The sequence below is a fragment of the Pocillopora damicornis genome, chromosome 4 (assembly GCF_964200805.1).
Source record: "Pocillopora damicornis chromosome 4, jaPocDami1.2, whole genome shotgun sequence".
In the NCBI taxonomy this organism is placed as follows: Eukaryota; Metazoa; Cnidaria; class Anthozoa; order Scleractinia; family Pocilloporidae; genus Pocillopora; species Pocillopora damicornis.
Window position 1 is genome coordinate 26713613 of NC_142673.1, and position 245000 is coordinate 26958612.

The following is a 245000-nucleotide window of genomic DNA, read 5'->3' on the forward strand; positions in this document are numbered from 1 at the left end:
CTTTATGGACGTAATGTACCAGAGCTACGTCAAGTTACATTGAGTCATTTTTTATTATGTAGAGAAGTAAACTTTCAATTATAAAGACTGTTCAAAATCATGTTTGATGAGATAGAAAAAAAGACAAATGAGTCAGTCAATTACAAATCAAGAAAGAGCAAGGATAGAGAAGGGCGAAGTGGACTGTAAATACCAGCTTCAAGAATTTAGATAACCCATGGTCTAATGAGCTCCTTCGAAGGAATGAATTTCCACATTATTTCCTCTTTCTTCAGAATGTCCTCGTCTTCCACCATTCATACCAAATGGATTCGTTGGTGGGAGTGAGTCGGTGGAGGGATCTCAGAACAGGTTCAGTTGTAAGGAAGGATACTCTCTCGTGGGGGCAAACACCCTTTAATGTACCAATCAGGGAAACTAGAGTGTCTCCGTTCCCACGTGTCTCAAAGGTACGGACGCATGAGAGTTCGATTATTATAAACTGCGCCTATGTAGCACGTTCTGTTAGCTGAGTGCCAAGTGGAGACCTGCTAGAGTTTGTGTCTACAAAAATTCTTTGAGATATTCAGCATAACAAAAACTTTAAATATCGGTTAACAGTTAATAGCGTCCCTTTTTCCTGACCCTAGTTAAAATATTGTAAACCAATATGCCTGACCAAGAATTATTGTGACTGTATCTGATTCTATTTTCAAATCAAAGCAAGTTCGAATATGGGAGGAGGGGGTGGATAAATGACTTGTTGCAGTATATGAATAAATAAGTGCTCACGTAACGAAAAAGTCAAGGTCAGGAATTTCCAGGAATACTATCGATAAGTCATTGTGTATGGAACTAGGTTTAGTTTTGGTGATACTGTTTGCTGGAACGGATGAGTCACCGAGTGATTCTTCTCTAAGTTTATCTAGAAGCGTCAAATGCTGCTGCAGATTTAATTCAATTATTGTTGCTTTAATCGTCACAGATTGTTCCAACCTTCCGTCGTCCATACCAAATGGAAAAAGAAACGGAACTGGTTCCGTAGAGGGCTCCAAGCATCACTTGCGATGATGGATGTTCACTGATTTGACAGTATGCTCTAAATTGCAATAACGCAGGTACCTGGAATAACTCTGGGCCAGGGTGTCTTATATGTAGAGTATCTTTTAATGTTTACCTTTGAAGTAACGTAAAATTACCTTTGCTAAACAACAGTTCTGACATAGTGAATATTGAGGTTTACTATTTATAATTATCACCACCCTAATTTTTCATAACATAGAGACTCTATTTTGTATTAGATTGTCATTGCTGTAGGTAAGCAACACGAGCTTATAATTAGCAGCAAAAAAAATATACAGTTTTAAAATTTACTCATAAAACTTATCGAATACATCTTTGAAAATCTTCACACAGATTGTCCTAGGCTGCCATCTGAAATAAAAAGCGGCAAAAAGAATGGGACGGGTTTTGTGGAGGGACCATAGTACAAATTTAACTGCAACGATGGTTACTCTATCGTGGGTCAAGGTCTTTTGTATTGCACTCAAATGGGAAGATGGAACGCAGGTGTCCCCGTTTGTCTCGGAGGTAAGTGCCTTTTGATTTGTTTATATGATGTTGTATGCAAAGGAAAAGCATGCACTCGAGCTAAGTTTCACATTGAGCTTAAACTTATCCCGTTTTCTGTAAAATGAAGCGACGAGGAATATTGCTACTCTTATCCTGGAAGGTTTGAGTTTTCTTGAAGGTTTTCCGGTGCCGATTTTTATTTCTGGGTGAGAGAGGCACTACAATGAGAGCAAAGTGTATCGCTTAAAAGGATATGGTTCAATGGCTCGCCCACATCTCGAGCCCAGACCTCTCGATCCGGACTCCAGCGCGCCAAACGTTAGGGCACCAGATCTCTCAAAATTTTTTGATTTCTTAATATGAATCATATATGTGATTTAAAGCTATGATGAAAGGGCTTTTTAATGTCATTACATGTGTCTTTCAGAATGTCCTATCCTACCGTCATCTATACCGCATGGTTTCATCCAGAACAGAGACCTCCACAAGAGTCTTGGTTTCTTCCGGGGTAAAGGCCATTTAGGGGGATCCCAGTATCAGTTTAGCTGTGAAAGAGCGTACTCACTTGTTGGTACAGAAACTTTAGTTTGCAAGGATGCTGGGATATGAAATGACTCGCTTCTCTCCTGTCTTAGAGGTACGTGCATATTCATAGTCAACCGAAATTGATTTGATTTGAGAGCGCTCACCTTCTGTCAACTGAGGTCTGTCTTCCTCTTCTGGACCTGGCATCAAGTCTTGATTGTTATTGTCGAGAATTGTAAGGGAGTATTCTTTACGTAGGCAACCTTTTCTTGTTCATCCTCTCGAGTGCACAACGCTTCCTTCATTGTTGGCAAATGGCTTCATCCATGGGAGTGGCTCACTGGAAGGTGCTCACTACAACTTCAGTTGCAGGAAAGGGTATTCTCTAATTGGTGCGGACACAGTAGTTTACACGGATGCCGGGGTGTGGAATGGCTCACTCCCAACTTGTCCCATAGGTATATGAAAAATTGATGTTCAAGTACTAATCTTACTTCCCTAATATGGTATAATTACGTTATTAAATGTTGTCATTGTTTTCTTCTTTATCTAGAGTGCCCAAAGCTTTCTTCGAATCTTACACACGGAGCAGTTAATGGATAAGGTCACGTGGAAGGGTCTATCTTCAATTTCAGTTGCATGGATGGTTACTCTATTGTCAGACACGACACTGTATTTTGTACTAAAATGGGTGTATGGAACGCCGGTGTCCCTAACTGTTTCAGAGGTACAAACATAAATAACTTTACATAATAACAATATATGGCCTATTATTTGTTATGGATGTAAAAAGCAGTTTCTATAATATTAAGTATATATTTTCTATTCGAACTCTTGGTAATTTTGGCTTTTGTTGTATGAAATTGGATTTTTCCCCTTTGGATCATGGATCCAGATTGATCATAGTACGGTTGAGTGGCTTCACGTCTTAGCTGTAAGAGCATGGTAACAGTATCACAGTTTTCCTGTATTATTACCCCACTGAAACCTTTACTGTTGGTGGGTCTTTTTTCCTATTGCGTCAGTTGGGAATTTAAAGATCGAGGTTAATTTTTAACAAAGAACATATCTATATCTATTATCTAGAATGCCCAGTTCTACCCTCATCGATATCGCATGGTTTTGTTAACGGTAGTGGCTCATTGGAAGGTAACCAGTATAGGTTCAGTTGTCAGTAGGCCTAGGGCTACTCTCTTCTTGGTGCGGACATATTATTTTGCACGGATTGTGGTGTGTGGAATAGCTCGCTTCCAACCTCTCTCATAGGTATGTCAAGAGTGTATGATCAAAGGTCAATCTTTTCCCTTGATAAAGGGAAATTTCCAGATATTAACTACTCACATTGACTTTTCGGCTTCATGTACAGTTCCTACACGACTGATACGTGTAAAGTCATTCGCAGCTTGCCGGAAACGTATTTTATCACAAACTCGTTGCTTCTTTGTAACTTTGTAACTTTCTTGTCTTTTAACGAAATGCTTTGTTTCCTTACTGTTCAATCAAAGAATGGTTTGCTAACTTCGCAGTAATCCAGAAATGAAAAGTCTATTTTATCCTATTGTTTAATCATATTTTGATGTGTTTTCTCCCTGCATATTACCGTGAATATAATCTTCAATTATCTGTTCTCACAGAATGTCCAAAGCTTCCTCTTTCCATAGTACATGGGTACGTTAATGGTAAGGGCTCAGTAGAAGGATCCGAGTACAGTTTTAGCTGCAATCAAGGCTATTCACTATTTGGTGAACGGGGATTGAAATGTGCGGCAGAAGGAAAATGGAACGCCAGCCTTCCTAGTTGTCTTAAAGGTATATCTAGCCATTTTATCAGCACCAATTCTCTCCGTGTTGAATTATTTAAATCGTGTTTTTCTGTTCTTCACAACGGTTTCAAGACCACCAGACTTGGCATGAAATTAAATATAAGTTTTCTTTATCTTGCACTAGAGTTCTTGGCAGAGAAATAATATTTATTTTCAGATGTAGCCATCTATTGCCCGTTTTCCAATTCTTTTTTCTTTATGTGTTTTTCCCTCGATAGAATGCCCCTTCCTAGCTACTGGCATAGACAATGGTTATAAACATGGCCGTGGGTCGGTGGAAGGCTCCTCGGTCTGGTTCTCTTCTCTTGAAGGAAACAAATACCTCTATGGTGATGAAGATGGCCGATGGAATGGTACAATATGTTCTTGTCTGAAAAGGTAAATGAAATATGTTTTTTTCAATTTAAATTTGACGATAACATGCTCACAAGATAAACCATGACTATAAGAATAACTCTTAAAGCATCCCACATCACTGCTCTATTTCCGTTAAAATTACTTACCTACACGAGTTTATACGCTTACCGAAGAACAGCAATACGTCAGAAAGCTGTACGCTTACACAGTTTTATATTCTTTTCCAAAGATTGTTCTCAAATGAACCGCAGTCTAGAAAACGGGCACATTAATTAAATAGTAATGGATCCACATCAAGTGCAGTGTACAGCTTTCTTTGCGATGAAGGATACAGCATAGATGGAGAAACCTTGCTGCGCTGGGACAATGGAATGGTAGCATTCCTGTATGTTTAAAGGGTAGGCAAAACTCTCAGTTTACTGCTTTATTACCTTTTGCAACGGCTGACCTGGTATGCATTAATTCTTTGTTATAGTCGCTTCCTAATCGAGTTGTGTCTCACAAAAACTTAGCAATTAGTAGTAGCAGTAGTAGTAACAGAGGAAATAGTGGCATTAACAGCCAACTGTTCTATTGGTATCGGTATTGGTGGGTGTTTTGCCGGTTGCGAAAGCGGTGTTCCCATAATGCTCGTGATAGAAGGAGGGTAGGTAGCGATATTAACTTTCTCTGTGTTCGTGGCACAGGATGAAGGATGATAATTGCTTGACTGCTGTGGCAGCGGTGATATTAGCAACGATGGCGATGGTGTAGTTTTGATAGTTTTGATGCCAATTGAGATCATTTTAATGGGAGTTGTAGGGGTTGTGTCATCTTTTTGCGAGTGCGTAAACTAATAGCAGTGGTGGCAATGATTCAAGCGTAAATAAAAATACCTCTGAAAGTCTTTTATTTGTACTTCACCCTCATTGAACAACTTTCATTTCACCCCGGCTCGTACAGATATAGAGGAAAAGGATACAAACGGCTGGTACCTTTACGTCCTAACTGGTGCTGCAATCCTGATTCTGATAATCGCAATTGGCCTGTTAGTAATTTTTTGTCGACGGAGGTCAGGTCAAAAAGATACAGCAACCGCGAAGGGTGACGGGGAGGCAGAACTGGAAGTTGTGATGAAACCTAAAGTATCTGTGGATAGTAAAGAGTGTGGTGTTAATGAAAGATTTCCGTGGACCCTAGCTATGTTTTCTGGATTTCAGAGAGTGTCACGTCTGATATAATTGTTTTAGAGCCCTCTTTAAAAGCTTGAATATTCCCGCCGTAACTTAACGCGACATCAAGAGATCCTTCCATAGTACTGCATTCAATATTTGAAATGTCTGTTAAGTTAACTTTTTAAGTGGCGACCTTAACTTAAAGAGATATACTGATAAAAGTCCACGCAGAGCGATAAGTTTCCATCGACTTACCGTCTTGAAGTAATCCACTTTGAAAAGTGGATCTCCACACCCAGAAACGTTGACAGAGTGTAGAGCTTTATTTATAGTAAAAAATTGTACATTCTTGTTGTAATGTATAGAAATTCCCAAATTCATTGTATTCATTAAAATTTTCACCCCTGAACGACTAAAAAGTTCTGCAAACTTTTTTGAGTCACCGGAGCTTGTATCAGAATTATCGAGGGACTAGGCAAGATAAAGTATTTTAAAGGATATAATTGAGTGGGTCGGGGCATTCCAAATGGCCTGCAAGACAGGTTGGGGACCTGGGCTCATATCTATACCTGCGCGTGCGTTGGTAGACTATAATACATAGACTTAGCCGAGCTTAGAAGCGGAGCTCTTGTTACTTTATTTTCGAGCCCTTCATTATTCTGAATAAAAACTGAAATAAAACTCTTCAGCACTGGCTGTAGAAGAGTTTCTTCAAGGGGATTTAGAAACCAGTCCGGGGTAAGGAAACAATTGACGAGGTCTGGAGCCTGGGGACGATGTTCTCACAACTTGCAAGAAGATCAACACGCATGCTAGTCAGCGCTATTTTCAAACAGCCTAGGACCTCGTTGTTCCTGATGTTTTGAGCAAATTTTCGTAGAAAGGGTATGTTTTCTTCAGATGAAGTGTATGGTGCATAGGCTGTGCATACCAATCCCTACACATAATAAAATGTCAGAAGGATCAGAGGAAAAGATAATGTGCCATACATCTGTAAGAGTTCATGTAATTATTTTATTTTTAATTGTTTTAACCTTCAAACAACTGGGGCCATGTAAGTACTGATAAAAATGCACAAAAGAACTATCTGTGGTAAGAGGGCATGCTTTCCTTTCTTAATTTAAATAAATACTGAAGTTATCATCTTTCCACAAGCCCAGTGGCAAGTGAGAGTGATTGAGACTGATATTGACTATGTTATTTGAATAAATATCCAGAGGAAGCTAAAAAGAAAGATATGGTCTGCACAACTCTCTTATTTTTTATTTTTTAACCTGTAAAGCTAAGGCATTTATATTCTTGCTTAATGTGCATTATGTGGATGCCAATTAATTTAACTTTCATGAATTAAAATACAAACAATGTTTTCTTCGTCTACGTGCCCTACACATTACAGGGGAGGAGGCAGGTCAAAGTAAAAACATGAATTAAAAAGGGAGTGCCCCCATTAAATTCAGTCCTAATTATGGGGGATCCTTGCCTTTCCAGATTTCAACCCTTTAAAACTCGCATATCTTGTGACTAATTCCGTATATCAATGTTTAGTTTGGGTATGAGCACTGATTAGAAACACCATGCATTAATGGAAGCTTGAGAAAGAGTATTTAATGCAATCTAAATAATAACATCACACGTTACAATGTGGTAACCTACACAGCAAAATTATATAAGATTTTCACACAATTCCAAATAAAGGAAGTCAGGTTATTAATTCACCAGCTTCAACTTTAAGGGCTAAAGGTACAGAGAAATAGATATAGCAAACAGTTACAATTAATACAAAGTTAAAAGTTGAAAGCTAAAAGATATACATTACAGTCATCAGACCCTAGCTATGCATGCTAGCAAAGAAAGGGTCAGTTAACACCATAACTTCTCCCAAACATTCATGCTTACCAGAAATTATAAAGTTTTTGTCACTAGGTGGTACTGTACTTACAATAGTTCTACCAACACAAATACACTTTTCTAAAGTTATCTCACAGCATATGACTGAACACTGGTCATGTGGAAAGTTTCTGCTTGGGGACAACATTTCAATTACCTCAGCAAACTGTAATCAGAATTAAAAGCCAAGGTGTATTAACCAAGTGCTCAAGTTTCCATATTAGTCACTTAATTGTTACAGTGAAGTTCACTCCTTTTTGAGGCTATCTTCAGCTTGATCATCCTGTTACATGTGGAAATATCAAATGTTACTCACGTATTCAAATAATTAACTGCATCAAAATTTCTAACTTTTTGAATAACCTGCTTCCTTTAATTGTGCCCCAGAAATAGCAAATGGTATTGAAGAGAAAGGAAGAAAGTTCTTGAAACATTCCGTGTTAAATGAAACTTTCTCGTGAATCTTCATTGTGACGGCAACCAAAACGTCTGTGAAGCTATAACAACAATTACCTTTCCATTTAAACAAACTGTAGTGAAGCATGATATGAATTAATTTAATCTCACCCAGTTTTAATTTAGAATCCGAAATCTGATGAACTTACAGGTGAATAGGAAAAAAACTCAATGTGCTTTTACTGCTTCTGTCATTCTAAATATTACAAATCAATCACGCCACCACTTAACCCTTTAACCCCTAAGAGTGACTAGCATCTAATTTCTTCCAACAATATCACCTCTGAATCATACATTACAGTCATGAGAATAAAGGAAATGGTCACCAACTAAAGAAGCTCTGGATTGTTAAACAAATTCTCCTTGCTGACACCAGGAAATGTATGGAGGTTGCAGTATGGAGAATATGCATTATGATGTTAGGATGTAAAGGATTAAGTGTGATTTTTTTGATGATGTGTACACTTTCTTATGGACATCTAATTTTAGTATCTATCTTTTATTAGCTGATGTGTGAGAAGAATTAAGTCCGCACTGGTAATTTGACAGATCGCAGGCAAACCCTACAACTGATTAAATTTTATTTGATCAAAAACAATCAGGGCAATAGAGGAAATTAGCTGGCACAATTCAAGTTTCCCTTCTTAAGTATTCTGTGATGTTTTTTCTATCATATGGTAAAGTTTACAGTTTTAGGCTCATTCCACTGTCTTCTGTTCATTTGTTTGTTTGCTTACCTAACAATCTTAACTACACTGTATTGTTGCCAACAAATGCAAGGAGTGGCATATGAAATGTGTACAGTTGTTAACCTTTTAATCCCTGAGAGTGACCAGCATCTAATTTCTCCTTTCAATGTCATCACTGACTCAAACATTAAGTTGTGAGAAAATAAAGGAAATGTTAAACAACTGAAGAACTTCTTGATCATTAAACAAATTCTCCCTGCCAGCACATTAGGAATTGTACAGAGAACAGTATGGAGAATATGCGTACTGATGTTGGGGTGTAAGGGGAAATCATGCAATCAGTTTTATATATTTAGAGTTTTGCTTGAACATGTGATTGCAGTAAGTGCAAGTGCCTAATAAACCTAAATCTATGGTCTTCTACTCTTCCATCTTCGAGGGTGCCTTGGTACATAAAAATTGAAGTTCAGTGCCTTTAGTAGCTTTTTTGGATACAAAGATCAACAAAGAACAACAGCCACACCAAAAAGTCTTTTTAGAGACACCTCTACAATGGTAGGTTAACACATAATAACATGTATGAGTGAAGTATGTCAAGTATTAAAGTATGGTTGTCAATTTTCTTTTCATTACTTGCGAATAGCTTATTTCTATCATCTTCAAACCCCCTTCACTTTCAAAGAAAACCGTTTCCCATGAGAATTTAAACATTAAAGACATGAGCTACCAGCCACAGGTTTTCCCATTGTAAATGTTTCATAACATCACATTCTCATCACATTTGTTTGTTTCATTTAAAAGCATAAGAATATTTTAATCATTAAAATATAATGACATCCCCACTTTTAACCCTTAAAGTCCCACTAGAGACCAAGACAGAATTTCTCCTCACACTATCAATATGATATCAAGCAGAGAAGTAATGAGAATAAAGAAAATATAAATTAGGGGATTATTAGTTGATCCAATTCCAAATTCTCCAAACTAGCATTAGATAAATTGTAAGGCAGAAAATAAGGAGAATTTCTAATGAAATGTTGGGAGTTAGATGGAGGGTTAAGACACGTGGTAATCAGACATACCAGAAAGACAGTGAATAAATGTAACATCATACTCCAATAAAGTGTTCTTATGTAGAGTGAAGTTTCAAACTCATTGAAATTAAGTTGACTTCATGATTCAGATTTTGGTCAAAGAAATGTGTTATATCTCTTTACAAGGATGGAAAGGGAATGCCATTTATGAATTTTAAAATAATAAATGCCAAAAACTTAAAGATGGAATTTAAAGAAAAACTACTAAAATATGGTATATCTATTCACTGAGATTTTAATCATCAGCTGGCACACAGATATAAAAGAGGATTTGAGAAAAAACCCAGGGAAGTAAAATTTAAGATTTAGGAGAAGCAAATAACATTAATTAGTATACTGATGTTCTCACCTGAATTCAATCTGGAAAAAGAGCTCTTCAACACTTCTGTTTTATATTCTCACACTTCAATGAAAACAAAAAAATTAATTATTTGCAGGCAGGTTAAGCAGGAAATTAAAGGGATGGATATATGTTACATAAAGAGAAACTTCTAACAATAAAATAAACCAGAAGCATATTACTTAAATGTCTATGCTTCTGAATACAGCTATAATAGGTAAATTTAACAAGCTATCTGTGATATGTAAACCTGGTTCAATACATGGTTGTAAAAGCAATTTCATTCTAACCTTGCTCCTTAAGGGTGCCCTTATATCAAATATATCAAGTCCAGAGTCAAAAGCCAGACTTTTGGGGCTACACAATAATAAAATAGTCAATGAGTTATGCAAGGCCAAGTTATCAAGAGTCAATTAAGTATAGTTTCCTAAAATTGTATGGAAAGATTAAAATGTGCTTCACTTGTGCTACATATACGGATTTATCATTCTTAATTCCTGATGAAATTCCGAGAGTGAGACTAAATTAATTCACATGAAAATGTCCAAGCAAGTTACAGAAATGGTTCATGAATTGTAAACTAATGTATTAACAAAACTCCCCAAAATTATGGTGCCCATAATGGAATTTATCATTCATAATCACCAATGGACTCTCAAAAATTGCTCTCAAAATCCGAAAGTTATTTATTTATTTATTTATTTATTTATTACAATCTATGGTCAAAAAGGCCAAACGATAATCTATAAAGGAGTTTGGAACCCCATATAAGAACAGATCACCTATGAACTAATATAAATACACAAAAGATAATATATTCAAGAAATGCATTTATGATAAAGAAAAATACTTAAGAACCACTAATAAATTTCTTAACTCCAGACTTAATAATATTTACATTATCAGAATAACGAATATCGGGTAATTGATTCCCCATGTCAATTATTCGATGGAAAAAACAATACTTCAAGACATCATTCCTTTCATACTTCTTCTTTAAAGTTAAAATTTTAATTTAATTAGAAGTTTAATTTACGCTAACCAGGTGCTTACCAGCGTGCTTGTGAGCTCATATCGCCAGGAACCCGTTTAATTACACGATGACGGTTCGGACACTTCTTGCAAAATGCGATGACTATCAATTTCAGATATTAATTCTACAGTTTCCAGCATTGGGAAAAAATTATCGTATCGCAGGCATGTTCATCATAACTCGAGCAATAAGTACGCCTCGAGAGGTTGAGCTAGGAGGGGGAAAAGAGGGGGCATCTCGTCTGCGCATGCGCCTGTAAAATTTGTTTGGCGCGTTCGGCGTCGTTTTGAAATTTTTAGCGCCCTTCTGCGGGTTTTCAAATGGGCGATCGACACCTTTTTGTTACATTTTTTGGAGAGGGATGAAAGAGTATGACAAGTTTACCACCATTTCTAACTTTGTGGATACTCGTGGAGTTTGCTGGCTCTTCGGATGAGGATATTTTAATGATCAAAGTGTGAACAAAACGCGAAAAAAGGCCAAAAACTGGAAGTTTGAGATTCGATATACTAACGATCAAGATGTGCACACGAGGCAACAAACCTTGAAGGTTAGTCTTAAGATGTTGATGTCTTACTTCTGTGAATCACGAAGTTGTATGTGGAGACGACCGTTAGATATTCGTCACGACAATAGAAGGTAGTTTAGAATTTTAAAATTGCGTTAAGTTCGAGTTGGCTCCCAAGCTTCAAATCACTTCATATAACATCGTCTTTTCTTTCACTATATAGTCACATAGAACACAAGGCTTTAAAAAATGTTCCAGCTTCAGGATTGAGTCGCTCTTACTACAACCTTCGGCGAACTCGTTTTTGAGGGGTTGAGATGGATTTTCCAAGTCATGGCTCATAACTGTCTTTGGCCTTTTTGCATCGAAGTCTGTCGTACATGGTATGTAGGCATTTGTCTTAACAACGGTTATAGTCTTGCCTCAATCATCTCCGGTTTTATCTTATTTTGTTGCTCTCTTTTGGTGAGAATTTTACCAATTGCCTTTTTGAGCTTGAAGTGCTAACTTGAGGATAAACTTCGGTAGAAACTATTTATCACATGGCCACCAAATCCTTCACCATTGTCAGTACGTTGTTTATTTATTCAGCTTTCGGTCTAACCAGTTCATTTACCTCAAAAAATGCGTGGGCTTTGTCTCATGAGTTTAAACTGGTGCCGTTTTTGTCATGTTCATGTGTTATCCGAAACGAATGGCATCAGCTTCATTCTGTCTTGTTTATTTCAGTAGAATACGTCTGCCATAGGAAATGAATTTTGAGTCGAAGTGTACTATGAAACTCGCAGATTAAAATTATCAAAATTTCTCTGGTTCTTAAAATATGAGACAAGTGATACAACAAATGGATAATTACTCAAGGGGCTGGAACTCCTTGTTTCTTTAGAATGTTAACTACAGTATTTCTGTCGTATTTAAAAACGAATTTCACGCTCAAATGTCTTCAAATAATGTAATGACATACATTTCACTTTGCCAGAAATGTCGTGATACTTCAATATTTATTTCTTAGTTGAGACCGATGATAGGAATTAACTTTTATGTTATCTGCTGTTTAGGGAGATGTGACATGACCCCACCACATATATTGACATAATGGATAGGTGTGACATTCAATGTGCCTAGCTGGTATTCAAGAGAATGCAATTACCTATTACCAGAAGCTTAATACTGGTATAAGTGATCAATCTTTTGTTCTCTCCTTGCAACTTGCCTCCACTAGCTCATGCTATAAGCAACTTGTGTCTATACCTTATTCGCAATTGTAAAATTACCAATAAAGTTTTTGAAAGTTTTATCCAAATTTTATTGGAAAAAAATATAAGGAGTGATCAGGTGAAATATTTTCATGTTCCTTAAGAGTGCTGAGCTTCCAATAAGAGCTATAAAATTTCTAAGTGAATACAAGAGTTATTGTTTTACCAAAACGTGATTTGAATTACAAACTGAAGCTAGTATCAAACAAAGTTTGGGAAAAAAAGTTTTGAATTTTTCTTGGCCTTAGCGTAAGAGAAAACCCAGATAAGACACGACTTACCTCCTCTTCTTTCTCGGATCCTTTGTGGTTCGCTTCTCTTTGTTAATTTCCCCTTTTCAGTCTGTTTTCTTGAGCTCTTTGTATCTCCTTCTCACGTTGCTCTTCACTAGATATTCGCGATAATTTGGGATTTTGGTGAACACATGATGAACATTTTACTCCCAGAATCATAGAAAATTATCAGAATCAAAGTATAATTATCATTAATAGAAGTAGTATTATAAGTAGTAGTATCGGTTCTAAGTAGTGGAATTATTATCATCATTATTACTATATTTATAATCGCATTTTAAACCAAGGAACGATGTGTAACTCTCGTCGATATATCGAAACTTCCGGTTAAGAATTTAATGTTGTTTCAGATGTTAAAATTGGCGCAAAAAATTTTCTTCTGGGAAAAGAGGGATTGCTTTAAGTCTAAAGTTGATCTAATCTCTTCTTGTTCACGATATTATGTGAGGATTCTAAGATGTTTCTTTTGATATGTCGATACCCATCTATACTCGCGAATTGTGTGTAAACTTCACTCGTTCAGATCGATTTCCTGCTACAACAGCAATTTTTTGCTTCTGATTTATAAATCCGACTTTTTATTAATTCATTCTACTTCTTCGGTCGCGCATTAGCGGGTAAAATAACCAGGGTTTTGTTTGGCAATGGCCCTCTCGTAATATCCTTAAACGGTTTTAGGCACCTCCAGTCATCCTCAGAAGTTTTCGTTGCATACTTATTAATTTGTGGAAGTCGTTTGAACATCTTCCGTAGTTTGCAGTTGTTGCCTAATTATTTCTATAGTCCAGACAGGGTTAAGGGAAATCTCAGATCCATAAAAAATAAGCTGGCTGTTGTGAATATGTTGGAAGCTAGAAACTTGTGAAATGTGTTGGGAATGAACAGAATACTAGCTAAGTTTATATACTCCTGTACAAATGTATAAAAGAAGAGGGAAATATGGAGAAATCTGAAGCTCCAATCTTTTGAGGCACTAGACGACTTGTTTTGGTGTTTTAGCTTAACGTTGTATCATATTGCAAGGTCAACTTCCGCATTTTACTTCCTCCCAAATCCGACTATGTTGCCATTACGTCAAAGTTTTTGTTACGCCCCGACATTGCCGACAGTAATCTTGTTAGTTAATTTGCTAAGTATCCGTAAGCGCCCTTAAAAGTGCGCTGTTCAGAGCTTAATGTTCTTAACAAGGCCAGCCCTACTTCCTTCCTCGCCCCCCAAAAGAAGAACTTAATTGGGCTGAGTAGGATGTTGTACAAAATATACATTTCCCTATTTGCATAATTAAAATTACAATAAGTCATGCATTATTTATGAACAAGAAGAAGCAACAACAACAACCCACCCGTCCTTCAGTTAAGATGGCATAGAAACAACTGTTTTTGAAATGTCTGACTCCATTTGTCTTCACTTTATCTTTCTTTCAACAAAGCACTTACCAGTAGTTCCAATTTGTATCAGTTAACGTCCTATTGTGACCCATTTGTTTACTTATTTATTTATTTTAATTTTCTTGTCTTTTTCTTTGGTTACTTTTGAGTAATCTTACAGAGAGTAGTCTTCGTGTCTTTTGAAAACATGTCCTATGCACAAATATATAAAAAAGAGTGACTACCTTTAGCCAATTTAGGCGTATACACTGAACCTCCACTCCCCCAGCCCGCTAACAATGTTTGTAAAACTAGGTATTGATAAAGTTTACGAAGCGCATCAAATTCAACTTTATTTGAGGGAGAAATAATTCGATGATAGTAATATCGTGTAAATTTCCCAAGACTTACAAACTCCATTGTAGGTTATCTAAGTATGATTAAACACATATATTATAATATAAAATCATTTACCAGCGGAAGTTGTAAAGAATAATGTTTTATACGACCTAACTTCCTAGAAGATTATCGACTTCAGCATAATTTTCATTTCTGGTTTAACTTTAATTCTGTGTGTGTGTGATTTCAGATGAACACAAATGGAGTTATCTCATTTCTGGGTGCAGTGAGTCAACACACCCCAGCTCCATTCTCCCTAAGGGACAACCGACGTCTTATTTCGCCATTTTGGGGTGACATGGACACCCGAAATGGAGGAACTGCATTATACAGGGAGTCTATTGACCCTGTATTGCTGGGCCGAGCTACAAAGGATGTTCGACGAGGATTCATAGATCACAAGAAATTCTCAGCCTCGTGGATTTTCATGGCGACGTGGGATAGAGTCGTATTCTATGGAGCTAAAGGAGAATTTAAAAACAAGTTAGTGAGGAAAGATGAATTTTTCGCTTTGTCGCAGGCGAGGGACAAAAACGCTCTCCAAATTGCTGATCCTAGCAGTAAACAGGACGTGTGTCACATAAGAACCTTGTATCGGTATAGCTCCCCATAGAGTCTCTATGGCTCACTACATGGTAGAACATTAGAGTGCGGAATCCGAAGGTCTGAGACTCGATTCCTTCTGAGGACTTAGAATTTTTTCCTTTGCCTTACGCTCGTGAAAAGACGTATAACATCTTTCTTCACTTCAGTAATGAACGCAAAATTTACCGTCTTTCCTATTCTAACTTTACAAACATGGTAACATTAGTTAAAACCCAACAGGGCTGTAAAGACAAATAATCTTAATTCATAATGGTTCAAGCAGAGGATCTTGTGTAAAGGGGGAGGAATTTACGAAGGAATTGCAATTTTGCACTTAGCCAGGTCAACAATTTTCAAGCAGTGCTGGTTACAAATGGACGTCATTCATTTGCCGTATTCAATAACAATCAAATCGTGTGGACAATTGGTATGGACAGCGAAAGCGAAGGGACTGAGGAAGGATTGGGCGGTAACCCTGCTCAGGTGAGTGTCTGAATGCAAAGTAACAGACAGTGCATTGACAAGTAAAAACGGTGAGCCCAGTAGCTTCATTACTACTATCTATAAAATAAAAAAAATTTAATTATGAACTTTCAGGTTGCAATGAAACGCACATTCAAATAACCTATAGCCTTCCAATATTCTTTCTCCTGCCCTTCCCCTACAGTTGTGTAGCCTGCGAGAGCACAAGAGTGCTATTTCAGGAGCAGCGAAGCCTGCGGTTTCGTGCCCACACGTCAGGCGAGCGTGCAAGAGGTTTGCAAAGAATCTGCAAGGGTTCTGCTCCCAAAATGAGACCTCTCCTAGACCTCTTTCCCGCCCATTTTGCTCGCCAATTCGAATCTCAAGGGCCTCATACTCGTACCACGTCTTTAATGAGAGTCTGCACTTCTCAAAAAGTTTTAACTAAAGAACGTATGGATAATGGAATACTCAAATATCTTTGGAACTACTTAATTCAATGAACTATAACCATGACACATTCAGCGTTGTGACTCCAAGAAAGGTTAAAACGTCACCCCAGCTAGAGAAAGGTACCAATTCATGCGCTGGGCTCGCTTGGAGAAGATTACTCATAGATCCGCGGAGTTGAACCCTTTCCTCTATCTGCAGCTATAACCGAAATATTACACAATGATGAAGATCTTACCATAACTGTATAGATTTGACTCTGAATTGCAGGACGGGTTTAATGCTGAAAATGGGGTGAGGTCTTCATTATCCCTGGCTCCCGAACAAATAACATCCTTAATCTTCCTTGCACCTCAAACGTTGCTCCAGACGGTCAGATAATGCTCCGAACCGATGAAGTAAGTGTGGAAGCCGGAGGATGCAACGCAAAAGGTACAATTTGCAAACGCATGTATAGTTTAAAGAAACATTACGGAGTCAAAAGCATAGATCTGTAGATGTCGTCGGAGATATTTGAAAGGCAACATGCACCATTGGCTTTGTTCAAGTTTCTGGGTCGTTCAATTTCTTACTTTTCTAAAAGGAACATTAAAAAATACACTCCCAAGGTCCTGCGAGAGGATGGTGATACATGGCAGGTAGATTCCACAATGGACATTAGTTGGGATTCGGGAAGCATTGGAGGACTAGACGAGGAAGTGTCGATTGATTTGGCGCGCTATATCATGGGAGATAATGGTGTCTCCGTACTTGACAGCTTCCGCCAAGTAGTAGACAATCAACTTAATTCTGGACATAGCCGGTTTACGGCCACAAAAGGAGACGGAGACGGAGACGGAGACGGCTAAGGGTGATTCTTTAAGCAATAATGTGTGGGAAAGAAAAAAAAAAATGAAAAAGAGAAAACAGTTCCTAAATATCTTTCGGTGTTGTTTTGTTGAAAAATTCATTGTTAGGGAAAGGCTATTCGAATACAGCGCACGCTCTGTCACTTAAGAACAGAACACAATTCAGTTGTTACGTCAGTTGTAATTCACTGTTCGTTTTTGTCAGCGAGTTTTAAGCTGTGTATTTTGTGTCGCAAAAAAAAGTGTTCTGTTTCGGTAATCACAACGAAACTGACTGCAAAATGGAATCGAGTAAAGTGCCTGGTAATAAAGAAAGTGTTTATAATAAAGTTGTAAAAGAATTCCGCGAACTCGAGAAGAATGCTGACAAGTATTTTGACAACTTGGATGCTGTCGAAGAAATGTGTTACAAAGTCAAGAAAGACGCGCAAAGATTTCGGCTGAAAGCTGAGGCCGACAAAGAACTATTGAAGAGAGATGCTGTCGTGAGGGCCAAATTGTTTTCGTCGGTCCTGGCGATGAAACTTCGTCCTATCAAAGAAGAGCCGACATGCTCAAGTGAGGAAAAGATGCCTGAAGCAGCTGAGAATGCACAGCGGCTAACTTTCACTGGTCGAGTGTGTCGTTATGTCAAGATTGGATGTGCTTTGGTGTTTGACGCAGTAGCTGCCTATGGCGTCTTCAAACTTACTCAGCCATACTTCTTTTAAATCACTGCACCGGGCCCTTAAAAAAAGATGGGCCCATCACTCGGTGAGAGAACGAAAAGTCTCCCCCTATTTGCGAACTCCGTTGCGCGAGTAAAAAGAAAGGAGGAGGATCCATGTTTTTTACTCCTTATCAAAAATATTCAGGCCCTTGATGTCAAAAGATATTCAAGGCAATGATTGGTTTGGGTGTTTTTTCTCAGGGCTAATCCTCTCGTTTCACTATTATTTTCTAGGAACATTAATGATCGTTTTATCAATCTTTTTCGAGTGTCAAGAAAAAACAGCTACAGCAACGTATCTAAGTCTCAGTAAGTGTGGAGTGAAGTGTTTTATTGGAAGAATGCGCCGTGGGCAGGAAGGAGATGTAACAAATGGTATCAGAAGAAACCTAATCCAGACACATTCAGAGGTATTTATTAGAGACCTACATTCCATATGTCTTCAGGAAGAAACAGATTAACGTGTTGTTATTGGAAGACATGCTTTCCCATACAGTCGCGTTAAAGAGAATGAATTTTGCGTCTTAAAGTCCAGATTCAAACGGTAGAGCCCCACACGCGCATTCCCTTTCTTTGAGAAGAAGTAAGCCGTCAGGAGAACCTAAGAAGCCCCGCTGTACAACGGAAAAAAGGAACTGATAAACAGGAGAGAGAGGCTAATCAATGTAAAGTTGAAACACGAAAGATAACTTTGCCTCGATTTCATTCACTGGACCCAGTTTGTTTTGTTTTCGTTCAAATGCATATTGAGTGTGGAGCACTGATTTACTTTTTTCTTCCATAGTGCCACGGGCTCTGGTCAGCAGTGCTGCTTTAACAGGTTTGGCAACTTAATAGTGGGCCAACCAGATGCAGGGTCCCTTGACCGCGTTCATCCTAATGCTGGTCTCCCTGTGATATCCCATTTCTTTCATGATAAGGCGCTATGGGAAGACTGCTGCCGCAACTCTGGGAATTGTGGAAGTACTTTGAGGAGCGGCCTTCAGACGACGGCTCAAGATATCAAGCACCGAGACCCGGTAACTCTGAACCACTTAATAAGTGTTATGCGACATGTGGGTGACACGATAGCTCATGGCCATGGGTTGGAGTGGATAAAATGTGGTCGCTCAAATTCACAATCGAAACCGAAAAATGTACGAAAAGGCTGAACACGCGCTTAGAAAAGGCGCTGGCGGGTTACTCTCCTGTGTGACAATGCCACCTAGTTAAAATGTTACAGTATTTCCGAGTGAAGTCAAATTCACTCTATAAACATTTGGGTAAACGTAACGCGGTAGTGCGATCTGTTAATAGCGAGTCCGTTTGCAGACAGATCTTTACGACAAAAAAACCCTCTTACCTATCAAAAAAACTATGGAAAAAGTTGAAGAGACAAATACTTAAATGTTATTGAGTTATTCATAGTAGTTTGATCGATAGCAGACCGCAGAAATGACATGAGAGTGGCGAGTAAAAACTATCCTTTTACACCGTTCAGTTACTGTCCAATTACAAGCGCAGCTCAAAAGTTGACCTAACTAGACAAAGCGCGCTGCTAAATGCAAATCTACATAGGTCTAAGTATAGACATGATACTGTATTTTGTACTAAAATGGGTGTATGGAACGCCAGTATCCCTAACTGTCTTAGAGGTACAAATAATAATCGCTTTACATAATAATAATATATTGCCTATTAACTGTTGTAGAGGTAACAAGCAGTTATTTGATATTAAGTATATATTTTGCGCTCTTCGACCTCTCGGTAATTTTGGCTTTTGTCGCATGAAATTGCATATTCCCCCTTCTGGTCATGGACCCAGATTGATCTTAGTCCGATTTTGTGGCTTCATATCTCAGCTGGAAGAGCATGGTGACGGCATCGCAGTTTTCCTGTGTTATTACCCAAATGAAGCTTTTACAGTTTGCAGGTTTTTTGTCTTATTGCATCAGCTGGGATTTTCAAGATGGAGGTTAATTTTATCCAAATCTATATCTATTATCCAGAATACCCAGTTCTTGCCTCATCGATATCGCATGTTTTTTTTTAGTAGTAGCGGTTTTGTTAGCAATCTCATGATCTTTCTAACCTTGTTCTAAATGACCTAAGAGTTGCCTTAAACACTTGCAGAATGCCTAAGGCTCCCTTCTTCAATTTCAAACTGCGAAGTCGGTGGTTCGGGTCACTTGCATGGATCACACCACAGGTTTAGTTGTCGCCCTGGTTACTCTCTCGTAGGCCGAACCATTTTATACTGTACCAATGAGGGAAAGTGGAGTGCCAGTGTTCCCATATGTCTGAGAGGTATACATATCTATTACAAATTAAACTGGATAAATGGTGTGTGGTTACAACACCCATTGCAAGAATCGTTGACCAAGTTTTGTGATGCATTCTCCGAACCGCAAAACACGTGTTTTGTTGGGTTGAGTTCTGGTGTTATGACAACAGCTAACACTAACGCTATTTTCGGTTGTAGAGATGCAGGTTGAGATATTTTAAAAATTATCCCCTTAGTTAGGCTTGTGCTAAAATCCTTTATGGATGCAATTTACCAGAGCTACGTCAAGTTACATGGAGTCATCTTTTACGTAGAGAACTAAACCTTCAGCTATTAAGATGATTTAAAATCATGTTTCATAAGACAGAATAAACACAAACATCTCAATCACAAATCAAGAAGGAGCAAGGATAGAGCGGACTGCAAATATCAACTTCAAGAATTTAGATCACCATGGTCTAACGAGTTCCTTTGAAGGAATGACTTTCCACATTATTTTCTCTTTCTTCAGAATGTCCTCGTTTTCCATCATTCATACCAAATGGATTTGTTGGTGGGAGTGGGTCGGTGGAAGGATCTCAGTGCAGGTTCAGTTATAAGGAAGGGTACTCTCTTGTGGGGGCAAATACACTTCAAAATACTGATCAGGGAAACTGGAATGGCTCCGTTCCCACGTATCTCAAAGGTATGGACGCATGAGAGTTCGATTATTTTAAATTCCGCCTATGCAGCACTTTCTGTTAACTACATGGTAATCTAAGTGCCAAGTGGTGACCTGCTAGAGTTTTTGTATTACTTCATTTTCCCCCTTCTGGTCATGAACCCAGATTAATTATAGTCCGATTGTTTGGCTTCACATCTCAGCTGGAAGAGCGTGGTAACATTATCGCAGTTTTCATGTTCTATTACCCCACTGAAGCCTTTTTTGTTTGCAGGTTTTTGTCCTATTGCGTCAGTTAGTATTTTAAAGATCGAGGTTAATTTTAACAGAGAATATATCTATATCTATTTTTCAGAATGCCCAGTTCTACCCTCATCGATATCGCATTGTTTTGTTAACGGTAGTGGCTCATTGGAAGGTAACCAGTGAAAGTTCAGTTGTCAGGAGGGGTACTCTCTTATTGGTGCGTACATATTAGTTTGCACGGATTCTGGTGTAAAGAATAGCTCGCTTCCAACCTGTCTCATAGGTATGTCAAGAGTATATGACCAAAGGTGAATCCTTTCCCTTGATAGAGAGAGTTTGCTAGATGTTAACAACTGACATTGACTTTTCGACTCCATCAGGTACAGTTCCTACACAACTGATATGTGTAAAGTCATTTTGCAGCTTTCTGGAAACGTATTTTATCTTTAACTCTTTATTTTTTGTAACTTTATAATTTTCTAGTCTCTTAACGAAATACTTTACTGCTCCGGCACTTCGCAGTAATCCAGAAATGAAAAGTCAATTTCATTCTTTTTTTAATCATATTTTGATCTGTTTTGTTTTCTCCCTGCATATTACCGTGAATATAATCTTCATATATCTGTTCTCACAGAATGTCCAAAGCTTCCCCTTTCCATACTACATGGGTGCGTTAATGGTACGAGCTCAGTACAAGGATTCGAGTACAGTTTTAGCTGCAATCAAGAATATTCACTATTTGGTGAACGGAGATTAAAAAATTTACGGCAGAAGGAAAATGGAACGCCAGCCTTCCCAGTTATCTTAAAGGTATATCTAATTATCTAATTATCTAAAGCAGACGGTATCACTGCTCTATTACTGTTAAATTTACTTACCTACACATGAGTTTATACGCGTACCGAAGAACATCAATACATCAGAGAGCTGTACACTAACACAGCTATATATTCTTTTTTTAAGATTGTTCTCAAATGAACCGCACTCTGGAACACGGGCGCATTGATGGTGATGGATCCACATCAGGTGCAGTGTATAGCTTTCTATGCGATGAAGGATATATGCAGCATAGATGGAGAAACCTCGTTCTGCTAATGGAATGGCAGCATTCCTGTATGTTTAAAGGGTAGGTTAAACTCTCAGTTTACTGCTTGATTACCTTTTGCAACGGCCGATCTGTTATGCATCAATATTTTGTTATCATCCATCTAATCTCACCGTCTAATCTAGTTGTGTCGTACAAAAACTGAGCAATTCGTAGTAGCAGAAGTAGTAACGGAGGAAATAGTGGCATTAACAGTTAACAGTTCTTTTGGTATCGGTGGTGGTGGATGTTTTGCCGGTTGTGAAAGCGGTGTCCCCGTAATACTCTTGATAGTAGGAGGGTAGGTAGCGATATTAAAGTTCTCTGTGTTCGCGGCATTGGTGGTAGTGATGATTATTGATTGACTGCGGTGACAGTGGCGATATTGGCAACGATGCCGATGGTGTAGTGTTGATAGTTTTGATGCCAATTGAGATCATTTTAATGTGAGTGGATGGTAGGAGCTGCGTTATCTTCTTGCGAGTGCGTGAACTAATAGCAGTGGTGGCAATGGTTCAAACGTAAATAAAAATACCTCTGAAAGTCTCTCATATGTACTTGCCTCTCATTGAACAACTTTCAATTTACCCCAGCTCGTACAGATAACGAGGAAAAGGATCAGTACAAACGACTGGTACCTTTACGTCGTGATTGGTGCTGCAATCCTAATTTTGATAATCGCAATTGGCCTGTTGGTAATTTGTTGTCGACGGAGGTCAGGTCAAAATGTTACAGCAACCGCGAAGAGTGACGAAGAGGCAGAACCAGAAGTTGTGATGAGACCAAAAGTACCTGTGGATAGTAAAGACGAATGTACCCCTGCTCTACAAAACGATTTCTTTAAAGATCCTGTGGGTGTGATGTAAATGAAAGATCTCCGTGGACTGTAGCTATGTTTTCTGGATTTCAGAGTGTCACGTCTTTGATGCAACTGTTTTAGAGCCCTCTTTAAACGCTTGAATATTCCCGCCATAACCGAACGCTTTATCAAGAGATCCTTCCTTAGTACTTTACTCAATATTTGAAATGTCTGTTGAGTTAATTTTTGAAGTGGCGACCTCAACTTAAAGAGGAATATAAATGAAAATCCATGCATAGCGATAAGCTCCATTAACTTACCGTCTTGAAGCAATTCAATTTGAAAAGTAAATATCCACACCCGGAAACGTTGCTAACGACTTGAGGAAACATGTCCAGTAACTTAGCAAATCTGCCGGTTATCGAGTCGGTGTTTCCGAGATTAATTAACTAGAAGCTAAATGTTGTCAATATTTATTTCAAGGTGTAATTTATAATGTTTTCCAATTGGTGTATAGAGCTTCATTGTTCAAGAAAAAATTATAAGTGGTCTTCATTAAAATTTTCAGCCTTTAATCCAAATGACACTAAAGAAAGCTTTTGACCTCAGCATACATTTCTATACATTTCTCAGAAGTCTGAATGTCCAAATTTTAAGCAAACCCTGAAACTTCCCGTGACCTAAAAACTAAAATGCAACGATCCTTAAATGATTAGAAAAATTGTTTAATCTTTCAGTGAGAGATTTATTTGCTTAAAACAGGATTCTAATGTGATACGAATGAATCAGAGCAAAGTTTTCGGGAGAATTTGAGACCGTGCATTCATTTCACCTTTTTTTGAAGACACCGGGGGTATTATCAGTATCAATTTTTATTTTTGGCTTTAAAAGAATGTATGTATTAATTAAATTACCCGATAAACTGCTAAAGCAATCAAAGGGCATCTATCGCACATTCATATTTACTAAGGAAATTGGTTTTCCTTCATATGCCAACTCCCGCTCAGTGAAAATAGACATTTCCTATCAAGGCTCAGGCTTAAAACAAGTGAATTACTTACGTCATCTGATGAGTCTGACAATATTTTTAAAAAAATCAAGTAAGAGAAGAGACGAAACTTTCTTTTAATCTGTTTCGTAAATTTTGCATTTTCACAAACAGGTGTATTTCTTGGCGTGTGTTATCAGCCTTCTTGCATAAGACATACTAATAAAAATTCACTAGCTTTTCTGCTGTTGATTTGATGAAACAACTGGGTCGATTACTTGGCAGGCAAGACAGCTTATTATTTTTCCCATCCGAGCTGTAAAATAAAATTAGTTTCACCTTTGTTTATTATAGGCCCCCTACAAGCACGGACAATTTTGCTCTGTTTCGCATTTTTCCTATTTCTTCGAAATTTCTCCTCACAGAGCAAAATGTTGTTATCCTCTCTGTCACTGCGGGTCAACTCTCTAATTTCAACAACAAACTTTTCATTTCAGTTTTCCAGATTGCAAATGCGAATCAATTTAACTTAAGAGCTTTCCGGGGCATGAAGCCTTTCGGAAGAGACCGCAGTAAAATTAATTAGATACATTTCGCGTGTGGTTTGCCTTGTTTGTTGCTGTTCCCTTGATGTCGGCTGCTTTTGTTTTCGTTCATATAACGAAACGAATTGTTTTTTTGTCCGGGATATGTCTTTCCATTTTTTTTTGACAAATTAGTTAAATACTTCTGACTGTGTTCTTCATCTTGGTCACCCCCTCCTTTTCTCCAAGGTTTATGTGGTGATTTTATCAACATTTTTTCTAATCTCGCTCGCTAAATATAGATGTTTTTTAAATTTTGCATTTGTAATATATCGATCTAAACTAAAAAGTTGGAGATCCTCTACCAATCTTAATTGAATTTACTTTGCGATTGTTCTAAATTAGAGTAACATGAACATCCTGCTTTGAAGAATAGTAAGTAACAAACTGCGTGTAAGGTATGGTAGTGGAAAAGTAAGCGTGCTTGAAGAAGTTTGCAAAAGGCGACGGAACGATGCTGCTAAAACTGTCTCCCTTCATAATCAATTTATGCTGTCACTTTGAGCATTTTACCTCTCCTTGTTATTATTGCTAGAATGTCCTTACAATTAGAGCCATATTGTATTTCCCATCGATACCCGCGTCTTTTAATAAGTGTCTTCTGGGTCTTGCTGTCCCTGACCTCGCAGTGGGATTGTTTTTATAACTCAGGTCTGGCACAATGATTGCATTGGACTCGAGTAAGAGCAACAGTCAGTTCTTGCGTCCTTCTGTCCTGACAATTCAACTATTCGATGCGTTTTCGGTGGCAGGAGCATCTTTTAAGGCTATCGTCGCCACTGGACAGACCACTCGCTGTTTATCAACAACTGAGATCATCATGAAAAACCTCGGGGAGCCTCTGGAATAGGCAGAGGACCCAGACTCATTTATTTAGGCGCGTGCGTTGGTAAACTATACTTCTTATATCATGTTCTTTAAAATACATTCATAGTGAGATGGAATAAAAGTGGCTGTGAGACACTTGACTGAGAAATATAGTTTCCACCTTAAACTCGCGTATTATTATCTTAGGAACTGATTTTTACAGTTCATGCATAGTATCGTTGCTTTAATGCCACCTTTGGAGTGAACAGAAAAGATATCGAGATCATGCACTGACCCAACACAGTGAATCACTTCGATTGTTTACGATCTGATGTGGAAAAGAACGGGGGGAACAGGTTAAGTTTATTAGCTCATTGAGTTGTTTTATTATCTTATGTAGATGTTGGGGGCTAGATCGATCAGTAATACCTCTGCGGACGAAAATAATCCTGTGTTTTTCGGAGATAAAAGTAAACTTATTGAATTTACGGCGTAACACTTTTAATTTCTTTCGGTCAAAAACACAAAACATGAAATGCGTGCTGAATTTATTGCTCTAAGGCAGAAAAAAACTGATTGGGTTTTTTTGTTAGATTCAAGTAAACACATGATCATCGTGTCAAAACTGATGCAAATATTCTTGAGCGACTGTGAGGCGAAGCTTGACATATGAATAGAAAAGGAGATTTGGCTTGTGTAGACGAAGAAACTTTAACAAATAAATATGAAATCGATCTTCGAAAATATGGAAAACTACTTAAGCTATAATGAAAATAAGGCCTGGAAAAAAAATTCAGCCTCCTAAGGGATTTGAATCCATGCTGGTTCGAAATAAACTCGTGAAGTGGCGAACCCATAACGATAGCGAAACCGCAATGTTCGCAGACGATACCAAATTGTGCAAAGAAATTAGATCCAACGATGACGAACTTGCTCTACAGACGGACTTGAGTAATGTAGGATCTTGGTCCACTGAATTGGGCTTAGAATTCAATAAGACGAAAAGCCACCACCAGTCCATCACACGTAAAACCAAGACACTGAACACTGCTTACGATAAGATTGGAGCTAAAACAAGTCACGAACGTGATCTTGGCGTCTGGGTTTCCACTTTCACCCATATGATTTTTGTATATTCACAGTCATCGATTCATCACTTCACAGGTTTATTTCGGTGCAACCTAATGACCAGCTCCCCGTTGCCCTTAAAGCAATCTTGGAGAGCTTTTCCCCGCTTTCCAACTATGAGATGTTGATTTATCTCACCTCAGTGGTCATGTTCCTAAAAACTGCAAAACTGTTATTGCCATCTCACCACTACAAAAGCAAAAATTTGATTTGTTTACAGAAACTTTCGTCCCGTCAACAATCTTCCATTCATTTTCAAGGTAGTGGAAAAGGCAGCTCATAAAGAATTCGTCAATAACTGTAAAAAAATGCTCCTCACCCTAAATTCCAGTCCGGCTTTCGAAAGTATCACTCAACAGAAAATGTTCTCTTAAAGGTTCGAGACCTCAGCGCTGCTTTTAATACCATCGAACAATCTTTTCTTTCAAATACTTGGCAACAAGATTTTGGGGTCACCAGCGCTGCTCTGGAATGGTTTGACTCATTTTATCTGATCGTAAAGAGCAGTATCCATAGAGAAAGATTTTAAGAAATGAATTGGAAGATTTTAAGAAATTCTTTCTCTATTACTTAACCGAGCTTACCATCTTTCTTATTTTATTTACAGTGTATCCCTATTGGTGATAAAACCTTCGAAGACTATGCCATATTATTCAGTCTTAGAACCTTCCTTCCGTCTAAGGTTATGCTTTTGTATCCTTCATTACTGTAACATTTCTTTTTAAGTCTACCTAAACATCAATCGTTTACAGAAGGTTCAGAACGCCGCAGTTAGGGTGATTTTCCAGATTACGAAATGTGACCACATCTCACCGGCTCTCATCGACCTACATCAAAGATCTTTTTTCTCTTACACCTGCCTCTAACTATACTCTACGCTCGTCTACACAACCTATTCTTTTCGTTCCACGGGTCAATCGCTCCACACTTTTGGATCGCCCTTTTGCTCATGCTGCACCTGCCTTATGGAAGTCGTTTCCATTACTAATAAGATCTTGTAGCAGCTTAACTACCTTTGAGAAACAACTCGAAACACATCTTTTTTAGGAAAGCGTCCAGTATTAGATGTAATGAAATGTAAACCGCTATCGAATATGTACACAGTTTTCAGCGCTATATAAATGTTTTTATTATAATTAAGAAATGTACTCCCGACCTTCCTACGTGTGACTGATAAAAATCTATTTCTAAAAGCCTTCCTGTTATTTATTTGATGAATTGTTCGGTTGGATTTCTTGGCAGGCAACGCAGTTTATCATCTTGCCCATTGGAGTAGTGAAAAATAAATTGGTTTCCGCCGTTATGTATTATAAGCTCGCGATAATTCCGCTTTGTTTGACATTTCCGCTATTTCTCTCGAAAGTTCTACCTTAGAACAAAATGTTGAAGCCTCTCTGGCGCTAAATATCTCGATGACAGGTTGTTTCTTTTAGTTTATTAGGTTACTAGGTTGCTGGCGTAAATCAGTGGAGGTTAAGAGCTTTAACGTGCTTAAAGCCTTTCAGTAGAACATATAAGAGACTTTTGAAATATAAATTAAATTATTTCGCGTGTGGTTTTCCTTGTTTGTTGCTGTTCCCTTGAGGATGGTCGCTTTTGTTTTTATCCAAACAAACGAGTAATTGGTTTTTCTAGCTCAGTCGTACCATTTATCTTGAAAAATAAAATATTTTTAATAACCTTTGATCTTTCTGGTACGTTCCTTTTCTCCATGTCGGGAATATAAGGTAATTTATCAACCTTTTCCTCCAAATGTTTCATTTTTCTCATTTATCGGCGAAGGTTAATGTATATTTATTTTTAATTGTTCATTTGTCACTTAGAAACTTTTCTTCAAGGAAATGGCAAGTTTAATTTTATTTACATTGTACTAAACTGTAATATATCTACCTGAGCCAAACAGGTGGAGATTCTCAAACAACTAAACTCACTTTGCTTTGCGATTGGTTGCCGGCTAGCGTAGCATTTACTCAAGAAGATAATAACTCAGACATCCTGCATATCACCCTTGACGAGTAATGAATTAAAAAAAAACTACGTGTTGGGTGAGGAGATTGAAACATGAGCATGTTTGAAGAAGAATGCAAGAGGCGACTGAACGAAGTTGCCATCACTGTCGACCTTCATCATAAAGTTATGTTGTCTATTTGTGTATTTTACTTCGCCTTTTCACCGGTGGCGATTGTTGGAAATGTCCTTGTAATTCGAGCCATGCTGAAAGTCTCATCGCTACCCGCGTCTTTTAAAAGACTAATTCTGAGTCTTGCTGTCTCTGACCTTGCAGTAGGATTGTTTTTACAACCGATGTACGGCACAATTATTGCGTTGCAGTTGAGTGAGAGAAACAGTCAATTCTTGTGTCCTTCTCTCCTGACAATTCATCTATTTGTTACGTTTTTAGTGGCAGGAGCATCTTTCATGACCATCGCCGCCATTGCGCTGGACAGGCTTCTAGCTGTTTATTTACATTTGAGGTATCAAGAACTTGTAACGCCAAAGCGAATACAAATTCTTTTGCTTCTTCTCTGGCTAGGTGCAGCTTTTGGAGCATCAGTGTTTATTTCACTGTCCAAGCTTTCTGACTTGATCGCTGTTATAACTCAAATCATTGGATTTACTATCACAACCGTTGCATATTTTTATCTTTACAAAGCCGTTCGATATCATCAGAATCAAATTAAATCTCAGTGTCAGGTTCAAGACCAAAATGCTGTCCAAATATGCAGGGAGAAAAAATCAGCTCTAAATACCTTATACGTATACGTAGTTTTTATCGCCTGCTACTTTCCACTGCTATTTTCAAGTATTCTTTTGATGGTTGATCACCCAAGGACATCTTTTCAAGTGGCTTATAACATCTCTGGATTCATGGTTTTCCTCAATTCGTCTTTAAATCCATTCGTGTATTGTTGGAGATATCGCGAGATTCGACAATTTGTGAAAAACAGCTTTAAGGGAAACGTCGACTTACCGTAACTGATGACGAAAATTATAAGCGAACGGAGGAAATAAGAATCCAATATTTGGTTCAAAACATTGGAATATTCCATTCTTTTCTTTTCGCAAAGAGCGTAGGAAAAAAGGAAAAATGTACTTCCCCAGAAGGAATCGACCCACAGATCTTTGGAGTCCACGCGCCGATGCTCCGACACTGGGTTACTGAGAACTCTGTGTTGAATTTGGCCATAGCAATGTTCATGAATGACATGTCTCTTGCAAACTACTAAGATCAGCATTGTTACAAGATTTAATTGTCTCAAAATTTGAAACATCTCTAATTGTATCATAAGCTAAATTATAAAACGTAGTTGTGTGATTTGTAAATACTCATAGAGATAAATTTCGAGATTTCCTACCTCACATTTTTATTTGTCTTTTTGTTGCTTTTTTTATCTCAGCTACAACAGATCTGTTGTCAGACGTATTATTATCATTAGAGACTGTTAACTATCATGCTATTCATTTGCATACGTTCATTATTCAAACTTGTTTACAGTCCTTAGAAGTAACTTATTAAATTGAAGAGGAATTCATTTCGCTTCGTGCAAAAAGCCGTTTTCCGTAATTATTGAGAGTTTTGCAATATTTCGAGATTTTCCTCCAACCCCTTAAGGAAATTTGTTGGCTGTAGAAGATATGAAAGAGTGCAGCGGATATAAGGGTGATTTTTGTAGTAATCTTATCTGATGACAAATCATTTTCAAGCTGAAAATAATTAAATTTTTTTGCTTCTATACCATGACAAAAAGTAATAAAGTGATCGTTCCGGAAATAGTCTTTTAAATGTATTTCACTCAGCGTCTGTTGCCATCACGTTTTCAATAGAAAATAGTAGAGAATGATTCGCCCAACAAACTCGCAGGCAAATAATAATTTTGTTTCATGTGGTTTTTTTCCTATCAATTTTTACTGCGTTATGAAACCTGAACACTAGCGTGTAGGTGATTTCGGTATTGTTGAGTTTATTATAAGCTGTATCCGGCTTACATAATCCATTGGCTAACGACATGGTTTGTGTCATGCATACAAAGAAAGGCAATATCAAACAGGAAGCATGATTTGTTCTTCGCACAATAGTCCAATTTATTCCTAACTTCACTAGCAGGTGATTAGAACAATCGATGTTTATAAAGGAAATTTAAAAAATATAATTTATACGAATATAGCAACAAGAACAATACCAGTCATCGAGTAAATGCAGATCTGTCTTCATGTGGTGATAATTTTGAAAGAGGAAATTCGTTACAAGCGGCCATGTCATATCGTCAATGAAATTCATGGCTTTGTTTTCCTTATCGGGCCGGTTTGATTAAGTTTCCCCTAAGAAAAATCTCTAGCGATCAAATGCGTTATTATTGAGAGAAGTAAAATGTAATTTCGTTTCTGTGAGAATGTAAACACACTGTGGAGGCTGATTGGTTTCCGCACAGCCCCATCCAACATTTTGCATTTAGTTCTTGGATAGAGAACACAATGACAAAAACAATACATTGCCATTGGGAAAACAGATTTGTTTTACAACAGTATAGGGCTGTGCGGAAATTTTATCAGGCTGATTTTTTATTGTTATCCCAAGCCAAACCTGACCGATCCTTTAACAGTGTCTGTCATGCTTTTTGTTATAGAATATCAAACGTCTGTAAACATTGTTTTAGACTTCAAGATGATTTGACCACTTGCATTCTCATGTTAACAGTGATCAAAAAATAGCACTCTCGTCAATCGGGTCATGGTTGCAATGGAGCACATTGATCTGCACATAGAATAAAACAGTAGCACGAAAACTGACAGTTTTGTCCGATAGTTTATCTTTAATTTCCTTATATTCGGTTTGATTGCCAATTCAAAGGGGTGACAGCACATGATGTAATTCTGGACAAGTAGAGAAACTAGAAACCGTAAACTTTTTTCTCTAACTGTATGTTCTCTATTAATGATACAAAGGCGAAGAAAAAATAGGAATAAAGTTGATAAAAAAAAAAACATGAGAGCATTATGGCAGCTAAAGTTTTCGAAAAGATGCGAATGCGAAAAAAGAAGGGTATATTTGCATGTTTTGCTATTTCCGTCGTGAGGAAGACTATAGATTAGTTTTTGTAACAGGAGATATCGCATCAATAACTGATATTTCTTAGATTTTAGGAGTTATTATCCGATGTCAGTCCTTTTGTATGGTTGTTCATCTTCAGTGATCGATCAAAAAGGCACTGAGGCTTTCATGAATGCTTCACTGGATCCTTGGTCGGCTCAGTTCATGCACGATCATTCATGCAAAAAAAGTGTTTTACAGTAAGTTTCACAAGACTGCGAATTTCGCGATATCGCCAATTGCTGGTTTTCAGTGTCACGCCATTCAAAATAGATCAAAATAAAAAATAAAAACCGTTCAATCGATTTAGTCTAGAATCTGGAAATAGAAAGAAGCTAGATATGTAAAGACTCTCGCCAAGATTCAGGTCACAGCAATTTTACTTACGGAAGATATGAGGAGAAACGTTTTTCCCAAATTTATAGAGATTTGTATGGAGCCGCCATGCTGGTGCCCACCTAGATGGGCACCAACATGGCGGCCGGAAACCAGCAGAAACATCTGTCACTGAGTTTTGCTACAAAAGCGTGAATTTATCTCTCTAAGAACTCATAAACGTAACAATAATACTTTATTCTAATACAAGAACTGTTCAGATAGCTGAATTTCCCTAAATAAGTCACCTTTTAAACCAACATAACAGCTCTCTCGCTCGTCATGTAAAGGCCACGTCACGCAAAAGCCTAGAAATTCAAGAGTAGTCTATCACTAAACCAAGAACCCATTTGGAGTGAAAATTTGTCTGAATATTAGTTTTTAGCTGCTCTAATACATCATGAAAGTAAAATCTCAGGAGGATCAATAGTTCTGAAGTCTGAAATTTAGTGACGTCACGTGAAAACCAGCAATAGTAAATAACTGGATTCAAAGACGAATTAAAGATAACCAAAGTGCCTGTGGCGTAGTAGGCTGTTACTGTTGACGATTGTACCTTAAAAAATACCAGAATAACACGACTGATCAAATGCGGGAGATAGCATAAAAGAAATAACAAAAAGACATAAAAAGTATTTAAGGTGGACTTTTTCTCCCTTGCCGCATTTAGCGTTTCACAATTTCCAGCTTGCGTTTGACACCGTATCTGATTTTTATGATATTGAACGATTTTGAAGAGGTGGATGTACGCTATGGCCATCACAAAAATTCCTGTAGTTTGGCAGGCCACCGCCACAATCTCGTTATTTTTGGGAAGTATCATATATGCTAAAGTTGCAAGTCCACTCGTAAACCATATTAGTACCACGCCAACTCGTACGCGTTTCTCTGTGACGAGTTGGTTATATCTTAAATGCAAGAAAACGGAGAATAATCTGTCCAACGCGATGGCGGCAGTCGTGAAAAACGATGCCGCTACCAGGAAATATAAAGCGTACATCTTTGCAGTCAAAAGATGAGGACAGAAAATGTCCAAGTTATTGCTTTCATTTTTCACCTTGCTCAGCGCCGCAGTGATAATAACAGCAGAAGCTGGTTGAATAAGAACTCCCACGGCAAAATCGGATAAGGTAAGACTTAAAAACAATCTCTTCATATTATCAGGTATTGATGAGGTTTTCCATAACACGCATAGGATGAGAGCGTTTCCGAGTATTGTTAAAGGGGAGATGAGTAGGTCTAGTACAATCACACATAGGGAGAAGGCTGGTTGTGACTTGACGACTTCAGTCAGCTGCCCTAATTTCTCACTACAGAAAGTAGCGTCCATCTCGAGCTGCGAAGGGTCCCTGAACGCGACGATATTATAAAGCTAAAAGCTTAATTGTTACTTTTAATCTATTACTACTACACATTTTACGTCATTACAGTTTCTTTCCTTTGACTGAATAGAATGTGTTAATTATCTGTCACCACTCCTTATTTACCTAGTGTTTTTGACGCATTTAATAAAAAGGCCTTAACAAAATACTTTTTTTTCAGTTCTGGGTAAAAATTCGACTTGAATCATACCTCAAGGTTGCCAACTGAAAAAAGATTGTGCAAAAATTAATCAACACGTATGAGTCACGCGCATAGATCGATCAATACTAATTTTTTTACATCCGGGTAACTCTTCGCTTCTTGACTTGTTAAGAGAGATTAATTAAAGCCATCTCAATATGAGTAAATGTTTCGCCGAAAAATTTTCACTCCCCTTTGAAAATAGTTTCTGTCTATATTGTCTCTGTAATACTACTGGATGGCTGTAAAAAGACTGCCAAAAGTAGAAGGTCCGTATATTCCATACTTATTTTTTGGACTTCCTCTTTAGTTTTTGTGGGAGGAAGGTGTATGGAAATCACGCAGTTTAAGCCTTAGATATCACTTTTAATTTACAATTACCAAGCATTGTTACATTCACACTTGCAATCAAGGGTGTTTTTCTACCTGAAAGGACCATTTGATGATTGTCCGCGCATCATGAGTGGGAATCTAAAGAAATAAGTTAAGTTATAATTTTCATTATCAAATGAGCCTGTACGTAGTCGATTCTTTCCAAAGTGATGACTTCTGAAGAAAATTTTTGAAGAAATTTTGTTTCGAAGAGAAGAATTCTGAAACTTCATAGGAAATCGCGCGACATATGTTTTGCGGTCGGAAGCCATTTCGCCTCTACCAATTTAAGTTTGCACAATTTTAACGACATGTTGATGAAAAACACTTTTATTTTCGAATAAATTTTGAAATTTTAAAGGAAAACGTGGAAGTAATTCGCATAATTGGGACGATTTTCTGCCCAGAGTAACAGCGTAGTTATTGCTATTTACCTTGCTTTGGCTAGCTTGCACACATTAATTAGGATGAGTATACCATTGTAAGATTTCCTGCGAGGGGAAAGAGGCCAAAATAATAATCTTGTTTCGTTTCCAAAAGGGAATCTTTATGCGACGGCCATTCGCGTCAAATTATACAATCTTTATGACTTATCTTAAGTGCGTGCACAATTATAGTTTCTCCAAATGCAAAGTGGGTATCATGAAAAAGTAAATAAATCACCGGACTTAATTTCTCCAGCATCGAACATCATTCTTAGTAATAGAGTGAATTAAAAGCAATTACATATTATAGATGCTGAAATGCAATTCAGAAGGTGGTAAGTTCGACTCCTATCAGGGGCACTCAGAGTTTTTTTTCTCAGAGTATGCCAGTGTCAATCACTGCAAACACTATCTGTCAATGCTGATTTTCTTGTGGAGTAGATGAACATTCGATTTTTTTGATTTAATGAATAAATTTAAAAGTTTTCATTTTTCCTTAAAACAATTGTTTCTTGTGTCCTTGTGAATTTTAGTAAACCATGCTTATTAATGTTTTTTTTTCTTCTTTTTGAATAAGCTGAGTCACCTGCCTGGTTTTTATCCATATTTGTGGTTTTGTTTTGCTACGCACACATCTGTATGTTAAAATAAACGTTTTTGCAATTGTATAGGTTTACAGAGAAATGTCCTGTAAAATCCCCTGATTCAATATTGAACCAAGATCTAGCAATAATTCTTAGGCGATAGCTTTTCGTTTTTTAATTAAATGAACCGTTGTCGTTTATACAAGTTGTATACACAGACGAACTGTAATTTGTTCTTAACGATTTTTTTTTTTCTGCTTGAGGCGTCGGTGCTAAAAGAACGTTTGAGGCACAATTTTGAATACGAAGCTCCACGCTTGCGCAGTAGATGCGATGGAACAACAGATCACAAACTCAGAGCCGTCTTTGAATAGTCGTGTTTACTTCAATTATTCAGCATAAATATTTTTTGGATTACCTTCATCAGCTCGACAAACTGCCTCCACTGAAAAGGACACCGCATTCCTGTGAAAATTTGGCAAACCAAACAATATTAAAGTCGCCGAAGAGAGGTAAAATAATTCGCCATGAGGACACGATGCCAGCCTTTTTTCAACTACTTAAACATTTAATCCTCTTAAATAAACATAACTTTAAGTCCAATGAATAATTTATGTGGCGAATATGCGAACCGCGGAGAACAGCAAATAATCAAGTCTCCCTTGAACTGCGAGGATCACATTATTTCTGGATTTCTGCTTAGTCCCATACTTCACGAGAAATGTATATTAATATTTGTGTCACACGCCTTAAAGAACTTGTCCGATTGGCGGAACACCAAAATCACTTTTTATTGTCTCTCTGCGTGCTCAACTTTATATTTTGTATCGTTGCAATTCTTGGAAATCTCCTTGTTATACGTGCTTTATTGAAGGCGTCAATGCCAGCGACACTGAAGGCAATGTTTTTGAGCTTAGCTTTTTCTGATCTATCTGTTGGATTACTGGTGCAACCCATGCACGGAACTATTATCGCGGTTATATTATACAAAACATCAGAGCGAAATGACGACCTCGACTTTCTATGTCCCGTTTTCGTAACAGTGTACCTAATGGCAGCGTACTTCTTCGCAGTGGCATCTTTCTGCTCCATTGTCACCATTGCCGTTGACAGACTCCTCGCTGTTTCACTGCACCTCCGTTATCGTGAATTTGTGACAATGAAGCGTGTTCTCATCGTTTTGTTTATGCTATGGTCGACCAGCGGGTTAATGGCATTGGTTTACATCTTGCTACCAAACTACAATGACATCGTAGCTGTGGTACTGGAGGTTTTAGGGCTCCTTGTGACAAGTGTTGCCTACTTTCAGATCTTCAAAGTTGCCCGGTATCATCAAAATCAAATACAAGCACAATGTCAAATTACGACAGATCTCGAAAAAATGAGAGTAGGACGGGTTAAAAGGTCGGCGTATAATGCATTTTATGTTTATGCTGTTTTTGTCATATGTTATTTACCTAATATATTTTGCGGGATATTGTTAGTGACCTCCGAATTCAGTATGTCACTTATAACAGCTTTTTATGTCACAATTTTGCTGATTTATCTCAACTCTTCAGTGAATCTTGTGGTCTATTGCTGGCGATATCGCGAGATTCGGGAAACTGTGAAAAAGATTTTCACTAAGGCATGCAGAAGAAATAGAAATGGAACAATCGATTTGACGAACTTGACAATTCAAGAACCGAGAACAAGCTGGTTTCAAAGAAGTGAAGTGTAAATGAGAAGACATAATTTTTAAGGTCGGAAGGAGTAGCAATAAAATTATGAACTTGGATGGTTGTATGCATTTAGGAAAAAATACTGAAATAAACTGGAGTATTGTTATGGTGATACGAAAAGTAAAAATAACGAATGTATAATCAACATTTTTAAAGGATCAAAAAATGGCCTAGATTCGTCAACAAGATTCGAAAAGGTCAATATTTTCAATATCTGCTTCTTGTTATAAATAATAATTTGGCAAGGAAAATGATTAGTTAGTGATTATATTAGTTTTCTGAATAAGAGAGATTGAAGGAAAACATTTATCTCGAAACATCTCTCACCAAACAAAGAAAAAAGCTCAAATTACCACCTCTATCTTCTCATTCTTTTCTAACGAATTGGGAGCTGTATAATCAATGGCTCAGGTGAAAACATTATTAGGTACATCTCGTGCACCATTAAGATGATAATATAAGAAGTTAGCTACAGAATACCTGACAAATAATTATTGTTAGATGAAATAGCTGCAATGCTATGTGGAGTTTCAAGTTCCAGAAACAAGAACAATTCTCCGAACAAGTGCTTTGCTTTCATGATTAATTTGCTCGTTGGCATAAATGGCACAAATGTAAAATGGCACTGAGGATTAACCAATCGATAGAAAAGGTGAACAAAGCCACTGATTTAGTTTTGACAACTAAATTGTCTTTGTAATGAAAGGTTCCTAAATACAAGACGCAATACCAGACAAAAACATGCGGAATGAATCCTCACGTTTTACTGTTGCCATCACAGTTACAATTTGGTTTTAATGTGAGACTTTCGGCAGAACATATTTACTTGCGATTTAATTTAGTCTTAGAAATGACAGCGTAAAATGAAACTAGCGATTGGTATTGATGTCAAAAACGAATCCTTAGACGCGTTGAAAGTGAAAAGAGAAGTGAACACTAAAGGGTGCATTGTACCTTAATAAATCTGTATTCACAACAACGTGAAAACTGCAGCTGGGTCGTGGGAAAGTGGATTTGCATGCTAACCTTTTGACATTTTATTTTCTTTGCCATTTCATGACCAATCATGTTACGGTCAAAAACATAGATATCGTCGGCGGCAGTGTTTCTTCCGGCTGAAGAGAATTTGACTTAGACCATGAATTTTCATTAAATGAGCCTTTCAAAGTGAAATGAATGAACAACTCTTGACAAAGCCAGGTTTTCTGCCGAAGAGGTCTTTAAATATGTAAATAACTTCGCATAAACAGAGCACGTCTTCAATACCTTGAGACGGATTAATTGTGTAGAATCGACGCATATATTTATTGATTTATATAACTAGAAAATGGCGATTTTTTAAAGACAGCACTCCCAGTTAAACATGTGGCAGTTGTACAATGAACATTTTACAAAAAGACAGAAAATTGTACTTGAAAATTGGTGTACTAGAATAAAAGGGTCCTACTACAGAACCCTAATAAATGTTTAGATGCTTCATGGGGACGTGAGAGGGAGAAAGGAAAATATTAAATTGTAAACAAGACAGGAAAGACGTATATGAATTATTTCACAACGATAACTACGCACACTAGTGGCCGGAAGGACCAAATGCTACGTCTTGGCTTTTACGGTGCACTTTAATTCATTTGCATGCTATAATTCAATATCAACGCGAAAAATCTTTCCTTTTTCATCGTTAGTCATGCAATTGAAATGACGGTCCAAAAACAATAGTCTAAAAACTGCTTTATTTAAATAACAAATTCTAAATACAAAGGAAAAAAGCTTGAAGGAAAATTAGGTTTTAAAGGATACAGATCAATAGCGATAAACAGCTAAAGAGGGCCACAGTTCGTAACCGGGATCCTGCTGACATCAGACTGTCACAGTCTTATGGCCATGCTAAAATACTCTTTGTCACTGCTGAAGAAGAAAACCAGGATACCTTTAGGTCACAAAATTTTCGGAGGACTTAAAAACTCAACAGCTTTGATTTGGAATTGGGTCAAAATTCTTTGATCCTCGGGACAAATCGAGTTAAAATATGATTTATAGGTGGTTATAGATCACTAAAGGCAGATAGGTACTATAGCTCGTCTCCAACAGAAATCCAACATGACACTTGACAGATATGAGCCTTGTGTGAGAGGCAACTTCTCTGTTGCTCAATTGGTACCGAGAGCATCTATTTTTTTAATTCTTTATCTGATAGGTGGTCAAACTCTGAGGTCTGTAGGTTTTTCTGATATTGAAAGAAAATTGTGATATAAATATTGGCCTACTGGTGTCCTAACCTTTGGACTTTTTGTAGGGATTGGGAGTTAACCAGTGCAGTTGACCCCATTATGCATCAGACGTGGTTAATTTTCCGCAATACAAGTGTCTTTTAGATATAAGTTGCGATTATCCGGTGTGATGGTGCGCTGTTGAAGATGTATGTGCGGATAACTGCTTAATACGTGAGCTCGAGAAAAGATAACATGCTCAATAAAACCCCGCATAAGAATTCTCATTGCGTTTCAAACGCAAAAACTCCGGGAAACGGAAAATGCTCTCGTCATTTTTGCTAATGTCATAATTGTATTTACACACGGTTAGTGTGTTTATGTTGCTCACTCACGTTGCCGTTAAGGAGGGAATTCTTTCAATTGATCTGTGTTAATATTTTTCTGGTTTCATTACCTGCGAGAAAAGCTGTTTTAGGGATAAAAAATCAAAAAATAAGAGTGAAAATTAAGTGTATCACGACTTTTCCGTCTTTCGTGACATTTGCGCACTACGTGCCTTTTTCACATTATCGGACGCAGGTGCAAAAACACGACGTCGTATTTAAATGAAGTTTGCCCTTCGCATTAAAGAGCCCAGAATTATTAGGCAATTAAATCTCTTGCGAAGGAGAAAATTACTACGGTTATTTTTTTTTTTTTTTTAATGAAACTCCTCGTTATAGGTCCAAATTGAGAGACTATAAATACTTGGTAACTGATATTACGGTACCAGTGGCGTCAAATGGAATTTACAGACATGGTGGTTCAATTGTGTAATGAAAAACTGGAGGGTTACGTCAAAGTTCTTCATTTTGGTTGGCGTTTCGTGCTTGTGGTTTGTGTTTTAAACTTGTTATGGGCTGTGGTCGCAGTTCTGGGCAATGTCCTCGTCATACGGGCCCTGATGAAAGCAAAGACGATACCCGCTACTTTACGACCACTTTTCTTGAGCCTTGCTGTTTCTGATCTCACTGTTGGATTATTTGCTCAGCTAATGTTTGGTGTTGTTATGGCTTTCATGTTGAAAATGTCTGCTGATGGAAATTTCAACTTGGACTTATTTTGTCCCTCTATTGTGACGATATCTCAGCTCTCTTTGTATGGGTTGGTGACTGCATCTGTTCTATCGGTTGCTGCCATTGCAATCGACAGGCTTCTTGCGGTGTCACTTCATCTACGATACCGAGAACTAGTGACGCCAAGAAGAACTATCATTGTTGTGAAATTATCATGGATTGCCAGTGGGATTATTGCCGGCATTTACATGTTTCTTCCCAACTACAATGACATCGTGGGAGTGTTCATGGAAGTATCGGTGCTTCTTGTGACAGCCTTCGCTTATTGTCGGATCTACAAGGTTGTGCATTATCATCAAAATCAAATACAAAGTCAGATCTCACATCAAGAGGCAATCGAGTTTGCTCGAGAAAAACGATCAAGCCTCAATACCTTTTGTGTCTTTGTGGTTCTGTTAGCTTGTTATCTCCCAGACTTGTGTTGTGGTATCTTGATTTTAGCTGAAGAATCTCGAATGCAATTTTTGATTGCGTTCCACGCATCAGGCTTCTTAGTATTTCTCAATTCTTCTATTAATCCCTTGATCTATTATTGGCGATATCAAGAGATTCGTGGGATCATGAAAAACACTGTAAGATCGATATTATCCGTCAGAAATTCGTGACGAGGTGTAGTTTTACACTCCAGCTCCTAAATGTGATATAGAATACAAAAATTTTTCATGATTTTATACACCATTGAAAAGATCTAAAGTGCTCATAACACGAAATTTTTTTTTCTATTTCCTAGTTGATAGCCTATTTAAAATTAGAAATAATCGACCTTTGCGCCTAGCAAGTTCTTCTTGACCATTTTTTTGTGCATTGAAAGTACGATTTGGTGGCCAAAAAGTGTCCTTATCAAGCGCGCGGCCGAAACGATCATGTTACATGGCTGTGACGTAGAAAACTGTGAAGACACGTCGGCACTATGGTGGAGAAAGGAGAAATCTCGAAGAAAGGACGAACGTTTGCCTGACCGGAACGCCAAATGATGTTAGCTACAAGAATAATATACATAAACCGGGTATTTCTGTACCCTACGTTCCAAAGGATGTAATTGTACGGCGAAAATGGACACGTCTCGATCGTCGACATCGAGGAAACTTTTACTCTACAATGTCGACGAACACATACCAATGGTCAAATCAGGGGAAGATAACCAAAGAATCCAGCTAAAAAGAATGCTGACTATGGGGCCTGTTCCCACACCGTACACGATCGTTCAACATTCTTTTCAGCTGACATTTCGCGAGCGAAGAATGGAGAACTTCTTAATGCTGTTTATTTCACGCGCTTGAGTTGTACTTATACTCCTTGTCTTTTCACATTTGCACTTTTCTTATTGTATGAAAACCTACCAATTGTAGTTTCCATCATATTTTAATTACAGAAACACATCAATTTTAATAAATTTTCAGCCCTTTCTTGAGCTGAGCGATATCCTGTTACCTGAACAGTGCGAAATCTCTGGCGGATACTAGCATAAACACAAGGTCGAAGGGGCCGTGTATTCTCTAAACCTAGGTTTCCGAAAATCCACCCCACGAGCTAAAAGTAGCTACAGTAACAATTTCATTGTGATAACAGCACTGAAACACTGAATAGAGAAACAAATTTTACTGAATAAGATGGTAGCGAATCTAAGTGCCGTGTGAAAGTCGATGCATAGGAAATAATCATTTACAATACTAATGTCAATGGTTTCTTTCAAGCGGAATGGGTCTTATGGCAGTTGTGCACTCAAGCTAAAGAAGGTTTTCTCTATTAAAATCCCTATTTGAGATTAAATTAAGCCAGATGACTATAAATTCGCTCGTTTTCCGTTTAGTTTGGCCGGCTAGACGATCGCGACGATAGCCTCTGCCTTTGCAATCTCTAAGGGAAAGAGCAACTTACAGTGACACTGCCCGATTACTTCTCGGTGAAAAATCATCGTGCCTCGGGATACAGCTAATTCTTACGTCAAAGGTTAGCTCTTGGTTTGCTAAGGGAATTTCTTTACAGCAATGAAACTCTCGAGCACTCACCGAGGGGAACCTTCGCCGCACTTACTGTGAAGGAATAAATGTTATGACAACAGAAACGAACACAGCTACCCATTCTTAACACAGATTTCGCCATAGAAAACAAAACTCAAACGCAACAAAATAGATATTCAATAACGGGAATTTTTTGCTCTAATCTTGACCTGAACACCTCAGGCGAGAAACCGTCTTTGAAGTCTTCGTTTGATGCACGCGGTTCTCCTTCTCCTACTAGTTGAGTACGATGTATCATAACTCTCGGTAGAGCTTGCTGAAGGTAGGTATACATCGCTATCGGACATTGTTTCAAGAGCATTTCAACGCTGACTGATACAAAATTACCAGAGGTGTGAGAGTTTTCACAGTTTTCTACATCATCGCGCTAAATCGTTACCAGTCCACGGGATACATTTAAGACAAAATGACAGCACTTTAGGGCCCGAAAAAACCGAGTTTTAAGTTTTTTGAAATTTTTCTTCTATAGGAATTAGTATGTACATATGATAAGATAAATGTTTGCGTAAAAAGTATTTCGTGTCATCGGCACTTTTAAATGGAGAATGTTTTTAATTGTTGTACGATGATCGAGCAACCAAGGAAGATATGTAGGACTAGCGGTTGGGAAAATCAGCCTTTAAAAACTTGCTGTTAAAGGAGCCACTTCACTATCTGCACCGCTGGAGAGTTATCGTTTAACTTTAAGTGTTAGTTGAAGTCAAGTTCTTTTCGATTCCTTCAATTAAAATAGGTGTCAATGTTCCCTATATCTGTAGCGTAAAAAGTGCTAATGAGAACGTGCATGTGAAAAAGAGATTGCATGATGCATTGTTGCTAATGAGAACGTGTGGAAGTGAGAGAATAATGTTTTGTGCAACACGCAAGAAACATGTAATTTCTATGTATACAACTACATCGTGCGGTATGTTATTCGCAGCCAGTTCGCGTTGTTATTTTGAATTGTAATAAAGCTACTTTTAATCTACATAAGAGTACTTTACTTTCATCGGCCATGCTTGTCCCTGCTTTATTATAGCCTTGTTCCTTGTCAGTCTTCACCAAACGGAGCCATTTTTTTCTCCTTTGTTTAATCTTGTTTCCTTTGTTTCATAATATCTTACTAAACCAATATTTTGTAGTCATTTACAATCTATGTTAGTTTTGTCGTCCCCTAGCCATCTTTATTCCTTCTCGTTGCCTCTCTTGTATTATTTTCTCACTCAACTTATATTTTTTAGCCAGTTTTTTTGTTGTTTTATGTTTCCCTAATGATTTAGTAATGTTTCCTTTGTGTCATATATTTAGCTAACGAACTGATCTGATACTGATTTTGTAGTCATTACAAATTCGAGTCAATTTTTACCGCACATAGCCAAACTTCTCCCTGCCTGATTTAATACTGCCTCTCTTATGCTTCTCTATTGTGACAAACTAATATTTTGTAGCCATTTATAATTCGTGTCAATATTCTTCATCCCAGCCATCTTTGTTCCATTTTGATTATTTCTTCCACATAAAAACAATTATGATATGGCTGCAAAATATATTTACATCCTCTAAAAAATATAGAACAAATTCGTTAAACGAAATAACGTAGAGAGGATATGAAGAAGAAGCTCAAAACATATTGGTAAAGAGAACTTTTCAGATGGATCCGTTTCATTTGAGGCAACCTTCCGAACAGCAATATGATTTCTTCGATAAATTTCTATCGTATCAGGGTTGGTAAGTATTACCGTGGTTTTCCTCCGGTCCGTGTGGCACGCGAATTGGGTACAAATCATTTTTACGGATTTAAACAAATAAACATCCTCTCTCGAATTCTTAAAACGCCACGGACAACAAGATCCACTGCATGGCACTAGAAATTGTATGTATAAACTTGTGGTTCTTCCCCCATCTTTCCTCGTGTTGTTCTACTTTTCCTCCCTTTTTTCATTTAGCTTGGATCTGTCGTTGCTGTTTTCTTTTTTTTTTTTTTAAATTTGTGGAAAATACTCCTCGAATCATTTTGAAAGCTGCCTTTGAAAAAGTTCGCAAAAGCGAACTTTGGCAAAAAGAGGCGGAATAAAGAAATATGTAATCACTCGCCTTCCAATTAATTTTACCTTCTATTCATCTAAATCTTGTTAATTAGTTTCGCATTTAGACGCAAATATATAGCTGACGTCTTAGAAATTTGCGGATTTTAAGCCGTGTTAACTTAAGTAAGAGAAATGTTTAAAAAGATCTAGTTTCATCACAGTCAAAACACCAACGCTGCAGTCATATTTTTTCTTCGCACCATCGTCTACAAATCATTTAGAATATCTACAGCTACGCACTGAGAATGAGGTCTAAATAATTTTCTATTTCTCAAATTTCGACAAAGGTTCGTAGAAATTTCAAGACTCTTCTTACAGTGTAGAGGGTCTCAGTGAGGTTAATCGACAACCGTTAAATGACCAAAAAATTTAGCCGTTAGGCGTTAAAATTGACAAGTTCAGCCAATAGTCGTAAAAAAAGTTAACCATTAAAAATAACTTTGGTGACAAAAATAAAATGAAATCAATCGTTAGGAGTAAAATAGCCAAAATTTAACCGTTAGCCGTAAAAGCCATCACCCCACTGAGACCCTCAATCTGCAAGTTAAAGTTCAATAAATTGTTCGCGGTACCAATGTCGGAGAGTTCAAAGGCGAAATGTAATTACTTGTATGTGAAACATGCTTTCGGGGAATACTAAAATATCCTCAATCTCATCAAAATTTTAAAGTTAAAGAAAAGTATGATTAATAGTGAAACGTCTTTTTAACAACTCATTTTTCATCGTAGAGCTAAGAGGTGGAATTTTTAAAGTTTTGTTCCATGCTATTTTCCTATTATCGTAAAGCAGCACTAAACCCATGAAATATGGCGCGACAAATTCTTTATTATCACAATCATTGTACACTACTCAGCTGACTTGCGTTTTGAAAATATATTTTAATTACAGTCTTATTGCAATCCACTTTGTTAGAGGGCTGTTAAATTTTCCAGAGCGCTCAGTTGCCCATAGCCAAAGCTTCAATAACTTGATTGATAACCAAAGTTAGCTGCCTCCAAGTGTTTAGAATTTAAGACTGGAACACTCTCGAACTTCTTTTGCCTGTCACTAGCTGTCGCCAGCAATTAGAACATCTATCAGTTATGTGCTTGACTTGACAGCAATTATACGTTAATTTTCACCTGCTACGTGAAGATTCTTTTGGGCTTTTTGATTGGAAGCTTAAGAGTGATGATTCGACACACAAAGAATACTTGATGGGATATCCACAAAACTGATCAATATTCGTCTGACCATTCATTTTACTCTTTCACTGATACTGGAATGATCTTGGATCTATCATTCAGGTAAGGCCATTGAAAATCTATCGGCATGAAAATTTGGGATCTTTATTTAACTCTAACTAACTTTAGGCTTACTGTCAAAACGATGGTGTGACCACCCAGAGGAGTGTGTAAAAATTGTCATTCATTAATGTACCTTCAAGCTGGTTTTACGCGTTCTAATCTAAAGTTTTCTCTTGTGGCTGTCTATTATTTGTCGTCCTTACCCTTACTCTGCGATGTCAGCGACCGTAGAGAAGTTTAAGAGTCTTGCATTCTCTGATTTTGCAGCGTGTTGAGTTGCACGCACAGCCGATATGAGATGGGCCGATGAAGATTATCATCTAAATGTTATCTCCCTTCATTGTGACTTTATCTCAGGTCTCGTAACCACGCCTTGTTCAATGGCGGCAGTTGCGCTGTTTGTTTATCAAAATCTTCTGTACCAGGAGATTGTGACACCAGAACAAGCTTTTGTCGCTTTGCCGTTTGTATAGGTTCCTTAGTGGTCTTGCATCGACTTCTGTCGTGCTTCCGGTCTTAAGTGAAATTTTAAGTGTGTTAACTTGAGGTGATGTCGCTTTTTTGTATTATTATTACCACAGTTCTTCCACAATTTCTTTACTTGCACTGTTCTGATTAGTTTTTTGATTAAGTATGTTAATTTTAATCTCCATTTTGCATTTCTTTTTTCATGACTGTTTTTTGTAAACTTGATTTTTCAGAGTTTAGACACTATTTTCGGCAAATATCGAAGAACTGAGCAGATTAAAGGAAGTAGGCGCACCTAAGTGTAACGAATTTAATTTGAAACTCAAATACTACTGTCTGGGCTTGCTCTGAATAGCGTTTTGAATAAATATGTGTATCTTAATCTTATTGCTATCCACTTTGCTGGATGGTTGTTACATATTCCAGAGCGTTCAGTTTTCTATGGCCAAAGCTGGAATAACTGGGTTGATAACAAAAATTGGATGCCTCGAAATGTTCAGAATTTGAAACTGAAGTCCTCTCGAACTTCTTTTAGCTTCCACTAACTGTAAGCAGCAATGAAAACATTCATTCAGTCAAGTGCTTAACTTGACAGCAATTAAAGGCTTGTGGTCACCTGCAAGATTCCTTGGAGCTTTTTGATTGGTAGCTTAGGAGTGATGATTCGACACATAAAGAGTTGATGGAATATCCACAAAACTAATCAATATTCGTCTAACCATGCACATTACTCTTTCACTGATACTATAATAATCTTGGATCAATCATTAAGGTAGGACAATTGAAAATGATGAAAGGATGTCAGCCGTCCCAAAACGTTAAGACAGTTTGAAACCTAAATACTGAAATGTCCGCAAATTCTTTCCCCTGTCACTGCTGAGTCGTCACCAGCAATAGAAACATCTATTCAACCGGGTATTCAACTTGAAAGTAATTAAGGTCTACTCATGAATACACCTGTGAGATTCCCATGCGCCTTTTAATTGGAAGCGTAAAAATGATAAGTTGAGAGGCATTTGAAATTTGGATGATTATCCAATGAAACCGTCCAACTTTGTCCTAGCACGTGTTCCCCTCCCTCTCTCAATAGCTGAAACATAATTAAAGACTGATCGATTTTTAAGGCCCTGAAAATGTTACTTAGCAAGAAATTGTTGATCTTTGTAATTATAAATTAAAGGAGTATTCAAGACTTGGTAAGGAAATTTCAAAGTGGCTTCTTTGCATTTGAAACCAAACATTTTCTCCCGAGATCGTCTCTGGGAAAGTCTTCGTTATTCTTGCTTTTGGAAGGGAAATTTGATCCTAGCCCCTTAACGAAGAGGTTAAACAGTCTTGCATGCTCTTATTTTGCTGCGGGTTTTAGTTATCCAGCTGATGTGGAAGTTTTAATCATATATGGATACTGAATAAGGATGCCAAGAAAGCAATCACCCACTTGATACTCATGCACGCTGACTTTATTTTTTTGTTCAAACATATTTTTCATTGTTATTACCCAGTTTTCACTCAAAAAAACGAGTACTGTGATTGGTTGATTCTTGGTCACGTGCCCCTGATCATATTCGCGCGCCGTTTTTCCCATATGATTGTTTAAGGGGAAGTCTAAATAGATAACAAAGCACTAAATTTATGGTCCCTCGGGAAATTAGTTTGTTTTTTCTTCTCTCGAGTCTTGATCACCAGGACTCTCGGGAGAACAAAACTAACTGTTTCCCGCGGGACCATTCATTAAGTGTATATTGTTTTCCCCAAAAGCACCTAGGCTTAACAAGGAGGATAACAACATTACAAATTTTAATTCAATCTATTCAAGCTCACACCTTAATAGACACAAACAACACACACAAATTGTTACAGTAACGTGTTAAACTTACAAAGCAAGGAATATATCATCTAAACAATCAAACAAAGACCCCGGAAAGCGATTCGTACTAATTATCAAACTTTGTACTTCGCGAAAAAAAAGGACAGTTGACGTCGCAGACTCAACACCATGTAAATAATGTGATTTCCTTGAATTGCATCGCTTCTCGATGACCATGTCTCATCTAGAATATTAGCAGCAGAGGTATTTATTTCAGGTCTCGTTGTATTTCTCAGTAGCCACATCTTGATTTTCAATGGCGGCAATTGTATCGGATAGGCTTCTTGCAGCGCACTCACACCTTCAGCACCAGGAAATTGAGAAAAGACTTTGAACAAGTAGTTATCGCTCTGTCGTTTATTTGAGGTTGGCGTATTTATGACGGAGCTGTCGCTTTTTGTAGCAGGTGTTGCCTACTGTCGGATTTAAAATAGAGTTGTCAGAAGTAATAACATGGCGGCTTAGCCTTAAAGCAGAGTAATGAAGCACAGTTGCTGTACGCGCTTATACGCGTCTACCATTATCGTGGGGTTCGTGCGTGATATTAATCCTAATAGGCCAAAGGACATTTGAACTCAAAGGAAGTATATAAACTGATTTCAGGAGATAAACACGGAATATAATTTATTTGAGAAATTATTCGTAATGTCATATGAGTGCTTCCGCCAAAGTGACCGTTCAAAACCGGTGAAGATGATACAAACAGGCCATGTGGACTCAGTAAAGTCACATCGCAGTGGTGGTCAAAATGTCGTGGACTCACGAGGCACAACCTCGTGAGATGATAATTTTATGGAACCCTTTAAAAATATGTTTACTTTCTATTTCGTTTCAAATTGACAACAAAGAACTATTATTGAAATACACTCATCGTTAATAACATATGGACTGTCTCATACTTATGCTAATAAGATTGGTATTCGAAATAAGTGACAAGTTGGCGCCCAAAGAAGCAGGTGCATCAACAATTTCTTAGATATATGATATAAAAATAGGTCTTGAAATATCTCAGTATGATTCCTTAGATAACTACAGAAGTGACGAAGAGAGCGCTGTGATTGGTCGACGATTACGTCATGAATTGTTATGATCACCCTTCGTAAGGTGATTATCATAATGACACACTTTTAAACTTTCCGAATAGACAGTGAGCTATAAATGAAATGAGAGAAGATGAACTTTTCCTGGCTATCCCCTTCTTTGTATGATTTTGCTGTGACAAATTTCGATCTCGGCGAGTATTTTTGAATGATCCCATAGACATCGAATTTGTTATGGAGATTTCTGACAATGCTGATTACCACCTACGAATAATTAGTAAATATGATTTAACTATTTAATCTTTTTTAAAGCCATGGCCATGAACCGCTCAAGAACGTTTACATGCGTTAACAATGTTTGCCGCTTCAGTCACAGCTAAGCAGATAGGTCTGCGATCGCTGTTTGTTTAAATACAAATACGAGTGACTCTCACAGCGGTATCATATTTCCGCTTTGCATATCTTTCTTAAAATCGGCAAATTAAACTGTTCCTGTTTGTATTGATTCTCGCGGCGACTAATTTGAAGAGTAAGTTCGCAATGGGGTCCCTTTTCTGCGAACAGAGGTTGGAAGAAAATATGAAGCTCCTGATTCATCATTGGATTTTTATGATTACATTTTGCGTCCTGAACTTGATGTTTTCCGTTTTGACATGTCTTGCAAATCTCATCGTTATCAGCGCTCTGAGAAAGGCATCGTCAGTACCTTCGAATCTGAAGATATTGTTCCTGAGTCTTGCTGTGGCTGATTTCGCTGTTGGAATGTGCCCTCAGCTGATGTTTGGAGTTATTGTTGCAGTGATGTTGCACAAAAACGCAAATGGAGACCAGCCGTTTGACTTGTGTTCAACCAGCTTTATTTTGCTCTATTTCTTCTTATTTCTGTTGGCGTCCGCCTCGTTCTTGACCATTCTAGCCATCGCTGTGGATAGATATCTAGCAGTTTCTCTTCATCTCCGATATCAGGAACTCGTCACTACTAACCGAATTGTGTTAGCGTTGATATCTTTATGGGTAACAAGCGTTGTCACCGCTGCACTATTCGTGTCTCTTCCAAACAACAATCATTTGGTGGTTGTGATTGTCGAAGCCGTTGGATTTCCTGTGACAACCATAGCATACATCCGAATCTACATGGCCGTAAGATATCATCAGAAAAGAATAAATAGCCAAATGAGAGAGGGTGGTCATCGCTTGAAAGTATTTATCCGTGAGCAGAGGGCAGCTATCAATTCTTTGTTTTTCTATGTTATTTTCCTGGCTTGTTACACCCCACATTTATGCGGCACGATTTTGTTATTAACTGACAGTACTTCAATATCCTATTTAGTAGCTAATCATGCAACTTTGTTCTTGGTTATTCTAAATTCTGCGTTAAACCCGCTGGTTTACTGCTGGAGATATAGACAAATTCGCGTTTACGCGATAAACACGATAAGGAAACTCTTAATCTCGCGTGACTCTGAATAATTTCTATCCATGCAAGAATTGAAACGTATAGCATATTTTAATAATCACAAAGGAGGGTCAAAATTCCCTTTCGGTGCCCTCGGCTTGTTTTGTAAAATATCGTTTATTCAAGAAGTAGCACATTTGAAGAAAAGATTAAGCATTAGTATCGTTTAATTCTCCTTCACATATTTCGCACTAGGGAGTATATTAATAGTCAGTTTTGATTAGTGGACTAAACGACTCTTAAGAAAAATATTACAAATAAGTCCTTATGACGTTGAGCGTTACTATGGTGATATTGTATTTCCAGAGCAGCTGATATGAATCCTATGAGGACACAAAATCCATCATAAAATGTTGTTGAATTAGCTTTGTCAAGCACGTTTGTACCTTTTTTAAAACGATTCTATGTTTTATTCTTTTTATCGTTACTTCACAACTTTGGTATTACAAATACAACATACTCAGATATAAAGCTAATGTCGCACCACTTTTCATAATTTGTCTGTAAAAATACTGCGATAAAACAACATGTCATCAAAACATTAAATGATATATATATATATATATATATATATATATATATATATATATATATATATATAAAAGAAGAAGACGTTTTCGTAGATTAATTAGACTCCTATACAATGCAGGGCGTGAAATTGCGCCTAATACAGGCGCCAATGCGACTAAATTTTTCACTTTGGTGACCAAATCCTGAAAGTTAGTCGCCAAATTGGTGACTAGAACGTTTCATCATAACCTTACCAGGAGATATAGAGAATCAAAAAGATTTGCAAAGATAAATCCGCGGCAAACTTCCTCGTTAAGTTTGTTTTCAAAACGTAGCATATGCATCTCGATCGATAACTAGACGCCATCTTGGATTTAGATGAACCTGAACGTTGTATATCATCTATCCTGGTGTCCACTTTGCAGCACGTGAAAGATATTTTTCTTAACTTAATTTTGGAGCGGCTATCTAGAACGCTGACAGCGTAAAGAAAGATTTTGTTTGTCTTTGAAAATGGCGACCAACTTTTTTTGAATTGGCTACCACTTTGAAGAATTTAGGAGCCAAGTGGCTATCAGGAAAAAAAGTTAATTTCACGCCCTGTAATGTCAAACTAAACTTTTTTTTTTAAACAAATTTAAAGAGATTTATGTCCCCACTGCAACGTCCTAACGTGTTTGTCAGTCACCGAATTCTTTTTTCCGGGGTGAAGTTGTCGAGTCCCAATCACATGAAAATTAATGTATCGATGGTTTTTTTTATACAGCAGGAGCCACTTGATCTTCTTTAGATATAAACTTTTTCTGCTTTCTTGTTGAAGAAAAAAATTTCAAATGTTCAACAGTAGTAACAATAACTGATTGAAGTAATTAGTCCGCCGTCTGACAGTATTAGATAATGTTTGGCCTTGAGTAAGAGACGCTGCTGTCTTTCACTTGATGCTCGTCATGCTCTTCATCACCTTACATAATTTCGCGAACAAATTTATGATGGCACAAATCTCTTACAGCGACGAAATTTCCAAATTGCGAAACGAATTCCCCCTCCCCTACTCTACACAAGCACTCAGTTTTTGTATAGAACTAGAATTCGGCAACCACAAAACACCACATAGGCGTGCCTTCGAAAGTTCCTCGGGAAACGTCTTGTTTGCAAGACGCTCTTCATGAGAAATATTGTCCACGCTAGATAGTAAATATGGCTCCATACGCGCAAGACTTTTTTTGTCAAAAAGAATACACTAATATTGGTTCCTTTTCGACGTCGAAATGTCGTCGTTTTGGATCTTTCTAAAAGTGTTAGTCTTAACTTTTTGTAGCTGAAAATCGCCTCTTATCTATATAAAATTGTCAATTTTGACATTTTTCATTCATGACAGATGATATGCAGGAGTGATCTTACATGAATGTGCTTGGATGTGGTTTTTATCTTTGAGAGTAACGCTGTCTGAAATATTTCTCACTCGTATCCTGCGCCCACCCACGAGAGATGTTATATATCAAGATGAAAGTAGAAATTCGTATCCGTTAGCGTAATAGTAAAGCTTTGTTGGTGTCGTAAAACATTGACATCAAAAACAGTTTGAAAAGACCATACAAGAACGGTGAATGCAAAGCTTGAGAAAATACTTTTTCAGTTTCTAACTTGAAGGTAAAGTACGTTTTACCGATATCTACCTTTTCTCTGACATAAAATAATTGAACCCAGCGACAGTATCGTGGACAAAGCTAAGGACAAACGGTGGCATTTCAAAAATATTTACGTGATAAATGAACGTGTTTAACTTTTCACATTTATATCGATGGATTGAAATCATTTCCCGATTGTAATTCAGTAATGTCATACGTACAGGATACCACTTTGACTTCATTTATTATCTTGGAAAACGATGAAGACGGCTATCTTAAATAGGGCTCGTATAAGATTTTTTAGACCCCGTGATTTCCTAATGAGACACAATGCCTGTAACCGAGATCTTTCTTTCATTTACCTCCCATCCCATATTTGGAAGGCAGCGAGTGAAAACACACGGCCGCACAGGACTATTGAAAGCCAGAAAGTTTCCCTAATTTGTTCAACACTTGATACGTTCTCAATTGTTTACTGCCGGTGCATGATAGGATCCTATTTAAAAAAGTGATTAAAACCTACGCTTCATCTTCGACACGAGAAGCCAAATTTGAATTTTGTCTCTGAGAAGTCGCAATTCACAAGTTGAATAGAAACTTCGATAGACTATTAATCATAATGGTTGGGTTTTACATTCATCAGTTCAAAGGAATTTGCTCCCTCTTGATATAAATAGTGTTACGAGCTTTTGAAAAAGATAAATTGATTTACTTCTGCCTTAAATTTACTTCTAAATCCTTCACCGGTGTACATTTGCGAAATTCTCATCCGGATATCTCCTACCAGCTTGTCATTTACAGCTTTGCAGCAAAAGATTCGTATCCTAGCAACCATATTGAAATGTTGATATTTTGATCGGAACTTTTTGAAAGGAGATATCAGATTAAAATTTCTTAACGATGACAACTTCATCAAAAAAGCGTCACGCATAATTAAATTGAAATTTCCTTTCAATTACCGAAAATATAAAATAAAGCCCCCTAAAGCGATTGAAACAAAAGTGGGATTCCCCATAGGGTCCTCAATAGTGAATCATGCTGGGCCGTTCGAGTCCTACTAATCCATTAGATGTTTTTTGTTTTTTTTTTAAGTTTTAATATTTGGAGCATCGATTGCTTTCAATAGTTCATTTCTCCTGTATTTGTTTGAAGGAGAAACTCACTTGAACAGATACCTATTGGTTGAGAGTTAATTATTTGCTTCTGTTCGAGAGGAACTAATGATTTCATCGCCCTGACCCGCTATTGATCGATTATAAGACCTGGTAGAATGACTGTGTGATCGGTGCACAATTTCGCGTGAAATAAAAATCGACAAATGAAACGTGTTTAGCGTGTTTCAACGAAGTATCATGCGGCTTTTATTTCATAAAAAGTTGCAATATGGCAATATTTATTTTGCTATTTACTTTTGCCTTATGTAAAAATTCAAATTTGCATAGATGGCTTAAAAAAGTTTGCCTCGAGGTGTAATTCTGTTATCTCACCAAACGATTTCCATTTTAGTGATTGTACAAAAGAACGACATTTTCGCCTTTCTTTAGAGAGATATCGAGGAACCTTAATTTGACCATTCTATTTCCTCGCGGTTATCGTCCAAAAAATATATTTATGCAGTACTCGTGTGGTTAGGCAATTATTCAATGGGCACAGAACATTCATAGGCCGTGTTTAAAGCAGCATGAACTCTACCTATTTACAGAGCACAATAAATATTTAATCCCGCAAATATTAGAATTTGGAAGTACGTCTTAGGAGATCTGCTCAACACTCTCTGTTTATTATCCTGTAGGAGATACAGTTGGCCAAAGGACAGAGCAACCAAAACGATTATCTCATGGTCGAAAAGTTTTGCGATCTGCAGTTACAGGAGTTACACATAATGCTACATTCTAACAGGGGGTTTTTATTATTTCTCTTTATTTCAATTTTGTTTTCTTCTCTCGTGGCGACCATTGGAGGCTTTCTCGTCATTGGTGCCATGTGGAAAAGTTCGTCGATGTCGCCTGTAGTGAGGAAGATATTCATGAGTTTGTCTTTTTCGGATCTTGCCGTGGGAATATTCGCACAGCCCTTGTTCGGTGGCATCATAGCGGAGATGTTACGAATGGCAGCCAATGGAGAATATAACTTCTCCGTCTTCTGCCCAGTCACACTCACCATAAGTCATTTTTGTACCTTTTCACTGGCCTGCGCTTCGTTCTTGAACGTTACGGTAATTGCTATCGATCGACTCCTCGCAATTTATCTCCACCTTCGCTATCATGAACTTGTGACTTCCAAACGTCTCTCTCTGGCTTTGGTGTTTGTGTGGATAGCAAGTGGAATTGCTGCGGGTATTTACGTCTCTCTTCCAGCATACAGTGACATGGTAGCTAACGTACTTTTGATTCTTGGCCTCTTCCTTACATCTGTGGCTTATTTTAAAATCTATAAGGCTGTGATATATCATCGGAATCAAATACAAACTCAGTTACAGAGGCATGATGATCAAGAAATATCCAAAGCTCGAGAGAAAAAGTCTGCAATCAACGCACTCGTTGTTTATGTTGTTTTCCTGGGATGTTATCTGCCCTATTTATGCTGTACTTTGATATTAATAGCGGATAATTCTCGAGCGTCGTCTATAATAGCGTATTATGTCTCATTTATCTTAATTCTGTTGAATTCTTCTATAAATCCGATCATTTACTGCTGGCGAATTCGCGAAATTCGTCAAATTGTAAAGAGAATTGTGAAGAATTTATTATGTTAAAGCAATTGACTTTATTGGTATAGGCGTTGGAGTAAGATTTAATCTTTAATTTGCCTTGAAAGAAGGCGTTATACCCTTTTACTGTCTTTAAGTCTATTCTTTTATTTTTGAGGCAAAGTTTAGTTCAGATAATCTATATGCAAGGAATTGAAAATTGTACAGTAAAGACAACGAGTAACTTAAGTTTCTAGAAGTAAATGCATTTCTTGAATTCAAAGTCACATTCATGCTCACTGCTTCGTTGTTTTGATTCCTGCTGCGTATTTACAAGGTGCGTTTTTTTTTAAGTTTGCAATTTTAACTATTGATTCAATACCCGGCAATCTGAAGTTCAGCTCTCTTTTTTTCGGTAAAGCGGAAAGAAATAGGAAAAAAAACCGGATGGATAACGAATCCACGATATTTCTCTTGATATGTAAAAAAAAAAACAAACAAAGCTTTGCTGTCAAACAGAGAACAAATAACAGATGTCACATTGTAGGTGTCATTCGTGTGCCTATTGCGATGTCTAAACTTGACATGTTATTTTCCGTCAATAACCATTACAAGTGCTGATTAAATTTACATCTTATCAGAGTCTGAGGGGCAAACTCTTTTTCGACAATTCTTGATTGTCTCCGAGTTTTTCAATGTTAACGTAAATTGAATACAGTTCCATGCAATACCGTGTTTCTGCCTGATTAATTAAACCAATGATGTTGTGACGTTGATGGGCTTATCTGCTTGCAAACAGATCACGAGCAGAAAATTGACAATATGTTGGGATACCCGACCGTTACGTAACTAATTTAAGGCACGAAGAGGTAATTACTCGGTAGAGCAGGGGACTAAAATTGTCTTGAGCATAATTAACTTTTTTGGGAACCCGGAGAGCACTTGAAGAAATGACAGCTCAATGACAGCTCTACATTTTTTTTCCTTTCACAAGTGGGACATTCTCTTGCGAAAAAAGCTCGCCTTACCAAAGTTGCTCAAGAACGTTCCGGATGTCTATTTTAGCCTTCTGAAGATTCTTTGCACAAAGGATTTGTTTTTTTTTTTTATTTCATGGCAAAGGAGCCATGCTTTAATCATTGTGTTATAACATCAAAACGGGATTCCATATAGAGATCAAATCAATGATTACATGTGGCTCTTGTACTCTCCTCACAGCGAAAGTTATGCATTTCTTCTGGAAAAAATGATGATTCCTGTCGGTTTTTAAAATAGTGTCCATATGAAGGAAGCCAACGCTAAGTCAGTATTTCAAAACATCTGCAATGTGAGACCACGTTTCTTTTATTTTGCAAAACTAATGAAAACTACGCCCACCTGTCGTATCTGAGCGACAAAAGAAAAATTTTTGATCGCTTGGCTTCGCCTTTTCAAGTTGAAACTTTTTCTCACTTCCTTTCGACACGCTACTAGTAAAACGGTAGAGGTTTATGTCTATGAATGTCTGTTTAACATATTACGTAATGTGTGTTTCAATTTGTGTTAACAATGGGTGTCCATCAATATTAGTGAAAAATATTCTAAAACTGAAAAATAAGACTATCACTATGGCTCGAGCGAAGGCTTATACGCCAACACGAGAGGCCTATGTACCACGTAGACCTGTCAGCAGCCAGTTAAAGCCGCTCTCATGTACCCATCCCTCAATTTGTTCGTGGGTCGTCTTCGCTGAGTTTTCGCAAGTTAATTTATCTTATATCGCAGCGAAATTTCTGTGTCCGTTTGTCCGTTTCGAAAGCTGCAAATGAAATTACGGGAAAAAAAACAGATGATTCACGAGTGAAAGCCCTTGCATGCTAACCCATGCTCGATTCCCGATTCTAGCCTCCAATTTTCATCCCGTGCAGAAATCAGCTATACAAATTAGACAAGAACTTTGGACTGAAATGGGCTATCCGGGACATATCCTCGTTACATCAGACCAGGATATCTCTTTTTTTTTTTAATTTTTTATTTAGCTTCATGAATGAATGTTTTTTAGGCTCTCCTCAATTTCGAACCAAACGCCGAGTTGCAGATTTAGATAACTTGTCAACGCGTCAACGTTTGCTCGCTAGAAGCTGGCTGATTAGAATTTTATTTTCAGCTGTTTTGACGAAAAGCTATATTCTTCTAAAGAGGACTATTTGTTTTCACCTAAGAGGTCTTTTCCTGTCTCCCTTTGCTTATCACCCCCACTTTCAGGCAGTTGAACATTCAGAAAGCTATTCTTTAAGAGAGAATTTTTGAATGGCAAAAGAAACTTTGTAAAATTAATGATGAGGTAATCAATAATTACAAACACTCACGCTGGCACAGCATTTGTTGACACGCGAACGCGCGTTCGAATTAAGCACTTTAATGGAGAAAGTCGAAACTGACAGACGCCGGAACGCAACACCCCACAATGAATCGCTAAAATGCTGTAGAATATAGGTTCAGGGCCCAGTTGTATAAAGGATGGATAACGCTATCCAACGGATAAATCGCTATCCAGCGGATAAGTGATAGCAAAACGTGTAGCGTTATCCACCGGATAGAGATTTATCCACTGGATAGCGTTATCCGATCTTCGAACAACCGGGGCCAGATGGATAAACATAAAGAAATTGAAGTTTTCCGTGTCCTCACGTCTCGTTAGCCAAAATGACAATTGAAGACGACGTATGTTCAGTTAGCACGATTCGCCGTTGAAATCGTAATTGGAGTTTTATGATCATTGAGAGTTACGAGTCAATTGTTCTGTAGAACTTGCATGATGTGAAAGAGGTGTCTACATTGACATTATGAAAGGACCACAGTTTGACGCATGACTAATAAAACCCTGGCAAAGGCAAATACCGTCTCTAATAATTTCGAACGTGATATTTTGGTGTTAATAACATTCAGTTTTTTTTTTTCTGAACAATTTTCCGTTCCCAAATATTTAAAAATTAAATGTTAATTATTTTCTTAAATGGATACGTAACAAGATTTTACGAGGATCAGTCGACTTAATTATTTGCCTCGTTTCTTCCTCTTTATAATGTTCAAGAGATACTTTTTACCTTTTTTAATTTTCCTCAATGCATGAATGTCATTAAAAATAAACAAATTTATGGTAGAAATGACAAATAAGTAATAAAACTGACCCACTATTTTATGAGCTAGGACTTTAAGCTGCTCTTAAAATATTTCTCTTGTAAATTTCCTCAAAATACTTTACCATAGCAAATTTAGCGGATAAGGAAGAGTTTTGTGACAATATAGAATGAAATATGTAAAGCAACATCTGCAGAAGTCAATTCAATTTATCAGTCATTTTCTTTAAATAAATTCATATTTACATTAGGTATTTTCTCTTTAATATTTCATGATCATAAATTCATGTTAAGTTTACCTTGAGTTCAACATGGTTTCCCCCTTTTGTACTCAGACGCTTGAAGGAATCCAAGAACTTGTTCTTTTTCACGCCACGTTCGTGCTTAACTTTTCCATTTTAAATTTGACATTTTCGATCGTGGCACTCGTTGGAAATCTTCTAGTCATAAGTGCATTGTGGAAAGCCTCCTCGGTACCATCCACTTTAAGGAAGTTGTTTATCAATCTTGCTTTCTCCGATCTTGCCGTAGGGTTGATTCCACAGTTAACATTCGGTATTATCAACGCAACGATGCTTAAAATGGTGGCAAGTGAAAACCACAATTTCGATGTCTTTTGCCCCATTATTTTCACATTTTATCATTTCTCTGCGTTTCTGCTGGCTTCAGCCTCATTTTTTACCGTAACCACCATGGCTTTGGATCGATTTCTTGCTATTTACCTCCATTTGCGATATCATGAGCTGGTCACATCTAACCGCGTAACTGCAGTTTTGGCCGTGTTGTGGTTTACAAGTGGTATTTGCGCTACCGTTTTCATTGCAATTCTTGGCTATGCCTATGTGACTGTGGCTATTGAGGTGTTCGGACTGCTTGTCTCAACGGCTATTTTCATTTATCTTTCAAGAGTTGTAAAATATCATCAAAATATGATACCAAAGCAATGTGAGCTGGAAAAAGGCGGAGCAATGGAGAAGCTTCGAGAAAAGAAGTCGTTTGTTAATGCTTCAGTTGTTTATGTTGTTTTTCTTGTTTGCTACGTTCCAAACTTGTGTTGCACAATTGCGCTGTTGAACGATGAATTCCGTTTGTCCTACAGAGTAGCTCATCATGTCTCCGTATTCTTAGTTTTTCTTAATTCATCCCTTAATCCCTTAGTTTATTGCTGGCGATATAAAGAGATCCGCAAACATTTGAAAAGAACTCTGAAAAAGATTCTACGCATCAGTTCGACAATTTAGACTCAGCGGCAGAGGCAAAAAATAAACAAAGCACTTTCGTCTTTATTAGAAGACCACTGGGTTAGATACAAAGAGTTAATGACGTCCGAACATCAGAGAGTTATAATGACAATCAACCAAAACTAAAGGAGCAGCTGATCTAACTTGATTGTCACACAGTGCTGTCGGTTTTTTAAATTTAATTTAAGAGCTTCTTCAACACTGTTTCCGAATCCTTCGATTCTATGTCAATTTGGACTAATATATGGTTTATTTTGACATTTTTGTCACCTCAAGATCTCAAGATGGGTTTGACTTATAACACATCCGGTTAACAAATACAGTTTAGCCCCGGAAGCGGAACAGGATAAGACGTCAAATTGTCTGTCAAAATATCCGTTGATGTGACAAGTGGCGCCAAAAATATAGATTAAAAATAATTCAATGACGAGATCCTGTTTTAAAGTATAGAATTTGAACACAAAAATAGTTTAAGGGACTCCAACTTAAGTTCAACTCAGGTTAAATTTTTAGAGGTGGTAAGTTTCTAAAGAAACTGTGGTACTGCGTCGGTGGGAGAGTATAACGGGTAATTTAGGGCTAACAACTGAGTTGAAAACGGAAATTTACCACCGTAAAGAGCTTAAAGGCTTTAAAGACTTTAAAAGACTTTAAAAGACTTCAAAGCCTTTAAAAGGCTTTAAAAGACTTTAAAGTCTTTAAACTCTCTACAGTGGTAAATTTACGTTTTCAATTCAGTTGTTAACACTAAAATTACCTGTTAAATTTTTTAGCCCAAGTTAAAAATAACTAAAGTGAAATCAACATATCCTGGCCAACGCCCCGTTATCCCTCTCTGTCCTATTATGATCTGTTGATTATCATAAATATTTTTAAGCAAGCCTAAATAACTTTTAAAGAGACAAAAACACTCTCTCCTCAGGCTTCAAGAATACGCGCCCAAAATACATTTAATGTTGCCAGGGTATATATCAACAAGATAAGGGCATGAATATTTGTGTTTGTAACTGTGGTTTTTTTGTGAGGTATTGCATACCGACCGATGACAGTTCAGTACGAAGCACCATTATTTAGTCATTAACTCTGCCCGATCATGTGCTCTCTTTTCTTATTCTGGAATATCACTTTTAGATCGACTTCAACCTTAGTCATTTACAGGGGAAAATGCCCTCGATCTTACCTCCCCCTTGATGCGGCTTTGCTTGTTCCGGCAAGCAATTAGCAAAGATGATTTTGAACCAGCATGTATGATTGTCGTTTCTTAGTTACAGTTAGGATTACAAAGGGCCTATCCGCACTAACGACATAATTGTTTATTTAGACAAATTTTCTGTCATCACCAACACTTTAAAAGTGCGCATGGTTTGTCGCGACTTGACAGTTTTTTGTCGAAGCGGACAAATTTTCAAACGCACCGCCGACAAAATTTGACCCGGGTAAGAGCTAGCTAGGTTAGTGATAATACCCAAATAGTGACCGAATAGTGCGAATACTCGCGAATAGTGACAAATAGCGACGAATAGTGGCGAATAGCGATGAACAATGGCGAACAGTGACCGAATAGTGCGAATAGTCACGAATAGCGACGAATAGTGAAGAATAGCTATGAATAGTGGCTAATAGTGACCGAGTAGTGCGAATAGTGACGAATAGTGGCGAATAGTGATGAATAGTGGTGAATAAAGACCGAATAGTGCGAATAGTCGCGAATAGTGACGAATAGCGACGAATAGTGGCGAATAGTAGCGAATAGTCGCGAATAGTGACAAATAGTAAAAATAAATGAATTTATAACGAAATAAAAATATTTATTACCCTATTTCATCGAGTTATTGGATTCAAATTTATGTATATACAGATCATCTGACAAAAAAGGAATAGGAGAAGGTATGGACTGGACCATTAGACCCTTGGACTATTTTTTGGACCATTTTATTCATACTCGAAAATAAAATAGAGCAAATAAATAAAAGACGTATTTGCATCATGAAACAATTCATGAATGGTTCCTATGAAGACCAGGAAGTAAAACAATTTTCATTCAGCCGGGGCGACCTACAACAGTGGAGTAATTTTCCGGTCGCCGCTTCATCAGACTAACAATAAAGCAGTAGATGTGGCTGCACAAGATCCTCCACAACATCTCGTACTGCTTCTAGAACAGTCGATCTTCCAACATTGAAATTCAGCCCAATGCCCTCATAAGAGTTCCCGTGCGCCAGACGACACAAACCAAGTGCGAGTACTTTTTCTGGAGCAAAGCAGTCACGCAATTTGGTATTTTCGCGTATTACAGCGGGTTGCAAAACATTCAACAGAATATCGAAGGTACAACGATCCATTCGCAGTTACCTTCTGAAAAACTCCCCGAGAATCGTTCGGTCATTGTGGTGGATCTCGACCCAAGACCGGTTTGGTCTTTGAAGTTTCCAAAAGTAAGGGTTGTGTCGACGTGCCCGGCGTCTCCGTCTTCTACGGTGTTCAATCATTAAAAGAGTTGTTGGCGTCTAGGAAATTAATGCCTTAATACTATGCTCATCATAAGCATCATTTTGTCTGCCATTTGAGCGAAATACACGCCACTAGTTGAAGCATTTGAAAATGTTCTATTATCCCGCCAAAACGTGTGATGTTTTGGTGCGCACAGCTAAATTGAATAAATTAAAATAAAATATGATATCGATATTATTTTTGGTTGTTGACCGAATTTGACAGCTTATTGACAGCTTCGACATTTTTAGCGCGGATGCACAGGCAGCCCAAGCTCCAGCTGTGAGATGATCATCTTGCGCAACAAAAAGAAAAGCCCTTTTCTTATGTACGTAGAAAACCTCGAAATGGACAAATCGCTAAAATGGGTTCTTTTCATCAAAGTAAGCGGTCAAATAACAAGTGATACGCTGTGGAAGTAAGGTGAGGTATTTTTATTGAGAATTTGATGATTTTTTACTTTGTTAAAGCGGTCGTAAATATTCCCATACAAACTCTTATAATTCCGCCATGACTGTTATTGTGCAAGATGATCATCTCACAGCTGGAGCTTCGGTCGCCTTTGGCGGATGCAGCATAGGAGACAAAAATTATTGTCATGACAGAATTCGTCCTTTGATTTTGTCGGTACAATTCTAGTTTTGTCAGCTAGTGCAGATAGGCCCAAACTCACAAACTGTCGGAGAAATTGAAAAAGCGGCAACCTTTCCATCCCTAAAGTGGTAAATATTTCCCTTACACGTTTTTTTTACAGATACTAATCGCCCGCTTTATCTTTCATCGGAACAGGATCATGGCTCACATGGATCACGACGATTATTCCGTGAGAGAAGGGTGGCAAATCAAGAGTTACCTAAAAATAAAATTTCTGTTTTACAGCAGAAAACGATTAGTTACCTTATCCGCACGCAATTAAAACGTAAAGCAAGTTGAACGATATCACCTAACCGTCATTTAGTGCTGAGAGACACAGTTTCATAATTTAATGTGCCCATTCAAAGTGAATTTAAAGGCACGCAATTAAAACTTAAAGCAAGTTTTAAAATGTCTCCCGACCGTCATTTAAAGCTGAGAAGCACAGTTTCACGATTAAATGTGCCTTACAAAGTGAAATTAGAGGTATATGTTACTTGAAGTAAAATATTTTGAAATTGTAATTTGCTTGAACGTAAATAGTGTTCTTTTCATTTTTTATCAAGTGACCGTAAAAAAACCCGCAGAGCTTTTGACATGAAGGCTACCTACAGAAATGGACAGATAAATCATTTTTTTCAATTTGAATCACATAAATTTTCATCTTTACTATCGTTTACTAAACTATCGTTTCAACTTGAAATTCAATGTAACTTAGGACGTCTTTATTCCAAAGAACTATAAATTCAAGAGTAATTTAGCTTTGTATGTAGACAACAACTGATCGCGAACGGCACTTTTGATGATATTTCTGTCTGTCGCTAGTGCTTACCCACATTATTTGTATGCGACAATCAAATGAAACAAGCTGTTCCAAAAATTAGGTGATTGGTAAAGGCTGCATTTGAGAGGTTAGGCAGATTTTAGCCAAAATTTTTGTTGTAATTTAACATTTCCCCGTAAGCTTCTAAGTGAAAGATTTTGTTAGAATGCCCCCCAGGCATCTTTGATCAGTTGCACCATAGCGATATTTGAGTTGCACACGTTTGCAATGGTTTACAAGTTCTGTGCCCAGAAGTTGGTAGAATATGAAAAGCTTGTTCAAGTGCATGGAACTTTCATGGCACGGTTCTCTGTTATAAACTTAACTTTTTCAATCACCGCAGCTCTTGGAACAACTGTGGCATACATTCGCATTTACAAAGCCATTAGATATCATCAGAATCGGATACGTGTCCAACCTCAGGCGACCAATCAGATGCAAGCATACACAGCACACCAAGAAAAGATATCAGCCATAAGTGTCATGGCAGCCAATGGTGTCTTTGTTATTTGTTACTTCCCATATTGTGCTGCACTATTTCGTCAATGGTAGACGGCCTTCGAACATCATTTTTAGCGGCCTATCAAGTTTCTCTCTTCTTGGTTCTCTTAAATTCTTCATTAAACCCGGCCGTTATCTGCTACCGATTCGCAAAATCGTGAAAATAACTTTAAAAGAAATATTTCGTTTAAGCCATGCTCAGAGACCTTCATTTATGTACAACAGACATTTGAACATGAAAATATAATGTGCGCATCCCAATATTTCATGAAATGATTCGAATATTTGTTTGTTCAGTCTTTTGTGGAAACCCAAAGCTTTAATATCAGTGGTCACTCACAAACATGTAATAATTTTTTCTTAACTATGGTTACTGTCACGTCATTCATTTCAAGGAACTCAGCCATTAGCCAGCTATCGTAACCTCACGCTTGGTCAATTATGCATATTCACGGCACAAATTATTTAAACAGAACCAAACTTTACATTCAAAGATGGAAATAATTAATTTAACAAACTTAAATTTAAGGATACTAATGCAAGCTGTGTCGCTATTTTGTCCCAATTTTGCACCTACTTGGAAGGAAAAGTTGGACGATTGCGTGTTTTGAGTGCCTTTTGAGCAAACGGGATAATTTTCTATACCTGTCAAATGCATTTCCAATATCCACGAAAACGTCAACTTCGACCACAAAAAATGAGCACCTTTTTTTAAAGTCTTGCTTATTAAGATATTTCAAAAGACAGTGACAGTGTTGGTCCATTAAATTTTTGGTTGTTTCTCTCCCTTTCCTTTTTCCACTTATTAATAGTTTCATCTTGTTTGCTTAGTTATAACTGAAATGAAAGCAAGCCGGAATCAAACTTTAGATAACACAGTGTACCCTTCAAAAGCTAAGACAAATTTAATCCATCCTGCTTAGACATATCTTAGCCTGGACTTCCGTAGACTGTTGAAAAAAGGGGAAACACGTCTATACGGTCACATAGGCAGGGTCTCAGTCGTAAGTTCTTTGAAAACAATAAATTCCGGCGTGAGCAAAGTCAGAGTTCATTTAAATTGGATTAAGAGTGTATTCTGAAAAAAGGCTGAATATTCTCCCTGGCAGTTGCTACTGAATTTTGTTTATCATGGGGCGAAGGGCTATGTCGCTATCTCTCGTCTTTCAAATTACAATTGCTTTGCAGTTGATCAAAGGAGCTGCCTCTATGTTGGATTCACGTTCATCGTATTTTGCGATGCAAGAAAATGAGAAGCTGAAAGGTCATGTTCTCAAGCGGCTTATTTCTTCGAGTTTGTTATCTTGTGGCCACGAATGTATGAAAAATGCTCTTTGCTCTTCAGTAAATTTTAAGTCGTTGTCCACGATCGAAAAAGAAGGGACAGCAGGTGTCTGCGAACTTAATGGCAAGCATGGCGTCTTCACTAGAAACAAAGATCTCGACTTTGACGATCATAAAGGATTTACTTTCTCGATGTTGTTCAAGGTAAAATACGGAATTGATTTTTAAAATGAAAGAAGACTAGGTAAAACGAAAGTCATTTCTTCTTAGCAAGAAATTTTCATTTTGGAAAATATTCAGTTGATAGAAATAATGACAAACCTCTTTTCAAAGATTTTTTCGTGTACTCGTATAGTTTGCTTTAGTTTCAGAAGTTAGCGTACAACTAAGATTACTTTCTTAGTCCCTTTCAATTTAAGCGTTATTTATCACAATATTATTAATTCAGCTTGTGAGATCTGGTGTGTTTAAGGCTGACTGAACTGATAGTAACTAATGCTTGCTTTTCGTGAAAAGAGCACTTGACGTTCTGTGTTTGCAATTTCAAACTGCTTCCCCAGCTCCTGAAATAAAGTAAATAATTAAATTGCTTCTTTATAAAAGCTGAAGCTTCCATGATTTTATTAAAATGACAATGGACTACGTAACTCTGTTTACAATTTTGACATATGTGAACCTGCGCTTTCTTCACACGCGCCATGATTCTTTCCTGATGTGTATAGTTTGGTTTCCCTCGGATTAAATTGTTTTGCATTGTTTTCTCAGCTCTGGACTGATCAGGCGGCCGAATTTATCTACTCTGCTATGTATAACTCCATCGATCAAATACAAAAACAAACTCATAGACTTATTTTAATCATAATCACGTGATATTTGGGGTCCAATTTTACCATGCAGCTGTTTAAAAAAATCTAGTTCGTCAGGATGAAAAATTGAAAAAGTTAGTAATAGCCCATGAAGGAAAAATTTTGGCAACTGATGAAATAGATGAGATCGATTAAAAGATTTGAAAATTGAAGACAACTCTTGGCTTCCAAACTGCAATGTAACTCCTTTAGGACTGTTATCTTAATTGAAAAATAACTTTTACGTGGCCTTCATCTTTCATCGTTCTTCTCTTCGCTTTGATCATTTTCTTCTTTGGTTTTAAGCAGGAATGCCCAGACGACCAACAAGACTGGGTGAAACATAGACACTCATGTTACCTTCTTCTCGAAATTTCATTCTCGAACTGGAGCGATGCTCGCATAAGCTGTCAAACTCACGCAGCTGACCTTCCAGTTGTGCGGTCAGCCGAAGAGAACACGTTCATACTTGATATGATCTTGAATAAGCCCAACGTGTCAAAGGCGGGTGTTTGGCTTGGACTTTACAGAGAAGATGATGATTTCCACTGGGTTGATGGTGCTCCACTGGCTGGTCAATACTCCGCATGGGCAAAAGGAGAACCAAACAATTCCAGGAATAAGGAGAAATGCGTTCACATGTTTAAAAATAAGAACGGAACAAGAGGAAAATGGAATGATCGAATGTGCCAAGGTGAACGCAATTGGAAGCTTGCAGTTCTTTGCCAAAAATATCTCTTGTGATTGTTCATATTGGTAAATACTTCTGTAGCACTAATTAATAACTAGATTATGAGTTTCGGCCGTTTCTATTCCTTGGTAGTTGTTGATAGGGGGCTGCACTTAGTGCGACACTTTTTTATTCTTACATCATTTTGACGTTATCTGTTATCGTTCAGACGTACGAGAACACAGAAGCTATTTGCTAATTAGAAAGCGAAAATCTCAGCCAATCAAATTGCAGCATTTGAGATAGAACGCTGGTAGACTTATTATCATATTTTTTGGTAGGAATGTCCGATAATGTGGGCGAGGAGAGCATGGGAAGAGGAGAGGGAGAATCCTGCAGCAGCATCCTTCTAAGAAATTGCCCAGTTACTCTTTAATGCTCAATTACAGCTTTGAACCAATACATGCAATGCAGGAATACAATGAGGAACGACCAAATAGCTTTATTACTTTATCACTACAAGAATACCTTTAGGAATTGTTTGTATATCTCACATATCTGCTTTTACGGGGCGTGTTTTCCTGTATTCCTAACTCACAAAGAGGGGTGAAATTTGCCTATGCGAAATAAAGTGTGTAACTATTGACGGAGGGAGGAGAAAAGGCAATCTAGTGAAAGCGATTCCCCAGAAAGATCAATCGGCCATTTCTTTTTATGAAGCACTCAAGAAAACAATATTTCTTGCATGAAAATGTTTTGTTTTCGAGTACACGCATTGGCAATAAAATCCGTTCTTAGAATTTCGTATCTTGCTGCTCTCAGTTCTGCGGTACTTTCTAGCGTGAATGGCTCGTGAGTCTCTTTTCTTTCATGGTAAACGTAATTAAATAAATTTTTATCCTGGTTGGTGTTCCCAAATGAAAAGCTAAGAATCCTCTTCTCTTTAGGGTGAAAGAAAATTCTGGAAATAAATTGTCGCTAGTCATTTTTCTCCATCAGTGACAGTTGGACAGCTGTGTACGTTCCCAAACTCAAGTTGCCTGTAGGTTTTGAGTGTCTTTGATTAAACAATACATCAGATCACCGGCTAAGAGCAAGCTTAAATTGAATGAGAGTCAAAAGTGAGTGAGATGTTTCAAAATCACATTGTTAGATAAAATTTATTGACTTCTGAGTTAGAAAAAATTTAATTTTTTTAGGTTTAATATAGTTGGGTGACTCGATCTTACAATAGAGGACAATTAAGAGCTAACTCCATTACACAGGAACTTCTCCTATATCCTTCATTTTTCTGTTGAAATCGCAATCAACCCCTGATCTTGCCGTGGGATTGGTTCCACAATCAACGAAAGGTGTTATCACTGCTGTCATGTCACCAGGTAGGTTACTCTGATTTTGAAATCTTCTGTCCGTCCATTTATACAATGTATCTTTTCAGCTTAGCTCTACCGGCTTCCGCATCATTTCTTACCACAACAGCTATTGCATAGGATAGATTTCTGGCCATTTACTTCCACTTCATATATCTCGAACTGGTCACTCCTCGCCGTGTTGCTGTAGTTTAGGCATCGTTATGGTTGACAAGTAGTGTTTCTGCTTTCATTTTCATTTTAGCGCCGCAACAAAATCCCGTCGTACTTGTTGCCATGGGGTTTTCTTGAACTGCTTGTAAACTCCATGGCATGCACTCACATTTTCAAGGTTACAAGAAATGATCAAAATCAGATACAAAGCCAACGTCAGTTGTATAGACAAAACACCACAAGATTTTTTCGAGAGAAAAAGTCATTTTTGATTGCTTTCCTCGTGTTTGCAGTTTTTGTTAATGTTTGTTATGTTCCAAGTATATTCACTGTAAAATTTCAAATTTTCGTTGTCCTTCAAAGTAGCTAATCGTTTCGCTGCATTCTTAGTTTTTCTCAACTCATCATTGAATCATTTGATTTATTGCTGGCGATGCAAAGAGATTCTCCAAAAAATTAAGAGAACATTGAAGAAGGCATTTCGAATTAAACTGCAACTAAAAATTAGATTCTTGGGGGTAAGGAGTTTTACGAATGGCAGAACATAGGGGGCATACTTCTTTGCAAACAAAGTGAGAGAGCAAGTCAACTGCAGCATCTAGTACAGAGATTAAGATTAAGACGGAACCCCCTCTATCTCACAACAACAGAGTAGTTTTAGGAATAATGAACAGCTGGCATCGCCTGATGTCTTCCTTTGATTGTTCTGGAGGTTTTGCTTTATCGTTCTCTCCAGAAATAACAATATTTTTCCAAATCCGCTCCCGTCGCTGATATCAAAATATGTGGAGAGTGTGATCTTTTTTTTCCTCAGAGGGCATACTAACGAATCCTGAAAACTGATTGGTTCTTTTCGCGGTCCGGATTTTCTTATCTCTTCCCACGGGCACGGTAACGCTTTCGTGAGTCGCCGAGTACATCCTTGGCTTCGTTGTCATTTTTCATAAATACATTTCGTTTTTCCGGCAGTACTTTCAAAACAAAGACATCAGTCACGACCTCGAGATCATAAATGTCTTATCAATCCTCCCTTTGTCTCGACTACAGAATACCCTGCCACTCATTTACATGTCATTGAGAAAGAATAACGTTTATTGTTTTATGCCTCGAACTTCAAAGCCTCCAGACACATGTAAATGAGGTGGACCAAAGTGGAAGTTAGAGTATTCTGCAGTTGCTCCCTCTCTTTTCTCTTTCTCGAATCACTTTGGTTGCAATAAAAAAAGTGGTTTCGAAATGAATTTGTGGTCGCAAAATGTCATTAAATAGGTTGAAAAGCCGCCTAAAAAACCATTCGTAATTAATTTTAATCCTTTACAAAGGGTAGCTCGGAAAGTTAAAGAGCGGTGTATTTGTTTGCAATTGGATTAATCAATGGAGTTTTCATTTATTTAAACTCTCCCAAACGGTTTGTTCGTTGTAAAGCGGTGAGCTAAGTTTTGAGTTCTACTATAATCACAATTTCGTTAAAACTCTTGGCAAGTCCGTTGAATTTGGACATTTGTATGGCAAATTGCGCAATAGAAACCGAAGGATTTCAATGATAAGAAGCTGCATTCAATCCCCCTGTGTCTAGTTGAAGAGATTCATTTGATTTAAGTTTTTTTGTGGAGGAAATACCAGATTTACACAAGCCATTTCAGCAAACAACTGGGCAAACCCTCATAACTTCAAATCATATGTTTTTATTTACAATTACTTTCCGTGACATTTTCTGACAGATCGGAGGAAAAAATTATCGCCACAGTCATTTACCTTGCCGTTGTTTGTTTTTCTTTTCTTTTTAAAAGTGTACACTCGTTTTCCTTTCTAACGTGCTCTCCTATTGCCAGATGTCAGGTCGTGACAAGTTACTTGTGAAATAAACGCTTCAAAGTTTGTTTGGAAGCCGTTTAAATCAACTTTATCATTTGACAAATAAAAGTATTTCGGTGAATCCTCTCTCTCTTTAATTTGCTTTACCTCTGTTTTCTGTACCATCTACCTGCTCAAAAATTGTTTTGGCCGTAATAACAGTCCCAAATCATTCGGGTTCCTTTGGGAAGCATTTTGCTAAGCTTTAGAAAAATGGTGGATGGATCCTTTCGGGCGAAGAGGTTTTCTTTAACCCTTCCATATGTATTTCAGAAATTTCAGATTATAACTGACTAAAGAAAGAAGTGGATCAAACCACAGAGACGCGTAATATTTGAAAACGAAGATGGCAGTGAGTTCATAAAATATTAGATGGCATGCAGGAGCTCATCGGATTCCAACTGGAAGTGATGGAGGGTTCTCTTCCTAGTCTGTAGTTACTCACTGCTCCAATGATTTTGTTATAAAGAATTTTTTTTTAAATCATCCCGGTAGTTTTCAGAGATCTAAAACGATCTATATTTGACAAATCAAGGGTCGAGATTTTTGCACTTGTGAACATCCCATGTGTGTCCAGTTCCTTTCATGTACCTTTAGCCTTAGAAGCAATCACCTCAATGTGACCCTCCTAACATTCTCTGGAGATCAGACAGCTTAAGAAAAAAAATGACATTAAACAAGGGTCTCGATGGGGCTTACGGTTAATTTTTTTCCCTTTCAATTAAAAGATAAATTTTGCGACTATTTATTTGCGACTAACAGGTAAAATTTCTCGATATTTACGCCAAACGGCTAAATGTTTTTGCCGTTTTTCTGCAAGCGGTTAACATACTGGGACCCTCTAACAAGAAATTACCTCTAAAGCAAAGCTGTATGGATAATTCAAAATCATTGTCTGTTTTAACAGTTGACGAATCATGGTGCATTTTCCAACCAAACGTTTTCTTCTCTTAGCAGGCACACCAGTCGTGTGATGTGTTCATGTTTTCATCCTTTTCTTTTAACGAGACTTTAAGTCAACTATTGTCGGTTTTCACGGTTACACCATCATCAAAACCATTCAACAAATTAAGTCAGAGGTAAGAGAAGATGAATATTCAAAACGTCTGGCAAAGATTCAGGTCAGTACGATATTTCATGCCGTAAGCTTTGTACGGAGACAACATCCCTGGAGGGGCACAAATGTGGCGGCTGGGAGCGTCATCGAGTTTTTCTTTAAACAGCCTGTGTTCGTCTTCTGAGGGCTCATGAACATCTATATGAGTGCTTATTCTCTTACAAGGACTATTCAGATTGGGAAGTCTCAGCGGATAAGTCACTTTTTTTAACTTACGTGAGAGCATTTTTGAGTTACTTAAAAAAAATTAAATAACACCTATGTTAGCGTACAGAGACCGGTATGTTGCTCGCACCAATCAGATCGCCACATAAGGGTATTTATTGTTTTTTTAGAGGGCACTGTAACGAATCTTGCAATCTGATTGGTTCTTTACCCGGTCAGTATTTTCCCATCTCTGCCCACGGGCCACGGTAACGCTTTCGTGAGTCGCCGAGTACATCCCAACTTTCGTTGTCATTTTCCATAAATATACCTCGTTTTCCGGCTAGGCAGTATTTTTAAGCAAACACGTCGGTCACTACCTCAAGCCGATAAATAACTTATGAATCCTCTCTTTTCTCTCTATCAAATCACTTTGGTTGACAGAAAAATATTGGTTTCAGAATGAATTTGTATAAACAATAGTGTCATTACGTTGGTTGACAAGCGGCCTAAAAACCTTCAGCAATTAATTTTAATCGTTCACAAAAAGTACCCAGAAAGTTGGAACGTGAGGTATTTGGTTACAGTTAAACTGAACGATGGAACTTTCATTCATTTAATATCTGAATTTTCTCGAGCAATTTGTTCATAGTGAAAGAGCGAGCGAAGTTTTAATTTAAGTTCTACAACAAATATACGCTCCTGGTGAGTCTTTCCAATTCCGTTCAATTTGGACATTTGTACCTTAAATTGCACAACAGAAATTGAAGGAATTTTTTGAGAACAGGCCGCATTACATTCCCTTGTGTCTCGTTGGAGTGTGCCGTTCGAATTTAGTTTTTGTGAAGGAAAGATCAGAGTTAAACACGCCATTACAGCAAACAAACGAGCAAACTCTCACAACTTCAAAAAAAAAAAGATTGAATTTACTCACAGTTAATTTCCTCGCCGTTTACTTAATGAACAGAGGTAAATCTTCGTACATGAATGAATCGTCGATGAGAGTGAATAATAGTTTCCGTTAGATCATTAACTGATTTTGAAGAAAACATTGTCGTGACAGTCCTTGCCAAACTAGTTCTGTTGGTTTTCAAATGTTCCTTCGCTTTTCTTTTTCTTGCGCGCTCTCTAATTGACAGGTGTCAGATTGTGACAGATACTTGTAAAAATAATGTTTCAAAGTTTGTTTGGAAGCCTTCTAAATCACCTTCATCGTTACGGAAATGAAAATGTTTCGCTGAGGCATCTCTCTTAAATTTGCATCACCTCTATTTAACTACCATTTACCCACTCAAAAATTTTGCAGTTTATGGAAGATCTTGCCGTATTTACGGCCATAAATCATTCGGGTTCTTTCGGAAAGAATTTCGTCAAGTTTAAAAACAATAAATATGTTATTTACCGGCTAAGGGTCGGTCCGTATGGTGAAAAACTGTGACCTCGGTCTTGAAAATGCTGCCCGAGGCCTACGGCCTCGGGCAGTATTTTCAAGACCTCGGTCACAGTTTTTCACCATACGGACCTCCCAGCCGGCAAATAACATATATGTATCTCGCACCAACAAGAGCGTCGTTTTTGTTCTTTGGTTTGAGAGGTGTTCAAATTTCAACGAAGTAATACGGGATTCGGAGAGAGCGGTTCGTAAAATGAAATTTTCTTTTAGAATGAGAAATGTTGGCTTTTCGGCCTTGTTTTAACGTGTATTTTACCGCGTTTCATGAGAAATGCGATACTACTGGACAGATGAAAGATATCAGATTATCGATAGTAAACGTGTTACTCTTGCTGTGAAAATAGTGGATAGTTGTTCGAGAGAAAATGGAGTTCTGTGTTCTGTAGCACGATCATGGTTATTATTCCTTCACGACGAGAGTGTGGAAAAATTTTGAATCAAATATTGTTTGAGGTGTTGATGAATTGCACCAAACATTTTGATTTGAGCAGTTCTTTAACGGCAAGCTGTGTTGCAAGATTCATGATTTGTTGAGTGTGCCGATTATGTTATTCTGGATTGGTTTGCTCGGTGCTATCTCTAGATGAATGTCTGATTAAATAAAACTATGGACGATTTTGTGTGGCTCCTAGGAAGCTTTGTCACCACGAGTGACATCGTGTTTGATTGATACGCAATGTTAAGAGGTGTTTTTATTAAATTCAACGATTTTCTACGAAAGATGGCTGAGTTTTCTCTTTGGTGGTTTGGTTGCCGTCCATTTTGTGGTAAACATCGTGGTGTGTTACTCTTGGATCGGGTCTTTCGATGTTAGAAGTTTGAATAGTTGCAAATGTGTTGCAAGGTGGATTTTGTGTCCTTGGCTGTTGAGGGAAATTGTTTGGCTGTTTCGAGCGTAATTTTGAGAACACTGGACGAATGAAAATGTTTTCGATGCCTGGAGAAAGTGATCTTGTGGAGTCGTCTATGTTTGGCCATGTTTATTTGATTCTGTTATCTGGAATGAATGATTTACGGCGGTGAATTAATATAATGTGATCTACTGAAGTTGAAAATATTTCAAGTCGAGGGAACAATTTTGGTCTCGGTGCGCATTTTTGTCAACAAAATAAACACATACTGCTTAAAAAGATGATAATACGGATCACGTGCAACGGTGTCAATTGTTTCTCGAATATTGCGCGTGTTAAATATTCAATAGTGACATCTCATTTACATCTACATCTACTTTCATTAAGTTGGTAAAATCTGTACAGACATCACACCAACCAACTCGCGCGAAAAGTGAGGAGACTATATGAAGGCTTGAAATTGTATTAAGAACGATTTTCATCAAGAAATGGGTCAGGAATATTCCACAATAGACCAAATCATCATGAAAGCTGATCGTGGAAAAGCGATTGCATGACGCTCACGCTTTTTCACTCACCAGACTTGAAAAATTCTCAGTCTGCACAGTTTATTTTTAGTTACAGTTATTTGCACAACACACACAATCGATCACAAAATACCTGTATGTGAGTTAATTCGACATTTTCGTTCTTTTCCGCGTTAATACCCTTTCCGTTCGTAAAAATGTAGACATCACTTACAATGTTTCAATTAATCCACCCACCCCCAAAAAATTGACTCTTGCATGCATAGCATGCCTATGTTTCAATAATGTATCATGCAAAAGCTTAGAAATTCAACCTTGCTTTATCACAAGAAGAAAAACCCTATCAAACTGAAAATAAGTAGAAAGATAAGTCTTTAGCTGTTGTAATAACTAACTAAACTCAAATCTCAAAAGGATTGATAATTCCTTATATTTATTTTGATAACGTCACGTGACAGCATTAAAATCAAACAAAAACTTTTGTTACACGACACTTTTGCATTTACTCTGTAACCTTAAAATCTTTCATCGTTGCATTTACAACGCACACAACGCAGTCTTATTTTTTGTGAAAGGGATATAGTGCCTCAGCTGTCTCTCTACCTAAATTTTATTTGCTTAAAGTTCCAAGGCTTAATAATGAAGCTCCTGGTAAACTGAGCTTAAATATTTAGAGAAAGCGTGTCTTCTGTTAAAAAATGGTATTAACAGCTGTACAAAATATATACACTCTTAGGACTGCAGCCAACAACTTGTGAACTTTTGCTTGGCGTATACGTGACCAATTAGTCTTTTGCTAGATTCAGTTGTGTCTTCGTTTGGATGTAAAACAACAAAAAAGTTTTTTTAAAGATTTTTCTAGTCTTGTTTTATCGCAAATATCCCAGATACCTCCTAAATTACTTACTAGAAAAACTAATGCGAGCAGACAATATTTAACAGTATATCACTCAGAGACAGTCAGCTGTATTAAGCACCAATATGAGTTGTCTCCAGGCGTTTTTCCTTTCATAAATAGTCGCCTTCCATCTTACAGCGGATTTAACCAAGCGATTCCCTTTTTCAGTGAAGATTTTACGATTTCACGAATCTCCCGATATCTCCAGCAATAAACCACAGGATTCAATGAAGAATTTAGAAGTACGAGAAATCCTGAGACATGATTGACGGCCAGAAACGATAAACGAAAACCACTAGCTCTCAGCAGAATTATACAACAAAGATTTGGAAAAAAACACATTAGAAAAAAGATGTGAACAAACATGGCGCTAATGGTCGACTTTCTTTGTCGAAGAACCAAGTTTTCTTGATTATTTTGCTGTTGCGCCAGCGTCTGGATTTGTATTTGATTCCTATGATATTTTACAACTTTATAAATACGGACATAGCCCGTGGTTGTGACGAGGAGTCCAATAAATTCAACGGTCACAACTACAATGTTATTTTGGTTAGGAAAATAAATGTATACAAAGGCCGCCAAAAAACTTGACATCCATAAAAGTACTAACAGAACAGCAATACACCTCGAAGTAACAAGTTCTTGATACCGAAGATGGAGAAAGATGGCTAAAACCCTGTCGACGGCAATGATGGTGACTGTGAGGAAGGATGCACAAGTCAGAAGGAAAATAAAGAAATAAGACACAGAGAAAATCGTTGGACATAAAAATTCAAAGCTGTTGCTCCCACTAGTTGACAGATCCAACATTATCGCCATGATAATTCCGAACATTAATTGCGCTATCAGCCCAACGGCAAGATCGGAGACCGCAAGATTAAGGAAGAGCTTCTTTACATTAACAGGTATCGTGGAAGCTTTCCACAGAGCGCGAATAACAAGTAGGTTTCCAATTGTTGCAATAATCGAAAACGTCAAGTTCAAAACACAGGCTATCAAAGTTAGATTCCCTTGAAACTGGACTAGGATTGCATTTTCCTTCAATTTCCGAAGACACAGCGTGGCCGCCATATCAGCTTACGGTTTTGTGTATTTGCGCGGTTTAGAGTCGTGGCCCAAATGACCGAAACTAAAAACATTAAATATGTATATTCATAGGTTGGATAACTTGTCAGGGAAGAAATTTCTCTTTCATGATTAAGTAATGAACTTGAAATTTCAAAGGCATAATTTGAACAAGTCACAATTGTACATTGGGCAGGGGAATAGGCTAAAAAAAAAATTTTAGAAATGGCACTCGCTATAATTGGCTATTAAAACTACAATTCTTTACAACCTTCCTATTGAAGCTTATTTCGATTGAGGAAAAATAAATACCTATGAAAACAGCGAGGTTTATAATCTTTTATTTTTAGTAGGCTTCCCTGGAAACCGAAGCAACGATAATAAAGGTAGTCTTACAAAGGAATTTACATTTTCATTAAAATCTCTTGTTTTCTAAAAAAGCAATAATAACAAAGTGATTACTCTGTCTTCTGTCCTAAAAATAACAAAGCAGCTAGTCAGTTAGCATAGAGCTAGTTAGCCTTTGGTCTAGACTGAATGGAGAATAAAACTGTCCTCAGCTACAGAAACAGTTGCTTTAGAGGAAGCCAATAAGTGGGAAAAGTACCTCAGGAAATTCTTAAGACGTTTATTCATAAATATATGCTCTCAGTTCTTTGCGTAAACATTAGCCCTCGCCATTAGAAAATAAAACTTTCTCCCGGGCAAACCACTTATTATTGCCTGAATCAAATATGATTAACGTGCAAGTTCTTTCACAACCAACCTTTTTAAGGTACCGCTTATTGTTCATCACCGTGTGGGGGCCAGGGGGATGGGGGTAGGGGAGGGGAAGTTTTTTAGTTGTGTTACGTAAAAATTTATCTGATCTCCCATAAGACTCTGTGATTCCACCTCATGGGTGGTCAATTTTCTACACGACTAATCCCCCCTCCGGTTCCCCCTTGAACACCATTTGACCTCCCTTAAATCCTCCAACGTCCCCTCCCCCTTCCTCGCCAAGTGAAAAATAATGACTGGTCGTTGAGTAAACCTTCATGAACTCAGATATAATAAAATTCTAACATGTAAAACTGTAACAATTCATAGAAAGAGGTATCTTTTCGTCTTGTCACGAGCGCAGGACAAAGAGAAATGTTCTAGGGAAACGAATCACAGACTTTCTGTAAGTCACACTCCGTAATAATCTTCGCACATTGAAATACCTGTCGTTCATTCTAATAAAATTGTCTCACTTTACAAAAAAATCTCGCACTTTGCGTTTGAAAAATTTCGTACTTTGCGATAAAATTGCCGCACTTTGTAATCATTGTTTATGAATGGAATGACAGCTATCATTGGGTTTGCTTGCCCTCCGCTCATCTGCTGTCGAAACTGTTTAAAGTGGGATGAGCACTTAATACAGGTTGACCGGCAAATGACTCGCGTGATTACGTTTTCCTCATAGTCTAAAGAAGAAAGATAATCTACAATGCGTTGACGACACTTGAACGGAAACTTGATTGCGGAAGATGAACATGGATTAAATTTGACTGGTGGGATTATTCTTAAGTTTGTTTGAGAAGTTCCGCTTCTACACGTGGGAGACGACAGAAACAGGCCGTTTGGACTCAAAAAGGGTGACCACGACTGCTTGATAGAGGTACCCGCATAACAGAGGTGGAAATTACAGGAAGAGGCGGAAAAAATTTCGGGACTTTGACCACCGACCGCATAATACACGGTGACCGCTTAATACGATATCCCAATGCGATAAGTGATGTTTGATGTGATTTTAGAGTGCGACAATTTATTTAATTGCTAAGTGCCAGCGATTGTCTGTTATTTTTGTGCGGCAGCTTTTATATTACAAAGTCCGACAGGTACAATATTACTATTTTTGTTAAAAGTAAAAAACTTATTTGCGATTATAGTCAAGAGGAAATAATAATTTTACTTTCTCTTTCTACAACGTGTTTGTATTTTCAATAACAAAACACTATCCAATTACGCGTCTTTCAGCAGGCCAGACACTCACAGCATCCCCACAGAAGTTGGATTTGAAGTTTTGGCTTATTTCGGGAGACCATTGACACCATTTTATTGTATCGAATCTTGAATGAGATATAATCTTGAATCGTGAAAAAACGAGTGAGAGATTTGAGGCCTATACGATTATCATGGCTGCTAAGTTCTGTTCGCAGAAGTTGGAAGAATATAAAAACCTTGTCGTTTATCATGGCGCATTCATGACAACAATTTGTATTTTAAATGTAACATTTTCCATTGTGACAGTTATCGCGAACATCTTTGTTATCCGTGCCTTGTGGAAAGCTTCGTCGATTCCTGGCAATTTAAGGAGATTATTCATGAGTCTCGCTGTCTCTGATTTCTGTGTTGCTTTGATTCCTCAACTCACATTTGGTATTGTCGTCGCAGTGATGTTAAAGAGGGCAGGAAGTGGAAACTACGACTTCGGCTTCTTCTGCCCGACAATTTTATCAATTCGACACTTCTTTATCGTTCTTCTCATTGCTGCATCTTTCTTCACCGTAACAGCCATTGCTACAGACAGACTTCTAGCCATTTGTCTCCATCTCCGATATCAAGAACTGGTCACGTCAACACGAGTTTCCATTGCCTTAATTTGCTTATGGTTTTCAAGTGGCATCGCTGCCTCTATATTTGTTGCATTTCCGGGAAAAGGAATCATCCTCATTGTGATTGCATTTGTTGGATTTACCATAACAACTATAGCTTACTGTCGTATTTACAAAGTTGTACGGTATCACCGTATCCAAATATATGCTTGCCAAAACAGATCAGCAGATGCCACTCGTGGTAGTCATGTTACAATGGTGACCTTTCTTCGAGAGGCAAAATCTGCCATTAATTCTTTCTTTGTTTATGTTATTTTCGTCGTGTGTTACGTTCCCTATTTATGCACTATATTTATGTTGATCACAGACAGATTTCGACTTTCGTTTTTAGTAGCCAATTATACATCCTTTTTCTTGATGCTTTTAAACTCTTTTTTAAACCCACTTGTTTATTGCTGGAGATATCGCGAAGTCCGTCAAATTGTAATAAGGATGGTAAAGAAGATGTTTTGCCGCTAACCAACATAGCACCAAGAAAAGTTATTATTCAAGTCACTTTTACAACATATGCAATATACTTCTCAAAATGGTTAATTGAAGTTTCTAATCGTTCGTGGTGATGAACAGCAAGCTGGTGATCCTGTTGCCCTCCAAAAATAACAAAAATATATGAAGGATACGCAAAGTTGAAAAGAATGGCAGTTATATGTTTTTTCTTTGTCACAATGAGTAATTAAATGCAAGAGGTTACAAACCACAGTTTATGATCACTTGGTAGAATATTTGTACATTCCCATTATCGTATGAAACCTCAGTATTATATAGAATTTAAAATTGGTGACGTGTTTTTAAATAAATAGGAAGTCTAATTGTAGTTTAATAATCTTGATCAAGGTAACGCGCTAAAACTCAGGGATTCTTTTAGTTTTTCCAGCTGACTATAAATCATTCTCTTTGAAAATCTTTATGTCTTGATTTCTTTAGCGTTGTTTCCAGGCTGTTCCAGTTTTTCATGAATCTGACTAGAAAAGTGTATCCCCTTTTGTCGAGTGTTGAAAGATAGCTAGGCAATAGGGACTTAGTTTACTGAAACATGTGATTCTAACGTGAACATCAAAGTCAAGTTGAAGTAAAGATTTCAGGTATCAGTAGCCTCTTAGATAAAGATCTTAAGCTTCTTGATGGTCTGCGATGTTACAACATTTCTGTTATGTAAAAAAAAAATGCGAATCCATATCAGGGTAATGAGTTCCAGCCAGAGAAAATAACGTTCTTTAATTTTCTCTTGGCTCCTTTCCATGTACCAGGGTCTCGATGGGGTGTTTGCATCGACGGCTTACGGTTGATATTTTGGCCGTTTTACCACTGAAAAAAATTCTACAGTTAATTTTTTTCCACTAACGGTAAAAATGTGCTAAATTTTACGGCTAATTTTTTTGCCGTTTTACAGCAACTGGCTAACCCCATCGAGACCCTCATCTTTAGAAAGGCTTTCAAGATAACCCAAAATGTTAGACTGATGGCTGCCAAGTTTTGTATATGCTAGTTATGTGCATTGCTTTTATCTACTTGTTTTTCTCTTCAACCACAAGGATGTTTCTACGGCCAAAATTTTGCGCTGCAAACGCTCAGCTGAAAGTGAAGAGAGACCAAAGAAAAACAAATAAATCTGAAATACCCCGTTTATCATAATTTTGAGGTTTTCTATGATTTAAAGTCGAAGGTGGAATGTTTCTTGCCCCGAACACCATGATTTGCAAAATATGCAAAGCTTAAGTAACCATCGATTGAATCAACCATTTGCGTCAAAGGCATTGATAATGAATTGACAGTACTTGATTAGATCCGAACACAAGCTGTGCGTTTGGCTATTATTTCAAAGTAAGTTGAAAGCTTTTTGCGGGTATCTAATTCTTTTGGGCTGCGAACAGAGTGCACTCATCCACGAGAACCATGGATTAATTAACGATGTGCACACTTACGATTATTTACCGGGTATTTTCAGATCAACTAAGATCAACTTCAACTTTGCCTCAAGCCTTGTTAAAACATTAATGAAAGGATTTCTGATCCGGAAAATGTGCCTTAACGACGTATAATTGTGGCCAGCGTCACATCGGCTATCGTGATAACAAACTTTGCATGATCGCTTCTGAAATGATAAAACTACTCCATCTTGTTCGAATTTGGCAGCTACTCGAAGCCAGTTATTTTCCATCCTTCTCCGCGGATTTCTGGAAGTGTGAAATACGAAAAGTCCCGGAGTTTTTTTCGCTGATGTTTTCTTTCTCGCGCGTCAGACTTTGCCAAAAAGGAAGGCTGTTCGTGATCTACATATTGAAGGGAAGTATAACTTTAATTGATACATGCGATATTTATGTCATCGCCAAAATTTGCATACTATGGCGTGTTAAAATTGCTGTATTAGGTAATGAATTCAGAACTGTTCAAGTTTTCAAGATAGCTTTGAGTTTTATTTACCAGTGTCCTTACAACACACTCACGACCATGAACCCAATGACAGTCAGAAATCATACATCTAGGACATTTGTTGAACTAAGATCTCCAGTGGCTTAAATTTGTTTGATTCTCTGCGAAACTAAAACATATAGTTTTGGATTTGATAACCTGCCAAGTTAGTAAAACGCTGGTTTGATGCAGTCGAAAGTGAAATTATCATAAAATAAAAATAGAGTTCAGGGCAAGAAAACGGTCATTGATGTCCCGATCCATATCTCAAATATTTGTGTTTTCCATGACCGATCATTTACAGTTGTGAACTTCCTCTAAGCATAACAGACGTTCTTCCTTCCACCTGCAAGCTGGACACATGTGTACGATTGTCATTGTCACCCAGTGGATGGAAACAAATACTGCATGATATTAAATTTTTTAATCACTTGCTGTAGGACAAGAGTAGCTTATGTACGGAGCCCAGAAGTATATATTAAATTTGTTTGTTTGTTTTCTTTTTACGAAATTTTCGTTTCGTATTCACTATCATCATGGCTGCCGAGTTCTGCATTCAGAAAGTGGAAGAATACAGAAAGCTCATTCGTCATAATGAGACATTCATGTTGGTTTTTTGTGTTTTAAACTTAATATTTCCACTTGTGGCAGTTCTTGGGAATCTCCTTGTTATCCGTGCCTTGTGGAAATCATCGTCGATTCCAGCCAATTTAAGAAAGTTATTCTTGAGTCTCGCTGTCTCTGATCTCGCTGTTGGTTTGCTGGCTCAATTAATGTTCGGTGTAATTAACGCAGTTATGTTAAAGATGGCGGAAGATGGAAATTATGACATCAGTTTCCTCTGTCCAACGATTTCAAACGCACGTTTTTTCTGGTTACTTTTCCTAACTTCTGCGTCGTTTTTGACAATATCCGGCATTGCAGTGGATAGACTTCTCGCCATTTCTCTCCATCTCCGATATCAGGAGCTAGTAACTTCAAGAAAGATTGTTTTGGCTTTGGCCGCGTCATGGTTGGCTAGTACTGTCACGGCTTCTATATTTGTCGTCCTTCCTGAAAAAAATACTCTTGTTGTCATCGTTGTAGGTTTTGTTGGATTTGTCGTAACAACAGCGGCGTACATACGCATTTATAAAGTTGTGAGGTATCATCGGGCTCAATTGCAGGCTCAGAGAGGAAGGTCAGAAGTTAATTCAATAGCCTTTCTCCGAGAAGGAAAGTCGGCCCTGAATACTTTATACGTCTATATAGTTTACTTCGTTTGTTATTTCCCCTATTTGTGTACTTTAGCCATTTTGACAACAGATAGTCTCAATATGTCATTTATACTCGCGAACCATGTTTCGTTTTTCTTGATTCTTCTGAACTCTTCATTAAACCCTTTGGTTTACTGCTGGCGATATCGGGAGATTCGGGAAAGTGTTATAAGAATGGTAAAGAAACTATTTTGCTTTCCAGCAACTGAACATTAAAGGATGGAATTGAAGAAGCTAACAGGATAAGACTTTCAGAGCGCCATATTTCCTCCATTCCCTCTCATCATCCTTTTATTAATATATTCTCTACTGATTGTCTTACTCATTTGGCAATTTATTTAACTTTACCAATATTTTGGTTCCAAATTTGTTAAAGAAGTCATATCTTGACTGCCACTTCCAACCGCATCTTTTTCATTTTGCGAATATTTGTGTCCTATTTAAACCTGAAATTATGTATTGTTAGTTATTCTGTATTAGTTGTAAAACTACTGAAATAAACGAGAATAGATTAGAATAATAATCGTTGTTTGGCAAAGTTTGTCGCGTTTAGTAGCTTCTGTGCGTTTGAAGACCATGTTCGGAAACTCACGAAAAATTCGCGACGATCATCTAATGGTAGAGAAGGAGGAGAGGGGGGGGGGGGGGGGTGTGGGTAGGTGACACCTTCAACAGTGCTAACCATTCTGGTTCAAATAATCTTTACTGTTTTCTTTTTTCAATGGTAAAAATGAAGTGTAGTTTATTGACAATTTATTGCAGCTTGAATTTTCTATCTACCCTTAAATTTTTTTCTTCTTTCGTTTCTTCTTCCCTTCTTTTCCTATCGGACTAGATTCAGCCCCAACACCGGTGGTTTTTGTTTCGTCTTTTATGTGCCCATTTGCTTCTCGTTTTCTTCTCGAGTTATTCATTTTTGTTTCTTTTTCAGAAGACGACCTGAAAGTCAACATAATTTAAATTTTCTAATTTTACCTCTCAATAAATAAAGCGATGATATGTTAAGAGAATCTATCGAGACTAAGTTTAATACTAGAAATTTTTTATCTGATAGCTATCTGTGTAACCTTTAATTATTGTCATCATTCATCATTCAAACATTACACCGGTAACTTACCGTGACAAGTTGGAGAGGATTGCGTTACAAACACCCTTAACGTCTGGGGACTTTTTAGCTAACGCACTCCCCTGGATTCGCGTCACTCCTTCCTTGAGCTGATCTATCCGTAATACTGCTGCAGCCTAAAAGAAACGAGATACAATTTACCTCTAATCACAATATGAGAACTACACAACGAGCTACATGTGAAAGTCAACCTTCTCCATCCCCCAAGCCATCTTTCTTCCATTTTGATTCTTTATTATCGTTTATCTAGTTTACTGAACGAATATTCTGTATTCTCCTTCAAGTTACAAAGAGTTTCGCATGACACGCAGTTGCTCAAAAAATCAAGATCCCCGATCCAGGTAAACAAAGAGGAAAGAGGAAACTATTTTCACAATCGCTTCACAAATCAAGAAAACTCCAACATTGAATTTATCCAGCTTTCACTTTGCCAAAACACCATGAACATCCTACCTCTTCCGTATTTTTTACTTCATTGATGAACTTTGTGGTGAGTTTAAGAATTTCTCGAAGATGTCTTATCTTCACATCTGAATCGGATTCAGCGACCTTGGTCATTACCTTGGAAAGAGAATAAAGTAGTTTTCGACAGTTGACATAAAATAACGCCAACTAATAGTGTTATGCATGCTGCCACCTCCACTATTAAATAAACTGCGCTTCTTCATACAATGTGACAATTCACTCTGAGTAAGATCACCGGCGATCAAACTTGGAACCACTCAGAGTTAATACTTTAAAACAGCACAAAAAGCAAAAAGTTTTCTTGGTAGTTTCTACCAGTAAATGGTTTGAACTGGGGAAAAACATGTGATTATGTAGTCTGATTGTCCGATTGATTATAGTCCTGAGCAGGATTGTTATCAGGTAGTAGTAACAAAAGTTTCGAAAGCAGTAAAGAAATTCATCATCAAATTCAAGCTACAATGAGTCCCTTGACTAAGATGATAACCTCCGCTCGGGTTGTCGAAAAGTCAGTCAAAGTTAACGACAACAGTTCTTCCCACAACAACTCTCCACTGGACGATCAGACAATACGATGCAAGTTTGTTTGAAATTTTGCTTTGGGAAAGTTGTTTTCCTTTTGAAATGTATACTATTCTTGTTTTTATCGTATTTGCTATTCCTTGAACTTTTTCCATATTCTTGTTAGCTTCACAGATGATGAAAAATGACAGGTACTTACTGAGTTCAAAGTCGTTTGTATAGAGGGAGCGATATTTCTTATAAGAGTGGAATGGTCTGGAGTCTAAAAAGGAAAAAATAAACGAAGAAAAATAAGGCAAGGAAAAGAAAAGTAGCAACAAACGGCAAATGAGTCAACAAATATCACCCGTGATTTTCTCTCTACTAACCTTTTGCGACATCAACTGTAAGAGCATCAAACATGCTTGACTCTGAAACGTAAAGCATTAAAAGGCAATATCGATAAAGCAAGCTCGTTCTGAGATAAATATTAGTTCAAATGAGGCATTTTACAAAACAAGTTATTTACCGCTTAGTTGTACGATCTGCATAATAAGCAACAAAGGCTAAACACGAGGAATACAACAGCTTATATTTGATATTATTAGGTATCTACCTTTCTGAAATTGTTAACTGCAGTTTCAAGGTACTCCACTAAATCTGCTGCTAAATTCCATCCAAGATGCTGAAATCGAGTAGGAAACAGAAGATTCTTAGTATTTCTGATGAAAGAGTTACAAAAAATAATAGTGCAAAATGCAGTATTCCAACCCATTCTACAACCATGGATAAAGTAAGGTCTGCATTTAGAGTGATTCAATCATTCAATAAAAACAGTACTAGTTAGCTACCAGTTAGTTCAATTCTTCAAACTTTGCTTTCCAGACATTACGGCACAGGTCATTTGGCGGCGTCAAGAAAAAAAGCAAAAAAGCAAAGAAAATCTTGGAGCGAAAGATGTCTGCCTTTTCTCAAGTTTTCTAGATTGGTGTCTGCCGTAAAGCATAGGAAGTTTATAAATCCTAGTTTTGAGGCTAATTCTTGCATCTCACCGGGAATCGCTTTATCAGTTCTGTGAACAGCACTGGATGAAGGTGTGTACTCCTACAGAATGAAAACGCAGAATGTAAATTGGAAACTATAGTTAAATAAGCTCAGAAGCAAATCTGACCCGTTTAGCGTCAAACATAAAGATTATCGTTGTTTTCGTAGTACAACTTAAGAGATCTAGACAAAAGAGTACTTAAAAATAAGAGTGAAACTTCACTGGCGAAGTTTGGAACTACATGCGCTGGAAAACAGAAGTTACCCCCTATGAGTCCTCGTTAACGAAGTCAGACCCCTAAAATTACCAATGCGTATACACTACGCACCTCTTTAACATGAAGTCTTCCAGAGCTTTCTTAAATGCCGCTGTCACCCTTTTAGTGTTCAACAAGCACAGCTGTAGGGAGGAAATGGTAAAGTGTACCTCAAAACAACACTTGCCCTACTCGACCACGATACAAACCCCTTGTTTAATTAAGAGCGCTTTCTGATTGGGTATCGGGGTAATCACTACGGCTGCTTAGAAGAAAGAAAAATATCCCTGAGAGCTAATGAAGAGCCAACTATCAAAAGCGCGCGAAAACGCCGGTGATCAAGTCGTGAATGGTTAAGTTTTGCATTTGATCGTTTGGGAGAGTGGCGCAAGTTGTTTTGGACCAATTATAAAACGAAGTAAAGCAAAACCAATGCAACCCTGGAGTTATTCGGAAACTATTGAAAACTTTTGTGTCACAGTATGGTAGGCTTTAAAATGATTATGGAAGGAAACGATTTTACGGTCTTCAAGACATACAAACATACGTTTTTAATCTTCAAGAAGCATAGGCTGAATGGAGCACTAAAACAACAACAGCAACACTACATGACTTCTCATTTCTTTTACTTACTTTCGCCGTTTCCTCGTGACAACTTTCCTCTTTTTTCTTCATTCCAACTGCGACAGACTGCTTCGTCTGCGAGCCTCTCAATACACGAACCTAAACAAAAACAATTGAACATAGGATCGTCAAAGGCAAGACTTTGAAATGTGTGCTTATGTCGTATATTGTTCTTTTAACTTTCAATTCATAAATAGATAAATAAAAGTTGTAAAAAACATCGATAGACACTTCTTACCAAATATAAACAACTACGCGTTATCAGTGAGACAATCGCCATCGAGGGAGCTATAAAGATAAAATCATTAAAATTTGCACAATAAGCTCATACAAGTCCCCATTTAGCTTAACTATTTCATTTTGGTTTCAATACATTCCCTTCTAGACAAGTGACGAGAATAGAAAACGTAACAACTTAGGGCTGTATTCTTGATAAAATGTCTGGAAAAAATGTCAGGAAGCACAAAAGCGGCAAAAATGTTAAATATAAATGGAGTAAATTGTAAATGCCTCACCCATCATTGCTTTCTGAATCAGATGTTCAAGCTTTTTGTGAACGTCTTTGGCGTTGATAGCCGAGATCGATGGAAGCTATAACACAAAAATGCATCAAATGATTTCGACATCTGCAGTGTTATATATGGGAAGTAGCTTTGAACTACAGAAAAATCAAGAGTACATTAGAAACCTGAAATGAACTACTGTGTCGTTCATGATTATTTATCTTATTCTTATATCAAACTAGTAACGCTACTTCGCAAAGATGACCCAGTGTAGTTTCAGGCAAACTGGAATTTCTTGTTTCTCTGATTTTTTTTTAATCTTCTTTCTTTTTTTCATCACTTCCTCTGATCGCATCTTTAGTCGACTGGCAAAATAACCCAATTCAAATAAAAAGAGCATACGTTTTCGAGAGCTTTTTTAATTTTCATAGCTATTCCGTAAGAATGTAGGAAAAAGTTTATTTATTAAATGGGTAAAAAAAAATTTTCCTTCTTTACAAACTTACAAACATGTTACATTAGGATCCTACATGTTTGAAAAATGTAACTGTAATGATTTTAACCTTCTGTGAGTTTCCGCTATCACCTAAATATTTACCTCTTTTGCGGTGCATAACTTGTTTTGAAAGATTGCTTGAGCCTTTTCGCCTAATGTATGGAAATCCTTAGAGTTCAGTGCAGACCAAGTCACATTCAACAGAGGAATAATCAATTCCTACAAGGAAATACATCGTAAAACATCAACGTGATTTCATGCGTTCCACACAGATAACTCAGTAAAACGTCCCGTCTCCGAAAGGAAGATTATGAGCTAAAATATCCTGAGAAAACCATCATGCACACGTTACAAGAATTAATCGTGAATTAAGTAGAAAAAGAGGGATGTGAATAGTTGATGAATTTTCCTGAATGTTTTGCCACAGAAAAATACACTCAAGAGATCTAGTGACAAAATCTGCGGAAATTGAGGCCACTCGCTTACTTCATATTATGGATGAGCACCACGATAGCTGTCCGTGCAATAAGGAAACCTTCAAGAACCTTCACGTTCAGTATTGCACAAAGAGCTTCAAATTGACAAGATGTTTGGGGTGTACGTAACACATAAGGAGTTCGGAATTTTTCCAAACTCTTAAAACTGCTTGAAAAATACTCGTAATGTCACTTTAAAATTTTCTTAATATAGTACACTTATTCGGGGAAAAAATAGCATTCCAGTAAAGGGAAAGTTTTAAGTTCTACTTACGAGTATCAGTGGATTGGAGGCTTGTTTCTTGATGAGTATCTCTATAATATCTAGCACCCTTGAAAAGAGTATAAAACGAAATAAACAAGTTTATCCAAACCTGATAAACCTAAAGAAAGATTAAGTAAAAGACCGAACTTTACCTCAGTTTAAAATGGAGAATGATCTTCCTGGCATCTGCTCAAAATCCAAAAATAAAAATAGAAGCGAGATTAGGTGCCAAATAACTATAAGAGAGGAGTAATGCCCCATTCACACCAAAGCTTAAACATGTTTAAAAGTTGTTTTGTTAAACACAGTTTAATTTTTTTTTCTTCATAGAAACTATTTAGCCGAATATTTTTGACTTGAATGTAGCACATTGGAAATGCAAGTTAGCAAGTACTTGAATCCAATGGAAAATCAAGTTTTTCAGTTCTCTGTTTATAATTTTCATTCAATGAAAACCAGTTTAACAAAACATGTTTTGCTGGTGTGAATGGGGTATAAGCCACGAAACTCACCTCTTCCACGCTAAAATATTTGGTGTAAATTAAGGGTTAACTTAATTTGTTCCTGTAACACTCTAAAGGAACAAAACTCTGAGCTTTCGACTCCGCTAGAATCTTGTTCTCCGCGAAATGATTAGTTCAATCGACAGAAGTGACTTAGTCTTGTGACCTGACCGGACTAATTCTTTCTCTCCCCCGTCTCTCATTAAGGCCGGTTAAGTATTAAGATGAGGAGGTAAGTGACCTATGTATGGCAAAAGCTAGTGGTATTTACTAAAATTAAAAAAGGTACGGCCCTTAAAAAGAATAGGCAACTTCTCATAATGATTCAATAGACATTAAGAAGACTCTTTCATCAAACAATGGGTTAAAGGATAAACGCGCGAGCAATTAAAACATTTTAAATGGCATGGCCCACCAAACAGTAAGCGACTTGGACACAAAACGTCACCTTTCTTTTTGCTTATGTCCCTTTTGGCCTGCAACTGAGATTTGAAAACAGCGGCGAGGGCGCCATCGAGTCTCATCATCGCTTCATCGTCTAAGTCTTCATCACTGCTACTTCCCTACAAAGAAAAATTACCATTTCCATCTTAGGCAACTACGTGCATACAGGGATACTCTCCGTGTGGATCACATCGGAAGTTTTCTTTAGGTCCCTTTTTATCACGGAGATATACATGCACGCCTGGGGTCGAAATACTGTAGATCTTGACCGAAATTTAGCTAAAACGAGGTCAGTAGATGAATATCCGCTAAATGCTTTCCATCTTTTCTTCCTTATGTAATCTTATCTTTTTTTGTTTTACTCCCATTACTGGATCATCTGTCGTCCGAACTTGCTCAATGATATAAAAACAAGGTTTTATTGTAATCTAATACTCGTTGGTAACTTTTTTTGGGAAATTTTTACCAGTTAGAGCCGATACATCAGCACTCCGATAAGATTGTGAAGCTACAGGGGAAAATTCTCTAAATTTTCTGCGGTACTGAAATACAGCGACAACATTCCGAAAATATCAGTTTGTATCAATAGTAACCTCGGAGTCAAAACCTCAGAATCCTGTTTCCAGCGAAACACTACTGCAGGGAAAACTATTGCACGTAATACAGTTAAAGGTGAAAAAGAATCTAATTTCTTTTACTCCTTCTCGCGATTAAATCCAAAGGATCTAAGTGTCGAAATTCAAGCCGCGAACTTCTGAGCTGGTGACTAAAGCACGAGTACACCCTATGCGAGTATTGGGAGCCAGTTGGCGAGAAAATGTTACATAAACAAGGACTGTTTATACACTATCAATACAGCATTCTTTCTCGCGATTCTGTCTTAACAAACCTCCTTATCCACGTCCACCATGGCTGGGCCGAGGGCAGCTTGTACCTCAGCTCTAAAAGCTTCGTCCACTGCACCAACATTTTCCTCTTCCTCATCTGAGCTGCTAACACCCTCGTCATCATCGTCATCGCCACTTTCACCTTTACCGTTTACGCCATTTGACTCTTCCTAAAACAGCGGAGTGAATTTCAACAAGATAAAACACCACGCTTTCTCGTCGTTCATGTTATCATCGTCGTATTTGCTTTTAAAGCAATTTTCAACTGAAAGTCGAAGTAATCTGAGGTTGCACTGGTTTTCCTTTACTTCGCTCTGTGATTGGTCCAGGAAACTCGCGCCACTTTCTCAACCAATTGAATGATAATTTAAAACCAATCACGACTTGGTCCCCCGCGTTTTCCCGCGCTTTAGGCAAATTGTTTGTTTTTACTTTGAGTTCTCATTGGCTCTTAAAGGTATTTTCGTTTCTTCTGATTGGCTGACGGGATTACCTTGGTGTTAGCTTTACGACACTAAATGGAAAAGTGCTTTATAATTGCCGTACTTTTTTCTTTTGCTTGAATATTGTCTTTCTTGATATATCTTCAAGCCGCCATCAAATTCTTATAAAGTGTGAAAATTAAGTAATTTCATATTTGGTCATGTCACCTTTCCTTTTTCTTCATCGTCCTCCATTTCTTCATCATCCTCTTCGATATCTGGAAAATAAAATACAAGTATATATAGTAGTTCTAAAATAAATAATTTACTACACTGACCAAAATTGAAACAGCTTCTGCTCGTTAGTTACTTTTGGAACTTTTGCCATACAGATAAATAATTAAGTTGGATCAGCACGCCAAAATTATTTCAGTTGTCAGCATTGCCACGCGTTTACCTTAAAGGAGAGGCCGAAAAGGGGAAGAAAGTACAACGCAAGAATAAAATTATGAAATAATAAGTTTCATAATTTAATATGTACTCACCTGATTCATCGACAATCTCTAAACTTTCACCATTAATTCCTTTTCTAGTATCCAGGCTCTAAAGCAACAACAGTAACAAAATAGTTACATTAGAGCAACGATCATATTGAGATCAGTTCAACGTTTCACGCTTGTGATACAAGGGGATTAATTTCATAAGGTCTCCTCAAGAAAAATAAATACTGAAACAACTAAAGATGTTTATCATCCTAACAAGAGCGTGAGACAAAGAAATATTCTGAGTCCTTCCCAGGAGAAATCGGAACCCAAACCTTCGGATTCCGCCCTCCGACGCTTTACCCCTGAGCTACAGAGAACTCCATGAGGAGCTAGGTCATAACTAGATTCATACGTGACACGTGTCACACGTGTCCTACGAACTGATCTAGAAAGATGGTAAATTTTGAGCTGGGCTATCAAACAAAGAGAGAGGTAATTCGCCTCACGATGAATCACGATAGATATATTGTTTTCTCCCGGAAGCCTAGTGGTTTCTTGAGGTCTCCTCGCCTTATCATTGTAATACTTTGATTTATTGTTTTTTTCTAGTTATTGTCAAAAGAGGCAAATAGATGATGATGATGACGAGGAATTCTCAATACGAAGTACTCAATGAAGACTTAGAAAGTCCTACTGTACCTCTAAAATCATGTTTAGAGCATTCTGAGTCAAATGGGGAGCAAGTAGGACAAAGACTTGATCAACAACATGGCGGAACAGACTTGAGGTTTTGGTCAACAGACTGAGTAACACTTCAGTCAGAACCTCTACCCAATGTGGCTCCTCTACAAAAACAAACATAAGGTCAGCAGAAATGTATACGTGGCATTGTGAGTACGGATGACATTTGTGAGAAATGGCAATTCTAGTTTTCTTTTCTCAACTTAATATAAAGTGAATAGCGAGATGTTTATTTCATGTGCTAACTATTATTTCATGCAAGTGGATTGTATCTTCATTTGCAGGGTGTATACTCAACTTTCTTCCAGCATCAAGCATTACCAAATGTCAAATCAAATATTTCTAAATCCAGTCGTAGACTATTGTTCAACATGATGTTTGTTCAGGTATATGTGAAGGGAAAACCCCTCTATGAATAACCACTAAAGAAAGTCTCTCTATTTTAACGCATACAGTAAGATCGTTGGGCTTTCATACAGTTGTTGAGTTAGCGAAGTTCAAAAGAAGTCAAAACTATTCTCGCCAAAACATCTATAAGGCTGGCACAGTCCACAAAGTATTTAACATGCAATAGCAGTCACAAAACAAACACAATATTCACCATCACTCTTCTCCTCGTGTTTGGTCTTCTGTCTTTCGTAGCAAGCTTTTAGCTCCTATAATAACACCAAAAAATCTGAGACATTTAACCTTCCCAAAAGTGTCCGGATACTGTAAGAAATATGTGAGTTTCAAAACCATAAAAAAAAAATACACAGTTATTATATTACTGCTACATGTATAAACAGAATTCCTTTAGATGCATGGGTGGTTTAGCGTAGATTCAGAAATGTACCTTTAAAATGTCCATGGCTTGTTCTGGTTCAGTAAATAAATTCAAAGCCATGTGCGTAAACAGCAGTTCAAAAACCTCATCCTCATGTCGGGACTCTCCACTTTTCCTTCTCTGCGCGAGACAACATAAAAACGTATCTATGTGTACTATGTCGTTCCTAATGGACGCCTTCTAACAAAACTAGAAAATCGAAACAAAGCAAAGCAAAACAAAATACTGAGTCAAAAAAGCAATTAGGTACCTTTTTGCGAATCTTTTCAATACTATGTACTGCTTTCTTGAAAGCTTTTTCTGCCTGTAAGAAAATTTAAAAAATTAGCTTTGAAAGAAAACCCTTAACAGTGGCCAATTATCGTCATCAACTCAGTTGATAATACCAGATTGTCTTGTTATACTTTCCCACCGACGTAGCCCCACAGTTTCCTTGAAAACTTAACCCCTTTATTCATTTGTAAGAAAAAATGAATTTAGCATCCTTCACAACTTGCTACAGAAATGGATTTGTCGAAAGAATGCGTTCATCGGAAAAAAGGCGACGCCATCGTAATTGGAGCATTAACTAAATATTGAAAACACAGAAGCTATTTCTTGCATGAATAAAGAGAAGATATTTTTGTTTAACCATAGTTTTGTGGAACCTTATCTAGAAAAACAGAGTCACCGCTATACCTACTTCACCCCGTTATCTAAAGCATAAACTGATCGAGAGTACTGTATGCCTAACTTGTATCAGGCGCTCTTTTTCTCAGGGGAGTGCCATCGTGTTGCAGCGCAACAGCCGGTGGGTGTGTTATCTCATGCATACAAACATAATAAATGATTTAGAGTAATACACTCGAGTACGAGGACAATTTAAACGCGAATTCATAAACCAGACGTATACCTCTTCCGTCCACAAATCAGAGGCCACTTTGTATTCACCGTGCTCCAATAGTTCCTGTCAGAAACAGATGCACAGAGAAGGTAAACAATTAGCCTAAATTGAATCTAATGTTTTGAGAAAGAAACGACCAAATGTGAGTTTTTCAACGGTATCTTAAAGACCAAAGAACAATTTACGGTCGAGAGATCAGTAGTAGATACAACAACCTCAAGAATTTAAATGCGATAAAAGGTTACCACCTGCTTTGGGGAGGTATTTTTAGTGAATGATGTCAGGAGAATTTAAAAGGGTTCATAAAATTGACAATAAATACATTGAATGATATGATAACGCCTGTCATGAGTGCTTTGGCAGTTACATTGATATCTATTAACTTTAACAAAAAAACTCACGCAAATGTACGACGCAGTTAACTGTAAGCCATGAGGAGTCTTAAAGGTATGACTAATCTGTACAGAATATTAGTCAGTACATGACTTTAATTATATGAAAATCATATGTGAGCTGCGGTTTAAGAAATGAATTTGAAAGCGATCTTGGCAGTAATGAACAATACTTAAGCTAAGTGATAACCGACATAATGACCAGCTCCCAGTTGGCTTTTTAGCTCAGTTGGTAGAGTGCTGCACCGGTATAGCAGAGGTCATGGGTTCAAACCCCATACAGGCCTGAATTTATTTTTTTCAGGCCTTAATTTTCACTACTGCTTGTGTGGTGTCATTACTGCAAAGAACACTTTCAAATTCAATAGTCAGTACCTTAGCATGTTGCACAATATCATGGAGCTCAAACGATTTCATCTCTCTGCTAGATGATAAGTCTTTTAGTGCACTAACAAATCTCTGTTCACAAATCTGCCTCACTGAAGCTGGCAAAGTTTCCTGTTATATGTAGTACAAAGACAAACATGCATGTAAGCAATTTAGCTGTTTTCAATTTCAGCATCTAAAAATATAACAGTACCTGACCAATAACTTCAAAGTTTACATGTAAATTAAAAAACAATGAAATTTACAAGGAGTTTTATCACATCAACAATCATTGATAGTCTCCTTGAGAGAAAAATGCATCATTCTTTTGCTGAAATGTGAGTTTCAAGCAAGTTTTACTTGTTTCAAAAAGCATTATGAGCATTTCTTAACGGATACAAATACTCTACATGAATAAGTTGTAATTCACTGTGAATATCAAAATAAATATACTAACTTTTTTGTTCTTTCCAACTGTTTGGAAATATGCATGCTTAAGGAAGAAGAAAAGCACATCTTGTAACCAGTTCCCCTCATGAGCACCTGACTTCTTCTTGACCAACTGATAAAGCTGATTACAGTACAAAAGTAAGACAAAAGAGAAGTTATGTTTTACACTTTTTTCTTCAACTAATTAAGTTAGACGTGATATAGGGCATTGTAGTCTCTTATGTCTAGTTAAAGTCTTGTATAGCAATGACAATAATAATGATTAGATAATAATAATAAAACATTATATTTTACACTTTAAATACATGGTGCAAACTTTAAATAACCAGATATAGAGACAGATCAAGAGGGGAATTATCGACAACACTAACTTGGTTTAAAACTGCAATCCTACTTGACTCTTCACTCTTTGTTAAGGACCTAGAAAGAAAACAAATGTTACATAGTGGCCAAATAATTTAGAACACAAAGATGATACAGAGTGAATGAAAACTTCACAGCTATACAAGCTAGGGATTTTACATTGATTATCCAAGATAGACAGGCACGCACAAAGATACAAGGAAAGTTTGACTGACAAACAGACACACTGACAGACAGCTGATGCTCACATACATGTATGCACAGACAAACAAAGAAACACTCACAGAGACAGGGAAACTTCTCCACAGTGGCCTCATTGAGGAAATAGGAAAATGGCCATTGTTGAGAGATGACTGTTATGGGAAGGTGTAAGTGCACATGTATGCATGAGCTCTGTTTTTTGGGAGGGGGCAAGAGGCTGTTGTGTAAAGGTGGCTGGTCAGTGTTCTGCAGCAACTCTGCTGGCCAGGATTTTCACTGGCTACTAACATGCTCATTACAGTATTATTGTACATAGTGTCAAGTATATATAAATTCATGAATAATTTTCACTGATCCTTACTCTGATTCTGTAGAATCTTCAAAATTTCCTTTCTCAAAAATATCAAGCAGCCATGCTACAAACATCTGTGGTCCTGATCCTTGAAGCTGTAAAAAAATTTAAAAAAAAAACTTAGCAGAGATGAACAACCAATACATCATGATCAACATTCAAAACTGATCCCCATGGCAACAGCCACTTCCATCTCAAGCTGAAAATTAAAGAAAAGCAAAACAATCTGCTTAGTATAGCAGAATATCCTATTAATAAAGTCTATTAAAGTTACAACTCACTGTTCCAAGTAAACTGTCCACAGTTCTTGTTTTAGTCAGCTTGTCAAAATGCATAATGCCATGTCTAAAAGAAAAACCCACACAATTTGGATTAGTAGTTAACTGAAGGGTTTCTGTAAACAGGTCTTACGAGCAGAGTGCCCCTTTATCGTCAGACTTAATCCCAGTTTCCATTCCTAAAAGTAACTTGGAGTATTGCATCTCCACATGAAGGGGGATGCTACTCTACATCAGATAGTGCCAGGTACCTATCCCAAGTTTTCCTCACTCTTCAACTTCTGGTATCCATTTTTTTTATAATCATGACATTTGGAGGCACAGTGTAAACATAATGTGAGGGTAAATCTTTTTGTCCAAGACACAGCTCAAGGTTTCTTTCAAGGCTAACTTCCCTATTTAATTATTTTACTTGCTAAAATTACAGCACTGTACCTTCCTAAAAGCTGTTTTAATACCACCACTGGAACTCCAGGATCTTTGCTTTGTTTCACTAAAGTAGGAAGACTTGAAGCCTACAGTAAGACAAACAGAATTCATAATTGTGCAGTGAGCTACAAGACAGTACGCAAAAAAGGTAACATCTCATCTCATTTTCCCCATTGTGAAATAATAAATAATATTTATAGGGGCAGGATTTGTACTCAAACAGTTCTGATTCACAATAAAATGCTCAGCCACCCTAAAAAAACCACAGATAAATAATTTACCTGTGGTTTTTTTAGGGTGGCTGAGGAGTAATTATTACTCCACAATATCATCCTGCAACTTTAGTTTAAAATCTGACCAAAGTCCAGCATATTTTGAGGATTATAAAATTTAATGCACATGTAATGTTAACTACATCTGTCCTCGAGATACACTGTAGAGTAATACAGACAACAGATGGGTGTCCTTTTCTGTCCCTCTCTTCCTTTACCTGTGAGGATGGGGTAGACTCAGGTCACCCACATTCATGAAATTGGATGTTATTGATAATTATTAAGACCTTAAAATAATCCTGAATGAATAACTCAAAAAGGCTTTCTTCAAAGGGGGGGGACTAATGTCACCCAAATAGACTTTTTTGCATTTATAATCTTGTACTTCAGATTTTTCTCATTGATGGGGGTCTAAAGTTGCCCAAGGAGCATTTGCTTACAAAATGAACAGCCTTCTTTTCATATTTATACTGTAACTTACAATGCCTGTACAATATACTGTAACTTACAATGCCTTCAGTAACTTTGTATCATAGCAAACAGATCTTGCAGATCATCCAACACTAACAACCTTTAAGTTTCTTAATTGTGTAGTACACTGTAGATTTTAAATGCAAGTTTTTTATTCACCAACTGTTTTGCTGCCTCATGGAGATAACTCTGTGATGATGACAGACTGTTTATAAAGCTCCTCATCATGTGAGCACCAAACACAACTGACACCTGAATAAAAGTTCACTCAGACAAGGTTTACAAAATTGCAAAGTTAGGAGATTCTTGAAAAGGGTTAAATTTTCAAGTTTCATTTGCATGGCTGAGAATTTATCCCAGCCGTGGAAGCACAGAGCAGGAAACATCATTCCCTTGACAAGATACCAGTCCAACTTTCCAATACTTTGTCAGCTTAGCTTCCTCAGACATTTTGCAGCCTAATTCCTATTACCCTCCCCATCAAAGAGCATTAGCAATATGAGATTACTGTGTAATCCCTGCAAGGAATCAAAACAAAACAATTGCTCTAGCCAGGTTTTAAAATAGACTCAACCCTGAATCCAACACATTCACCCCCAGTCTGCCTTCACATGTTATATAGAGTCAACTACACAGTGTTAAATATTACACATGAAACAACTGGTGTGGTTTTCAGTCTTGTGAGTTTCTTTTTCATCAGGAGTCAATAAATATGGTAACTTCTCACCTCCTTTTCACTGAGTTGAGGCAGTATTTTCTTGACTAGCTGAAAACCCAGAAACTTTCTATCATGTGTGGACTGAAACAAGCCATCTGTACAGAAACAGTGAAATCTTATGATTAAAAATGAACAGAAATGACTGTGAATAATACACATGTAACAAAAGAATTTGGCAACTCTGAATGACTTTGTTTGATCTTAAAATCATTTTCTTATACTAAATGTTTACTTAGCAATACACAGTGACTGTAAATGCTGTGGCTGAAAATCATCTCATATTAATTTCAAACAGATTATTGTAAAAATACAAGAAACAGTAACCTGAAATTCGTATTAACTATTGTATAAATGAATGTGGTGATAAATCATGTTCTACCTTCAACAACTGTATTCCAAAACATCTCAAAGTCACCAGGTGAATTCTTACATACTGCAAGGAAAATTTCATCCCAAACACAATGGACTCTTGGATGGGACGAGATGGAATCCTAAAACAAGTCATGGACAAAATGGCAAGCAACTGATTAATATAAATTAATTTAATATATGTACATGTATATGCATGTTACAATACTTATGAATATGTAACAATCATCTTTGCATGGTAATCATGAGTAGCAGCAAATTGTGTTATAAAATAAAAATTTGGATCCTAAAAGTCTGGAGTACCATAATGTTTTCCAGCCTCAACCCTCAATTCTCGATCTTTGATGGTTTTGTGGATTGAGGGTTGAGTTTTGACTTGACACCATCAATTTACTTTTGAGCAGTATTGTGTACATCATTTTTCTGAGAAAAGATATCTTTGATAATTGTAGTTGTTGTCAAATTCAATTAACTAAGAGGAGATTATTCTGACATAGAACTGGAATAGGTCATAACATGATGATTTTGACAAGAGCACGTACCTGTAAGACAGTGTACATCTGCTTGTAATTTTGTGTGTCAGCTATGAGTGGACTTTTCCATGCAACCTTTATCACTTTCTTATCTAAATGCTCCTGAGGCAAGGAAAGGATGTTAACAGTTAAACAAATAATTAAAACGATTCCCTGTTTTTTTGTTTCTTACATTCAGTTTTATCATTTATAATGTAACAATGCATTGACAAAATATTTGCACATGCAATTGACTCAAGGAACATACACAACATGACCGCTAGGAGATAATAAAAGTAAAATGTCTTCGGAATATTAACCCAAATAAAAACCAGCCTTGAGATTTTAAAAGTTGACAAGCGTTTGTCAACGATTAAGAGTCAGCTATATCATTTGCTATCAAATAAAGGTGCATTTTACAATTAATGCCAGCCAGCCTTGAGATTTTAAAAGTTGACAAGCGTTTGTCAACGATTAAGAGTCAGCTATATCGTTTGCTATCAAATAAAGGTGCATTTTACAATTAATGCCATTTCAATACATACCTCCCAGAATCTCTGAAGTGCTAGGGAAATAAGAAGTGTCTCAGGTGTAGCCTGTGTCCAGCCACTTTCAAAGATCTCCTTCACAGATGGATACACGCAATTTTTAAAAACATCCTCAGACACCTGGAACCAAATCATTAATTACTGTTTCATGTATGCAGAGTATGTCATGGTTCAGATTTTGTTTAGGTTTCATATTTTTATTCCCCTTTATCTTGAAATCATTGTTATACTCTCACACAGAAGAAAATGATTTCAAATTGAAAATTCTAATCCAAGAATCTTCCTTGAACCCCACTTCTTGACATATTTTGCAGTTGATCATAATTTCAAGTGAAATTGTTTCAAACTGGTTTTGATTTATTTTTTCTTTGCTTTACACCTATGATAATGTGCTTGGAAAAAAAGGAAAATACATTTCAAAATCATTTTAAATCAGATAGAGTCCCTTACACTCAGTTTCAACTAAAACATAAAATGTAATTACATGATCAAGTCTACCACATCTACACATAATGGACCACTCAAACATGTATGTAGTGTGATATTTACTGTGAGCAAATAATCATCAATCACATACACCTGTCGCTTAACATCAAATGATTTATTATATATACTGTATATAATACATATATAATAATATATGTACTGCAACTGATATTAATATGAACATGAAGTGACTGTAAAGTCTATCAATATTCTGGTTATATGGTCCCAAATAACAACACACATAAGTCAATATTCACCTCACCTAACAAAATTTTGCAACATTAATATTCATAATTAACATATAGTCATGCAATTGTGCCGTTCTATACGGAATTACTCACCAAAGGAAATATGTCTACAATGACCTTGGCACAGAGCTCCTGTAAATAACTCTTCTTTTTGCTTAGTTCAATAACTTTGGAAATGAGCGGGCTCAGCCAGTTTGAGTCAAGGGTCTAAAAGCAAAGAAAAATTGCAATCAAAACAATTCCTTTGGGTGACAATTCAAAGATTGCTGAGTTTGAAATTTCTCTCCCTCTTGTGAATGAAATCACCAGCATTTTAAACAACCATTAGTAAATTTAAAAAAGGCTAACTATTAGAACTAAAAACTATTCTGCTACAGATAACACTTACAGAGATTTTATCATGATCACATTGGGACCTCAACACAGACACCATGCCAAATAACTGCCCTATGTAACGATCTTTTTCTTCCTGAAGCGAAAAACAACAAGTTATGTAAATTTAACATACATGTAAATGGGAACAGCATCTTGATATGAAATGAAACACTTGGTAAAAAAGAAATATCGAGAAAATTAGTAAAAAGTATTAAAAAACCCATCTCAATCTCTTTAAATAATCTGTACCGTGGATATGGCGCTACCAGTGACCTCTAAATTTTCACCAATTAATTTGAGCACTCTTTCGGGAGACAGAGAAACAAACTTGGAGAGGACTTCTGTCAACACTGTTGCAAATCCTTGCCTAGCTCCCTTCCTCGAAGAAGCTAAACCTTTTACAAGCCGTTTTACACTGTATTCCAGCTCGTCACAACAAAAATTCTTATCATCGTCGTTGGCATTATCCTCCACCTAACATTGTAAACAAAGACAGTTCTCGTGAGTTACGTGCATAAAATACAACAGCTGGGTAGTGTAACTTAAGGTGGATTTTTAGACCTTCTTCCTTCTGGAAAATCCATATCTCCGACGCGAAATATTACGCAAGCGTGAGTTTTACATCTACCACGATAAAGTGTCCTCACAAGTGAGTACATACAGTTTTGTTACCTCAACTTTTTCTTCGTGGTGCATTTGAGCTTCGTGTAAAGAATCTAACAGCTGTGAAGCTGCTTTCAGACGGGTAGTTTCGTCATTTGACGCAAGTTCCCAGAAACGCGAAATAATATTTTCTGAAGGCATCTTTCGGATTCCCAGTTTTAAGCTTTAAAAAGAGAGTTTCGGCATCACTCACACACGTGCAAGAACCGCCATTTTGGATTTGACCGATAAGAAACTGGGAAAGAAGGATACATTTGAGCTGGTAGTTCTGTCAGCGGCCTGTATGCGTTACGCCTCTTCCGATGGAGAGCATTCTCTGACCCTACTGTAACACGTGCTCTTCACTCACCATTCTATTTCCGTACAATGAAATTTCTAGGAATTGTTGCAAATCCAGTAGCTGCTAAGAAGGAGGAAAAACTGCAATAATTTGTAACAGATTTAACCATGCTGTCTTCAAGGGTTCTACAGAGAATCACTGGTGCTTCCTCTCAGGTAAACGTTTCTCGCCCTATCAGCTTCTACCCCGTTCTCTTCCTCTCATGATCTGACCATTTGTTAATTTGTGTGACATAACAAAGTTTACATTTGAATTCAGTGCACTTTTTCACTCCTTCCCTTTCTTCTACTCTAGATTTCAAATTTTTGAAGTCCGTGGTCCCTTGATCTCGTTTAACAGATTTGTGATCGTTCTTAGTTGATCGGAGAATGATTAAAAATGCCATACATATATGTTATTTGCCGGCTGGGAGGTCCGTATGGTGAAAAACTGTGACCGAGGTCTTGAAAATACTGCCCGAGGCCGTAGGCCGAGGGCAGCATTTTCAAGACCGAGGTCACAGTTTTTCACCATACGGACCTACCTTTAGCCGGTAAATAACATATTTATTGTTTTTAAACTTGAAGAAATTCTTTCCGAAAGAACCCGAATGATTTATGGACGTAAATACGGCAAGATCTTCCATAAACTGAACAATTTTTGAGTGGGTAAATGTAGTTAAAATAGAGGTGATGCAAATTTAAGAGAGATACCTCAGCGAAACATTTTCATTTCCGTAACGATAAAGGTGATTTAAAAGGCTTCCAAACAAACTTTGAAACATTATTTTTACAAGTATCTGTCACAATCTGACACCTGTCAATTAGAGAGCGCGCAAGAAAAAAAAAGCGTAGGAACATTTGAAAACCAACAGAACTAGTTTGGCAAGGACTGTCACAACAATGTTTTCTTCAAAATCAGTTAATGATCTAACAGAAAGTATTATTCGCTCTCATCGACCATTCATTCATGTACGAAGATTTACCTCTGTTTATTAAGTAAACGGCGAGGAAAGTAATTGTGAGTAAATTCAATTTTTTTATTTTGAAGTTGTGAGAGTTTGCTCGTTTGTTTGCTGTAATGGCGTGTTTAACTCTGATCTTTCCTTCACAAAAACTAAATTCGAACGGCGCACTCCAACGAGACACAAGGGAATGTAATGCGGCCTTTTCTCAAAAAATTCCTTCAATTTCTGTTGTGCAATTTAAGGTACAAATGTCCAAATTGAACGGAATTGGAAAGACTCACCAGGAGCGTATATTTGTTGTAGAACTTAAATTAAAACTTCGCTCGCTCTTTCACTATGAACAAATTGCTTGAGAAAATTCAGATATTAAATGAATGAAAGTTCCATCGTTCAGTTTAACTGTAACCAAATACCTCACGTTTCAACTTTCTGGGTACTTTTTGTGAACGATTAAAATTAATTGCAGACGGTTTTTAGGCCGCTTGTCAACCAACGTAATGACACTATTGTTTATACAAATTCATTCTGAAACCAATATTTTTCTGTCAACCAAAGTGATTTGACAGAGAGAAAAGAGAGGATTCATAAGTTATTTATCGGCTTGAGGTAGTGACCGACATGTTTGCTTAAAAATACTGCCCAGCCGGAAAACGAGGTATATTTATGAAAAATGACAACGAAAGTTGGGATGTACTCGGCGACTCACGAAAGCGTTACCGCGGCCCGTGGGCAGAAATAGGAAAATACTGACCGGGTAAAGAACCAATCAGATTGCAAGATTCGTTACCGTGCCCTCTAAAAAAACAATAAATGTGTATATTGTAGTAACATATACCCATGTGCATGCAACTTCGAATTTATAAGTTGTGAAAATAAAGCTCATCTGCAGTCTAGGTCTCGTATGTTTGTATGTAGAATACTTCCATATAACTCCAATTTCAAACAAAGTTAAAAGAACAGGAAACAAAAATTAGAAAATAAACGCATCTAGCTGGTTTGAAGTTTTGAGATCATTTTATCCTCCACTCTTGCACACAAAATTTCTTGTAAAATTCTTCCCAGCCCTTCTAGAGAATGAAAATGTTCCATGTCCATTTGAATCTAATGCACAACACAATTTCCTCATTTGCATTTTATGCATTACTACTGTATAAAGATTTAATTATTTTATATCATGAGGGGGGATTTTCAGTATTGCAGTTTTGGCTATTTTTTTAGATCGTTTTTTCGGTTTTTGTGCCAAAAACTTTGGTTTTTCAGTTTTGGTGATCTTTGCAGTTTGTGGATTTACCTACGGCTACATGTAGGGTACAGCTAGGCACGGAACATTGCCAGAGTTTCTTTATCAACACCACCTCAAAATTGGTGACTAAGTTACAGGCCACACATAACTGATTGATTCAACATTCCAATAGAATCTCCAAACTTTCAGGTCTTAGTTTGCAAATGGAAATGTTAGATTAAGGATTTTTGATGAAACTTTCCAGAGCTAAAGCTTTTTGCGACTGCAAAATTTCAATCCTATTGAGGACTTTAGTGTGAATTTCCTTAATTTAGCTTGGCTCTATTACCAGCTGCTGAGTCCACAGAGACCACAGTCTAGGTCCTCAAGAGAGCAGCTGTTAATTTAAGCTGATACTAGAAGATACAAATGCCAAGTCCATGGTATTCATAAATCCTGTGATGAAATTAGTGTAGTTTACTTTGTATGCTCCACTTATCCCTATTGTATCAGATCGATCAGGGTTTTAATAACTGGGGTGTGAAAATGTATTGGTTTTGACAATTTTGCATGTGGTTTCCAGTTTTGATAAATTTTTTTCAGTTTTTTCATTTTGGATGATTTTTCTATGGTTTTGCAGTTTCTAATAGGCCCCAATGCCCTCCTCTATAATCTATTTTAAATTGCAGAATTTCCAGTCAAAGTTTGCCATCAGAACCATGGCATATGGCTACAGCAGGACAAAGAAAAAACTTCCTGTCAACACTGTAAGTGAAATTGCTACAACAGTTATTATTATGTTCTGCTGAATAAATGCATACAGTAGAGGAATATGCCTAAGACAGAGATCATGAACCACCAACAACCTCAATTGATTTTATAAAACAGATGTGGTCATCTAAGGCAGATGAACTGATAATAAAGAATAATTGATTGTCTCATGATGTAGTCACCCTCAATATGGACAACAAAATTTCCATTATTAACTGCCAGTCTTTTAGGCTATGAGCTCAACTGGATAAGCTAATCCAATCAGTGTCATAGCCTGGAAAAGACTTGCAGTGTGCTATTGAGATTTCACCACTTAGAACAAAAGAAAATGACTTCTTTGTCACATATGTGACTAAACTTTATTATAACCTCAATCTAATCTCACTCTCAAACCATCACAAGTTCTTGGGATGCATCATGCCACATTTTTCTCTTTTAATATCCCATCTGCAAGTTATTTCCCTAATTTTTGGCAAAATCTGGTTCACTCTGCCAACAAAATTGCTGCACCATGTTTGTTTATCAAAACAGGGTAATTTGTAACTCTGCACTGTAACTCTTTTAAAGAGAGAGATATCAAGGAGACGTTTTAACCAAAATATTTCAATCATCTTATTGATTGTGGCATTTTATGCATATGCCTTTGTTGAATGATGTTTCTTATTTTAGGTGGTTAAATTTGTTCCTCAGCAAGAGGCTTGGATAATTGAAAGATTTGGTAAATTTAACAGAATCTTGGAACCAGTAAGTACAAACTTATTATGCGAGAAAAAGGTATTGAGCTTTTAAGAAAAACTCCCCTTTTAATGCCATTCCCACAGAATTATAATACAATCTTGCATTGTCAACTAACTTTCTCTCCAGGGTCTTGCTATTCTCCTTCCAGTTATTGATGATATTAAATATGTGCAAAGCCTAAAGGAAATTGCCATTGAAATTCCTTCACAGTCTGCCATCACGCTTGGTAAGAACTTAAGTTGCTCTTAAGTATGTAGATGCACCTTAGGAAACAAGAACTAATTGTAATATTACAGTTGTAGTCCGGCGATAAAACTTTTTTTTAGATACTTTCTTCTTTGTTGTGTTTATTTGTTTGTATTTTGGAGTTAAATAGTTGTCTGATAACTAAATGTAATAGCATCTGATAACTTGATTGTATTGCAAGTGGGCCAAAATCTTACAGTTATTACAAGTTTAAATTGATTTGATTTAATTTTAGTGTTTTCCTTTCCTCATTCTATTTTAATTTTTGTGGGTACTTTCTTGTTAACTTCATAAATTACTAACTGAAGGTAACTCATCACTCTGAACATTGTGGTTGTTCATCATAGATAATGTCACTCTTCATCTTGATGGTGTGTTGTATCTGCGAGTGGTTGATCCATTCAAGGTTGGTTTTACATGATTTTTCTTCCAGACTGTGAACATTTCCTCTGTTTTTCCACAAAAACCATAAGATTGTACTGTCAGTTGGTATGACTGATCTGCCATTATTACTGACAAAACTACTTAATATGTAGAGAATAGAACACAAAAACTTTGCACCCAAAACTCTTTTAACATGTTAGAGTAGTTTTGTTGCTACAAACTTCCTCTTACTCAAAATTTAATGGAAGATGTTGGCTCAACTATGGAACATGATAGCTTGGAAATTTAGTCCAAGATAAAAACTGACCAGCTGTTAGCAGTTAGGTAATGTCCTCTGTATTTTGAGTATTAAAAAACAAATGTTGAGTTTTGCTAACTGGTAAGGAACTTTTCCAATGGAAAGTGAATGTAAGAGAATAAACAGAACTAGTATCCAGCAAATTAAATATATTTATTAAAAAGAAAAATTGGCTTTCTTGTTAATAACTTTCAATGCAGCTACTGCAGCAAACAGTTTAATTTTCTTGTACTGTTTGTGGATTATTTTGGCTGCAAAATTAAAAATTTTTGTCGCTATCTTGGTGCATTCTATAATAATACACTGAGACGAAGCAAACTGATATTTTTAGTACTCAAAACTGAGCTTTAAATCATTGATAATATTTTTTAGAACCTTATGATCTTGAGTTTTGTATTTTTTGTCAAATACTAGGCTTCATATGGAGTGGAAGACCCAGAGTATGCTGTAACGCAGTTGGCTCAGACGACCATGAGGTCTGAATTGGGTAAATATCATGTCACCTAAGTATTAAGCTAAGATTTGTACAGGTACATCGAGTCTGAAATTGACATCATGTCTGAAATTCTTTGAAATGTTCCTGAGTCTTGTTACTCTTACATTGCAGGTAAAATAAGTTTAGATCATGTGTTTCAAGAACGAGAAAGACTGAATCACAACATAGTAGGTGAGATCTAGTGTCTTCTTGGGTGATGCTGTAATCTTGAAAAGAGGAAGATTTGCTAAAAGAAAAACCGCAGTCAGCAATGTTAAAACGTTGATTCAGCTTTCCACTAAATAAGTTGCTGTACTGTGGCTCAGGTACCAGTATGTGATAATTGTTAGTCACTACAGTGTATGTACAAAGTCTATCTGGTAAAAATGAAGTACCTCTCCCCTCGGAAAATTTCTGACATTATTTATGAGTGTGAACTACCTCTTTTTTACCTACAATTGGCTAAAACTTTTGATAGCTGTTGGTGTAAAAATATCCTGTAATTGGTTATCTAGATTTAAAGGCTATGCCCGAACACATAACAAGAAAGAAACAGTGAAGAGACACTTACCTGTCTCTCATGAGTCTGTTAGTAAACAGTGAATTGAGTAAGCACATGGTGCATTTATTGCCAATTAATTGGACTGAAAGAAAGGGAAAAAATACTGTTTAACAATGATGATTACTTATATATTGTAAGGTGTGTGCACTTTGGTTTTTTCAAATTCTGAACTTGAATGGTATCTTTTTCCCTTTAGAGGCCATCAACCATGCTGCTGAAGTTTGGGGAATAAGATGCCTGAGATACGAAATCCGTAAGTGTAACAGTACTGTTTACTGTATATTGAAAAAAGGTTGGGGTATGGTTAGCTTGTTTCAGTGGCTGGATTTCTGGTCTCACGATCAAGATTGAGATCTGCATGATGTGCCCTTTGTGTTGTGCTCTCACATAAGGTTCTGAACTCCCACAGAACCTCCTTTGACTTAGGAATACAAATGGTTGCCAGTGTTCTGTCAGTTAAACCTGAAAAGTGCTGAATGGTCCTTGCAAAGGACCAACATTTTAGCGAGGTGGAGTAGACGTACTCCCATGTCATGAAGTGTTATCAGTTGTTTTGTTGGACTTAACCCTTAACACCCAGTAATCAATATTTAAGTTTTCCATACTCTTCTTAATACATTACCTTTGGTATTTATATGGAGAATTTTTCTAATAATCAAGGGCTTCTTGAGTTTGCCATCATTTCCTCTATTGTTACAACCTTATTGGGAGAAATTAGATGCTTATCGATTGAAGGGATAAAAAGGTTAATGTCAATGTTCAAAAAATATGATAGATGTGAGGCTTTTGAGGACATGCAATGATTTCTTTTTTTCAGGGGATATTCAGCTTCCAAACACAGTAGTTGAGGCTATGCAAATGCAGGTATGGCAAATTTCTTCAGTTGACACCAAGACTTAAATGGTACAAGTTGTGAAAATATTAGATAGTATAAGAAGCACTCAGATTACCCAAACCCTTAAGGTCAATCATTCCAATCTTCCTCCCCTTCCTCAAAAAGTGTAGCCAGTCAATGACTATGAAAAATATCAAAACACAATGGAAAACTGCAAGTATCAATCAATTTTGAATGCCACGCTTAGCCCAATGTAATAATATCTTGCTAAAACAGCAGCTACTGCAACAAACAGTTCACGTTGCTCTGTGCTGTTTGTGGATTACTTTGCTGCAAAAGTTAAAACAAAACGTTTGTCGCTATCTTGATGTTTTCTGCAATAATGCATTGAGACGAAGCAAACTGAAAGTACGCCAAATAAACAGCACACATGGACATAAAAAATCGTTTTTTGCGATGCTATTATAATGAACATTGCAGGTAGCCTTCGTTGGTTACATCACTCCTCCCCCCTGGTTGTTCGTTTGAATCAGAAGTCTTCCTTACTGTTAACAGTTTCCTTTTAGAACGCTTTTTGATTAAGTGTCGTGAAACCAAACCCAAAGAAATTAGAACAAAGGAAAATCACAAGGCGCCAATGCGGAAAGCAACTATTGCCTGATGCGCGGGAAAATTTAAGTGATTGGTTTCAGTTTCGCTTCGCGAAAATCTGAGAAAAATGGCCCCTTGCCACTCCTCTTTATATTTACCAGCGTTGTGTGTAAACGGTTGAACACTGTTGCTAGCTTATAAAGACATTTGAAGTAATTTCTGTATTCTATCGGCTCAGGTGGAAGCTGAGAGGATGAAACGTGCTGCAGTGTTGAAATCAGAAGGTAAGAAAAAAAAAGGTAACACGTATTTCTAACGCTTTCCCTCTTGCCTTTATTAGCAGCATAAAGTCCTTGATAATCATTAACTGTGTCAATTGCTTTTTCAGAATTTATTTGTACCGTTTTGTTGGCTTTAAGGTGAAAGAGAAGCCGCCATCAATGTCGCAGAAGGGAAAAAACAAAGTCAGATTTTAGCATCTGAAGCAAGGAAGATGGAACAGATAAACATTGCTACTGGTAACTTACTGCTTTCTACATTTCTCTGAATCACCAAAGGTGGCGCATGTTTAAATCAACATAGTAGCTTTGCGCGTAATGTGCAAACAGCTGCGCGCGCGTAGAAAATCTTTTAGCGAGAGTAGAAAACAGAGGCGGGTGTAAAGATGACGTTAGGGCGAGAATGGAAACCGTTCGCAATTGTTTACCCCCACGGAAAACGTGAGCGCGCTGTAATGAAACGATTGTGCTTGTACAGAAAACGTTGACACGAGAAAAGGAAAATAAGTTTAATTTGACCTATGTAACCTTTACCATACAGGTGAAGCGAATGCAATTGTTGCAAAGGCGACAGCTCGCGCGGAAGGAATTGAAAAAGTCTCTTTGGCCCTTCAACGGCAGGTGTGTTCGAGTGCGTTTGTTTAAACGAACCGTGTTTATTTTTTGTGATGAGGTATGATACTTCCAATAGGATGTATGTAAACAAGAAAACTACCGGGAAAACAAGGAATAAAATGCTTCTCCTCCTCCGAGGTTCAAAGGAGAGACCTCCATAATTGTCCACTCAATCCTTTTACCCCTAATAGTGACCAGCATCTAATTTCTTCTCACAATATCACCCCTGAAGCACACATTCAGGTCACGAGAATAAAGGAAATGATCACCTACTAAAGAAGTTGTGAATTATTAAACAAATTCTCCCTGTCAGCACCTTAGGAAATGTATAGAGAACAGTATGGAGAATATGCATACTGATGCTGGGATGTAAAGGGTAATATATTCGTAGACATAGCGTAATCTACTGATGGGTCATTTGTTTTTTACATCTAAGAACATGTACGTTTGCAGTTCTTGTGTTTTTTTCGGTAGTCTCTAGGCAGCATTACTTAGGAGTGAACGTTAGCAATGGAACCTTTTCCGCGTTATCTCGTCTATTAACAGATTGCAATGGGAAACATTTTTTAACCAATTCACTGATCTTATTCTAGTTAGGTGAGAGAGCAGCTACGCTCAATGTCGCTGAACAGTACGTAAACGCATTCTCTAATCTGGCTAAAACAAACAACACGGTGGTGTTACCAGCTAATGTGGGAGACGCGGGTTCAATGGTGGCACAGGTGAGAGCCATTTTACTAGTGTTGTTCATAGACAACTGTTACAAAGACAGCACATCTTTGGGTCAAAACTTATGGTTTTTTTGAGTAGCTTGCGAGCAGGTACCCATTGTAAGTGTCGCGTGGCGCGGGTTTTCCGTCCGCGGGGAGATTTGAAACGAAGAAACGCTCGAGCCTAGGCTCCAATGATAAAGGCCTATTTGCCCAAGTGACGTGTGCTCTCTGTGTAAATCTATTAGGATCCTTAACTGTCTGTTCAGTTTAAGCGTCTGTATAACTGTCTGTTTGTTTGTTCGTATGTTGATTATTTTTCTTTAACTTGTCTTACACAGCTTTATTAAGCTCCTTTACCTACGCAGCTCAAGAATCAAACAGTGCTCATTTAATACCATGTTTGAGTTCTGGCGGCTGTTAGAGAAACGTAGTGTCGCCATCTTCCTGTGTTTAGCCGTAGGGCATTGAGACGAAACACGCTTACTTCCGTCTATAAATTGTTGAATCATCGTCGTTACTGACTTAGAGACGTTACAATGTTGCCCTATCATGATAAAGGTTTTGTTAAAGAATGGATTGATTCCGGGCTCAGCATCCTGTTACTGGCAGTTGTCAATTTGTCAAAACGATTTCTGTTGGAAAGTGAAATTTGGGAAATGCTATTCTGGGAATGAATTAGAGCATTCGTCTGGGGGAAAAAAAGTAGTCGTTACATCTCATCTCTTCTGTTGCTTTACAGGCTTTGGCGGTTTATGGCCAGGTCACAGGGAAGCCTAAGAATGACCCCCCACCCCCTTCCGGTGGGTTAACCGATTCTTCAACAGATAGTGCGAGCGCAGGCGGCGACCAAACACAGAAGGGAGGTGACGGGGACACGCAAAAAGACAAATCGTCTGCTTCTGCTGCAAGAGATTTTCGGCAAGTCGAGGGTTCTCCAGCGGATTCACACATGAGATGGAACCCAGTCTCTTCAAGATCACATTTCACTGCGGCTTCTTCACCAACTCGCGCACGGGACTTTTCATGAATTAACAATTAGTCTATCCCGCGTTGTTCACGCAATTTCATCAAGAAATCGAGCATAAAGCAGAACTGCCATGAACCCGTTCACGCTGACTTTATGCGCTACATTTGAATCAAATTTTTCAGGCGCAAGCTAAATAAAGGTCATTATTGAAGGACGTTCATCAGAACTAAACAAAGAAGTAATCCGGGATAAAAGACACCTTTTGGCAAGAGTACTGAAATTTCCTATGATATTTTTAATTTTCATGATAGTTCGTACCAACTTTATTAACAAGATGAAATTAACAGGGGATTCTTTACTAATTTAACACTTGGTGCGACTAATTTGCGCGAATGGGTCGCTTGGCTACTGTTGCTCTTTGTGTTATCAGGGTAGAATCGCTGAAGAAATTTGCCTCATGAAACTCTTGATTAATGTGAAAAGATGGCGCGAACGTCGCTCTAAGGTGAAGGGAGTGCCTAAACCTTTGCGACATAATAAAAGCATGCCATTATGTTGAGGATTGAATTTCAAACAAAATCAGTTCACAAGGCTAAAGAGTTTCGTGATGAAGCGTGAGTGGTTTTTAACTGAGCTATTAGAGTAATCCGGGATTGTATAGGTAAAACCGATAAAACTTGGACGCTCGCGTTTTTACGCAACTCACATCGATTTCCTTCGTTTTATAAGCCTCTTTTGTTGTTTTCCTTGTCGTTTTGAACAGTTTCGAGTGCACGAACCCAAATTGAAATGGCCCAAGACCTACAAAGTACCCAATTCTTTCATTCTTGAAGGTCTCACTAGCAGTTGTTGTTTGGTTTTGGCACCCAGCGCGCTCCCTAAAGACGTATCAACGTGTTGCGACAGGTTGCCTTCATTACGTGACTGGATTAAACAGCATGACTAGTTAAAAAGGAAACAATGAGTTGGCCTGCTTTCTAACAATAATCTGCCCATCCCCAACAAGCTCTTTGCAGCTGGTGATCACATGACACTGTCAGTCAAAAAATTAATGAAAAGCTGGTCAAAAGTCTGTAGATTAAGTAAAAGGAAAGAAAAAGAAATAAGACTGCGAAAACCCATGATTACCTCATGATAGAAATGGAAGTAAAATTAATTCAGAGGAAATAAGTATGCATTGTCTTTTCTCGTTGACCAGAGTCTTCATCGACCAGTAAGAGTTGTCGATACGGATGATACGATTGACAATTTAAATTTCAGCCAGGGTCCAGTGGTACCGGTTGTCAGTTCAGAAGCTCAAAAAGGTATCTTTGTAATTCCGAGTTACTTATTGAAAGTTACCCTGAACAAGAAAGGCGAGTCCACAATTGGAAATACCGCAATGCCATGCGGTAAATTGCTTTCGATGACATCTCTCAAAAACCCCAAACCGGTTATCCAAACAATATTTTTGACAACGCAAAAAAAACCGAAATCTTAGTAATTTAAATTTCATTGAGTCAGCTGGTTTGTTTCACGATATTTGAGCGCTTTTGGGGCGGTTAAATTTAGGACTGATCAACTCTTGAGACTGCCGACAACCTAAAATAGTCAGTTCAACTTAACTTGTAAACAACACCAGGTAAATTATTTACGGCTATTATTAACTAATGGTCAGAGCTGTCTGAACCATACTTCAATCCTTTGTTCTCAGTACTTAATTGCCTTTCAAATGCAAACAAACGATCTGTAAACTCGTCGGCTAATATTTTGTGGTCACGGTTTATTGCGGTTAGAGGACTGCGAGACACTTCAGGCGCAATTCTGTAAATTTTGTACGAACCCTCGATCACGGAATAGTTTTTAGGGTGACAAAGATGTCTTGACCTTTTGCAGAATCGAAGAAAGAAAGGTGAGATCTCCAGATAGAATCGAGGACGACCCATGTTTGAGTTATTGTGTCAGTTAACACAAAATTAAACGCGGTTTTCCGTAGCAGAAGTTCCACCGCGCCGACAGTCAAGGCTGACACTCGAGAGGTAAGCAGAATAGTCAAATTCTCATAGTTTGAAGTTCCTTTAATCATTGCAATTTTTGCCGGAGATAGTTGGCGCTTGATAATTGTAGTTGCAATTGAGTTGAATATGAACTATGAATAGTTTACAAACTCTTAGGTTAGACAAGCTAATGTAAACACTAAGATCGGCCGACATTGCTGAAATCTCAAAGCCGCCAAAACTCATGTACATCGTTTAGTATTCGGAATTGCTCTTTAACGATGTTTGAAAAGAATTTTTGAGTTAATTTTTCTAAGAAATCGTCCTGTTGTATTTTAATTAATTCACAAACTGCCAAAAACTATTTGAAGCAATGAGTCAGCGTTTAATTAGGTAACTAAACTCAACAAAAATTCGACCAAGAACTCGGTCGATGTGTTTAAAATATTTGTAACATATTGCCTGGTTTTAATTTAATCGGCTTTAAAGAAAATCTCTTTCAAAGACTTTAATTTAGGGTAACGCAAGACTCATTCTTTTGTCTTCACTCGATCGACAAAGACAAATGAATAATTCATATCTGATGTCTTAAAATATAATATTTTTAATTACTCTTTCTAATTATTTTTTAACTTTGAGAGTGACACCATTAAAGAGCCGATAGCACAGCCACACAAGTTGCAGGGATGTTAACAACTCATGTAGTATATTGTTTGAGAAAATCGCTTCGCCTTGAACTCTTGGGAAACGAAAGCTGAGGTCGATCGGGAAGGAAAAAAATAACTAAAAAAAAAAACTTTCGGGACTGTGATAAATTAGGGACTGCCTGAGATTTTGATAGCAATGGAATTTTTTCATTAGCTCCATTTCATCTTAAGCCTTTTATCTTGAAAACGATAATATGCCAGCGCATTGTTTGCTCAGCACTTGAACTCTCAGGCTGGTTTTAAGAGCGAGCATAAATTATCCGCAGTGTTTAGTCAACTTCGTCCTTCGCGAGTTTGACTTGTTTACATTGGCTGAATTTACCGTCAAAAACAATTCAACTCCTGTAGTTTACATTCTATAAGCAGTAGCCTGTCTTTGGAGCTCCGCATTTGGCTAAGCTGTTTGTTTCTATGCAACTTAGCGATATTTTATTACATGTACTATTCACGACAAGCGTTAGCTCGCAATGAGCGCGTCTAGCCTTAGTTGAGTCGAAACGAAAAGTGAGTTGACAACGGCAAATCTGGTGGATAAACGGATAGATAAGTTGAGAATAATTGTATTTTATGATTATGAGAAAATCTTTGTCAAAAAGGAATTATATGAAAGGAATTCCACTCCTTCCTTTCCTTTCTTTTCGGTATTTCAATCCTTTTAGTCTAAAAGTAACATGTTTATAAAGCATCACGAAACTCGTCAAGAATGTGCGTAGCTAAAAATATGGGCGAATAAATTAATCAGAATGACACAAAACTCCGATGAAAAAGGAAAAATAGAAAAACGAAACATGCTCATCTACAGGGGTCAAGTTTCTAAAGAAAATGTGGTGCTGCGTTGGTGGTAGATATCACCTGAGTTGATACTGTAAATTGGCCACCGTTGGTTGGAGTTTCTCAAGCTGACTTTCGGAAGTTAGATCTTCGTCATTCGCTCTGACCGAAAAACTTTCGGACGTTAGCTTTAAAAACTCCTTACTTTGGCCAATTTACATTATCAGGCTCATCTAAAGGTTTTGTCTTTTTCAGCTTATGGATGAAAGTAGTTCGTCTGCAAACCCAGGGTTAAAAGAATGACTGGCCTTCTGGCTTCACCAACCAGCCGCTCCCAACCAGAGAAGGTCGCCGAGGTCTTCTTCCTTGGTATCTTGTTTGTGATCGCTTTGGTGGCAAACAGCACCATATGTTACGCCATGCTACAGCCCTACCGTTTAAAGACCTCTTCAAATCTGTTCCCTTTCTCGTTAGCAGTTGCCAACCTTAGTTTTGTCCTCCTGCACACTCCTTACACCATGGCATCGTTAATAGTGGATCATTGGCCATTCGATATCGCATGGTGTCAAATATCAGGCATGCTGATTAATCTGGTATCAATGGCGTCCAATTTTTCCATAGTACTTATTGCAATTCATCGTTATTATCTCATCGTCAAGCCTCTATCTGACACAATAAGTGTTCGTCGAGCAAAAACAATGGTAGCATTTGTGTGGTTCACGTCGTTAGTGACCGCCGTTCCACCCTTGTTTGGTTGGAATTCATACAGATATATTCCTGGCAAAGCATTTTGCTCAGTCGATTGGCAAGATGGCGGACCGGACCTGGTATATTCTGTATATCTCGTGGTGATTAGTTTTTTTGTGCCGCTCGGGATTCTTTTCTATATCTATCGTGCTATTTATTTGAAGACAAAACGTCAAAGAAAAAAGACGGACTACAATACACTTCGTGGACTGAGTGATCAGGGTAGTTTTACGTATCAACGTTCGCAAACTCTGTGTCAGAAACTGGCATGTTGCTTATCGAGGAACAATTCACAAGGTAGTAATTCCTCTCCTTCTACTTCGGAAAGAGGAAATGTCTCTTCACCGGCCACATCGAGGTCGTATTCCTTCGAGCTATCTCCCTCAAGGAGAGACAATGCCCTCCAAAGGGAAGAAATGAGAAGGCGAAGAGAAGTTATAACGCGAAGTCTAACGCGCCAGAGTTCCATCTATGAGCAGAAAACGGTGCAGAATGCTCTTGTTCTGCTTTTAACTTTTGTCATTAACTTGGCACCGTATTACATCGTCGGTATTTGGTCGGGTGCTTCTCAGAAGACCGCTTCCAACGGGTTAGATTTCTTTGTGACATTTTTGTTTGTTTGCATGACAGCTGTCAATCCTATGCTGTATGGGTTTTTTAATCGCCAAATAAGAAGAGTTGTTCTCAAGTCTACGATAGGCCAGTTCGCTTGTCAGCTATGTAAATGTTGCGATAGTGATTTAGACACCAGGCCTGACGCTGCAACAACTAGACGAGGAAGGAATACCCTGGGACCAGATTCCGAATGTTAATGGGGTTCAGGAACAGGAAAGTATTTATAATAGTAACTGAACTAAGTGCAGTACAATTTGGCCTGAAATCATATGCGTAATTTCAAAATCAAACGAGTGCGCAGCACAAGTTTGATGTTAAATTACTTGTATGATTTCAGAACAAAATTCCCCGACACAAAGTTCAATTACTACTTTATTACATCCATTTTGAAATCGCAAAATTCAGTTGGTCAGATATAGGATTTTAGTCCGTAAAAATATCGTACTGTTACAGTAGTGGGCTGGTTCGTAGAAAGTTGCAAATTAAGCTGTTTTTCATTTTGTTGCAATTTGTTTGGTTTCTTTGAACAAACCTCGAGATCTGATTAGTTGTTGTATCTTGGTAAAGCTTCCTCGTTCGCTGAGGGAAAGATGCGATTTAGAGCAAAACGTGGTGCGTGCGATTCGTGAATAAATCGCACCAATAAGAGCTTATCAGAATGCAAGGATCACCACATATATTAAAATGGATGTAATCTAAATCTTCTTGATTTAGCTCGGGTCTATAACAAGAAAGAAGAAGAATTTCGATAAAAGATCAAAAGTGCGATTGAAGAGACACACTAGAAGACATAGTTTACAAATCGTAAATACAAGTACAATAGATTTTAAATGCAATGGAAGGAGAATAGCTATAAAGTGGTTATTTATTTTCAAGCCTCTATTTATTAAAGAACGACGAAATATTTTGAAAACCTTGAGTTTCTTTCGGTAATGAGTATTTTCTTTTAAACTAAGTAAAATGTGGTTGAAATGTTTTTCTTGGCGTGGTGTAGATGGAAAACCAATATGAGTTTTTGTTCGACGAGCCTCCTTGTTGAAAAAAAACTGACATGTCCGTGTTGGACAAGGATGAACAATTTACACAGTTCTTTATACGATATCAGGACAGACCTTTCTGTGTGGAGTAAGGAGAAGTTTCGGCGAGAAAATTCTTGGAGCAATCCTGGCGAATATCTAGCAAAGGAAAGCTCTTTCTCCTCTTCCTATGGTAGGATGTGGAACCTTACTTTGTGCTCACACCATAATTATCTGCCGGAGTTAACGTTGAGACTCGACTATCACTCACAAACTAACATGGATCACTTTTATGCCAAAAAATACCTCTTTTTGTAATCCTTGCATCCAAAGAAAGCTATAATGATAAAAATACCATATATAGGTTACCGAGCACGTCTTGCTGAATTAAGCGAAGAACTTAATGGGGCTTGCGCTAGCTGTACACTTTGGCTCCTCATTCTGCTGCCTCTCCTTCCCGGGGAAAGGGCCCTTGAGGAGCTCACCGGAGGTGCCAGTTGGTTTTGTTTCGGCCTGGGTGCGAGTGACGCTCTCTTTCCACGTGCCCCTTCAACTTGAAGTCTGCTCGGGGAATCCCTTGCTGTTGAGCGGATTTTCTCTGGTTTTGGTGGTGGTGGATTAAGCCGCTCTAAAAAAAACATGGGGAACATTTGCAATCAAGTTGCAAATTGAAAACAAATGAAGGCAGAATTTTGCAATTTTATCAATATCTACGATAGCTGTAGGTTTCTTATAAACTCGATACAAACTCAAATCAAGTGCACCTCGGTCCGCACGTTTTCCGGCGTTTTCAATACAAGAGGACGTTTAATTTGCATGTATTCACTTTGTTCTGATTGGCTGTGTTGGCTTGTTTACTTTTGGTTTTGCGGTGATCAATTGAGAAGCCTGCTAACATCAGATTTTAAACCACTTACCGAGAAATGCCTTATTTGTCTCCATTCCTTCCAGTAACGGTACAAACGTCATATTTTCTCCGTCTGTTTCTATTGCAAAACAAGAAGAAATAATAATTAGGTTAGAAACTATGACTAGAGGCTAAGGGAAAGAATAAGCGAGGTTGTAAGGTAAAAAACACATAATTGCAAAACTTACTTTCCCCTTTTACAAGAATAAGAATCTCTCTTTCATTCAAGTATTTTGTCCCATAATCCATTGGGTGACTTTGAAGATTCTTTAGCGATCCACTTTCATCAGAGAGGTCGATAAAATCTGAAGGAAAATTTTGTCGTGCAGTCAAGTGGTAAGTTCTCCCGTACAATGTCTAATATAACCCTGGTATTAAATTAATCTTAAACTTACGAATGGACGAAGAACATACTTGAATAACTTTAAATAAATGAACTTTTCGAATGAGTGTCGTAAAACCCAAACCCAATTATAATTAAAAAAGCCAATCAGAAGAAAGGAAAATATCCTAAAGAGCCAATGAGGATTCAAAATAAAAACAAGCAAACCGCCTAAAGCGCGGGAAAACGCGGGCGACCAAGTTGTGATTGGGGATAGTTTTGCATGTAATTGGTTGAGAGAGTAGCGCGTGTTTTCTGGACCAATCACGGTAGAGCAAAACCCACTCAAGTTTTAAAGATTTATTGGTGGGTAAAGAATACCGGCAGGCAATATGGCGAACGATCGTGAAAGTAACAGGTAGCCAAGTGCCATATGCAAATTAACCTTTCTTCAAGAGTAACTCTGTAGGTGTTCGTCTTCTTTCTTTAGATTTTTTTCATTTCCTTTTCCAGTATCATATATCATCTTCGAACGTTTCATTCGAAAATTTTTTTAGAAATGTTTTAATTTTCAAGCGCGATCCTATTCTAGTATCGAAATCTTCCCTTGATCTAGCTCCTGTGATCCTCCCACGAATTGGATCATCGTTTAAATAAACAAAAACAATTGACGCCTTTTTATGAGTCAGTTTCCTTTTAGGTGTGTTCACCCACTCCTTCCTGAATGGATTCAGCGACGAAGAAACACAATTGTCATTAACGCACGCAAAAACCGCAGAAGCGGCAAACGGTGTTTTCCATTCAATATCATGTTGAGTGTTATCTTTTACAAGGAATCCCGCCGAAGGCACTATATCTAGGTTCCACGTATTTTGGCAATTTTCTGCCAATAATTCTTGTGAACTGCCGACGAAGTTGCTAAGTTCTGAATTTTATTATGTCTAAATATTGACATGAATTTCGGATGGGGTCAAAAAAAATTTCAAAGTTTTAATTCCATGCTAAAGTTTGAGAAAAAAAAAAAAACTCTCTTTTCACCGTCATCTTCACAGTCACATCTTTCTTTGATATTACTCAGCAGTAGGCAATTTCTGCAATTCGGGTTGAAAAGTTCGGTTTTGTCATCTGAAAAAAAATTGAATCAGTCAAACAATTTGAGAATAAATAGAATCTACATATGTATGGAATAAAACGTGGGAATTGACTTACTGATCTTCCAATAAGCCCTCGGATAATCAATAAATTTACTGGTGCGTGAACAAAGATTTTTAACATGAAATTGTGAACAGGAAATGATTTGTGTAATTTCGCTGACAATTTCAACACATTATGATTAAGCCGAAAGGTAAACACATCGGGCATCTTCCTAGTAAATAGAAAATCTATTTACGGTCGAGGAAATGACTTAATTTCCATATCGGACGGTTGTATTTCCAATATAATTTTATTCAGTCCTGATTAAAAAGACAGAGCTGGGAAACCTTTTGGTCACATTATAACGGTAAAGATTCCCCATAAAATCCTTGAAAAAAGTCCTTAAGTACTTCAAGAAAAAAAATTCATTGTTCAATTAAAGACCTTTAAGGTTATTCACCCGCCTGTGGAGCACAATAAAGCATTTTTCCTTTAGCCATTTTTGAAAAAATTCTCAATTGCGTCTAATGCATCACCTCGAAATGATGATCCCCTCGGTGCTCAAGAATTTTTCGTGTGGTTCTTTTCAGTAGCGCAATATGTTAACCGTATTTTCGCAAGCAAGTCGATATTTATTAGTCAATGTGCCTAAAAAATTCACCAAACCTGCAAATTTCACTGTTATGAACATGTTGTTGAGACTTTGGTTGAATCACTCTTTCGAAGGAACCGCTGCGAGTAGAAGGTCAGTTTGGGGAAATGACAGGCCCAAGCGAATCCTTGTTTCTTTTCTCTGAGGAATACTGCTAGAAAATAAAAGACGCCTCACCGCCAATGTTTGCCTTAGAAACGTGAATTATACCTAATAGTGTATTTCTGCACCTGCTATTTCAGCCTCGTTCTCAGCGCTTAAGCCTCGTTCTCAACCAACCGTCACTCTCAGAAGTCTGGCTCGAGATATCATTTTAAAATGGCCGCGATGGCCGCCGCGAGGTGTGTCATCAGCTGTAGATCCTGAAGCATTCTGCTGTTGGATATAGCATTGGTCTTTACTAGAGTAAAAGTTTCAAACGTTTACAACAGATTGAGAAATCTTTTAGCGCCAATAGTGGTTTTGCACGCAATGTGGCAAGATATAAACAGAGAATTCGAAGCTCTTTGTGGAGTTGGAGGAAAACACCAACATGTGTATTCTGTGTTCTTTGTAGATCTTGCGGCTCATGACGGCGAATGGAGGATGAGAACAGGAAATTGGAAGGTTCGGCTAAAGATCTTGACGCGGCATCTTTGAAAGATGATAAGATCGCCGAATTGAACGGTCAAATAACCGAGTTAAAACGCGAGCTAGAGGCAGCTAGTAAGAAACTTCGGAAGGCTGAATTTGAACGTGATAGCGCACAAAGGAGTGTGGAAAATCTCAAAACTGAAGCGAGAGATTTAGGAAAAAAGCTGCAAGAAGAGAGAAAGAAGACTTTAGAGGGAAGAAATAAAAGCAATGATCCTCTACAGGCTGAAAGCACGACACAAGGTTTTCTGCCACTTGTTTGCTTGTTTCTTAGTAATTGATATACATATCTGTGTGTACCTTTTCTTTGCAGATGAAGTTTCGGTTAGTCACTGTGGTGATACTCTGGCACTAAAGTACAGTTACTTTTCTAACAACGGAGTTACTCCCAATGTAGATTGCATTGTTTCAACTACATATTGCAAGTCTCCTTCAGCCAATAATAATACTGACAACTAGATTAACACGTCATCTATAGTCAAAATACTGCATTCCACATTGAAGTGTCAATAATGTGAGACACAAAAATGTTTCTTTTCTTGGTGATTAATGGGTGGAGATGTAAGTTAATGGTTTTCTGAGACAAAGTTAACCTCTCTGAGGTACATGTATAGGGCTGGAGTATACCATACTCTGAGGAATCAGAACTGTACCTCTTATTGCAACTTTTGAAATATTTTATATGTAGAGTCTTCAATTGGCAGTAACAAGAAGAAAAGCTGGCTATCAGGTGGTCATGGAAGCAAGGTAAAAAAATTGCTCTCAATTGGGCTTTTAATATTCAATGAAGAATTGCTGAAAAGTACAGCACTGCTGCTAACATGCATTTACACGTACCATCCGTATTTACCATTTACATGTACCACCCATATTTTTGTGGGAAAATGTGATGGGTACATTAAAGAGTGAATGAGGCTACAGTTACTATATGTGAAAGCAATGCTTCTTTTATTTATCCAGTTATGTTAAAATTTCTACAGGACCTCAAAGAGTCATTAGAACAAGCAGCTGCTGATGCCATGTCTCTTGGTGGATTTGTTTATGATGAAAGGACAGGATTATACTATGACTGGAACACAGGTTACTATTATGACCCAGTAAGTTTTGAAGCTTGTAATGTCTTGATTATCTAAAAGCAGACCTTATACTCAAATTTGATTGAAGGGAACTGCAAAGGCTGTCTATTGCATAGCTATAAGTTTTAACAGCAGACTCTCTATTAAAGATGATAGATGTGTCAATGAAATATTCACACAAAAGGCTTTTATTTATAGTGTAAGGTAGTGACAGCAAGCTGCAGTTCAATTTTTTGTATATGTACATTGTATAGGTATATTTTCTTACATAAATTTACAATATCATCATAAAAGGAAATAAAAATGAAGCAAGAAAATGTCACAGATCCATATTCTTAAGTTTTATAGATTTCAGTTTAACTACAGCTGTAATGTTGTACATCTTTGTTATCTTCCACTGATAGATCTTAACTAAATGTCCTGAATGTGTCATAATTCATTACATTTGTGACATCCATGAAACTGTTACTCTAAAATTAAAATGATGAGTTTCCTTTATTTGCTTTCAGAATAGCCGTTTATACTATGAAAACACTACAGGAACATACTACTATTATGATGAACAAAGTGCTACTTACAAGTTTCACTCCAAAGTTGATTTGTCCTGTAATCTTGAAGAAGCAGCATCAACAGAAATAAAAAATGACGAGGATGAAAGAGAGAGTGGCAAAGAAACCAGCGATGATGAGGAAAAAAATGACAAGGATTCAGAGAGTTAGTGGCTCTTTAATTATGAATTCTGTAGTATACATGAAATGCTGTTGTTAGGAAAGTTTCTATAAAGGTGCAATGATGTTTTATGGGAGGTGGTTGCATATAGGTTACATTCATCTGGGACTGGACAAATTTTCGTGGGTTAAAAAGTTTTGCCTGAAGTTTTGTTCTTATAGAACTACAAGTAGTAAACATCTCAACTTGGTTTGCTCATAACTGAGTGACCAGTTGAACCTGTTTAATGGGTTTATGACCCAACTGTGCATACAATGTTGCTTTCTGCATTCTAAAATATTGCGGGTTTTTATTGTGCACCCATATGTAAATGTAGCCATGCCCTTGCTATGCAAAAATTTTAAATGGTCATGATGTTCACACCATACAGTGTAATTTTGGAGACCATCTAGATAATATGTTAAAACTATCAAAAGTTATTTTTTATTTGTGTGTGCTGTGTTCATTTATTGTGAACTTGGTAAATTAATTGTTTAAGGGGTTTTTTTTTTTTGTTTTTTTGTTTTTGTTTTTTTTTTGCAGTTACAGAGGTGCAGTTTCCTTGCATCAGAGCCATTGTAATCAAGTCTTTGAAAATGAAAGTCGGAAGTCTCTTTATTGTAACTTGTACTGGAGGAACAATTGGCAGGTATGTGTCAATGACTATTAATGGGTGACCATAGTAATTAAAACAATTGTTTTGTTAAATACATAATAATATCTCCTAATTTTTTTTCCTTCTATTATGATATAGAACAAAAATAACCAACACCTAAGTGAATGCTGGACCACAATAAAAATTTCATACAACATTTGGATTTAGGAGGTTTATCATTAATTCTCTTTGCAGTATTAAAAAAAAACCTTTGCCTTCTTACTGAGTGTACTTTAAAAGAAATTTATTGCGGTTTTCTCTTGCAGAGAAAAAGATATGTCACATGTTATACGACTCCCTGATTTTGAAGTCAGTAAGGTATGCAGCACTCATTTGTGGTTAGTTCTAAGCAAACATCTAATTGCTGAGAGCATTATTGTTTTGTTGATGCATTCACGTTTTTCATGATTTGTTCAGCTGCAGTGTAACATTGAGTTTGACAAAGAAAGGAGACAGTACTTCATCTGTGATGTTGGAAGCAGAAATGGAACATTCCTTAATGGATCAAGACTTTCAGAGGTACACTGTAATCATCAAAATTATAAACACCAACCCACTCTGGTTCAAACTGATCATTGTGAATCAAACTCTTTACTGATTCTTGAAGACCTTAAATTGATAAACAGACAATAATGGCAGTGATTGATGTATAATGTGGACATTTTGTGATTTTATTATGAAATCATCAGAGCAAACAAAAGAGCCAGCTACAGGTCATTACTCACGGTGACGAGCTGACCCTGGGAACCACCACATTTCATTTGCATATCCACCCAGGAACACAAACATGTGACTCCTGTGAGCCTGGCCAGGTACAGGCCCTGGCACATCAAGGCACCTCAACTGCTGTGGATGACGATGGTACTGTTGTTGTTTGTTACTGTTTGTAGGTTTTGTGCAGCATATGAACCAAACGTAGACAGTTATGAAGTTTTTTGTTTTAATAATGTTGACAATTTTATTGTTTCTAAGGTTTTTGTGAAAATATGAGTTTTTCATGGATACTTACTGTACTTGTATGAAAAAGGTGAAACAGAATATTAGCAATTGGCATCTAGTTCAAACTGTTTCTTAGGTTATTACAGACTGAGTGCACATGATTGGTTGGGTATTGTAAGTTGATTATGTTGGATGATGCAAGTAGATTGGTTGGTTTATTCCCTGAGCCAGTCTGATGGAGCTTACAAAGCGTCCCTCTTCTTGTACATGTATGTGTGTTATATCATCAGTTTGCTCAACCAAGCAAGGAGAAACTGTGTGATAGAGTGCTACAACAACAACTTTATTTTTTTCACCCCAAAATATACAAGAAAGAAAAATTTATAATAATAGTACAGACAATGATAGGGACGCTGGCTGCCCGAAATAACCTAAGAGTTAAAAATGCCAGGCAGCCAGTGCTGGTGAAAAATTGAAAATTTGGTTACTCTGTACATTCCGTTGCCGTTTGAGAGTTGACTTTTAGCACCAGGTGTAGGTAGGTACGTACGTTTGCCAAGTAACTTTTCGAAATTGGGCAATTTTCAACTGAGTGTCGCAAGAAATCAGTGATTGCACTGGGTTTGCTTTACTTTGCTCTGTAATTGGTCCAGACATCTCGCCCCACCATCTCAACCAATCAGGCATAAAAGTTGCTGCTTTGTACTATAACAGCCTCCGTTTGTTTAGGGCTTCTTTAGTTGGGCGGCTTTAAAGGACTGTAATAGTGGATCGTCTTTCTTGTAAGTCTTCTTTTTGTGGTAGAAGTCAAACACTTCGTCCTTTTTGATGGCGATCATTTCTCCGTAGTCTATATTCCCATCATTGTCTGTATCTAGAATTCGAACGAGCTTCTTCAGCTGCTTTCTAGTCATTGGTATTCCAGCTTTCTTTACTCCGTTCATGAATTCTGCTCTCGAGATCTTTTTACTGTTGTCCTTGTCTAACTGGCGGAAAAAGTCTACCACCCGAAGACCTCTGAGCTCGATGTACTCCAAGAGCAAATTAAGAACGTCCTGCAAAAAGAGGAGAGAAATTTGATTACTATAATTTCTGGGAAAATTGTTCACCTATCTCAACTTGGATAGCAACTTAGTGGTAAACGGCATGTTTTTATTCTCAAACATTTTCCCGCCTTTCCGACTGTAATGTGAAAATTCCGCAACCAGCTTTTCCTTTTTTTCTGCTGTCAGTTGACAAAAAACCGCCGTCTTTAAATTAATTTTCCTCTTCCGTACCTATGAAAAATTTCTCGATTCATCTGCAATTTTAAGAATGAATAATTTGTTATCTTCGACTGCTCATCGTAAGTCAGAAGTAGCTATTTTTGCCGTATTGCCCGTAAATGATAGGGGTCAGTTGTGTGAACTGACAAAACTGGTTCTAGCCAAATTGAGTTCTCCCCTTCAAGTGAAATCAGTCTGATTATCCCAGCTCATTTCCTCTTCGCCTCGCAAAGCGCTTTTTGCTTACTCACCACTTTTTTCTTCATTCTCTTAACCCTGTCCTTCCCTTTCATGGCCGTTCCACACTGAACACTCAGATTCGGTCTCTCATCCAACACTTCCTCCAGTAAGTCCTCAAACTCGGCATTCACAGGAATGTCGTCGAAGTACAATTCTTCAATGGCGCTCTCTTTATTTTTCGCAACGGCGCTCAAGATCTCATAAGCACCCTCACTCTGGAACGGGTTTTGTCCGATGCGTAAGATCTGCAGGGTTGAATTTTTAGCCAGCCCGTTTGCCAGACTCTTTGCTCCAGCGACAGATATCCGGTTACTAGAAATATCAAGCTCAGTCAGAGTGTTGTTCTCGCTCAGTGCTTCGCCGATTGCTTTCGCGCCGTCGTCTGCGAAGCCATTCCATGACAAGTCCAGAAATTTTAAAGCGCAGTTGTTTCTCAATCCATAAGCAACGGCAATCGCTCCTTGCCTTCTGAAGTGATTCCAACTCAAATCGAGATACTCTAGACCAACATTGGCGTCAATTGCTGGGCCTAGCAGTCGTCCACCCATTTCACAGAAGCGATTATGACTCAGATTCAATGATTTCAGAGTGTAATTCTGCTTCATAGCTTCCACTATAGGTTCAGCGTCTTTTTCCTGGAAACCGTTATTCGAGAGGTTAAGCTCAAGGAGTTCGGAGTTCTCTCTTAGCATTTCTGACATAGCATACGCCCCTTGCGTGCGCAGATCATTCTGCGAGACGTCCAGTTCTGTAATATACGGGTTCTCGGTTAGCATCTTGGCCATGTAGATAGCCCCGTCTGCACCGATGCAATTATCAGCAATATTCACCGACAGCACTTTTGTATTTTGCATCAGCGCTACCGCCACTGCTTCGGCTCCAAGCGACCCAAGATTGTAATGCTTCAGATTCATCTCTGCCTTACCGATTTGCTTGAGAAACGGAGTGCAAGGGATCAGGCCAAGATTTTTACAGGCTGTCAGATAATTTTCCCTTCCTTGGTTATTTTCCTGAGGATCTTCCTCTATGAAATCGTTTTCTAAGTCTGTGTCGTATTCATCATCACTACTATCTGCTGTTTTTTCTGGATGTACAGGCTCAACCGCCGGGATTTCTTCTACCGTTTCGAGCGCCGTGGGTGGCACTTGTCTTATACAGTCTACCTGAACTGGATACTTTGTTGACATAGCTGCTGAGACTGCAGAGCAAACAAAAATAGTGAGATAAGAATCGAACCTACATATGGTTTGAAATGCCCTTTCTTCCGGCTTTAATACGTCGAAAGTTTGACAGGTCAAATTTTCAAGAATCCTGTCATATCAGAAATCTCGAGTTAAAATAAATCAAGTTAATATCGTTTTAAATCATTTCCCGTACATTTATTTAATAACAGCGCTTGATATTTTACTCAGAAGCTAAATAACTGTCAAATATGAAGGTAAAGTATTCTTTTAACCAAAATTGAAGCGAGATGTTATTATGGAGTACAATTTCACCTGAGTTGCCTTGTCCTTTGTTATTCTGTGTGCGTTCTTAATATAACTGATGCTTCATAGATCCTTGGTAAAGGCACCTTATATTGATAAGTTGTTAATGCTGTTACCCATTCTAAATAAGCTAGTCCTTATGCTAAGAATCATTCGGAAGAGAAATAAATTTTCGTTTCTCGAGTGACTCACCGCATGTGAAATCCTGAATCACTTATTCAAAACAGCTAGGGTATGCTAAATGACTGAGGCATTTAAACAATTTGTTGCTAAGGAAAACGAAAAGTTACTGCTGTGAAGACAAAACACAGGTTGAGCGTTGGAGAGATCTCGACCAATGATATTTTTCCCTGCAGCATAAGGCCTTTGTCTAGAAATGTGCAAATATGAATTATTCATTGCACACGTAAACACACGACAGGTGGAATATGTTATGTTTACTGTTAACATTTACATTTATCGGGTTTTAAGGAACTTTCAGTCCACGAGAAAGATTTGTTTTTGTTGAAAAGGCAGAGACAATGTAACTTTCCGATAATAAAAGACGATGTGTGGCCAACCGATTGACTCTGAAATTTTTTACTTTATTTTTTTTTTCTTTTTTAACATATGCAAAGAGTAGATAGGCTTAGCCAGGAATTAAAATAAGGTTTGCAGCTTGTAGTTTATGGACCCTTTTTAGTGATTAAGGGAACAGATTCGTCAATTTGAGTGGGGAAGACGGGAAGAATTAATATTAGACCATGAAATTGATTCAGGTGATGAACATTTGCGATAAAGTTCGCTTAGTACTTAAAATATTCGTTCTCTTATGTATTTATTTTCAATGCAGATGTATGCCGTGTAGAATTAATATAATTTATTCAAGTCAATATGAATATTTTGGGCAAAGAATTTTCTTGTCCTGGCTGGGCGTCTCATTAAAATTGATTAGCTTGGTCAATGACGCCGTTTTCATGTGGCAGTCATCTGAAATACAGCTGAAGCCTGATGGGCGATAAGGATTCACATCTTTAAGGTGTTATTTTTATCGTCCATTAGGATTTGCGTGTAAAGATACCTTAAAGTTGTTATTCCCTACAAATTTAAACGTTAACGTTCAGAAACACAGTGTGAAGTACGAGTACTTGTATGGTCCTCATCGTCTATAGGTTTTGTAAATTAGAATGGTTGATGTTGATGATGGTGTTCTTTTTAATCAAGTAATTCTGTCGATTTCCAAATAAAGAATGTTGTTTGGACTTCGAAAATTCATCAACAATTTAGAAAGCTTCCTTCCAATTCCGTAAAAGACTTTAAAAATGCATAATACATTAGTTGTCTTAATAATCATGGAGATCGTTGTTTGTAGCCATCTGCGTGACCAATTCACATCCATGATTTCAAACGCTTAGAGGTGTGGTAAACTCTTGCGCACTACATGCACCATCAAAATTTGGTTTTATTAGCTTTAAAGTTGTTTTTAAGGGATAGGAAAGTAAAAAAAAAACTTCGTACTTTTGTCATGTGTAGAAGGCTTAGTAAGGTAGAAACAGATTACGCTAATTTTTCAATTACTTATGTCAGTGAATTTGGTATTATCAGCCGAGTTGATAACGTAAATTGGCCACCGTTTAGAGTTTCATAGCCAATTTACGGTATCAACAGTTTATAATAACAAATTACCTTGTTATACTCTCCCACCGACGCAGCGCCACAGTTTCTTTAGAAACTTACCTATTTTGTCCACTTATTAAAGTGGTCTGTCAGTTTCTTTGACTTTGCTTCCTTTTCTTTTTACAGTTACCATTACAAAAGTTGTTCCCGGAGATAGATCGTTAAATTCACTTTCAGTTCAAGAACAGAGGAAATCAGAACTGAAGAGAATCAAGAGAGCTTACGCGTTAGAGGTGGGCTTTATTTCTTTTGTAAGCTCTAGAGAGAATTTTTCACCTAGTTCACATTTCGGGGCAAACTTGCAAGCAAGTGTCGACAGCAATCTACGAATGTTTTGGATTTGATTCACTACGCTCAGCAATTGGTTTACAAATCTCATGCCACCTTCTCAACATTACAAAACAAATGCAAATAAATGGTCGTCGGAAGTGGACTGCGGTTTAAGCAGTTGCAGAAAAGAAGCCTGAAAAATTTCAGGCGTCGATAGGATTCGAGCCCGTGCCTCCCTAATACTAGTTGGTGCCATTATCAACTCAGCTACGAAGCCATACATTGGGAGCGAGGCAAATTTTATTGGCTTCATCTTTCCCCTCAAAGAAAGCTGATCTCCTTCAGTTCGGCGTTGAAAACCAGTCCTAAAGAATGGTAATTCCCGTGTATCTCTCGTTATGGCCGACCTGTTAGCGTACTCTTATCAAGACCTCTTGGTTCATTATGAAATCTAGCTTTTAAAATGTATTTTCTCTTTCAGGATTCAACTTACTGTGAACAACCTACCGATGGAACTCTTGCAGGAAAATACAAAAATCGTGCAGAAGTCAGGTTGGCTTTAATAACTTTTAGCTGAGTTCTGGTTTCATTTTATCGTTGCCAAATGGTCTTCATCCTTCAGCCCAGATCTGATACGTGTACTTAACAGTTAAAAGTACACTCAGCAATTTTTATGATGTTCCACTTGATGGTGATTTTGTTTTTACTTGGATGTTAGACGCACCAAAGTGGGAAGTGACGTTCCTGTTGCGACTGCTGACGATCTCCCAGCATCCGTTCACCGGTAAAATGTGTTATGATGTAGTGTGAGTGTATTCTGCTGATTGAACATCAAGGGGAACTGCTAATGAAAAACAGTGTCAGCTTTTGCACTTTATTTCACGTGTTGGTTATGAGGAGTAAACTGGGTGGTCTGTTTGTTCTCTGTTCGCCCTCTTATTGCATTGCTTTTTATTTTCCACCGTGAGGAAAGCCGACATAAAGCAATCGTTTGCCGCTGACATCACCAGTTTGATTTGCCTTGGCTTGGTTTGGTTTTGTTTCTTGTTTTCCTTTTCTTCTTTCTAGGCTTTTGGTGAAAGTTGCTTCGCAAAATCTGTTTATATCCGGATATCTTCGTTTTCAAATACCTTGTACCCTAATGTTTTCATGTTTTCAGACCTATCAAAGAAGAAAATGTTGGACGTAAAATGTTGGAAAAGATGGGCTGGAAAGAAGGAGAGGGCCTAGGACGAGAGGGAGCAGGTCGCCTTGAACCTGTAAGGATTTACGAATTTTTTTTGGATAAGGACACAGGAGTCAGTTTTAACAGCTCTGGGCTAAGGAGCTTGTGTTACAATATTACTTTAGCCGATTTTGAGTAATGAAAATATACAAAATAGAACTGATGTTAATTTGGCCCCGTCTTCTTATCGGTTATTCTCCAAATCGACAATTTATCGAGCTCTGACACTCACACTTTTCTCACGCAAAACTTTCCTTTTTTCTATTTTTCTTCAGGTAACAGTCGAAGTCCGTGACAGTCTCCGAGGTCTTGGTTCGGGTGTTAAAAGGAGCATTGATGACGTCGATAGCAAAAGTTACATCCGGGCTAAAACAAGAGAGAGGTTCGAACAGCCAAAATCGGCAACTTCCGGTACAGTGAAATTCGTGGCTGCCCACACCACTCGACCAGAAAAGGAATCATCGTCAAACTTCAACGAAATTAATGACATTTATGTAGAGAAACCTAGAAGTAGTCAAGAGTTACCGCTGACGCTGAAGACGGAAGAATTGGATATTTTTGCAGAGTGAAAGGTGGATGTTAAGACGTTACAGCCATGTTTTTACAGTAGTGAAAGTGTTCGTGGGCGCCCACAAACGCATGACAAGAGAGTTGCGATTGGGAATGTCAGAGGAAGGAATGTAGACTCATCTATTTCATTTAATCACGTCTTGCCTATAAGAGAAGCAGATGGTATTAACGATGAATTGAATCCCGTCCATCTTTATTCTAATGATCACGAATGATCATCTGAACATTATAGTACCCGATATCGGAAGACCATAAGGTGCTCAATAGAATTGCCTGGTTCAAAGCCAATTTCTCTTAAACAGCGCTACGGCAATTTACTAAGTAGCCTTTTGTATATTCGCAGGTGTCTTTGAAGGCTATGTAGCAAACCGAAGTGACCTTATCCTTTAAACTTAAAAGATATAATTGATTCTCCGTATAAGTTTCCACACGTTGCTTTAAACTATTTTTAAAAAATTGGGTTTTACATTAGGATGGCTCTTGCTAGCACTAGTTTAAAATACTTGTTCTTCGAACCGCAGAGACCAGCTCTGATGAAAATATTATAAGCCTCGGAAGACAATTCAACTACAGTTGTCATTGAAAGATTAAGAGGGGATGTTGGAGATAATAATGTTTTCTCCGTGATCCACTTGCCAGGCGATTCGGTATATAGTGCGGGATTGACGTTTAGCTTTGATTGGCTAACCACTGCAGTCTTTAATCCTCACGTCGTCTATACCAATGTCTCCTTTAAAACCTGAACCACGAATCCCCTCGAAATAAATCTAAAAGTAAAAAAAAATGCGTTCTTAAAGAAATTGCCTTTTTTTTTCTTCCTTACCAACACAGTGTACAATTACGTTACCTCATGCATTTTTTCGGCCAGGAATTGCTCTCAATCAGTAGGGTTTAAGATGGTGTTTAAATTTGCGCGCAACTCCAGGCTTATTGAGACTTCTTATTTCCTAACTAAACGGGAGGCATACTCGTTTATTAACGATAAAGGTTGGTGCTAGAATGGCGTTCAAATCGTATATCAATCGGTCACGCATTTCACAATAATAGGTAGCAAATTAACGATTATTTGCCGGGCGTAAGCAACGAATCTCGTGAATTTCAAGTAACTATAGTATGCCTTCTCCTTAAAAGCAACTAAGAAATCGCCTAGCAGCGAATCAAAGAATAACGTATTTAAGTGTCACTCTATCTCCAATGTCTCATTTTTTCTCATGTCTCAAAAGTTCTCGAGGTGCCTACTAACAAGGAAAATTTGGGGAGCTTTTGAATGGAGTTATATTAGATTAAAATAGTGTCTTCCGCTTTGGTTTTATACCTGAAATTTTTCTTTGCAAGAAATTACTACGTTAGCGAACATCCAGTGTGTTCCCTGCATGAAGGATCTCTTCCACAGAGTTGTGGCTGTTCCATCCGCAGTTTTCTTTAGGACCCTCAGTGTTCCCATCTGAGCTCCGTACATATGATACCAAAACGTCAATCGTCGACAAGATGTTGGAGGAATCTTAGGGCTGTGAAAGCAGGCGACGTCTCCATTCTCGGCCGGGGCTGATGCTTCAAAAAATAAGTATCTTCCTGTACACGAGAAAGGTCAGCAAGAGTGAATATCATTTGAAAAGTTTGATGGCGGAGCTCCAGCGCACTACAGAGGTGCGCCTGCTAGTGTGGCCCTATACTTTCACAGATGAAAGAAAAACGGGGGAGGAGACTGAAGAAAGAGAAAATGATAGAATTATTGAAACCTTGCGTCGATCAATTCGAACTTCCGGGCAACCCCTCAAGCAAGTGAACTGTTGGAGATCGGTTTGATCAAATTCCCGTCTCCCTGAGCAGTCTGGCGTTCAAATTCCTAATCAAGCACAATTTCTTTATTAAACGGATTTTTCTGTGTGAGCAAAGTAACGTTTAAGTTTTAGGCGCTTCTGTTGAGTTTCTTGCTCGTAAGCATTATTTTATTAAGTGAGAACTTTCCTCATAGCTATTTGCTTACAAAAGCGTACTCTTTGCTATTAAACTCCTTTTGTATTCTGCTGGTTGAATTCCCCACCCCACCTAGGCACCGGGGCACGGACGATATTCAAATTCCCATGGGTTAACCGGGGGAGAATGTTGATGCTCCGAATAAATCGGCGTAGAGGTAGAAACTGCAGTTCAAAAATGGTCAATCTTAGGTACTTTTTTGTAAGAGGCAAACGTGCTGAGAGTGTTATCATTTGCTAGCTGGTGCATGAAGAAGATATATTTTAAATAGGTGAGAGTAGAAAAAATTCAGAAAAAATTGAATAAAAATTAGATAAAACTATAATCTCGCCATACTTAGAACGCTTTCATATTTAAAATCTTGAGAGGTACCTGAGCCCGTAGTGTGATCTCTAACAGGTCCTGTGAAAGGTGATCCGGTTATTCCCATACTGAAATACCAATTTGGTCGATTCTTCTCTTTGTGCGATTCGCACAATTTCCAGCCATGCATACCTTCTGATTCAAATGAAACATCAAATGGACCTGACAGTGAACAGGAAGAAAATTACTTGTAAGTCGTCTGAAACTCATGAAGACCAAAGTTATTATAACCAAAACAAACAAACAAAGAATCATAGAATGTCATGATTGAGAAAATGAACTTGGTTGTCTGACTTAGTTCACTTGTGAGAAGAACCCAACCAACCTATTATCCAGCGCGTCACATGAACAGTTTAACCCATTGTACGCATTTTCAATGGTTTCAGTGGGATAAATGACATTAACTTACCAAGATCACAAACTGTCCTTAGACACTTGCCAACATCTTTCCTGTCTCCACCACATTCTTCTCCACCATTCTTTGGAGGTGGATCATTACATTTTCTTGTTCTAGTGTGGGTGCCATACCCGCATGTTACACTGCAAGGTGACCATGACGACCAACGACCCCAATGGCCGTCAACTGGCACTAAGAGAGTTGAAGTTCACCTGTCATTCTCTTGGTCCATAAGTATTATGGTTAACGGGAGTTTTTGAGCAAAAAGTAGACTCAAAGTATGTGGTCTTTCTCGCAAGGTGTTACAAGCATCTCGAGCGATGCTTGAATGTTTTGGACTGAGTACTGATAGATGCCATGGGGGATGTCAAGGGGAGCAAAATTTGAGGTTGGTTATCTATAATAATAATCGTACTTACAGGAACAGCTATGAGGACATGGCTTTGTCTGTGTCTGTACACCATACATGTTTGCACCAGGACACTTATCTCTATTCTTGTTTGAACAGTATCTCTGGCGATCATGAAGACATTTGGAATTAAGTTTATAACAGGGACCAAAACTTGTCCACGAACTCCAGCCGCCTGTTGCTGTGTGAACATAAGACAGTTGAATGAGAAATTTTCAGGTAAAAAATTTGTAGCTGTTGACTTCTCATAGATGATCAAAGAGTCCTTTAATATGGCCGGGTAATTTCTTTCAGTTATTGGCAACACATTACAAAGCAAACATATGAGAGTAGAAAACTGCTTTGACTAAAGGGTGAATCTATAGAACTTGAAGAAGATAGAATGGCTTTTCAGAACAAATCAAGTAACTGATAAAGAGAGCAAGTTTCTTAAGAAACTGTGGTGCTGCGTCAGTAGGCGAGTATAACATGACAATTCGGCCTTTATCAAATAAGTTGATAATGTAAATTAGCTCCGTAAAGAGTTTCTAATGTAACTCTTAACGGAAACTAAAAATAGTCGCTATGTTCCATTGGATAAGAATTAATTAAATGGGTTACCATGCATGTACAGGGGTGGATCAAGGGGAGGGGTGCAGGGGATGCACACCCCCCTCTTCCTACCTGAAATGTATCCCCTATGTAACTAGTACTATTGCAAAATAAAAAGGAAAAAAACATGTGGTTTATTGGCGTTGAAGTAAACATAAGACGAGTTTGAAGAATTTATGTCAAACGCCGTCAAAATGATAGATTGGCACTGACGTTTCGTGCATTAACCCCTCTATTCGTCTAAGATGTCAGTCATGTCATTCCTGGTAGAGCACCCCTTCCGGAGAAAAATCATGGATCTGCCCTTGATGTAAGATGTATGCGTGCAAGTGAGAGTCTTAAAAACTTACCATCATTGGAGCAGTCATATAGAGCGTTTAACTGTTCAATATCTGTTTTACTGAATCCAAACCGCTGTCCAATTACTTTATAGGGATTACCGATAACCTCGATTGTTGGTCTGCCATTTTTGTTGAATGTGTACCTGCCATAATGCATGATACTGCCCGTATCGTACGGTGCGTTCAAAGGATCAAGGTCTTTCTCACTTTGCTTTTTAAAGTTGTGTTCCTTTCCTAAGAATGACAAATACATGAACACGCTAAAGAAGTTGAAACAGCTTAATCGGGTCTTTTTTCTCATGCACTTCCTGCTCCAAAGAGATAAAAAAAAATATTGGTTCGAGAAGATAGAAAAACACAAAAGAGGAAATAATGACACAAGAAGGAACAAAGATGGCTAATCATGGTGAAAATTGAATCAGATTGTAAATGACAACAAAATATTAGTTTGGTTGGATAGAAACCACAGAAGAGGAAGGAGAAACAAGGAGCAAGGATGGAGAGGACTGACACAAATTGCTCATAAAGATCCGTGGAAAAATTTTAAGACGTCATTACCACAGCTCACTCGTCGAAAAGATGTCAGTGTGAAGTACAACCAAACTTTTAAGGAGAAAAGGTATTGCGATATGAAACAAAACAGTTCACTGACCAGGTTGAATATTCTCCCAGTAAATTGCCACGTATTTGTCTCGGTCCGGTCGACCTTGTTCGTGGTAGAACCCAAGAGTATGCATCATTTCGTGGCAGATTATGCCTTTTTGGTTGCAACCAACTCCAAGGGAAATCAACTGAGGTGATTTTCGCCTGTACCCAACCGGTGACCAACACCTGAGCAGACACAAGAAAAGATCTGATAATTAAAGATTTTGACAATGTATCCAATAGTCAACAATGACATACACACACACGCACCAACAAAGTGTGGGGTTAGTGGTGGCGAGCTGGACTGGAAATGGTGATTAAACGGGCGCTGGCCGAATCGTTGTGTCATGTTTTTGGGCAAGACACTTTACGTTCACAAAGTGTCTCTTCTCGAATCACGAGTATAAATGAGTACTGACTAAAGATCAGGGTCACTCAGGGTAAATCAGTGATGAATGGATAACAAAAATTTTAGTTGCTTCATGCTACGGAAAACGGAGTTCTCTCCGTCAGGACGGGCCTTATGACTCGAAAGCTATCTCTAAAATCTCTTACCAACAAGAATATGATAAAGCGATTTCTTAAAAGGGGCTTACGAAGCCCGTGTTCCTCACATTTACAATTACTTAAATCCTCGTAAAGTAATATAGAAGTTCATCCAATCTTTATTTTTTTAAGAAGTTGTAATTATTTACCCTTTACCCTTGATGAATCTGACCCAATATTTCTCTTTTCCTCTTGGTCTCCATTTGATGCAGGTGTACTTATTAAACTCAGCAACTGCCTCTCGAATATTTGCCATGTAACCAGATGACACTTGAGGTTAGCAAAAGTAAGGAGATTATGCATGTTTATTTAATTATTTAATTAATAATTATTAATTATTTAAGCTTTACCTTTATCTGCAGGTAACACATTAGCAAGACTTTTAAATATCCAAAACATGTTAGAGCTATATTAGTTGCAAACAGGAGCTTTTGCTGTGGCGATACTTTCCCTTAGGCAAATTATAAAATTCCGTTCTTCTTAGAATCTCAGTCCAGTTACAGATGACAAATGACATAAAAATGAAATAATTTCCAAAAATATATGCTCTTACCATGAAGTCAGTTGTGCATCAGTACGAAATAGACGACTAATCACAGAGCTCGTAGTATTCAGTTTCAAAATTGTATAATTTTCCTTCACAAATGTCGAATCTTACCAAGCTCTTGAGAGATTTCGTATGGAATAATCTTCGTCCTCCATGTATACTGTCGGCTTCGTACTGCATCGTTAATCTTTTCCTCGTCGGTGGCATTTTTTGAATCAAGATCAGTTTTGATATCACCTTCCAGTAAGTCAGTGACGTCCTCAGCTTAAATATAAAGCAATATTCCTCTTGTTGATTGCGATACTGATTAAGTCAGCTTCAAGTTAGAAGAGTTACCTCATCACATTTACCTCATCAGATTTGAATTAAAATCTCAGAATATGTGGCACAAAAACATCAAAGAATAAAGGAGATTACAGCGTGACTTTCACCAAGGTCGTCAACTCAAAAATAGCTAATCTGAATACAGGAAATGAACGACGAATTCCATTCACTTGTTTGTTACATTTCTTTTCTCTGGTTCTCAATTGAATTCAATAGAAATCAATGTGCGTTTCCCATAAATGCAATCGGTCAATTTTGTTCGATGGACCCCGGTACACGACCTTCAATACCGACCTCAAATAAAAAAACTCGAAAAGTGTAGGGTAAATTCTTCAATTTGTGCGCTGTTAAGTAAGTTTTCAAGTCAACACTAAACGAATAAGTTCTTAAAGGAGAACAAGAACACCATTTTAACAGTTTTCAGTCGGAGGTAAAGTTCCTCGAAAAAGTGTTAGCAAAAGGAAATGCTCATCATCTATACTGAAACAAAAAATTCACCATTATTGCGATTAACTTAATATTTAAATCATTTGGAGTACGGTTTTTATATTTTCTTTGATCTGAGAGATACTCTTAATATCGATCATGGATAAACACGTTTTAATTTAATTAAGTTCAGTAACTTAATTCGTAGGGAGGATCGTATCATAACGCTCGAGATCTAAAATAACATATGTGGCCACCGACCTTCATTTACTTTCCAAATCTTATCAAAGGCAGACAGAGTTTCATAATCCTCTGGCAGCCAGTTTGGATCTTCGCTATCAAAATAATTCTCCCAACCTGTGATATAAGAAGAAATATAACATAGTAACTTCTGCAACAGAAGAGGACGCCGATGAAGGCAAGATATATTTTGAGACAAAACGAGGCAATCTAGCGAGAGTGTTCACTTCCTATTTTTTCGTCACTTTAACAAATGGAAATAACGATGAAATACGGAAGTCTAACGATCGTAGAGAAGGTGCCTCGTGCTGTACATCAAAATAAATCATTGCAGTCGCTTAAGATCGAAATTTTGTTGTTAGGAGACATGGAGTATCATAAGTAACACCTTCCAGTCGAAAAAAAACAGACAATCATTTTTAGAAAGCTCTACAAGAAGAACACGATTCATCAGATCTGGATTACGTTAAAATATTTTAACGATTTTCAGAAGGGAAAGAGAGAAAAACCGTTTCCATGTTCACAGGGTATTTTTCATTCTTCCTTTATAGCTTTTTTGAAAAGTGTGGTCTTGTTCTCGAAACAAGTGACACGGCATTTTCCTCGGTGTCTTAAATTTGTCTTTAACCCACATTGTTTATGGTAAAACAGGATAAAAATAACCTGCTTTATGGACTGGTTATCGATATTTTCCCACAAGTATAAACATCCTCAATCGTTACCCATGGGAAGCTTTCACCTAATAATTGGGGAAATAGTAAATAAGGTGTTTTTGAGTGAAGTTTATCACATGAGTATTATAACTCTTTAAGTTTAAGTTCCACCTACATGGTTAACACCAGTAGCAAAGAAAAGTTAGTCGCCTAAAAAAAAAAATGACTGAGTTTCACCTGAGAGAACAAATATGAATCTTTTTTGTGAACTTACCCTCTTCGCGCTTAATAACAGTTCCTCCGCAGATTTCACCTATGACAAAGAAATAAAGCACCGCTCTACACTGAACTAACATGTTGATCTGGGATTATGAGTTTGAGCACTTGAATCCAACCTTGAAAGTTGACTTTGTTTGGATGTTATTCAGTTCCTCAAGGCGGGAGATCTTGGTAACTTTACCCTAATTCCTACGAAGATTTCAAAAGCAACGAGTCACGAAAACGCTTGTCTCACTGAGGAAATTTAAAAAGCCCGCCCCCTCTTACTTCAAATCCCCAAAAACACTTCACGCTTGTTTAGTTTACAAAAGTATCATAGCACTCTTATAAGTTTATATTTTTATTATCATTTATACCAGTTCCTTTTGACAACGCAACCAATCTATTAAGACTAAATAAACCTTTATCAGTCAATAAGAAGATATCACTCTATGTCATATTTTCATTACGTATTTTGAACTTTAACACCAAACACCAAGCAGGAAAAGTTGAATACCTTTTTAACTCTTGAAAATGCACCATGTTATACGTCCTCTCTTTCTATGCTGTCAGCTAATGTTCATCTGTTGACTTCATGTTTCGTTAATTTTCCGAAAGAGTTTACGGAATATAAGATGTTGCGAGGGACTAAGTCGAGTGCAGTAACAAAGTCACCCGTGGAGAGCCGGCCAGGGAAAATGGGTTGACTACGTCGCGTCGAGGCTTTCCGATTTCATTCCACATAAAAAGTTTGTGTTAAGAATCATCAAATTATCAAATTTGATTTCATTTCAAATCAAATGAACCGTACAGTTTTAGTGCGACTCGCTCTTGCTGAGTGACCGTTGGTAGATGTGATCAGTTTACTGAAATCCCATCCGATAGACAAATAACGGTTTCGTTACTTATTGTGGGCTTGACGCTAGTGATAAGTAATACTCTCGGCAGTTCGCGCCTTTTAAGGAGACCTTCCATTTCCGACCCTCCCTTATTCAAAAAGGTTTGTTTGTCGATCATTTTCAGGGATAGGATTTCACGAAACGCGATAGCGTGTGTCACAGGTCAGTCAGCAAGACTTAAAATCGCGATAAACTTGTGGGTCATCTACAGCAAAGTAGGAATTTTGACTAATGACTTAAATAATGATACGATTGAGGGTCCTGAAGATCTTTGCAGCTTAGAGCAATGTTGGGGGAAAAAATCAGTGTTCCCTGTATTGCTACGCTTCATTCTTACGTCCAAACATGACATACCCTTTCAATCGTTTAACTCGAACCATCACCTGTCGAGGCACCGCGCCAGGATAGAACTCGATTAACTGTGATCGAGAACGCTTTCAATGTTTCTATCCATTCAAGACACTTCTTTCAAAAATTGGAGAATATTAAAAAGTCATTGCCAATTGGTTTAGCAAGCAGCATATCTATCCTGTATGGTCAAACAGCACAGATCAAGTTCAAATGAAAAAAGAAATAAACTCTTGGTACATCCCTAGCTTGCAGAGCAAGTATGATTTTGCCAAGGGAATACTCTGTCTTTAATTAGTGAAAATCATAGGTTCCATCTTTTATTTTTACAGCAGTGGAAAGTGGGATGAAGTAAGAAATTTGCAGTGAGGGGGAGAGGGATGGGAGGAGGGGGGGGGGGAAGAGGGTGAGTGATATAAAAACAAGAGAGTTAGTAAAAGGAGGGGAAAGGGCTGCTAATGTTCCTCCCCCTACCCCTTTCCCACACTCATACTATTCATTCTAACTCCTAATCAAATGTAAACAATCTGGATCTTTTAATGCTAACTCACCCTATTAGGATGCCTGCATGCCCCTCAACCCTTCCCCTCCTTGATAAATAAGTCCCTCTCAAAGTAGGTCAGAAGTACAATGTAAGCCCTTACCCCCCTCTGCTGGAGTGGAATCTTTGAAATAGGCATCAGACAACTACTGTTCAAGCAATAAGTCAAATGTAACAGTTGGTAGTGTAAAGAACACTTTTTACTTCTAGTAATCTGCCAAAATGTACAATATACATGCCATAATACATTTTTTTAATTATTTTAAAAAAAGCTATTAGATATCAGACTGCATTGAGTTAATGCTGCCATAAATATGTGAACATTCTGACTAGCAATTTAACATCATAAGAGCACAAGATAGTATAGTAATGTTCTTATCAAGGTACTTGGAAAAAATAGTTTTTGAAAACTCCATCGCTTTGCAGTTACCTACTCTATACTGGTTGATATTAGGTTCCATAAAACAAGGTAGACAATTCAATTAGTCCTTATCCTCAGAAAAGTGAATTCACTTGGAGAAGTTTTCTTTTCTTTCGAAAATACTCTGATTCAATGCCCCACTGATTTCTTCAACAACTCCGAAGTCCAAGTATTTCAAGACATGTTGTGCCATGTAAGATCATCCCATCAGTAGTAATAAAAGTATTGTAAGTGAGTTAAGCAAAATAAGAGGTACTGAAAAATGAGAAGAAAAGAAATAACTTTTACAAGGGTGAGAATTTGAATCATCACTTACTAACCATTCATTCCTTTTCATTTATTTATACATATTTATTTTCTAAGATGCACGTATACTTACTGAAAAATATTGTGTTGTCACTGCTAGTTTGATTTGTACGTCAGATTTAATTGACAGAGAGGCACCAATTCAAGGCCAGTTTGTTCATTAAGAATCAAAGATCTAAGAAGCATTTTGAGATTGAAAATTCTAGTTGAATTTTGATGGCTTAAGCTATTTCCTACTCATATGGAGAATAATTAAAAGTCACTTTGCACAATTTTCCTAGTACTACATTTCTCTTTAAAAACCCAGTTAATCAGCTGTCAAGCTACTAGAAGGTGGAGAATACTTTACAATGTTAGCCATGTTATACCAACTTAAACCCTTCAACTTACTTCTCATAACAGTCCTAACTGAATGTATGAGATTAATGACTTGGTGTTTTGTTCCTCTTTCGTCTCCAAATCCTGAGAGCTGGTCCGTACCCCATCCAACTGGAACAGAGAAAATATAAAATTCACCAAATATCTCCAACACCTGTCACCTCTCCCCACCACTATGCAGTGTACACTCAAGAGGTGGCCAGCTGTAAGCAGCAAATAAAACTTGATCCTATACATAACCCTGTTGGTATACCAAGGTTCTACAACGTTAAATGTTCCAATTCGATCCTTAAAAGTACCTAATTCAAAGCGTGACTTTAATAGCGAACGCTGACTCAGTGAATTGCATAAACCGCGTGTTTCCTTCGCAGGTAACCGCGTATTTCGAGGTAAGAACCAATGAATTACCATATCTCTAGATTGAAAGTACATTGAAACTGAAGACAGAGATACCCTGAGATATTCAATAGGATCTATTCTGAGTATTCCGAAGTCATTTATAAGCTGATAATCAGTAAACTAATTGTTCACCGTAAATCAAACAAACCTTTCTCTGAAAAATGACAAAAATATACACATGTAACTTACTTTTCGCAAGAAATCGCTCCTCGTGAAGCACCGCAACAGCATTTACCACTAAAAGACAGGCTTCGAGTAAACTGTAGAATGTGAACGCCATCTTGGATTTTCTGACGTGTAAACATGCGCATTGATATCTTCGAAGATTTCGTACCCAGGGCTTTACGATATGTATTGTCCCACTTCCGCCGGATATGCGTTCACACGCAATATGGCGGCAAACTGATGCAACTTTTAACCACTTCGTATTTTCCCCCACCAGAAAGCTTATCCTCAACAATTAGTCTAGAACCAGTTTTATTAGAAGAAAGTGAAAGCACTCTTTCTACCTCTATCGCTAGAGAACCGGTCTGAAAACTTACAAACGGCGCATGATGTTCAGCACAATCCTTTCTACAGGGTCGGCCAGGGTTTTTGGGTATTCGGTATTCAGGGGCGTTTTAAATCGGGTATACGGTATATTGCAGCTTAAATATGGGTATTCAGTATATCACTTTCTTTGAATTTCAGGTATAAAGTATTCAAAGCTTCGATTATTTTTGGGTATATTTGGAGGAATTTGGGGTATTTTGGGGTATTTTGTCGATTTTTTTTTCGGGTATATTGGTATTCCACTACCCCCCCTGGCCGACCCTGTTTCTAGATCGATGACGATTTTGAATTTTAGAGATGATGCAATTTGCGCGAATCAGTTCCTAAAATGATCATCAAAGTTTCGAGGAACAAGGGGGTGTAGCATGTACGTGGCATAATGTGAAAGAACCACATTTCTTCCGACGTGGTCTTGAGACGTAATATAAGTCCACCAACAAAACCTCTTCTTCAAAGTTCGATTTGTCTCTTCAGTCAGATGTCAGTTAAGAGCCATTCAATTTCAAGAACAGTGTTCAGGATGAAGAGTCTTCTCCTATTCTTTGTACTCGTGGTAATAAGTGGTAGAAGTGAAGGTTCATGGTTAATGAGCCAACCCTTCGATGATTTTGGGTGAGTGCAGTATTTAAGTTTTTTTTTTTTTTCCCTCCACGACACCGTCCAATGGTAAATCTCATGGCAGGTTTATGAGAATACCTATCATTTATTGTTTAGCTGTCCGACCAGATCTGTAGATTTGTTGCCAAATTGCTTTAATCGGGACTGCCTGACCGTATCTAAGAAACCCTCAGTCATAATTATCTATGCAACTGAATTGGTAAAGCAATTGGGGACACTCAGATTTTAATTGACTGGTTTTATTTGTTGACCTTGACGAGATGTTTGGCAGTTACATCCCACAACCAGATCCCATCGAGTTATTTTTAAGAGTTTGACAGCTTACGGTGGAAAAATTGAAAACCCAAGTTTTCACAAGGTCTTCAAAATTTACTAACTAGGGAATGTCGCAATAAATAATCTTCTCTTAGCGCATATTGTTGTGCAACCATAATCTCAAACTCTTATTATCTAGAAGGGACCTCAAAACTCTTCCTCACACCCTGTTGTTCTGGAACTTCCGGACTCTCCTTCCCGTTCCCGGGACATCGAATTCCTTGTAAAACACCGTGATGCGTGTGAATATCTTTCGTTATCGCAGATTGTGGCACAGAAATAACTTTCTTGACTTTGTCAACTGGGATCCGTTCGAAGACGATCCGTTGGAAACGGCCTTTTTCCACAACCAAGATCCTTATTTTCCAAGAATACACAGAACAATTGGTGCCAGTCATAGTCCAGTTTTCGTACCCGTTTCTCGTGAAACGAAATGGCGAGGACGTTTTCAAACTAGTCTTGGACGTCAATGGATTCGATCCGAATGAACTTTCGTTGAAACTAGCCGGTCGTGAGCTCCTTATCAAGGGCGCTCACTCTTGCAACAGGAAAACACAGATTTCTTGTTTCCAACGGACATCCTGCTGGCGTCGCACACTCCCAGACGATGTGGATCTAAAATCTATAAGAGCAAAGTTGTCCCAGCCAACCATTCTAGAAATCGAGGCCAAAAAGCTGAAGGAAAACGAACGTGACGTACGGATTGACTGTCTGGATAGTTTGGGTGATCAGTCACAGAGAAACAGTAAGACGAACAGTCGGTTTGACGAGACGAGGTCCATTCAAAGACGAGATGACAGTGTAAAAACTTTTCAGGAAATGGATGAGGCTACAGTTGAGGTAGTTCCGGATGACAATGTAGAAAGTGACTCCCAGTGAAGCGAAATTTCGTGGACAGTATAATAGGTGACAATGAAATCAGTTGTTTTTAATGGTTTTTCCTTAATAGAGCTGTTTTTCAATTGAGTTTTGAAAGAAATCCACGATTAATTTGGTTTTGCTTAACTACGCTCTATGATTGGTCCAGAAACCTCGTGCCACCTCAACCAATCAGACTCAATACTAACGTCAATCCTGATTTGGACTCTCGCGTTTTCCCGCGTTTATTATAGTTTGCTTGTTTTCACTGAGTTTTAATTGGCTAATGATAATGTCAATCTTCCCTCCGATTGGCAGTTGTAGTTACTTTGGTTTCAGTTTTTCCCGCCACTTGTTAAGAATTGTTCTAAAAATAGAGCCTCCCCCCCCCCCTCCCCCACGACTGATCTGTGATCTTAGATCGGTGTGCTGCTGTTGACGTTGAATATGGGGCACTTCGAAATAACTCTAAGATTTCCTGAACGTTGATAAAATTAAAAACTAAAAAAAAAAGATGCATATCTGCATAACGTTAAGGCAAGACTAAAATACAAATCCTGGCAAAGCATCATTCTTCAGCATGATCAGAATTATTTAGATGTCAGATGTGAGACGAATCTCTTGTAAGCTACGTTGGTAAACAGGCTAAAATCGATTTGGTGTCAAACTTAAAATTCAAAAAGGCCGGGGATGTGAACTGAAACTCTTTATCTTCCCAGCTGTGTTCTGAAGGGGAAGTTTCCGGCTGCTTTGAGCGCGATGACATGAGAGGGGTCCCAGGAGATACATGTTCTCTGTGGACACCTATGACACCGTGCATGTGGTGGTATGGGGGGTAAACGCCCCCCTCAGGAGTGGCAGCGCCCAAAGGAGGAAAGGGTTGATGTGCTGTGACGGGACCAAAACCCAAGCTTCCAGAGAGAAGTTTTTGTATGGGATTAAAAGGTTCCTCAGTGTATGACTCGTCAGTTGGCCGCTGTAATATCTTGAAGACCGGCGTACCCTCCTTTTCACTCGCAACTGGAGAAGAACGGTGAGCTAAATTTTCTTCTAGCAAAGCTTGATAATCTGAAGAGAATGAAATATTGTCTTTTGCATTGGACTTGACAGTAGGACTTAACAGGAACTTAAACAGTATGAGATGTCATAACACATCAACGTTTTCAAGGTTACGGAACTTTTACGCTTTACGTGAAATATACATCTGTGCATGTGTACATAAGAAGTACTTTAACTGGATAGTAGTAATTTTGATCAAGACTAAGTATCGTCTCCTTCTAGGCTGTTCTTTGGAATATCACGCAACACTCCACCAAGCGTTGCGTGACATTCCAAAGAACGGCCGCTAAGGAGACTAGTGCCTTTTCTTTTGCCTTTTTTCGTTGGCGCTCGGTAGACCAAGAAAAGACAGGCTAGCAGACTAAGAAAAATTCGCATAACCTCTAAATTGCATGTCATGCAAATAGATTTCCGAAACACATTGCGTGATATGTGCATTGAGGTGACGCAACACTCGAGTGACAATCGAGATACAATGGTTCCAACGTTTCAATACCTTTCGGTGTACTTCCTCTCTGTTGCATGTGATGATATCGCAGGGGGTGATTTAGATCGTGTTGCAATTGGAATTTCTCCTGTTGTTGCTTTCTTCTTCTTTCCACAGCAGCGCGTTTCTGTTCTTGCTCTAAGCGTTGCTCTTCTTTAGCGAGTAGGTTCTGAAGTTGAGCATTCCTCGACGTTTCCGAAGCAACCGGCTCAGGATTGGGTTTATTTGCTTCTTTAAGTCGCGCCGATATCCATTTCCGCAGGTTCCTGTGGGAATAATTTGAAATCCTCAATTAACAATACTTAAAATTAGCGCCTGCGGATTTCCTAGCAAATACACGTGTTAATAAGGTATCTTCCCCTTTAAAATTCCCGAAACACCCCTTTATTCCACTGTGTATCCCACCACGGTTTATTATACTATTACTAACCCCCATTAGAAAGCCTGTTTAAGGCCCTCAGTCGATGGAGGAGAGTGAAAAATAAAGCCAAAGGGGCTTATGGGTTGTCAACCATTTTATGCGTGCCTACTTTTCTGCTCGTTTCCATTGACTGAGAGCCTTGTCCTTACGAGCCATTAAGCGCTCATTATTTCTGTGGGAGCCTGAAAGGAAAAGGAAAGTCTCCTGGGGTGTGTTGACCTTCACGATTCACCTTTCGCGCTTTAATCAAACTAAGAACAACTGATAGGAGGTAAGTATGATTAAGGACCCGTTTCCCTGAAGCCCCAATAACTTTACGGCCCGATGTAATATTCCTAGATCTAATACCACGGAATAACAATGCTGGTCTTCGCTCAAACACCAGTCCATCCTGTTTCTTTTCCTGACATGTTTATCTCAAAAATGAAAGAAACATGGCCAACAAAAATCTGCCTTCCGGGTCTGTTTTCAGGAAATGGGTTCCTGGCTTTCTTTTTCCTGGTATCAACTTTAAACGGATCCAAGTCAAGACATTTAAAACAAGAGAACTTGACAGAATACGAATACAATTTTTTTCCCGGGTTGATTGAGTTATAATTTCAACTAGTAACTGTCAGGAGGAAAAATCCATTGTTTATCATGCCTTACTTTACAAACGGAATAACCATGTAGAAAGCACTTGGATTTAGTCCCAGGTTTTCTCGGCAAACGGTATCTTTCTTGTGAGCGGGAAGATTGTCTATGTAAAACCACTGTATGTGCTAAAGCAAAGGAAATAAAAGACTTACATGTATTCACTGAGCTCCTTAAACATTGTAAGTGTAAATCACAACACAGTTAAGTCATAATTTAAAGAAGATTCACTTGGGAACACATTGCAGAGGTTTCCTCGGACTGCTGCATAGAACTGCAAACTTGCATGTCAGTCTTGAACACAGGGTATGTAAAAAACTTTAAATGAGGTTAATATATTTTCACCTTAATCTCTCCTCTTGTAAGTGGCTGGAACACTGTTTTCTCAGGGACTCCAGGGACAACATACAATCTAATCTGTAAAGTTTGAAAGGAGGCCACAGTGTGACTAAATGATAACATAATTGATTGTCTGATTAACTGTCTGATTTGATGCCTCATTGTCTAACTTTGTCTGAGTGACACACTGACTTACTATCTGTCTGCCTTCTGAATGACTAGCTGACTCACTGCCCAACTGAATAAATCACCGACAGATTGACTAATTAATGCACTTACAGTTGAATGGTAAGATAGAGACAGTAGGCAGACTGTAGTTCTACAGAACATAGTTTTCTACAATTCATTAGAGAGGAAAGATACTGATCCATTGTGTGTTTTACTACATGCATTGACTTGCTTCATCTTGCATACAGTCACAATTACTACAATAACATCTAAAAGCTTTTCATATGACTTTGCACCTGATGATCCTGGAAGTTGTGTTCAAAATAAGTGTCTGGGTCTGCATAAAATCTCATCTCAAATCCAGTCTCCTCTAATACCTGTGGAAACATTGTTCAAAAATTATCATAAAGAAATGGATTACTCAATGCTTTGGTATGAAATACTGATGGCCAATGAACATCATGCTTGACAAGTTTACTCACCTCTCTAACAGCACAATCAAATCCTGATTCATCCTTATTAACCTTTCCTTTAGGAAAACCCCAACTTTTTGACGAGAATGACTGCACTAACACACACTTGGAGAAAAAGAACAAAGTGAACTTAGTGATGCTACAGGCACTTCACAGTAATCTTAAGTTTCAATTTTAAAATTAAGTTAACTCCATCTAACATTAAGAAAAAGTTTTTGTTCCATAAAATTTTCTTACAAGTAACTATTCAACTGAGTTTATTACTTAAATCAGGGTTGGTAGTAGCATATTATTTAAAGTCATTATGATTAAATTGTTTCTTTGTCTTATGTTATAATAAGTGTAAACTGTAATGTGTGGAATGCCACTTCTGTTCACTTGTTAAATAAAATTATGATACTTAAGTATGATGAATATGAAAAAGAAAATCATCAGGAAACAAGAAAGGACGTCAGGCAGAGTGAGTTACAGTGGCACTGTGTTGATTTTTATAATTTACAATTAACAAAAATAAATGTTACCTTGTCCAGGCTTTGATTCAACAATATTGCTCCATAGACAGGAACACTGTACTTGTACTTCTTCCAGTTCTCAAAAATTTTGTCAATATTTTCCCCAGTTTTATTGAGAAATGGAAACTGTTCAAAAAGTAACCATGTTAAGGTACAAGTTGGAAAATTAGTTCACAATAAGCTTGTTATGATAAAACAGTACAAACTACCTGTATTAAATCTGGCTCTTTTCAGTAAAGATGACAGTGTCTGCCACTGCGAACTGTTTATACGAATTTTCAAATGATCAGGCGAGACCTGTGGGACATATTTGTTGGATATTCAATAGTGGAGCACTGTCTAGATCTTGTTTCGAAATCGAAAAAGGCAGCGATGACTCATAACCCCCAAAAAAACTGGATATCGAAAGCTCCTTGGAAGAAATACAAATATCAAGTTCAAAAATAACATTAATTGTGACAAAAACAGTTAACAAAAGGATATTTATTCTCGTAAAATCCTTAAGACCACAGGTTGGGAGATCTGGTCGCTCCTGTCGGTAGAAGTCGACGTAAAACCAATGCGCTGTCTCAATCTGAAAGCACAACCGAACGACATCTTTCCTTTCTTCTTCCGGTATGTTGATTAAGAAACGGCTTTTGAAAGAAAGAATAAAGTCGTTGATGGTAACAACAGGACAACAAAGCAGGATAATAACATCTTTTTGAGCCTACCTGCATAACTCCTCTAAAACGGTTTGTGGAATAATTGAATTAGAAGGTATGACGGGAGAGTCAGGTTCGACGTCTCGTTCGGACGCCATATTTAAAATATCTGGCCTCGTTATCGCAAGACGAAGCGGAAGTGAGTAGGAGGGACTGGGAAAGAGCTTAGCAGCCACGCTCTAAGCAGTATGGCGGACAAGTTGTGAAGTGTTTCTCGATCTTGAATCAATACAGTCACGGCATGGCTTACGGTTTCAAACTTCTCGTTTTGTTTTATTTCATTTCATTTCTGTATGGTGTTGGAATATTCCTTTTCACTCGCGGTTTTCTATTAAATCGGCTGATCTTCAATGACCTGAGTGACTGTTCAGAAGCTCCCGAAGTCATTCTGTTGTCGTCTGATCAAGAACTGTCGAATGCACGGAAATCTGAAGGCTGTTGGATGAAGAAGACGCACGAAAAAGCTGTGATACTAATAATTGATGCTCTACGCTATGATTTTGCACTGTACAACTCAAGCCTGGACGATGACAATGCGTTGCCTTACCAGAATAAATTAAAAGTCATCCATGAAGTGTTAGTGAGCTCTCCTCAACATGGAGCTCTGTTCAAATTTGTGGCTGATCCACCAACCACCACTATGCAGCGATTAAAGGCGCTCACTACTGGTAAGTTATTCTTTGCACCTGATTCGTGTAGTGTTCCAAAAAGCAATAGATATGATGTATACAGCTTTTCCACACTAACAACTTCAAAGAATGTGACCAATTTGCAATTTCTCCTTACCTGCTGGGTCCAGCTGTTCAAAGGAGGATAACGCTATCCATCAGATTAACCCTTTAACACCCATGAGTGACCAAGACAGAATTTCTCCTTAGAATATTAATACATTATCAAGCAGACAAGTGATGAGAATAAAGAATAATATTATTTAGGGGATTATTAGTTGATCCAAAAACAAATTCTCCAAACTAACATCACAAGAATTGTATGGGAGAGAGTACAGAGAATTACTAATGAGATCTTGGGAATTAAAAGGTTAAAAGCTATCCAGCAGATGAGTGTTAACAAAATGTACTGTGCTATCCACCGGTTAGAGATTTATCCAGTGGATAGCATTACACGTCCTTTGAACAAAAGTTTAAGTTTGTATTCGAGCCAATTTCTGCAAGCAGGGCTTATTCCAGTTTCTTAATGTAGCATGAAGGGACAAGGAGTATTACTACTCCCCTCAGGATGGGTCCCTCAGCATTTCGTCATGCTTCCCCAACAATTTACCAGTATTCATTTATATTCCTGGATGGAGAGAGGCACTGTGAAAGGAAAGTGTTTTGTTCAAGAACACAACACTTGAACCCAGACCTCTTGACCTGAAGTTCAATAAACTGACTTTAAGGTCACTGCGTCTCTGCAACTATACCTTTACAGTCCCTAACATCAGTCTTCATATTCTCCATACTGTTCTCTGTACATATACTAAGGTGCTGACAAGGAGAATTTGTCTAATAATCAAGGGTTCCTTTAGTTTGTGATCATTTCCTTTATTCTCCTGGCATTAATGTGTGATTCAGTGGTGATATTGTAAGGAGAAATTAGATTTGAAATCAAATTCCAAGAACCAACATAGTAATAAAAGTATATCAGACAGTGAGATTGAGTTGTTGTTGAGATCTTGGGAACAATTACATGTAGAGTGAAATTGTGACGTAGGGATGTTTATGCAGTTCTTTATTTCTTGCACATCCAGCTTTATCTATATTATTTTGCAGTTTTAAAATGATACTTTTGATATGTTGGCAAAAAAAAGTAATTTAAAAAAAAAATTTGGGAATTAATGATTCTTTTCTCAAACAAAAGGGTCATGAGTTTTGAGCTTATCCTTACTCTCATGTCAACAGGAAGTTTACCTACTTTTGTGGATGCAGGAAGTAATTTTGCCAGTTCAAATATCACAGAAGACAACATCATCTCACAGCTGATATCTCTGGAGAAGAACATAACTTTCATGGGGGATGACACTTGGAATAGTCTATTCCCTGACTCATTCCATAAGTCCTTTCCATTCCCATCATTTAATGTCATGGATCTTCATACTGTGGACAATGGTGTAATTGAACACTTGGTTCCAGAATTAAAGGAAAATGACTGGGATGTTCTCATTGGTCACTTTCTCGGAGTTGATCACTGTGGGCACAAATTTGGTCCCAATCATCCTGAAATGGCAGCTAAACTCACACAGATGGATTCTGTCCTGAGGTAGGGAGCATTTATTGCTTATGAAAGCAACCACCTCAAATCCTTTAAAATTAAACAGACAGATTTGCCAGTTTGGAAAGTGGCCTTACTTGGTGTGCTCAAAGTTGTGGAGAACATTGCTTTTCTATGTGTAGTGATTTTGTCTCGGATATCTGTAATCTGATATTTAGAGTAACATACACCATGCAATGTATTTATATGCATAGTGTGGTGCAAAAGTAAAGAAAGGGAAATTTGCTAAATTTCACATTTTCAGGGCCTCATTGTTGTAACTTTTGTAATGTGAATATCAGTTAGGCAATTCAAAATTTGTCAAATTTTTGGTTCATTTCTCTGCCATTGTACCCAAGATTTGATTAATTAAGTTGTCACTTGTGGATTTCAGCTTATCATCATACTTGCACAAAGGATTAAATTCTTCAAGACCAATTACAGTTCTCCACCCTTCACAAAACCAGCACTCCGAGTTACAATTCAAATTAGAGACAGTTTTTGAGAAGAGCCACTTCATGGATGTCCACTGCCAAATCCAATTAAGCATTTTTTTCTACCAGTTAGGTAACTTTGTTATTAATAGTGTCAGATGATAATTTTTTCAAATTTGGTTGTTTATTCAACATAATAAATCTTCAGTAGTTGGCCTCCCTAAAAATACAAATTGTTTCAATGCAATGAAAGGCTGGATAGATTTCAAATTGATATAAGGTATTCTTATACTACTTTTTGTGTTATGCCATACAGGTCTGTAATGGAGACTCTTGATGACAAAACATTATTGTTTGTGATGGGTGACCATGGTATGACCCGTACTGGTGACCATGGTGGTGACAGTGATGATGAGGTGGATGCAGCCCTTTTTGTTTATTCAACCAAACCTATATTGACGTGTAACATGAAAAAGGTAAGAAAAGGGATGATACAGTCCATAATGCATGTAAATAAATCATTCTCAATTTTGTTTTCACTATAGTCTTATTGAAATCCAAGTACCTTTTGTACAATCTCATTCGTCACTTTTTAGTCAACTCTTATGTGTTTTTTTTCTTTAATCAAAAATATAACATAGCTAGTTAATTTGTCTAATCAAATTTAATTGCGTGAGCATGCTTCATATTCCTATTGTGCACGCTCATGATGTCAGCAAACAAATCCCTCTAGAAAAAAAATTTTCCATCAGGTTGAAAATTTATAAAACAATTGTTTCATGCGTCAGCTGTGCGTTCATCGAGATATGAAGCACTTGGGAAGTTTGGAGAGCACTCAAGAAGCTAGAGTTGCTCTTACGCATCTTTCATGCTCTCCAAACTCCCGCATGCTTCATATCTTGATGAACGCACGCTAACGTATGAACCAATTGTTAAATAGTATAGGCAGTGGAAGATTTTGGTTGATTTCTTTAACCCATTTTACCCTAACATCAGCATGCATATTCTCTATACTGTTCTTTATACATTTCCAAAGGTGCTGACAAGAAGAGTTTGTTTAAAAATCAAGAACTTCTTTAGTTTATAACCATTTCTTTTATTTATTCTTGTGGCCTTCATGTTTGATTCAGGGGTGATGTTGTGAGAAGAAATTAAAAGTTAGTCATTCTTAGGGGTTAAAGGGTTAAAAAGAGCAAACTTAAACTGGCATTTCATATTTATTGAATTCAGTGTTAAGAAGTTTTCAATGTCATTGGTATTGCATACTTTTTCTCTCTGTAGCCCTTTTGAAAGTTTGTCTGGGCTAAAAACTTCTCTGAAATGTTGTGAGGTTTCCTGCCTCAAACTAACATTTTATTCCTAATGCCATTTGTGTTGTGGATTCCAATTTTCTTCTGTACACATGAGTATACATGAAATAATTTTGTAATTTGTAATTTTTGTCCAACACAGGAGAAAACTGCAACTGTTTCCCAGATAGACTTGGTCCCAACTCTCTCCCTGCTGTTAGGTATACCCATTCCATTTGGAAACCTGGGTACTATTATACCTGAGTTGTTCTGCCATGGAAGTACCTTGGACATTCACTCTCACCAAGCAAACAGTGAAAATGATATAATTGCACAGCAAGTGCTGGAATTGCTTCAAAGAAACACAGCTTTTGAACTGAATGCCAAGCAAGTCCACAAGTATCTCACAAAGTATGCCTCGATCTCGGGAGATATTCCTAGAGGCAAGTTAGAGGAGCTTGGGAAGATTTTACAAAATGCAACTGCACTGGTCTCTGAAGCTAAAGATTTGGTTGACAGCCTTGAGGGACATGGGGAAATGCTCAGAAAAGCCTCTGGAGAAGAACTAAAGCATCTCAGTGTTATATTATCTTCTGCCGAAAAATTTCATAGTGACTATTTGTCTGGTGCGAAAGTTCTCTGTCGGTCGATGTGGGCGAAGTTTGATCTGAACTCTATATTTGCGGGTATCTCTGTGATTTTTGTGGCTGTCGCTTTAGTTGTTTTAGCCCTTCTTAATTTCAGTGAAAACCGATTGTCTCTGCTGGTTTTAGTCCCGCTGATAGGCTTCATTATTGCATCTGCAGCGACATCCTGTGACTTTAATGTCATTATCGTAATACCACTATATATAGCATGCGCACTGCTGTTGGCAATGTTTGTTTTTCTTCAAAAGATGGTTCTGAAATACACCCAAGTAACAGCGAGTGGTTTTTTAAAAAAATTGTCATTAGACAACATTTTTGCCGCGTTGTTATGTTTACTTCAGTGCTGGGCTTCATTGTCAAACAGTTTTGTGGTGAACGAGGACAAGCTGATTGCCTTTTTCATTCAGTCTTTAATTGGAGTGAAATGTTTTCAAGCCATATGGAAAGTTTATCCCATCAATAACAGGAATCTCGTTCTAAGACATCATTTAAGGAGATTTTCCAAAAAGGACAAAAAGAGCGATATATCTGGATTCTTCCTCAGATTGTTTATAGCGTGGATAGCATTTGATATTGTCAACAGAACTGCCATAATGTTACGAGCTTGTCGAGAGGAGCAGTGGTCTTGTGTGCCAACAGATTTCCTTAAACCTCAGTCGACCTCCGCGGACAAGACCAACTTGGAAAGCAATCGATTTATTTTGACCATTTTATGCACTGGTATAATTCCTTTTTCACTTCGCCAGTGGCTTCGTTATCATGGAAATTTAAATGGCACAACGTTTATTGTTCTAAGTGTGAGGTATACTGTTCCCTTGGCTTTCATCTTCATGTGCGCTCACTGGATGCTGCAGATCGTTCCACAGAAGATGGCTACTGTCTTTCCAGAGATGCAGGTGTGGCAACAAATAATCTTTCCGCAGATTGTCTACTCTATGTGTATGGCAACAATTGCATGCGTTTTGTACTCACCCCTATATATCTACACCGTCTTTAAAAACGGAAGGAACTCTCTCAACGAAGGAGTGAAATCCTTGCAAGAGACTGGTGATAATTCCAGAATTATCCATGCTCTGGTCCGTGAAGTGAGACAGAATTGGAAGAGATTGGATGGAAAGAAAGTCTTGGCGGGAGAAGAGTGTGAGGACGATACAAACACGCCCATGGTGTATGGTCTTGGAACCGTATTTTCGTCGGCAATACTGGTTCTATTTGTTTCCGTTGGATTGCCTTTAATGATGTTGTTGGGCAACGGAATGGCTTTGTCTATTTCTCTGATCTTTTTCCACATCTTTTTGCTGTTGGAGATTCACGGATTGAGCCATGATGCAGAACCTGGCGATAGTGCTCGTGGAAACTCCGGTAAGTGCTACGGGGTGTATGTACAATTTTTGGGCACGTTATAAGCAAAGTTGTTCTGCTGTTAGCAAATGTTTGCTGTGAGTTTATTGAAATTAGAGGGAGCAGTAGACGAATGCTGACGATTTAACTCTGCTAAAACTCGCACTCTTATAAACCCATCAGAACAGTGAAGTAATTGATGTAATCAACAACGACTGACAACCGCTATCGGCCACTTTCCACTTTCTAGGTCTAGCCAAAATGCAAGAGAGAACTGAGCCTTGTTGATGTAAACGGAAAGCGAACGTCAACTCGCTTTAACTAAAACTAGGACTCGTGAGCCGTTCTACAGTACCGCTCAAAAGTAAGTTGACAGTCCCTCAATTCTCGAAGTTATCGAGTATCGAGCCTCGAGTCGAGTTTCAAGACATTCGAGTTGAGTATCGAGACCCTCGAAACTCGGTTCGTGACACGAGAAGTTGGGAATCAAGGAAGAGCGAGTCGAGACTGTCAACTTACTTTTGAGCAGTATTCTACCTCGTGTGCCTTCAATCTTTGAAGAATAGCTGATTATTATTTCCCCAGCACCCCTGTGCAGTTCGCGATAAGTCTTTTAGTCCCACTGAGGGACTAAACGTAGGGAACGTAGACTAGCCTTGCTCAAAAGACAGGGTAAACTCGCTGAGAACAACTTCTACGAGTTCTGAAAACTGACCGGTCTCATTTACGGAGAGAACGGTCTGATCAACTAGTTCTCACAAATTTCTCTATTTGTAGACACCTCATTCAGCGTGGTAGTACTGTGGTATTTCATGTCGTCATATTACTTCTACTGCACTGGTCACCAGGCCACCATTCCGTCCATCCGCTTTGAAGCTGCTTTTGTTGGCTTCCCAGGAGACATGAGAAATATTGTGATACCAGGTGAAGCATAAACCTCAAAACTTAGCTCATTTTGATTTCATTCGGCGCCAGAAAAATTAGTGAACTAAATTGAAATCGTCTCTTTCTCGCGTAAAGCAAAATGAAACCTGTATTAACCGCCGCTTCCCTACAACGGAGCCGTTTCTTGTCTTTTGTTTGTTTGTTTTTTTTCACGGCCGACGGTTCGTACGTTTTAACTTCTGCACAACGACTGCCTCTTCTTGACGGCAAGGCCCACTTTAGCGTGTCCCAATCGCAAAGTTTTACGAAAATTTTAGTGCCGACGTGTAAAATGAGACGAATCAATGATGCTGTTATTTTGGGCGACAGTATTGTTTGCTGTGTTTGTGAGTTTTCCTCTCTTTTATAGATAACTTCTTTCTATTCTTATTGTAGGTCTCCTTATACTGCTGAATACTTTCTCTGGTCCAGTCCTTTTCGCCTTGGGTCTTCCACTCCTTCTCTTTTGGCCTCAAATACAAAACAGGCTCCTAGGAACTCGCAGCAAAAATAGCCCTCAACCAAGCAAAGGAGAGTTTGATTGGATTGAAAGTCCTGAACTGTTAAGAACTCGGATGTTTCGGCTCTTAGTCACTTACCAGACCCTCCACGGCCTCAAGGTTCGTTTTAACTTAGTACTCAAAACTTTTGTTGCACAGGTTTTCGCCAGTTTGATCGAACGGTTGGAGCAGTGTCAGTATCTCAGCAACTGCACACCTACCTCTCCCTTGACCCAACAGTCGACTGATAACAAGTTAGGGTTTAATGTTGGCTTAGGGGAGGGGTAAGTGCTTAGTTGCTCAGATACTGAGCATACCTGATACCAACGGTTAAAAGAACTGCAACAATTACAGCTTATTGTATTTATGTTCTTGTAAATAAGACTTTTTATGGTGAGAAAATAAAAAGAAAATGAAACTACTTGATATTTGATTCTGAAGCAACAACACTGAGAAAAGTGTAGATATAAAAATGAACTCAGTCATACGTTTAACTGTAAGGTTTAGCAAAAGGGTTGTATTTTTAGGCGTAAAGAACAGCGTCACGAAATTAAAAAATCTGGGGTTCGTAGATTTGTAATTTTTACCAGTGTGACCCTAAACACCCTATCGTCAGTGCGCACAAGGAAAATTTGTTGAACAATCAAGAGCTTTATCAGTTGTAATCAGTGGAGAAATTAGATACTAGTCACTCTTACGGTTTAAAGGGTTAATTTTCATTGCCTTATCTATGAATTGATTTATTTACTGTCTATTTATTTTCTGATTTATTTATTTATTTATTTATTTACAGCTCCTGGCTACTTGTTGTTCTGCTGCGGTCCACCGCCGTCATCTTATGGTGTGGAAGATTTTTGCGCCTCGATTTGTGTTTGAAGGTGTCTCGTTCCTTTTAATCACGGTGGTGTTATGCTTCAGTTATCTTGTGGTTCTCAGAATTGATCAGTCTTTGCGAAGCTGGTTCAAGAATCTTGAGGAGTCTCGTAAATGGAAGCCGAAGAAAATTTAACTTCGTAACCTGACCCCAACAATCATTGGAACCAAGCATTTTTTGACTTACCTTTCCAAACAGAAACCTGTGGATCAGTGAATAATGAATAAAGTAAACAAATATTTAAGTGATACATTTGAGAAAATTTTCGCCAGCAATGAAATTTTGGTCGCTAGAAAAGGGAGAAAAGGACTTTTTGTACAATACTGTAAAAGACCTACGACAAATGTCTTTTCTGATAGTGACAGTCTGGAACACTGGCGTATTTTTTTTAGTTTAGTTATGGTAATTTCTTCAACATTTTGACGATGAATCAAGTTAGATTGTTACTGAAAACTCTCTCTCCATGAGTAGCGCTACAGTTGTCGTAGGTAATATATTATAAGATATTGCCTTCAAGTGCAGGTGACAAGTAAGACTACGAGCAGTCCTTTTTTTTTTGCGAAATCCGTTGCGCGAGTGACAAAAAGTCACCGAAAAAATAAAATTGATGTTAGTGCGTTGCTCGGAACTCTTAAAGTAAGGCGCACGAAAAGTAAGTGAGTCTTGCGACAGATTTCGCCGGAAAGGAGATACTGCTCGTAGTCTGGTGACATCTTCAACTGTAATTTCTTGTGGTTATCAACCACGCACGAAATAAATAAGAGTTCCTATTTTTGTCTTTTTAGTTTTCGTTTGTATACCGCTTGCAGGTATCAAACAGGTTTAATTGTTATTCATTTATTTTATATTATTTCCGTTTTTCAGCGAAGTTTAAACCCCATTCACACCAGCAAAATATGTTTAGTTGAATCGGGCTCAACTGAATGAAAATCAGGAACGGAGAAATGAAAAACTTAATTTTCTATTCAAATTACCAATAATTTGTATGATCAATGTGCAACAGAAGTCGAAAAACATCGATTTTAGGCAGCTGCTATGAGGAAGAAACTTTTAAACCGTCCTTAACAAAACAGCTTTTAAACATGCTTAAGCTTTGGTGCGAGTGGAGTGTAAATCAGCGCTCGGAGAGGTATAATTTGGGGGATGGGGGGGGGGAGTCGGGGGATTTGGTTGTGTCACGATTAAAATTTACCTGATCCCTCATAAGGTTCTGCAACACTCTTATGGTCCCCCTTCAATGGCAGTTAGTTAGCAGCAAGTTTTCCCTAGTCCTCCGATTCTACTCTGTTAGCAATGACTGATCCGCCCTTTCGTTTCCCCTGAAAACCATGTGAACCCCCTAAAATCCTACGCCGATCTTCTTCCACCCCCATTTCCCCCCCCCCCCCCCCGCTCCTCAGGCCATAAATAAAGACTGCTCCCTTATCATTTAGCATATACTGTTTCCATTGCACTCAATTACTACTGAATTTTTTTTGGCACTATTAAATGCAAACCAAATCTTTGCTCAAACCCAGCGTCTCATGGGGGTTCATGCATGGTTAATTTTATCGTTAAGATTCATCAGAATTCCGAATCGGGAAACTTCGATATTGAAGCAAAATTGCTTTCTTTACTTTTTATATTTGGCAGAATCGAAACAGCTCAGTCTAGTTTGCTAGATCACAATTTCAATCCTTATCCTTTAAGCCATAAGAGTGACTGGATTCTAATTTCTCATTGCAGTGTCACCCTTTAATCAAAGGTAAAGGTCATGAGAATAAAAAAAAAGATCATTAATTTTCTGTAGATCATGATTGTCAGACAAATTCTCCTTGTCTGTACCAGCGGAGATGTAAAGAGAACAGTAGGGAGAATATAAATATCCATTTAGGAAAGTTTTTTTTGCGTCCTTTTCTTTGTTTTTGTTTTTTTAACTCACTTTTCATTATTTTCCCCAAAAGCAACTAGGATTAGCTAGGAGGATTACATTAAGAAAAACCCATCCCCCCCCCCCCAAAAAAAAAGCGTTATACCGCTGTTTGCAGCAAGCGGGATACTTTCCTAGATCCTAGACTTCAAACGGTCGACAACATTCAAATGAAGATTTCGTTGCTAAAAAAAAAAAACGTGCCACACAGAGTAAAGCGGAGAAAAATTTCCTCTCATATGCAAATGCAAAAGACGAGCAAAAAGGTGTTGCAGAGGTTGAATTCGAAATAATGAGCTTTCATTGATGCATGCGAATTTTTTGCGCCTTTGAATGTAAACTACTTGAATTCCAGCAACTTTTTTTACTGTCATGCGCAGCTCACCCAAATTGTTCATTTTTACTTTTCAACGGTGGCCGTTTACTGAATGAAATAATTCATGCTACTATTGCATTTGGTGGCCTTAGTCATTGCTCTTGGAAGAGAGGAAAAATCATTGTGCAGTTTTTGACAGCCTTGATGAGACTTCGACGAGTTTTGTCAAACCTGTTATGGTTAAACTCGTGCGAACTGATCACACATCGGATCCTCTCTTTACCGAGATGTTAGCAGCTAACAACTTCAAACAAACTTGGGCTGGTGTGAATAGTTTGTTAGAGTGATCGAAACGAGAGGAGAAAGACTCTGACGTACAACACTGGACCCCGAAGTTTCAAAATGGTAAAAGAAACTACATTCTTAGTTATTAGAAAGTAGCAACATGATTGAATTTCATAGCGATGGAATAGAAAAAAAGTGTTAGTCATGATGAGTAGAAAGTTCCCACGATGACTTTAAATCTTTGTTACCTAATAAGTATTCATATTCTCGAACAACGTTACCTATATTTCGATATCACTAGAAACATTACCGCCTACATCTAATTTTTAAATAAAATCGTTCAGGTTTTGTCCACAACATAGTGGACGTATTTGAATGTGAAACACCGTTAATCTTGACTATCATCGTTGTCTTCAACATTTCATGAAAATCCATAGGTACAACTGAGACGGACTAAAATGTATTTCTAATTTTCACAGTTGTAGCTTTCTTCCATTTTGTTGCAGGTGATCAGAAGTGGGATACAGCCGGTTCTAGTTGGAACAGAGCCACTGAATTTGTCTGCGATTACTGAAGCGGACACTTCTCATATGGAAAGAAGGCGACCGAGGTTAATGTTCCTTGTCGTTCGAACAAGATCTGCTAGAAGCGGGTTGATTCCTTCCTTAAAAGTCTGTGCTGTTTACTTTCATCGCGGATTGTTGGAAGTTATGGAAAGCAAAAGAAAGATTGGGACTCAATGCACCACATATGTGCTCCTAGAAAAAGCCAAACAGACTCAAAAGTAAGCTTTTATTTATTTATTTATTTATTTATTTAAACAATATTTAAACAAGGACATCACATTTAGCATAGCTAGTTTAAAGAGAGCCCTGCAAAAAGAAAATTTGACAATACAAAGTTACACATAAAATTGACAGACAAAAGTAAAACTCATCAGAGAAAATACATACAAATTCTACATAACTAATTAAATCTGTTTAAAAAACCGCTTACACTCAGTTTTAAAAGTTTTAGGAGAGGATGTCAGCATCCATCGAACAAATTTGAAATATTGTGGCAAGTCGCCCAAAATTCGTTTTCTCTCCTACTTTCATATTTTGTAGCCCAATATGTTCCAATAATTGTGGTGTAGTTTTTTTGTGAAAATATATTTTAGTTTCGAGAAATGACTTTTTTCGTTCGACCGCTCAAATACGCAAATTTCCACCGTGAATATTACACGAGTTGTGTGACCTCATGTAATGAATGTACTAGACCTACGGTATTTCTGTGAACATAATCCTTTGTTTTATCATCTAAACTTAATTCCCTTGTCGTTATTGAAGCTGGCAAAGAAATATTTATTTTTTGGTGAATATTTTTGTTCGACATACTTTTCCTATGTCGAAAAGTAGCATCAAACCAAAGACAGTTTTAACAATGACCGATATGACACAATCTACTGAGCTTCAAGCTTTTAAAAGACCAAAGGATGGTTATAAAGTTACTGTAAAAATTTCTTTGTATATTTGTGTTGTTCTATCTTGAGACGAACTCAAAGTCCGGCAAAATTTACTTGATGGCGACTATGAAATGTACATGGTGCACCTACTTGTCGCCACCGTCAATTGGAATAAATCACTACAATTTGTAAAAAAAAGTCTAACGTAACACTCTTACCTTGTTTATTTATGATTTTATAAGCCGTTTCTATTATTATATTACGCCTGGGTTTTACTTTTTGACAGGAGCTCAGGTTTTGCGTTGTGTCTTCCCCTCCCTCATTTATATTATAAGCTAGTCACGCAATAATTGATACCGACACAAGTGAATATTTACCATTTATAAAGATTTTTGTTTACGTTGAATTGAAAATATAAAAATATGTACTTTCTTCACTAATCATTGTTTCAACGGCAGCGAAGCAGTTAAAATCGGGTTGTTGCTTCAACGCTACTGAAATTTTTAGTATTCAGACAGGCGAGCAAAGCGTGATGCTCTGGGAATAAAAACTTTTAGGGGCCTTCTACATGATATCCGAATGAGTTTTGTACAAGAACGAGTTCATACCAGTTGCCACATAATAACCAGCGTAAAATTTATCCGAAATGAGTCATTTCTGAGTGAGTTTATTGGGGTTTTTATTGTAGAACGAAACACTCATTCTGGACGACCTTTTCTACCTGTACAATGTAAATGCGGCACGGCTCTCATATTTGTATGAATCCTCTGTAGGAGCGAGGGAAGCATTGAAAAAGACAGAAAAGGATATAAACAATCGTTTTTACAGGCTAATTGTTGCCACTCCCACACGGATAAGACTTAAGCACCTTTTACAAGCACGGTCGTTTTTGAAATTCCGGGCCCCTTCTCCCGCCCTCTTAAGTAAAGGGGTCCCCCGGGGGTGCTAATACGTGCAGCACACTTGACATTTAACAAGGACAAATTCTGATGTGATTTTGGCGAAGAGAAACATGTTTTGTCAGCGTCTAGTTGCTAGTGCGGAGGGGCCCTTTACCACCGTGTGCATAATTACGCGCCTCCCCAGACAGCGGAAAGCCAACAAAGTGTTCAGACATTAGTTCAGAAAATTCCGTCTCTGTCTGAATTTTTGGTAGCCTATTGACCAATTCTCAATCGAAACTTAACTCTGACGTCACGCGTAATTTTGCTCACGGTGGTAAGAAGCCTACTTACCGAAGCCAGATTGTACGAATTTTCCAGACATCTTGAGTACTATCTGTGATATACGCTTGCCAATTCCGATGTCGGTGTCACAGCGGATTTGGACCCCCCGGTCCAAATCCGCTAGCGGATATGGACCCCCCTTGGCAGATTTGGATCCCCCTACCAAACTTTCCTTTTAAGCATCCTTTGTATCATATTTGGTACCTAATTCTATTTGCAAGCTTTTTTGTCGATGTTCTTTTCAATCACAACACAACATTTCCTCAATAAAGGTAAAAAAAACAACAACAACAGCCATTTTGTTCCAATTCTACCGCATTCATTATACATTCATTATAGTCAAACAGTATACGCAAGAATTAGATGTGAACAATCCACTGCATTCGAACTATTGAAATAGTTACAATAAATCTTTGCTTCTTCTGATGCGAATCAACATTGGTACGAAACGTCATAACAATAGTGGAGACTATTGCGTCCAGTCTCAAAAATAACTCAGTCTTATTTTCTAAAATAAGAACATGAAACAGTTTTTGAACAAGAACGAAGAAACTACTCGTATTACAAGTTGTTCGTAAAGCCTATGATAAGTAAAAATGTTTCTATTCCGAACTATTGGAACTCTCAGCTTATTCTCGGATGTAAATCAACGTTAATGTCAACGTCTTAACAAAAGTGGAGACTATTACATCAAACTCAATCTTATTTTCTAACTTTAACGATTATTAACTGTTGAGGATCCGAAATAACACCTTAACAATTACGAAGACGTCTAGAGTCTGGCAATCTGCAGACAATGCAGAGCCACTCGTCCTCCGAGGCAGTCTTAAATCCCTCGCACTGTACCATGTCGTCCCAACACTAGGGCAATGAACAATGACAAAATAAATTAGTGTCACAAGTTTGTTTCTTATTGAATCTAACGGTGTTCGACTATCGCGGAAAAGGTTCAAAAACGACCTCTCTCCAGACATTAAACTAAATTCTTGCCCGTTTTCCCTTGGTCAAAAGAAACATCCGACTGGATGCCAGTTCGTATGCATTAACGATACGCATGTTTTGAATTGAAAACATACTTCAGTACGCTCTGGAACGTAAAGTATCATCCATTTTTACTAGAACGTTAAGGATGATGTTTTCACTCAGTTTTGTTGAGGGGTCCAAATTCGCTAGCAGATTTGGACCGGGGGGGTCCATATCCGCTAGCGAATTTGGACCGGGGGGTCCAAATCTAGGGGGATCCAAATCCGCTGGGACCTCAACTTCATTTTCCGGATCTGAAAACTTGCAACTCCGCAAGTGACTTGAAATGTCTTTTTAACAATCACGCAAGGGAACGACTTGGTCTTCTCGATAACTAAACCCACAAGTTCCACCAGCGAACGATTTAACTAAATAGCAAATCTCCATGTTAGCATGCAAGATGAGACTCTTATAAAACAGATCAGTTAGCTAAATCAGTATGTAGCTTGTTAATCAAATTGACTACTGTAACCATACTTTGACTTCAGCCGGCAAAGGAATCATTGATGGATCTGGACATTTCTGAATGCAGTAATTCCTGAAAGGTTTTTCTAGATGTCATGCAAAGAGGAAAAAAAATCCATCTCTTGGTATTTCGGAGGTTGACTTATCTTTGAATTTCTGTGTCACGCTTGTCACGAAACTGATATAATAAGTTAGAGAAGATATATAAACTGGAACTCAAATCTGGCTAAAATGTGGTAGAGCATAATTAAAGTGATCATCGAAACAGCTAATAAAATCATAAATAAACAAGGTAAGAGTGTTATGTTAGGCCTAGTTCAAACGTCGATCTTCACATGTACCGAACCTAACGTTTCTATTAAGTACATGTAAAGATCGACGTTTGAATCAATTAGGATCGGCAGATTTGTATTCGGATCGACAGTGCCGTTCTATCCGACTCGGCTAGTCGGATAGAACGGTAAAAGATCGGCATTGATTCATACGTCGTACTTTACATGTACCGAACTTAATGCATACATTATACATACGTTAAAATAATTATGTTTTACCCACAATTCAAGAAAGTTCGCTTACGTGCCATGCGCGAAAGCCTTCGAACCATTCAAACAATATGGCAGGAAGGACGAAGGCTCGTGCTCCTCTTGTTTTAAAACCACAAAATATACCTGTCTTACGTGTAATGAGTAATTTTGGATGCCATGTTCGGTGTGATGTTCCTTTGGGAAATAAGCAATAATAGAAGGCAAGCCAAATTCAAAACTCGTCTTCTCCTGGCAGCAAGGTTGTTTAATGCTAACTGCATCTTGAGTCGCCTTTTTCTACCCTCCTTAATCGCATTTGCAAGAAAAACAAGCTCTTCATTTCCACAAGTTGTGCTTCCCGCGTTTTTTTCCGCCATTTTGGTAGGCATTAACCGCTGACTACAATGGAGTTATGTTCAGTTTTGCAATTAGGATCGACTAAATTCGGATCGACGTTTGAATCAACTGCCGCTCTTAATTATTCGAGTCGACCCGAATTGCAATTAGGTTCGGTACATGTAAAGATCGACGTTTGAACTAGGCCTTAGATTTTTTTGCAAATTGTAGTGATTTATGCCAGTTAACGGTGGCGACAAGTAAGCGCACCATGTACATTTCATAGTCGCTATCAAGTAAACTTTGCCGGACTTTGAGTTCGTCTCAAGACAGAACAACACAAATACACAAAGAAATTTTTACAGTAACTTTATAACCATCCTTTTGTCTTACAAAAGCTTGAAGCTCAGTAGATTGTGTCATATCGGTCATTGCTAAAACTGTCTTTGTTTTGATGCTACTTTTTCGAAGTAGGAAAAGTATGTCGGACAAAAATATTCACCAAAAAAAAAATATTTCTTTGCCAGCTTCAATAACGACAGGGGATTAAGTTTAGATGATAAAACAAAGGATTATGTTAACAAAATTACCGTAGGTCTAGTACATTCGTTACATGAGGTCACACAACTCGTGTAATATTCACGGTGAAAATTTGCATATTTGAGCAGTCGAACGAAAAAAAATTATATCTCGAAAACCAAAATAAATTTTTGCAAAAAAACTACACCACAATGATAAGGAAATATTGGGCTAAAAATGTGAAAGTAGGAGGGAAAACAAATTTGGGTGACTTGCCGCTGTTTGTTTGATGCATGCTGACATTAGCTCTTAAGGCTTTCCAGCGATCTTATTGCTTTGGACAGATTATTAAAAGTGCACCCACCATTATATATAAAACTGCCTTGATATTTAGTGCTTTTGGCTAAAGGAAGACGAATCAAATCCCTGTGCCTGGTATTATATGTATGATATTTCTTAGCTTGAGTAAAATCACTCAATAGGTAGGAAGGTACTAAGCCGTTCATAGATTTGAAAACTAGCATGCACTTAAGATAGTCTCTACGAGACTGAAGGCTAGGCCAACCAAGAATACAGACGATATCTATTTCACTCACAGCCCTATTTAAGATAATACTCACCGAACGCCCATTAAGCTTATCAAGATACCCTTTAGATAAAGCCCCACAACTATCCCATACAACTGAGCAATAGTCAAAAAGGGGAAGTATCATTGCGTTGTACAAAATGATACAGGATGACTGAGGCAAGATCTTTCGTGCTCTACGCAACATTCCTAATTCAGACGAGATCTTCTTTCCCAAGTAATTAATGTGGGACTTCCAAGAAAGTGTTGGGTCCATAAAAACCCCAAGATATTTAAACTTTTCTAATCTCTCTAAGTCTCGGCCGTTAGATGATATGGAGAACGAATTAGAGGCAAGCCTTTAATGGTACCCACAAGCATTATTTTAGATTTGTTAGAGTTGAGTATTAATTGAAGCGAGAAGCTAGCTTCAGAAGCCATGTAAATTTTATCGCTGCCATAAAAGTCATGCATAAAAAAAATTTATCCATAATTGCGTTTTAAAGTTCCAATGAGTAACCTATTTATTCTAAGTATGTTTTCAATTAGCTAAACATTCTGCTCCTAAGATATGAAATATGGATACCTATCAGGTTGCAGTGAAGAAATTATTTGTAACTAAATTTTCTCTTTATAATGATGGACGACCGCAGTTTCATCAGCAGCGATCATGGAGTATATATGTACAGACTACACTCAACTTTCCACTAATTGCACTCTCGTAGGCGGACAGTTCTACTTACGGAAGCATTTTTCAATCCCCTTTTGGCCTTAGTCAAACTCTCAATTTACAAATTAACGTAAGCGGACATTCTCTCGTAAACAGACTGGTGTTCGCTTATATGATTCTCGTAAGAAACAATTCAACTAACGCATTCTTTCTCAGTTCCCCAGTGTCCGCTCTCACGAGAGAGTTGATTGTCTACATTTCTTGAGAAATCTAAAAAGAACGTTTTTTTCCAGTTCGTGCAGTATAGTGTGCAAATCAAAAAAAAGAAGCAGTTTTATGTAATTAATCTAAGTTGCACTTCACTGATCAAATGAAGCATCGTTTGGACTGATAAATAAACATATGTTCCCTCTTTCGAATTCATAGTAATTTATTCAACATTTAATCTCATGGAGTATCTGTCTTATTTAGAATGATTAGTTTTTTAATTATTTACAACAGAGGAAGAGAGACTCAACGAGGTTTCAATTTTATGTAAAATCTATCAGTACAAGTCATTTATTTCAAGCACTCTTTTTCAGGTCGAGGATCATGTTTCAATAAAAAGGCATTTCACTCTCAGCGGACAAGCTCAGTGGATAACATAGGGCTTAAGGTACCATATATAGGATAGCGATAGAAGAAACCACTATTATCTAAGTCCCTTGTGCGGTTCGAACCTAAAAAAAAACACAAAAGGACGCTCCTGGCTGGGTGGAGAGTTTGGTGCTCAACACTCGGTACTTGTTTATTTTCGCGTCCCGAGGAAAGGTGCAGCGCAGATTGCCCATACTTCGGTCTTACCCTCTGGTACCTCAGCGTAAGCTCGTATCGTTTTTGTTTCAATTGTTTTTCATTTCTGGTTTCCTATTTTATGATACGAGCAATAAGCCGTTAAGTAGGTCTCAAACCCGGAGGCCAGACCCTTTTCAGGTTTCGGCTGTTGAAGCGTGGACGTCTTGTATTCTGTAGCATACACCTTTATTGATGTCTGATGGGCTATACCAGCAACCAAACTACTATCTACATCTAGTTACAAGCTCGGCTTTTATTGGTACGGTTGAAGATCTAGAACGTTCCGTAACATTACAACAGGTTCTATTTATATATTGATTCGAGGATGACTCAGCATGACATAGCTACTTCTAGAACATTCTTGAAGGTCACACTACATCCTCTCTTCTTTACAAAGACTGACGAAACAATTCATGAAGGAGATCACTAGACATCACATTGCCTATTGCAGTCTATTGAATGTCTCTAAGGTTATTTAAACAGAACGAAGTCTTTATACTTTGAGTTTGGCTTGACTTGTCTCTGTGATCTTGTTACGCCTTGTCGAATCGGTACAGGTTCTGATTTTGACTCATTTTTTATGTCACTCAACTGCATTTGTCCTGTTTCATTGTTGACTACAAGTAATTCTATGAACTTCGGCTGTGGGGCAGTTGGCAAGGCTGCATCTGACTGTGTGGGTGGGCTCACAGGAGAGTCTAAATAAGGGTTTGTAACAACGACTTTGGGCGTTGTCATTTCTCTAGTTTTCCTGATGTGACACCGATTCCTTCTGTACTCACGGCCATCGGCCTTCACTATGTAGGATCTGTCAGATTCTCTTCTGACCACACGGCCTTGTGTCCACAGGGGCGACGACTGAGGCCTGATCTTGGCGTGAATACTATCTCCTACAACAAGAGGGGGTAGCAGCTTTGCTCTCTTATCATGATACCTCTTGTTCTGTTGCTTCTTCTTGACTGAAGCTCGTATGATGCTTGAGGTTGGTATTACGTGGGGTTCAAGCAACTCTGATTTCACAGGTATAACTGTTCTTGTTCTTCTGGAATTAAATTTCTCATTTGGTGATGCCAACTCGTCAGGTGTATTCCTTTGTTCCAAAATAGCCATCCAGGGGTCGTGACTCATCTTGAGTATCCTCTTAGCTTGTTTGACTGCAGCTTCCGCCGTACCGTTTCCTTTTGGATGGTGTGGTGAAGAGGTATAGTGATGAAAGTTCCAACTCTCTGAAAACTCCTTAAATTCCTTGCTAGCATATTGAGGACCATTGTCTGATATAACCACCACAGGGACTCCCTGCCGTGCGAAAATCTTCTTCATCTGTAAGATTGTGGACTCAGCATCAGTATCATTCAGTAGCTCTAAGTCCCAGTATTTTGTGAGATTATCCACAACTACCAATTAGACATCTTTCTTCACATTGAAAAGATCAGTACTGACTATTTGCCATCTTCTCTTTGGAATAGGCTGGCTCTGCATGGTTTCTCTAGGCTGATAGTCTCGGACACTGGGCGGTACTTGCGTCTTGTCCTCAGGTCATCCATTAGCTATAATTTCAGCTTAAGTCATGAAATTTCCATCTTTTGAGGTCGCTGTTGCTACTTTCTGAAGGGTTGCATCTGTCATGTTATGAGAGATATTTGGATCTGTTCCTTCGATCTCTTTCATGAGAAGTTCTTCTGCGCGAATTGTAAAGACTTCATAATCATTTATTTCCTTTAGCGTTCGCCCGTTTGGGAGGGCAGATCTTGACAGATGATCACTTATGTACATCTGAGTTCCCTTTTTGTACACAATGTTCAGGCGGTACTTTTGCAGTCGTAGCATTATGCGTTGTAACCTCTTGGGCGCGTTTTTGATACTTTTGGCAAGTATGGTTTCTAGAGGCTTATGGTCTGTGATTGCTGTAATCTTTTCTCTTCCATGGAGATAGTGGTCAAATCGTGTACAACCAAACACCAGTGCGAGGCACTCCTTCTCGATCTGAGAGTAACGTCTCTCAGTCTCAGTCATATTGCGACTAGCAAATGCCAGTGGTCTGCCGGCTTGAAGTAGAACAGCTCCTAGTCCATAGTCACTTGCATTTGTCTCAATCGTTACTTCTTCCTCCAAGTCGTAGTTACGGAGTAGTGGCGGTTCTGAAATCAGCTGAGTCAATTTGTTAAAGGCATCTTAGTGAACTTTCGACCAAATGAATTGGTTTTTCTCCTTGGTTAGGTTTCTGAGAGGTTCAGATACGTTGGACAGCTGAGGTAAAAATTTGCCCAGGTAATTTATCATTCCAAGTGGCCTTCTCACTTCAGTCTTACCGCGTTGTCTCGGCATCTGAGTGATGGCTTCAACTTTGGCTGGGTCTGGTAAAATACCCTCAGAAGTCAAGATATGACCGCAGTACTTCAACTTCTGTTGTTTGAAAACGAACTTTCCCTTGTTCAGTTTGAAGTTTCGCTCCCTGCATCTCTGTAGCAACGCAATCAGATTTCTGTCAAGGTCTACCAAGGCTTCTTCATGGGTGTTCTCTGCTCCAGTTACTAACTGTAATATTTAGGCTTCAAAGTAAAGATTTATTCCGCACACAGGTGAAGTACATACAAGATGGCCGAACATCAAAGCACATGGCCCCCAACATGCAACGGGGCCTTGCTAACTAGAACACCGGAAGTCTGATGTAATAAGCAACTAATCCAACACTAACTGGTCATCAGCTATAGCAGTTACTCCTTCCAGGCCCTTAATGATCTCATTTACATGTCTCTGAAATTCTTCTGGTGCACTACATATGCCGAAGGGCATCCTAAGCCACTTGTGTCTCCCAAAAGGAGTGTGGAATGTTGTTAATTTTCTAGAGTCTTCATCTAGCTTCATTTGCAGAAATCCATCTTAAGCGTCCAGGACCGTGAACGCTTGCGCTTTAGCAAGTCTAGAGGTCACATCATCAATGGTTGGAAGGCAGAGCTTTGGTATTTTGACATGCTTGTTCAATTCTCTGGGATCCAGGCAAACACGTAGTTGGCCATTGCGCTTCTTCACGTATACTGCACTGCTCACCCAGTCTGTCGGTTCATCAACTTTCGCTATGTGGCCTTTCTGCTCCATTTCATAAAGTTTCTTCTTGAGATCGTCTCTCAGTGCGACGGGTACGATTCTAGGCGCATCTTGTTTCGGTACTGCTCCCTCTGTCAGTTCAATCTTGTAATTTCCAATGTCCCCTAGTCCAGTGAATACATGGTTGTGTTCTCGTGAAATAGTATCCTTGGTCAACCCTTTCACGTGAGAAACTGAGTTGACGAGTTATTCTCTTTTAATAGACAGGAGTTACAACTCCTCACATGTTTTTCCTGATAACAGTGAACTTAGAGCATCATCAATCACCAAGAATTTTGCTATGGTTATTTTTCCACCAATCTGGATGTCAAGGTAGACTTCACCTTTGGGAAACACACCTTCTTCATTGTACGCTTTCAAAATGGCACGAGTTTTCTTCAAGTCTGGTCGGTTTTGAATCTTTATAAAATCTTCCTTTCTCAAGCAATGTAACATATCAACACTCGACCGCCATGTTGGAGTTACGCAACACACGTGTTTTATTTCATGCTGTGCCTACAAGAAGTCAGCGGTATACATGACATCCCCCCCTTCCCTCTCTTGATAATATCAACAACAACAACAACAACAACAAAAATATATGGTAACTGAACGGAAACAGAAAGTGTTTGCACAATTAACAGTGTCTGTTATTGCTACGTTTTCGACGCCTGGCCAACTCTGAAAATTAATTATAGGTCTAGTTTCATTGGCTTATTGACTTGTCTGCCACTTCGAGTTGTGTACAGGGTCGAGCCCCTAGTCGCTGCTACTTCAGGTGAAGGCGGTATCTTTCTTGCTGGGCTTTTCCTTGTGACTGACTGGTATGACTGGTAATCTAATGGTAACTTCTCCATACGTGTGTCTGACATGGGTGGTGGCACCGCATGCGGCACTAAACGTGGTTTCTCAGGATCTGTCTCTGTCTCCTCAGTGCTTCGATGGTATCATGGGAAGTAAGGTCATTGAGTTTAGTTACTTCAATGTACTTGGAGTAATAATCAACCAGTACCAGGCAATGATGACCTTCAAAGGCGAAGATGTCTGCAGCAGCCATCGCCCACGGCAGATCTGAGACAGGACTTGGCATCAGGGGCTGTTTCTGCTGTGCAGGCGCGTAGTTGTGGCACACGGTACAGTCTTTTACTTTGTCTTCTATTTGAGCGCTCATTCCAGGCCAATAAAGCGCTTCACTGGCCCTCTGTTTGCACTTCACAATTCCAAAGTGTGTTCCGTGTATTAAGGCGAGCATGGCTGGTCTCATGGACGGGGGTACCACAAGATTACACCATCTAAGACTGCAAGTTCATCACGTGACTCCCAGTATTCTCGTATGCTGTGTGGGACCTGTCGTTTTGTTTCTGGCCACCCTGCTTGAATCATAGCGTACAGCTCGTGGAACTCGTTTGCAGTTTTTTGTTGGAGTTCTGTATACTTTGGCTCTGAAATGGATATTCTTTCCAGCATGTTTACTTGTATCTCTTCTTCGTCATTCAGACTTGCTCGGCTAAGGGTATCAGCGAGAACTTGCTTCTTGCCTGGAAGATACCCCACTTTTAGGTCATAATCGCTTATTTTCAACATCATTGCTTGTAATCTTAATGGTGCCGTTGCTATTGGTTTGCGGAGAATTGTCTCTAGGGGCTTATGGTCGGTCTGAACCACAGTCGTTTTGCCTGGAATGTACACTCTAAATTTCTGTGTACTGAACACAATTGCCGGCATTTCTTTCTCAATTGGGGCCCAGTTGATTTCAGATTCTCGAAGTTTGCGAGACGCGTAAGCTACTGGCCTTCCTTCTTGGAGTAGAACTGCACCCACTGCTTCCTTGCTGGAATCACACTGTATAGTCATTTCCTTATCGACATCATAGTAGGCTAGCACAGGGGCTTTACAGCACATATCTTTGAGCTTTTGGAATGCATCTGCCTGTGGCTTATCCCAGTGGAAAATTATTTCTTTTCTAGTGAGCTCTCGCAACGGGGTTTCAACGTCTGCAAGCATTGGGAGGAACTTGGCCAAATATTATATGGATCCCAGGAATCGGCGTACATCCTCTTTTGTTTCTGGAGGTGGCATATCCTTCATGGCTTTCACTTTTTCTGGGTTAGGTTTGAGTCCTTCTTCTGAGATAATGTGGCCCACATATTGGACTCCGGGCTTGCGTATTTAACCTTGTCAAAATTCAATCTGAGGTTGCTTTTGGCTCGCTGGAGCACTGCCTCTAGCGCCGAGTCATGATGAGCAACGTTACGACCTGTGATTAATATGTCATCCACAATGGCATATGCATGATCGATACCTTCCAACATTTCATTCATGGTCCTTTGATACATCTCTGGAGCTAATTTGATTCCAAAAGGTAGCTTCAACCATCTGTATCGGCCTATAGGAGTGTTCATAGTTGTTAGTAGGCTGGACTCGTAGTCAAGTTTCATTTGGAGATACCCACTCTTTGCGTCATGGACTGTAAACACCTTGGCATCAGGTATTTTGGCTGAAATTTCTTCAACTGTAGGTATTGGATAATGTTCCCGCTTAACGGCTTTGTTCAGGTCTCCTGGGTCTAGACAGATCCTGATCTTGTCACCTCGACTTGAAACCACATTAGAATTGACCCAATCAGTGAGCTGTGTGACTTTGGCTAGATGCCCTTCCCTCTCCATTTCTTTGAGCTTGGATGCGATCTTGGGAAGGAGTGCAGCGGGTTGTCTGCGAGGACCATGTACTACTGGCGTTACTGTGGGGTCAATTTTGATTGAATAGGTTCCTGGCATGACTCCAGATGCATTTTGCAGATCAGGGTGTTGATTCAGCAACTCCTTAAGGCTCACATCTGTTTTATGCAGTCGCTGGACCAAGCCGAGGGCTTGACAAACTTGCCTGACAGTATTTTTTTCTGCTTGCTATCTATAACATAGAAGTTTACATTCAACTCCTTGTCTTTAAATCGCACTGGAAGGGTGCCGTAACCCTTTGGTTTGATCTGGTGTTGGCTATAGGAAACCAAAATCTTCTTGGTTTTCTTAACAAGGGGATTTGGTGCTATTTGTCTGAGCTAGGTGGTGTTAATCACGCTTGCATAGGCACCCGTGTCGAGCTGACAAAACAGGGTGCTATTGCCCACTTTCAGGAATTCACACCATTCGTCCTTTTCACCTGGGTTCTGGTTGTCGTTGATCCTGTTTATTTCTAGACTTGCTACATGTAATAGTTGTAAGTCCCTGTCAGCACCTTCCTCTTCACTGGAATATTCATCTCCCGAATGGTCTGTTTCATTCAGCACGTTAACAATACTTTTCCGACTTCTGCACACTTGGGCAAAGTGTCCAATTTCCTGCACTTATTACACGATTCATTCTTGGCTGGACACTTTTCTTGTGGCTTGTGTGCATTGTATCCACACCTGTCACATTTCTGAGCCTGCTCATTGTTACCTTTCGGTTTCTTGAAGTTTCTCGCCTTTTTGTGCTGCCTAGAAGAGTCCTTCTTCCATGTAACTTTACTAACTTCAATTCTCGGGTCTTCAACTGACATCACCTGCAGTCCATCCCTTGTAGCCTCGAACATTCGACCGATGCTGATGGCTGTTTCGAGAGTAAGGTTTTTGCTTTTTTCCAAGCAACGTTGTCGTACTCTTTCATCAAGTAATTTACACGCGATGGCCTTCTGAATTAACTTATTTGTCTCGGTCATTTCTAGCCCTCGGGCTAGGAGTCTGAGGTCAGTGACGAAGGAATCAAACGTTTCCCCTTGCAGTTGGCGTCTTCGATCGAATTTGACTGCCGCCATTATTGGGTTCTTTTTGGCTTCGAGGTGTGCCTTGAATTTTTCGGCGACTCGTTCAAGTATGTCCCTTTTCACTGATGTCATGTCTGTTTTCCCCCGATCCAACTTGAACAGTGTCCCACTGGAAAGTGAGGTAAATCTCTTGGCCCTTGTCACCGACGAAGCTCATCAGGTTGCATATTTTCTCTTTTTCCGTGTACTTGCTGAGTGGTCCTCCGAAAGCAAATTCGCAGTGTTGATAAAATCTTTCCCACTCTTTACTCAGGTCCGTGGCGGCCCAATTCATCGTTGGCCAGTTGTACGACGCGTTAGCGTATCTTTCTGCCATATCTTTGTGCTAAATTTCATTCGGCGGCGCTCAAAATCCCACTATTCTGACACCATGTTACATATCAACACTCGACTGCCATGTTGGAGTTACGCAACACACGTGTTTTATTTCATGCTGTACCTACAAGAGGTCAGCGGTTTACATAACAAGCAATTAGCCTCTGATCCGCTATCAATCTACATGGTCACCTCAATCCAATTACTTGCCTGTTCACTTCTCAGCTGAGGTTGAATCATGTATTTAGAACGGCTGCTGTTAGTGACTGAATACATGCAGTAAACTTCATCATCGGCGATTGCTGGTTCGACTTCTTCAATTCGATGAATTCTCCTTGTAGGTTTCTTGGAAACGCTCTTCGCAGGTTTCTGTGTTCTCCTTTGAGATTCTTGATCTCGACTTCTCCAAATTTTAGAAAAATGGTCCTTCATGTTACACTTGCTGTATTTTTTTCCATAAGCCGGACACTGGTGCAAATTGTGGTTCGTTCCACAATATTTACATTAAATGTGGTTTCTTTCCTTTGTACTCGACAGAGTGTACTGAAGTTTCTATTTCTTCATCAATCTTTTTCAGTTGATCGCTGGCTGTTTCTGCAGCTCTAATTATGTCTAAGGCTGTATTGAGAGTGAGAGCCTTCTCACGGAGTAGTCGTTTTCTGACTTCATGGCTTATGATTCCAATGACCAGTCTGTCTCGAATCAGTTTCTTACATAGAGCGCCATAAACACAGGTTGACGCTAGCTTTCGCAGTCTGTTCAGGTATGATCGATGTTTTCATTTTCTTGGTTGGCACTGTTGAACAGGTAACGCTCAAAAATAATATCCCTCTATGGTTCAAAATGCTACGTCAAGGCCTGCAAGAAACTATCAGGATCTGTGCGATCAGCTACAGGCAGATTTTTAGTTATTTAGTAAGTTCCTCTTCCCAGGCTATCTTAAGAGTTTCCAAAATGACTTGTTTAGGTTTCTTATCAAGTTCAGTTGCTATCTTATAGCTCCCCCAACTCTCTCTGAAAAAAGTTCAGTCCTCTCCCAGGTTCCCCTTGCGGCTCATTGGAGGTGGCGTTGGTAACTGACTGTACATCATCATCTGTGTAGGTGGCACAATAGGTTGCGCTAGACGTGCTTCTGGAGGATTCTCTTGCACCGGAGGGTCCTCTTGATCGTCCATCCTGTTAATTCTTTTGTTGTCCTCGTGAGACGTTCGCTAGGTGTATACTAGGCTCTGGCCTTTCGCAGAAATGCAGTTTCCTCAATGTGTGAACCTCGAAACTCACTTCAAATTTCACAAGTGGCAGTGTTGAGGCTTCCGGTCTCTCCAATAACACCGCTGGATTCTTTCAGTGCCCGCGATTAATTCTTCTGTCTTCGCTTGGATCGACGAAATTTACCTTCAATTTTGTAATCCCCTTCCTGACACCATGAAGTGTGGACGTCTTGTATTCTGCAGCATACACTTTTATTGATATCTGAAGGGCTATACCAGCAACTAAACTACTCTCTACATCTAGTTACAAGCTATAGCCGGGTTGTGGAATATCTCCTTCTTAACTTAATAGTGATGGAAATAGCATTGACAGAACACAACAATGGCGTCTGAAGCTTTCAGGGCTTACCTTGGTCGTTGAGACAAAAAACACGGCTGAGTTATTGTTAAGAAAAATGCAAGGCTGGGTTATTGACCATAAGGATTCAAACCTTAGACCTTAAAAATTCGCAAACTGCTTTGATTGCTAAGCAGAAGGAGGAATTTGGGCGGACCTCTGTGAGGATTGAAACCTCATTCCATTCAACGTCGCTTAAAGCGTAGTAGAGAAAGAAATACTTCTGGGTAAAGATACGTGAGGATTCAAACCTCAGACTTTGCAAAATCGGTATTAAATGTTCTACTATCTGAGCTGAGAAAATAACTATAGGTCGACCTTTGTAAGAAATTACACGCTACATTTTTAAAATAAAAGTTTTTGGTCGACTTTCATGAGGATTCAAACCTCAGATCTACTAATTTTGCTGTCAAATACCCTACCTGCTGATGTATGCAAACCTCGATCGTTAGGAAAAAAAGGACAACACTGGGTCATTGACAATGACGATTCAAACCTTAGATCTTAAAACTTCACCATCTGCTCTACCAGCCGGGCAGAAGAAGAAATTTGGGTAGATATCCGTCAGGATTCAAACCTCATTCTATTCAATATCCCTTTATGACATTCTTACAGCAGAGTAGAAAGATATACTTCTGGGTTAAAGTAAACGAGGATTCAAACCTCAGGCTTTGCGATATCGGTATCATCTGCTCTACCATCTGAGCTGAGAGAAAAAAATATAGGTCGACCTTTGTAAGAGATTGCACCTTAAACGTGTCAAATAACAATTTCTAGTCGACTTTTATGAGGATTCAAACCTCAGATCTACCGATGTTGCTGTCACATACTCTACCTGCTGAAGTATACAAAACTCGATAAGTTATTTTCTCGTATGATATTAAGCATTGTATTTTGTTTTCTTCTTGAGCGCGTGATCAACAGGGTTAATTCCATTCCGCAGAGCTTTACATATAATGAGAGCTGCTTAGCTGTTCAGGTAAGGATTAAATCAGAGATATCGAGAAGTCATGAAGTACGATTGAGCTTTTCAAGTTATTAAATATATTATCTTAAGGTAAAGATATCAAATACAACTAAAATTTTGTATTAAAATGGTGGAGTAAGTATATTTTAGCAGTAATCATGAAAAATAAATTTTTTGAAAATAAGAAAGATTAGAGTCAGAACCCTTTTAAGCTCTACATTTAACATGTTTAGCATTTACAAAAGAATGAGTGTATGAGATTTGAATATTATGTAGACGTGTATCAGCGCAGGTCATTTACATCAAGATATCTTCTTTTTCAGCTTTAGGATGGTGTTTGAGTAGAAGACATTTCCCTCCTAAGGAGCAAGTTGGATATCCGAAAGTAAATGGTACCGTACGTAAATAAGATAGTAAAACAAAAAACATTATAATCTGAGTCCCTCGTGAGGATTCGAACCTTACGCAGTCAGCCCAAATACGGCGATCCCAGCTGGGTGGAGAGTTTCGTGCGCTCCACTCAGTGCTTGTTTGTTTTCGCGTCCCGAGGAGAGGTGCAGTGCAGATTGCCCATACTTCGGTCTCACCCTCTGGTACCTCGGCATAAGCTCGTATCACTTTTGTTTTTATGTTTTTCATTTTTTGCTTCCTTTTTGTTTGATACGAGCAATAAGCCGTTAAATAGGTCTCAAACCCGGAGGCCAGACCCATTTCAGGTGTCGGCTGTAACCACCAAAGGACTGTGTCTGTATTCAGGCGGGGATTAAGTATTTCCTCTTTTTTTCGGTGCATTTGATATTCAAAGTCAAAGACATACAAACAGCTATAGTCAGTTTGTAGAGTATGTCCTTCATAACTTAACATTGATGAAAATAGCACTTACAGAACACAATAATGGCGACTGAAGCTTCCAGAGCTTACCTTGAGAGGGGCTACAAGAGTTAATTGTCTGTTATGTCGGTCCACAATTAGTTATCTCTCAAAAAAATTGCACATCACTTTGTCAGGTGAGCAGAAAATGAAACACAGCTAGGCCAACGTCGTTATGGATTCAAACCTTAAACCTCAAAACTTATAGTTATTGTTCTTATATCGTACTAAGCATTGTATTTTGTTTTCCTCTTGAGTGTGTGATCAACAGGTTATACAGATGCAGTATTTGATTTTCAGGAAACAAACTCCTGATCAACTTAGGTTGGTTTTTTTAAGTTGGTAATCTATTTGTCCCATCAACATGCCTAGGCAAATACTGAGACCTGCTTTGCTGTTCAGGTTAAGACTGGATGAGAGATCCTGCTGATCAAATGAAACTTTGTTTAAACTAACAGTATATGTGTATATGCTTCCTTGATATTACATTCCTCTTTTCTATCTTTTCCAGGTTTTTTTCTTTGCAGGGTTTGGCTCAAAACCCACCTTCTACTTTCTGCCTTTCTCTCAAAGGAAGCAGTTCAAAAGTTGCGATTTCAAAGCATCATGCGTTTGTCAACAAGTTGTCATCAACAAGGAAGTGGTGTAACCATTGCAGTGTCTATGTATGATCTGGTCATCGAAAGGGGAGCAGTTTTTAAAGCTTCAGTGTCATAATATGTATGATATGATCGTCAAAAAGGAAAATGATAAGTAATGATAAGCACAATAAAAGATAAATAGATCAATCTAAAAATTATGAATGAAAAAATAAAAGAAATAATTAAAATAAATCAAACATAAACAATAAAACATACCATACTTACCCTCTGCCCATACTTAAAATACTTTACATTTGTGCCTTCCTTATCCGAATGGTCTCTTGTTGACTTAACTTTGGGTTTCAAGACTTAATGATTCATTGATAATTATATGTTTAACGGTGCAATGAAAAACATTTTTATTGGTTTTGATACCGACCAATAAATTAATGCTATAACAATACTTCCGACCCCTGATTTAAGACTTTGGATCTCAGACATTCGATTTTTGAGTAAAGTTTTAATTTCCGACTTTCGACTCTTCTCACTTCAGACTTCGGATTTCGGACATTCGATTTCGGTATTAACGGAGTTCGGAGTTTTATGTCCGACCATTGACGTAAAATTTTCTCACTTCCGGTAACGGACCTCTAATTTACGACTTTCGACTTGTGAGCCTCATATGTCCTATGTCACTTGTCCGCTGACTGCGAACTTTCGATATCCGATTTTCATTCCTTAATTGCTACAGGTAGACCTTCGACTTAAATTTTCGATCTTCCTTATTCCGATTCGACTCAAAAGTACCATTTTCAACGTCCACTAAGTTGGAGGGTTCAACTTTCTTCTTTAGGCAGGAGCATAAGTTATGTAAAAAAAGAGAGGTACAGCAGTAACCGAGATAAGAGGTAAATTAACTTTTAAGATGACAAGTTTACTAAGATTTAACCCTTTAAACCCAATTAATGACCGGCATCTAATTTCTCTCACAGTACCACTCCTGAATCAGGAGAATAAAGCAATGATGTACAACTTAAAGAACTCTCGGTTAATATGAAGGACATTATGAATTAAGAATGTGCAGTGATGTTGGGGTGTCGAGGGTTAAACAAACAAGACAACAGTTTGTGTTATCTATAAACGGTTTATTCCATTTCCAAAACCATAAAAGTTCCTAAAGGTTAGACAGACAACCATAAAAAACCAAGACCATGTAATTGGGTGACATTCAGGTAACTAAGGTGACAGTGTTCAGTCCAAAAACAAAAATGTTAAATAGTAATTTTTAATGTTGTGCCATGTAATTAGGTGACATTCAGGTAACTAAGGTGACAGTGTTCAGTCCAAAAACAAAAATGTTAAATAGTAATTTTTAATGTTGTGCAGCGGTAACAGTTTGCAAACTATTAGGAAAAGAATGGATTTTTTGTGTTATTTTGATTTTATCAAATAAAAAAGGAAGGACTTTATGCAGTGTATTGAGTTTTTTGAGGGCCTCTCCCCCTTCAACCTTAATCTCTAGGCCAGTTATGACACCTGCAAGCAATTAGAACGAAAAATAACGAGCTCATGTCAGCATCACGCCTTTAAATCTGTTATCATGGATTTGCACACCGATTATTTTAGTAAATATTCTTGATGTCGACAACCTAACTGCAAATGCAGCCTCGAGAATCTGCTCTATTCGCCCTTGCGACAGTATTCTATCAACTCGAAACGCGCAGGCCAAAGTATTGATTAAATGGACCTTACTCTACGGAACACAGGGGTCAAAAGTCTGCGCATGCGTGACGTTGCAAAATTGTCTCATCTGAGTAACAAACAACCACACCGTGAAAGCATTTAGTCAACGTGTTTCAGGGGGGTTTCACGTTTTGGGCAAAGCTCAAAACAGTATGGTAACTCAACAGGATGCCTGTACTTGTCAATACTTGAGTAATCTTTGTGTTCTAAAAGTCTCCTTTTATATCATATAGATTTATGAGAACTTTTAAATTTTCTTTCGCTTATGTTGTGAGGCAGAGGTTGTTTCTTTCGAAGAGAATCGGTAATGAGACATTGAGAGTGGAAGGGTAAATGGCAGTTGCATATGCTCTGAGAGCTATCGTAAACGAGGAGTGCTGTTTATACATGTGTATATATATATATATATATATATATATATATAAATGTATGTATGAGTGTGTGATAAAACTTCTGGGAGGCAAATATGATTTAACAGTTAGCCTCTCAACATTTAAATTTCATTTACCTTTGCATGTGGGTATGTAGATAAATAACACTACGATCGTCGCCATGACATTGAGAATATAATATTTTCAAAACACACAAAAGCTTTTCGAAACTATATTACAGCAAATTGGATTCCTGGAAAGATCCCCTTAAAGTCAAAAGAAAATCCATTTTCGCCAAAAGCGGGGTTAGAGTTGTTTCATTATATTAAATAAATTACATGTAGAAGGTGCATCGTCGCAGCGATCAACTGGATTGTGATGATACAATGAAATTCTTTTCCATTATATGGAAATGAAAGCTTCTCGATAAATGAAGAGTCTGCCAATTTGCGATCAAATCTCGTTTTCGCTTTTTTCTCAGACGTTCCAATTCACCTGTAAGTAAAAGATAATTGGACTATGAATAATAATTGTATCTTACCGTTATTTCACAAAAATGCTGGTGATAAAGGTGACCAACTCAAAGACTGCTGACAACGAAATTGTTTTTTAGCTTTTTCATTATTGTTAGTTTTTTTCCTTTGTTTCAACTATCTTGTACTAATTGTTCTTCCTTTCTTTTTCGTTCCGTTAATTAAACATGATGAAACGATGGAGTTGCCAATTAATCTGTGCATATTCGAGTTGTTTTCATTTCGCTGCAGCGATATTTTCAATTAAATTTAATTTGAAAGAAAAAAAAACCTTTAAACTGTTTGATAGCTCTAAAACCCACGGAGTCCTTTGTAATCTTTACAGCTGATAACATCCTGTTTTCTTTCCACTAAATCATTCTTTAATCGTTACAATCTTGTGAGGATATTTCTTGAACCAGGTGAGTCTAAAATTGGACTAGATTTTAGAAAACGTAGGTTTTCGATCAGCGAGTGCTAATACCTTTGCTAAATTGCCAAGAACTGACAACTTTGACCTAAATTGAACGGCCAATCTGTTTTAAGAGTATGTTCGTTCATTTTTGAATCTACAATATTGATATGACCGGCCCTATTGACCATCGTTTTCAGGTAGAGGATAACCCTTGAGCTCAAAAGCAAATTCTACCATTTGAAGCAACTGACCCTACGACATGTAAAACAAAACTCGACAATCAACGTATCATAATCTGTTTTTGGACCAACATGAGTGAATAAAAGTTTCCATAGCCTTTTCATTGCTCCTTTCCAGTTTAGTGTAAAATGAGCTCTATCCTTTTCTTATAATTTCGTTTCTACATGCGACTTTCTTTTTTCCTCACTTGTTCCATGTTCAGCAACTCATTCATTCATTCGATAACTCCCTTTTAAACACCCATGCCCCTCTTTAGGTTTCTATTTTTCATCTTAGCCTTCACGGCTCGAACCCCAATTGATTTCGGTGGGGAAGTTCAGTGCGCAGAGTCGGGGTGGAAAGTTTGGACTGATGAATATTCCTTCTCTTTGTTAGCAAATCATGAAGGTGTTGCTTTTAATCACTGCAATCCTATTCGTCCAATTGACAATGGGAACAGACAACAACTTTTGTAAACATAGTAAGTACACTTATGTAAGATCACTGCAAAATTTCTAACACGCCCCTACTTAAAAATAAGCAAATTTAAATCCAAAAAAAGATTATTGAAGCCTCTGTCCCTTCCGTATCTTAATGCAGACCCTCATAACTAAAGGAAGCATGCCTAAGAATTGACTTTTTTCTAACTAACGAGTCATTTGGTCCTAAAATTTAAAACTGTAAGGGTGTGATACGCAAGGTAATTTGGTAATATCAACAGAGTTAATAGCATAAATTGGCCACCGTTAAGATTTTCAAAGCTGACATTTCGAGCGTTAGCCCTTCGTCAAACCTTGTTAAAAAGTTGCAGCACTCCCTACAGAGGGATGGTGCAGTGGTGAAAGCGCACGCCCCCAACCGTTGTGGCCCGGGTTCGATTCCTGGGTCTTCCGTTTTCCTCCCTCCACAAACACTACCATTCCAATTTCAATTCGGCCTGAAAACAGTACACAAGAAGAGCCACCTCTTGGAATCGTGAAATGTCCACTGTCACATCCCATTGTTATTATTTTAAATATTATTTATTACGAATAATATATAATTTTATTTTTCAAGCCCCTCTTCCAAAGATTAAGCTCAACAGCTTCACTGTCAGTGATTGTGGCAGTGCTCCTGGACAAATATTTGAAGTAAAATTATCCAGTGTGAAGACCCCGATTTGTCTGAAAGGCGATTTTCACATCTCTGGGCAACATCCAGGCCGGTTTTCTATCGTGTACAAGGCAGCGATTTCTGGGAAAATCATGGGTTTTATTCCTTACGCTTTAGACATCCCACTTTGCAAAAATCCAGACGGTGCGAAATCATGGTAAGTCTCTTGGACACCTAACTGAACTGCAACATGTTGTAAAACAGTTAGCGAGAAAGTTTCCAAACTGTTATTTTAATTTTTGTCACTCGCTTTATCCTTTCACCCTCGATTCGTAGAAAATTTTCGTTGTCAGTTTATTTAAAACAATAAAATAGATTTATGCCTTTACATTGATGAAGAAAATTATCATACAAACTCTTCTTATAAAGTGCACCCCCTTCCCTCCCACTTCTTTGCTTGTGATGAAAGATACACCTTAAACCAGCAGAGTGCTTCGTTTCTCTTGCTTCTCTTGATGGGACCTCCGATGTTAAAAATTTTTGTGTATCGTACATTCAATTTAATTTATTTCCTTTTACGATTTATTTTCGGAACTGTAAGTAATAAAATGCACCAACGTTTAGGTGCTTACCTACAGCTACAATTCCTGCTTTTCTTAATAACGGGAGACAGGAGGCTAGAATTGCATCAAATATGTTGTTCTTGTGACGCTGTGCTACTGAAAGTATGGTGTTTTTTTGGGACAGCTCTTATCCCAAGACCATCCTCACTTTAAACTTTCTAAAATTCCCAATTTTCTTTCGGGGAAAATAAACGTTTCTTTATCCTGAGATTGGTGAATGCTGTTGAAATTCTTGTAAACGAATACCGTCCAGATATAGATAGAAAAAGTTCCAGTGAATTTGCTCCTTGCCGCTTGCAAGATGTTATTGTGTGACAAAAGAATTTACATAGAACGTTAAAAATGGAATGTTCTCAGGCGGTCGCCAGCAAAACTATCCGCCTATGAAATTATTTAACATTATTTAATACCTCCACTTGGTTAATGACCAGGCGATGTCGTTACTCTAAATAAATAACACGAGTCCTTCTTAAAGTTGATTTATTCTCTTGAAGTTATCGGACAGTTGAATTCCAAGAGTATCCTCAGTTTAAACTTTCTAAAATCCCAATTTTCTTTAGCAGAAAATGAACGTTTCTTGATTCCGAGACGGGTCAAAGCTTTTGAAATTCCTGTAAACGAACACCTTCGAGACGTAGATAAAAAAAGAGAGTTCCAGTAAATTTGCTCCTGGCCGCTAACAAGATGAAGGTTAAAAATAGAATTTTCTTAGGCGGCCTCCAGCAAAACTATCCGCCTATGAAATTATTTAACGGGAATACCTCCACTTTGTTTCCTTTCCTGAAAATGACTAGGCGATGTTGTTACTTAATTAAATTAGACTGGAGTCCTTCTCAAACTCGATTTCTTTTCTTGAAGTTATCAGACAGTTGACTGCAAAGAAGTAAAAGAGCTTCTTGGAGGTACTGAACAATTTTCAAGCGAGATGTATTCTTGCGTTTTTGCTTTACTCTTTACTTACATTTTTGTTTGATACTTTTGCTAGCTTGTTTGCTTGTTTTTATATTCTCTGGCTAATTTGTTGGCATGCTCGCTTGTTTTTTAGCTTGTTTTTGATACTTATTTGCCCACTTGTTTAAATGCTTGTTTGCATGATTGCTTGGTAGGGCGGTTTTTAACTAAGAGTCGAAAGTAATCAGAGACTGCATTGATTTTACTTTACTTCGCTCTACAATTGGTCCAAATAACTCGCGCCACTCTTTCCCCCGCTTTAGAATTTTGTTGTTTTTAATTTGAGTTTTCAACTGCTCTTAAAAGGCGATTCCTATCCTCTGATTGGCTGTTGTGGTTAATTTTTGTTTTGCTTTCACGATACTCAATCGAAAAGCACACTATTGTTTGAATTGATTTTTCCTCTCGCTTGCTTGTTCGCTTGCTGGCATATTTAGATACTTGCTAGCTTCTTTTCATTAGCCTTATTAGTTATTTCCTTGGTTGTTTAGTCCACGCGTAATGCCGGCAGTCATCACTCTCTTTTTTCATCCCCAGATCCAAACGCAAAGGTTGAAAACCATGCCTGCATCTTAAAAACTGGTGACATTAAATTTTTCATCATGGCAAACATGAAGGGACCTTTGCAAGTTCCGTCATCTGTCATAGTGAGTAATTACTTTGCAGAAAATTTGTAAGGAGTAGAAATGTGTCACTCATTCTTGTAGACTTAAAAACAAGCCTATTTATTTCCAATTTATGAAACGCCATTTGCCAGGTGTGGTCAAACAATTACCCACGTGATTTCAAATTGGTATGAAATGGGTTTCCTTCACTTTGATCATTTCTAGGCAAGTGACTTTTTTTGAAAAACCTCAAACCCGTGATAATTCCTACTTCATTTTTAGTGCGCGCCATATGAAGATTCAAACAGGTTTAGCCAACTTTTTCATTGAGAGGAGACGATTCAAATCCTTAGGGTTCTCTAGCTAGTACGTGACTTTCAGTTTGCATAATATGGCATAGGGGGTATTCAACTAAATTATCATCAAATGTAATAGTGGTTTGAATGACTGTCAAAGTATGAATATCATATATGGGAACTGCAAATTAATAACAACTACTTAATTCAATCTTATGATGTTAGCTTGGAGAATTTGGCTTTGGATCGACTAATAGTCTGATTGATATTTTTCTTTATTCTCATCCCATGTCTCCTTGATATTATAATGATATTGTAATGAGAAATTCTGTCTTGGTCACTCATGGGAGTCAAAGGGTTAAGCAGTGTTCATTATTGCGAAGATCACTGTCGCATGCATTTCAAATTTATTTATCATTGTAATCCTCGCAAGTGAGCCGAAATTTAAGCTACTGCCGAAAAGAAGCTTGAAAAATTCAGGCTTCGACGGGATTCGAAAACTGTGCCATTCAGATACTGGTCGGTCGACTATTACCAACTGACCCAACTGAGCTACGAGGCCGCACGTTAGGGGCGAGGCAAATTTTAGAGGCTTCTTATTTCTTAATTCTATCTTTGCCTTTTAGGCCGGATTATCGAATACCGAAGTGAACACTCAGGTGGATGCAACAGATATTCACCTGCCAAACAATTATGTCAAGATTGCATGTATCGGCCAGGACATGGGAATTAAGATAAAATCTTAACATTTTCAAGAGCTGTGGAAAACACAGAGCAGTTGAGAAGTGTGTTGTTCCAAGAATAAAAGCACTGAATTGAGTTCTGGTCTTATGTTGTGCTATGTTGGGACAAGTAAACTTATACGATCAAGCACCAGTTGTCAAGTTAGGCAATGCCAGTAGTTTCGTCAGTAAACTGGGACGCCAAATAAAGCGAGTAATAAATAAGAGAGGGGGTGCTTAGTGGAGGGGTTGAAAGTTTCCTCTAATATTTCTATTTTTTCCGTTTTCCTTTATTTTTTCGCGCGTGAATGCTTTTATGCAATAAAAAATACACCAAAAAAGGTTAAAAAAAAAAACATCTAGAAATAATTTGGACGAGAGAGTCTTAAGTCAATATAACCCACGAGGAAATGGTAGTTTATCGCTCAATAATATTCTACTAACGAAAATTTTCAACTTAAACGACAAAAGCGACAGTTTAGTTTTGTCAATAACGAAACGCCATCGGACCTTCTGTAGTAACAACCACTATTAGCTTTCTTCGCGCGACTTAAAGAGCTTTTTTTCCATGCGAAAAGAACTCGTAACCCCATAGAAAACAACAAGAAATGTTATATTCATTACCTATGCCTAAATTTTTTTTTTTTAATCTCAGTACAGATCATGGATCTGTACTTAATCAAGTTGGGTTTTAATTCTCTCCAAGATCTTTCGAGGTGGTTGAGGCTCAGAAACCACAGTTTTTTTTGTTTTTTTTTTCCAGAACAAGACCAGAAAAAACAAATAAGGAGAGAAGATGAATTAAATTGTTTTCATCAGCCGTACCCTTGGCTTGCTTGTTTTGATTTATCTAGAATTTCGCTTTTTCTTTTGTTGTCGATGGTGGCGTTCTATTTTCGCCCCTTTTCCGGTTCGGACGTGGAAAGTCTGATTTGAGTGAACAATTTCCAGCGTCGATCCTTTGAAAACGTCGCCAAATTTTAACCAGGTAGGCTGAGTGGTGAAAAAGATTTTGCGTGGAATGCATTCATTAGCGCGGCAGGTTGATTCTCCATGTACCTGTTTTGTATCCATGGTAACCGGGGTTAAGTCGAGGAAATTATTTTCCCACTCTCAGCGAGGATGTAAACATCACCTTGTTTTCTTTTTCTCGTCGTGTTTAACAAAAAACGCCAAATAATAACAAACTTTAGGACCCATTGTTGCATCCTGGCCGTAGGTTTTATTGCGGTTTCCATTTTATATGCTTCAAGAAATTTACTGAGAGAAACGAGGCCTGAAATAGCGACGATAAGTATTTTATGTTTTGGTGACTCTCTCACTGCGGGCAGTATGGACACGAGTTATACGCATCATCCTTATTCTAAAAAACTACAAGAGTACTTAAACGCTCGCGACCGGAGAGTGCTGGATGAAATCGTACAACCAGTCTTCAAAGTTTTCCCCGCAGGATTACAAGGCGAAAGAGCGAAAGATCAGATGTTACTGCGTTTGAAACAACTTTTTCAAGATTCAAAAATGACTTACGACCGGGTGATCATTCTTTGAGGAACAAACGACTTAAAGAAATATAAAGAGAATTCTTCATTCAATTTTGACGATGCACTGTCTATTTTTAACGCACTGCTGAAGCTTCATAACATATCTCATACATCTGAGGCGAGGTCAGTAGCTGTCTCTATTCCAGAAGTAGAATGCGAGATATCAGAAACTTGTCCTAATTTTAAGAAAGCACGTAACAAAATCAACGAGCCCGTAACAAGAGGAATATATTTCCAGCTGACTTAGCAAGCGAGATCATGTATCGTCCCCGAGATCAGAATCTTTGGAGTGGCCCAGTACATTTCTCGGCGCAGGGATATGATAAAATGGTAAACGTTATTTACCATTCGATGAAAGATCACGATTACTAGGAAACGTTCAAAGAATCAAATGAAGTCATAGCAAGTGAATATAAGCAGTTTAAATTCTTTTGGTCCTGGATATTAAGTTAGAAGTTAAATTCCCTTTAAAATACTCCAAGGTTCTTTTAAATTCTCACTGAAATTGACTGAGACAGAAGCCATTTTTAAATTGCCTGGAGCATAATTACTTGAAATGGAAAACATTAAATAAGATTACCTTTGCCTTCAAGTGCCTATAACACGACTGTTTTTTTTGGGCAAATATTTAACTTATTCTTCGGGCCCTAAAGTGCTCTTACTTTGCCCTAAAAGTGTCCCGAGGGCTGGTGACGAATGGGTGATGACGTAGAACATTGTTGACACTTAAAAAGCTCGTGCATCTCTTGTATTAGTCAGCTTTAAAATATTCTATATATAGTGTCCGATAGCGATGTACACCGACCTTCAGCAAGCTCTGCCGAGAGTTTTGATACATCGTACTCAAGTAGTAAAAAGAAATGGAAGTTGCTAGTGCGGTTCAGCCCTACGAAGGAGAGCCACGTGCATCAAACGAAGATTTGGACGAAGGCTGACAAAGACGGTTCCTCAACTGCGGTGTTCAGGTCAAGATTAGAACAAAAATCTCCCGTTACTGAATGTTTAGTTTGTTGTGTTTGTGTTTTGTTCTTCTTTTTCTATGAAGAAATCTATGGTAAGAATGGGTAGCTGGTTCGTTTCTGTTGCCATGACATTTTATTTCTTCGCACTAAGAGTGGCGAGGGTTCCCCTTAGACAGTGCTCTGGAGTTTCGTTACTGTAGAGTAATTCCCTACGAAATGTGTAGTCAAAATGTAACTTTTGACGACACAATCAGCTGTATTACGAGGCTAAGAAGTCCTGGGGAAGTGGCGCTGCAAGTTGCCCCTTTCCTCAGAGATTGTAAAGGCAGAGGCTATCGTCGTCGATCCCGCTGTCAAAAGGAAAACGAGTGAGTTTATAGTCATCAGGTTCAAGTTAACCTCAAATAAGGCTTTTAATAGAGAAAACCTTCTTTAGTTTAGGTGCAGCATTGCCATATGACCCATTTCGCTCAATGGCAAATAACTGACAGCAGCATTGTAAATGAATATTTCGCATGCATCGACTTTCACACAGCACTTGGTAACGCTACATCCAATTCAATAAAATCTGTGTTTCTTTATTTATCTCATTGCAGTGCTGTTATCACAATGCCATTGCTAATGTTGCTACTTTTAATTTCTTGAGGGCAGGGTGGAATTGGGAGGTTAGAGAAACTTGCTGCGAGGTTTCCTTTTACCGAATCAAAAATTTGGAGAGTCTGTTCATTTACACAAGCTAAATAAAGATTTAATCCTCCTGAATTTACCTCTTTGATATGATTTTAAGAAATTTTATTAAGCTCCGAAGTATCATCCAATCAAAGACCAGTTCGCACATCAGGTGCAGGTTCTTAACCCTTTAATTCCCTTGAGTGACTAAGACAGAATTTCTCCTTACTATATTTATACAATATCATGCAGACAAGTGATGAGAATAAAGAAAAATATCAATTATGGAATAACTAATTGATCCGATACCAAATTCTCCAAACTAATACAATGAGAATCATTTGGGAGACAGTTTGGAGAATTACTAATGACAACGCAATTGCTTTCCGCCTCCCTCCAAATCAGAAGCTTAGCAACTAAGTATACAACTTTGAAATGGCCTATTGCTGAGCTTAGTTTACAAAAACCAGATATTAAATGAATCAATGGCGGCATGAGGTTAGCTCGGGCACCATGTACTTTTATGAATATGAAGAGGCGATTACTTGAGTTTCCTTTTCTTTTAGCACCCCAAAGCTTGAAGATAATCGCAGTTGAACGTTTTGTATTTTGCATATTCTGTCATATTACCAGAAAAAACATGTAGGCAAACAAAAGCTTTTTACTGGACATTTGAGGATTGTAAAGAATTCCATCTTAATTAGATATTTTCTCCGCCATGAGAAATCTAGCTCAAGATCTGGGTAAAACTCTTTTCATTGACATAAAATTTGACAGAGCCCATTCTTTAAAAATATTTTAAATAAAAAGCGCAAATTTAGTTTTGACGAGAAAATCCTTATAGTAACCCATCATAGAAAACTCGATGACATTCAATTACTTCTGTTTCTTGTTTCTATTCCTCAGTTGCCTGTGAAATAAAATAATGAAATCTCATACAACTCATAAGACATTACAGCCGTCAAAAGAAAACCTATACTAGGTTCACAAGTACTGAAACTTGCGGTGAGAATATTTTCATTTGTTTTGAGCTCTGTTCTCAGAGATCTCACGAAGGGCTAACGCTCAAAACGTCAGCTTTAAAACTCTTTATGGTAGCTAATTTACGTTATCAACTCTGTTGATAATACCAAATCATCCTGTTATTGTCTTCCACCGACGCAGCACCACAGTTCTTTTAGAAACTTACCCCTTACTCCAGGCTTCACCGAATTATACCAAACTTCCCAGAACTACACTAATTGCACCAAGTTATACTAAAATACACCAAACTGCTAGAGCACCCTCCTAGAGCTCAACATATGGAGTGGTACGAATCTCTTGATTATCTTAGAGCTTCATTTGGTTGGCCTCTTGATGGTGACCTTTTGCAGCGCTATGAATTAGGGACTGATTGGAGATTTCAGTTGTAACGTTGTTCTCATCATTATTTGTTTCTCTAATTGACAATTACCAGCGAGGATTTGAGGTTTAAAGTTTGGGAACTTAAGACCAAGTCATGTTTCCTTACCCACCTGAACTAGTATCCATTCTCTTATTATTATAGCCCGTATGTTGACTTTTATCTTCATCTCCTTGTCTCTGAAAGAAAAAAACATGAAAGATAAAAGGAGGAAAATCAAGATCTTGTGCTATCTTCTTTCTGATATTTTTGAAATTTATGTATATTAGTACACCTAGACAAATAAATAGACGATAAGTGATTGTCAAACAAAAGGGCCTTACCTTGAAAACTGGCCCAAACCTCCATCATTTGAAAGTGGGATCCCCGAACTATCCTGATTTTGAAAACAAATAAATGTTTATGTACTAGTAAGCAGATTTTAAATTTTCCACATACGTTCTACATCTAGATTATCTGCCTTTTGCCTCAGTTTGAGCTGCGGAACACGTTAGTATTTAATTGTTGATGCACAGCGTAAAAATGAGGAAAATTAAATTCTTTAAACCCTTAACCGTAAAAGTAGATTCAAATCGAAAACGTTATCCACCACTGATTGATTTTCATAATTAACTCGTAGTAGGAAAGCATGGTTTACCTGCACATAACAAAGAATTTCAGGTATCCCACTCATTTCAGTACACAGTATGTCTGGTGCATTCGCTGGAAACTGTGGTAAAGAAATGCCATGAAGAACGGTTACAAGGAAATGTTGCTGTGACAGTTATCAATAAGTAATGTCACCTCCACCGTATAATATGTAATAAAGTGTTACAAAAATGACAGTTTGTTCGGTTTGAGAATATGGAAAGAAATTTTCATTTTTCCCAATAGATAAACGCTCTACCCACCAACTGATAAAGCATAATAAGTTTTTACTAATTGTGTTCCTTTGATATATATATATATATATATATATATATATATATATATATATATATACATATGAATCTTTACTACATTCATTATTCCTGGCGAGGAGGCTTATTTGGAAACCATGGGGCCTTTTACCAGGAGCTTTCCCTCCTCCCTCTCCCTCCCCACTTTACTTAGACTAAAATACAGTAATCAGGACAAACAAAGTAAAAGAAAATGAAAATTACACAAAAATATAGACAGAAGCACGCAGAAAGCAAGCAAGCAGACACATTAGAGAATGCTACAAAACAACATTGAAAAATGTCTACTTGAAGTGAATCATGTTAGGAGAAATACTAGTGTGTATTTAGTAACGAAAACGTACTTAAACTTAATCTACCTAACTCTATCCTAATTACCAAATAATGACACAAGAGTCAAAAATTAGATATTAAACTTTTAAGAAATTGAGTATTGCATAGATGCAAACAGATATGAGTATTTACATTTTAGTTTATCATATTCGTTGGCATATTGCTTGTCATTTAAAGTATTTTCCTTTTTCTCTTAAAGATTAGTTTTTTAAGGTATAATAATGTATGATTTATTTTCACATTGCATTGTGGACAGGCTCTATTTTATCCGTGCATAAATTGTGAGTAATAATAATAAATAATATTAAAAATTTATTTCAACACGATAAATATTTGAAGCCAGAGGCTTGTGGGGTCGTGTTACAACAAAATTAATATAACATAAATTATATTAATAAATAATCATATATATAAATTAAAATAAAAGAAATCAAGTGACTTAGTTAAAAGTTGACAGAAATGCTTCATGCTCTTAGAATCTATGTAACAATCTGTCATTCTGTTCCATAATACTGAACCTCTACAATGATTAGTGGTATAAGACACTTACCAGTGGATGTGGTGACGCCATTTCTCTGACAATCAAGGACCTGAAACAAAACCAAAATCAGTGTGCAAGAAGGCTTTCTTAGTCTAAAACTATTTGGCATAATTCCTAGTATATGAACTGACAGAGTAGAGGCTCGTTTTCTTACACAACTTTGCCATTTCACTTACGACCAAGAACCTAAAACAAAACCAAAATCAGTGTGCAAGGAGGTGTTTTTGGTCGAAACTATTTGGGTATAGCTCTAAGTATATGAACGTTATCTCTATTCATATATATCATTTTCTTTCACCTTTACCTTTACACAGGCCATGTACAAGTGGTTTTCTCTCAGAAGGTTAGAGCTTTATCTACGTTTTATCATATTTACTTCCAAAGTGCAACATAGCAAGGGACTCGATTTAATCTTTTGGAGTATTTAACCACGAGAAAACATATAATATTCGCTTTATAAACAATAAGTTTTACTGAAGCCGAATGTGAGCATTCTTTGAGGGAGGGCTCCCTGAAAATTGATGTGATAATTAGGATGGTTTTAACTCCTGAAGGTGTCAAAATTTAGAAAATTCTAATACAACTTGTGACTTGGTGGCAAATATTAATCTCACCTTGGAATCTCTGGTGCTTCTACTTCCATCTAAATCTAGTAAATCGAAGATTCATTGGAACGAAAGGATTTATGGGAATATGTGTAGCACTGGGTATTGGACTAAGTACACGAAATCGAACAACCAATGGCCTGGCTTCTCGAACAATCTTTTTGACGGCAACATGGCGGCGAGGAAATGAAGACCCCTCTTGCACTGAATTGAAGTGGTGCAAAACTTTAATCTTTGGTCAATGTCGTTCCATGGTGTTTGTTGTGAAACATCTTAGTTTCTGTCAGTATGGGAGAGTGCGTTCTTCTCCCACAATGTGACCTAAGTTCCTTTCTCCAGCCTTTCATAACTTGTGGACATATTTTCGGTCGTTGAACGTTGTACTTTCTCCACGTTTTCCAACCTCGAAAAGCAACTCGCGAAATTCCATTTCGATCAACACTCTCCACGTACTCTTTTAATATTTGGATCCCCAAGTCACATTCTTTACTCATACAAGTCACTGAAAATTGTGTATATGTGATCTCGATCTCAAAGACGAGTTCCGGTGGTCATTGTTGAAGATGCTGTTGAAACGTAACGTTAAAAATCTGGCCTGGTCTTTAAAGATATATTCTTTCGCTTTGTTGATATTGGAAGCAATAACCGCCAACTTCGATATTTCCTCTGTAAAACAGAAGTTAGGTGATGTTGTGGATACGAAGTGAAGGGTGTCCCAAATGATCGTGGGCAGCTTTCTTTTCCTCCACCTGTTTTCTGAAGTCTCTCTCTCTCTTTACATAAAATGAAAAAATTTAAAGGTCATGTTTAACAAAAAGTGCAAAAAAAAAATAACAAGCTTAGGGGCCCAATGCTGCATCCTGGCCGTAGGTTTTTATTGCGGTTTCCATTTTATATGCCTTAAGAAATTTACTGAGAGAAACAAGGTCTGAAATGGCGGCAATAATTATTTTATGTTTTGGTGACTCGCTCACTGCGGGCAGTGTGGACACGAGTTATACATATCATCCTTGTTAAACAAAACTACAAGAGTAATAATAATAATAATACAAAAATTTTTTATAGCGTCCTAATCTAGAGCTCTAAGGCGCTTAAGCAGTAACTTAGTAAATAATATATTGGAAAAATACTAAAGCGAAACTACAAATTAAAATAGCGCTTAAAAGGATATTAAGTTTTAAGGTTGCTCTTAAAAGATGTAAGATTTAAACCACATTTTATGTGCTCTGGAAGATTATTCCAAAGTTCAGGGGCGCAGACCGAAAAAGCACCATAAAATTTTAAACTAACATTTTAAATTTACATTTTATATCTTTGCACTACAGTAACGAAACTCCAGAGCACTGTCCCTTTGGACAGTGCTCTGGAGTTTCGTTACTGTAGAGTAATTTCCCTACGAAACGTCTCTTCAAAATCTAACTTTTGACGACACAATCAGCTTTATCACGAGACAGAGAAGTTAGGGGGAAGAGATTGCCAAGGCAGAGGCTTTCGTCGTCGAGCCCGCGGTCAAACGGAAAACGAGTGAATTTATAGTGCAGCATTGCCATATGACCCATCTCGTTCGATGGCAAATAACCGACATCAGCATTGCAAATGAATATTTCGTATGCATCGACTTTCACACAGCACTTGGTAACGCTACCATCCAATTCAATAAAATCTCTGTTTCTTTATTTAGCTCATTTCATTGCTGTTATCGCAATGACGTTGCTACTGTTGCTACGTTTAATTTCTTGAGGGCAGGGTGGAATTGGGAGGTTAGAGATACTTGCAGCGAGGTTTCCTTTTAGCGAATCAAAAATTTGGAGAGTCTGTTCATTTACACAAGCTAAATAAAGATTTAATCCTCCTGAATTTACCTCTGTAAAATGATTTTTAAAATTTAATTAAGCGCCAAATTATCATCCAATTAAAGACCAATTTGCACATCAGGTGCAGGTTCTTAAGAGCCTGTCCACGAAAGCACCGGGCAGTCGTGCTACATGCCATCTCACCGATTTCAATGAAACTTTGCCAGTTTAAAGGGCCTACCCCAAAACTCAAAAAGACAAACCGGTTTCTGTTTTGGTTTTTTCCGGGGGGAGATAGACTACCCCGACCGTGTTTTTAGACTTTTCGATTTATCCAAATATTTGACAACTTTGAGGTCAAATATCTCCCCTTGCCAGAAAGCTACAACACTAATCTTGATTTCCCTTTATAACCCATCATTTCATCTCTGAAAATCATCAAAAAAATCTTTGGGCGTTACCGTATTTTTGTCTTGGATGCCTTTTAAAATCTGCGACTGTGACAAGTTTCTCTCAACTACACCTATCATGCAATTCTTGCTTTAGGCGGTCACTTGAACAATTCAACCTACATTTTTTGGCTCTTAATACAAGATGATTGATCAAGAAAGGTGAAAAATGTGAAAAACTTTCGAGATTTTTTGTATGAATGGAAAATTTCACGTTTAGAGAGATGCATGTGGGCGAAAAATCGAAGAGAAAATCGTAGCGTTTCTTTCTTCAGTCGTTTATTACTTTAGAGATTTGCTAGAATCAGCAAATATGGCTTTTGTACGGCAAAAAACATTCATTAGTCTATAATTTGATTGTTTATCATCATCATTTCTCATTTTAGGAGCTTTTAAAGTCACATGCTGCGTGTTGGTTGACATCACTACAAGTTCCATTGTGCTACAACTTCGGCTTTTACAGACGAGAAATTCTGCGCTTGAGATTAAATATCAATAGTTCTATCAGACTAAAAACTGTGCTTTTATCCCGAAAATAAAATTAAAATAGAGTTGTCTTGGTTACTTACCGCCATTGAACATTTCCATGCAGAACTCCGCTAAGCTATGACATCTGTTGCGTGACCCGAAGACTCTCCTTAGGAATTATTCAAGTGCGTTTTTCATGCTTTCTGCTAGATAACAATTTCAGAATAATCTGCAGATCTCTATGATTATTTGCCTGATTCGATCATAAAATATCTGCATATTTTTTCAAGTATTCTATTACTACATATAAATCTACATCTCTCTGGATCGAGTGTTGCCGGCGTTTAGTTGCGTGACTTGTAAAATTTATTAAGAATGAGCCAGCAGTATTTTGACCGGTAGGCTTCCTGCAAATTTCCCTCGATGAAATCCCAAGACATAGTCAGTTGTTTTCGTGAGCAAAGACAATAAATGTGAAAGAAAAGTGAGATGCAAATGTCGTCATTTTTTTTTTTTTTTAGCTTAATAGCAGCTGTACCCTCTCCTGCAGTCTTCGTCTAAATTTTGCAAGGTCCCTCCTCATCTTCTGCCTTGTTCGGTCAGTTTCGACTTCTGAAGCTAGATCATCGGCATCGGCGATTTGCTGCTCTATCAACTGGTCAGTCTTAGACAACATTTCTGGCTGGTGTCGTCTCTTAAACTCGATATTTGGGAAGTCACATTAGAGGCGGTTGCCTTAAAAGTTTCCTCTACTGTCCAGCACACGTCTAGGAGATAATTCTTTGCTTTCTGAGAAAAGGTGGCTGTTTTTGGTGTTTTCCAAAGAGCCCACCCAAGGTCCACCTGGCTAATTAGGGATTGTTCGTCAGAATTTTACCTGAGGTCCGTCCTTGAACGTAGCCATCCCCTATAGAATGACAAGCCGGAAGACGTAATAAAACTGATACACCTACACTACATAGGATTAGCAATGTCTGTTGCGCTGTTGCGAGAAGGAGGAAAATATTACTGGAAGTGTAAACTCTTTAAGAGTTTCAGAGATGTTTCAGAGATGTCTATCTTCGGCTGTCACAAAAAATTGACCCCCACTTAAATTCACTGGGAAAAATGACAAACTCCTTGTTGAAAAAATTGGAATTCATTTGACCGATACGCCGGTTGTTTCAATTTTGCTTTTTTTCGCGCTGTTATAAAACAGTTCATAAATTGACCTATAAATAAAATATTTTGAAATACCGTTCGAAATTTGCCTTTTCTTTTCTGAGAGCAAATCAAGGGTAGACAAAGTTTTTAAAACATTTAACAAGAATTTCATGGGGTTCACCTCGATAACTTTCGTCGGCCAGAGTCAAGACGCGCCAAGCTAGGCGACATCGCCCTCGAGTAAAATAATTTTCCAAAGAATAAATGTGGCGAGCGCGAGGACACGCACATTTTTTTTCATTATTGTGATCAAAGCCTAATGATGTACCTAAATGGGCAGTTACGGTATCAAACCATTGATTATGACAGGGTAAGCTAAATTTTTCTGTCGAGGTCGACGTGACTTCACATTAAAAGTGTTTTTGACGGAACAAACTAATGAGCATCACCGCACTAACTGAGAAAGTAAAAACTTGTATTTATCTCCCACACTTTTCGTCGGACAAGAGTAGACTTCATCAAGGATTTTTTCAAGTAGGGTAAATAAGCTTGCTCATATACAAATAGTAAATAAGTTGTCTCTTTACTACTGAAGCCAGTGGATAGAATTCGCTAGGTGCGCCCACGGTGTGAAATATGCGTGATATTTTCCGGACGTTACATGTACGAGTACGTGATCCGTTTGAGGGTCACAGATTTAGTATAAATATTTGTTTCTCAATTTCTCAATTGATGTTGTCGCAAACACAGTTTCTGGGAGTCACGAAACAAAAAAAATTATCAGACCTAGTTTCATGTTCCAATGGAAATAGATAGCAAATAAAAACACATTCTCTTGAGAAATAAAGTTATAAATAACAGGGTTTCTCTGAAACAAATAGTGATAGAAAAGGGTTTCAGTTCTGGTCAATATTGACTTTTCATAGCCTACTTCTAAATCTGAGGGAACGCGCTTAGGGAATAAAAAAACATACATGTGTGATAATGCAAGGCAGAGAATAAAAATACAAATAAAGAAAAAGGAGCAAACATAGGAACCCGTGTTGCAGCGTGCAGATATCTTTTGAGCCAGATCTACACACCTAAGCCCAACACCACCCAAAGAAACTCGAAAGAGTGCTGTATATGAACTGGCACGCACGTGCACGCAGGAAAGGCCATGACAATCGGCGAAAATAATAGCAAATGTAGATGATATTTGCAGTCAAAAAACAGGAAATTAAGATAACAGAACGATTAAGAACTTTCTAGAAGTGTCTTCTTGAAAAAAAAAAGATTTCAGGGTCTACCCCAAAACTCAAAAAGACAAACCGGTTTCTGTTTTGGTTTTTTCCGGGGGGAGATAGACCACCACCCCGGTTTTTCTTGGTTTTCACCAAGGAAATCGCTTCAAAATAGGTAAAATAAATGAAGCTCTCACTGCGATGATATTTAACCAATTACTCTGAGGGTTTGCACGCATATTTTCCATCCTTAGTTTCTCAGAATTCAAAGAAAGAATTCATGAAAGGTCACGCAGTCACGCTACAAATACTACTTCTACGTGGAATTTCTTGATGGTGGAAAGTGGAAAAAACATTTTCCAGTCTTATTTTCTAGAAACATGGCTCAGTTAATGAATTTTATGGGGCTATTGATATTTCCTATCAAATAAGGGGGGCAGAGTTTCCCGTCGTCCGCGGTATGGAAAAGCCGAAGTTGTTACACACAGGAACTTGTACTTCAACAAGCACGCGACATGACTTTAAAATCTCCTCTCCTGTTACATTTTCCTTATTATTTGAGCGATAATGATAATAGACGATTAAATTATAGGCTAATGAATATTTTGTTCTATACAAGAGCCCTATTTCCTGATTTTAGCAAATGTTCAAAGTAATAAACGACAAGAGAAAGAAACGCTACGATTTTCCCATCGATTTTTCGCCCACATGCATCTCTCTAAACGTGAAATTTTCCATTCATACAAAAAATCTCGAAAGTTTTTCACATTTTTCACCTTTCTTGATCAATCATCTTGAGCCAAAAAATGTAGGTTTATTTGGTCAAGTGACCGCCTAAAGCAAGAATTGCGTGACAGGTGTAGTTGAGAGAAACTTGTCACAGCCGCAGATTTTAAAAGGCATCCAAGGCAAAAATGCGGTAACGCCCAAAGATTTTTTTGGTGATTTTCAGAAATGAAATGATGGGTTATAAAGGGAAATCAAGATTAGTGTTGTAGCTTTCTGGCAAGGGGAGATATTTGACCTCAAAGTTGTCAAATATTTGGATAAATCGAAAAGTCTAAAAACACGGTCGTTTCTTTGCCTCTGTTGATTGACAAGCCGTCAATCAAATTGACTGATACTTGCGGCGGACATTAACTAAGGATGGAAAATATGCGTGCAAACCCTCAGAGTAATTGGTTAAATATCATCGCAGTGAGAGCTTCATTTATTTTACCTATTTTGAAGCGATTTCCTTGGTGAAAACCAAGAAAAACCGGGGTGGTGGTCTATCTCCCCCCGGAAAAAACCAAAACAGAAACCGGTTTGTCTTTTTGAGTTTTGGGGTAGACCCTTTAAACTGGTAAAGTTTCATTGAAATCGGTGAGATGGCATGTAGCACGACTGCCCGGTGCTCTCGTGGACAGGCTCTTAACCCTTTAACTCTCTCGAGTGACCAAGACAGAATTTCTCCTTAGTATACCTATACAATATCATGCAAACAAGTGTTGAGAATAAAGAAAAATATCAAATATGGAATAATCAATTAATCCGATACCAAATTCTCCAAACTAACATAATGAGACTCATTTGGCAGACAGCATGGTAATTTCAAGCACGCTGATTTCAGCCGATCATATACTTTAGTATACTACGTCGACGTATTTCATTGGTTAATAGTCCATTTTACAGTTGCGTGTTTGGTTGCCAAGCCTTTGAACAGGAGTGAGGCCATGGGTGACCTTGTTATGATACAAACGTTGCTGCTTTTCAAATACAAATTACTTAGTTATCATGCTAACTAGATACTGGTCTCTATCAAAACGCAGTTACTTTCCGCCTAACTCCAAATTCGAAGCTTGGTAACTAAATATACAACTAAGCAGCTAAGCTTAGATTGCAAAGAGCACATATTAACTGAATTAATGACGGAAAGAGGTTTGCTCGGACGCCATATACTTTCATGAATATCAAGACGCTAGAAGATAATCGCAGTTGAACGTTTTGTATTTTGCATATTCTGTCATATTACGAGGATAAAACATGTAGTTAAACAAAGGCCTTTTATTGAACATTTGAGGATTGTAAAGAATTCCATCTTAGTGAGATGTTTTCGCCGCCATGATAATCTTCTTATTCTACCATAGCTCAAGATCTGGGTAAAACTCTTTTCATTGACATAAAATTTGACAGAGCCCATTCTTTTAAAATATTTCAAATAAACAGCTCAAATTTAGTTTTGACGATAAAATCCTTATAGTAACCCATCATAGAAAACTCGATGGCATTCAATTACTTCTGTTTCTTGTTTCTATTCCTCAGTTGCCTGTGAAATAAAATATTGAAATCTCATACTACTCATAAGACATTACAGCTTCAATAAGTCGTCAAAAGAAAACCTATACCAGGCTCGCAAATACTGACAACTTGCGGTGAGAATATTTTCATTTGTTTTGAGCTCTGTTCTCAGAGATTTGAATTATACCAAACTTCCCAGAACTACACTAATTGCACCAAGCTATACTAAATTACACCAAACTGTTGAAGCACCCTCCTAGAGCTCAACACATGGTGTGGTACGAATCTCTTGATTGTCACAGAGCTTTATCTGGTTGGCCTCCTGATGGTGACCTTTTGCAGTGCTATGAATTAGGGAATGATTGGAGATTTCAGTTGTAACATTGTTGTTCTTCTCATCATTATTTGTGTCTCTAATTGAAAATTACCAGCGAGGATTTGAGGTTTGAAGTTTGTCGACTTAAGACCAAGTCAATTTTCGTTACCCACCTGAACTCGTATCCATTCTCTTATTCTTATAGCCTGAGTGTTGACTTTTATCTTCATCTCCTTGTCTCTGAAAGAAAAGAAAATGAAAGATAAAAGGAGGAAGATTAAGATCTTGTGCTATCTTCATTCTGATCTTTTTGAAATTGATGTACATTATTGCACCTAGACAAATAAATAGACAATAAATCATTGTCTACCAAAAGAGACTTACCTTGATCTCTGGGTGAAACCTCCATCATTTGGATGTGGGATCCCCGAGTTATCCTGATTTTGAAAACAAATAGATGTTTATGCACTAGTAAGCAGATTTTTTTAAAATCTTCCACAGACGTTCTACATCTAGATTATATGCCTTCAGTTTCATTCAGTTTGAGCTGTGGTGCACGTGAATAATCAATTGTTGATGCACAGCGCAAAAATGAGCAAATTGAATTGTTGAAACCCTAGACAGTAAAAAGATAGATTTATTTCGAAAAAATTCTGCACTACTTATTGATTTTTATAATAAAATCGTAGTAGGAAAGCATGGTTTACCTGCACGTTGGAGAGAATTTCAGATATTCCACTCATTTCAGTAGACAGTATATCAGGTGCATTCGCTGGAAACTATGATAAAGAAACGCCATGAAAAATGGTTACCAGGAAATGTTGTTATGACAGTTATCAATAAATAATGTCACCTCCACCGGATAATATGTAATAAAGTGTTACAAAAATTACAGTTTTTTTGGTTTGGCAATATTATATATGATAAAAAACCGCCATGAAAATGGTTAGTTGTTATGACAGTTATCAATAAATAATGTTACCTCCACCAGATAAATAGGTAATAAAGTGTTACAAAAATGACAGTTTGTCGGTTTGACTATACTTAAACAAATTTTCATATTTTCTGATAGATGAACGTTCTACCCACCAACTGAAAAAGCGTAATAAGTTTTCACTAATTGTGTTCCTTCGATTGATATATACATATGAATCTTTACTACATTCATTATTCCTGGCAAGGAGGCTCATTTGGAAACCATGGGGCTTTTAACTGTGAGCTCCCCCCCCCTCCCTACTTTACTTAAACTAAAAATACAGTAATCAGGACAGACAAAGCAAAAGAAAATGAAAATTACACAAAAATAAAAACAAGCACACAGAAAGCAAGCGAGCAGACACATTCGAGACATGCTACAAAAAAAAAAAAAAAAATGTCTACTTGAAGAGAATCAGGTAAGGAGAAATACCAGATGTACATAGTAACGAAAACTTACTTAACCCTAATCTACCTAATTCTATCCCAAGTACCGAATCATGCAACAAGAGTCGAAAATTAGATTTCAAACATTTTTAAGAAATTGAGTATTGCACAGATTTGCTCATACCCAAACAGGTATGAGTATTTACATCACATCCGTTAGGCATACTGCTTGTCGTTTAAAGTATTTTCTTTTTTCTCTCAAAGATTAGTTTTTTTATGATATACTGATGTATGATTCATTTTCACATTTCATTGTGGGCCGGCTCTATTTTTTCCGTGCATAAAATGTCAGTAATAATAATAAATAATGATAAAAAATTTATTTAAACACGATAAATATTTAAAGCCAGAGGCTTGTGGGGTTGAGTTACAATAAAGTTAATATCACATAAATAGTGTTAATAAATGATCATATATATAAATTAAAATATAAGAAATCACGTAACTCAGATAAAAGTGGACAGAAATGCTTCATGCTCTTAGAATCTATGTAACAATCTATCATTCTGTTCCATAATATTGAACTTCTACAATGATTAGTGGTATAAAACACTTACGAATGGACGTGGTGCCGCCATTTCTCTTACAGCTAAGAACCTAGAACAAAACCAAAATCAGTGTGCCAAAAGGCTATTTGTCGAAACTATTTGGGCACAATTCTTAGTATATTAACTGACAGTGTAAAGGCTCTTCTTCTTTCACAACTTTTCCATTTCACTTATAACCAAGAACCTAAAGCAAAACCAAAATCAGTGTGCAAGAGGGCATTTTCTGTCGAAAATATTTGGGTATAGCTCTGAGTATATGAACTGACATTGCAAAAGCTCGTATTTTAATACGACATTATCTCTGAAGATTTACAGCCTGCTACAATCTATTCATGTGTTTAGCATTACACGAGCCCTGAACAAGTGGTTTCTTTCAGTAGGTTAGAGCTTCATCTACGTTTTATCATATTTACTTCCAAAGTGCAACATAGCGAGTGACACGGTTTAGTCTGTTAGAACATTTAACCACGAGAAAATTTATAACTGGCGTAGCCACGTCATTATTCGTTTTATATACACTAAGTTCACCGAAGCATGAAGTGATGAAGTGATGATTAGAATGGTTTTAAATCCTAAAGGTTTCAAAATTTAGAAACCTGAATTTAAGAAATTCTGATAAAACTTGTGACTTGGTGGTAAATATTAATCTCACCTCAGAATCTTTGGTGCTTCAGATGGTAGTAAAACTGATGATCCAGAACAAAAAGACTTCTGGGTATAGCTCTGAGTATATGCGTAGGACTGGTACGAGAATTCGAACAACTAATGGCTTCTGGAATAATTTTTTTGACGGCATAGCGTCGAAAAGACCAAGACCTCTCTGGCACTGAATTGAAGTGTTGCAAAAATGTAATATTTAGTCCATGTCGTTTTATAGTGTTTTGTTGTGAAACATCTCAGTTTCAGTCAGTATGGGAGAGTGCGTTCTTCTCCCACAATGTGGCCCAAGTTCCTTTCTCCAGCCTTTCATAACTTGTAGATCTATTTTCGGTCGTTTAACGATGTCATTTCTACACGTTTTCCAACCTCGAAAAGCAAGTTGCGAAATTCCATTGCGATCAACACTCTCCGTTATTACTTGGGTAACGAAGCACATGTTTTTCTTATACAAGTCACTGAACGTTGTGTATCTGTGATCTCGACGGGTTTCGGTGCTCATTGTTAAAGATGCCGTGTAAATGTAAAATATTAAATGCGTCGATAAATTTTAAACTAATAAAGTTCGATTTCCAACGTTAAAGATCTGGCCTGGCCTTGGAAGGTATATTCTTTCGTTTTGTTGATAATGGAAGCAATAACCGCAAACTTCGATACTTCCTCTGTAAAACAGAAGTTAGGTGATGTTTTGGATACGAAGTGAAAGGTGCCCCAACTAATCGTAGGCAGCTATCTTTTCCTCCACATGCATGAAGTCTCTCTTACGTTAGCATATTTAAGCTCTTTGAAAACTAAAATTTAAGTCGAAGCTTGAAAGGTGAATCGTGTCAGTCCTAAACCTGGTATTAAATAAATTGCCTTATTTTTGAAGCAACCACCTAAACGGGAACAAGCTTACATTTGAAAATTGAAAGGTAAAATACAGAATTTTAAAAGTTACGAAGACAGGTGAAAAACACAGTGACGTGATGAGAGTTTTCTAAGAAAAGATTATGATTGAACTCTCGTCTTATTGGTTGAACATGTCTCAATATTAACATTTTAAGGAGTAATTTCCTGTTAAGGCGAAGCTTGAAAAGTGAATCGTGTCAGTCCTAAACCTGGTTTTTGAAGCAACCCCTGGCACGGAAACACGCTTTAATTTGAAAATTGAAAGGTAAAATACAGAATTTTAAAAGTTACGAATACAGGTGCTCTTTTAGGACCTTTTCTGAAAACCACAGTGATATGATGAGAGTTTTCTAGGAAAAGATTATGATTGAACTCTCGTTTGATTGGTTGAAAATGTCTCAATATTAACATTCTGAGGAGTAATTTTTATTTTGTTCTGGTGAATTTACATGATATGAAGTGCAAACAAACATAAGCGGAAAGGAGAATTTACTGTCTGCGGAAAGTTTCCAGTTTTTCAAGTTTGAGAGTCATTTAATAATAAGTAGATGGGGTTAAGTTTGATTCGCAAAATACAGTGAAAATATTTAAAGGTAATACACAGTGAGTCTAAGCCTCAGCCATCTATCCAGACTAAAATGAAAACTGATGCCAGCGTAGCGTGTGATGTTCAGCTGGTTTCGAAAACATTTTTTATTTATGGAAATTAAACTTGTCTTCAATTTCACGAAAGCGAACAGTTTCTGATCGTTGTTTTATGATCTTCTTTAAGAGCTGAGAGTGGAAATAAGTCAGTGTAGGTATGCCGGCAGTCATCACTCTCTTTTTTCATCCCCAGATCCAAACGTAGAGGTTGAAAACTATGCCTGCATCTTAAAAACTGGTGACATTAAATTTTTTATCATGACCAACATGAAGGGACCTTTGCAAGTTCCGTCATCTGTCGTAGTGAGTAATTACTGTGCAGAAAATTTGTAAGGAGTATAAAATAATGTATCACTCATACTTGTAGACTTAAAAACAAGCCTATTTATTTCCAATTTATAAAACTTTATTTGCCAGGTGTGGTCAAACAATTACCCACGTGATTTCAAATTGGTATGAAATGGGTTTCCTTCACTTTGATCATTTCTAGGCAAGTGACTTTTTTTGAAAAACCTCAAACCCTTGATAATTCCTACTTCATTTTTAGTGCGCGCCATATGAAGATTCAAACAGGTTTAACCAGCTTTTTCCTTGGGAGGAGACGATTCAAATCTTTAGGGTTCTCTAGCTAGTATATGACTTTCAGTTTGCATTATATGGCAAAATACCACAAGACCAGAAAAAACAAATAAGGAAAGAAGATGAATTAAATTGTTTTCATCAGTCGTACCCTTGGCTCGCTTATATTGATTTATCTAGAATTTCGCTTTTTCTTTTGTTGTCGATGGTGGCATTCTATTTTCGCTCCTTTTCCGGTTCGGACGTGGAAAGTCTGATTTGAGTGAACAATTTCCAGCGTCGTTGCTTTGAAAACCAGAAGTAGAATGCGAGATATCAAGAACTTGTTCTAATTTTAAGAAAGCACGTAACAAAATCAACAAGCTTCTCCGAAGTTTTGTCGCCCGTAACAAGAGGAATATGGTTCTAGCCGACTTAGCAAACGAGATCATGTGTCGTCCCCGCGATCAGAATCTTTGGAGAGGCCCAGTACATTTCTCGGCGCAGGGATATGATAAAATGGCAAACGTTATTTACCATTCGATGAAAGATCACGTAGGACCTGTTACTAGGAAACGTTTAGAATTAAATGAAGTCATAGCAAGTGAATATAAGCAGTTTAAATTCTTTTGGTCATAGATGTTAAGTTATGAAGATAAATTCCCTTTAAAATACTTCAAGGTTCTTTTAAATTCTCACTGAAATTGGCTGAGACAGAAGTCATTTTTAAATTGCCTGGAACATAATTACTTGAAATGAAAAACATTAAATAAGATTAACTTTGCCTTAAAGTGCCTATGACACGAATGTTTTTTTGCGCAAATATTTAACTTATCATTCGGGCCTTAAAGTGCTCTTACTTTGCCTTAAAAGTGTCCCGAGAACTGGTAACGCATGGGTGATGACGTAGAACATTGTGATAACTCTCAGTTGACACTTACAAAGCTCTCACATCTCTTGCAATTTTGTATCAGTCAGCTTCGAAATACTCTATATATAATGTCCGGTAGCGATGTACACCGACATTCAGCAAGCTCTACCGAGAGTTTTGAGTTGTGCTGAAGAAGTAAAAAAGAAATGGAAGTTGGCTAGTATGGTTCAGCCCAAAGAAGGAGAGCCACGTGCATGAAACGAAGATTTGGTTGAAGGCCAACAAAGACGGCTTCTGCACTGCGGTGATCACGTCAAGATTAGAACAAAAATCTCCCGCTACTGAATGTTTAGTTTGTTGTGTTTGTGTTTTGTTTTCTATGAAGAAATCTATGATAAGAATGGGTAGCTGGTTCGTTTCTATCGCCATAACATTTTATTTCTTCGCACTAAGTGCGACGAAGGTTCCCCTTGGACAGTGCTCTGGAGTTTCGTTGCTGGAGAGTAATTCCCTACGAAATGTGTCGTCAAAATCTAACTTTTGACGACACAATCAGCTTTATCACGAGGTCGAGAAGTTATGGGGAAGTTGCGCTGCAAGTTGTCCCTTTCCTCAGAGATTGCAAAGATAGAGCTATCTTCTCGAGCCCGTGGTCAAACGGAATACGAGTGAGTTTATAGTCATCAGGTTCAAGTTAGCCTCAAATAGGGCTTTTAATAGAGGAAACCCTCTTTAGTTTAAGCACAGCATTGCCATTTGCCCCATTTCGCTCAATGGCAAATAACTGACATTAGCATTGTAAAATTTCTTGAGGGCAGGGTGGAATTGAGAGGTTAGAGAAACTTGCCGCGAGGTTTCCTTTTACCGAATCAAAGCTTTGGAGTGTCTTTTCATTTACACAAGCTAAATAAAGATTTAATCCCCCTGAATTTACCTCAGTAATATAATTTTAAAAAATTTAATTAAACTCCGAATTATTATCCAATCAGTTCGCACATCAGGTGCAGGTTCTTAACCCTTTAACTCCCTTTGAGTGACCAAGACAGAATTTCTCCTTACTAGATCTATACAATATCATGCAGACAAGTGTTGAGAATGAAGAAAAATATCAATTATGGAATAACTAATTGATCCAATACCAAATTCTCCAAATTGACATAATGAGAATCATTTGGCAGACAGCTAGGAGAATTACTAATGCGATCTTGGAGTTAAAGGGTAAAAGCTCTCAATTAGTCGCACTTCAGTCATTTGCTTTCAGTGTCCAAAACTCATTCAGTCATTGTTATTTCGCTTTGTACTCTACTAAAGCATGCTAATTTCAAGCACGCTGATTTCAACCAATCATGTACTATGGTACACTGCGTTAACGTATTTCATTGGTTGATTGTCCATTTTACAGTTGCGTGTTTGGTTGCCAAGCTTTTGAGGAGGAGTGAGGCCAAGGGTGACCTTATGATGATACAAACGTTGCTACTTTTCAAATATAAATTACTTAGCTAACTAAATACTGGTCTCTATCACAACGCAGTCACTTTCCGCCTCACTCCAAATCAGAAGTTTGGCAACTAAGTACACAACTGTGAAATGGCCTATTGCTGAGTTTTGTTTGCAAAGAACAGATATTAAATGAATTAATGGCGGCAGGGGGTTAGCTCGGGCACCATAAACTTTTATGAACATTAAGAGGCGATTACTTGAGTTTCATTTCTTTTAGCACCCCAAAGCTAGAAGATAATCGCAGTTGAACGTTTTGTAGTTTGCATCTTCTGTCATATTACCAGGACAAAACATGTGGGTAAACAATAACTTTCAATTAAACATTTGGGGATTGAAAATAATTCCATCTTAATGAGATGTTTTCGCGCCATGAAAAGTCTTCTTATTCTAACATAGCTCAAGATCTGGGTAAAACTCTTTTCATTGACATAAAATTTGATAGAGCCTATTTTTTAAAAATACTGTAAATAAATAGCTCAAATTTAGTTTTGACTAGAAAATCCTATTAGTAACACATCATAGTAACCCATTATGGAAAACTCAGTTACTTCTATATCTTGTTTTTTTTTCTTCGGTTTCCTGTGAAATAAAATAAAGAAATATTACACTAAGGCATTACAGCCTTGATTAGTCGTCAAAAGAAAACCCATACTAGGCTAGCAAGCACTGAACACTTGCGGTGATAATATTTTCATTTGTTTTTAGCTCTGTTCTCAGAGATCTGACGAAGGGCTAACGTCAGCTTTAAAGCTCTTCACAGTGACCAATTTACATTATCAACTCGGTTGATAATACTAAGTTACTCTGTTATACTCTCCCACCAACGGAGCACCTCAGTTTCTTTAGAAACCTACACCCTTTACTCCAGGCTTCACCGAATGACACCAAACTTCCCTGAACTACACTAATTGCACCAAGATATATTAAATTATATCAAACTGTTTGAGCACCCTCTTAGAGCTCAACATATGGTGTGGTACGAATCATTTGATTGTCACAGAGCTTTACTTGGTTGGCCTCTTGAAGGTGATCTTGTGCAATGTTATGAATTAGGGACTGATTGGAGGTTTCGTGTTCTCATCATTATTTGTTTTTCCACTTAACAATTACCAGCGAGGGTTTGAGGTTTAAAGTTTGGGAACTTAAGAGCAAGTCATGTTTCCTTACCCACCTAAACTAGTCTAAATATCCATTGCCTTATCTTTCTGGCCTCTGAGATGACTTCTATCCTCATGTCCCTGTTTCTGAAAAAAAGAACATAAAAGATAAAAGGGGGAAAAATTAAAATCTTGATCTATTTTAACATTTCTTTTTCTTTGATATCATGCTTTTCATTATGATATTTTTTAAATTGATGTACATTATTACACCTTGAAAAATAAATAGACAATAAATCATTGTCCATCAAAAAGACTTACCTTGATCTCTGGCTGAAACCTCCATCATTTGGATGGGGGATCCCCGTAGTATCCTAATTTTGAAAACAAATAGATTTTTATGCACTAGTGAACAGATTTCTTCAATCTTCCACATACGTTCTACATCTAGATTATCTGCCTTTTGACTCAGTTTGAGCTGTGGTGCACGTTAGTATTTAATTATTGGTGCACAGCATAAAAATGAGCGAATTTGAATTCTTGAAACCTTAACAGTAAAAATAGGTTCGAGTCGAAAAAATTATGCACCACTGATTGATTTTCATATTAATTAACTCGTAGTAGGAAATCATGGTTTACCTATACGTTACCGAGAATTTCAGGTATCCCACTCATTTCAGCAGACAGTATATCAGGTGCATTCGCTGGAAACTGTGGTAAAGAAGAATGGTTACGAGGAAATGTTGCTGTGATAGTTATCAATGAGTAATGTCACCTCCACCGGATAAATATGTAATAAAGCGTTACAAAAATGACAGCTTGTTCGGTATAAGAATATTGAAACAAATTTTTCATTTTTTCCAATAGATGAACGCTCTTCCCACCAACTGATAAAGCATATTAAGTTTTCACTAATTGTGTTATATACATATACATATATATATATATATATATATATATATATATATATGAATCTTTACTACATTCATTATTCCTGGCGAGGAGGCTTACTTTGAAACTATGGTCTTTTTATTGAGAGCTTCCCCCCCCCCTACTTCCCCCCCCCCTGCTTCCCTCCCCCCCCTTCCCACTTTACTTAAAAGAAAATAATCAGGACAAACAAAGCAACAGAAAATAAAAATTACACAAAAATAAAAACAAACACACACAAAAACCAAGCGAGCAGAGACATATACAAAAAAACAGTAAAAACTATCAACTTGAAGAGAATCAGGCTAGGAGAAATATCAGTGTGTATATAGTAACGAAAAAACGTACTTAATCTTAATCTTCCCAATTCTATCCTAATTACCAAATCATGACACAAAATTCTATCATTCTGTTCCATAATATTGAACTTGTAAGATGAGTGGTGGTACAAGACATTTACCAGTGGACGTGGTGCTGCCATTTCTCTTACAACTAAGAACTTTAAGCAAAACCAAATTCGGTATGCAAGAAGGCTTTCTTTGTCGAAGCTATTTGGGCATAATTTTTGGTATATGAATTGACAGTGTCAAGGCTCGTTTCTAACACAGCTTTGCCATTTACCACTAAGAACCTAAAACAAAGCCAAAATCTGTGTGCAAGGGGACATTTTTTGTCGGAAACATTTGAGTATAGCTCTAAGAATGTGAACTGAAGTTGCAAAGGCACCGAAGCCGACTGTGAGCATTCTTCGACGAACAGTCCCCCAAAACTGGTGTGATGATTAGAATGGTTTTAAATCCTAAACTTTGCAAATTTCAGAAACCTGAATTTAAGAAATTCTAATAGAACTTGTGATTTGGGGGCAAATATTATCCTTACCTTGGAATATTCGGTTATTATGAACTCAAGAACACCCCTATAAACTAAATCGAAAAGACGTGAAGGACTGAGTGCAAGCATTGGAACAACCAATGGCTTCTCGAATAATCTTTTGGACGATAACATTGCGGCGAGGAAAAGAAGGCCCCTCTTGTACTAAATTGAAGTGTTGCAAAAATCTAATCTTTAGTCAATATCGTGTTGTGGTGTTTGTTGTGACAGACCTTAGTTTCTGTCAGTATGGGAGAGCGCGTTCTCTGTGACCCAAGTTCCTTTCTCCAGCCTTATAAACAGTAAGTTTCACCAAAGCCGAATATGAGCATTCTTTAAGGAAAGGTCCCTAAAATTGCTATAATGATTAGGATGGTTTTAACTCCTGAAGGTGTCAAAATTTAGAAACCTGAATGTAAGAAATTCTGATAAAACTTGTGATCTGGCGACAAATATTAATCTCTCACCTTGGAATCTTGGGTGCCTTGAAGATCTAGAACTGGAACGAATAGACTTGTCGCATTACGTGTAAGACTGGGCACTAACATTCAATCAAGCTTGACGGCAATATGGCGGCAAGAAAATGAAAACCCCTCTTGCACTGAATTGAAGCGTTCCAAAAATTTAATCTTTAGTCAATGTCGTGTAACAGTGTTTTTTGTGAAACATCTTAGTTTCTGTCAGTATGGGAGAGTGCGTTCTTCTCCCACAATGTGGCCCAAGTTCCTTTCTCCAGCCTTTCATAAATTGTGGATATATTTTCGGTCGTTGAACTTTGTCCTTTCTCCACGTTTTCCAACCTCGGAAAGCAAGTCGCAAAATTCCATTTCGACCAACACTCCACGTACTCCTTTAATATTTGGTCAACCAAGTTACATGTTTTTCTCATACATATACATTGTGTATATGTAACCTCTATCTCAAAGACGGGTTTGAGTGGTCATTGTTAAAGATCCTGTAAAAACGTTAAAAATTAGATGCATCGATAAATCTTAAACTTATAGAGTTTGACTTCCAACGTTAAAGTTCTTGCCTGGCCTTTAAAGGTATATTCTTTCCTTTTGTTCATATTGGAAGCAATGACCACCCTTCGATACCTCCTCTGGAAAACAGAAGTTATGTGATGTTGTGGATACGAAGTGAAGGGTTTCCCAAATAGTCGTAGGCAGCTTTCGTTTCCTCCAATTGTTTTCTTAAGCCTCTCTCTCGTTGGCATATTTAAGCTCTTTGAAAACTAAGGTTTAAGGCGTTGATTTAAATCGTGTAAGTACTTCTTGCCTGATCTGAGATAAATTGCATCATTTTTGAAGCAACCCCCTACAAGGAACCATGCTGACGTTTGAAAATTGAGTCCATCAGCTTTTCACATCGAATGGAACGTGTGCTTCAGAAAACGCCAGGTCAGAAAGAAAGAAGAACGCCAATTAAGAAACCTGTCAATTTACATCGCCTGCGTGGGAGGGGGGAAGGGGTTTGGTCTGGCCTCGAAAAAATTTACCTGACCCCAGAAGGCTTTATTTATAAATTTCTTGGATCCCCGCCCCGTCCTCTTCCCCATTGGCAGTCAATCGGCAGTCGATTTTCTATAGTCCCTCTTTATACTCTTTTGGCGATGACTGACCCCCGCCCCTCCCTCCCTTCCCCCTGAAAACCATATGTACCCCCAAAATCCTCTTCCCAACCCCACCCCTCCCCCACGGCGACTTAAAGACCTTTTTTTATGCGAAAGGAACTCTTAACCCTGTTAAAAACAACAAGAAATGTTCATTCATTGCCTGTGTCTAAAATGTTTTTGTTTAATCTCAGTACAGATTATGGATCTGTACTTAATCCAGTACAGATCCAGTCACTCTTTGGGTTTTTAATTCTCTTCCAGATCTTTTGAGGTGGTTGAGGCTCAGAAAGTTCTTTTTTTCATCGAGAACAAACCACAAAAACAAATTAGAAAAGAAGATGAATGAAATTATTTTCATCAGTCGAGCCCTTGACTCGCTTGTTTCGATTTATCTAGAACTTCGCTTTGTCTTTTGTTGTCGTTGTTGGCGTTATATTTTCGCCCCTTTACCGGTTCTGACAGGGAAAGTCTGATTTTGAATGAACAGTTTCCAGCTTCGTTGCTTTGAAAACGTCGTCAAATTTAAGCCAGATGGGCTGAGTGGTGAAAGAAAATTTTGCGTCGAATGCATTCATTAGCGCGGCAGGTTGATTATCCATGTACCTGCTTTGTATCCATGGTAACCAGGGTTACGTCGAGGACCTTATTTGCCACTTTAAGCGAGGTTGTAAACATCACCTTGTTTTCCTTTTCTCGTCATGTTTAACAAAAAGCGCCAAAAAATAACAAGCTTTAGGGCCCATTGTTGCATCTTGGCCGTAGGTTTTATTGCGGTTTCCATTTTATATGCCTTAAGAAATTTACTGAGAGAAACAAGGCCTAAAATAGCGACGATAAGTATTCTATGTTTTGGTGACTCGCTCACTGCGGGCAGTATGGACACGAGTTATACACATCATCCTTATTCTACAAAACTACAAGAGTACTTAAACGTTCGCGACCGTAGAATGCTGGATGAGACCGTACAACCAGTCTACAAAGTTTTCCCCGCAGGATTACCAGGCGAGAGAGCGAAAGATCAGATGTTACCGCGTTTGAAACATCTTCTTCAAGATTCAAAAATAACTTACAACTGGGTGATCATCCTTGGAGGAACAAACGACTTAAAAAGATATAAAGACAATTCTTCCTTCGACTTTGACGATGCACTGTCTATTTTTAACGCACTAGCGAAACTTCATAACATATCTCATACATTTGGAGCGAGGTCAGTAGCTGTCTCTATTCCGGAAGTAGAATGCGAGATATCAGAAACTTGTCCTAATTTTAAGAAAGCACGTAACAAAATCAACGAGCTTCTCCGAAGTTTTGTCGCCCGTAACAATAAGAATATGGTTCTGGCCGACTTGGCAAACGAGATCATGTATCGTCCCCGTGATCAGAGTCTTTGGAGTGGCCCAGTACATTTCTCGGCGCAAGGATATGATAAAATGGCAAACGTTATTTACCATTCGATGAAAGATCACGTGGGACCTGTTACTAGGAAACGTTTAAAAATTAAATGAAGTCATAGTAAGAGATTTAGCCAAGCCTAAAAGCGGAGCTCTTATTAGTTTATTTTCCAGCCCTACGTTACACTGAATAAAAACTGTAATAAAACTATCTACTGGCAAGTCTTTGTATTATATTTCAACCTAACCGTTTCCTCAACATATAAACACTATTACAAAGTAATTAGTCAGGTAAATGGAGAACTTGTGGCATATACACCATGTTTGAAATGCCATGACCATAGTAAGCTAACAGGATTGAGGAGGATGTATTTGGGAATAGGCCCTCTTGTCTGTATCAATAATTTGCTCATCACTCCTGTTGGCAACTAGTTTTGATGAGGTTGGGCTATCAAGCCAAAGGAACTGAGTGTTTTAGTAGGTAGTGACTTTTTTTCAAATCTGGAAACTATCACCATGAAAGCCATACTTGTTCCCGGTAACTCATTCTTATTCTGATAAACTAGTTTTGAGAAGGATACAATATTTTTATAACAAAAACTTGATGCATAGGTTGGGCAAAAAGTTGACTATACTTTTATAGCCAATACCAGTCCCTTCAAATGGTAAAATGTTAGGAGGTTCAGAGCAAAAATCTGTCATACATTTGCAAGATTTGATACAATTATTTTAATTACAAGAATATTAACTGATACTAGGAGATCTAATAATATTTTAAAAAATAATAAAATTTGGTTGAAAAATTAGAATTCAGCACAGGCTGGATAAACAAGGTTCTTAGAAAAAGAAATGTGTACTAATGAAAAAGCTAAGCAAACTTTTTGAGGAGGAGGAGTACACTCACACTCAATTGTTTTTCATTCGGTGGTAACTACTACAAACAAACTAATGGCGTGGCCATGGGTACTAAAATGGGACCCAGCTACGCCAATCTTTTTGTAGGTTTTATCGAACACCAATTTTTTAGCCAATACCACGGCCCAAAACCTCAACTCTACGGCCGCTACATTGACGATTGCATCGGCGCTACCTCCTCTACCAAGGAGGAGCTCACTCAATTTATAACCGCCGTCAATTCCTTTCATCCGGCTCTTAAATATACCTGGCAAATTTCCGACACTTCTTTAGCTTTTCTAGACATCAAAATTTCAATTGAAGGCAACGGCTTATGTACTAGTGTTTACTACAAACCTACAGATTCACATAGTTACTTGTTGTATTCATCCTCACATCCATCACACGTCAAGAACTCCATACCTTTTTCACAGTTTCTCAGACTTCGCCGTTTATGTAGTGACAACTCTGATTTTTCCGAAAAATCAGAGGCAATGTGCCAGTTTTTCGATAAACGCGGCTATCCTGTTTCTGTCGTTCAAGCGGGCTACCACCGTGCCCAACTAATCGATCGACAGGCAGCACTACAAACGGCCGAGAAGGAGAACACTGACCGCATTCCATTTACTCTTACATTTCACCCTCACAACCACGCAGTTAAATCTATCATTCTTAAAAATTTTAAATTACTCCAAAACGATTCAGAGACTGGCACTATCTTTTCGCAACCCCCACTTATTTCATTCAAACGCGACAAAAACATAGGCAACTTTTTAGTCAGGAGTTCATTTCAAACCTGTGACCAATCTGGAACTTTTAAATGCGCTCGCTCACGATGCAAAACTTGTCCTTTCATTCATAACGTAGAGAAAATATCGGGACCCAAAAGATCCATTAAGATCATTGATCACTTTACGTGTACCTCCGCCAATGTTATTTACTGCATAACTTGCACTTATTGCAATAAGTTATACATCGGCGAAACAGGAAGACGACTCGGTGACCGATTCCGAGAACACCTTCGCGATGTGGAAAGAAATGACAAGGACGCATCCAAACCAGTCGCTAGACACTTTAATCTTCCTTATCATTCTAAACAGCACATGGCAGTTTGCGGCCTTTCCTTACATCTAGGCAGTTCGGAAAGCCGTAAAACACTAGAACAAAAATTTATATTCCAAATCGGCACCCTCAATCCCCACGGAATCAACGAGCGCTTTTCATTCAACTAATTTATTCCTGATTTATCGTCACCACATTCCCACCAATGGCGTAGCTCCACTTCCTACATATAAATCCACACACAACCCACAATTCCTCTAATTGCTCTGACGAAGGGCTAACGCTCGAAACGTCAGCTTTTTTACCCTTTACGGTGGCTAATTTACGTTTTCAACCCAGTTGTTAACACTAAATTACCTGCTATACTCTCCCACCGACGCAGCACCACAGTTTCTTTAGAAACTTACCCCTTTATTCATTTTTTTAAAAACACCTGCCTGTACCTATATGGCATGTAGTAAAGTCTTTTGAAGTAGTCATAATCCCAGTTTCATATGTTGAAAACACATGCACATGCAGATTTCCTGTAAACCTATAGTTTAATCCTGTGATGACTTCGAAATTTTGATGTACACCTCAGAAGGAGAACAAATAAATTTCATGCTTCTATTTATTCAGTTTAGGTTGGTGAGGTAAATTGAGTCAAACATTCAAGATGTACAATGACAGGTTCAAGAAATTTTCACAACTAATTTTTAAGGTTAGCTTACCTGGAACAATCATCTTGAACTAATGATGCCCAACAGAACTATCCGTGGTAAGAGAGCAGGCTTTCCTTTCTTCATTTAGAGAAATAATGATGTTATCATCTTTCCACAAGCTCAGTGGAAAGTGAGAGTGAATGAGACTGATAGTGTCTTTGTTACTTAAATAAATATCCAGAGCCAGGATAACCAGTCAGACACAGTCTGCAAAACTCTCTCACTTTAATTTTTTAACCAATTAAGCTAAAGCTTTACATTCTTGCTTTGTGAATATGTGGATCCCAATTACTGGTAATTTAACTTTTATGCATCAAAATAAAAAATAAAAAAAAATCTTCATCTATGTGCCCTGAACATTACAGGGGAGGAGGCAGGTTAAATTAAAAACATGAATTAAAATAAGAGGGCCCCCATTAATTTCAGTCCTAATTAAAGGAGGATCCTTGTTTTTCCAGATTCCCACCCTTTTAAACTCACATAGCTTGTGACCAATTCCTTATTTCAATGTTCAGTTTGGTTATAGGACCATTGGTAAGAAACACCTTGCCTTAATGAAAGCTTGAGCTAGTGTATGTAATGCAATCTAAATAATAATATTACATGTTACAGTATGGTAACCAACACAGCAAACAAAGGAAGTCAGGTTATTGACTTGCCTGCTTCAACTTTTGAGGGCTTATGGTACAGAGAATTAAGACATAGTAAACAGCTACAATTAATACAAAGTTGAACATTTTGAAGATGAGTGATGAGAATAAAGAAAAATATAAACTTGAGAATAATTAGTTGATCCAATACTAAATTCTTAGAACTAACATTATAAGAATTGTATAGTTGACAGTGAGAAGAATTACAAATTTGAACTGGGAGTTAAAGGGGTTAAATTTTATTTGATCAAAAACATGAATGGCAATAGAGGAAATTAGCTAGCACAATTCAAGTATTCTGTGATGTTTTTCTCTCACATGCTAAAGTTTACAGTTTCCATCATTTCACTGTCTTCTGTTCACTTGTTTGTTTGCTTTCCTAACAATCTTAGCTATTGTTGCCAACAAATGCGAGGAGCATATACATGAAAATGTGTACAGCTAATAACACTTTAATCCCTGAGAGTGACTAGCATCTCATTTCTCCATTCAATATCACCCCTGAGTCACACATTAAGGTCATGAGAATAAAGGAAATGATAATCAACTGAAGAACCTCTTGATTGTTAAACAAATTCTCCTTGCCAGCACATGAGGAAATATAAAGAGAACAGTTTGGAGAATATGCATTCTGATATTGGAGGGTAAAGGGTTAAAGACATCATGTAATCAGTTATATATATGTAGAGTACTGCTTGAATATATGATTGCATTAAGTACAAATGCCAAGTAAACATCATTCTGTGGTCTTCTTCTCTTCCACCCTGAAGGTTGCCTTGTGTAATGACGGGTTCTCACAATATCGTCAAAATCAAGTTACCGCGTTAGACTTAATATAAACATGAACATCGCTTACTCAATCCCATTTTATTTCAATTTTGGGAAAGGCCATTACTTCGTTCTTAGGGTAAAACAACACATCTTCGGCAAAGCGCAAATTTTTCAAATGAACAGAGTAAATCCTGCGAAAATTAACTGAAGAGAAGAAAAAAAAGTAGAAACTTGCGCTCGCCGTTCGACGTCATTTGAAAACTTTCTATGCAAAGCAAAATACGTAAGATAACTTCTTTTCCCATGACACCACGACTGTATTAAACTTTCAAACGAAAGGAGAAGAAATAACTTGAAGAATACGAACACTATGCAATATTATTCGAACGATGAACCGGCGTAAGAGTTTTTAAGCGATGAATGCCAGAGTCAATGTTTAACCGAAACGTGATCAGTTGAATTCAAAACTGAAGCTAGTATCAAACGACGATTGGAAAAAAAAAAGTTTGAATTTTTTTCTGGGTCTTAGCGTAAGAGAAAACCCTGATAGGACACGACTTACCTTCTCTTCTTTTACGGATCCTTTGCAGTTCGCTTCTCTTTGTTGATGACCTCTTTTCAGTCTGTTTTCAGAAGCGACTTTGTATTTCCTTCTCGCGTTGCTCTTCGCTAGAAACTCGCCTTTTTACTTATACCTTTTATTGTTCTCTTTCGTGTTCCTCTCGCCGTATTCTGCCTATTTTGGCGTCCTTTGTAACTTTCTTACGCGATTTTCTGGACTCGCTTTACGCCGTTTACTTGTTGCTTTCTTTGGTCGCTCTGTCTCTCTATATCCAGCCTATTTTCAATTAAAACCCTCTTTCCACGAACTTGAATTATAACAACTTCCTCCGGATGACAAAGCTTAAACACTGCCGGTATTGTTGTCTTACGAGTTGTTTAGAAATTACAAAATACTGAGAATTACTGTTCAGCTACATCCCAACCAGTTCGATTTCATGCTCAAAACGCGGGTGGCATATTTCATCTTCTAGCTCACGTGAAGCCCTCGTGCAATGTGCCCGCAGTACGCTACACTGCAGCTCAACGTTCGAGTATGCGTACTTTATCGTCATCTGACGGTGTTTCTTAGCGCACACTGATGGGGTATCCAAGTTACGAACGCAATCGCGCCTGCGCATTACCTTCTTCCTCGCCCTTCCATTACGTAATGGCTAAGATAGTGCCCGTGGTACAGTTGGCCGCGCATGCTAAAAGTAGCACCTTGTACGGTCGTACGGTCGTACGGTCGTACAACCAAATTTTTTCGGCTTGATGGGTTACTACTATTTCGTATAGTTATGGGGCTACGCTCTGCGAGCTCCGCTATAAGCAGTCTAAATTCATTTGGTCATAGATATTAAGTTATGAAGATAAATTCCCTTTAAAATAATTCAAGGTTCTTTTAAATTCTCATTAAAATTGGTTGAGACAGAAGCCATTTTTAAATTTCCCCGAACAAAATGACTTGAAATGAAAACATTAAAAAAGGATTAACTTTACCTTAAAATGCCTATGACACGAATTTTTTTTTTTTTGGCGTAAATATTTAACTTATCGTATGTACAAACCAATTCCGTGACAAGAAGAACTTCAAAAAACTTAAAGTCAGTTTTTTCGGGCCCTTGAAGTGCTCTCACTTTATCTTAAAGTGTCCCGTGGACTGCTAACGAATTAGCGGGTGATGACGTAGACACCATGAAAACTCTCAGTTGACACTTACAAATTAAAGTTCTCACATCTCTTGTAATTTTTTATCAATCAGCTTTGAAATACTCTGCATATACTGTCCGATAGCGATGTATGCCTACCTTCAGCAAACTCTACCCAAGTAGTATAAAAAAGAAATAGCAGTTGCGAGTATCAAACAAACATTTCAACGAAGGCTGACAAAGAAGGTTTCTCGCTTACGATGTTCAGGTCAAGGTTAAAGCAAAAAAACTCCCGTTACAGCATGTTTAGTTTGTTGCGTTTGTGTTTTGTTTTCTGTGAAGAAATCTATGTTAAGAATGGATAGCTGTGTTCGTTTCTGTTGCCATAACATTTATTTCTTCCCACTTAGTGCGGCGAAGGCGGTTCCCCTTGAGACAGTGCTTTGAAGTTTCGTTGCTGTAGAGTAATTCCCTACGAAATGTGTCGTCAAAATCTAACTTTTGACGACAGAATCAGCTGTATCACAAGGCACGATTGCCGTTTTTTCCGAGAAGTCATTGGACAGTGCAAGTTTCCCCTTTCTTCTGAGATTGCAAGCGCAGAGGCTATCGTCGTCCAATCGGTCAAGCGGAAAACGAGTGAGTTTATGGTCATCTGGTTCAAGTTAATCTCAAATAGGGATTTTAATAGAGTAAACCTTCTCTAGTTTACGGGCGGCATTGCCATTGCCCCATTTCGCTCGATGGCAAATAACTGACATCAGCATTGTAAATGAATATTTCGTATGCATCGACTTTCATACAGCACTTGGTAACGCTACAATCCAATTCATAGGATTTGTGTTTCTCTGTATATCTCGTTGCAGTTCTGTTATCACAATGACCTTGCTACTGATGCTACTTTTAGTTTCGTGAGGGAAGGGGGGAATTGATGGCTTGTGGAATGGATTTTCCGAAACCTAGGTTAGGAGAATCCACGGCCCTTTCGATTTTGTGTTTATGCTAATATCCGCCAGAGGTTTCGCACTGTTCACGCAGTTTGGAATATGGAGGGGTTCCTTACCTGTATTCTTAACAAGAGCACTTACGAGATTCCAAGTGACTCACGTGTGAGATTTTTATTGCAATCTTAACAGCTGATTTAAGGCTTGACAAAACAGCCAAAGCTAAGATGAAATTTCATGCAATCCACTTTATTTCCTGACAGGAATTATTTTTAACTTCTTGTCTCCAATTCCATTTCCAGGCATGAAATGCGCTTTTTGCTGCTTTCATCTCTCACTTTTGCTTGAATTTTGTACCTTCCCTAGAGAAGAAAAAAGATAGTTGTATTTAAAGATCATTTTTGTATTTTGTATGTATACTGTTCACCTTCGAGCAACTCGCCAGGAATTTGCACCCGAAAATATGGTAATCTTTGCAGGAATTAACGAGTTAAAATCACCCCTTTGTGCGACATTGTCTTACTGTTTTAGCATATGCTAAAGCTACTCTTCACCTTCACCTATCATACTAGTGATAGATATGTACCTGATTATTTATATATTATCTATCCATTATTAATAACCTCTACTTCGGTGAAAAGTTATTAACTAGATTAAATCAAGTAATTTTGAACTAGGATGCGTTCTGTTTCAGGTGTGGCGGACGATACAACACGCCTCATGACTTGATTTTCGAATTTAGCAAAAACAACAGAATAGAATGTTTGTAAACTTACATTTTTTAAGAACGATGGGATGGGAATGTCAGGCATAGAGCGTGTCTGCTGTTTAACCTCGTAACTTCCCGGTGCCAGTGGACATTTTGCCCCCTCCAAGAAGTCCACCAGCTTTTCACATCGAATGGAATGCGTGCTGCAGATAACGGCAGTTCAGAAAGAAAGAAGAGAGCCAATTAAGGAATAGGTCACTTCACATCGCCTAAGAGGGAGGGGGGGAAGGGGTTTGATTGTGCCTCAATAAAATTTACCTGAACACCCATAAGGCTTTATAATATTCCTCTTCCCCCACCCCACCCCTCCCTTCCCCCCACGGCGATACAAAAATTACTGGTTCCTTAGTTTATATAATAATTGATCGACCACTTGCATTTAATGATGAAAAGGGAGAGGAAGGAAAAAAAAGACCTAGGTTTTATCACATGATACAGAGGGTAGAATAATGTTGATATGTGATATCGATTTTCATGTATTTACGCTATTATCCACTGTTTTAAAAGTCTTTAGACCATCTCCAAGATTAAGATCTATAACCTCTGTCTGAAAACGAGGGCAAGCACAATTCAACGATATGGAAAAGATCCCATGTTAACACCACAAGAAAAAAGGCAAAAAGAAAAAAGACGAACTTGACTGAAAAACCTACCACATCCCAAAACAGGGGACCTTGGCCCATCCGATTATTGGTAGTTTTTTCCATACCGTGGCGTCAACTTTGTAGTTTGTTCCAGCGTTTTCACCAACACGAAACTTTCCTCCTAACGTAACTCTTTGTCCTTTCCTGAGCCTCAGGGGATGCGGGGAGAGGCTTAACGAATCCACCCTTAAGGGCAAGTTGTCCCCTATCATGTAAAATGAAAATTCAGTGAGATAAAGAAAATCCTCAAACGCAGCTGGTTAAATTAAGCCTCCATGTATGCAAATAATAAGATTTTGAATGAAGTTGCTCCGCTGCACGAAATGGCGAAAGAAAATTAGATAGACAATTTTTAAACCTGATGAAATTCAATCCAGAGTTTATACCGCGAAAAAGGAAAAAAATTTCTCCTACATGATTTAACTAAAAGAGAAAAAAAAAACCAAATATCGTGGACATATTAAAATTTGTCAGATAATCCCGCAATTTTCCGCCAACGGCTGAAACTTTAAGGAAATATTTTGTTGTAAACTTAATAAGTGGACTAAAACGTAATTTTTTTTTCTTAAATACCCTCATGCTTTCTTCACAGAATAAGAATAAAATTGATCAGAGAGGTTATGGCTCAGGTATATTTACTCAAATCTAAGAGCAGAATCGTTGAGCCATCATTTCTTTATAATTGACCTTAGTTTTAAGTGCCAGCCCAACTAGTGTTGGCGAATGGTCGATACGAGAGTTTGAGACTTCCCAGGTCTAGGCAACTCCTGCAATATTCTTGAAGTAGTTTCTAATATGGCCTCCATATGTAGCTCTTGTCCATATAAGTGCATATTTATTTTTAAGACTTTGAATTTCAAAGCAACGTTTTTAGGATATGTGGTTCTCTGAGATTTTGTATCAATTTTGCCAACCCGCAATATTGACAGAAAATTATATTTCTCCAATAATGCGTGACTCAAAATAACGCGAGAGTTTCTAGATAGTTTTTCATGAAATCCGGCACTTTGAGAGCGAACGCAATCGTCGAACATTAGAGGACACCGGAGGAACTTTGAAATTGCTCGAAATTTTACAAGACCCATAGGTTTTGGATAGATATTTCGTCAACATTGTATTCTATCTTATGAATCAAGGTTTTTCTCTCAATTTTTTTAGGACAGCGAGAGTGTTACAACACCCAGGGTGATCGAGAATCGTGAACCTTGAGGAGAAAATCAAAGAGAAAAACAGAAGCAAAATAGAAACAAGCACAAACTGTAAAAACCTACCGCAATGTTTCCATTTAAAGGCATCAACTGCAAAAGCTAATGCCATGAAAATAAAGATTTTTTTGATAGCCATTTTGATCGTGTTTTCACTTGGAAAACAAGACGTTCTGATTTCCCAAAACCTAACGTCCTACTTATAGCAATGATCAGCGGCGTAAAATTTAAGAATAACAAAGAAGTATCGACTACATAGAGCAAATATTGCTGTCAGCTTTCTGTTATGTATCCCACCTGAGAAAACTTGCTCTTCATAATTCTTACCAGAGGGCGAACTATCATGATTGCTGTGTAATCACACCTTTAAAACATATTTTGATGCAAATCAAAGACTTAGGACAAACAAAGAATTCTCTTACGTCCAAGAATAAGGCACCCTCACCATACTCACCCAAAAAGAGCCATTTTTGAGAGGAAAATTTAAAAAAAGACAATTTTTTTTATAAAGTTGAGGCTCTTAAACTTTTAACTAATCCCTTCTAGAACAAATCTATTCAGAACTTTCGAGTAACATCGTTTTAAATTATTCCGCTAAACAACTATTTTGATTTTTAGTTACCTCTCGTATTTTTTCAGTTTTACCTATTTCTTAAAAACGTGGGTAACTGGTACCTGTGGCAAATATCCTCCCTTTGTTTCAGGTCTAAAATTAGCCGGAAGGCTCTTTGCTTGCCGGGAGTTGTTCGGTGAGGATTTGGCGTAACAGCAGATTCTATATCCTCCTTTCTGCTTTTCTTTTCGACAGGACGCTAGATATCAAATCTAATAGTCTACGGGTAGAATGTCTCGAGTATTTCAACAGATGAAACTTTCGGTTAAAGAAAGTTGATGAGCTGATTCATGGGAAAATTATGGGGAGTGGAGACTCTCAACCATCCATGAATTTGCCTTGTTCCAATATTCTATGGACGACTTCTCTTACTTGGACAGAGTCGAAAAATAAAAGGTGATTGCAAGATTTTTTTTTTTGAACGACCACTACCCTAAAGCGACCACTCTTTTTTTCAGCTTCTCATTCAAATATAGTTTCAAAACTCTCTTATATCAAGCGACCACTGCTCGACCTCAAATATTTTCGAGGTCTATTTTCTTTGCTTTCTGTTTAAGATAAGTGACCATACGAAGAAGCTGATAAAATCTTTGCATTACTCATGTACTAGAAATTTTTTCTAAAGAGGAAAATGGATAAAAATAATCATAGCATGTGACGGAGGGATTGAAAGTTTTTGCTTCGACTGATATCATGTTCCGTAAAAATCAAGAAAGAATGGGCGAGACTCAACAAACACTTCTGCCTGCACTAAGGTGGTCGACCGTGGACAGTTTCCTGTATTCACTGCGTGTGCTGACTCTTTTCTCGCTGAAAAAACCTTTGTAATTTTCTATGATATACGGGCGACGCCCCTTTGTCCATGGTAATGCCCTACATTACATAATCACAGTGAGACGTTGCTACCTGACACTGTTTTTCTTATCAAAACCTACTGCATGAAGGGTTGATTATTTGAATATTCATTATTTTGTTGTTATTGTTTTTCGCATTAAATTCAAAAGCAATGTAACTGATTTAAAACTGTTTCAGGAACAAATAAAAATGGCAAAAATCATCCGGTCTTTATCAATACAGCATATACGAAAGAGCGTAGAAAATTAACACTCAATTAGGTTCAAAGCTTGGGGGTATGTCATATTAGTAAATCAAGCAATGAGATACAAAGTCCCCTTAACATTTCACTTTATTTCAGTCACTTCTATCATCTTAAGAAGCATTTTTAGTTTATTTTTCTCACTGCCCCTCTGACGCATCCTATTCTTCTTCTACGATACAATCGTGCTCTGAACTTGTACAGTCCCTGCAAAATCAAAGAAATAACAGAATTTAGTAATTATTTTTTCATATTTTTAGCCCAACCTGTTAGTTGTTAGTTGTCAAAGTCTCGATTTTTGTCCCTTAGTTACTGCGATTTTCATTTCTATTAAGTGGTCACTTCCATTAAGCGGTTGTGGTCACCCTTTTCTGAGTATCAACGGCCTTTTTGTACTGACCTCTTTCCATGTTCATCTCCCGAAATCAATATCAGCAGCATATTTGAGCGAGCTCTAGTATATTAAGAGGTCAAGTACAGGGTAAAAGGGTATGGTTTCTTTTTCTTTTACACAACAGTTCGGTCAAACCTGCTTTAAGCTGTTAACCTGTGTGGAGTGATTATCTCGGCATTCCTTTTGAGTGGCCGCCTAATACACGTTTGACTTTACTAGACTAAACTTTGACTGCTAAATGTTAAAAACGGTTAAAACGTTTAAGATTCGTATCTATGTTTAAAAATATTTGATAAAAGTTATAGAAGACTTTTTCCGTATTTAAACTCGTTTGTTATACAAAGCAAACCCGAGAGTTGGGAGAATTCTTGAATATCTGTCAGGTTTGCGTAACAGGTTCTCCCAATCTGCCGTCGTGTATAGATTGTTTTGTAAAAACGCAAAAAGTCATTCCGGTATGGCCTGATCAAAGCGATGATAAAAGTGTTTAATGTTAACTTCCTAACCTTTGGTAAGAGTCTCAGCAGCACACGAAAGCCACGAGGCAGACGGCGACGTACTGCATTAATATTGTACATTCCTCTCCGTAAACCATATCTACACTTTACTCCTTTCAAAACCTTCGCAATGTCGGCGCATCTCACCCTGCCATTGCTTCAGACAAGAATAATTCAAGGAAAATTAGTATTAGGTCAAAGTAAGTCATTAGTCGAGGTAAAAAAAGCAATGAGTGTACTCCGGCCTAGTTTCCAACGAAGCCGGAACTTATCCATTGTAAGCCTACTCCCCAGCATTTCATTAGGCATTCCTGACAATTAACTGCTACTCATTTACACCCCTGGGTGGAGACAGGCACCAAGAGAGTAAAGTTTTAGCCTAAGACCTGAACCTCTCAACCCAGTCCAGCGCACTGAACATGAGGTCTTTGCGCCTCCCTCATCAGTTCATAGTTGTAGTATATCATTTGATTTAAAGTCCAATGACTCATATCCCAGATACAGCTTGGAGAAGATTTTGACTTAACTACCATAGAGAGTAACTGCGTACTTTTTATAGATACCGCTGATCGTGCATTTCACGTCCCACACCTTTATCCATAAATTATGATATTTACTCCAATCGTTAGTAAAACAACAAGATTTTAGAAATGTACAGTACTTGTAATAGAATTGCTAGTTTTCTTTAGGCTTTTACGACTAACAGTTGATCAAAAATGATAAAAAGATAGGTTATAGAAGGACAAGTTTTATAGTTCACTTTTTTCACGACTAACGGTTAAAATTTGTCAATTTTACGCCTTAGAGGCTAAATTCTTTGCCGTTCTACGGCTATTGGTTTACACCATTGAGACTGTCTCTAAAGAGGCAACCCCATTGGCGTCAAGGCCGTAAATGGAATCTTCAATAACAGCAAAATATAGAATCAGGAAGTTTCATTGCTTAACCTACCAAAATCTTCTAAGATAACGGAGCCTGCACAAGTCCCATCTCCTCCCTTTCTTCATAATTTGAACACGGTATCTGAATGATGACCCACGCACAGATCTGGCAATTTTTACTCTTCCTCTGACGGTAAGTGTTCTATCATTTCTTCTCAAAGCATTCGGACTGAATGACAACTTATAAGGCTGGATCACCCCTTTTTACGTAAGAGGTAGAGTAAACAAAAACTATTCAATATATTAGGGAATGGAAATGGAAATTAAATATATAAATTGAAATTTAGCAGTGGACATTCCACATGGTGGCTCTTCTTGTCTATTGTTTCCAAGTCCAAATGGAATTTGAATGTTGGTATTTGTGGAGGTAGCGAGGAAAACTGGAGGACCCAGAGAAAAACCCTCAATGCAAGGACGAGGATCAACAACAAACCCAACCCTCATGTGACGCTTGTCTGGCAATCGAACTTAGGCCACAATGATTGGAGGCGAGCGCTCTCACCACTGCGATATCCCTGCTCGTTAAATTTCAGATGATCTTGATCAATACAAAAAGGATTTAAATTGACAAAAATTGTGAAATCTTAAAAAACATAAAATAGGTTCGAAAGGGGGTGGTATGTCCACTCGGGCTGTATGATGTAGGTAAAACAGCATAATGCTTTTATGAAATTATTATTCTGTGACTACCGGTTTTCGGTTTTAAATTTGAAAAGTCAACATATTTATCTCACAAAAAATGAGATTCTGCCATCCCTTTTTCTAAGGTGTTATAATTAGCGACAAGTAAACTTTAGACCTCGTCGTCTGACGAAAACCAGCAGTATAGCAATCGAAACATCGCAATCATAACACGATTGATAAGCCTAACTCTTACTTTGAAAGACAAACAATTAATCTACAAAACCGCCATGAACAACAGCCCTTTTCCTCAGGCTCTTCTAGACATACTGAAAAAGTTCTTTTGCGATGGACAAGAGAATGAATGATTAAGGATTTTGAGCCTTCAGTAGGTTTTTTTATTTGAAATAAAATAAATGTAGGCTGTGGATACTTACCGCCGCAATTTCTCACCCAAATACCACCAACTACATGCGCCAAAGCGACAATGATGAAGATCTCCTTGAAAACCATCCTTGCTGTGTCACCACTAACAGACCAAGACAGAATGGTTGGTTACAGCGATACTGGTTACTTAAATAACCACAACAAGCAACATTAAAGAAGTATGGTACTCATCAGGGTAAATATCATTGCTAACGTATCAACACTTTCCCATTGTCATGTCTTGCACCTGCAATGAAATTTATGTATGCGGGGGAGCCATCAAGGGTTCTTCGCTTTACACCGTTAAAAACAATCTTTAGCTCTAAGTAAATATCCAACAAGGAATAAATAAATTATTTGCATGGAATGATAAGACACTTAAATAAAGTTTCTTGAGTAAATATCAGAAATGTTCTCTAAAATGCCTTCATAACTTCTCACCCTCTGTACTATGGAGATGTGCCCCTCTCTAGGACAAATCTTCCTTGAGGTAGGGCGCTGTGTGGCTTCTTTCTCAGCTATTATCCCAAGGTATTCCTTCAGAAAGGCAATGCAATCTTTTTGTGCGACAGCGACCCATATTTAGCTGAAATCTTTTAAATTTGAGTGATGTGGCAACGTGGGTGCAGTCGTATGCAGGTTTGACTGCATCTGTTATTTTACATAAATAGAACACCCACTGACGTGGGAGCCCATGCCCTCTTTTTCATGATCTCTCTCATTACTCAAGGGATCCAGCTGCACGAAGTAATATTTCTACGTCATACCTCCAATGTTATCGCTTTAGGTTGTTCAAATGGACGAGAGGGGGCTTTCATTCACCGCTAGCAATTTTTCGATCAATAACTGATGCCTTCTGTATTTGAAAGTTTTTCTCCGAAGTTTAGCAATATTAGCAATGCTCTCCACTTTCAGGGTCAATAGTCCTCAACACCTACTTCAAGTTCGGCATGTAACCAATGTCTAAGTCGAATCAGCTAGAAGTAAACAACTGATACAGCGGCAGCTGTACCATTCTTCCCCTTTATACGACATGAAATATCACAATTACTATTTAATTTTGAGATCCTACGCACGTGAACAATATGTATCTACCAAGAGGGGATTGATTTCTCTATGACAGGAACCATATAATGCACAGAATTTCTTAGCGGCCGCTAAATGTAGAAAATATGTTTTTATAAAGTCTAGTGTAGGAAGGAGTTGCCCTATATAAACCAGTTATTAGCCGCTGTTTTGGTATGAGAATGAATATCGATTTTGCGACATTATTGTCTTGGAACCACGCAATAGTATAAATGTATCTATCCCTTCAACTCCAATGGAATCAATTGAGTAAAGAGTTTAACAACCAAAATATAACATTGATGCTGGTCTGGTTTACTCTTTTTCTCTTTTTCCTGCAACTATGACATAAAACCAAATGCAACTTCTAGAAGCCAGGTTTGAAAACAATTGCAGAGAACTGAGCAACCATGATTCCAAGGGGTACCTTCTTCCCAGGGGTGCGTTAATTTCTAAGTTTATCTTCAAGGAAATAAGTATGGAAGTGTTTCAACAACTTTGGCGAGGATGGTGAGCTTTAGGGGCTTGATTAAAGCACCAAAGCGTATAACCACCAAAACAAACAAACACCAAAACAAACAAACAAAAAGCACAGTAACAGTTCTCCAAATAAGAACTGGCTTGAGAATTTGAAAGAAAAGAAGGAGATTTCTGTAGGGAGAACGTAGGAAACCAAAATTAAAGCTCTGAAAATGACAGTCAAGGAACCTACAAAAAACGGATTTCCAAGAACAGCTGATCGAAGAATTCTGTTAATTAGTTACAACAAATCTTTGGCAGGAACTGGTGCACCATAGAAAATACCTTGAAACAGACCTATGGTGACGCAATTCAACAAAAGAACCGAACTTATAATCTGATGCCTTAAGATATTCTGTGCATGTATGATACGTTCCATTTAAGCTTAAGTCTTCACATTTGAACTTGATTAACAAAAATACAAAAATAATGGGAACAATTGCAGTTCGGCTCACTAACTCATTGCCATATGACCCATATCGCTCAATGGCAAACAACTGACATTAGCATCGTACATGAATATTTCGTATGCATCGACTTTCACACAGCACAAATTTGTGTTTTTCTATACATCTCGTTACAGTGCTGTTATCACAATGACCTTGCTACTGTTGCAACTTTTAGTTTCTTGAGGGCAGGGGGGAATTGATGCTCGTGGAATGGAATTCCCGAAACCTAGTTAGGAGAATACACGGCCCTTTCGAGCTTGGATTTATGCTAATATCCGCCAGAAATTGCAGGTTTGAAATACTCTGGAATCAAGTTTTTGAGAACAGCGCGAGTGACCCCAAGATGATCGAGGATCGTAAACTTTTAGGAGAAAATCAAAGAGAAAAACAGAAGCAAAATAGAAACAAACACACACTGTTCAAATGTTTCCATTTAAAGGCATCAACTGCAAAAGCCAATGCCATGAAAGTAAGGATTTTTTTGATAGCCATTTTGATCGTGTTTCCACATGGAAAACAGGACGTAATGATTTCCCAAAACCTAAAGTTCTACTTATAGCAATGATCAGCGGCGTAAAATTTGAGAATATTGCGAATATTGCTATAAGCTTTCTATTATGTATCCCACCTGAGAAAACTTGCTCTACATAATTCGTACCAGAGGGCGAACCCTCGTGATTGCTGTGCAATCACATCTATTTTGATGCAAATCAAACACTCAAAGACGAACCAAAATAATTCTCTAACGTCCAGGAGTAAGGTACCCCCACCATACTAACCTAAAAAAAGCTACTTTTATTGGGTAAATAAAAGAAATATATCTTTTTTATAAGTTTGAGGATCTTAAGCTTTAAACGAATCCCTTTCTCGAACAAATCTTCTCAGAACTTTCGAGTAACTTTCGAGTAATTTTCGATCACCCCTTTAAATTTTTCCGCTAAACAACCATATTGATTTTTAGTTACCTCTCGTATTTTTTTCAGTTTAACCTATTTCTTAAAATCGTGGGCAACTGTTTTATAGGTGTGGAAAATATCCTCCCTTTCTTACAGGTCTAAATTTAGCCGGAAGGCTCTTGGCTTACCGGGAGTTGTTCGGTGAGGATTGGGCGTAAAAGCAGATTCTATATCATCCTTTTGTTTTTCATTTTTTTCTTTCTGTTTTTCTTTTCGACAAGAATCCAGATATCAAATCTTAAAGTCTACCGATATAATGTCTCTAATATTTCAACACAGATCTCAGATCAAATTTTGGGTTAAAAAAAGTTGGTGAAATGAAACTTGGGGAAATTATGGAGAGTGGAGACTCTCGAATATTCATAAATTTGCCTTGTTCCAATATTCTATGGACGAAACTCTTTCTTGCACAGAATCGAAAGGTTAAAGGTGATTGCACGATTTTTTTTCTGAGCGACCACTACCCTAAAGCGACCACTCTATAAATAACCGTTTACAGTTTCTCATTCAAATATAGTTTCCAAAACTCTCTGATATCAAACGACCACTGCTCGACCTCAAATATTTCGAGGTCAATTTCCTTCGCTTTCTGTTTACGATAAGTGACCACACGAAGAAGCTTATGAAATCTTTGCATTACTCGTGTTCCAGATATCTTTTCTAAAGAGGAAAATGGACAGAAAATAAGCATAGCATGTGACGAAGGGATTGAAATTTTTTTGCTTCAACTGATATCATGTTCCGCAAAAATCACAAAAGAATGGTCGAGACTCAACAAACACTTCTGCCTGCACCAAGGTAGTCGATCACGGAGAGTTGACCGTTTTCACTGCGTGTGCTGACTCTTTTCTCGCTGAAAAAACCTTTGTAATTTTCTCTGAAATACGGGCGATGCCCCTTTGTCCATGGTAATGCCCTACACTACATCACAGTGGTGGGGCGTTGCTACCAGATACTGTTTTTATAATAAAGACCTACTGCGTGAAGGGTTAATTAATTGAATATTCATTGTTTTGTTGTTATTGATTTTAGCATTAAGTTCAAAAGCAATGTAACTAGTTAAAAACTGTTTCAAGGACAAACAAAAATGGCAAAAATCATCCAAAGGTCATCAACACAGCATATACGGAAGAATGTAAAAAATTAACACTCAATCAGGTTCAAAGCTCGGGGGTATGTCATATTAGTAAATCAAGCAATGAGATACAAAGTCCCCTTAACATTTCACTTTATTTCAGTCACTTCTATCATCCTAAGAAGCATTTTTAGTTTATTTTTCTCACTGCCCCTCTGACGCATCCTATTTTTCTTCTACCATATAATTGTGCTTTAAACCTGTACATTCCCTGCAAAATCCAACAAATAACAGAATTTACTAATTAAGTTTTCATATTTTTATCCCAACCTGCATTAAGTGTCACCGTATTTTGCGGTCACCATGTATTAAGCGGTCGGTTGTCAAAATGTCGAATTTTTCGCTTAGTTACTGCGATTTTCATTTCTATTAAGTAGTCACTTCCATTAAACGGTTGTTGTCACCCTTTCCTGAGTATCAACAGCCTTTTTGTGCTGATCTCCACTTGTACTAAACGGTCACATTTAACGGAACCACTCATATAAAACTGAGAATATTCTTTAAGTAAAATCTAAACCACGTTTTTCTCCCGAAATCAATATAAGCAGCACATTTGAGCGAACTTTAGTATCTTAAGAGGTCAATTATAGGGTAAAAGGGTGTGGTTTTTTTAATACGCCAATTCGGTGAAACCTGCTTTAAGCTGTCAACCTGTATTGAGTAATCAATTTGGCATTCCTTTTGGGTGACCGCCCAATACAGGTTTGACTTTATTACACAAAAGTTGTGACAGCTAAATGTGCCTATAGATGAGAGCATTTAAACACGGTTAAAACCTTTTGGATTCCCGTCTATGTTTAAAAATATTTGATAAAAGTTATGGACGACTTTTTGCATGTTCAAACTCGTGTGTTATACAAAGCCAACTCGAGAGTTGGGAGAATTCTTAAATGTGTGTCAGGTTTGCGTAACATTCTCAGGTTCTCCCAATCTACCCTCGTGTTTAGATTGATATGTAAAAACGTAAAAAGTCACTCCGGTGTGACCCAATTAGAGCGATGATAGAAATCTTTAATGTTAACTTCCTCACCTTTGGTAGGAGTCTCAGCAGCACACGAAAGCCACGGGGCAGAGGGCGACGTATTGCTTTAATATTATATGTACCTCTCCGTAAACCACATCCACACTTTACTCCTTTCAGAAACTTTGCAATGTCAGCGCATCTCACCCTACCATTGCTTCAGAAAAGAATAGTTCAAGGAAAATTAGTAAGTTGATTTTACCTCATTAGTTGAGGTAAAAAAAGCAATGAATATACTCCAGCCTAGTTTCAAACGCAGCCGGAACTTATCCATTGTAAGCCTACTCCCCAGCATTTCATTTGGCATTCTTGAAAATATACTGGTACTCATTTACACTCCTGGGTGGAGACAGGCACCAAGAGAGTAAAGTTTAAGCCTAAGACCTGAACCTCTCGACCCCGTCCAGCGCACTGAACATGAGTCTTTGCGCCTCCTTCATCAGTTCATAGTTGTAGTGTATCATTTGATTTAAAATCCAATTACTCATATCCCAGATACAACTCGAAGAAGATTTTGACTTAGCTACAATAGAGAGTAACTGTGTACTTTTTATAGATACCGCTAGTCGTGCATTTCACGTCCCACACTTTTATCCATAAATTATGTTATTTACTCCAATCGTTAGTGAAACGACAAGGTTTTAGAAATGTACAGTACTTGTAATAGTTTCGCGAGTTTGCTTCAGCCTTTTACCACTAACGGTTAACCAAAAATGATACAAAAGATAGGTTGTAGAAGAACAAATTTTACTGTTCACTTTTTTCACGACTTACGGTTAAAATTTGTCAAGTTTTTCGCCTTCTTGACTAGATTCTTTTCCGTTTTACGGATATCGGTTTACACCATTGAGATCGTCTTTAAGGAGGCAACCTCATTAGCGTCAAGGCCGTAAATGGAATCTTCAATAACAGCAAAATATAGAATCAGGAAGTTTCATTGCTTAACATACCAAAATCTTCTAAGATAACGGAGCCTGCACAAGTCCCATCTCCTCCCTTTCTTCATAATTTGAACACGGTATCTGAATGTTGACCCACGCACAAATTTGGTAATTTTTACTCTTCCTCTGACGGTAAGTGTTCTATCATTTCTTCTCAAAACATTCGGACTGAATGACAACTTATAAGGCTGGATAGCCCCTTTTTACGCGAGAGGTAGAGTAAACAAAAACTATTCAATATATTAGGGAATGGAAATGGGAATTAAATATATAAATGGGAATCTAGCAGTGGACATTCCGCTACGTAGCTTTTCTTGTCTACTGTTTCCAAGTCCAAATGGAATTTGAATGTTGGTATTTGTGGAGGTAGGGAGGAAAACTGGAGGACCCAGAGAAACCCTCAATGCAAGGACGAGGACCAACAACAAACCCAACCCTCACGTGACGCTTGTCTGGCAATCGAACCTAGGCCACAATGATTGGAGGCGAGCGCTCTCACCATTACGATGTCCCTGCTCGTTAAATTTCAGATGATCTTGAAACAAGGATTTAAATTGACAAAAATTGTGAAATCTTAAAAAGTATAAGATAGATTCGAAAGTGGGTGGTATGTCCACTCGGGCTGTATGATCTAGGTAAAACAGCATAATGCTTTTATGAAATTATTATTCTGTGACTATCGTCGTTCGGTTTTAAATTTGAAAAGTCAATATATTTATCTCACAAAAAGTGAGATTATGCCATCCCTTTTTCTAAGGTGTTATAATTAGCGACAAGTAAACTTTAGACCTCGTCGTCTGACGAAAACCAGCACTATAGCAGTCGAAACATCGCAATCATAATAAGATAGATTAGCCTAACTCTTACTTTGAAAGACAAACAGTTAATCTACAAAACCACCATGAACAACAGCCCTTTTCCTCTTCAAGACATGCTGAAACAATTCTTTTGCGATGGACAGGAGAGCGAATGATTAAGGATTTTGAGCCTTCAGCAGGTTTTTCATTTGAAATAAATTGAATGTAGGCTATGGATACTTACCACCGCAGTTTCTCACCCAAATACCGCCAACTACATGAGCCAAAGCGACAATGATGAAGATCTCCTTGAGAGCCATTCTTGCTGTGTCACCACTAACAGACCAAGACAGAATGGTTGGTTACAGCAATACTGGTCACTTAAATAACCACAACAAGCAACACTAAAGAAGTATGGTACTTACCAGGGTAAATTTCATTGGTACCGTATTTACACTTTTCCATTGTCATATCTTGCACACCTGCATTGAAATTTATTTATGTGGGGGAGCCATCAAGGGTTCTTCGCTTTACACCGTTCATTCAATCTTTAGCTCTAAGTAAATGTCTAACAAGGAATAAATAAATTATTTACATGGAGTGGTAAGATGAAAGTTTAAATGAAGTTTCTTGAGCAAATATCAGAAATGTTCTCTAAAATGCCTTCATAACTTCTCACCCTCTTTACTTCGGAGATGAGCCCCTCTCTAGGACAAATCTTCCTTGAGGTAGGGTGCTGTGTGGCTTCTTTCTCAGCTATTGTCCCAACGTATTCCTTCAAAAAGGCAATGCAATCTTTTTCTGCGACAGCGACCCATATTTAGCTGAAATCTTTTAAATTTGAGTGATGTGGCAACGTGGGTGCAGTCGTATCCAGGTCTGACTGCATCTGTTATTTGACATAAATGGAACACCCACTGACGTGGGAGCCCCATGCCCTCTTTTTCACGATCTCTCTCATTACTCAAGGAATCCAGCCGTAAGAAGTAATATTTCTACGTCATACCTCCAATGTTGCCGCTTTAGGTTGTTCAAATGGACGAGAGGGGGCTTTCATTCACCGCTATCAATTTTTCGATCAATAACTGATGCCCTCTGTATTTGACAGTTTTTCTCTGAAGTTTAGCAATATTAGCAATGCTCTCCACTCTTATGGTCAATAGTCCTTAAAATCTACTTGACGTTCGGCATATAATCAATGTCTAAGTCGAATCAGTTAGAAGTAAACAACTGAAACAGCGGCAGCTGTACCATTCTTCCCATTTAACTGAAATGAAATATCACAATTAATATTTAATTTTAAGATCCTACGCACGTGAACAATATGCATCTACCAAGAGGGGATTGATTTCTCTATGACAGAAACCATCTAATGCGCAGAATTTCTTAGGGGCCGCTAAATGTAGAAAGGGTGTTTTTATAAGGTCCAGTGTAGGAAGGAGTTGCCCTATATAAACCAGTTATTAGCCGCTGTTTTGGTATGAGAATGAAAATCGATTTTGCGACATTATTGTCTTGAATCACGCAATGGTATAAATGTATATTTCCCTTCAACTCCAATGGAATCAATTGAGGAAAGTTTTAAGCAACCAAAATATAACATTGATGCTGGTCTGGTTTACTCTTTTTTTTTTCTTGCAACTGTAACATAAAACCAAATGCAACTTCTGGAAGGCAGTTTTGAAAACAGTTGTGGAGGACTGAGCGCAAACCCCCAGCCAGATTCCAAAGGGTACCTTCCTCCCAGGGGTGCGTTAATTTCCAAGTTATATGCAAACAAATAACTATGGAAGTGGTTTAACAACTTTGGCGAGGATGGTGAGCTTTAAGGGTTCCATTAAAACACCAAAGCGTATAACTCAAGCCAGTAAAAACCAGATTCGCGTTCCTGTTGGCAAAAGAGCAGGAGGTTGTATTGTAATCTCTTGCGAAGAGAAAATGAAAAGCCGCATGCAGGACAAGGCGCGAAAGAAGCCAGACCAAGATCATTCCAGATGAACGATGCAGCTAAAACCCATCAAAACAAACAAACAAAAAGCACAGTAATAGTTCTCCAAATAAGAAGTGGCTAAAGAATTCGAAGGAAAAAAGTAGATTTCTGCGGGAAGAGCGAAGGAAACCAAAATTAAAGCTCTGGAAATGACAGTCTAGGAAAGTACAGAAAACGTCTTTCCAGGAACAGCTGATCGAGAAAGTCTTAAGTCACAACAAATCTTTGGCAGAGACTGGTGCACCATAGAAAACACCTTGAAACAGACCTATGGTGACGCAATTGAACAAAATAACCGAACTTATAATCTGATGCCTTGAGATATTCTGTGCATGCATGATACGTTCTATTTAAGCTAGCGTCTTGACATTTAAACTTGATTAACAAAAATAAAAAAATAACTGAAGCAATTGCAGTTCGGCTCACTAATTCATTGCCATATGATCCATTTCGCTCAATGGCAAATAACTGACATCAGCATTGTAAATGAATATTTCGTATGCATCGACTTTCACACAGTACTTGGTAACGCTACCATCCAATTCAATAAAATTTGTGTTTTTCTATACATCTCGTTTCGGTGCTGTTATTACAAAAACCTTGCTACTGTTGCTACTTTTAGTTTCTTGAGAACAGGGGCGAATGGATGACTCGTGGGATGGTTTTTTCGAAACATAGGTTAGGAGAATCCACGACCCTTTCGAGCTTGTGTTTATGCTAATATCCGCCACAGGTTTCGGACTATTCACCCAGTTTGGGTTATGGAGAGGTTCCTTAACTGTATTCTTAGTAAGAGCACTTATGAGATTCCAAGTGACCTACGTGTGGGATTTTTATTGCAATTTTAACAGCTTATTTAAGGTTTGACAAGACAGCCAAAGCAAAGATGAAATTTCATGCAATCTACTTTATTTCCTGACAGAAATTATTTTTAACTTGTTGTCTCCGATTCCATTTCCAGGCATGAAATGCGCTTTTTGCTGCCTACCTAGTGTTGGCGAATTGTCGATATGAGAGTTTGAGACTTTCCCAGGTCTGGGCGACTCCTGCAGTATTCCTGAAGTAGTTTCTAATAATAATGGCCTCCATATGTAGCTCTTGTTCGTGTAAGTTTATTTTTATTTGTAAGACTTTGAATTTCAAAGCAACGTTTGTTTAAGATAGGTGGTTTTAGTTTTTGCGTCAATTTTGCCAGCCCGCAATCTTGACAGAAAATGATATTTCCCTAAGATTGCGTCACTCAAAATAATGCGCGATTTTCTAGATAGTTTTTCATGAAATCCAGCACTTCGAGAACGAACACAACCGCTAAGTATTAAAAGTTAGTGGAAGAACTTTAAAGTTGCGCCAAATTTTACAAGACACATAGTTCTTGGATAGATCTTTCGTCAACATAACATTCTATCTTATGAATCGGGGCTTTTCTGAGTCTGATTTGTAGGTTTGAAATACTCTGGAATTAATTTTTTGAGTACAGCAAAAGTGTTAAAACACCCCAGGATGATCGAGGATCGTGAACTTTCAGGAGAAAATCAAAGAGAAAAACAGAAGCAAAATAGAAACAAACCCACACTGTTCAAATGTTTCCAATGTCCCAAATGTTTCCATTTAAAGGCATCAACTGCAAAAGCCAATGCCATGAAAATAAAGATTTTTTTGATAGCCATTTTGATCGTGTTTTCACTTGGAAAACAAGACGTTATGATTTCCCAAAACCTAACGTTCTACTAATAGCAATGATCAGCGGCGTAAAATTTAAGAGTAACAAAGAAGTGTCAAGCGAATATTGCTGTAAGCTTTCTAATGTATCCACGCTGAGAAAACTTGCTCTGCATAATTCGTACCAGAAGGCGAACCATCATTATTGCTGTGCAATCACACCTATTTTGATGTAAATCAAACTCTCAAGAACGAACAAAGAATTCTCTTACATCCAGAAATAAGGTACCCTCACCATACTAACCTAAGAAAAGCCACGTTTTCGAGAAAAGAAAATAAGTATTTTTTTATAGGATTGAGGATCCTAAACTTTAAACTAATCCATCTCTGAAGATTTAGATATATGAAAAGTAGTAGGACCTGTTTATTTGTACCCAATTCCAGCTCCTAGTTGGCTTGTTAGCTCAATTGGTAGAGCGCTGCACCGGTATCGCAGAGGTCATGGGTTCAAATCCCGTACGGGCCTAATCCATCTCTATCCAGAACTTTTGAGCAATTTTCGACCATTGCTTTAAATTATTCCGCTAAACAACCATATTGATTTTTAGTGACCTCTCGTATTTTTCAGTTTTACCTATTTCTTAAAAAACGTGGGCAACAGTTACCTGAGGCAAATATCTTCCCTTTTATTCAGGTCTTAATTTAGCCGGAAGGCTCTTTGCTTACTGGGAGTTGTTCGGTCAGGATTGGGCGTAACAAAAGATTCTATATCATCCTTTTGTTTTTCATCTTTTCCTTTCTGTTTTTTTTTTTTTCGACAAGAAGGTAGATATCAAATCTTACAGTCTATAGATATAATGTCTCTAATATTTAAACATAGATTTCAGATCAAAATTTGGGTTAAAATAAGGTGATTGTATAGTTCACGGGGAAATTATGGGGAGTGGAGACTCTTGAATATTCATGAATTTGCCTTGTTCCAATATTCTATACACGATTTCTCTTTCTTGCACAGAATCGAAAGGTTAAAGGTGATTGTACGCTTTTTTTTTCCTGAATAACCACTACCCTAAAGCGACCACTCTATAAATAACCGTTTTCAGTTTCTCATTCAAATATAGTTTCCAAAACTCTCTGATATCAAACGACCACTGCTCGACCTCAGATATTTTCGAGGCCAATTTCTTTCGCTTTCTGTTCAGGATAAGTGACCACACGAAGAAGCTTATGAAATCTTTGCATTACTCATGTGCCTGATATCTTTTCTAAAGAGGAAAATGGACAGAAAACAATCATAGCATGCAATGAAGGGATTGAAAGTTTTTTGCCTCAACTGATATCATGTTCCGCAAAAATCAAGAAAAAATGGGCGAGACTCAACAAACACTTCTGACTGCACTAACCTGGTCGATCGTGGAGAGTTGACCGTATTTACTGCGTGTGCTGACTCTTTTCTCGCTGAAAAAACCATTGTAATTTTCTCTGAAATACAGGCTACTAGACACTATTTTTTATTTTAATATTCATTATTTTATTGTTGTTGTTTTTCGCGTTAAAGTCAAAAGCAATATAACTAGTTTAAAACTGTTTCAAGGACAAATAAAAATGGCAAAAATCATCCAGACGTCATCAACACACTATATAATGAAGACTGTAAAAAATTAACACTCAATTAGGTTCAAAGCTCGGGGTTATGTCATATTAGTAAATCAAGCAATGAGATACCAAGTCCCCTTAACATTTCACTTTATTTCAGTCACTTCTATCATCTTAAGAAGTATTTTTAGTTTATTTTTCTCACTGCCCCTCTGACGCATCCTATTTTTCTTCTGCGATACAATCGTGCTTTGAACTTGTACAGTCCCTGCAAAATCAAAGAAATAACAGAATTTAGTAATTAAGTTTTCATATTTTTAGCCCAACCTGCATTAAGTAGCACCGTATCTTGCGGTCACCATGTATTACGCGGTCGGTTGTCAAAGTGCCGAATTTTTTCCCTTAGTTACTGCGATTTTCATTTCTATTAAGTGGTCACTTCCATTAAACGGTTGTGGTCACCCTTTTCTGGGTATCAGCGGCCTTTTTGTACTGACCTCCACTTGTACTAAACGGTCACACGAAACGGAACTCCTTATATAAAACTGAGAATATTCTCTAAGTAAAATCTTTAAGTAAAATCTAATCCATGTTTTTCTCCCGAAATCAATATTAGCAACACATGTGAGCGGGCTTTAGTATATTAAGAGATCGATTATAGGGTAAAAGGGTCTGATTATTTTTTTTTAATACGCCAATTTGGTCAAACCTGCTTTAAGCAGTCAACCTGTATTAACTGTCGATCATTTCGGCATTCCTTTTTTTCACCGCCCAATACAGGTTTGACTTTATTACACAAAAGCTGTGACAGCTAAATGTGCCTATAAATGAGAGCATGTAAACGCGGTTAAAACCTTTTGGATTCCTACCTATGTTTAAAAATATTTCATAAAAGTTATAGACGACTCTTTGCATGTTTAAACTCGTCTGTTATACAAAGCCTACTCGAGAGTTCGGAGAATTCTTGGATGTGTGTCAGGTTTGCGTAACAGTCTCAGGTTCTCCCAAGCTGCCTTTGTGTATAGATTGTTATGTAAAAACGTAAAAAGTCATTCCGGTATGGCCTAATTAAAGCGATGATAAAAGTGTTTACTTCCTAACCTTTGGTAGGAGTTTCAGCAGCACACGAAAGCCACGGGGCAGACGGCGACGTATTGCTTTAATATTATATGTACCTCTCCGTAAACCATATCTACACTTTACTCCTTTCAAAACCTTCGCAATGTCGGTGCATCTCACCCTCCCATTGCTTCAGACAAGAATAATTCAAGGAAAATTAGTATTAAGTCAAAGTAAGTCATAAGTCGAGGTAAAAAAAAGCAATGAATGTACTCCAGCCTAGTTGCAAACGCAGCCGGAACTTATCCATTGTAAGCCTACTCCCCAACATTTCATTAAGCATCCCTGACAATTCACTGCTACTCATTTACACTCCTGGGTGGAGACAGGCACCAAGAGAGTAAAGTTTTAGCCTAAGACCTGAACCTCTCGACCCAGTTCACTTTGCGCCTCCCTCATCAGTTCATAGTTGTAGTGTATCATTTGATTTAAATCCAATTACTCATATCCCAGATACAACTCGGATAAGATTTTGACTTAGCTACAATAGAGAGTAACTGTGTACTTTTTATAGATACCGCTAGTCGTGCATTTCACGTCCCACACTTTTATCAATATATTATGATGTTTACTCCAATCTTTAGTGAAACGACAAGGTTTTAGAAATGTACAGTACTTGTAATAGAATTGCTAGTTTGCTTTAGGCTTTAACGACTAACGGGTAACCAAAATGATACAAATATGTTGCAGATGGACAAATTTTATTGTTCACTTTTTTCACGACTAACTGTTAAAATTTGTCAATTTTTACACCTTAGAGGCTAAATTCTTTGCCGTTATTCGGTTATTGGTTTACACCGTTGAGACCGTCTCTAGGGAGGCAACCTCATTGGCGTCAAGGCCGTAAATGAAATCTTCAATAACAGCAAAAGATAGAATCAGGAAGTTTCATTGCTCAACATACCAAAATCTTCTAAGATAACGGAACTTGCACAAGTCCCGTCTCCTCCCTTTCTTCATAATTTTAACACGGTATCTGAATGATGACCCACGCACAAATCTGGCAATTCTTACTCTTCCTCTGACGGTAAGTGTTCTATCATTTCTTCTCAAAACATTCGGACTGAATGACAACTTATAAGGCCGGATCGTCCCTTTTTACGTGAGAGGTAGAGTAAACAGAAACTATTTAATATATTAGGAATGGAAATGGGAGTTAAATATATAAATGGAAATTTAGCAGTGGACATTCCACTAGGTGGCTCTTCTTGTCCACTATTTCCAAGTCCAAATGGAATTTGAATGTTTGTTTTCGTGGAGGTAGCGAGGAAAAAAAAGGAACCCAGAGAAAAATCCTCAAAGCAAGGACGAGGACCAACAACAGACCCAACCCACTTGCGAGCGCTCTCACTACCGCGATATCCCTGCTTCTATAATTTCAGATGATCTTGATCAACATAACAAGGATTTGAATTGACAAAAATTTTGAAATCTTTAAAAGTATATGATAGGTTCGAAAGTGGGTGGTATGTTCACTCGGGCTGTATGATGTAGGTAAAACAGTATAATGCTTTTATGAAATTATTATTCTGTGACTATCGGTGTTCGGTTTTAAACTTGAAAAGTCAACATATTTATCTCACAAAAAATGAGATTCTGCCATCCCTTTTCTGAGGTGTTATAAAAAGCGACACGAAAACTTTAGACCTCGTTGTCTGACGAAAACCAGCAGTATAGCAATCGAAACATCGCAATCATAACACGATTGAGAAGCCTAACTTACTTCGAAAGACATACAATTAATCTACAAAACCACCATGAACAACAGCCCTTTTCCTCAGGCTCCTCTAGACATACTGAAAAAGTTCTTTTGCGATGGACAAGAGAATGAATGATTAAGGATTTTGAGCCTTCAGTAGGATTTTTTATTTGAAATAACATAAATGTAAGCTGTGGATACTTACCGCCGCAACTTCTCACCCAAATACCACCAACTACATGAGCCAAAGCGACAATGATGAAGATCTCCTTGAAAGCCATCCTTGCTGTGTCACCACTAACAGACCAAGGCAGAATGGTTTGTTACAGCAGTATTGGTTACTTAAATAACCACAACAAGCAACAATAAATATGTATGGTACTTATCAGGGTAAATTTCATTGGTAACGTATTTACACTTTTCAATTGTCATATCCTGCACCTGCAATGAAATTTATGTATGCGGGGGAGCCATCAAGGGCTCTTCGCTTACACCGTTAAAATCAATCTTTAGCTCTGAGTAAACATCCAACAAGGAATAAAAAAACTAATTGCATGGATTGATCAGATACTTAAAGGAAGTTTCTTGAGTAAATATCAGAAATTTTCTTCAATACGTCTTCATAGCTCCGCACCCTCTTTACTTAGGAGATGTGCCTCCTTCTAGGACAAATCTGCCCTGAGGTAGGGTACTGTGTGATTTCTTTCTCAGCTATTGTCCCAACGCATTCCTTCAAAAAAGTAATGCAAATCTTTTTCTGCGACAGTGACCCGTACTAAGCCAACTTTTCTGAAATCTTTTAAATTTGAGTGATGTGGCAGCGTGGATGCAGTCGTATCCAGGTCTGACTACATCTGTTATTTGACATAAATAGAACACCCACTGACGTGGGAGGCCAATGCTCTCTTTTTAATGACCTCACTTATGATTCAAGGAATTCAGCTTCACAAAGTAATATTTCAACGTCAATAATCCTCCAATGTTATCGCTTTAGGTTGTTCAAATGGACGAGAGGGGGCTTTCATTTATCGCTATCAATTTTTCGATCAATAACTGATGCCTTCTGTATTTGACAGCTTTTCTCTGAAGTTTAGCAATAATAGTAATACTCTCCGCCTTCATGGTCAACAGTCCTCAACATCTACTTGACGTTCGGCATGTAACCAATGTCTAAGTCAAATCAGTTAGAAGTAAACAACTGATACAGCGGCAGCTGTACCATTCTTCCCATTTCACCGACATGAAATATCACAATTACTGTTTAATTTTGAGATCTTACACTCCTGAAGAATATACATCTTTCAAAAAGGGATTAAATATCTATATGACAGAAACCATCTAATGCACAGAATTTCTTAGCGGCCGCTAGAGCAGAAGAGATGTTTTTATAAGGTCTTTTCTAGGAAGGAGTTACCCTATATAAACCAGTTATTAGCTGCTGTTTTGGTTTGATAATGAATATCGATTTTATGACATTATGGTCTTAGAAACACGCTGAAGTATAAATGTATCTGTCCCTTCAACTCCGATGGAATCAATTGAAGAAAGAATTAAGCAACCAAAATATAACATTGATGCTGCTCTGGTTTACTCTTTTTCTCTTTTTCCTGCAAATATATATATAACATAAAACCAAATGCAACTTCTGGAAGCCAGGTTTGAAAACAGTTGTGGAGAACTGAGCGCAAACCCTCAACCATGATTCCAGGGGGTGCCTTCCTCCCAGGGGTGCGTTAATTTCCAAGTTTATCTGTAAAACAAATAAGTATGCAAGTGTTTCAACATCTTTTGCGAGGATGGTGAGCTCAAGGGGCTCCATTAAAGCACCAAAGCGTATAACTCAAGCTAGTGAAAAATAATTTTGCGTTCCCGTTAGCAAAAAGAGAAAGAGGTTGTATTATAATTTCTTGCGAAGAGAAAATGAAAAGCCGCATGCAGGACAAGGCACGAAAGAAGCTAGGCCAGGATTATTCCAGATGAACGATCGACAATAATGTAGCTAAAACCCACCAAAACAAACAAAGGAAAAGTACAGTAACAGTTCTCTAAATAATTGCACACAATAACTGAACTTATAATCTGATGCCTTAATATATTCCGTGCATAAAGCGTTCCATTTGGTCTAGTGTCTTGACATTTTAACTTGATTAACAAAAAATTAAAAAATGATGGGAGAAATTGCAGTTCGGCTCACTAATTCAGCGCCATATGACCCATCTCGCTCAATGGCAAATAACTGACACCAGCATTGTAAATGAATATTTGGCATGCATCGACTTTCATACAGCACTTGGTACCACTACCATCCAATTCAATAAAATTTGTGTTTTTCTATACATCTCTTTTGCAGTGCTGTCATCACAATGATCTTGCTACTATTGCTACTTTTAGTTTCTTGAGGGCAGGGGGGAATTGATGGCTCGTGGGATGGATTTTCTGAAACCTAGGTTAGGAGAATCCACGGCCTTTTCGAGCTTGTGTTTATGCTAATATCCGCCAGAGGTTTCGCATTCTTTACGCAGTTTGGAATATAGCGGGGTTCCTTAGCTGTATTCTTAGCAAGAGCACTTATGAGATTCCAAGTGACCAGCTTGTGGGATTTTTATCGCAATTTTAACAGCTTTTTGACAAAACGGCCAAAGCTAAGATGAAATTTCATGCAATCTACTTTATTTCCTGACAGAAATTATTTTTAACTTGTTGTCTCCGATTCCATTTCCAGGCATGAAATGCGCTTTTTGCTGCCTACCTAGTGTTGGCGAATTGTCGATATGAGAGTTTGAGACTTTCCCTAGGAATCATGCAATCCACTTTATTTACTGACAGGAATTATTTTTAACTTGTTTCTCCAATTCCATTTTATAAGGTTGAGGATCTTAAAAACTTTAAACTAATCCCTTTCTCGAAAAAATCTATCCAGAACTTTCAAGTAACTTTCGAGAAATGTTCGATCATCGCTTTAAATTATTCCGCTAAAACAACCATACTGATTTTTAGTTACTTCTCGTATTTTTTT

The 245000-nt window shown here is 37.8% G+C and overlaps 27 protein-coding genes, 6 long non-coding RNA genes, 1 other non-coding gene and 1 pseudogene across 45 annotated transcripts; 19 read left to right on the plus strand and 16 right to left on the minus strand.

Annotated features, from left to right (window-relative positions):
- The first annotated feature begins 1439 nt into the window (after positions 1-1439).
- Positions 1440-2180, plus strand: LOC149047450 (limulus clotting factor C-like). The gene is made up of 2 exons (XM_089205088.1): positions 1440-1569; positions 1979-2180. The coding sequence occupies exons 1-2, from the start codon at positions 1530-1532 to the stop codon at positions 2158-2160; spliced, it is 222 nt and encodes a 73-aa protein (XP_089061214.1). The 5' UTR covers positions 1440-1529; the 3' UTR covers positions 2161-2180.
- A 5271-nt stretch (positions 2181-7451) lies between these two features.
- Positions 7452-11059, minus strand: LOC149047451 (uncharacterized). The gene is made up of 3 exons (XR_016186189.1): positions 10929-11059; positions 9885-9938; positions 7452-7579 (listed from the first exon to the last, which is right to left on the minus strand). It is a non-coding gene; the product is annotated as an uncharacterized LOC149047451 (long non-coding RNA).
- A 113-nt stretch (positions 11060-11172) lies between these two features.
- Positions 11173-12713, plus strand: LOC149047452 (uncharacterized). The gene is made up of 3 exons (XR_016186186.1): positions 11173-11458; positions 11640-11799; positions 12475-12713. It is a non-coding gene; the product is annotated as an uncharacterized LOC149047452 (long non-coding RNA).
- Positions 12714-28277: 15564 nt separating this feature from the next.
- LOC113667388 (adrenocorticotropic hormone receptor-like) lies at positions 28278-30114 on the plus strand. Its single transcript, XM_027183203.2, has one exon. It carries the CDS (start codon positions 28407-28409, stop codon positions 29319-29321), a length of 915 nt encoding a protein of 304 aa, XP_027039004.2. The 5' UTR covers positions 28278-28406; the 3' UTR covers positions 29322-30114.
- Positions 30115-34275: 4161 nt separating this feature from the next.
- Positions 34276-36601, plus strand: LOC149047453 (melanocortin receptor 4-like). Its single transcript, XM_089202382.1, has one exon. It carries the CDS (start codon positions 35475-35477, stop codon positions 36471-36473), a length of 999 nt encoding a protein of 332 aa, XP_089058508.1. The 5' UTR covers positions 34276-35474; the 3' UTR covers positions 36474-36601.
- A 1588-nt stretch (positions 36602-38189) lies between these two features.
- LOC149047454 (uncharacterized) lies at positions 38190-38988 on the minus strand. Its single transcript, XR_016185442.1, has 2 exons — positions 38751-38988; positions 38190-38379 (listed from the first exon to the last, which is right to left on the minus strand). It is a non-coding gene; the product is annotated as an uncharacterized LOC149047454 (long non-coding RNA).
- Positions 38989-39293: 305 nt separating this feature from the next.
- LOC113667372 (adenosine receptor A1-like) lies at positions 39294-41229 on the plus strand. Its single transcript, XM_027183187.2, has one exon. The coding sequence runs from the start codon at positions 39466-39468 to the stop codon at positions 40402-40404; it is 939 nt and encodes a 312-aa protein (XP_027038988.2). The 5' UTR covers positions 39294-39465; the 3' UTR covers positions 40405-41229.
- A 3872-nt stretch (positions 41230-45101) lies between these two features.
- LOC113667369 (melanocyte-stimulating hormone receptor) lies at positions 45102-61834 on the plus strand. Its single transcript, XM_027183185.2, has 2 exons — positions 45102-45173; positions 53935-61834. The coding sequence occupies exon 2, from the start codon at positions 58262-58264 to the stop codon at positions 59189-59191; it is 930 nt and encodes a 309-aa protein (XP_027038986.2). The 5' UTR covers positions 45102-45173; positions 53935-58261; the 3' UTR covers positions 59192-61834.
- LOC149047455 (uncharacterized) lies at positions 47086-58423 on the minus strand. Its single transcript, XR_016186190.1, has 2 exons — positions 58250-58423; positions 47086-47924 (listed from the first exon to the last, which is right to left on the minus strand). It is a non-coding gene; the product is annotated as an uncharacterized LOC149047455 (long non-coding RNA).
- Positions 47809-50566, plus strand: LOC113667368 (melanocortin receptor 4-like). The gene has a single exon (XM_027183184.2). The coding sequence runs from the start codon at positions 49089-49091 to the stop codon at positions 50016-50018; it is 930 nt and encodes a 309-aa protein (XP_027038985.2). The 5' UTR covers positions 47809-49088; the 3' UTR covers positions 50019-50566.
- Positions 61835-61976: 142 nt separating the features above from the next.
- LOC149047456 (uncharacterized) lies at positions 61977-62546 on the plus strand. The gene is made up of 2 exons (XR_016186192.1): positions 61977-62104; positions 62471-62546. It is a non-coding gene; the product is annotated as an uncharacterized LOC149047456 (long non-coding RNA).
- Positions 62547-64371: 1825 nt separating this feature from the next.
- On the plus strand, positions 64372-67237 carry LOC149047457 (CD209 antigen-like). 4 transcript variants are annotated; one of them, XM_089205091.1, is made up of 3 exons: positions 64372-65126; positions 66074-66523; positions 66779-67237. In XM_089205091.1, exons 1-2 carry the CDS (start codon positions 64770-64772, stop codon positions 66509-66511), a joined length of 795 nt encoding a protein of 264 aa, XP_089061217.1. In that variant the 5' UTR covers positions 64372-64769; the 3' UTR covers positions 66512-66523; positions 66779-67237. The 4 variants fall into 4 exon arrangements, with proteins under 4 accessions (XP_089061217.1, XP_089061215.1, XP_089061218.1 ...); XM_089205089.1 differs by having other exon boundaries at positions 66074-66461; XM_089205092.1 differs by having other exon boundaries at positions 64376-65126; positions 66077-66523.
- Positions 67238-72608: 5371 nt separating this feature from the next.
- On the minus strand, positions 72609-76625 carry LOC149047458 (melanocortin receptor 3-like). Its single transcript, XM_089205093.1, has one exon. It carries the CDS (start codon positions 75873-75875, stop codon positions 74937-74939), a length of 939 nt encoding a protein of 312 aa, XP_089061219.1. The 5' UTR covers positions 75876-76625; the 3' UTR covers positions 72609-74936.
- A 1007-nt stretch (positions 76626-77632) lies between these two features.
- Positions 77633-79144, plus strand: LOC149047459 (melanocortin receptor 4-like). Its single transcript, XM_089205095.1, has one exon. The coding sequence runs from the start codon at positions 78029-78031 to the stop codon at positions 78965-78967; it is 939 nt and encodes a 312-aa protein (XP_089061221.1). The 5' UTR covers positions 77633-78028; the 3' UTR covers positions 78968-79144.
- Positions 79145-80314: 1170 nt separating this feature from the next.
- LOC149047460 (melanocyte-stimulating hormone receptor-like) lies at positions 80315-82696 on the plus strand. Its single transcript, XM_089205096.1, has one exon. It carries the CDS (start codon positions 81454-81456, stop codon positions 82387-82389), a length of 936 nt encoding a protein of 311 aa, XP_089061222.1. The 5' UTR covers positions 80315-81453; the 3' UTR covers positions 82390-82696.
- A 161-nt stretch (positions 82697-82857) lies between these two features.
- Positions 82858-100851, minus strand: LOC113667379 (uncharacterized). The gene is made up of 38 exons (XM_089205094.1): positions 100624-100851; positions 100201-100425; positions 99965-100045; positions 99670-99783; positions 98840-98962; positions 98325-98417; positions 97793-97904; positions 97423-97508; positions 96855-96947; positions 95959-96038; positions 95527-95590; positions 95255-95340; positions 94701-94749; positions 94337-94450; positions 93889-94011; positions 93131-93184; positions 92489-92542; positions 92248-92358; positions 92014-92068; positions 91371-91516; positions 90732-90789; positions 90415-90464; positions 89767-89934; positions 88882-88996; positions 88083-88116; positions 87940-87997; positions 87292-87408; positions 86706-86781; positions 86429-86478; positions 86200-86289; positions 85639-85709; positions 85318-85369; positions 84882-84950; positions 84655-84696; positions 84486-84548; positions 83753-83860; positions 83291-83415; positions 82858-83112 (listed from the first exon to the last, which is right to left on the minus strand). The coding sequence occupies exons 1-38, from the start codon at positions 100753-100755 to the stop codon at positions 82956-82958; spliced, it is 3498 nt and encodes a 1165-aa protein (XP_089061220.1). The 5' UTR covers positions 100756-100851; the 3' UTR covers positions 82858-82955.
- A 19-nt stretch (positions 100852-100870) lies between these two features.
- LOC113667377 (stomatin-like protein stl-1) lies at positions 100871-111553 on the plus strand. The gene is made up of 14 exons (XM_027183195.2): positions 100871-101109; positions 103812-103889; positions 104563-104637; positions 104758-104857; positions 105225-105283; positions 105974-106046; positions 106167-106226; positions 106793-106849; positions 107414-107460; positions 108261-108306; positions 108442-108540; positions 108842-108921; positions 109509-109637; positions 110368-111553. Exons 1-14 carry the CDS (start codon positions 101062-101064, stop codon positions 110653-110655), a joined length of 1239 nt encoding a protein of 412 aa, XP_027038996.2. The 5' UTR covers positions 100871-101061; the 3' UTR covers positions 110656-111553.
- A 190-nt stretch (positions 111554-111743) lies between these two features.
- LOC113667376 (G protein-coupled receptor 161B) lies at positions 111744-116324 on the plus strand. 2 transcript variants are annotated; one of them, XM_027183193.2, is made up of 3 exons: positions 111744-111899; positions 112471-112613; positions 114305-116324. In XM_027183193.2, the coding sequence occupies exon 3, from the start codon at positions 114349-114351 to the stop codon at positions 115606-115608; it is 1260 nt and encodes a 419-aa protein (XP_027038994.2). In that variant the 5' UTR covers positions 111744-111899; positions 112471-112613; positions 114305-114348; the 3' UTR covers positions 115609-116324. The 2 variants fall into 2 exon arrangements, with proteins under 2 accessions (XP_027038994.2, XP_027038995.2); XM_027183194.2 differs by lacking the exon at positions 111744-111899 and adding an exon at positions 112104-112216.
- LOC113667378 (uncharacterized protein CXorf65 homolog) lies at positions 116259-119682 on the minus strand. 2 transcript variants are annotated; one of them, XM_027183196.2, is made up of 5 exons: positions 119457-119682; positions 118695-118781; positions 117523-117639; positions 117345-117413; positions 116259-117055 (listed from the first exon to the last, which is right to left on the minus strand). In XM_027183196.2, exons 1-5 carry the CDS (start codon positions 119479-119481, stop codon positions 116793-116795), a joined length of 561 nt encoding a protein of 186 aa, XP_027038997.2. In that variant the 5' UTR covers positions 119482-119682; the 3' UTR covers positions 116259-116792. The 2 variants fall into 2 exon arrangements, with proteins under 2 accessions (XP_027038997.2, XP_089061226.1); XM_089205100.1 differs by lacking the exon at positions 118695-118781 and having other exon boundaries at positions 119457-119660.
- Positions 119683-119739: 57 nt separating this feature from the next.
- On the plus strand, positions 119740-130584 carry LOC113667373 (angiogenic factor with G patch and FHA domains 1). Of its 2 annotated transcripts, none has more exons than XM_027183188.2 (14): positions 119740-119847; positions 119999-120318; positions 120764-120822; positions 121056-121172; positions 121661-121865; positions 122403-122508; positions 122781-122832; positions 122932-123033; positions 123204-123375; positions 128228-128334; positions 128853-128923; positions 129090-129155; positions 129531-129630; positions 129872-130584. In XM_027183188.2, exons 2-14 carry the CDS (start codon positions 120021-120023, stop codon positions 130163-130165), a joined length of 1749 nt encoding a protein of 582 aa, XP_027038989.2. In that variant the 5' UTR covers positions 119740-119847; positions 119999-120020; the 3' UTR covers positions 130166-130584. The 2 variants fall into 2 exon arrangements, with proteins under 2 accessions (XP_027038989.2, XP_089061223.1); XM_089205097.1 differs by having other exon boundaries at positions 119753-119901.
- On the minus strand, positions 123776-126774 carry LOC113667375 (uncharacterized). 2 transcript variants are annotated; one of them, XM_027183192.2, is made up of 3 exons: positions 126638-126774; positions 124970-126156; positions 123776-124508 (listed from the first exon to the last, which is right to left on the minus strand). In XM_027183192.2, exons 2-3 carry the CDS (start codon positions 126143-126145, stop codon positions 124179-124181), a joined length of 1506 nt encoding a protein of 501 aa, XP_027038993.2. In that variant the 5' UTR covers positions 126146-126156; positions 126638-126774; the 3' UTR covers positions 123776-124178. The 2 variants fall into 2 exon arrangements, with proteins under 2 accessions (XP_027038993.2, XP_027038992.2); XM_027183191.2 differs by having other exon boundaries at positions 126455-126684.
- On the minus strand, positions 130332-138523 carry LOC113667374 (uncharacterized). Of its 3 annotated transcripts, none has more exons than XM_089205098.1 (12): positions 138401-138523; positions 137900-138093; positions 136994-137089; positions 136094-136246; positions 135585-135705; positions 134897-135075; positions 134254-134478; positions 133323-133493; positions 132916-133095; positions 132516-132668; positions 131482-131738; positions 130332-130933 (listed from the first exon to the last, which is right to left on the minus strand). In XM_089205098.1, the coding sequence occupies exons 2-12, from the start codon at positions 137979-137981 to the stop codon at positions 130850-130852; spliced, it is 1701 nt and encodes a 566-aa protein (XP_089061224.1). In that variant the 5' UTR covers positions 137982-138093; positions 138401-138523; the 3' UTR covers positions 130332-130849. The 3 variants fall into 3 exon arrangements, with proteins under 3 accessions (XP_089061224.1, XP_027038990.2, XP_089061225.1); XM_027183189.2 differs by lacking the exon at positions 138401-138523 and adding an exon at positions 138172-138220; XM_089205099.1 differs by lacking the exon at positions 138401-138523 and having other exon boundaries at positions 137900-138123.
- Positions 138524-139853: 1330 nt separating this feature from the next.
- Positions 139854-141567, minus strand: LOC113667383 (immediate early response 3-interacting protein 1). The gene is made up of 3 exons (XM_027183200.2): positions 141365-141567; positions 140789-140887; positions 139854-140347 (listed from the first exon to the last, which is right to left on the minus strand). The coding sequence occupies exons 1-3, from the start codon at positions 141453-141455 to the stop codon at positions 140292-140294; spliced, it is 246 nt and encodes an 81-aa protein (XP_027039001.1). The 5' UTR covers positions 141456-141567; the 3' UTR covers positions 139854-140291.
- Positions 141568-142085: 518 nt separating this feature from the next.
- LOC113667382 (uncharacterized) lies at positions 142086-143665 on the plus strand. The gene is made up of 2 exons (XR_016186199.1): positions 142086-142339; positions 142926-143665. It is a non-coding gene; the product is annotated as an uncharacterized LOC113667382 (transcript).
- Positions 143666-143735: 70 nt separating this feature from the next.
- LOC113667380 (m7GpppN-mRNA hydrolase) lies at positions 143736-148433 on the minus strand. The gene is made up of 9 exons (XM_027183198.2): positions 148324-148433; positions 148094-148245; positions 147620-147747; positions 147108-147203; positions 146922-147002; positions 146464-146535; positions 146134-146246; positions 145074-145330; positions 143736-144586 (listed from the first exon to the last, which is right to left on the minus strand). Exons 1-9 carry the CDS (start codon positions 148410-148412, stop codon positions 144147-144149), a joined length of 1428 nt encoding a protein of 475 aa, XP_027038999.2. The 5' UTR covers positions 148413-148433; the 3' UTR covers positions 143736-144146.
- Positions 148434-148487: 54 nt separating this feature from the next.
- LOC113667389 (GPI ethanolamine phosphate transferase 3, catalytic subunit) lies at positions 148488-157340 on the plus strand. Its single transcript, XM_027183204.2, has 7 exons — positions 148488-148982; positions 150213-150570; positions 151312-151471; positions 152448-154293; positions 155050-155196; positions 155593-155816; positions 156490-157340. Exons 1-7 carry the CDS (start codon positions 148556-148558, stop codon positions 156703-156705), a joined length of 3378 nt encoding a protein of 1125 aa, XP_027039005.2. The 5' UTR covers positions 148488-148555; the 3' UTR covers positions 156706-157340.
- Positions 157341-167157: 9817 nt separating this feature from the next.
- LOC149047461 (uncharacterized) lies at positions 167158-168006 on the minus strand. Its single transcript, XM_089204268.1, has one exon. The coding sequence runs from the start codon at positions 168004-168006 to the stop codon at positions 167158-167160; it is 849 nt and encodes a 282-aa protein (XP_089060394.1).
- Positions 168007-180861: 12855 nt separating this feature from the next.
- Positions 180862-185559, plus strand: LOC113684633 (uncharacterized). Of its 2 annotated transcripts, XM_089205443.1 has the most exons (6): positions 180862-180960; positions 181569-181653; positions 182229-182481; positions 183746-183789; positions 184376-184485; positions 185366-185559. In XM_089205443.1, exons 2-6 carry the CDS (start codon positions 181575-181577, stop codon positions 185483-185485), a joined length of 606 nt encoding a protein of 201 aa, XP_089061569.1. In that variant the 5' UTR covers positions 180862-180960; positions 181569-181574; the 3' UTR covers positions 185486-185559. The 2 variants fall into 2 exon arrangements, with proteins under 2 accessions (XP_089061569.1, XP_027057829.2); XM_027202028.2 differs by lacking the exon at positions 180862-180960 and having other exon boundaries at positions 181470-181653.
- A 1051-nt stretch (positions 185560-186610) lies between these two features.
- LOC149047462 (uncharacterized) lies at positions 186611-187405 on the plus strand (annotated as a pseudogene).
- Positions 187406-199592: 12187 nt separating this feature from the next.
- On the minus strand, positions 199593-203575 carry LOC149047463 (uncharacterized). Of its 2 annotated transcripts, XR_016185521.1 has the most exons (6): positions 202747-203575; positions 202104-202143; positions 200832-200903; positions 200509-200561; positions 200298-200364; positions 199593-199836 (listed from the first exon to the last, which is right to left on the minus strand). It is a non-coding gene; the product is annotated as an uncharacterized LOC149047463 (long non-coding RNA). The 2 variants fall into 2 exon arrangements; XR_016185520.1 differs by having other exon boundaries at positions 199593-200364.
- An 8804-nt stretch (positions 203576-212379) lies between these two features.
- LOC149047464 (uncharacterized) lies at positions 212380-213330 on the plus strand. Its single transcript, XM_089203258.1, has one exon. It carries the CDS (start codon positions 212427-212429, stop codon positions 213231-213233), a length of 807 nt encoding a protein of 268 aa, XP_089059384.1. The 5' UTR covers positions 212380-212426; the 3' UTR covers positions 213234-213330.
- Positions 213331-219980: 6650 nt separating this feature from the next.
- Positions 219981-222660, minus strand: LOC149047465 (ganglioside GM2 activator-like). The gene is made up of 4 exons (XM_089202428.1): positions 222517-222660; positions 221255-221450; positions 220609-220744; positions 219981-220194 (listed from the first exon to the last, which is right to left on the minus strand). The coding sequence occupies exons 1-4, from the start codon at positions 222587-222589 to the stop codon at positions 220105-220107; spliced, it is 495 nt and encodes a 164-aa protein (XP_089058554.1). The 5' UTR covers positions 222590-222660; the 3' UTR covers positions 219981-220104.
- Positions 222661-224237: 1577 nt separating this feature from the next.
- Positions 224238-227185, minus strand: LOC149047466 (uncharacterized). Its single transcript, XM_089205137.1, has 4 exons — positions 227050-227185; positions 226002-226191; positions 225060-225207; positions 224238-224366 (listed from the first exon to the last, which is right to left on the minus strand). Exons 1-4 carry the CDS (start codon positions 227123-227125, stop codon positions 224286-224288), a joined length of 495 nt encoding a protein of 164 aa, XP_089061263.1. The 5' UTR covers positions 227126-227185; the 3' UTR covers positions 224238-224285.
- A 4107-nt stretch (positions 227186-231292) lies between these two features.
- LOC149047467 (uncharacterized) lies at positions 231293-234241 on the minus strand. The gene is made up of 4 exons (XM_089204270.1): positions 234166-234241; positions 233134-233323; positions 232193-232340; positions 231293-231373 (listed from the first exon to the last, which is right to left on the minus strand). Exons 1-4 carry the CDS (start codon positions 234239-234241, stop codon positions 231293-231295), a joined length of 495 nt encoding a protein of 164 aa, XP_089060396.1.
- Positions 234242-239284: 5043 nt separating this feature from the next.
- Positions 239285-242281, minus strand: LOC149047468 (uncharacterized). The gene is made up of 4 exons (XM_089205060.1): positions 242190-242281; positions 241190-241379; positions 240268-240415; positions 239285-239434 (listed from the first exon to the last, which is right to left on the minus strand). The coding sequence occupies exons 1-4, from the start codon at positions 242263-242265 to the stop codon at positions 239354-239356; spliced, it is 495 nt and encodes a 164-aa protein (XP_089061186.1). The 5' UTR covers positions 242266-242281; the 3' UTR covers positions 239285-239353.
- Between the last annotated feature and the right edge of the window lie 2719 nt (positions 242282-245000).

Excerpts from the sequence above, each read along its gene's own strand:
- LOC149047450 (XM_089205088.1), top strand. The coding sequence starts at position 1,530 with ATGGGAAGATGGAACGCAGGTGTCCCCGTTTGTCTCGGAG. Across the intron at positions 1,570-1,978 it reads TGTCCCCGTTTGTCTCGGAG|AATGTCCTATCCTACCGTCA; the intron begins GTAAGTGCCTTT and ends TGTGTCTTTCAG.
- LOC113667388 (XM_027183203.2), top strand. The coding sequence starts at position 28,407 with ATGAGCATGTTTGAAGAAGAATGCAAGAGGCGACTGAACGAAGTTGCC.
- LOC149047453 (XM_089202382.1), top strand. The coding sequence starts at position 35,475 with ATGTATATTAATATTTGTGTCACACGCCTTAAAGAACTTGTCCGATTG.
- LOC113667372 (XM_027183187.2), top strand. The coding sequence starts at position 39,466 with ATGGAATTTACAGACATGGTGGTTCAATTGTGTAATGAAAAACTGGAG.
- LOC113667368 (XM_027183184.2), top strand. The coding sequence starts at position 49,089 with ATGGGGTCCCTTTTCTGCGAACAGAGGTTGGAAGAAAATATGAAGCTC.
- LOC113667369 (XM_027183185.2), top strand. The coding sequence starts at position 58,262 with ATGGTTTCCCCCTTTTGTACTCAGACGCTTGAAGGAATCCAAGAACTT.
- LOC149047457 (XM_089205089.1), top strand. The coding sequence starts at position 64,770 with ATGGGGCGAAGGGCTATGTCGCTATCTCTCGTCTTTCAAATTACAATT. Across the intron at positions 65,127-66,073 it reads CTTTCTCGATGTTGTTCAAG|CAGGAATGCCCAGACGACCA; the intron begins GTAAAATACGGA and ends TTTGGTTTTAAG. Across the intron at positions 66,462-66,778 it reads GAATGATCGAATGTGCCAAG|GAATGTCCGATAATGTGGGC; the intron begins GTGAACGCAATT and ends ATTTTTTGGTAG.
- LOC149047458 (XM_089205093.1), bottom strand. The coding sequence starts at position 75,875 with ATGGCGGCCACGCTGTGTCTTCGGAAATTGAAGGAAAATGCAATCCTA.
- LOC149047459 (XM_089205095.1), top strand. The coding sequence starts at position 78,029 with ATGGCTGCTAAGTTCTGTTCGCAGAAGTTGGAAGAATATAAAAACCTT.
- LOC149047460 (XM_089205096.1), top strand. The coding sequence starts at position 81,454 with ATGGCTGCCGAGTTCTGCATTCAGAAAGTGGAAGAATACAGAAAGCTC.
- LOC113667379 (XM_089205094.1), bottom strand. The coding sequence starts at position 100,755 with ATGCCTTCAGAAAATATTATTTCGCGTTTCTGGGAACTTGCGTCAAAT. Across the intron at positions 94,451-94,700 it reads GGATTGCAGTTTTAAACCAA|CTTTATCAGTTGGTCAAGAA; the intron begins GTTAGTGTTGTC and ends TACTGTAATCAG. Across the intron at positions 84,697-84,881 it reads CAGTTAACAATTTCAGAAAG|AGTCAAGCATGTTTGATGCT; the intron begins GTAGATACCTAA and ends TTTACGTTTCAG.
- LOC113667377 (XM_027183195.2), top strand. The coding sequence starts at position 101,062 with ATGCTGTCTTCAAGGGTTCTACAGAGAATCACTGGTGCTTCCTCTCAG. Across the intron at positions 106,850-107,413 it reads ATGCCTGAGATACGAAATCC|GGGATATTCAGCTTCCAAAC; the intron begins GTAAGTGTAACA and ends TCTTTTTTTCAG. Across the intron at positions 108,922-109,508 it reads CTTTGGCCCTTCAACGGCAG|TTAGGTGAGAGAGCAGCTAC; the intron begins GTGTGTTCGAGT and ends ATCTTATTCTAG.
- LOC113667376 (XM_027183193.2), top strand. The coding sequence starts at position 114,349 with ATGACTGGCCTTCTGGCTTCACCAACCAGCCGCTCCCAACCAGAGAAG.
- LOC113667378 (XM_027183196.2), bottom strand. The coding sequence starts at position 119,481 with ATGTTCATAACAGTGAAATTTGCAG. Across the intron at positions 118,782-119,456 it reads CATAACAGTGAAATTTGCAG|ATGACAAAACCGAACTTTTC; the intron begins GTTTGGTGAATT and ends ATTTTTTTTCAG. Across the intron at positions 117,056-117,344 it reads GACAAATAAGGCATTTCTCG|AGCGGCTTAATCCACCACCA; the intron begins GTAAGTGGTTTA and ends TGTTTTTTTTAG.
- LOC113667373 (XM_027183188.2), top strand. The coding sequence starts at position 120,021 with ATGGAGGATGAGAACAGGAAATTGGAAGGTTCGGCTAAAGATCTTGAC. Across the intron at positions 121,173-121,660 it reads CAGGTTACTATTATGACCCA|AATAGCCGTTTATACTATGA; the intron begins GTAAGTTTTGAA and ends ATTTGCTTTCAG. Across the intron at positions 129,156-129,530 it reads CTCCCAGCATCCGTTCACCG|ACCTATCAAAGAAGAAAATG; the intron begins GTAAAATGTGTT and ends TCATGTTTTCAG.
- LOC113667375 (XM_027183192.2), bottom strand. The coding sequence starts at position 126,145 with ATGTCAACAAAGTATCCAGTTCAGGTAGACTGTATAAGACAAGTGCCA. Across the intron at positions 124,509-124,969 it reads AGAGAATGAAGAAAAAAGTG|GACGTTCTTAATTTGCTCTT; the intron begins GTGAGTAAGCAA and ends CTCTTTTTGCAG.
- LOC113667374 (XM_089205098.1), bottom strand. The coding sequence starts at position 137,981 with ATGTTAGTTCAGTGTAGAGCGGTGCTTTATTTCTTTGTCATAGGTGAA. Across the intron at positions 133,096-133,322 it reads ATGTCCTCATAGCTGTTCCT|TGCCAGTTGACGGCCATTGG; the intron begins GTAAGTACGATT and ends CAACTCTCTTAG. Across the intron at positions 130,934-131,481 it reads CTTGCAAAGAAAAATTTCAG|ATTTATTTCGAGGGGATTCG; the intron begins GTATAAAACCAA and ends TTTTACTTTTAG.
- LOC113667383 (XM_027183200.2), bottom strand. The coding sequence starts at position 141,455 with ATGGCGTTCACATTCTACAGTTTACTCGAAGCCTGTCTTTTAGTGGTA. Across the intron at positions 140,888-141,364 it reads GGAGCGATTTCTTGCGAAAA|TTGGATGGGGTACGGACCAG; the intron begins GTAAGTTACATG and ends TCTCTGTTCCAG. Across the intron at positions 140,348-140,788 it reads AGTTAGGACTGTTATGAGAA|TACCTCTTATTTTGCTTAAC; the intron begins GTAAGTTGAAGG and ends CTCATTTTTCAG.
- LOC113667380 (XM_027183198.2), bottom strand. The coding sequence starts at position 148,412 with ATGGCGTCCGAACGAGACGTCGAACCTGACTCTCCCGTCATACCTTCT. Across the intron at positions 147,748-148,093 it reads TAAGGATTTTACGAGAATAA|TTTTTGAACAGTTTCCATTT; the intron begins ATATCCTTTTGT and ends TAACATGGTTAC. Across the intron at positions 146,247-146,463 it reads TTACAAGAGGAGAGATTAAG|CACATACAGTGGTTTTACAT; the intron begins GTGAAAATATAT and ends CCTTTGCTTTAG.
- LOC113667389 (XM_027183204.2), top strand. The coding sequence starts at position 148,556 with ATGGCTTACGGTTTCAAACTTCTCGTTTTGTTTTATTTCATTTCATTT. Across the intron at positions 154,294-155,049 it reads TAGTGCTCGTGGAAACTCCG|ACACCTCATTCAGCGTGGTA; the intron begins GTAAGTGCTACG and ends CTCTATTTGTAG. Across the intron at positions 155,197-155,592 it reads GAGAAATATTGTGATACCAG|GTCTCCTTATACTGCTGAAT; the intron begins GTGAAGCATAAA and ends TTCTTATTGTAG.
- LOC149047461 (XM_089204268.1), bottom strand. The coding sequence starts at position 168,006 with ATGAAGAAGATTTTCGCACGGCAGGGAGTCCCTGTGGTGGTTATATCA.
- LOC113684633 (XM_089205443.1), top strand. The coding sequence starts at position 181,575 with ATGAAGGTGTTGCTTTTAATCACTGCAATCCTATTCGTCCAATTGACA. Across the intron at positions 181,654-182,228 it reads CAACAACTTTTGTAAACATA|CCCCTCTTCCAAAGATTAAG; the intron begins GTAAGTACACTT and ends TTATTTTTCAAG. Across the intron at positions 183,790-184,375 it reads AGTAAAAGAGCTTCTTGGAG|ATCCAAACGCAAAGGTTGAA; the intron begins GTACTGAACAAT and ends TTTCATCCCCAG.
- LOC149047464 (XM_089203258.1), top strand. The coding sequence starts at position 212,427 with ATGTTTAACAAAAAGCGCCAAAAAATAACAAGCTTTAGGGCCCATTGT.
- LOC149047465 (XM_089202428.1), bottom strand. The coding sequence starts at position 222,589 with ATGGCTATCAAAAAAATCTTTATTTTCATGGCATTAGCTTTTGCAGTT. Across the intron at positions 221,451-222,516 it reads CTTTAAATGGAAACATTGCG|GGGACAACTTGCCCTTAAGG; the intron begins GTAGGTTTTTAC and ends TTTACATGATAG. Across the intron at positions 220,195-220,608 it reads TCCCATCGTTCTTAAAAAAT|GGAAGGTACAAAATTCAAGC; the intron begins GTAAGTTTACAA and ends TTTCTTCTCTAG.
- LOC149047466 (XM_089205137.1), bottom strand. The coding sequence starts at position 227,125 with ATGGTTTTCAAGGAGATCTTCATCATTGTCGCTTTGGCGCATGTAGTT. Across the intron at positions 226,192-227,049 it reads TTGGGTGAGAAATTGCGGCG|GGGTGATCCAGCCTTATAAG; the intron begins GTAAGTATCCAC and ends TTACGTAAAAAG. Across the intron at positions 224,367-225,059 it reads TGCTGAGACTCTTACCAAAG|GGACTGTACAAGTTCAGAGC; the intron begins GTTAGGAAGTTA and ends TTGATTTTGCAG.
- LOC149047467 (XM_089204270.1), bottom strand. The coding sequence starts at position 234,241 with ATGGCTCTCAAGGAGATCTTCATCATTGTCGCTTTGGCTCATGTAGTT. Across the intron at positions 232,341-233,133 it reads CGTTATCTTAGAAGATTTTG|CAATGGTAGGGTGAGATGCG; the intron begins GTATGTTAAGCA and ends TCTTTTCTGAAG. Across the intron at positions 231,374-232,192 it reads TGCTGAGACTCCTACCAAAG|GGAATGTACAGGTTTAAAGC; the intron begins GTGAGGAAGTTA and ends TGGATTTTGCAG.
- LOC149047468 (XM_089205060.1), bottom strand. The coding sequence starts at position 242,265 with ATGGCTTTCAAGGAGATCTTCATCATTGTCGCTTTGGCTCATGTAGTT. Across the intron at positions 241,380-242,189 it reads TTGGGTGAGAAGTTGCGGCG|GGACGATCCGGCCTTATAAG; the intron begins GTAAGTATCCAC and ends TCACGTAAAAAG. Across the intron at positions 240,416-241,189 it reads CGTTATCTTAGAAGATTTTG|CAATGGGAGGGTGAGATGCA; the intron begins GTATGTTGAGCA and ends TCTTGTCTGAAG.